Source organism: Macaca nemestrina, chromosome 6 (assembly GCF_043159975.1).
Source record: "Macaca nemestrina isolate mMacNem1 chromosome 6, mMacNem.hap1, whole genome shotgun sequence".
In the NCBI taxonomy this organism is placed as follows: domain Eukaryota; kingdom Metazoa; phylum Chordata; class Mammalia; order Primates; family Cercopithecidae; genus Macaca; species Macaca nemestrina.
The window spans coordinates 96415081-96703438 of record NC_092130.1 but is presented as its reverse complement, the minus strand read 5'-3'; the positions used below and the strand labels follow the sequence as shown (position 1 = coordinate 96703438).

The following is a 288358-nucleotide window of genomic DNA, read 5'->3' as shown; positions in this document are numbered from 1 at the left end:
GCTGGGATTTTGAAAGGGATTGTGTTGAATTGGTGGATCAATTTAGGAAATATTGCTATCTTAAGAATATTAAGTCTCCAAATCCATGAACATGAGATCTTTTTCCACTTATTTGAAGCTTTAATATCTTTCAGCACTGTTTTAGAGTTTTCAGAAGTATTGCACTTCTTTTTATTACATTTATTTCTACGTAGAGTTGATTCTCATCATTTGCAGTAATTACAATCTACCAAGTCACTCCAAACATTGAACTGGTGGTTACTATAGCTTTCGGAGCAATACAGGGTGAGGTTCTTGTGAGCCTCAGGTCTCAACATTTTTGTCAGTTGAAATCCCATTTGTGTTACATAGGTTTGTTTGCCAGTGCCCTTGTAAAGCAAGTCAGTCTCACCAATGTTGAAAGCCTGCTCTTCCTCATAATCCTTTTTCTTTCTTTCTTTCTCTTTTTTTTTTGAGACAGTCTGACTCTGTTGCCCAGGCTGAGTGCAGTGGTGCGATCTCAGCTCACTGCAACCTCTGCCTCCCAGGTTCAAGTGATTTTCGTGCCTCAGCCTCCCAAGTAGCTGGGATTACAAGTGCGTGCCACCACACCCAGCTAATTTTTGTATTTTTAGTAGAGACAGGGTTTCACTATATTGGCCAGGCTGGTCTCGAACTCCTGACCTCAGGTGATCCACCCGCCTCAACCTCCCAAAGTGCTGGGATTACAGGCATGAGCCACTGCACCTGGCCTCATAATCCTTTTTCTGTATAACACTTAGCAGGTATTTTTAAAAATTCTTCTGTAGCCTCCTGTCTGCAGAACCTGCCTCTCCAGCAACTTTAATAAGGCAGGAGACTTGGACTCTGATCCCAGCTCTCATCACAACTAGCTGTAATGTTGGGCAAGCCTCTTAGGAAAAAAAAAAAAGACTTTTGATGAGAAGATCTCTAAGGTTCCACGTATTCTAGAGTTCAGGTATTACGCCACCAAAAAAAGGAACATTTGTATAGTAATTTTTAAAGCTCATGGCACCACCTGGTGGTTACAGAAAAGGACATGCTGAAGAAAGGAGATTCTGTAATTTTTGATTTTTGAATAAAAATTTCAATTTTCAGACAATTTCCTCTCTAAACTGGCTACCTATAGGTGTACTACTACATCTAAAAGCATCATAAAATTATGCTTACAATCACACCCTGCATAGAATTCCTTGTGAATGTAAAGACTTTACCCCTTGAATAGTTATCACCAATCAGCAGCTATTATTCTTACCCTTTTTTTCTTTTTTTGGAGAGATAACATCTCACTATGTTGTCCAGGCTCGTCTCGAACTCCATGAGATCCTCCCACTTCGGACTCCCAAAGTGATAGGATTACGGGTGTGAGCCACCATGCATGGCCAGCTATTATTCTTTGGTTTTAAAGAAATCTGTTAAACAATTATATAAAATAAATTTTTTTTATTATACCAAAACATTTCCATATTAAAGTTTTTCATATGAGAAATGACTGTCAGAGGCACCAACAGATGCCTACCACATTGCGCATAAAACACAATAATAGCAGTTTGTCTCCATTTGTGTTTGTCTAATTTCTAATCATTATTAGATTGAGGTGATGCAATTTTGGTAAAAATGCCACAGATGTGGTAAGTTCTTAGCGTATCATTTTGAAGCAGCATCATTGTCTGGGGTAAACACCTGGGGTTGGTCATCTTGCGCCAAGAAAATTAAGGACAGAGACATGCCCTTGGGTTAAGGAGCGGAAAGTTTAATATGTAGCAGAAAGGAGAGAGGAGAGCAGCTACTTGGGAGACAGAGGCTCCAAAACACAGAATAGCAGCCGACTGCCGCAGATTTTATAGGCAGGCTTGAGAAGAAGGTGGTGTCTGATTTACCTGGGCTCACATATTGGTTTGACCAAGTGTGACACTTACATAGAGGCCAGGGAAAGCTGGTCGCCCTACCCTAATCTTATTATGCAAATGAGCTTGCCACTGGGCTGGCGCCATCTTGTCTGTTCCTTAGGGTACACGTGGCTGCCAAAACAGAAGATGGAGCCGCCATTTTGAACATGCCTAGTCCCAGGTGGTATATTCCTATTTGCACAACTGCTGGCATTCACCAGTGCAAGCTTCCAGCTTGCTTGTTTACGTCTGCAGCTCGATTTTACAGGCTGCTCTTTAGTAGAAAAGGAAATGATTTGCGGGCTGCTTTTCTTTTTCTTTTTTTTTTTTGAGACAGAGTCTTGCTCTGTCACACCCAGGCTGGAGTGCAGTGGCATGATCTCAGCTCACTGCAACCTCTGCCTTCTGGCTTCAAGCGATTCTCCTGTCTCAGCCTCCCGAGTAGCTGGGATTACAGGTGACTGCCATCACGCGTGGCTAATTTTTTGTATTCTTAGTGGAGATGGGGTTTCACCATGTTGGTCAGGCTCGTCTCAAACTCCTGACCTCAGTTGATCCACCCACCTTGGCTCCCCAAAGTGCTGGGATTACAGGCGTGATCTACCGTGCCTGGCCCTGGGGCTGCTTCTCATTAAAAGGGAAACCTTACCCAGGATTTCTGTATCCTATCTGCTTAAGTAATTTCTTTTTAACTCCTATATCAATACAAAAGGGTACATGATGTGAATATGTCTAATTTCTGGTTATGTTAGCTTTGATCACCTCATTAAGACAGCTATCTACTGGGTTTATCGACTATGAAGTTACTATCTTTTCGTTTGTATTTACCAAACATCTTGTTAATTACTTTGAGACTATGCAAATTCCTGTTTCTCCTAATTTTAGTACCCATAGGAGGATCTTGTCTGCAACAGTTATTACAGTGGTGTTCTAAGGATGGTTTCTGTTTCCCTCATTCCTTTGCTATATATTAATTGGAATTATTTGGTGAAGAAGTGTCTCTTTTCCTGTATTTATTTACTCATTCAACAACCTATGGTTTCATAGAATTTTTTTTTTTTTTTTTTTTTTGAGACAGTTTCACTCTTGTTGCCCAGGCTGGAGTGCAAAGGCGCGATCTCGGCTTCCTTCACCCACCGCAACCTCTGCCTCCCGGGTTCAAGCGATTCTCCTGCCTCAGCCTCCTGAGTAGCTGGGATTACAGGCAGGCGTCACCATGCCTGGCTAATTTTGTATTTTTAGTAGAGACGGGTTTCTCCATGTTGGTCAGGCTGGTCTTCACCTCCCGACCTCAGGTGATCCGCTGCCTCGGCCTCCCAAAATGCTGGGGTTACAGGCATGAGCCACCGCACTTGGCTAGTCTTTATTTATTTTATTATTTAGGTTATAGTCCAATACAGTCATTTATTTTATTGCTCAAATATGTTTGAATAATTTTAATATCATGAAAAGTTTTTGGTATAATGAAAAATATTTGAGCTGGGCATGGTGGTGTATGCCTGTAATCCCAGTGACTCAGGAGGCTGAGGCAGAAGGATGGCTTGCGCCTGAGTTTGAGTCTGCAGTGAGCTATGATCATACCACTGCACTCCAGATCCTGACTCCAAAATATACATATATATAAATTTTATGTAATTGTTTAATAGGTTTTTGTTTTTGTTTTTGTTTTTAGAGACAGAGTCTCACTCTGTCACCCAGGCTGGAGTGGCTCACTGCAAGCTCCGCCTCCTGGGTTCACGCCATTCTCCTGCCTCAGCCTCCTGAGTAGCTGGGACTATAGGCGCCCGCCACCACACCTGGCTAATTTTTGTATTTTTAGTAGAGATGGTGTTTCACCATGTTAGCCAGGATGGTCTCGATGTCCTGACCTCGTGATCTGCCCATCTCAGCCTCCCAAAGTCCTGGGATTACAGGCCTGAGCCACCGCTCCTGGCCTGTTTAATAGGTTTTTTAAAAAAAAACAAAGAATAATAACTGATTGGTGGTGACTGTTCAAGGGTTAGTCTTGATGTTTACAAGGATTCAATGCAAGATGTGATTTTAATCATTATTTGTATGATGCTTTTAGAAGTAGTAGTGCTTTTGTAGGTAGCCATTCTAAAGGGAAAATTGTCTGAAAATTGAAATTCTACAAAATAACTGAGGAGTACTCTTCAGAAGTGTCATGAAAACTAGGAAAAGATTGAGACCTGTCACTGAGGAAATTAGACATGACAAAATGCAGTGTGGGATCCTAGAACAGAAAAAGAACATTAGAGAGGAAACTGGTGAAACCCCAGTAAAATCTGTAGTTTATTTAGTAGCATCGTGCTGAAGTTAGTTTTGATAATTGCACTATAATTACATAAGAAGTTAAACTTAGGGGATATTGGGTGAAGGATACATGGGAACTCTACTATTTTTGCAGCTTTTCTCTAAATCTAAAATTTTTCTAAATAAAAGGTTAAAAAATGATTCCCACATAAAAAAGGATTATCTCTGAGTTAATAATATAAGCGATTATTATCAAGGGTAATTATCAGTTGCACAAGTCTTTTTATTTTATTTATTTATTTTGAGACAGAGTTTTGCTTTCGTTGCCCAGGCTGGAGTGCAATGGGGCGATCTCAGCTCACTGCAAACTCTGCCTCCCGGATTCAAGCAATTCTCCTGCCTCAGTCTCCCGAGTAGCTGGGAGTACAGGCATGCGCCACCATGCCTGGCTAATTTTTGTATTTTTAGTAGTGACAGGGTTTCTCCATGTTGGTCAGGCTGGTCTCAAACTCCTGACCTGAGGTGATCTGCCTGCCTTGGCCTCCCAAAGTGCTGGGATTATAGGTGTGAGCCACTGTGCCTGGCCTGGTTGCACAAGTCTTATAGGAGATACCAGAATCTCCAAGGGGTACAGCGTATCTTTAATTTGGATAGAAAGCAGAGGTTTGTGCTATTATTCTGTTGTAGGCACAGTGTGGTAGGCATCTATTGGTTTTGCCAGACAGACACTCATTCCCCTATTTTCCTTTCTTTTTTTTTTTTTTCTTTGTGAGATGGAGTCTTGTTCTGTTGCCCAGGCTGGAGTGCAACGGCATGATCTTGGCTCACTGAAACCTCCACCTCTCCAGTTCAAGCGATTGCTCCTGTCCTCAGCCTCCCGAGTAGTTGGGATTACAGGTGCCCACCATCATGCTCAGCTAATTTTTGTATTTTTAATAGACACAGCATTTCCCCATGTTGGCCAGGCTGGTCCAGAACTCCTGACCTCAGTGGGTCTGTGGCCTCAGCCTCCCCAAGTGCTGGGATTACAGGTGTGAACCAACGTGCCCGACCACATTCCCCTCTCTTCTGATAACTGCCCCCCCGTTATGCCACTTAATCCCTCCCTGGTCCAGTTCATGAGCTGACCCACCCCAAAACTCCATGAACATATGACTTACCTGGGCCAATCAGTGCCTTCCTTGGCACTTTTGCTAGAACTATAAGGAAAGATAAATTTGTTTTCCTCTGGGATTGTTCAATTTGTAGGATATAAACCTGGAGCTACCCGATACCACCATGTAGAGAAAGAATCCTCAGAGATGGTGAGGTCCAGCTCTAATTATATAACTTCAGCCCCTGAACCTAGGTATGTCAGAAACCATAGGTTTCTTGGTTAACTTAACCATGTTAAGCATGAGTCACTGATACTCTCAACCTTCCACCCTTTCTGTCTCAGTTTATTTGGCTTAAGCCGGTTTGAGTTTAGTCTCTGTCACTTGATACCAAAAGAGTCATGAATGAGCTCTTCCTTTCTCCGTCATCGTGGTGTGTGCCTGACTCCGCTTCTCACCATGTCTTCTCACAAGACTTTCAGGATTAAGTGATTCCTGGCTAAAAAACAAAAGCAAAATCGTCCCATTCCCCAGTGGATTCGGATGAAAACTGGTAATAAAATCAGGTACAACTCCAAAAGGAGACATTGGAGAAGAACCAAGCTAGGTCTGTAAGGAATTGCACATGAGATGGCACACATATTTATGCTGTCTGAAGGTCACGATCACATTACCATATCAAGCTGAAAATGTCACCACTATCTGGAGAGTTGGACGTTTTATTGGGAATATATTTTTTTCTCTCTGAATCAGTTATGAGCGTGTTGTTTGGCTGGGTTGAGTAATAAATACGTGAGACCTTTCGTTTTTTAAAAAAGAATAATGAATGAAACATTCTGGGGGGCGGAGCAAGATGGCCAAATAGGAACAGCTCCAGTCTCCAACTCCCAGCGTGAGCGACACAGAAGACAGGTGAATTCTGCATTTTCAACTGAGGTACTGGGTTCATCTCACTAGGGAGTGCAGGACAATTGGTGCTGGTCAGCTGCTGCAGCCCGACCAGCGAGAGCTGAAGCAGGGCAAGGCATCGCCTCACCTGGGAAGCGCAAGGGGGAAGGGAATCCCTTTTCCTAGCCAGGGGAACTGAGACACACAACACCTGGAAAATCGGGTAACTCCCACCCCAATACTGTGCTTTACCAAGGATCTTAGCAAACGGGCACGCCAGGAGATTATATCCCACTTGTGGCCGGGAGGGTCCCACACCCACGGAGCCTCCCTCATTGCTAGCACAGCAGTCTGCGATCTAACGGCAAGGCAGCAGCAAGGCTGGGGGAGGGGCACCCACCATTGCTGAGGCTTAAGTAGGTAAACAAAGCAGCTGGGAAGCTTGAGCTGGGTGGAGCTCACAGCAGCTCAAGGAGTCCTGCCTGTCTCTATAGACTCTACCTCTGGGGACAGGGCACAGCTAAACAACAACAACAACAACAACAAAAAGCAGCTGAAACCTCTGCAGACGCAAACGACTCTGTCTGACAGCTTTGAAGAGAGCAGTGGATCTCCCAACACGGAGGTTGAGATCTGAGAACGGACAGACTGCCTGCTCAAGTGGGTCCCTGACCCCCGAGTAGCCTAACTGGGAGACATCCCCCACTAGGGGCAGACCGACACCCCACGCCTCACACGGTGGAGTACACCCCTGAGAGGAAGCTTCCAAAGCAAGAATCAGACAGGTACACTCGCTGTTCAGCAATATTCTATCTTCTGCAGCCTCTGCTGCTGATACCCAGGCAAACAGGGTCTGGAGTGGACCTCAAACAATCTCCAACAGACCTACAGCTGAGGGTCCTGACTGTTAGAAGGAAAACTAACAAACAGGAAGGACACCCACACCAAAACCCCATCAGTATGTCACCATCATCAAAGACCAGAGGCAGATAAAACCACAAAGATGGGGAAAAAGCAGGGCAGGAAAGCTGGAAATTCAAAAAATAAGAGCGCATCTTCCCCTGCAAAGGAACGCAGCTCATCGCCAGCAACGGATCAAAGCTGGATGGAGAATGACTTTGACGAGATGAGAGAAGAAGGCTTCAGTCCATCAAACTTCTCAGAGCTAAAGGAGGAATTATGTACCCAGCGCAAAGAAACTAAAAATCTTGAAAAAAGAGTGGAAGAATTGATAACTAGAATAATTAATGCAGAGAAGGCCATAAGTGAACTGACAGAGATGAAAACCATGACACGAGAAATACGTGACAAATGCACAAGCTTCAGTAACGAACTCGATCAACTGGAAGAAAGAGTATCAGCGATTGAGGATCAAATGAATGAAATGAAGCAAGAAGAGAAATCTAAAGAAAAAAGAAGAAAAAGAAATGAACAAAGCTTGCAAGAAGTGTGGGATTATGTAAAAAGACCAAATCTATGTCTCATTGGGGTGCCTGAAAGTGAGGGGGAAAATGGAACCAAGTTGGAAAACACTCTTCAGGATATCATCCAGGAGAACTTCCCCAACCTAGTAGGGCAGGCCAACATTCAAATTCAGGAAATACAGAGAATGCCACAAAGATACTCCTCAAGAAGAGCAACTCCAAGACACATAATTGCCAGATTCACCAAAGTTGAAATGAAGGAAAAAATCTTAAGGGCAGCCAGAGAGAAAGGTTGGGTTACCCACAAAGGGAAGCCCATCAGACTAACAGCAGATCTCTCGGCAGAAACTCTCCAAGCCAGAAGAGAGTGCGGGCCAATATTCAACATTCTTAAAGAAAAGAATTTTCAACCCAGAATTTCATATCAGCCAAACTAAGTTTCATAAGTGAAGGAGAAATAAAATCCTTTACAGATAAGCAAATGCTTAGAGATTTTGTCACCACCAGGCCTGCCTTACAAGATACCCTGAAGGAAGCACTAAACATGGAAAGGAACAACCGGTACCAGCCATTGCAAAAACATGCCAAAATGTAAAGACCATCGAGGCTAGGAAGAAACTGCATCAACTAATGAGCAAAATAACCAGTTAATATCACAATGGGAGGATCAAGTTCACACATAACAATATTAACCTTAAATGTAAATGGACTAAATCCTCCAATTAAAAGATACAGACTGGCAAACTGGATAAAGAGTCAAGACCCATCAGTCTGCTGTATTCAGGAGACCCATCTCACATGCAGAGACATACATAGGCTCAAAATAAAGGGATGGAGGAAGATCTACCAAACAAATGGAAAACAAAACAAAGCAGGGGTTGCAATACTAGTCTCTGATAAAACAAACTTTAAACCATCAAAGATCAAAAGAGACAAAGAAGGCCATTACATAATGGTAAAGGGATCAATTCAACAGGAAGAGCTAACTATCCTAAATATATATGCACCCAATACAGGAGCACCCAGATTCATAAAGCAAGTCCTTAGAGACTTACAAAGAGACTTAGACTCCCATACAATAATAATGGGAGACTTCAACACCCCACTGTCAACATTAGACAGATCAATGAGACAGAAAGTTAACAAGGATATCCAGGAATTGAACTCAGCTCTGCACCAAGCAGACCTAATAGACATCTATGAAACTCTCCACCCCAAATCAACAGAATATACATTCTACTCAGCACCACATCACACTTAATTACAAAATTGACCACATAATTGGAAGTAAAGCACTCTTCAGCAAATGTACAAGAACAGAAATTAAAACGAACTGTCTCTCAGACCACAGTGCAATCAAACTAGAACTCAGGACTAAGAAACTCAATCAAAACCGCTCAACTACACGGAAACTGAATAACCTGCTCCTGAATGACTACTGGGTACATAACGAAATGAAGGCAGAAATAAAGATGTTCTTTGAAACCAATGAGAACAATGATACAACATACCAGAATCTCTGGGACACATTTAAGGCAGTGTGTAGAGGGAAATTTATAGCACTATGCCCACAAGAGAAAGCTGGAAAGATCTAAAATTGACACTCTAACATCACAATTAGAAGAACTAGAGAAGCAAGAGCAAACACATTCAAAAGCTAGCAGAAGGCAAGAAATAACTAAGATCAGAGCAGAACTGAAGGAGATAGAGATACAAAAAACCCTCCAAAAAATCAATGAATCCAGGAGTTGGTTTTTTGAAAAGATCAACAAAATTGATAGACCGCTAGCAAGACTAATAAAGAAGAAAAGAGAGAAGAATCAAATAGATGCAATAAAAAATGATAAAGGGGATATCACCACCGACCCCACAGAAATACAAACTACTATCAGAAAATACTATAAACACCTCTATGCAAATAAACTAGAAAATCTAGAAGAAATGGATAATTTCCTGGACACTTACACTCTTCCAAGACTAAACCAGGAAGAAGCTGAATTCCTGAATAGACCAATAGCAGACTCTGAAATTGAGGCAATAATTAATAGCCTACCAACCAAAAAAAGTCCAGGACCAGATGGATTCACTGCTGAATTCTACCAGAGGTACAAGGAGGAGTTGGTACCATTCCTTCTGAAACTATTCCAATCAATAGAAAAAGAGGGAATCTTCCCTAACTCATTTTATGAGGCCAACATCATCCTGATACCAAAGCCTGGCAGAGACACAACAAAAAAAGAGAATTTTAGACCAATATCCCTGATGAACATCGATGCAAAAATCCTCAATAAAATACTGGCAAACCGGATCCAGTAGCACATCAAAAAGCTTATCCACCATGATCAAGTGGGCTTCATCCCTGGGATACAAGGCTGGTTCAACATACGCAAGTCAATAAATGTAATCCAGCATGTAAACAGAACCAAAGTCAAAAACCACATGATTATCTCAATAGATGCAGAAAAGGCCTTTGACAAAATTCAACAGCCCTTCATGCTAAAAATGCTCAATAAATTCAGTATTGATGGAACGTATCTCAAAATAATAAAAGCTATTTATGACAAACCCACAGCCAATATCATACTGAATGGGCAAAAACTGGAAAAATTCCCTTTGAAAACTGGCACAAGACAGGGATGCCCTCTCTCACCACTCCTATTCAACATAGTGTTGGAAGTTCTGGCTAGGGCAATCAGGCAAGAGAAAGAAATCAAGAGTATTCAGTTAGGAAAAGAAGAAGTCAAATTGTCCCTGTTTGCGGATGACATGATTGTATATTTAGAAAACCCCATTATCTCAGCCCAAAATCTCCTTAAGCTGATAAGAAACTTCAGCAAAGTCTCAGGATACAAAATTAATGTGCAAAAATCACAAGCATTCTTATACACCAGTAAGAGACAAACAGAGAGCCAAATCATGAATGAACTTCCATTCACAATTGCTTCAAGGAGAATGAAATACCTAGGAATCCAACTTACTAGGGACGTAAAGGACCTCTTCAAGGAGAACTACAAGCCACTGCTCAGTGAAATAAAAGAGGACACAAACAAATGAAAGAACATACCATGCTCATGGATAGGAAGAATCAATATCGTGAAAATGGCCATACTGCCCAAGGTAATTCATAGATTCAATGCCATCCCCATCAAGCTACCAATGAGTTTCTTCACAGAATTGGAAAAAACTGCTTTAAAGTTCATATGGAACCAAAAAAGAGCCCGCATTGCCAAGACAATCCTAAGTCAAAAGAACAAAGTTGGAGGCATCATGCTACCTGACTTCAAATTATACTACAAGGCTACAGTAACCAAAACAGCATGGTACTGGTACCAAAACAGAGATATAGACCAATGGAATAGAACAGAGTCCTCAGAAATAATACCACACATCTACAGCCATCTGATCTTTGACAAACCTCAGAAAAACAAGAAATGGGGAAAGGATTCCCTATTTAATAAATGGTGCTGGGAAAATTGGCTAGCCATAAGTAGAAAGCTGAAACTGGATCCTTTCCTTACGCCTTATACGAAAATTAATTCAAGATGGATTAGAGACTTAAATGTTAGACCTAATACCATAAAAACCCTAGAAGAAAACCTAGGTAATACCATTCAGGACATAGGCATGGGCAAGGACTTCATGTCTAAAACACCAAAAGCAATGGCAACAAAAGCCAAAATTGACAGATGGGATCTAATTAAACTAAAGAGCTTCTGCACAGCAAAAGAAACTACCATCAGAGTGAACAGGCAACCTACAGAATGGGAGAAAATTTTTGCAATCTACTCATCTGACAAAGGGCTAATATCCAGAACCTACAAAGAACTCAAACAAATTTACAAGAAAAAAACAAACAACCCCATCGAAAAGTGGGCAAAGTATATGAACAGACACTTCTCAAAAGAAGACATTCATACAGCCAACACACACATGAAAAAATGCTCATCATCACTGGCCATCAGAGAAATGCAAATCAAAACCACAATGAGATACCATCTCACACCAGTTAGAATGGCGATCATTAAAAAGTCAGGAAACAACAGGTGCTGGAGAGGATGTGGAGAAACAGGAACACTTTTACACTGTTGGTGGGATTGTAAACTAGTTCAACCATTATGGAAAACAGTATGGCGATTCCTCAAGGATCTAGAACTAGAAGTACCATATGACCCAGCCATCCCATTACTGGGTATATACCCAAAGGATGATAAATCATGCTGCTATAAAGACACATGCACACGTATGTTTATTGCGGCACTATTCACAATAGCAAAGACTTGGAATCAACCCAAATGTCCATCAGTGACAGACTGGATTAAGAAAATACGGCACATATACACCATGGAATACTATGCAGCCGTAAAAAAGGATGAGTTTGTGTCCTTTGTAGGGACATGGATGCAGCTGGAAACCATCGTTCTCAGCAAACTATTGCAAGAACAGAAAACCAAACACCGCATGTTCTCACTCATAGGTGGGAACTGAACAAGGAGATCACTTGGACTCGGGAAGGGGAACATCACACACTGGGGCCTATCATGGGGAGGGGGGAGGGGCGAGGGATTGCATTGGGAGTTATACCTGATGTAAATGATGAGTTGATGGGTGCTGATGAGTTGAGGAGTGCAGCACACCAACATGGCACAAGTATACATATGTAACAAACCTGCACGTTATGCACATGTACCCTAGAGCTTAAAGTATAATAATAATAATAATAAAATAAAAAAAATTAAAAAATTAAAAAAAGAATGTACTATTGAAAAAAAAGAAACATTCTATATTTTATTTTTTTTAATTAATTTATTTTTGAGACAGGGTCTCACTCCTGTGGCTGAGGCTGCATTGTAATAATGGGAGCTCAACTCACTGCAGTCTCTACTTCCTGGGTTCAAGTGACCCTCCCACATCAGCCTCCCGAGTAGCTGGGACTACAAGCAGACACCACCACACCCAGCTAATGTTGTATTTTTAGTAGAGAAGGAGTTACACCAAGCTGTGTAACCTGGTCTCGAACTTCTGAGCTCAAGTGATGAGCCTGCCTCGGCCTCCCAAAGTGCTGGGATTACAATCGTGAGCCACTGTGCTCAGCCTACATTCTATATTTTGATACTCACTTTGAAATTCAAATGTATTAAAGGAGAACATTGATTTTATATTTTTGTAAAGGCAGTCTTGTTTTAAAGAGAGAAAAATTTGGGCACAGTGGCTCATGCCTGTAATCCCAACACTTTGAGAGGCTGAGGCAGGAGGATTAGTTGAGCCCAGGAGTTTGAGACCAGCCAGGGCAACATAGTGAGATCCCTGTCTCTACAAAACAAACCGAAACTAGCTAGATGTGGTGGTGTGTGCCTGTAGTCCTAGCTACTCAGGAAGCTGAGGCAGGAAGATTGCTTGAGCCTTGGAGTTTGAGGCTGTAGGTGACCCATGATTGCCCCACTGTACTCCAACCTGGGCTACAGAGCAAGACACTGTCCCCCAACCCAGAAACAGAAAATGAAAGAAAAATTTGACACAAGTTGTCACCTTAACAATTTTAGAAACAGTTCTTTTTCTTTTCTTTCTTCTTTTTTTTCTTTTCTTTCTTCTTTTTTTCTTTTCTTTTTTTTTTAGACAATGTCGCATTCTGTCACCCAAGCTGGAGTGCAGTGGCATGCTTACGGCTTACTGCAGCCTCAACCTCCCAGGCTCACACCATCCTCCCACCTCAGTCTCCCAGGTAGCTGGCACTATAAACATGCGCCACCATGCCTGGCTAATTTTTGTATTTTTAATAGAGATGGGGGTTTCACCATGTTTCCCAGGCTGGTCTTGAACTCCTGGACTCAAGTGATCCTCCCACTTCAGCCTCCCAAAGTGCTCAGATTATAGGCATGAGCCACCATGCCCAGCCAATTTTTTCTTTCATGAGTCATTAAGCTATGTGAAATTTAGTGGATAGAAATTGTAAAACAGTCCAAATGTGTTTAATCTTCGTGGTTATCCACTGCGGAATATGGGTCAATAGAGACAAGAGGACTGCTCTTGTTTCTCAACATCTATATACCTTTCAGTGTCTAACATAAACACATTTCCAATAAAATTAACAACTGTTAATTGGAATTCATTCTAGTTGTAGGGGAAAGGAAATATTTAAATCCTTTTCAGATTTTTTTTTCTTTTTTTTTCTTTTTTCTTTTTTTTTGAGATGGAGTTTCACTCTTGTTGTCCAGACTGGAGTGCAGTGGCACAATCTTGGCTCACTGCAACCTCCACCTCCCGGGTTCAAGCGAATCTCCTGCTTCAGCCTCCCAAGTAACTGGGATTACAGGTGCACGCCACCATGCCTGGCCAATTTTTTTTTTTTTTTTTTTTTTTTAAGTAGAGATGGGGTTTCCCCCTGTTGGCCAGGCTGGTCTCGAACTCTTGATCTCAGGTGATCCGCCCACTTCAGCCTCCCAAAGTGTTAGGATTACAGATGTGAGCCACTGTGCCTGGCTCTTTTCAGATTAAAGAAAAAAATTATCTTCGTATCTTGACCATGCTACCTTCAAACCAGTTTTCATTAAAAAAAAAAAATCAAGACAAGAGCAATATTAGATTTATGTCTAAGAGCATTAAAAAGCTGCAAGCACAAGAGGATAGAGAATACATTTTCTTTTTAAGTATCTAGGGAACATACATGAACACTGATCATCTATTAGGCCAGAAAGAAAATATCAATTTCAAAAGGCAGAAATATTACAGACATTTTCTGAATACAGTATGGTAAACCTAGAAATTAATTATCGAATCAGAAAAAATTCCCCTTGTCCTGGAGATTAAAAAATTGTCTTAAATGATGCTTGAGTCAAAGGGGGAAATCAGAACCAATGCTAAACTTCTAAAATGGAATTAAAGCATAAGGACAGTTGCTAGCATCTGTGCTGTCATTGTGTGAATTAGAAAAGGTGTTCCTTTTTCAAGTAAAAACAGAGACCAACCCTGCTGTATCTGAGTGACGATGGCCTGGAGCCCAGCTGGCTGAAAGATGAGCATGAGGCTTTAGGGAATTAGAGCCAAAGTGAGTTGGTAACTGGAGAAGAAAGAAAAGATATAAATTTCTCTTCTCTAGGGGAAAAAAACCTGAGTATGAGTTTTCCCTTAAGATTGGAAGTAAATTTCTATTAAAGTGCTTGCTAGCAAGATTTTGAAGGCCAGGAAAAAGTAATATGCAAGAAGTGTTTTCTTTGATTGAGTTCTATATTCTCAAGACCTGACTCCTAAGAACAAAAAGACAAGAAAGCAGTTTATTAAAATATAAGAATTTTAATAAACTTGTTACTTTCCTATAACCCACTATAGATTTACCTGTTTCAAATGCTTTTTATTTTTCAATTTTTTTTTTGAGGCAGTGTCTTGTTCTGTCACCGATCTCAGCTCACTGCAACCTCCTCCTTCCGGGTTCAAGCAAGCCTCGTGCCTCAGCCTTCCGAGCAGCTGGGATTACAGGTGTGTGCTGCCATGCCCAGCTAATTTTTTCATTTTTAGTAGAGACGGGGTTTCGTCATGTTGCCCAGGCTGATCCTGAACTCCCAGCCTCAAGTGGTCTGCCTGCCTTAGCCTCCCAAAGTGCTGGGATTACAGGCATGAGTCAACTGCACCTGGCCAATTTTTTAATTTTTTGAGATAGGATCTTGCTGTGTTGCCCAAGCTGGAGTGCAATAAGTAGCATAGTCATGGCTCACTGCAGCCTCAGCCTCCCAGGCTCAAGTGATCCTCTCGCCTCAGCCTCCCAAGTAGCTGGGACCACAGGCAGACACTACCATGCCCTGCTAATCAAACACTTTAGAAACATAATTGTGTCATTTTAACAAGTTACTGTGTAGAGTGTAGAAATCTTAGAGGATCAATAAAAGAGCCAAAAAAAAAAAAAAAAAATCCCCAAATAAGTTACTGTGAAAAGTAATGGTCAAAGTTTTCTATCACCTGATGTAAATGATTTGCGAGTAAGCTTGCCAAGCCTGTCTTAAAGGATGCCTATATTCAAAGCCAAGAAAAGTCCCAGTTTGTAATTGTGTTGCTATTATAAATAACCATTCAGATAGTCCCTTCTTGCAGCAGTAGAATACTTTTGAATGGAGGGACTCCTGACATTACTTTCCTAAAATCACAAAAGGCTCTCACTCTCAGGGTTTTGTTTTGTGTGGATAACTTTCTCTTACAGTCACATCTCTCCTAGGATGGGAGCAATAAAGCCTGTGGGTGCCATGAAAGGATGGGTACCTCACCAGAGAGGACTGGTCTCAGCAATGCCCTTAAGTGGTCAAAACATGCTGCGGTTGAGGTCAGGATTGTGAGGGGATAGAGGTGAGGTAGGGAAGTAACTGAGTGCATTTAGACTGAGATGAATAGCAACCTAGAAATTGAGGGGAAGAGCTGTTGATGAGCTCTTTCTGGCATGAGGAGTAGGGGTAGCTCAAGGTGGATTTTGATGCAGGAGTCACTGGGCAGGAATTTAAGAGACTTCCATTGTGACGCTACGGATAGGCCACAATGGTGCAGTGACAAAATAAAGACCTGGTTGCTAGGGCCAGAGAATAAACACTGGGTGCCTAGAGGAGAAGAGATGGAGCCCCAGCCCTGGTCCCCTTTCCCACCCTTCCTCCCCACAAGGCTGTCTGAGATGCCACCTTCCACCTAAACATCAGCTCCCCAATTTTAATCCTTAACTTTGGTCCCTGACTTCTGCTTGATCTCCAGCCACATTTGCACGAAGGAACATCACCTGTCCATCCTGGAATCTCTAAGGTTTTCTGCTTTCCTTCTGTCCCAATGGCCAACTCTGCGAAGTCAGCTGAGATGCCCACCATCTCCAAAACCCTTAACCCTACTCCTGATCCTCATCAAGAATCTCTGGACCCTAGGATTACCATTGCCTTATTCGAAATTGGATCACTTTCCCCTTCCTCCTGGGGCTCTCTCCCTTCCCTAAAGAATAGCAGCCATCAAGTTACAGAACAACAGACTGCAGAGAAGTTTAACAGTCTCTTGAAAGAAATTAAAGATATTCTTAAAAATATGGCAGGTTTTGAAGAGAAGATCACAGAAGCAAAAGAACTTTTTGAGGAAACCAATATTTCTGAGGATGTGTCAGCCCACAAAGAAAATATCAGAGGACTTGACAAAATCAATGAAATGTTATCAACAAACCTGCCTGTTAATTTAGCCCCAGAGAAAGAAGAGAATGAACATAAACAGGAGATGATATTGGAAAACCAGGACTCTGAGAACATAGTACAAGTTTTTGCAAGAGATTTGGTAAATCGTTTAGAAGAAAAAAAAGTCAACGAAACTCAACAAAGTCAGGAAAAAGCGAAAAACAGGCTCCTTAATGTTCAAGAAGAAACTATGAAAATTAGGAACAACATGGAGCAATTACTACAGGAAGCAGAACACTGGAGTAAACAACATACTGAGCTCAGTGAACTGATAAAATCCTATCAGAAATCTCAGAAAGACGTAAGTGAAACTCTCAGAAATAATGGAGTCGATTTCCAAACCCAGCCAAATAATGAAGTGTCAGCTAAGCATGAGCTGGAGGAACAGGTGAAGAAACTGAGCCATGACACCTATTCATTGCAGTTGATGGCAGCTTTGCTAGAGAATGAATGCCAAATCTTACAGCAGAGAGTAGAGATTCTCAAGGAACTCCATCATCAGAAACAGGGAACTCTGCAAGAGAAGCCAATTCAGATAAACTGTAAACAGGACAAGAAAAATCAGAAGCCATCAGAAGCAAAGAAAGTAGAAATGTATAAGCAGAACAAGCAAGAAATGAAGGGTACATTTCGTAAAAAAGACAGATCCTGTAGAAGCCTGGATGTTTGTCTTAATAAGAAAGCTTGCAATAACCAGTTCAATATTCATGTTGCAAGAAAAGCTCTTAGGGGAAAAATGAGGTCAGCTAGCAGCCTAAGATAGAAAATACCAAAAGCAGACGAAAAGGTGAATCCTTAAAAAACTACATCTGATACATCCAGCTTGTCAGGCATGATCAATCATCAGACCTTGGGCAGATCTGCTGATTCAACCAAGAAAAAGTTATAGAATAAGAAGATTAACACTTACATTACTCATTACCTCAGCAGTTATGTAAGTCCGGTCTTTGATGACCATTGTGTCTACATCAGGTTCATAACTTTTCACCTTTACAATCTGCTTGTTTTTTTTTTGTAATTATTAGATAGACAGCCTAGAGTGAGAAGTTACAGGTCCAATTAAGTAAAGATCTAAATTAAAACCAGAATACAAGGGAACATTTTTTTTTCTTTATTTAATCATTGCCTGGGGGCAGGGGGAGTTCTGGGGGAAAAAATTGTATAGTGTTTTTGGCCAGGTGCAGTGGTATTTTGGGAGGCCAAGGTGGGAGGATTGCTCAAGGCCAGGAGTTTGAGACAAACCTGAGCAACACAGCAAGATCCCATCTCTAAAAAAAAATTAAGTGTAAAAAAGTACATAATGCTTTAGTTGTGACCTTTTAAAGTCCCCTTTCTAAATGTATGTTTCCTTTCCCTATTATATACTGAAATGTGGGATGTGGGGGAATTTAAAAAATGCTGATAATCCAACCCTAACAAATCATTTTTCTCTTATAAATCTGCACTGGCTCTACTTTTTCTAAGGGGCCTCCCTTGCTCCTCCACTAGTGAACTGTGGGCATACTGGGCAGCAGAGGCCCTTGGGAAGGACCCCCTCAACTTGTTTGGAAGAACAGAGACATTTCTAAATTTCATTTTTTATTTTATTTTATTTGTTTTATTTTATTTTATTTTTTTAATTATTTTTGAGATGGAGTTTTGCTCTTGTTGCCCAGGTTGGAGCGCAATGGCACGATCTCGGCTCACTGCAACCTTCACTTCCCAGGTTCAGGCTATTCTCTTGCCTCAGCCTCCTGAGTTGCAGGATTACAGGCACTTATCACCACACCCGGCTAATTTTTCTTATTTTTTAGTAGAGATGGGGTTTCATCATGTTGGCCAGGCTGATCTCGAACTTCTGACCTCAGGTGATCCACCTGCCTCAGTCTCCCAAAGTGCTGGGATTATAGGCATGAACCACCATGCCTAGCCTAGATTTTATTTTTGCTGGAAAAGTTTCTCCCATTCCTCCAGGTATAGACAGTAGTGTTACCCAGGGGGAAAAAAGCAGTATCTTCTGTTAAGGGAGCTGGACTTCTGGTTCCAGAAAAGATGGAGCAGATGAATTTTCCCTTATTCTTCCCTTTAGGTAAGCTAAAACCCCTGGACATTATATATAAAGCAAATATAAGAAGATTCTGAAAGGTGGAGAAAAGGAAGTGGAATGGCCAGGGACCCTGAAACTTAAGGAATAACATGGTGCTTAGTTCTCTGGGTTTTCTTTTTGCCTCTTATATATTCTGAGCTAGGTGCTGGAGAAGTCCACAACCCAAAAATGTCAATGCACGTAGACAAAAAAATTCCCCCATAAAGCCTGCTTTCTTTTGCCAACAGATGAGGAAAGGAACAGTCTGGCAAGACAGAAACCTTTTGACAAAACTGCCCTAATCCAGCCAAATTGTATAGAAACATATTTCTACCCCCATCGCCCTCAGCAAATACTGAGTAGAGAGCCTAGACATTCATCCTTGCCTGGCAGTCATGAGGCTCCCCTCCACTACTCTTCTGGGATGGTGCAGAGGAGGTAAGAGTAGGGATCCTAAAGTTCTGCCCTCCACCTGATGGTAACAGTGCTCTTCCCTGGCCTCCCCCAACCCCTCCAGTAGGGTGGAATGTCAGTGGAGGCCACATGAGTAGCCTAGATTTCTACCCCTTTTCCCTGCTGGCAGCATCAGCAGGGCCCTACTAAAAAAAAAGACTTAATAAGATCCAGGGTCCCCTAACAATGCCCCAAATGTCCAGGACACAATGGAAAAATCACTCATTATACTGAGAGCCAGAAAAATCTCAATTTGAATGAGAAAAGACAATTAACAGATATCAACAATGGGATAACACAGACACTAGAGTTATCTGACAAGGAATTTAAAGCAGTCATTATAAAAATGCTTCAGGCCGGGCGCCGTGGCTCACGCCTGCAATCTCAGCACTTTGGGAGGCCGAGGTGGGCCAGCCTGACCAAAATGGAGAAACCCCGTCTCTACTAAAAATACAAAATTAGCTGGGCATCATGGCACATGCCTGTAATCCCAGTTACTCAGGAGGCTGAGGCAGGAGAATCGCTCAAACCCAGGAGGCAGAGGTTGCAGTGAGCCAAGATCGCACCATTTCACTCCAGCCTGGGCAACAAGAGTGAAACTCCATCTCAAAAAAAAAAAAAAAAAAAAAAAAAGCTTCTATGAACAGTTACAAACATGAAACAAATGAAAAGGTAGAAAGTATCAGCAAATAAATATAAAGGAGACATAAGTGGAAATTATGGAACTGAAAAATGTAAGTAATATAGCCTCACTGAATGTGGTCAATAGCAAAATATAGATATCAGAGAAAAGATTCTATGAACTTGAAGATAGAACTGTATAGATGACCCAGAGAAAATTGACAGAGAGGCTGGGCACAGTGGCTCATGGCTGTAATCCCAGCACTTTGAGAGGCTGAGGCAGGTGGATCACTTGAGGTCAGGAGTTTGAGACCAGCATGGGCAATATAGTGAGACCCCTATCTCTACAAAAAAATACAAAAATTAGCCAGGCGTAGTGGGGCACACCTGTAGTCTCAGCTACTCAGGAGGCTAAGATGGGAGGATTGCTTGAACCCAGGAGTTTGACACCAGCCTGGGCAACACAGGGAGACCCCATCTCTACAAAAATTAGCCAGGCATGACAGCACATGCTTGTAGTGTCAGCTACTTGGGAGGCTGAGATAGATTGCTTGAGCCTGGGAGGTTGAGGCTGCAATGAGCCATGATCATGCCACTGCACTCCAGCCTAGCGGACAGAGTGAGCCCTGTCTCAATCAATCAATCAATCAATCAAAAAGTTAGAGTGAGAACCCAGGATCCTCTCCATCTTGCCTTCCAGGGGTAAAGGTTTTTTTTTTTTTTTTTTTCTTCTCTCTTTTGTTTTTTTTTTTGAGACCGAGTTTTGCTCTTGTTGCCCAGGCCAGAGTGCAATGGTGCAATCTTGGCTCATCGCAACCTCTGCCTCCCAGGTTCAAGTGATTCTCCTGCCTCAGCCTCCCAAGTAGCTGGGATTACAGGTGCCCACCATCATGCCCAACTAATTTTGTATTTTTAGTAGAGACAGGGTTCCTCCATGTTGGTCAGGCTGGTCTTGAACTCCTGTCCTCGGGTGATCTACCCGCCTTGGCCTCCCAAAGTGCTAGGATTACAGGTGTGAGCCACCATGCCCACCTTTTTTCTCTCTTCTTTTAGAAGGGGAGGACAGCTGTCTTTCTCTTCTATATGAATGCTCAGTTTCATTTTCTCAGAATTCCTCACTTACAGTACAGACCTCATAGAGGATGACATTTGGTTCTCATTGCATGCCTCCAAGGATAAGAACTAGGACAAGGGAATCCAGCACAGTAATTATCATAATCTGTCTCTGGTGCAAAAACTTCATGTATGCATTCAGGGCAACATAAAGATGAGTATTAAAAACCCAACGAAGACAATCACAATCTCCACCACAGGTTCTATTATACCTGTAGCAGGGGCATAATAGATTTTCATATGTTGAAAGTACCAAAATGACAACTGAAATGCTGCTCCCTACTCCTAAACCAACATTACTTTCTATGTTTGGAATATGTATCACTTTATTCAAAAGCTAAAAGCCAACACTTTCTTGTTACAGCCCTTAGTGAAATAAAAAGAGATTGCCACACTTAAATAATATTGGGGGTCCTTAAAAAAATTACACACTTCTTTTCATCTGTCTTTCCTTCAAATGGAGATACCCTCCACACTATTCTCCAAGCATTTTGATTAATAAAGAATTGTGTAGTTTGCTTGGCTAGGTGCGGTGGCTCACACCTGTAATCTCAGCACTTTGGGAGGCCGAGGCAGGCAGACCACCTGAGGGCAGGAGTTTGAGACCAGCCTGGCCAACATGACAAACCCCGTCTCTACTAAAAATACAAAAATTAGCTGGGCATAATGACGCATGCCTGTAACCCCAGCTACTTTGGTAACTGAGGCAGGAGAATCGCTTGAACCTGGGAGGCAGAGGTTGCAGTAAGCCAAGATCACGCCAGTGCACTCCAGCCTGGAAGACAGAGTGAGACTCCATTTCAAGAAAAAAAAAAAGAAAGAAGGAAATCTTTCCTTATATCATGAATAAAAGTCTTCCAAAGCCCTTTTAATTTCTTGTCTTTCTCATTTATTTCTTTAATTTATCTTGAATTGATCCAGAAAAAGATTCGTCACGGTATTTAGGTTGATTGTCTGTAAGTTGTACGATGGGTGTTTTCAAGTCCCTTTTTGGTTGTCTATGCTTTGAGCCCTTTTTAACCTTTCCAGTAAGAAAGTATGAGGCACTGTAAAAAGTAAGGATGGAATAATGGAAGAAGCATTTCACAAATAGGGAGGTAATCTAAGTCTCAACTTGTTTCAGTCTGAGTTGCTTCATTTAAAAGGTGGCGATAATAACTTTCTTTTGGACCATGGATAAATTGTTCAAAGATTCTCTGGCTCCCTCAGCTGGGGTCTTATTGCTCTCTGGGAAGTAGGAACAGATTAAATGAGAGAATTAGAAACTAATCAGAAGCAAACCTGGCTAAAAAGAAAGGGAACAATAGCCAAAAACCCAAGCACACAGGATATCCGGAAGTTGGGGTCATTGGTGTGTTGCAAGTAAAAAGAAAGATAAGTATTACATTAAAAAGACAGCTATTCTAGATTAATGTGAGGTACAGGAGTGGATTTATCATCATTATCACATCAATATTATTATTTTTATAAAGTTATTCTACAAACCTGATTGATACAGAAAATCATTTTAATTTTTCTTACCTTAATAAAGAAAGGCCTCCGGCAGATCATCACTGGAGTGTCACAGCCAGTTGACTGTTTTTCTTTCCTAACAATCACACACTCTTCCAGCGGAAACCACTGACCACTAATCCATATTTAATTAAATTTTCTCTCACAGGGAAGCATATATTGCTTTGGTTTGTACTGGTCTGTTAGGAAGCCTCAGTTTATGAGGAATTAGATACTGATATGTGTATTTTGCTTTGATTTTAAAGATTAATTGGTTTTTCCAATTTAAGAGAAGGTACCGTTCAATGGTCCTCAGATTTTTCTAGGGAAAGACCCTATTTTGTTTATTTGTTTCTTCTCCCTTTTTCTTGATGTATCCTATTAATCTTTAACAAAACCCAGATTTTGGCTTCATTAATCTTCATTATTTTTAGTATTCCATTTCAATGATTTCTGGCCCCTTCTTGATTTCCCTTTTTAAAAGTTGTTTTGTTGCATTTTTTTCAATTTCTTTTTCTTTTATTGTGGTAAAACAATATACAACATTAAATTTACCATCTTAACTATTTAAAGAATTTTTTTATTTTTAAAATTTTTGTTTTATTTTTATTTTGAGATGAGGTCTTGCTATGTTGCCCAGGCTCGTCTTAAACTCCTGGATTCAAAGTATTCTCCCACCTCAGCCTCCTAAGTGGCTAGGATTAAAGGTATGTGCCACTGTGCCTAGCTCATCTGAACCATTTTTAAGTATACAGCTCAGTAGTGTTAAGTATATTCATTTTCCCATTATTGTGCAACGGATCTCTATAACTTTTTTATCTTGTAAAACTCACACTTTATGCCCATTAAACACTAATTCTTCCTTTTCCCTTTCTACTTTGTTTCTATAATTTTGACTATTTTAGATAATTAATATGGACTCACACAGTATTTGTCTTTTGGTGACTAGATTATTTCACTTAGCATAATGTCCTCCAGGTTCATCCACATTATTGCATATTGCAGGATTTCCTTCTATTTGAAACTCCTTAATATTCCATTGCATGTATATACCACATTTTCTTTATTCGTTCAAACACTGATGGACACCTGGTTTGCTTCTACCTCTTGGCTATTGTGAATGATACTATAATGAACATAGGTATGCAAATATCTCTTCAAGGTCCAGCTTTGAATTATTGTGGGTATCTACCCAGAAATGAGATTGCTGGATCCTATGGTAATTCTATTTTTAATTTTTTGAACAATCTACATATTGTTTTCCATAATAGTTGCACCATTTTATATTCCCACCAGCAGTGCAATTTCTCCAGATTCCTGCCAACATTTATTATTTTCTGTTTTTTTTGTTTTTTTTTTTTTAAGAGACAGGGTCTTGCACTGTTGCCCAGGGTGCAGTGGCTCAATTGTAGTTCACTGTAGTCTTGAACTCCTAGGCTCAAGCAGTCCTCTCCCCTCAGCCTCCCAAAGTACTGGGATTATAGGCATGAGCCAGTGTTCCTAGCCTTCCGTTCTTTTGATAGTAGCCATCCTAAGGGTGTAAGATGACAAATCACAAAGGCAAACTGCATTTCTATTACGATTATTGATGTTGAGCACATTTTAATATGGTGATTTTTAAAACATCTTCTTTGTAGAACTGTGTATTTAAGTCCTTTGCTCATTTTTAATCAGGTTATTTCTTGTTGGTAGTATTGAGTTATACGACTTCCTTATATACTCTGGGTATTAACCCCTGATCCAATACATGACTTGCAAATATTTTTCCTCATTCCATAGGTTTCCTTGTTACTCTGTTAGTTGCTTCTTTTGATACACAGAAGTTTTTCAGTTTGGTGTAGTCCCATTTGTCTATGTTCACTTTTCTTCCCTGTGCTTTGGTGTCACATTCAAGAAATCATTGTCAAATCCAATGTCTGGAAGCTTTCCTGCTATATTGTCTTCTAGGAGTTTTGTGTTTTAGATCTTACATTTAGATCTCTAATCCATTTTTACTTAATTTTTGTATATAATGTAAGAGTCCAGCTTCATTCCTTTGCATATAGACCTCCAGTTTTCCCAACACCATTTATTGAAGACAATGCACTTTCCCCACTGTGTAGCCCTGGCACCTTTGTGAGGAATGGCTAAATTGGGATTTTTATTTAGTTGTTTATCTTTTGGGGGGATATAGTTATGAAAAGTAATCTAATTTAAATAAGTAATGTAATTTTAATGAATAAAATGAATAAACCAAATTTACATGTACCAGCATGGAGAGATGTTTTGACATCTTTTGTCAGAACTTTGGACTGATGTCAATTATGATACCTAATTAATCAAAGGAAAATTCTTAGAAATTTGAAAACTTGGGAGAGGAGAAGGATAGCATTAGGAGATATACCTAATGCAAATGACGGGTTAATGGGTGCAGCACACCAACATGGCACATGTATACATATGTAACAACCTGCACGTGGTGCACATGTACCCTAGAACATAAAGTATAATAAAAATAAATTTAAAAAAAGAAATTTGAAAACTTCAGATGAAGAACTTTCATAAAACTAACCACCTAAAATTTTACATACCTTAAATGAATATTATAGTTACAAAATTATTTTTACAACAGTAGCATTTAGCATTTCTTGTTGTCTTTCTTATTGTATATTTTCATTAAGAGTAAAATACTCAATATTTTAACAAATTTTTATTTTTTTAAATTTTATTTATTTATGTTTTTCTGAGACGGAGTCTTGCTCTGTCACCCAGACTGGAGTGCAGCGGCATGATCTCGGCTCACTACAACCTCTGCCTCCCAGGTTCAAGTGATTCTCCCACCTCAGCCGCCTGAGTAGCTGGGACTACAGGTGCCCACCACCACACCTGACTAATCTTTGTATTTTCAGTAGAGACAGGCTTTCACCATGTTGTCCAGGTTGGTCTTAAACTCCTGACCTCAGGTGATCCACACACCTCAGCCTCCCAAAGTGCTAGGATTACAGGCCTGAGCCACCATGCCTGCCTTAACATATTTTTAAAGTCAGGTGTTTTTTGGGTTTTTTTTGTTAAGGAAGACTCCTCCAAAAAAAAAAAAAAAAAAAAGCAATTTTAACCAGTCACTGTATTCTAAAAATATTGGTATCATTTATAGTCAGATTTAGCTTTTCCAATAGTGTTTTCTGAACACTAAGTGTTCAGAAATAAAAAAATAAATAAAAAACACTAAGTTTTTAATTTATTAATTAATTTTGAGATAGAGTCTCGCTTTGTCGCCCAGGCTGGAGTGCAGTGGCGTGATCTCGGTTCACTGCAAGCTCCGCCTCCCGGGTTCATGCCATTCTCCTGCCTCAGCCTCCTGAGTAGCTATTTTTTAAAAAGTTATATTAGCACTTCTAACATGTGCATCAAATGTACCTGTAAGCTCCTTTATGATAGGATGTGGGTGTTTTCAAGGGAAGCATTGTAGGTACAGCGGCATCTTGTTTACCTAGCATAATTCTTGTTTCTGAAAAGCAACTACTCAACAATCTAATTTTCTTAGCCTGCTTCCAGTCATTAGTTCTAGTATCTGCCTTGAAATCTTCTGAGTTCATGCATTTGTTATCAGCACATGAGCTTTAACTTGTTATAAGGGTTTTTTTAATACTCTTATTTTATTGCCAAGTGATGTTTGGCTTCTTAAAAGTTTCCACTGGAAAGTGTGTCCTGGAAGCTAAATCTAGTTGTTGGCTCTGGTTAACAAATGAAATACTTGCCAGTAATTTGTAATACTTTTTTCCACTTAATTTCAAAATATTTCAAGTCATTTATTTTTGTATTTCAGATATTATAAGGATGCATAGTCCCCTATGATACCTTTTTTTTTTTTTTTTTTTTTTTTTTGAGACAGAGTCTTGCTCTATTGCTCAGGCTGGAGTGCTGTGGCACGATCTCGGCTCACTGCAACCTCTGCCTCCCAGGTTCAAGCGATTCTCCTGCCTCAGCCACCCGAGTAGCTGGGACTACAGGTGTGCACCACCACACCTGGCTAATTTTTGTATTTTTAGTAGAGGCGTGGTTTCATCAAGTTGGCCAGGATGGTCTTGATCTCTTTTTTTTTTTTTTTTTTTTTTGAAACAGAGTTTCGCTCTTATTGCCCAGGCTGGAGTGCAATGGCACTATCTCGGCTCATTGCAACCTCCACCTCCCGGGTTCAAGCAATTCTCCTGCCTCAGCCTCCCGAGTAGCTGGGATTACAGGCATGCGCCACCACGCATGGCTAATTTTGCATTTTTATTAAAGATGGGGTTTCTCCATGTTGGCCAGGCTGGTCTCAAACTCCTGACCTCAGGTGATCTGCCTGCCTTAGCCTCCCAAAGTGCTGGGATTACAGGCGCCCACCGGGCAGGTCTCAATCTCTTGACCTCGTGATCCGCCCACCTCTGATTCACAAGCTGATACTTGTTGTTTTTGTTTTTTAATCAAAGTTTTAATGAAAAAGATATTAAAATTTTTTTTAGGTAGGAAGGTTTGGGCATGGAGCTGGTTGATCTTTAAAATCCTAACCCAGCCAGGCACGGTAGCCCAGGCCTGTAATCCCAGCACTTTGAGAGGCTGAGGCGGGTGGGGTCAGGAGTTCGAGACCAGCCTGGCCAACATGGCGAAATCCCCGTCTCTACTAAAAATACAAAAAATTAGCTGGGAGTGGTGGCAGGTGCCTGTAATCCCAGCTACTTGGGAGGCTGAGGCCGGAGAATCACTTGATCCCGGGAAGCAGAGGTTGCAGTGAGCCAAGATCGCACCATTGCACTCCAGCCTGGGCTACAAGAGTGAAACTCCATCTCAAAAATAATAATAATAATAATAATAATAAGAAGAAGAAGAAGAATGAGAATAAGAATAATTCCTAACCCATTTATTCCCATCAAACTGTCCAAAACTAGTAACTGGAAAGGTCCTGTAATGCTGGGCTCCTAACATTGAACACAAAGACTAGAATAATAGAATTATCTGGTATTTTCCCTTCCCTGAAAATTCCATCTTCAATTGGGGTCTATGGGTTCAAAAGCCATATTTATGAACCAAAATTTAGGACACATACTCTGGTACAAGGACAATGGATGGTGCAAAAAATATCCAGGATATCTAGCTGTTGAAACTGCAGCCCTCTCAATGACTCTAATGGTGAATCCAGCCCCAAAAGTTTTAGATACAAAAATAGTAACAACCCAATTGAATTTTACTGCATTTAAAAAACATAATTATTTCCAAATCTACTGAGCAACTGCACAGTCTTCAGTGACGCCTACGGTCACTGGGATTCCAAGACTCTCACTTCCAGGAGCGACGGGTCTTTTTATGCCTATGGGATTTATCTCGGCTCCTACTTCGAGTTCTATGACTACGCCTTTCGGAATGCGCGTTGTACGGGCTAGAAAGTGTGTCTGAGCTCCGCCCTCTGTCCCTATCCCTGGTTGTTTCTTCTCTTGCCTCCCTCCCACTTGAGGACTTGTGCTCGTGCTTGGGTTTCTCCTTCTTCTGCTCCCTCTCTATGTCCTCTACTCCACCATAGTAGGCAGTCCTGGCCTCAGGGAGCTTCCGCCTCTCCCTGGGCTGTGACTTCTGAGCTCTCCCCGAGTTCTTGCTGCTGTGCTTCTTAGGGCCAGGGTCATCCTTTTCCTTTACTGTCTTGCTTCTGGGTGACGAAGAGGATGGTTGCTCTCCCTGTACCAACCGATCAGTTTTCTCTTTTTCTTTCTTTCTTTTCTTTTTTTCCTTTTTCTCCTTCTTGTGCTTTTTTGTTGGTTTTTCGTCTTCAGAGCTCTCAGACAAACTCGACGAGTAGGTATGAGCCCCACGGGAGCCCTTGTGGAGCTCTTTGGTCACATCATCCATTTCTTCCGAGCTCTTAGGAGCCCGATAGTTAGACACATGATCCACTCGGATAGTTCTTCCTTTGACCTTGATCCCATTAAAATTGTCAACGGCCAGAATCGTGCTCCTCTGGTCTTCATAGCAGAGGAAACAGAATCCTTTGGATTTCCCAGTCTTCTTGTCCCGCACAAGATTAATGTTAACAATCTCCCCATATTGTGAGAATACACAGATGATGTCCCCTTCAGTCAGTTCATAAGGAAGCCCTCCCAGGAAGATCCAGGCGCTGTCCTTGTACTCGGAGTGCCACGACACCTTATCGGCCACCCCAAGCTTGACCTCTTCCTCATTCAGCTCGTTGATCAGCTTCACCTTAGTTAAAGCGTTCATCTCCGCGGGCTCGCGCTCAACGTTCAGGTATCAGTGCCCGGGCGAGGCAGCCCCCGTGTGATACTTCGTGGCGCACGCGCGCACGTGTGTGTGTGTGTGTGTGTGTGTGTTTTACCAACCTTATTGAGTTATAATTTACATAAAGTAAAACACATCTATTTAAACGTGTGGTCTTATGTAACCTTCACTACTATAGTTAAGATAGTAAACATTTCCAAGCCGGGCACGGTGGCTCACGCCTGTAATCCCAGCACTTTGGGAGGCAGAGGCTGGCGGATCACCTGAGGTCAGAAGTTCGAGACCAGCCTGGCCAACATGGTGAAACCCCGTCTCTACTAAAAACACAAAGAATTAGCTTGGCGTGGTGGCGGGCGCCTGTAATCCCAGCTAGTCAGGAGGCTGAGACAGGAGAATCACTTGAACCTGGGAGGTGGAGGTTGCAGTGAGCCGAGATTGCGCCATTGCACTCCAGCCTGGGCAACAAGAACGAAACTCCACCTCAAAAAAAAAAAAAAAAAAAAAAGTAAACATTTCCTTTACCATGGAAACGTCTCTTATGCCTCTTTTCCACTCCCTGTCCCAGGCAATTACTAATTTGATTTCTATCAATTATAGGTTAAGTTTAACAGTTACAGAGCTTATTAGAAATGGAATCACATTATATGACTCTTTTTAGTCTAGGTTTTTTTTTCACTCAGTTGAATGTTTTTAACTTCATCCCTGTTGTTTTGTGTATCAGTAATTCTCATTGTGTAAATAGATAACAATTTATTCATTTCCCTGCTGATGGACATTTGGGTTATTTTTAGTTTTGGGCTATATTATGAATTAAGCCACTATGAACATTTAGGTACAAGTCTTTATGTGGACATTTTTTGTTTGTTTGTTTGTTTCTCTTGGGTATATACTTAGGAATGTAATTGCTGGGTCACATGGTAAGAAATTGTGAGGCCGTTTTCCAAAATGGTGTACCATTTTACACTCTCACTAGCAACGTATGAGAGTTTGTTACCTAAATCCTTGTCAATTCTTGGTGTTGTCAATCTGCTACTTTTAGTTAATCTAGTGGATGTGTAGAGATATCTCGTTTTGGATTCCATTTTCATTTCTCTAAGGACTAATGATGCTGAACTTTTTAAAAATTTTTTTAAAATTATTTTTATTTTTATTTTTATTTTTTTGAGGCGGAGTCTCCCTCTGTCGCCCAGGCTGGAGTGCAATGGCGCGATCTCGGCTCACTGCAAGCTCCGCCTCCCGGGTTCCCGCCATTCTCCTGCCTCAGCCTCCTGAGTAGCTGGGACTACAGGCGCCCGCCACCGCGCCCGGCTAATTTTTTGTATTTTTTTTAGTAGAGACGGGGTTTCACCGTGGTCTCGATCTCCTGACCTTGTGATCCGCCCGCCTTGGCCTCCCAAAGTGCTGGGATTACAGGCGTGAGCCACCGCGCCCGACCTGAACTTTTTTTTAAAAATGAAACTTTTTGGTTTTTTTGGTTTTGTTTTAAGACAGGGTGTCACTATGTTACCCAGGCTAGTTTGAACTCCTGGACTCAAGCGAGCCTCCTGCCTCCCACCTCAGCCTCCCAAGTAGCTGGAACTATAGGGACGCACCAGTGTGCCTAGCATGCTGAATATTTTTGCATATGCTTTTTAGCCTTTTATATACATTTGTGAAGTGACATTTCAAGCCTCTCGCCCTTTTAAAAAATTGGATTATTTTCCTATTGCATTACAACAGCTGTTTGCATTTTAAGTTGGTAGAGTTTTAAGGTACATATTTAAACTGCTAGACTTACATATTTATTCTGCTCTAGGCAAGTGCATAGAAAAACATCTCTAAAATCGCCATAGCATTGAAAATATTACCTGAGATGTCTATTCTTGCCCCATCTGACCCCCAGGCTAAAATCTGTTTCCATTTGAGATTGTAAAATCATCAGAGCAAATGACCTAATATTTTAAGTTTAATTGATATTTCTTTAGTAAAGGCAAATAATTTCTTCCTACTCTTTCACCACTAAACATGGTGTGCTATTTTTTTAAAAAAACATGTCTTTTTCAATTCATCTCATGTTAAAACCAGACATAACCATATTATTCCATTTAAAAACTGTTCAGAACTATAAAAGATTTTTATTTCAGTTTATAAAATGGATACTTCAATATACAAAGATAAATTATGATAAATAAATTATTATTATTGGCCAGTATGGTGGCTCACGCCTGTAATCCTAACACTTTGGGAGGCTAAGGTGGGTGGATTGCTTGAGCTCAAGAGTGTGAGACCAGCCTGGGCAATCCCATCACTACAAAAAATTAGCTGGGCATGGTAGCATGTGCCTGTAGTTCCAGCTACTTAGGGGGCTGAGTCAGGAGGACTGCTTGAGCCTGGAGGTTGAGGCTGCAGTGAGCTGAGATGGCGCCACTGCACTCCAGTTTGGATGACAAAGTGAGACCTCGTCTCAAAAAAAGAAAAAAAGAAATTATTATTATTCAATTAAATTTCTAATAAAATAGAAAATCTCTTCCATACATCAGCCAACATGTGGAAATGTCTAAAAATTTAGAGCCTCAAATTGGGCAATTGTTTTAAATGTTTATTTGTGTCATAAAATTGTGTTTCTGCAACAAGTAAATTAATATTTTAATCAAAATATAAATAATGTAAATGTGAATTTTTAAAAAGAAAAATTTTAAGTGAAAAGCAGTAAAAAAGAAAATAATTCAATATATTACGGTAAACTGATGGAAATTCCACTCAGGGTAGAATTGTGGGTTCTTGGTCACCTGTCACTGTTCCAATCTACCTATTTGACAGAGTAACTGAAGCAAAGAGAGGTCAAGTCATTTGTCCAAGACCATACCACTTGCTAGTGAAGATCTGGAATGGGAATGAATATTCACTAGCAGGCTAGTGTTATATAACATATTTTCTTATAACTGAGAACTAAAATTCCTATTAAAAACCTATACTCGTGCCAAGCACGGGGGCTCACACCTAAAATCCCAGTGCTTTGGGAGGCTGAGGCAGGAGGATCTCTTGAGGCCAGGAGTTCACCAGCCTAAGCAACACAGTGAGACCCAGTCACTACAAACCTTTTTTAAAAAAACTAAACAGGCATGTTGGCACGTGCCTATAGTCCCAACTGTTTGAGAGGCCGAGGCAGGAGGATCTTTTTTTTTTTTTCTTTTTTTTTTTGAGACAGAGTCTCACTCTGTTGGTCAGGCTGGAGTGCAATGGCACAATCTTGGCTCACTGCAATCTCTGACTCCCAGGCTCAAGCAATTCAGCAGAAGGATCATTTCATTGCCTAGGAGTTTAAGGCTGCAGTAAGTTGTGATTGTACCACTGCACTGCAGCCTGGGTGACAGAGCAAGACCATGTTGCCAAAAGAAAAAATGGAAGGAGAATGCCAGCACTGCACTAGCCTCTTCCCTATCAATTTAAAAAAGAAAATGTCCCTTTTGATTGCTGAATAATATTCCATAGCATAAATGTACCACTATTTAACCACTCACCCATTGAAAGACATCTGGATGATTTCTATTGTTCAGCTATTACAAATAAAGTTGCTGTAAACATGTATTTATAAGTTTTTGTGTTAACATGTCTTTATTTCTCTGGGATAAAAGCCAGGAATGCAATTTCTAGGTTATATGTTAGCTACATGTTCAGTTTTTATTGGTTGTCTTTTCTTTTCTTTTCTTTTTTTCTTTCTTTCTTTGACAGCACCTTGCTCTGAAGCTAAGGCTGTAGTGCAGTAGTACAATTATGGCCCACTGCAGCCTCAATCTCCCAGGCTCAAGCAATCCTCCCACCTCAGCCTCCTGAGAAGCTGGGACCACAGGTGCATGCCACCACGCATGGCTAATTTTTGTATAGACGGGCTCTCACTATGTTACCAAGGCTGGTCTCAAACTCCTGGGCTCAAGTGACCCTCCTGCCTTGGCCTCCCAAAGTGCTGGGATTATAGGTATGAGCCACCATGCCCAGCCACTACTTTTAATTTTATCCTTTCTAATAGCGATGAGTAGTGACATCTCATTGTGGTTTTAACTTGCGTTTCTCTAATGACTAATGATGAACATTTTTCTGTGGGTTGATTTGCTACCCACTTATTCTCTTCAGTAGATTAATGTCTCTTTATGTCTCTTTTGCTCATCTTCTAAGGATTATTTGTGTGTTTTTATTGTTGAAGTTGTAGATTTTTAAAAAGATATTCTATGTATGAATTTTTGGAAATCATCTATTTCCAGTAGTACGTGGAACAAGAGTGGTAAAAGTGGACATCCTTACCTTGCCCCCAATCTTCGTGGAAAAGCATTCCATCTTTTAGCATTAAATATGAGTTAATTGTAGTTCTTAATAGATATTCTTTATCAAGTCAGAAAGTTTTTCTCTATTGCCAGATTTCTGAGACTTTTTTAAAAGGAATAAGTGTTGACTTTTTTGTGTTTGTGTTTTAAAGACAGGGTCTTCCTCTGTTGCTCAGGTTGGAGTGCAGTGGTACAATCATAGCTCATTACAGCCTGGAATTCCTGGGCTCAAGCAATCCTCCCTGCTCAGCCTCCTGAGTATCTGGGATTACAGGCGTGCACAATCACACCTGCCTAATTTTTTATTTTTTGTAGAGACAGGGTCTCACTACGTTGGCCAGGCTGGTCTCAAACTCCTGGCCTCAGGTGATCCTCCTGCCTCAGTCTCCCAAAGTGTTGGGATTACAGGTGTGAGCCACTATACCCCGCCTTGAATTTTTTCAAGTACTTTTTCTACATGAATTGATATGATCATGTAATTTTTTAAATTTAGCCTGTTAATATGGTAGATCATATAGATAGATTTTTAAATATTGAACCAACTTTGAATCCCCAAAATAAACCAGCTTGTTGTAGTAGAATAATTTTGTATATTGCTGAATTCTGTTTGCTTAATGTTTTGATAGGAATGTGTGATTTTACATTCATAAGGGATATTGGTCTGTAGTTTTCTTTTCTGTCTTTGTCTGGTTTTAGTATTAAGGTAACATCGATTTTTAGAAACGAATTGACAAAAAATGAATTGGAAAGTGTTTCTTTCGTGTCTAATTTCTAGAAGAGATTGAGAAGAATTGGTGTTAATTCTTCTTTAAACATTCAGTAGAATTCTCTGGTGAAAACTATTTGGGCCTGACAATTTTAAGTTATGAATTTAACTTCCTTATTAGCTATAGGACTATTTAAATAATCTATCTAATATTCGATGAGTTGTGATAGTTTGTGTGGGTTTTTTTATAGACAGGGTCTTGCCCTGTCACCCAGGCTGGAGTGCAGTGGTGTGATCACGGCTCACGGTAGCCTCAACCTCTTAGGCTCAAGTGATCCTCATCCTTCTGAGTAACTGGGACTACAGGCACGTGCCACCATGGCCTGCTAATTTTTTTTTTAAAGTTTTTGTAGACGGGTTTTCCCACGTTGCCCAGGCTGATCTCAAACTCCTGGCCTCAAACGATCTTCCTGCCTTGGCCTCCCAAAGTGCTGTAATTACTGGTGTGAGGCACTGCTCCCAAACTAGTTTGTGTTTTTCAAGGAATTGGCTAATTTATCTAAGTTGTCAAATTTCTGTGTTAGAGTTGTTTGTGTTATGCTGCTATTAACTTTTCAACGTCTGCAAGGTCTGCAGTTATATCCCCTGTTTAATTCCTAATATTAGTAGCAATTTGCATCTCCTCTACTTTTTCCCCTGTTGGTCTTGCTACGGGTTTGTCAATTTTATTCATCTTTTTAAAGAACTAGTTTTTTTGTTGTTGATTTTTTTTTCTGTTTTCAGTTTTATTAATTTCTATTCTTCATTATTTCTTTCCCTCTGCTTGCTTTGGGCTTATTTTACTCTCCTTTTCTAGTTTTTTGAGATGGAAATTTATTTTATTTTTAGACAGAGTCTCACTCTGTCACCAAGGTTGGAGTGCAGTGGTGCAACCTCGGCTCACTGCAACCTCTGCCTCGCGGGTTCAAGCAATTCTCCTGCCTCAGCCTACAGGCACTACAGGCACGTGCCACCATGCCCGGCTAATTTTTTTTTGTATTTTTAGTAGAGATGGGACTTCCCTATGTTGGCCCGGCTGGTCTTGAATTCCTGACCTCGGGTGATTCACCCACCTTGGCCTCCCAAAGTGCTGGGATTACAGGCGTGAGCCACCGTGCCTGGTCAGAGGTGGGAATTTACATTATTGATTTGAGATTTTCAAAAATTTCCTATAATATTGAATTCATAAATATATAATTATTGCAACTGGTAAATTTTTCTCTTAGTATTAAAAGATATTATTTTTCAAAACGTCTTTCTAGTATTTAAAGAATGTTAGGAAATGTTATTAAATTATTTTATTATAATTAGTGCTCCATTATTATCCTGTTATCTAAATTTATCAACATGATTCAACAAAAGTATCGACATGGCAGGATCTTGTGAGTATAAGAATTTCACAAGAATATTTAACCATTATGAAAGCTAACAAGTCTTCTTATAGTGAACTGAAGATAGAATCCTAGGAAAACTTGTTTTGTGGCCAGGCATGTGGCTCATGCCTGTAATCCCAGCACTTTGGGAGGCAGAGACGGACGGATCACTTGAGGTCAGGAATTAGAAACCAGCCTGGCCAACATGGTGAAACCCCATCTCTACTAAAAACACAAAAATGAGTTGGGTGTGGTGACACGCCCCTATAATCCCAGCTACTCTGGACGCTGAGGCAGGAGAATCACTTGAACCTGGAAGGCCGAGGTTGCAGCGAGTAGAGATCACGCCACTGCACTCCAGCCTAAGTGACAGAGTGAGACTTTGTCTAAAAATAAATAAGTAAATAATACAACAAGTTTTTAGTTTTTGTTTGTTTGTTTGTTTGTTTTTGAGATGGAGTCTCGTTCTGTCGCCCGCCCAGACTGGGGTGCAGTGGCGTGATCTCGGCTCACTGCAACCTCCGCCTCCGAGGTTCAAGCGATTCTCCTGTCTTAGCTTCCCAAATAGCTGGGATTACAGGTGCACAGTACTATGCCCGGCTAATTTTTGTATTATTAGTAGAGACAAGGTTACTCCATGTTGGCCATGCTGGTCTCTAATTCCTCACCTCAAGTGATCTACCCATCTCTACCTCTCAAAGTGCTGGGATTACAGATGTAGGCCACCACCTCTAGCCTATTCCAACACTTTAGGAGGCCAAAGTGGGAGGATTGCTTGAGGCCAAGAGTTTGAGACCAGCCTGGGCAACACAGTGAGACCTTGTCTCTACTAAAAACAATTTTTTTTTTTTTTTAAATTAGCCAGTTATGGTGGCTTGTGCCTGTAATCCCACCACTTTGGGAAGCCAAAGTGGGCAGATCGCTTGAGGTCAGGAATTTGAAACCAGCCTGGGCAACAGGGAAAAACCCTTTCTCTGTAAGAAATACAAAAATTAGCCAGGCATGGTAGCGCATACGTGTAGTCTCAGCTACTCAAGAGGCTGAGGTGGGAGAATCACTTGAGCCCAGGGAGTCAAGGCTGCAGTGAGCTGAGATCACACCACTGCACTCCAGCCTGGGTGATAGAGGTGAGACTCTGTCTCAAAACAAAAGAGAAAAAATTATCCTGGCATGGTGGCACACACCTGTATTCAGTTACGGAGGAAATTGAGGTGGGAGATTGCTTGAGCCCAGGAGGTTGAGCTTACAGTGAGCTGCAATCATGCCTGGGCACAAGTGCCATGAACTCCAGCCTGGGCAACAGAGCATGGACAAAAGAGTAAGACCCTATCTCCAAATATATATATTTAGTGAGACCCAAGCTGGAGGATCATTTGAGGCCAGGGGTTCAAGACCAGTCTGGGCAACATAGGGAGACCCCATCTCTACAAAAAAATACAAAATTTAATGGGGCATGGTGACACATGCCTGTTGTCCCAGCTACTAAGGAGGCTGAGGCAGGAGGATCACATGAGCCCAGGATGTTGAGGTTCCAGTGAGCCATGAGGGTGCTACCACATTCTTGCCTGGGCAACAAAGTGAGACCCTGTGTCTCAAAAAAAAAATGTGCGTATGTGTGTGTACATGTATTATATATGTCAATATGCATACATATGTATATGTATATGTGTATATGTACGTATGCATATATATGTATATGTATATGTGTGTATGTATGTATGTATATACATACATACATGTATCTATGTATATACATACATGTATCTATGTATATACATGTATATGGAAAAATAGACATAGGGTCAAAATCCAAGTGATAAAGAAGAAGGGAATAAGAATTACGAATTAGAAGATTTTAAACAAAGCAGATTTGTATATGATGGTTTGCTGGATAATTCAAGTCTCATTCTTTATTTTATAGGTGGTACTTATACATGTATACAAAATTAAAAAGGGTTCAAAAGGAGTGTATAGTGAGATCTTCTTAGCCCTACCATTAGGCTAAACCCTGAAGTTCTAAAGATGAATGAATCATAGCCCCTAATTTCATAATCTTGCAACTCCATTATTTTTGTCCTCAGAACTGACACTTGTTTTCTCCACACAAAAATCTCAACCTGTGCTCTGAATTCCACCCCCTCCTACCTCCTCAGAGACCTTGTCAGTTACTTCTCTCTTGTACCTTCAACATGTTTTTTGCTATTGGTTCCTATCCTTCAGTCTACAAGCAAATTCAATAGTCTCTAATCTTAACACAAAACAAAACGATAGCTCTTATAACCCACACCCTGTTCTAGCTAGAGTCTGGAAAAAGTAGTTCACATTTAATAGCTCTAATTTCTCACCTTAAATTAAAATTTTTATCAAAGTGATATGTGCAAAGGGCTAAAACAATAAAAATTAAATAAATTGAATGCTTGTTTTGTGTTGTGTCATTTTTTGCCCTCTACATGTGTTAGCTCAGTTAACCCTCACAATAATCTCTAAGGCAGGCACGATTATCTCCATTTTACAGATGAGGAAACTGAGCTACAGATGAGTTTATGACAGGAAGCAATAGTCTCCCACACCCATTATCCCCCATCAGTTCTATTGTCCAGTAGCCACTGGTTGTAACTGTTTCTGTTCTTTATTCTTCCTTTGGTCACTTCCATTTTTGTAAGTTGTTCACACTGCTACCTCTTGAGTAAAGAAATTTAGACATTGGCTTTTGACTTCCCAATGGGAAAGATGAAGATTTAATTCCATTATATTCCCCTCCAAGAAAGCTACGTAATTGTTCTCAGTTCCTCCTCTGGTCAACCTCTGCAGCTATAAACAACATACTTTGACATCCATTTCTTATTTCATAGTTATGAACAATAACTTTTGACCGCTTATGTTTTTGATGAGAATGTCAGCTCTCATATTTTTTCCTCCACACCTCATCTTACATAGGCTCCTCATCTGCTGCTTTAAATTTTTACTGATGTGACTTTCTCAGTGTTGAATTCAGTGGCATTTTCCAATATTCTTTTATTTTATCTCTATGTGGTGCTTGATACATTTGACCCTCTTCCTTAAACATTAGTTTTCCTCAGGCATGTTAATCAACAATTTTTTACTAAGCATCTGTTTTATGCCAGGTATTAGGTGAGGTATATGTTAAAGAAACATGGAGAAATATCTGTTGGGAGAAAATTCTTCATGGGTTTTGGAGTTACTGTGGCAGCTTTTTATTTTCCGGACAACCTCCTTGAAAGGTGTTTGTGTGGTGAACAGCCCTGAAAGATTGAAATAGCATTTCCCTCCAGGGAAGACAGCAGGATTTTTTTTTACCATCCAAGATATTTCTCCAATAATGTTTCTCTCCAGGGTAAAGGTTGGGTAGGTTAGATATCAGCTCCTTTAAAAGATTGAGAGTTCAGGTTCAGGTGCAGTGGCTCATGCCTGTAATACCAGCACTCTGGGAAGACGAGGCAGGTGGATCACTTGAGCCCAGGAGTTCAAGGTCAGCCTGGGCACCATGGTGAAACCCTATCTCTACAAAAAATACAAAAATTAGCTGGATGTATTGGCTCATGCCTGTAGTCCAAGCTACTCAGGAGGTTGAGGTAACAGGATCACTTGAGCCTGAGGAGGTCAAGGCTGCATGCAGTGAGACGTGATCATGCCACCGCACTCCAGCCTATGTGACAGAGCAAGACATTGTACAAAAAAAAAAAGAGGGGGCCAAGCATGGTGGCTCACGCCTGTAATCCTAGCACTTTAGGAGGCCAAGGTGGGCAGATCGCCTGAGGTCAGGAGTTCCAGACCAGCCTGGCCAACATGGTGAAACCCTGTCTCTATCAAAAATACAAAAATTAGCTGGGATGGCAACAGGCATCTGTAATCCCAGCTACTCAGGAGGCTGAGGCAGGAGAACGGCTTGAACCTAGGAAGTGGAGGTTGCAGTGAGCCAAGATCGTGCCATTGCACTCCAGCCTGGGTGACAGGGTTGAGATCCTGTCAAAAAAAAAAAAAAAAGAAAAAGAAAAAAAAAGATTGGGACTTCCTAAGTTCAGGTAAGTTCAGGGTCCCTTGGCTGTAAGACGAACCCACAGACTGTGCAGCATCTACCTGAGCCCACCTTTCCATCACCACTGTGGAGTCTTGGGGGTAAATGCACAGATGCAAACATGAAGGTCATGCTTCCTCTTCTGTGAATAATAAAGCCCTTTGTTTTTGTTTTGTTTTGTTTTTTTTGAGATGGAATCTCGCTCCTGTCACGCAGGCTGGAGTGCAGTGGTGCAATCTCAGCTCACTGCAACCTCCACCTCTGCAACCTCCACCTCCAGGGTTCAAGTGATTCTCCTTCCTCAGTCTCCAGAGGAGCTGGGATTACAGGTGTGCGCCACCATGCCTGGCTAATTTTTATATTTTTAGTATAGACGGGGTTTCGCCATGTTGGCCACGGTGGTCTCAAACTCCTGATCTCAGGTGGTCCACCCACCTCAGCCTCCCAAAGTGCTAGGATTACAGTCGTGAGCCACTGCACCTGGCCTACCCTTTGTTTTTGACTCAAGAGTCTCATGTCTTGTGGCAGAGCTTATAAAATTGTGTCAGATTAATTAGTTTACTTGAAACTAAGGTAAGATCTCAGGCCATTCATAGTTCTTGACCATGTCCAGCAACTAGTGGCATATGTGATCCTAAGTTCAGAAGCAGAACCTGGCCTAAGGATATGACTTTGGGAGTCATTAGCACATAAGTGGTCATTAAACCATGGTAGTGGACGCAATCATTTAGACTAGTGTGACATCATGAAAGGAGAATTCAGAGAGCTTTGAGGACCTCCAAAATGTAATAATCTGATAAAAATGGAAGAATTCAAGGGAGACATGAAGAAGCTTCCAGGTGAATCAAAGAGAGACTGCTTCAGGGAGGAATGAGTGGTCAGGTTTGTCAAATGCTGAGAGACCACATAAGATGAGAATGGAAAATATCCACTGAATTTAGAAGTTGGAGGTCATTGTGACATTACCAAGAGCAGTTAAAATCAGTTTAATGGAGTAACTGGCTGAAATCCTAACTGGATGGCAGCTATGGTCAAGGTGGGGAAATACAAACAGTAAATGAGGTCTTTCCCAAGAAGAGAAAGAGAAAGAACGAGAGTTAAGGAATTGTCTTTTTTTAAAAAACCAGAAATTTGGCCAGGCATGGTGGCTCACACCTGTAATCCCAGCATTTTGGGAGGCCGAGGCAGGTGGATCACCTGAGGTCAGGAGTTCAACACCAGCCTGGCCAACATGGTGAAACCCCGTCTCTACTAAAAATACAAAAATTAGCTGGGCCTAGTGGTGGGTGCCTGTAATCCCAGCTACTCAGAAGGCTGAGGTGGGAGAATTGTTTGAACCTGGGAGGCGGAGGTTGCAGTGAGCCGAGATCACAGCACTGCACTCCAGCCTGGGCAACAGAGCGAGACTCCGTCAAAAAAACAAAACAGAAATTTATTTTCGCACAATTCTGGAGACCAGACACCTGAGATCAGGGTGTTATCAGGGTCGGTTTCTTCAGAGGCTTCCCTCCTAGGCTTGTAGATGGCCATCTTCTTTTTCTGTCTTTACATGGTCAAAGGAAGAGTCTTTGCTTTCAGTTTTATGGGCAAAGGTTACACAAATGACGATGTGATCACCACCAGTGTTTTTTAGGGGCGACTGAATATCCTTTCTCTACTTTCAAAACTTGCTGATCTAAAGACAGTCCTTTGTCTGGATCTGAATAGCTGCAGAGCCCACTGAGTCTATATATACAAAATTAATAGGGTTTTTCTTTTTTTGTTTTGTATTTTTAGAGATGGGGTCTCACTATGTTGCCTAGGCTGAAGTGCAGTGTCTTTTCACAGGTGCGATCATAGCTTGCTGCAGCCTTAAACTCCTGGTCTCAGGCACTCTTCCCTCAGCCTCCATAGTAGCTGGGACTACAGGTGTGCACCACTGTACCTGGCATAATAGTGTTATTCTTATTCCAAGAGATGTTTCAATGTCTCCAGTTTCAAATATAGAAGCAACAAGAAAAGCTCAGAAAGGAACTCAATGGGGATAGAGGCCATCAACAAAACTGCAAAAACAGATTAAAAGGATGAAAATTCCATTTTGGAAAAAAGCATATGAGGAAACTTACTGACATCAAACTAACAAAGGACAGAGATCTTGTTTAGGAGCCCTTGACCTTAAAAGGACACTGGATAGAAATGGTCATAAAGAGAGAGAAAATGCCACAGAAAGAATGAAGTCCTACATAAGCTTAGTCCCTTTGTAAACTGGAACCACTACAAGCACCCTGTAAGACCTTAATGGGGAAGCAGGCACATAAAGTGTCCCTTTTTCCATTTACTGCATACTTTTCTTTAACTGTTTAGCTGTCATGTGTGTGTCTCTGTGGGTGTACACCTGTAATCTCAGCACCTTGGGAGGCTGAAGTGGGCAGATCACTTAAGGTCAGGTATTCCAGACCAGCCTGGCCAATATGGTGAAACCCCATTTCTACTAAAAACACAGAAATTGGCAGGGTGCAGTGGCTCACACCTGTAATGCCAGCATTTTGGGAGGCTGAGGCAGGCAGATCACCTGAGGTCAGGAGTTTGAGACCAGCCTGGCCAACTTGGTGAAACCCTGTCTATACTAAAAATATAAAAATCAGCCGAGTGTGGTGGCGGGCACCTATAATCCCAGCTACTCAGGAGGCTGAGGCAGGACAATGGCTTGAACTCAGGAGGTGGAAGTTGCAGTGAGCCCAGATTGCACCATTGCATTCCAGCCACAGAGCAAGACTTCGTAAAAAAAAAAAAAAAAAAAAAAAAAGCTAAACAGTAGAGAAGGAAAAAACACATCTTGTGTCCATTACAGTGTTTAAGATTTACTGATCACCACACTCCAGGAAGAGAAAATGCTAATCAGGGTAGTTGGGAATACTCATACAGACAGCAGTATTCCTACTCTATTCTGGCTTTCTTTACTGAGAAATTTAAAACCATATTTAGTGGCTTGGTGCAGTGGTCTGTAATCCCAGCATCTTGGAAGGCCAAGGCAGAAGCATCACTTGAGTCCAGGAGTTCAAGATCAGCCTGGGAAGCATGGTGAGACCCCATCTCTACTAAAATTTTTTTAAAACAATTTTGCCAAGCGTGGTGGCACACACCTGTAGTCCTAGGTACTAGGAAAGCTGAGGCAGGAGGATCACTTGAGCCCAGAAAGTTGAGGCTGCAGTGAGCCCTGGTTGTGCCATTGCACTCTAGCCTGGGCAATGCTGTCTTCAAAAAAAAAAAAAAAGAAACCCAAAAAACCAAAACCATATTTAGTGGGTGCTAAACAGTAAGATGCAAAAAGCCACAGAGCCTTATTTCCCTAAATCAAACTTAATCTGCTTTGAGGTGAAACTGAGGGACAAAGTCAGCCTCAGTTAGTTAGGGGCTCCTTCTTTACCTCAATGGAATTACACAAGAATTCTGGGCTCCTAGGTCTCAGAAAATAGGGGGGTAGGGGCTGGCCCTTTGTCCTAGGTGGTTGCTTCAGTGGCTCTGCAGAGCTGCCGTCTGATGGGCACTGAGGCTGCAAGCAGCTTCAAGGACAATTCTCACCTAATCTTCCCCACTGACTTTAGAACATGCCCACGTTCTCTGGTCCTCCGCCACCAGATGGTCCCTATAGTTTCCCGTTGCCTTTCCAGGCCCAAAAGCAGCTACAAACTCTACCTCTTAGTCTTGGGCCATGCTTCTTAATCTTGGGATGAACACATGATATACGGCCTGCAGTTGAGGTATTTTAAAAATAACTCACCCAGTTTGTTCATCTAACTCAAAAAATATCTTAGTCATATTTTTCATCCTTCTCTTTCAAAAATATCTTTGTTCAAGAAAAGAATAACTTATTGTTCACATCTGTTTCTGGTTTCAGTGTAAGTGGTAAGTGGTAAGAGAATTAGGTCACCAACAGTTAGCTGTTCTCTCTATAGATCTGTTCTAAGCCAGAGATCTTGTTTAGGAGCCCTTGACCTTAAAAGGACACTGGATAGAAATGGTCATAAAGAGAGAGAAAATGCCACAGAGAGACTGAAGTCCTATATAAGCTTAGTCCCTTTGTAAACTGGAACCACTGCAAGCACCCTGTAAGACCTTAATGGGGACCATTTTGAGTCCTAGTGTGAGTTTCCTGGCATAGAGCTGTCAAGCATTCAGTTCACACACAAAAACAAACTTACTTTTTTTTTTTTTTTGAGATGGAGTCTCGCTCTGTCGCCCAGACTGGAGTGCAGTGGTGTGATCTCGGTTCACTGCAACCTCTGCCTCCTGTGTTCAAGCGAATCTCCTGGCTAAGCCTCCCCAGTAGCTGGGACTACAGGCGCCGGCCACCACGCCCAGCTAATATTTTTGTGTTTTTAGTTGAGATGGGGTTTAACCATATTGGCCAGGCTGGTCTCAAACTCCTGACCTCAGGTGATCCACCCACCTTGGCCTCCCAAAGTGCTGGGATTACAGGTGTGAGTCACTGTGCCTGGCCTGAAAAGGTTTTTCTATTGAGCACTTTGTGTTAGCGAAAGGAAAAAAAAAATAGAAACCTAACAGAATCATAACTACACCCTACTTGGATTTGAATTTAACTGTGCTGTCTATTTATGGTATAATTATCATAACTGTTTTTGAATTGGGATTATGTCAATGGATGCTACTTGTGATTATTGCATGTATTAGGTATTTTGATGAAGAATTGTGAAAATGCTTAGGCATGTTAAAGATATAGAATTAGGAGGGATCTCGGGCCAGGTGTGGTGGCTTACGCCTGTAATCCCAGCACTTTGGGACGCTAAGGCGGGCGGATCACCTGAGGTCAGGAGTTTGAGGCTAGCCTGGCCAACTCAGCAAAACCCTGTCTCTGCTAAAAATACAAAAATTAGCTGGGCTAAAAATACAAAAATTATCCCAGCTATGCAGCAGGCTGAGGAAAGAGAATCACTTGAACTGGGAGGTGGAGATTGCAGTGAGCCAAGATCATGCCATTGCACTCCAGCCTGGGCAACAAGAGCAAAACCCTGTCTCAAAAAAAAAAAAAAAAAAAAGAATTAGGAGGGATCTTTGATATCCTGGGGAACTGAATTAGAATTCAACATGACCCGGAAAATTACATATGTGCATGGAAATTTATGCAATATATATTTACCTGAAGAGTTATAACAGGAATAAGTATGAGGTCATTTACTTATGAAGGAAAAACATGTTTTAGAGAAGCATAATGAGGAAATAATGCTCTTGCACCATGTCACTTGAAATATATTTTGGGAGACTCAGAGACATTGTGTAATAATATTGAAGTAATAGATCCTAAAATCTAAAAGTATAGCTACCCCTTATTCCAGATTCTATTAATGTCAACCCAAAAATATATCCATCATTCTGGCCGGGTGCGGTGGCTCAAGCCTGTAATCCCAGCACTTTGGGAGGCCGAGACAGGCGGATCACGAGGTCAGGAGATTGAGACCATCCTGGCTAACCTGGTGAAACACCGTCTCTACTAAAAAATACAAAAAACTAGCCGGGCGAGGTGGTGGGCGCCTGTAGTCCCAGCTACTCGGGAGGCTGAGGCAGGAGAATGGCGTAAACCCAGGAGGTGGAGCTTGCAGTGAGCTGAGATCCGGCCACTGCACTCCAGCCTGGGCAACAGAGCAAAACTCCGTCTCAAAAAAAAAAAAAAAAAAAAAAAAAAAAAAATATATATATATATATATATATATATATATATGTATATATCTCCATCATTCAAAGATAGCAATATTTAATAATATAACTCATGCTAGTTTTTTTGTCTATTTATTTTATTTTACATAGTGTAATCACACCATAGTCAACTTTTGGTTACCTGTGTATGATTTGGGTATTTATGGATTAACTACAGAAAAAAATTTTTTTATCACAGTTTAGCTTTTCTTTTATAACAAGCTAAGGTACTACCCCCTGCCATTAGCTGGTATTTGTCAAGAAATAGAAAAAATGTTAACATAAGGAAAGTAAGCGGGCTATCAAAAATTCCAATGTCTTTCACAAAGTGAAACTGCCCTTTAAATTATTATTTATTTCTTCACTACGATTTGAGTACTTATTGTATGCAAGACACTAAGTTCGAGTCAGTGAGAATCAGAAAGATAAGCAATAGATGTTTTTGCTCTGGAGGAGTGAAGGATTTGGTGAATTACAACATTGTGACAATTATTTTGAATTGTTGATTATTTCTGTCTTTGCATATACTGAGAAAAGACTTCAGAGACTTTGGAAGAGATTTGGTCAATTAAATTTTCTATTATTTCATATGTTAATTGAAATGAAGAAGAAATTTGTACAGCAGATGTAGTACTGAATCAAATATTAATGAAAAAGAATCTCTTAATGTAACTTGAGAAATAACTGCTAAAAGAATTCTGGAGAGGATCTCATTTGTTTCTAACTGATTGGACTTAAGGAATCATCAACGCTTCACGATTTTGAATGTTAATCAAATTTTGTTGATGGTTTTTTTTTTTTCGAGATGGAGTCTTGCTCTGTCACCCAGGCTGGAGTGCAGTGGCCGGATCTCAGCTCACTGCAAGCTCCTCCTCTCGGGTTCACGCCATTCTCCTGCCTCAGCCTCCCGAGTAGCTGGGACTACAGGCACCCGCCACTTCGCCCGGCTAGGTTTTTTTTGTATTTTTTAGTAGAGAGGGGGTTTCACCGTGTTTTCCGCCCATCTAGGCCTCCCAAAGTGCTGGGATTACAGGCTTGAGCCACCGCGCCCGGCCTGTTGATGGTTTTAAGAATTTAAATTACCTAGTAGCATGTTCTAAAATCATATTATTTATAAGTAAGCCATTTCCCACTCATACATAACCTGGATGGAGAAAATACCAGAAGCATATAACATTGAGCTATTTGTAGTTTACCTCTCAATGTTCATTGCTTTTTAATTGGTCTTACTACAATAAACTTCTTTGTTGTTGTTGCTGTTTTTTTGTGTTTTTTTTTTTAGACAAAGTCTCGCTCTTGTGGCCCAGGATGGAGTGCAATGGTGTGATCTCGGCTCACCACAACCTCTGTCTCCTGGGTTCAAGCCATTCTCCTGCCTCAGCCTCCTGAGTAGCTGGGACTACAGGCACCTGCCACCAAGCCTTGCTAATTTGTGTATTTTTAGTAGAGTTGGAGTTTCATCATGTTGGCCAGGCTGGTCTCAAACTCCTGACCTCAGGCGATCTGCCCGCCTCAGCCTCAGTGTGGTGGCTCATGTCTATGATCCCAGCACTTTGGGAGGCTGAGGCGGGTGGATCGCCTGAGGTCAGGAGTTTGAGACCAGCCTGGCCAACATGGCAAAACCCCGTATCTACTGAAAATACAAAAATTAGCCGGGCGTGGTGATGGGTGCCTGTAAACCCAGCTATGCAGCTGGGATTTGTAATCCCAAGGTTCTGGGATTACAGGCGTGAGCCACCCTGCCCGGCTTTATAATAAACATTTTTAAACAAGGAAATAAATGCCCTGAAGAACAGCACAGATCTAGACTGCCTAGATTTGTAGTTAACCATTGGATTTGACAGTATTTTTAAAAAATAAGTAGCATGTGTTTCTTTTAAAACAACTGTATTTCAAGAAAACAACTCGATTATTTTCTGAAAAGAAAGTACACTTGTTAAAAATTATTTTTTGGTCTGCCAGAACAGGAATAAGGCAGAAAAATAGCCATGGTTCTGATGACCTGCAGAATGAGTTACTCAGTTCTGTGGCAACAGACCATAACTTGTAACTCTAACTACATCTTCTGAAATAAGTATGTTTCGAAGTAATACAAGATGAGTGAAAATCCACAATTTTTGTTTGTTTATTATTAACTAACATTCATACTTTCTTCAGATTTCTTTTGGTTTTAACCTAATGTCTCTTTTCTGTTTCAGAGTCCCCCATTACCTTTAGTCCTCACGTCTCCTTAGGCTTCTCCTGTGTATTAGTCCATTTTCATACTGCTGTAAAGACCTGCCAGAGACTGGGTAATTTACAAATGCAGGAGGTTTAATTGACTCACAGTTCAGCATTGCTGGGGAGGCCTCAGGAAACTTACAATCATGGTGGAAGATGAAGGGGAAGCAAGGCACCTTCTTCACAAGGTAGCAGGAAGAAGTGCAAGCAGGAGAAATGCCAGATGCTTACAAAACCGTCAGATCTCGTGAGACGCACCCTCTATCATGAGAACAGCATGGGGAAACTGCCCTCGTGATCCGATTACTTCCACCTGATCCTGCCCTTGACAAATGGGAATTATGGGAATTATAATTTAAGACGAGATTTTGGGTGGGGACACAGCCAAACTATATCATCCTGACTACGACCGTTTTTAGACTTTCCATGTTTTTGATAAACTTGAAAGTTTTGAGAAGTACTGGCCAGTTATGTTGTGGGATGTCCCACTATGGGACTTCAACTGCTGGCTTTCTCATTAGGTTAAATTGGGTTGTGAGATATGAAAGGAGATTACAGAGGTTAAAAAAATGTCATTTTCAGAAGGGCATGGTGGCTCATCCCTGTAATCCTAGCACTTTGGGTGGCCAAAGTGGGTGGATTGATTGAGTCCAGGAGTTCAAGACCAGCTTGGGCAACATAGTGAGACCTCATCTTTACAAAAAAAATACAAAAATTAGCTGGATGTGGTGATGCACCTGTAGTCCCAGCTACTTGGGAGGCTGAAGCAAGAGGATCACTTGGGCCAGGGAAGTGAAGGCTGCAGCGAGCTGTGATTGTGCCACTGCACTCCAGGCTGGGCGACAGGGCAAGACCCTGTCTTTAAAAAAAAAAAAAAAAAGGAGATTACAACTGAATGTCAGAGCGGATTTAGAGGAAGTTTTCATTTATCTAGACTATCTAGAATATGAATGAGTCACAATACATAATATATATGCATTATTAATTTTCAAAAGAGTAAAACATTTTTTAAAACTTGCCTCTATTGTTATACACACTATCTTTTATATATATGTATATATAATTTACAAGGCATTTCAGGACTTTGCAATGACTGCATCAGGATCATCAATAAGAGTGACAATGTAATTCAATCAATAAGCAACAGATGTTGTTGACTTGAACAAAAGATAGTCCCACATTTTACTAAAGATATAGAAAGTATAAAAATTTTACATAAATTCATGCTAACTATATTACTACCAGAAATTCAATAAAATAATTAGTTAATTTTATGTTATCTTGTTTACTGACCCCAACCCCTCTCACTCTCAAAAGCCTGGTTATTCGGATGTTTTCATCTTTGGAATGTTGGATGTACAAGGAATTATTCTGTCACTCTTCCCAAGGATCCCAAGTGAGTATGGCTATAGACATTGCAAATATGAGTGTCCTTAGAGCACTGAAAAAGCAGCTCTAACAAGAAGAATAAATAAAAAATAGTATTGGGTACAAAAGGACTATCAGCTGATGGTTTGTTCTTGAGGGACTGTTTTCCTACTTAACAAACAACTCTCTTAACACCAAGAAGAACTAGTGATGCGTAGGTTTGGATCACAGCTAAAGACCAAAATTATTAACAATTAAGAGTTTGTTAAAAAGACAATGTGTAGGCTCTTGGTATGAGTAATTCTGCATATGAAACTCATGGCTATAATCAATGGGTAGGAGTTGCTTTCACTCTGTCTTAGTACGTTTCGACTGGCATAAAAAAATACCATCAACTGGGCAGCTTACAAACAACAGAAATTTATTTCTCACAGATCTGGAGGCTGGGAAGTCCAAGATCAAGGCACTGGCAGATTCTGGTGGCGAGAGCTTTTTAATTTATAGACGGCGCCTTCTTGCTGTGCCTTCATGTGGTGGAAAGCAGGAGCAAGCTCCCCGTGGGACAATTTTATAAGAGCACTAACCCCATGAGACCTCTGCCCTGATGACCTAATCGTCTCCCAAAGGCCCCACCTCATATTCGTATCACACTGGGGATTAGGTTTCAGCATATGAATTGGGGGGTGGGGGCAGGAACACAAACATTCAGACCCTAGCACTATTTTTTGGAACATTTCTGTTCATAAACTTGCCATCAGAAATTTATAGTTTGTGGTTAAAGTTTATGTGAGCTAGCTTAGAAGAAGGGCCTATTTGAGTTTGGCATAGGAATATCATTTTATTTCCATGCCAGGAGCAAAAGCTGAAATCTGAATGCACCTTTTTGTGCCTGTTTTGTCAAAGCCAAAGTGAACTACTTATTAAAAATTGGGAGATATAGGCCAGGCGCGATGGCTCACACCTGTAATCCCAGCACTTTGGGAGGCCAAGGCGGGTGTATCACGATATCACGGGATCGAGACCATCCTGGCTAACAAGGTGAAACCCTATCTCTACTGAAAATACAAAAAAAAAAAAAAAAAATAGCTGGGCGAGGTGGCGGGCGCCGGTAGTCCCAGCTACTCCGGAGGCTGAGGCAGGAGAATGGCGTAACTCAGGAGGCGGAGCTTGCAGTGAGTCGAGATCGCGCCATTGTACTCCAGCCTGGGCGACAGAGCGAGACTCCGTCTCAAAAAAAAAAAAGAAAAAAAAGAAAAAAAAAGAAAAGGAAAGAAAAACTGGGAGATATATTTCAAATATGACTATATCAATGCCCTTAGCCAAGAGCCACTAGGAATATGCTTACAGTTAAACAAATTGGATTCGTCACTCATTGCAGTGAGGGAGAACAGACACCACAGGGACTGTGGGATATTGCAGCACAGGTTAGAAAAACTTCCTAGGATTTGGGCTTATGTTAGGTGATTTTGAAGGGTTTAAGGAAGCTGGGTTTGCTCTTGATTGGAGACTTTTAGGATGTAGGGGCGATTCTATGATTAGGTATCTTACCATATTTTATCTAAGGGAAGGGAAGACCAAACCCACGCTAAAGGTGTAATTGGTAAAAAAAAAAAAAAAAAAAAAAAAAAAGCATCAGGCACTTACATTAATATTTGCCAGGATAGGGAGATGTTTGGTATTTTGAGGCTTGGGCAATGTTCATGCTTTGTCTGTAGTCAGACGTGATTATGGGGAGGCCTTATTTTTGTCTTTATCCATCAAGGTCACAGAGCAACTTTATATGATGTTGATGTTCGGTGAAATTGTTTCTATTTCACAGGAAAACACTGTGGCCTAATTGCCAGTGCCAGGCCAGCTTCTGATGTCAAGGGCTGCGTTTCTCTTTCTCAACTACTAGGTCATTAACTGGCAAAATAAGATTCATTTCAAAGATTGCTTCCAATATTCTCCATGTTTTATTCGAAATACGAAACAGACATCGTTACATTTCTACGGATCTGCTAAATTATTGCAATTTTCTTGGTCAACTTCAGAATTAAATCCTTATCATGAAGTTCTTTGGCACTAAATTTAAGAATCAAAGACTGTGCATTTTTCATTCCTCATTTTACAAAATTTTGATCTGTATAGGGTGGCAATCCAGTAAAACATCAGTATGTCTCAGCATCTTGTCTTAGTTTTATAGTCTTGGAAATTCAGTGTATTGGATCATCTACATGAGACTGGGTTCCAGGGCATATATGCACCCTAACCAAAAATACAGGAGACTAATTTAGCTGTAAGAATGCTAATGTGTTAATTCACAATAAGAAATATAACCATCAAAAGTTATAATAGTTAACTCTTACTGAGTGCCTACTATGGTAAGCATGTGACATGAATTAGTCCATGAAACCTTCACAAAGGCCTTCTGTGGTAGTCACTCGGTCATTTGGAAAACACTAGACTAACCACCTCTGTCCCATCCTCCTCTTCTTCAGTTGCCCCTTAATTATCGTAAGTTCTCTCAATGTCTCCCTTTCTCTCTCTCTTATTCCCAAGTCTCATTCCCAAGAGTTGTCGCATCTGCTAAGTTTCATACTTTTGCAATGCCTATTTCTCCACTGGTATATTTTGTCATCATTTAGACCAACATACCCGGGGCGGAGGCGGGGGGTGTTAAAAACTGAGAGGTTCTCTTGCACTTCCCTTTCTTTGGGGAAAAAAAAAAAACCCTCAAGGATGTCTAATATGTTATATTACTTACTTAGGTTTATTTATGTAATTATGAATTCTATGGTTATTACAGATTAGCTATTAAATGTATTGGTGTTTTATGTTAGTCTGACTTGAAACTAGGCTCACAAATGTAATAATCTTACAGTAATCTCTTTTTTATTAAAAAAAATCACATGCCTCAGCTTAATATATTTTGCTCTATATTTGCTCAGTCATGCATCTCTAATGCTTCAAGATCAGGTTCAATGACTTGATCCAGAAGATTCACATATATTAGAGTCTGGGTTTTGGGGGGTGGGTGAGAGAGAGTAGTTTTGTCCTTGTTATTTTGTTACAATACATGTTTATGGTTTAAAAAAAAAAAAAGGAAAGTACAAAAGAAACAGAGCACAAAGAATAAACAAAACCCAACAAACCATAATCCTCCCATCTAGAGGCAACCAGTTACTGATAACATTCTGGGTTGTATCCTTCTAGAGGTTTCTCTATACATTCCACATCATGATGTATGCACAATTGAGTTCTCTGCTTTTTTCTCACATAACATCACATGATAAGCATTTCCTCCATCTTTAAAAAGGTAAACATATAATTTAATTTAATCATGCATGTAATACATGAATAAAATGTCTCCTTTTTCAAATATTAAAGTATTTAGGTGTAAGGATAGGTATCAATAGAATTTTGAACACCACTCCCACGTAGAAGTTTCCTCAGTATGAAAATATCACAGTTTATTTCGTCATTGTCCTGAGTTATTTCCACTATTTACCTACTACAACATTGCTGCAATGAATTTTCTTTAATATATGCTTCTTCGGGGTAGACAAGTAGAAATGAAATTTCTGGGTTATAAGTATGAAAATTATATAGTTATAGTTGACATTTTTAATGCTTAAAAAAATCTATTGCATGTTTTTAATGTTGGGCTTCAAATGCTTTGGTGAAAATGTCTTTGTTTATATATTTTTGTGTTTCTTTCATGTTATTTCCTTAAATTTCTAAAAGAAGAAGTACTCAAAGTTTATAAAACATTTTAGACCTCCTGATAGATAGCATCAAATCATTTTTCAAAGGATTATTTCAGTATAGAATCTCCTAGGAATGAATGGGATACTCATTTTACCCTCCAGTCCAACATTAGGTGTTATCATTTAAGATACATTGTTTTCAGTTTGATAGGGAAGAAATGGCATGTTATTTTAATTTGCATTTCTATGATAACTGGTGAGTTTGAACATTTTATATGTTTACTAATCATTTTAACTTCCTGTATTGTGAATTGTCTTTTCATATCCTTTTTCCATTGTATACTAGAGCCTTTGTGTTTTCCTTATCAATTTTCAGGGCTAGTTTCATGGGCCCATACCCTTGTATCCACACTGGGCCCCACACTTACAGGGGCCTCGAACTCAGTTTAATGCTCTGCTGTTGCCATCTTGAAATTGTTAACAATTTTAGGACAGAAGTTTCCACCTTTCATTTTGCACTGGGCTCCAGAAATTATGGGTCTCCACAAATGATATAGCCAGTCCTGTCAGTTTATATATATTAGCTTTATATATAACAAGAGTATCAGCTTTGGTTACATGTTACAATAAACAATTTTTTCTTCAGCTTTTATTTCTTGTGAACAAAAATGCATGCTCATTGTAAATGTTAAATTTTATAAGGTATATAGTATAGAAAGTAAAAGTGGCTAATAATCCCATGTCTGACAACCTCACTGTTTTGTGTTTTATATCTATATCTGTATCTATCTATCTATCTCCAAATTTTAAACTGTTTTTTACAATAGTGGCTACCACTCTCCAGTTGGTTGTGAGCTGTCTGAGTGCAAGATAACCATGAACCCACAAAGAGTTGCCTGTTTGAAAATTAATCATCTGCTTCTCCACCCTCTTCCAAAGAAAAACTCCATTTCCTTCTTCCATCAAAATAGGAACCTTCTTCCTTTGGTGAATATGATACAGTTTCATTTACTACACTTTATGTTCAAAGTGTATTTATTTACCTTCAAACACTTTTTATTACTTACATCATTTTGTTTTCATTATTCTGATTTTTCTATTTGTAAGAATTGTTTGGGTGTCTTAGGATGGAATACACTGTGATCATAATTTTTCTCCATTAAAATGAATGAAAATACTTTTTCATTTAATGACAAGATCTTCAGGAACAATTTAGTCATTAATTGAGGCCTACATATTATTTTACTTATATATTTCATGGAAATGAACAATCTATTTTGTATCCTGCCCTTATCAAGGGCACTATATCTTGGACAGCTTTCTGTAACAGTATATATAACTCTGTAAGTGAAGATTTTAAGACAGATTTTTGTATGTAATCTTGTTTAATGCAAATAAGCTTTAAATAGTATTTGTTCTAAAATCTCCTTTCTAGTGTTAATTAATATGCTGTTGTGCATGACTTTTTTCTAGGCCCTTTTAATTTTTTTTTTTTTTTATGAGACAGAGTCTTATTCCGCGCCCAGACTGGAATGCAGTGGCACAATTTCAGCTCACTGCAACCCCTGCCTCCTGGGTTCAAGTGATTCTCCTGCCTCAGCCTCCCGAGTAGCTGGGACTATAGGTGTGCACCACGACGCCGGCTAATTTTTGTATTTTTGGTAGAGGTGGGGTTTCACCATATTGGCCAGGCTGGTCCCAAACTCCTGACCTCAAGTGATCCACTCACCTTGGCCTCCCAAAGTGCTGGGATTACAGGTGTGAGCCACCGTGCCTGGCAGCCCTTTTTAATTTAATATGATTCCTGGCTTCTGGGCTTATCATATATATCTAGTAACTTGTGACTTACAGGATATGCAAAGGTTGGTGGTATATGATTTACTTGCAATCTAATGTAGAATTTTCCTCAAAGAATATGACATTTATATTTATGGGGGAAAGTTATAGTGTGCTGGGTCTTCTTCTAATGGTTATTTGACGTTTTGCTTCAAGTCATAAGGCTTGGTGCCCAAATCAATCTCAAGATTCCTCTCTGTAGAAAGAAGCTACAACTCACATTTGAAGCTATGTGCTTCCTCTTTCACTACTCTGACTGTGCAGTCCATTTCTATTCTTAGGATAAGTAAAACAGGCGAGTCTTAGTGTGCTTAAACTCATCATAAAGCTGCTTTGCTTCATGGCCCAGGAATTGCCTTTCATTTTCCTGCCCACCTCTGCCTGCCTAACCTTTTTTTTTTTATTTTGAGACGGAGTCTCGCTCTGTCGCCCAGGCTGAAGTGCAGTGGCCGGATCTCCGCTCACTGCAAGCTCCGCCTCCCGGGTTTACGCCATTCTCCTGCCTCAGCCTCCCGAGTAGCTGGGACTACAGGCGCCCGCCACCTCGCCCGGCCAGTTTTTTGTATTTTTTTAGTGGAGACGGGGTTTCACCGGATTAGCCAGGATGGTCTCGATCTCCTGACCTCGTGATCCGCCCGTCTCAGCCTCCCAAAGTGCTGAGATTACAGGCTTGAGCCACCGCGCCCGGCCCTGCCTAACCTTTTAAGAACAATACCTACTTCTAAATCCCTTGGTACCTCATCATAACCACAAATCCGTAGTCAGGGATAATTTAAACTTTCCCTTTTCCATGCCACTAGGGAAATTGTTTGCTTATTCTCTAAACTACAAATAGGCGTGAGGAACGAATGTATAATGTTCTATTTTCTTTATCAAATTCTGCAACCTTTCTTCCTCTCCTCCCTCCCTCCTTTCTTCTATCCTTCCCTTCCTTCTCTTCCTCCCTCCTTTCTTCTTTCCTTCCTTCCTTTGCTCGCTCTTTTTCTCTCTCTCTTTTTCTTTCTTTCTTTCTTTCTTTCTTTCTTTCTTTCTTTCTTTCTTTCTCTTTCTCTCTTTCTTTTTCTTTCTTTTTTCCTTCTTTCTTTCTTTCTTTCCTCTCTTTATATCTCTCTTTTCTTTTTCTTTCTTTTTTCCTTCTTTCTTTCTTTCTTTCCTCTCTTTATATCTCTCTTTTCTTTTCTTTCTTTTAGATAGAGATGGGGTCTCACTACATTGACCAGGCTGACTGTGAACTTGTGGACTCAAGTGATCCACCCACCTCAGTCCACCAAAGTGTTGCGATTATATGTGTGAGCCACCATGCCTGGCCCATTCCACATTTTTTACTTGTACATATATACACACACATATATACATACATATGTGTATATATATGCACACATTTATCTTCCATTGTAGATTTGTTCTACATGATCTAACTGCAAGCTTTATCTTATTTTATTTATTTATTTTAATTTATTTTCAAGACAGCATCTTGCTCTGTTGCCCAGACTGGAGTGCAGTGGCAGATCTTGGCTCACTGCAACCTCCACCTCCTGGGTTCAAGTGATTCTTCTGCCTCAGCCTCCCGAGTAGCTGGGATTATAGACGCCCACCAGCATGTCTGGCTAATTTTTGTATTTTTAGTAAAAGCAGGGTTTCACCATGTTGGCCAGGCTGGTCTCGAACTCCTGACCTCAAATGACCCACCGCCTCAGCCTCCCAAAGTGCTGGGATTACAGGCATGAGCCACCATGCCCAACCTATTTTTTATTTTTTTTTATTTTTTGAGACAATGTCTTGCTCTATTACCTGGGCTGGAGTACAGTGAAGTAGTCATGACACATTGCAGCCTCAAATTCCTGGGCTCAAATCATCTTCCTGCCTCAGCCTCCCAAGAAGCTGGGACTACAGGCACACGCGACCACACCTGGCTATTTTTTATATTTTTTGTAGAAACTGGGTCTCATTATGTTGCCCAGGTTGTCCTCTAACGCCTAGGCTCAAGTGATCCTCCCACCTCACTTCCCAAAATGCTGGGATTACAAATGAGAGGCACCACACCTGACTGCAAGCTTTATTAAATTCTTATTTTTTCCATCTTATCAGCTCATATTTTCTGTTATTATTTATTTGCCTGCTTTTTCTTCTCCATCAAAAATCTGTACCTATAAAATCAACTTTTTTTTTTTTCTATTCTAAACACATTTCTACAGTTTGTTTGAGAAGCACTTTCCATACTTTTTTTTTTTTTTTGAGATGGAATCTTGCTCTGTCGCCAGGCTGGAGTACAATGGTAAAATTTTGGCTCACTGCAACCTCTGCCCCCTGGGTTCAAGCAATTCTCGTGCCTCAGCCTCCCCAGTAGCTGGGATTATAGGTGCCCACCACCACGCCGCACTAATTTTTATATTTTTAGTAGAGGTGTGGTTTTGCCATATTGGCCAGGCTGATCTTGAACTCCTGACCTCAGGCGATCTGCCTACCTCCACCTCCCAAAGTGCTGGGATTACAAGCGTGATCCACCACACCCAGCTCCATACACTCTTAACCAGGAGATTGTTTTTTCACAGACAATATCTAATGATGAGCTGTTTTGTAGCATGAGTTTAGTTAATGCCAAAGTACAGCATTTATTTTTAGCAAGTAGATCAGCAAGAACAACAAAACTGTTTTAATCAGACCAAATATGAAATCAAGTGTTATAGATGGCCTTCGCATATAATTTATATCTGCATTTGTTTTGGCTATAAAGTGTGGGGAACATTCTAAGTCACTTACAGTCTAGCAGATATTTAATAGCTCGATTTTCTTGATATTCTTCAATTAAACAGATGGCAGAGGAAGCTTTATTCTGAGATCTCTACAAAATGAATTATCTGGTAGTATAAGAATCAATTTGTTGGTAACCTCCGGGATATTTCTGTATAACATATTGAGAGTTCAATTTGTTTTCTAAATCATACTTTTATTTTTTAATTACTTAATTATTATTATATTTTATTTATTTATTTTGAAACAGAGTCTCGCTCTGTCACCCAGGCTGGAGTGCAGTGGAGCAATCTCGGCTCATTGCAACCTCCGCCTCCCAGGTTCGAGCAGTTCTTGTCCCTCAGCCTCCCGAGTAGCTGGGATTACAGGTGTGTACTATTCTGCCCAGCTAATATTTTTTGTATTTTTAGTAGAGATGTGGTTTTGCTCTGTTGGCCAAGCTGGTCCTGAACTCCTGTCCTCAAGCAATCTGCCCACCTCAGCCTCCCAAAATGCTGGGATTACAGGCATGAGCTACTGGACCTGGCCCTAAATCATAGTTTTAATGTAAAATTCTAATCAAATATTTGTGAACCTCTAAAGAACCTCCTTAGAATCTTAGGATTTGGGCCGGGCACGGTGGCTCACGCCTGTAATTCCAGCACTTTGGGAGGCCCAGGCAGGCGGATCACTTGAGGTCAGGAGCTCAAGACCAGCCTAGCCAATATGGTGAAACTCCAGCTCCACTAAAAATACAAAAATTAGCCAGGTGTGGTGGCGGGCGCCTGTAATGCCAGCTACTCGGGAGGCTGAGACAGGAGAATTGCTTGAACCTGGGAGGCAGAGGTTGCAGTGAGCCGAGATTACATGAGTTCACTCCAGCCTGGGTGACAGAGCAAGACTCTGTCTCAAAAAAAGCCAACAACAACAAAAAACTTAGGATTCTACAGAACTCAGGTTGAAAACCAGAGATCTAGAGTACTAGACCACTGGGCCAAGAATCCATATTTGTTACTCAAATTTCCTTGGCTTCAGAGGCAGTCTTTCTCACATCAGATTGTGTAAAGTTTAAAAAAAAAAATTTAAGTCCTTTTTTTAAGCAGCAAGGTCTTGCTGTATCACCCAGATTAGAGTGCAGTCACATGATCATAGCTCACTGCAGCCTCAAACTTCTGGGCAATCAAATGATTCTTCTGCCTCAGCCTCCTAAGTAGCTGGGACTATAGGCACACACCACTGCACTTGGTTATTTATTTATTTATTTATTTATTTATTTATTGTAGAGACAGGGTCTCACTTTCTTGCCCAGGCTGGTCTTGAACTCCTAGCTTCAAGTGATTCTCCCCCAATGGCCTCCCAAATTGCTGGAATTACAAGTGTAAGGCACGTCAAATGGCAAAGTACATTTTTTAATGAAAGATTACCAATGCAACATAATATGTTGGAAAAAACTTGAAATCAGAAGAATGTTCATTATTCTTACTATTAGTAGAAGGCATGCTATATACTACACACTCTGATAAGTACTTTATAAGTACTATCCAATTAAATTTTCTCCAAGAAGTGCTATTCTATGGAGTAGCTACTATTATTAGCCTTTTTTTTTTTTCTGAGATGGAGTCTCACTATGTTGTCCAGGTTGGAGTACAGTGGCTATTCACAGTTACAATCATTGCACACTACAGCCTGGAACCCCTGAGCTCAAGTAATCCTCAGGCCTCTGCCTTCCAAGTAGCTGGGACTACAGGCATATGCCACGATGCCTGGCAGCCCTATTTTTTTTAATCGACTTTTATTTTAAGTTCTGACATACATGTACAGGATGTGCACATTTGTTACATAGGTAAACGTCTGCCATGGTGGTTTGCTGCACAGATCAACTCATCACCCAGGTATTAAGCCCAGTACCCATTTGCTGTTCTTCCTGATGCTCTCCCTCCCCTGCAACCAACTCCAACAATCCTCAGTGTGTGTTGTTCCCCCTATGTGTTCATGTGTTCTCATAGTTCAGCTTCCACTTGGGGTAGCTTGTTCCACTTGTGGAACATGCGGTGTTTGGTTTTCTGTACCTGCGTTAGTCTGCTGAGGATAACGGCTTCCAGCTCCATCCACGTCCCTGCAAAGGACATGATCTCATTCCTTTTTATGGCTGCATAGTAGTCCATGGTGTATATGCACCACATTTTCTTTATTCAGTCTACTATTGATAGGCATTTGGGTTGATTCCATATCTTTGCTATTGTGAATAGTACGGCAATGAACATATGCGTGCATGTATCTTTATAATAGAATGACTTCTATTCCTTCAGGTATACACCTAGTAATGAGATTGCTAGAGCAAATAGTATTTCTGTTTGTAGATCTTTGGGGAATCACCACACTGTCTTCCACAATAGTTGAACTAATCTCATTCCCACCAACAGTGTAGAAGTGTTTCTTTTTCTCCACAACTTCACCAGTATCTGTTGTTTCTTGTCTTTTTAATAATCACCATTCTGACTGGCATGAGATGGTATTGCATTGTGGTTTTGATTTGCGTTTCTCTAATGATCAGTGATGTTGAGCTTTTTTTTCATATGTTTGTTGGCTGCATGGATGTCTTCTTTTGAGAAGTGTCTATGCATGTCCTTTGCCCACTTTTTAATGAAGTTGTTTGTTTTTTTCTTATAAATTTAAGTTCCTTGTAGATTCTGGATACTAGACCTTTGTCAGATGGATAGATTGCAAAAATTTTATCTTATTCTATAGGTTGTCTGTTAAAAATATGGAATGCTTCACGAATTTGCATATCATCTTTGCGCAGGGACCAGCTAATCTTCTCTGTATCGTTCCAATTTTAGTATATATGCTGCCAAGTGAGCACAGAAGCCTTATTTTATCGGTGGAAATACTGAGGCTTGGAGTGGTTAATATGCTTAAGGTCACACAAGCAGCAAGTGGCAGAGCTAGAATTAAACCCAAATTTTTTGGGTAGAAAACGAATGCCTTCAATTTATATAGCATCTTGAATTGAGAAGCTTCAAGTTAATAAATGATGGTAACAACCACTGTGTTGATGATCCGAGGCCAATTCTGACTGCTGAATGTAACATTTTCCACAAGTATGTGCCATTGAATTGCCTAGGAATTTCTATTTTAAGCTGTACGTTTAAGTGGTGAGTTACTGACTACTGCTCTTTTTTCTGTTTTTATTTTTACATATTATTTTAGTCACTGATACTAGACAACTTGAGACATTTAGGGACTTATACTAATTGTTTTTCAAAATAATATTTCTTATAGTATAACGAAATTTTTAAAATGTGTTTTTGTTTTGTTTTGTTTTGTTTTGTTTTTGAGACGGAGTCTCACCCTGTCGCCCAGGCTGGAGTGCAGTGGCCCGATCTCAGCTCACTGCAACCTCCACCTCCCAGGTTCAAACAATTCTCCTGCCTCAGCCTCCTGAGTAACTGCGATTACAGGCGCCTGCCACCATGCCCAGGTATTTTTTGTATTTTTAATAGCGATGGGGTTTCACCATGTTGGCCACGATGGTCTCAAACTACTGACCTCGTAATCTGCCCACCTCAGCCTCCCGAAGTGCTGGGATTACAGGCATGAGCCACTGTGCCCACCTGATCAAATTGTTTTTAATTAGAGTGTCTAAATACACTCCTATAGCATCATACTTATTTAATTTCTTTGGGAAAAAAATTAGTACCAGAAATGATGTAATACTTTATGTGCCTATTCTCTTTACTTATGTTTTAATTCTTTTTAATAAGTATTGTTGCTTCCTAGTTCAAGCTCAAAAAGCATGCATAAAAACCATATTTTAAAAATTTGGTTATACTCTAATAAATTTTCTTTTGAAAAACAATTTGTATAAGTCCCTAAATTTCTCAAGTTGTTTAGCATCAGTGGCTAAAATCCATATTTTATGCATGCTTTTTGAGCTTGGACTAGTAAGCAACAATACTTATTAAGTAGAATTAAAACACAAATAAAGAGAATAGGCACATAAAGTATTACATCATTTCTGGTACTATTTTTTTTCTTAAAGAAATTAATAAGTATGATGGTATAGGAGTGTATTTAAACACTCTAATTAAAAACAATTTGGTCAGCTAGGTGTGGTGGCTCACGCCTGTAATCCCAGCATACTGGGAGTCCAAGGTGGAAGGATCACTTGAGGTCAGGAGTTTCAGACCAGCCTGGCTAAAATGGCAAAACCCTGTCTCTACCAAAAATACAAAAAATTAGCTGGGAGGCTGAGGCAGAAGAATTAGTAATCCCAGCTACTCAGGAGGCTGAGGCAGGAGAATCGCTTGAACCTGGGAGGCGGAGGTTGCAGTGAGCCAAGATTGCACCAATGCACTCCAGTTCGGGTGACCGAGTGAGATTCCATCTCAAAAAAAAAAACCCCAAAAACAAAAAACAATTTGGTGGCCTAGCATGGTGACTCCTGACTGTAATCTCAACGCTTTGGGAGGCCAAGGCAGCTTACCAGTTGAGTCCAGGAGTTTGAGACCAGCCGGGGCAACATAGACCCTGACTCTGTTTAACAAAACAAAACTATTTAGTATCACATTCTTTTTAAGAATGATTTGTAATATTAAAAAAGTATACTTTGTATTCTAATAATGGAAGTAAAAAATATTCTTTTACAATCACTTTCTGTTTATAGAATATACAGCAAATATACTCTATCGGCAAGTCTGTGGGGAAACAGGCTGTCTAATATATTAATCAATTCACTTTTCCTTTTGACCCAGTAATTCCACTTCTGAGAATTTATACTACAGATATATCCATACACATAAGGAATGAAACAATGTAAAATTTTTCATTGCAGAATTTTTTTAGGAGAGAAATACTGGAAACAATACAACTATTCAATGGCAGGAGATTGATTAAATAAATTATGGGTATACTTCCATAGAATGGAGTACTGTACAACTACAAAGAGTGAAGGAGATAAACAGTATGAAGGTTCATCAAAAAACAAAACTACCATGTGACCCAGCAATTCCATTTCTGGGTATATATCTGAAGGAATGGAAATCAGTATCTCAAAGAAATATCTGCACTCCCAAATTCATGCAGCATTATTCCCAATAGCCAGCAAAAAGGGTGCTGGGGTTAAGTAAGACAGGATTAGCTACTCTAGAGGCAGCCCTCAATCATGAGAAATTATGCAGAGTCTTTCCAGAAGTATCTAAAAATAGGATAGTATAAAAACAAACCCATCTGTTTAGTAATGAATATATTTTATAGCCAATAAAAGTCTAGAAAATAATTTTATAATAAGTTCCACATGAAAACATTTGAAACTTTAAAAGGCATTGCCTAATACAGTGAACAGAATGTTTCTATTAAATGGTAGAAATCGGAATTTGTTAGGAAAGTAAATATTTATTGTTTATTGTAAAAATGTGTATTTTTTAAAAAGGATTATTTTTATCCCATTTTTTGTGAGTTTGTCAGAACTAAATTCTACATATCTTCACTTTGCCTTGGGGGTAAGCAAAGATAATTAATGTAAAACATTTAAAATTTAATTAATTTTAAATTATAATTGACATATAATAATTTTACATATTATGGAGTAGTGTGATGTTTCAATACATGCAGACATTGTCAGGGTAATTTTTATTAACTTCTGATCATCTTTGTTATTATAAGGGATTAGGGGCACAGATATTTTTAGAACAGTAGATCACCTAAGAAATTTTTTCTCTTTGCTTTGAAATGTTTAATAAGATTATGTTTTTTTTTTTATCAGAGAGGTTTACAGAGTGTTTGTGTTTTACTTGACAATATACTATTTTGTTGTTGTTGTTGTTTGTTTGTTTGTTTTTGAGACAGAGTCTTGCTCTGTCGCCCAGGCTGGAGTGCAGTGGCACGATCTAAGCTCACTGCAAGCTCCCCTCCCGGGTTCATGCCATTCTCCTGCCTCAGCCTCCTGAGTAGCTGGGACTACAGGTGCCGCCACCACGCCAAGCTATTTTGTATTTTTAGTAGAGACGGGGTCTCACCATGTTAGCCAGGATGGTCTTCATACACTGACCTGGTGATCCGCCGGCCTCGGCCTCCCAAAGTGCTAGGATTGCAGGCGTGAGCCACCGCGCCCGGCCGACAATATACTATTATTTGTTATTTCTTAACACGTGGCGGCCAAGACTGGAAGGAATTGGCAACAACGAATACCAGGCAGCAGGGAGAAACCAGTATGGAATATTAATTTGTCACAGAAAAATCCACAATCCACAAAATCCAAAATCTACATGTGTATATATATGAACATATATACCTGTGAAATTAGGCCAAATTTCTTCTGAGGATTTGTAACTATTGAAAACGAATGCCATTGTTCGAGAGTTTGACAGTAAAAAGGAGGAAGATAGGATCATATTTTATTTTCTATTTCAAATGAAATTTATTCTTTCTCAATTGTGGTTAATTCTCATTTGATATGCTGGCCTCAGCATTTCTTTGGTTTATGCTTATTTTTCTAGTTTCTTTGGACATGGAGCTGAAAATAACATATAAACTGTGTGCATGCCTTTGTGTTTGTGGGCAAATAAAGCATTACGATGCTTTTTGGATTTAAAGCTTGCAGTGGCTAGGACCTGCTTCCATTATAACTCCTGTTCCTCTGCTAAAAGGGGCCGCTTCTCTCAGGAAGCAGCTTCCTCCATTCAAAACAGAGGTTCAATAATTAGGTAAAGCAACAACTGTTTCAGTTCTCCATTTTTTGTAGAAAAAATGAAAGTACCTGTTCTGTATTAACTTTATTGTGGTACTCAAACGGTATGAAAATGTATGATTAATTCTAGATGATAGAATTAACTCGATAAATATATTTTGTTTCCATGGTTCAAGTGTACAAATAGTAGTTGGAATGACATTTACAACCATGTACAATTATTGATCTAACCAAGACACAATTGGTTCTCTGTTTGTGCTTAGTATTTCCTAAATTCATGTGTCTTTCATGTGACCCTGAAATTGCTATGTGAGGGAATAATAAAACCTACTGTGCTGATTAAAATCGAAAGGATAAGCAAATACGGATTAACATAATGACAGGCATGGAGCGAGTTAGGAAAGTGGATTAGGGCAGTGGAAAGCTATTGTAGCACACAGATGAAAGGGTGCAGTTGCACTTCGCCGTCTACTAGCTGTGCAATCCTGTTACTTAACATATCGGAGCCTTAGCTTTCTCCTTCTATAAGCAGGAAGTAGTAACTACCTTGCAGGTTATAGTGAGGATTCCAGAAAATATTTTTGTAGTGTCTAGCTCCATACAAACACTTGATAGAGATTCACTAAAATGGAAGCTGCAATTTCTGGTTTTTAGAAGTAAATACTTAGGGTAGGATTCTACAAATATTTCACTTTTATAAAAGGTGGAGAATTTTATTTTACGCTTTCAGAGTGGATATGAAAGCAAATAAATATTAAGAATGCATTGGCGGGGCTGGGCGCGGTGGCTCACGCCTGTAATCCCAGCACTTTGGGAGGCCAAGGCGGGCAGATCACGAGGTCAGGAGATGGAGACCATCCTGGCTAACACGGTGAAACCCCGTCTCTTCTAAAAATACAAAAAATTGGCTGGGCGTGTTGGCGGGCGCCTGTAGTCCCAGTAACTCGGGAGGCTGAGGCAGGAGAATAGCCTGAACCCAGGAGGCGGACCTTGCAGTGAGCGGAGATTGCGCCACTGCACTCCAGCCTGGGCGACAGAGTGAGACTCCGTCTCAGAAAAAAAAAAAAAAAATGCATTGGCGGGTGGGGGGGAAGTCTGGTTAAAAGCATAGACCTAAGAGCAGGTATTAGCAGCATGTGGCAGGAATTTGAAAGGTGGCAGTATCATTGAAGGCCCAGGCAGGAAGACAGAACCAAGGTGTCTTCATAGAAGAAATTCAAGGTGGGGACCTGGTCACAAAAGCGATGGGAGAGCTGAGAGGAATCAGAGGTCAGTGAGGCAACAAAGGGTTTACAAATGTCAGGAAACTGCTATTGCTCCCAGAGTGGGAGGAACAAAGGAAGTGGTAGAAGCAGAGCTTAGGAAGCCTGGAGAGAGTTGGAACCATGGCAAAGGCTCAAGCCCTGCCTGAGATTCCACACAAAGCAGAGAGAGAGAGAAAGGAGAAGAAATAGCCTGGCTTTCCCCCTTCCTACCCACCGATCTCCAGTCATTGCCTCCCCACTGGTCAATTCTAACTATAAACCGATTGTCAAAGGGGAACTGCAGTTTGCAGAGGTCAGTGCCCTGCAATCCGGAGCTGAGTAAAGGAAGGGCAGAGAATGGGTCTGAGACCAAGTGGACAAATGACCAGCACAGTGGCATTCACAGTTATTTTCTGAGGAATTGTTTGCATGGCCTGGGACAGGATTACAAGGCAGGTGGTTTACTGCTTTTGCTTTTTTCCTTTCTTCACCATCAGTGCCTTCCCTCCCAGGATTTTGCACAGGGCAAGTCCAGCTACTGAGATCTAAAACTGTGATCAGACAAGAAGGCTAATAGTTACCACAAGTTAGATTAGAGTATCTCTTCAAGTCCAGAGAAGGAAACCATGGCAGAAAAACACAAAGACAAGAAATGGCTTATTCTTCTAAGTAGATAAAATAGATTCGTCATTGGCAACAAATCGATAATCAATGTCAGTGGAACAATCTGCAATAGACCAGAGATGATGGTGACGGGAACCAGATGGTGAGATGCTGATATATTTTGAGGGTGAAGTCAAGAGAATTTACTGACTGATCAGGCGCAAGTGCGAGAGGAAAAAAAGAGTGGTGAATGATGCCCCAAGTTTATGCTGAGCAACTGGAAGCCATCATTTATTCAGATGAGCAAGCTGCAAGAGAGGATTTGGGGAGGATAGTAAGGTTTGGGGAGGATAGCAAGAATTTGTTTTTTTGATATGCCAAATTTTAAAACTTTTTGTTCTCAAAGGATCCTTTTCAAAACTGCCATTTTTATTATTTTTTAATGTAAAGCAAGAGGCACACTACTGAAACCAGGGAAATTATTAAGTGAAAGTCTATACATCCAAACGTGGAACCCCATCTTTCTTCCTTCCTTTGATTCTGAGAAAGCTGGCAGACAAGATTTACCCATTCACTGTTCCCCAACCCTTCCCCCAACCACAAGAGATTTGGGTACTTACTACTCTTTGGGAAAACTGATTCACTCAAGAAAAAAATTCCTTGTTGGGAGCAGTGGCTCACGCCTGTAATCCCAGCACTTTGGGAGGCAGAGGCAGGTGGATCATGAGGTCAGGAGTTCGAGAGCAGCCTGGCCAACACGGTGAAACCCATCTCTACTAAAAACACAGAAATTAGCTGGGCGCAGCCTGGGCAACAGAGCAAGATTCCATCTCAAAAAAAGAAAAGAAAAAAAATTCCTACAGATACCAATGATTAGGGATTTCCCACAGGAGTATCGTGAGTCCATAATCACTCCATAGTAATTCCCCACAAATTCACAAACTCCACCTGAGAACTCCCACTAAAAAGTGAAATTCTCAAAGCGAGGAAATAAGAAAGGAGACACCACTTCTCCTGCTGTCCTTCCCTCCCCACCCCCGCCGCCCCCTGCCATTCCCTAGTTTATAAGACAGGGCAAAAAGGGAGAAAGCAAAAGTTGAAAAGAAACAGAAGATAAATAGCTAGATGACCTTGGCGCCACCACCCAGCCCTGGTAGTTAAAATAATAATAATAATATTAACCCCTGACCTAAACTACTTGTATTATCTGTAAATTCCAGACATTGTTTGAGGAAGCTCTGCAAAACTATGTTTTGTTAGCTGATACATGTAGCCCCCAGTCACGTTCCCCACACTTGCTCGATCTATCTCGACCCTTTCACATGGACCCCTTAGAGTTGTAAGCCCTTAAAAGGGCCAGGAATTTCTTTTTCGGGGAGCTCGGCTCTTGAGACATAAATCTGCCGAAGCTCCCGGCAGAATAAAGCCTCCTTCTATCTTTAACCTGATGTCTGAAGAGTTTTGTCTGCAGCTTGTCCTGCTACACACTCATGTACACTTCCAAGCATACTTTAATTCTACATTGTATATATGAATGGACAGGCAAAAATCAGACTTAGTCTGGGCTCAGTGTTCCACCCAGGAAGATATAGAGCCCAGGATCCCACACCCACTCATCATCCTCAGAATTCAGTCAAGAATTATCCTGAGTTTATCTCTGACACCTGGTAAACACTATCTCAACAGTCGGAACTTTTGAAGAAGAGTAAAGAAGGAGCTGATATAATTGAAGATGTTCTCCAAATTGCCTTTGAGAAGCAATTGACAAAGAAAAAGAACCGGGCACTAAAACTGGCACAAATGGATGAAATGTGTAAAAAGAAAATGAGAACAGATAAATTTGAGGTGCCTTAAAGGGGATGTAAAAATATTTTTCTAATAATGATAATTAAATGTAATGTTTTCTCATTAAACATAAGTGTATTTATTTCAGCTATGCTCAGTTTAAACATTGTAATCTATAATGTTTCATTTACAATTGTGATCCATTAAACCATTTAGCATCTCTGAATAAAGTAACAAAGGAGGTCATTGGAGGTCAGAGCTGCCAATGGTCTATTGTAACAATGAAATCATCTTTTCACATAAAGAGTAGAATCACTTCTTTATACTCTACTGTCTCATGTGAACAGTACCAGATTTAGTTGGGGTGGACGGGAGTAATGAAAGCTGCATGTAATTAAAGGAGAACTCCCCAGAAGTAATATTGACAGTGTTGATGAAACACACAGTTGAATTTATTTATTTGATTTACTTAGCCAATGCTGCATGCGTGAAATTCTGGAGGGAACATTTAAGGATGAGATAAAATCATTTTGGCTTGAAAAATTTTACAAACTATTCCCGTGAAAAATGAAATAATACATGAGACAGTGGGTGGTAGACAGAGGGAGTATGTGGAAACTCTGTACTCTATGCTCAATTTTTCCTGCAAACCTAAAACTGCTTTAAAGCATAGTCTATTAATTTTTAGAATTGTATATAATAAAATAGGCCTTTTTGGATACCTTTAGCCTTAGAAGCCTACCAAAATGTTATAGCAATTTCAGCTTTTTTGCATTGCTCTTTTCCTTCTTTTCTTTCTTTTCTTTATCTTCTTTCTCTTCTTTTCTTTCTGATGGAGTCTCACTCTGTAGCCCAAGCTGGAGTGCAGTCGCATGATCTCAGCTCACTGCAACCTCCACCTCCCAGGCTCAAGTAATTCACCTGCCTCACCCTCCCAAGTAGCTGGGATTACAGGCACCAGCCACCACACCCAGCTACTTTTTTGTATTTTAGTAGAGACGGGGTTTTACCATGTTGCCCAAGGTGGTCTCGAATTCCTGAGGTCAGGCAATCCACCTGCCTTGGCCTCCCAAAGTGCTGGAATTACAGGAGGCGTGAGCCACCATGCCCGGGCTTTGCACTGCATTTTCTAAGCAAAATATAAAAACAGCATGGAGAATGACATTACAATTGAAGAGGTTTTGCAATCTAAACAAAGCAAGCCATATTCTTTTTTTTTTTTTTTTTAATTTTTATTTTAGTTAAGGGGTACGTGTGCAGGTTTGTTATATAGGTAAACTCGTGTCGTGGGGGTTTGTTGTATAGATTATTTTGTCACCTAGTACTAAGCCTAGTATTCAATAGTTATTTTTTCTGCTCCTCTCCCTCCTCCCACCTTCCACTCTCAAGTAGGCCCCAGTGTCTGTTGTTCCCTTTTTTGTCTTCATGAATTCTGGTCATTTAGTTCCCACTTATAAGTGAGAACATGTGGTATTTGGTTTTCTGTTCCCAAAGCAGGTCATATTCTATAGAGACTGTGTTTTTGCTAAGTATTCAATACATAAAAACAATTCTAACTTTTTAAAATTAGTTATTTATTTTTGAGACGGAGTCTCTCTCTGTTGCCCAGCTTGGAATAAGGTGGTACAAACATGGCTCAACCTCCTGGGCTCAAGGGATCCTCTAGCCTCAGCCTCCTGAACCACCATGCCAAACTTTTAATTTAATTTAATTTAATTTTAATATATATATATATTTTTTGGTAGAGACAGGGTCTCACTTTGTTGCCTAGGCTGGTCTCTAACTCCTGGGCTCAAGCAATTCTACTGCCTCAGCTTCCCAAAGTGCTGGGATTATAGGTGTGAGCAACTGCACCTGGCCTTTTTATTTTATTTTACAGAATTCATGATGTGTAAATTAGTAATGCCAATCAAATAACAATTTAAATAAAATAATAATTTAAATTTAATAACAATTTAAATTTACAAGCAGTGGTTCACTCCTGTAATACCAGCACTTTGGGAGGCCGAGGCGGGTGGCTTACCTGAGCTCAGGAATTCGAGACCAGCCTGGGCAACGCAGTGAAACTCCATCTTCACTAAAATACAAAAGATTAGCTGGGCATGGTGGCATGCATCTGTAATCCCAGCTACTCGTGAGGCTGAGGCAGGATAATCGTTTGAAACCAGGAGGTAGAGGTTGCAGTGAGCTGAGATCGTGCCATTGCACTCCAGCCTGGGCAAGACAGCAAGATTCCATCTCAAAAAATTAATTAATTAATTAATTTTTAAAAACTATGTATTTGTCATTTTCAAGAAAGATTAAATTGAAGTTTAGAATATGTTTGAATGTTTGTTGTTACAGTACTCAAATTCTGAGAGGATAATTCTAAACATCTTATTAAAATTTGTTAAACCTTTAACCCTAATTCCAGTATTTCTTATGTGTTTACAATAACTGGAATGATACATTTCCTTTAACATTAAAAAAAAAAAAGAAGAAGAGGCTCTATGTTGTGGCTCACACCCGTAATCCAAACACTTTGGGATGCCAAGGGGGGCAGATCACGAGATCAGGAGATCAAGACCATCCTAGCCAACATGGTGAAACCCCATCTCTACTAAAAACACAAAAATTAGCTGGGCATGGTGGCAGGCGCCTGTAGTCCCAGTTACTCAGAAGGCTGAGGCAGGAGAATCGCTTGAACCTGGGTGGCAGAGGTTACAGTGAGCCGAGATTGCGCCACTGCACTCCAGCCTGGGGGACAGAGTGAGACTCTGTCTCAAAAAAAAAAAAGATACATGGCACAGTAGAAGGTATCTCTTTCCTTAAAATACTTTTTGTAACTTATCCTAAAGGAGATCTAGCAAGCCAGCTAGCTTCTATATGTTTACATACAGTGAAACAGAAACAGAAAATTAGCCATGAAAGAAGGTAAAAAGTGATCATGAAGGCTGTGAACTTAGTGTGATTGACCATTTGATTTGCCTCTTAACTTCCTGGCAGCCAGGACCGAACCAAATCAGAGTAGATTTCAGAAAGGAAGAAGCACACTTATTTCTCAAAACATGCATCATTCTTTTTGGCATTAAATTATAATAGCAATTTCTGACAAAGGATTACAAGAGGCCATTGAGCAAGAAGATGACCTTCAGTGATTGTTTGATAAGAAAAACAAGATCAAGTTTTATATGACTTTCTCTTATAATGACTTTGGTAAAAGTTGAGCATATAACATCAAATCTTAATTCAGTAGTGGTGACTCTTTTTTTTTTTTTTTTTTGAGACGGAGCCTTACTCTGTCACCCAGTTTGGAGTGCAGTGGCGCAATCTCTGCTCACTGCAACCTCCACCTCCCGGGTTCAAGCAATTGTCCTGCCTCAGCCTCCCAAGTAGCTGGATGTATAGGCGCATGCCGCTAGGCCTGGCTAATTTTTTGTATTTTAGTAGAGATGGGGTTTCACCGTGTTGCCCAGGCTGATCTCGAACTCCTGAGCTCAGGCAATCTGCCCACCTTGGCCTCCCAAAGTGCTGGGATTATAGGCGTGAGCCACCGCATCCGGCCTTTTTGTTTGTTTGTTTGTTTGGGACAGAGTCTTGCTCTGTCACCAGGCTGGAGTGCTGTAGTGTGATCTCGGCTCACTGCAACCTCCACCTCCCAGGTTCAAGCAATTCTTGTGCCTCAGCCTCCCGAGTAGCTGCGATTACAGGTGCCCGCCACCACGCCCAGCTAATTTTTTATATTTTTTAGTAGAGATGGGGTTTTACCATGTTGTCCCAGTTGGTCTGGAACTCCTGACCTTAAGTGATCCACCCGCCTCGGCCTCCCAAAGTGCTGGGATTACAGGTGTGTGCCACTGTGTCTGGCTGAAATATAATTTAACCCAAAGAAAATACTTAGAATACCAAGGAAGACTATGGAAAATATTACCCTAGATGACTCCTCAAGAACTACTTCTTTCATCTGAGCTTTTGATATAAAAATAAAGTCTGGGCCAGGTGCGGTGGCTCCCGCCTATAATCCCAGCACTTTGGGAGGCCACGGTGGGTGGATCACTCGAGGTCAGGAGTTCTAGACCAGCCTGGCCAACATGATGAAACCCCATCTCTACTAAAAATACGAAAATTAGCTGGGCATGGTGGCACATGCCTCTAGTCCTAGCTACTCGGGAGGCTGAGACAGGAGAATTGCTTGAACTCAGGAGACGGAGGTTGCAGTGAGCCAAGATTGTGCCACTGCACTCCAGTCTGGGTGACAGAGTGAGACTCATCTCAATAAATAAATAAATAAAGTCTGAGGAAGACTCAGGAATGTTGGCATTCTGTGTAGCTGATGAAGGCAGAGCCAGGAGCTTTGGCAAATAGATGGGGTCTGATTAACAGTAGTGAGGTAGGATAGAAGACCCCCATGTCTGCATATAAGTAGGTCATAGGAATAGGTATCAATATGCAAAGTCAGGGATTTTCCTTAAGAGGTAGACTTGGATTTCCCCTAACATTTGCATTACTCCTGACTTGCTATCTCAGTGTTCCACACCAGAATATCCACAGCAATCATTTTGGTCCAAAAAAAAAAAAAAAATTCAAAACAAATATAGGCAAACTTCAATAATGTTCCATGGAGGATAAAACTCTGAAAGGTATAGCTTAGAAATATTTCAGTTTTATTAAGGCATTTGAGGCATATTTGAATTATTAAACTCAATTATTCGCTCTCTTATTATTCCATCCTCACCATTACAATGTCCCCATGACTGGTGGAGTAGACCTTTTCATCCCTTAACTTGGGCTTAACCATATGACTTACTTCGGTCAGTGAATGCCAAGGGCCTTGTAAGCACAGGTTTGAAATGAGCATTGGGGTCTGCCCTCTTCCTCTTCTGCCTTCTGCCATGAAAATAATATGCTGCTGGTCCAAGGAAGAGAAGAAATCTGTGGGGCAGCCTGGTGTGGTGGCACATGCCTATAGTGTCAGCTACTGGAGAGGCTGAGGCAGGAGGATTGCTTGAGTCTAGCAGTTCAAGGCTGTAGTGCACGATGATGGTGCCTGTGAATAGGTACTGTGCTTTAGCATGGGCAACACGCAAGACTCTGTCTGGAAAGAGGAGGGAAGGAGAGAAAGAAAGAGAGAGAGGAGAGAGAGAGAAAGAAAGAGGGGAAGGAAGGAAGGAAGGAAGGAAGGAAGGAAGGAAGGAAGGAAGGAAGGAAGGAAGGAAGGAAGGAAGGAAAGAAAGAAAAAAGAAAGAAAGAAAGAAGAAAAGAAAGAAAGAGAAAGAAAGGGAAAGAAAGAAAGGAGAAAGGGAGGGAAGAGAAGGGAAGGAGAGGAAAGGAAAGGGGGAAGGAAGCAGAGAGAGGGGAAGGAAGAGAGAAAGGAAGGAAGGAAGGAAGGAAAGAAGAGAAACAAGAGAAAGAAAAAGAAATTCATCTATTAGACTTGGACCCAACCTACAGCTTGGAGCCTAGCCCAGCTGGGTCCAACCTAGGTCAGCTTGAACCACAACAGATCCGAAGATCGGTGAGCAAGAAACAAATGCTAATTGTTGTAAGTCACTGAGTTTTGCAGTGGTTTGTACGGAACATTATTATTGTAATAGCTGACTAATACGGTATCGAAGTCTATAAAACAATTCATCTATATAAACATTTTTCCATTTCAAACAGTTTTCATCATATCTTTACAGACTTCTTAGGAACAAGACTTTGGTTATGAAATTTTGAGAAATGCTATGAATTAGGTTATTTTAAATGTTTCCATTTTAGATGGTAGAAATAGGTACATAGATTTCCTTTTATAGGCAGAGGAAATTGGTACCTAGTTGAACATTCACTGTTGATTTGAGTACCAGGTTGTCTGATTATTTTTCTAACCATAGTTTCTTATACAATAAATAAAATAAGCATGTGAGCCCCATAACTGTATTCTGTTTAAGGATTAGATGAGGTGGAGGGAGGGCATTTCCTTAGTCTACCACTTACATAGCATCCAAAGGAAAAAAGATTGCTGAATTGTTTTTACTTTTAAATAAAAATATCTACTACTCTAACAAGATGCGCTTTCTATGACAATGAAATAATTCAAAGAGCAACCAGCATATGTGTTTGAGAGTGTGAAATATTGAACTAGCTTTTACGGAGCACTTTCCATATGCCAGGCTCTGAACTAGATAAGGAGAATAAATCTCAGAAAAGACCAAATAGTCACCATGTGGAGAAAAAAGTCAAGATGCAAATCCAGGTCTTTCTGCTTCTGAAGCAAAGATTCCAGAAAAAGGTTTGCAACCTATATTTAACACCATGATTAACCCACTCAGACAAATTTGTTATGGTCTGTACAATGTTTTTGTTTTTTGGTTTTTGGTTTTGATAATATGAATAGCCAATATTTAAAAACCAGCTGACTGCATAAAGAAATCCAGATTTCTGACTTCTCTTAATAGATTGACAAAGGTGGCAACACTGGGCTTGGCCCGACAACTGTCACTCAAGCTAAGTCACTGAGGGTTCTTTAAGCAGGACCCAAGCCTTTTTAGTTGGAGGTTTTCTTGCTTATATTACCTAATGGTGCCCACAGGCTGGCTTCATGCATGTGGGTCATGGACAGTCCTCCTGGCTTGCATGCTTAGAAGAGACTTGTGCTTGGTTTAAAGTTCTGCTATCACTATCTTGAAATTCATTAAAATCCTTGATCAAGGAGTCACGAATTTTTATTTTGCACTAGGTCCTGCCAATAGGCATTTGCATTTACAAGCTCTGCCCTAAAATTCTTGCCCTTTTCTTTATCTTGTGCTACTTGTCTTACCTTTACTAAAAGTTTCCTCATCACTTTAGCAGTGAATTAATATTAGTTCTTTCCTATCTATTTTTCAGGGGTGATCAGATTTTACGGGGCCTGAAGCTGAAATAATTTGGAAGGTTTTCTTTCAAAAATATGTAATTACACATATTAATATTTATTTAAAATAATAAAAGAAGACTGGGAGTGGTGGCTCACGCCTGTAATCCCAGCACTTTGGGAGACTGAGGCGGGAGGATCGCCAGGAGTTCAAGAGCAGCTCTGGCAACATAGCAAGACTCTGTCTCTACAGAAAAGTTAAAAAAAAAAAAAAAAAAAAATTAGCCTGGCATGGAGGCCACATGCCTATAGTTCCAGCTACTCAGGAGGCTGAGGTAGGAGGATGGCTTGAGCCAGGGAGTTTGAGGCTGCAGTGAGTTCTGATTGCACCACTGCATTCCAGTGTGGGTGACAGAGCAAGACTCTATCTCAAAAAAAAAAAAAAAAAAAAAATGTTGTCTTTAGTTTCTTATTTATTTATTTATTTATTTTTGCATGTTATAAAATTTATTTGTGTTAGCATTCAGACATTTTTAGGTGGAGAAGATGATTTGCAGAATCCACTACAAGGTACGACAGAAAATCATATTGGAAAGGACGGTACATACATCTGGTGCAGACTGGCAGTGGCACGATTCCAAACAAATGTCAGATGAGAGCACTTCATGGGGAGAAACTGAAAATAATAATTTAAAGCTTCATGAGTCAAGACATGTTCTAATTTAAAACACTAAGAAATAGTACTGCCGGGCGCGGTGGCTCACGCCTGTAATCCCAGCACTTTGGGAGGCCGAGGCGGGCGGATCACAAGGTCAGGAGATCGAGACCACGGTGAAACCCCATCTCTACTAAAAATACAAAAAATTAGCCGGGCGCGGTTGTGGGCGCCTGTAGTCCCAGCTACTCGGGAGGCTGAGGCAGGAGAATGGCGTGAACCCGGGAGGCGGAGCTTGCAGTGAGCCGAGATCGCGCCACTGCACTCCAGCCTGGGCGACAGAGCGAGACTCCGTCTCAAAAAAAAAAAAAAAAGAAAAGAAAAAGAAATAGTACTATTAGTTTCTTTTCTAAATCCTCAGTGAAATTAGCTGGGTGTCGTGGTGCGCACCTGTAATCCCAGCTACTCAGGAGGCTGAGGCAGGAGAATCGCTTGAACCTGGGAGGCGGAAGTTGAAATGAGCTGAGATTGTGCCACTGCACTCCAGCCTGGTTGACAGAGCGAGACTCCCTCTCTAAATAAATGAATAAATAAATCCTCAATGATATGTAGAGAATATGTCTGGGAAACAGTAGACACCTAATTATTTATATTGATTGACAGTTTAAGGGACAAAAGATTAAAATTACAATTACAAGCTATAATAACAGCTATAATAACTTCTTTTCTCAATATGGTTGTGTGGTTTATGGTTTACTGATAAGTTCACACATTTTTAAATTTCTGTGCATTTTGATGAATCATAAAGAAGTGCCTTTAGCTAATCAAAGACAAGTTAGTCACTTGCTCAGGCATGGAAGAAAAAAAAAGCTACTGCAACAAAGAATAAAGAAATTGTTCAAGGAAAAGTTTTTCATCCAAAAATCACTGCCATAAAACTTCAAAATGCTATGTTTTACGTGATCTTGTTTATTCAAATTCCCAATTTTTTACTCCCAAGGGCTGCATTGGTTTAATCCAAAATCCCTTATGTCAAACTGCACAAAAATACTTGTTAAAATGCCATCTTTTGCTATCAGGAGTTGGCTACTTAGACAAAAATCCAATTCGTATCAGAATTAAAGATGTTTATATCGAGTCCTTTAAGAAAGACTGAATGTCAACATAACTTGGGAAGTTGCCGTTTTCTGGGTATTTCTAATTCTCGGGATTAGCTTATGTAATCAAACCTCATGGAAAAACACTCTACAAAAGATATGTTGGTATTGTGTATTAGAAATATTTTGTTTGCAGGCCAGGAGTAGTGGCTTATCCCTGTAATCCCAGCACTTTGGGAGGCTGAGGCAGGAGGATCGTTTGAGGTCAGGAGTTCAAGACCAGCCTGGCCAACATGGTGAAACCCCGTTTCTACTAAAAATACAAAAAATTATCTGGGTGTAGTGGCACGCACCTGTAGTCCCAGCTACTTAGGTGACTGAGGCAGGAGAATCGCTTGAACCCAGGAGGCCGAGACTGCAGTAAGCTGAGATCATGCCACTGTACTCCAGCCTGGGCAACAGTGAGACTCCATTTCCAAAACAATAAATAAATAAATAAAGAGAAACATTTCATTTGCAAATTGTATTTAAAAGTTGTATGACTTGTTGGCTGGGTGTGGTGGCTCACACCTGTAATCCTAGCACTTTGGGAGGCTGAGCCAGTCAGATCACTTGAAGTCAGGAGTTTGAGACCAGACCGGCCAACACGGTGAAACCCCGTCTCTACTAAAAATACAATAAATAAATAAATAAATATTAGCCGGGTGTGGTGGCATGTGCCTGTAGTCCCAGCTACTTAGGTAACTGAGACAGGAGAATCACTTGAACCTGGGAGGTAGAGGTTACAGTGAGCCGAGATGGAGCCACTGCCCTCCAGTTTGGGCAACAGAGTGAGATCCTGTCTCAAAAAAAAAAAAAAAAAAAAAAATTATATGAAGTATTTATTGACCAACATTCTAAAACTCTGTACATTACACGATTTAGAAAGAATCTTGAAAATCTACTCAAGAATTTAAATATTTTAAATAGGAAACAGATTGACTAAGGAAAAATAGAATCTATAAGTGTGATTCTTTAAGAAATGACAATAACAAGTTTTAAATGTTAAGCAGAAGCAATTGACATTTGAGACGTATTTCTTTTAATTTCCTTTCTTTTGTGTGTGTATTCTAATTTGTTATGCAAAGTTTAGGAATAATAGGGTTTTTTTTCTTTTTTAACTTCAACCCAAAAAATTATGATAGTCGGACTTTGCCAGAAGTTTGTATCTTGGCAGAAGTATACAAGAAATATATTACTTTACAGCTCCTTTTCTTGTCAAAGTGATTAACATTATGGAGCCTAGAACTTATGTAGAATACTAAGTACAGTTAGGCACTTCTTAGTCATTTTCATGATACTGGTGCTGAATATTAGGCTACATAATTTTAATTCCGTGCCAGATTTACAGAAAAGAAGCTAGCCATCTTTTGATATATTATGGGAATATTGCTAAATACCTAGCATTATAATTATGTTAATTATATATTATTAGCAGTTATACTAGAAGTTACTTAGATGAGATTGCATTTGGGTATTATTAATACAATAATTGATGTAAACCATTTATTTTGTGGTTGTGCTAGACAGATAGATATGTAATTGGCACTTATATAAACTGAATGCTTGACAAAATCTGCTGTATAAAAATTATCCATTGAATTATGGAAAATAAGCCAAACTAGACACTAAAAATGTACAAATCTACTATAAATCTTTGTTAATTTCAGCAGCATGGTACTGGTAAATCAATGGATTGAAACAGATTTCCTACAACCATATGCCAAAATGTCTAATAAATGTGTGTGCCTCTTCACAGTCAAGGGCAGGAGGAAGGCCTATTTAATAATTGGTGGTAAGGCAATTGGTTAATTCTTTGGGAAATCAAAAACCATTTAGATATTTATGCCATACCCTGGTCAGGTTTCAAGCAGGGAAGTAAGATGAACTAAAATGTTACTCTGGTTTCTGTGCGGGGAATGAATGGAGAGAGGCCAGAGGGAAGCAGAGAGCTCATTTGAGAGGCTGTTGCAGAACCGGAAGATGGCCTGGATTCTGGCAACAGCAGTAGAGATAGAAAGGAGTGGACAGCACTTAGCAACAGGTTGGCCATGGGGATGAGACAAGAAGAATACCCAAGGGTGATTCCCAGGTGTCTGGTTTAAAATATGAGAATACCTGGGTGGGGGGCGGGGAGGGGGGTCTACCAAGGGAAACAAGAGGAAATCAAGAATTTAGTCTTATACATATTGAATTTAAGATGCCTTCAAGATATGCAAGTATGACAAACTTTGCCATAATTGTAATCTTGAATTTTCACTTTCACTCACAGAACTTCAGGTATTTAAAAATACGATTTTGGGCTCTACATACCCTTATAGGCCACTGTAGCTTCTTAGCAAAAGCCTGTAGTCTACTTAGGAACGGTATCTTCTTAAATTGAGATTAAAACATTTACTTCTTGGTTTACGTTTTAGGAGATACCATTTGTTGGATTCCAATGACCTGTCTAGTAATAATATAGCAATATCAAAGATTTATTGTTTACTCTCTGCTAAGTGTTATTCCTACATGCCTTACATGTGAGAACATACGAGAGCAGATCAGGACTAGGTCCCTGAGAAGTTCAGAGTCAAGGTCATACACCATAGCCAGGATGAAAACAAATTGGTTTGACTCCAGAGCATATGCTTTCGCCATGCCACTAACATGATAAATACTGGCAATTACGTTTTTCCTCTCTAGCTTGGGTTTCACCATCCTCAGTTTCAAATTAAGATATGGTTGTCAGGGAAACTAAACTTTTTTGTTTGGTGCCTATGTTTCATTTTATTATTATTTTAGACATTTTGTTTAGGAGTATCATCTACTTTGTTAAATGTTTCATTTGGGTATATTAAACCACTAGCCTCAGCTAAATAGCTCCCACTGAGGTAGCAGTTCAGAACACTGCAGCAGCCTTTTGTTAATTTCTTGCATCCTGGTTTCGGTTTCTTTCCTCTTTCACTAAAATCACTCCCTGGGAGGCGATCATGACTCTCTTCTTCACCAAACCTTTTGGTGACCATCTCTTAGACTTACTCTGGCCCCAGACTTACTCCTTTCTCCCAAAGCCCTTTCAATTCACCTTTTCAGAGTCACCCTGTGTCTTAGTCCATTGCTCCTGCTATAACAAAATACCTTAGACTGGGTAATTTATAAATAATAGAAATGTATTTTACACAGTGCAAAATCCAAAATCAAGGTACCGGCATGTTCAGTGTATCAGAGTTTGCTGTCTGCTTCCAAGATGACATCTTGTCGCTGTGTCCCCTGGAGGGAATGAAAACTGTGTCCTTACATGGCAGAAGGGACAGAAGGGCTAAAAATGGACAAACTCACTCCTTCAAGCCCTTTTATAAGGGCCTAACCACCTCCTGAAGGCCTCACCTCTTAATACATCGTGTTGGGTCTTCGGTTCCAATATGAATGTTTGGGGGGACACAAACATTCAAACCATAGCACTACATGTGCCAAGTTCACCTACCATTTTCCTCTCTACTCCTTTATTCTGCACCCACACCCTAACTAGGCACTTTTCTGTTTCAGGCCTTTCCTCTTCCTTTTCTACTCTCTCAGATAGCACTTCCACTGTCTAAGTTTCAATTATGACTACCATGAAAATAATCTTCAGTTCTGAGCTAAAGATGCTCTTTTTGACCTCTCTTACCTATGCTTCAAGTTTTTGTCTGACTGTCCACAACTTTGCCAACATCTCAAACTCAATACATTTAACTAAATTGGACTTCACTGCCAAAAGGCCTTCCTATTTTACAAAACGTATTTATTTTACTCATTTTCTTTTAGATCCTGGCTTTCCTCTTCCTGCATAACCAGTTTCTGAAGACTGGTTCCTATCTGACTTTACTTGTTTACCTCCATTCTCTCCTCAATCTTTGAATTTTCCTCCTTTACCCCCAATCTATTCAATGCAACTGATCTTAAGAAAATTACCAACAGCTCTATCTTATTTGACCTCTTTGTTCCTTTTGACAATATTGACCTTTGTAAATCTCTTTTTCCTTGACTTTCATGATAACTAGCTCTCCTAATTCTCAACCTACTCCTTTTGTCCTTCTGTGATTTTTGTTGGGTTCTCTTTCTGTCCACCATGTAAATGTTGGTCTTCCCCTAGGGTTACATCTTTGACCCTCTTCTCCTTTCATTCTATATCCTCTATAGTAAACCTTTGTTATCATGGCTAGTATCTGGATCCTTTTCCCATATTCAGATAATTTCTCCATCTTGTAAACCTTGGTAGAAGGTAATGTTTGACTTCTCCCTCAATGAAAAAAATAAGGTAGGAATTATCTTTCTCAGTTTTCCTTATAGCTAGGGCAGGATAAAAGTGTATAACCGGGACTACCAGTCATATACACTCAATGTGGAATAGCAATCATAAGAACTCCCAAGAGACAGTGGTTGTAGAAAGGTAAATTCCTGGGACACCACTGGCAACAGGGCTGCAATCTCCAATATCTAGTGGCAGTAATACCATACCAGTTCTATGGCAGGATTTTGGATCCTGTTTCTATCTGTGACCTGACACTAGTTCTCCAGCCCTCTTGAAAATGATTTGTGATATTCAATATCTTTTTTGTAACTTTCTTTTCTCCTTTTAAAATATCCAGTGTGGTTTCTGTTGTTTGTAACTAAGAATCCTACACAATTAAATTCTGAGTTTTGACTCCTACCTATGTGCTCATGGATCCCAAATCTACCTCCTGACCTCTGCTCAAACTTCTAAATCTCTGTTGGATATCTCTACAGGCAACTCAAAACTCAACATCTCCAAATATGGACTCATCATCTTCTTCCCAAATCAAATCTATTACTCTTATTATTTTTTTGTTATGAATACAACAATTCAGCTAACTCCACTCAAGACAAAAGAGGACATCTAGATTCATTCTTATTTTTCACTCTCATTCACTCATAAATATTTATGGTATGCCAACTTTGTCTTAGGTACTATGATATATCCTAGGTGACTGACAAGATTAGCAAGACACTGATCTCAAAGATGTCACAATCTAGGGGGATACTTTTTAAAAAGCAATGAAAATACTCCATCGACTTTAAAATTCAACTTCTTTTGCCTCCTGCATGATCTTATTTTATCAATTATATATTTTATTTTCTAAAGCTTAAGCCTCTTGCACTTCACCAGGTCTTACCCATCAGCCCCTTACATTATAAACTTGTTTTTCTAATCTTAAAAAAACTAAACTAAAACTAACTGAATTTAGGAAACTAACCTAAAAAAATCCAATTTAGCTAGATTCTGTAAACAGTAATCTTTGCTCAGTAATGTCAACGCTTCACTTTTTTAAAATTAAAAAAAGTTTAACCAAAATAATGTATGTGTATGTTAAGTAATTTTAAAAGTATTAGTAATAATAGTTAATAGCTATTGAGTTTTTACTTTGTTCCAAGCATTGTTTTTAGCCTTTCATGGAAATTGTCTTATTTAATCCTCACAACCATATAAAGTAAGTACTATTATTATATCCATTTTTTAAATAGGGCAATGGAGTACAATAACATTTATAATAGAAATGAACAGTCCTCTGTGCCATTTTTTCCAACTGGAAGCTATTCTACCCAACTCTTTCACAGTGTCAGTTCTTCTTGTTAGTAATCTTCATATTTATAAATAATGCACTTATACATTATATCTTGAAACATCAAATTTAGACATTGTCTTTTAACTTGATGACACGTTAGATAAGACTTTTTCTTACTTACATGCCCCCAGCACAAACTTCCACCTTTACGCCTTCCCCTAGCCCTGACAATATGGTTACTTATTCTCAAATTGTCCACTAATGGCACTGCCAAATTCAAACACACTTAAACCTGCTCTCCTTGATCTATCAACTATGAAAGTAGTTCATAGTTTGCAGCAAGCTGAGATTGGGCCACCAACAGAGTGAGACTAGCTCAAAATAAATAAATAAATAAACAAATATGTGTGTGTGTGTATATATATCCTGCTGTACCTGGGCATGGTAGCACACACTTGTAGTCCTAGCTACTCGGGAGGCTGAGGCAGAAGGATCACTTGAGCCCAGGAGTTTGAGGTTACAGTGAACCATGATTGCTCCACTGCACCCCAGCCTGGACAGCAGAGTGAGACCGACTCTAAAAAATCCTACTCTTATGGAGCTTATTTTCTATTAAGATCATATCAAACAAGATAAGCAGGTAAAATATATAGGATGGTCTAAGGTAACAAAAAATTAGTTGGAAAGGGAGATGTTAAGTGCCAGGTGTTACACTTTTCATAACATAATCAGGGAAGTCTCACTAAGAAAGCACTTTTTGATTAAAAGCCTAGAGAAAGTGGGGGAAGATGGGGAAGAACATTCCAAGTCGAGGGAAGAGCAAAGGCTCTGAGGCTATGAAGAGATTGACCTGTTTGCAGAACATGGAAGCCACCCTGGCTAGAGTGAGAATTTGGGGTCAGAGAGAGGATGATGGCTAAGAAATCAGATCATGTAGCCCCCAATAAATCAAGAGGGTTGGGGGCTGAGGCTTTGAGAATTGATTGGAGACATGTTTAGAAGAAACTTCATAGGCCTGTGAATGAGAGAGAGAGAGAGAGAGAGAGTGTGTGTGTGTGTGCTGTGTGTGTCTGTGTGTGTCTGTGGTAGGAGGGTAATGGTTTGGGAAAAGAAGGCAAAGTGAATGACTCCTAAATTTCTGTCTTGAGCAAATAAGTAAGTACAGTTCACAAATACAGTGAACACTGGAGAAAACCTGGTTGGGTGAGAAAGATAATAATTTAAAATTTTAATATGGGAAATTTTAGTTCTTTTGTTTCTCTCACAGGACACAACATTATTAGCTTATATAACATACACAAAAATTCTAAGTTCAAAAATGAAAGGGAATTCTATATGTCTATCTTTTTAATGGGACGTATATTTGTCAATTAGCTAATACTTATTGAGATTCTATTATGTAACAGACATTGTGCTAAGTATTATAATACGTTATCATGAGAAATGTAAGTAAAAATCATCAGCAATTAGTTGAATATAAAGGTTTGTCGCTCAGAAAAGGGACATGGGAATCTTCAGTACATGGTGATAACTGCAGCCTGCAGTAGATGAAGTCATCTAGGTGTGGTAGTGGATGGGGGCAGGCCTTAAAACTGAGCCCTGAGGAGATCTGTTGTTTTGTGTTCTGATGGAGGAAAAGCTCACACAGGAAATTTACAAAGAGCTTCACGAAAAATGTGGTATCGTGGAATCCAATAGAAGAGAAGGTTTCAAGAAGTAAGAAGTGTCAGCTGATCTTTAAAAATCAGAGACAAGCCGGGTGCCGTGGCTCATGCCTATAATCCAAGCACTTTGGGAAGCCAAGGTGGGAGGATTGCTTGAGCCCAGGAGTTCCAGACCAGCCTGGGCAACATGGTGAAACCCTGTCTCAACCAAAATTACAAAAATTAGCCAGGTGTGGTGGCGCACATCTGTAGTCCCAGCTCCTTGGGAGGCAGAGGTGGGAAGATGGCTTGAGCCTGGGAGGCAGAGGTTGCAGTGAGCTGAGATCACACAACTGCACTCCAGTCTGGGCGACAGAGCCAGACCCTGTCTCAAATAGATAAATAAATTAATAATAAAAATCTGAGACAAAAAACTGATGAGAGACTTATTATGAGCTCTCATGATAGAGGACAGAATTCTTTTTAGTATATATGCTTTTTGCTGAGAGATCACTATTATAAAACTGCATATAATGAGCATGAGTTTTATTCTAAAATGCCAGGGTACAAGAAATATCACACTCTCGTATTTCCTAAATCAAATGTAATCTGTTCTGAGGTTGAAGGGAAAATCCAAACAATCATTTTTGGGACTCCCTTTGCATCCTTGGTGGGGTCCTACAAGAATGTTGGGTTTCTGTAATGTCAAAATCAAGAGGTTGAGTTGGTCCTTTGTTCTTCATGTTTGCTGTCATTGCTCTGCTGACTCTAGGATGCTGTTATAGAGCCTGAAGCCTGCCTCTTGGGCACTGAGGCTCCAGACAGTCTCAGAGACACACCTATCGGAGACCTTCTCACTATATTCAAACCGTGACAGCCACAGCCAAGTTAGCGAGAGAGTCACTGCATGCCCCAGGACTTGGTCTCTGCCACTCTGTGGTGAGTTCCTTCTCTTCTCACCTAAAGAAAGCTAAAAGTCTTTCTTCCAATGTTTGGAAACATGATGTCTTTTCTTGAGTATAAGTATGGAAGGAGAAGGTAACCCCAGTAAATATTTTTCTCCTAGCTATGTACAATGTTAAACTTATGTAACTCAGAAGGAACCATGTTTTCAGTTGTTCTCACAAAATATCATGATTCAAGTGACTAACAAGTAGAATGATTAATTTCACTTCTCTCACTTGAATTTCAGTTCTCTTTCTGGCTCCAGTTTACATGCTAACTAGCAGTGGAATTAGATGGCCAACAACTGGCTCTTCTTTCAGTCAATTGCCTGACGTTGTCAATTCCATCTTAACATGCTTAAGCTCCTATGAGTTTCCTTTTTATGCCTATATCTTTTTAGAAAGTTTAATGGTAGAAATGGCCTTTATTAGTTGCAGTGGGAAGTGGAAAGCAGGAGGGGATGCAACAGCTCCCGCTCCTGGGGCAGCATCCACAGACCCAGTTATCACCCTCCGAAAGCAATATGTCTATATCTTCAAAGTTTTTGTAGAGGAATTCGGCTGTGACTACCCTTAGATATATATAAAAGTAACTAATTGAACTAAGAACAGATTCTTACTGAACTTGTTTTATGACTCGATGGGAAAGTAAGAAAGTAGAAATCTAACATTATAATTATAACTAAATCCTAATCTGATTTAAACTTAAGTATGGATGGGATGCACTGGCTCACACCTTTAATCTCAGCACTTGGGGAAGCCAAGGCGGGAGGATCACTTGAGCCCAGGAGTTCAAGACCCACCTGGGCAACATAGTGAGACCCCATCTCTACAAAAACTAAAATTAGCTGGGTGTGATGGCACCCACCTATGGTCCTAGCTACAGGAGGCTGAGGAGGGAGGATTGCTTGGGCCTGGTGGTTGAGGATGCTGTGAGTTGTGACTGTGCCACCACACTCCAGCCTAGGTGACAGAGCAAGACCATGTCTTAAACAAATTAAATTATGATTCCTTTGACCACTTAAATATTTTGTAGTATTATGACTATGTCAATGGACATGCCATGTTTATTACAGTATTTAACATTTGGTTAAAGAATGGTTAAAATGCTTAAATTTGTTTACAAAAATACTAAAAAATCTAGATATCTGATTTAATATCATATGTAGATTTTTTTGTATATTTCCATTTACATTGATCTTCTTTAGAAAATACAAGGGAACTGACTCATTCTTCTGAAAACTATCAATCAAGGGATAAATATTTTACTTCCTTTTCTTGCATAAACTTTTTTTTTTTTGAGATGAAGTCTCGCTGGGTCGCCAGGGTGGAGTGCAGTGGCGCGATCCCAGCTCACTGCAACCTCTGCCTCCTGGTTCAAGCGATTCTCCTGCCTCAGCCCCCAGAGTAGCTGGGACTACAGGCATGCACCACCATGCTCAGCTAATTTTTGTATTTTTAGTAAAGACAGGGTTTCATCATGTTGGCCAGGATGGTCTCGACCTCTTGACCTTGTGATCCGCCTGCCTCGGCCTCCCAAAGTGCTGGGATTACAGGTGTGAGCCACCACACCTGGCCTCCTACATAAACTTTATTTCAGGAGAACTAAATAGTTGTTAAGGGAACTTAAAAAATATATATGTAATGATATTTTAAACTATATAAAAAAGGTCTAGTCAATTCCAAGAAGAAATGATAGATTAAAACGTCATCATTTGGGCCAGGCCTGGTGGCTTGTGCCTGTAATCCCAGCACTTTGGGAGGCCAAGGCAGGTGGATCACCTGAGGTCGGGAGTTTGAGAGCAGCCCGACCAACACGGTGAAACCTTGTCTCTACTAAGAAATACAAAAAATTAGCCAGGCGTGGTGGCAGATGCCTGTATTCCCAGCTACTCGGGAGGCTGAGGCAGGAGAATTGCTTGAACCTGGGAGGCAGAGGTTGCAGTGAGTCGAGATCACATCACTGCACTCCAGCCTGGCGACAGAGCGAGACTCTGTCTCAAGAAAAAAAAAAAAATCGTCATTTGCAAACCCCAAATCAAAGAATGGATCCAAGCAGCAATTATTATTATTATTATTTTTGAGACGGAGTCTCGCTCTGTCGCCCGGGCTGGAGTGCAGTGGCCGGATCTCAGCTCACTGCAAGCTCCGCCTCCCGGGTTTACGCCATTCTCCTGCCTCAGCCTCCCGAGTAGCTGGGACTACAGGCGCCTGCCTCCGCGCCCGGCTAGTTTTTTGTATTTTTCAGTAGAGACGGTGTTTCACCGTGTTAGCCAGGATGGTCTCGATCTCCTGACCTCGTGATCCGCCTGTCTCGGCCTCCCAAAGTGCTGGGATTACAGGCTTGAGCCACTGCGCCCGGCCCCAAGAAGCAATTATTAATGGTTGTTAACATCACCGAATGAGAGCTAACAAGGTATTATGTGTTTCCTGATGGAAGTGCACAACACCGCTTATAAAGCAGCCTTACCAAAACACTAAGCCTGTATCAAACCATGCCTCTAGAGCTAACTGCAAGTTCATAGGAAACACAGCGGAGAGAGAAACATGTTAAAAGATACAATGGGGAGGATGTACGCAAAAAAGAAAAATGTAGATATTGTCAATTTTACAGGCCAAAAGACAACTTTTTTCAAAAATAAATTGCTAGGAACAAAAAAGGAACAGGAAACTTTATTACACATGAACTAATCTCAGTATGTGGATCTTATTTGGATTTTGATTCATTTAAACCATTAAAAAATTATGACATTTATCAAACAATTAGAAATATGAATACCAGGCAGGGCGCGGTGGCTCACGTCTGCAATCCCAGCACTTTGGGAGGCCGAGGCGGGTGGATCATGAGGTCAGGAGATCAAGACCATCCTGGCTAACAAAGTGAATCCCCGTCTCTACTAAAAATACAAAAAATTAGCTGGGCGAGGTGGCCGGCGCCTGTAGTCCCAGCTACTTGGGGAGGCTGAGGCAGGAGAATGGCATGAACCTGGGAGGCGGAGCTTGCAGTGAGCAGAGATCCGGCCACTGCACTCCAGCCTGGGAGACAGGGAGACTTCATCTCAACAAAAAAAAAAAGAAATATGAATATCAGTACCTAAATATCTGGTAATATTGAGAATTATTATTAAATTTTTTTCGGGAATGATTATGGTATTATTAGATTTTTGTGAAGAGTTATTTTCTTTTCTTTCTTTTTTTCTTTTTTTGAAACAGAGTCTTGCTCTGTTACCAGGCTGGAGTGCAGTGGTATGATCTCGGCTCACTGCAGTCTCCACCTCCTGTGTTCCAGTGATTCTCCTGCCTCAGCCTCCCGAGTAGCTGGGATTACACGCATGCACCACCATGCTCAGATTTTTTTTTTTTTTTTTTTTTTTTTTGTATTTTTAGTAGAGATGGGGTTTTGCCACATTGGCCAGGCTGATCTTGAACTCCTGACCTCAGGTGATCTGCCTGCCTTGGCCTCCCAAAGTCCTGGGATTATAGGCATGAGCCGCTGCCCCCAGGCAGAGTTATTTTCTTTTGCAAATATATATTGAAATATTTATGGATGAAATAATATAACATACGGCATTTGCTTTCAAATCATATGGGCAGGTAATGGAACAGATGAAACTAGGTTGTCCATATTGAAGCTGGATTATGGGATTGGCTACAAGGGGGTTGACTGCATTATTTCCACTTTGTAGGTTTTCTACTTATCTTTTAAATATACGTGTAGAAAAATTTAGAGATAAAATATGTAATAAATGAGCTTTGCCTCAAGATAATCTAATTGTGGGGGAGAGGGGATAAAATAGGTGGGTGTTTAGATAAAAATAAGATCTGTGGCCATGAATGTAGAGTAGTTCACTTGCAAAGGAAAAACATGCTAGGAAACAATGCTGTTGCAGATAGTCTTTTTGAAGCATTATCTCAGTGTATCAATCAGAATAGCCAGCCACAAATCTCAGGGGCATAACACAAAGTTCCAGTTTATCTTCAAGGACAGACTGAATTATGCTGCGGTACTAAAGCACTCTCAAAATCCCAGGGCACAAAACAACAAGGTTTTTTTTTCTTCACTGAAATCCCACAGGGACTCAGGCTGATGGAGCAGTCACAGTATCAAATCTTGTCTCACATTGGTGAGTAAAGAATCTCACATTGGTGAGTAAAGAATTCAGTCTGGAAATGACATGTCATTTCTGCTCACAATTTATTGGTCTGAATCAGTCACATAGCCCTATTTAACCTCAAGGGGGTCAGGAAGTACACTGCCATCATATGACCAGAAGAAAGGAGAACTGAAAATATTTGGCAAATAATTTGATGAAAGAATCTGTGTCATGATGTTGAAGCTGTATTATACTTGAGCCTTGGGAATGACTGTTTCTTGTTGCCACCTCTAAGGCAGCAACCAGACACAAGTGCTCATTCGTCCTTTTGGTTTATTTGTGGCTTGTGATGCACAGTCATGCAATATATTGTATGCAGAGATTGCATAATAAATGTGAGGTAATAGGTTGTCTTAATTATGAATTTAGCAATACTTTTAAAAAGAAAATGTTCAATTCTTCAAGTGTTTTTTTCTCAGAAAGAAGAGGAGAATCACTCATGATTTATAGTCACAGTTAATATTTTAGTGGATTTCTTTCCAAACTTTTCTTTGCATTTAAAAAATTAGTTCTCATGATCATCAAAACTGTAACCATTTTTTTCATTAGTGACTGTCATAGTCTATTTGTGCTGCTATAACAAAATACCTGAGACTGGGTAATTTACAAAGAAAAGAAATTAATTTTCTTGCAGTTCTGGAGGCTGGGAAGTCAAAGATCAAGGTGTCAGGAGGTTTGCTGTCTGGGGAAGGTTTGTTCCTTCTATGTAGTGGTGTTTTGGTGTCCTCACATGGAAGAATGGAAGACAGTGAACCCAAGTACACTTCATAGTCCATTTTCACACTGCTAATAAAGACATACCCAAGACTGGGAAGAAAACGAGGTTTAATTGAACTTACAGTTCCATATGACTGAGGAGGCTTCAGAATTATGGTGGGAGGTGAAAGGCACTTCTTACATGGCAGTGGCAGGAGAAAACAAGGAAGAAGCAAAAGCCCGAAACCCCTAATAAACCTATATCAGACCTCATGAGATTTATTCACTATCATGAGAATAGCATGGACAAGACTGGCCCCACGATTCGGTTACCTCCCCCTGAGTCCCTCCCACAGTGCATGGAAATTCTGGGATGCAGTTCAAGTACACCCAAACCATATCGCCAAGCCCTTTTGTTTATTTTTTATTTTTAATTTTTTTTTTTTTGAGACAGGGTCTTGCTTTGTCACCCAGACTAGAGTGCAGTGGTGTGATCACAGCTCACTGCATGCAGGTCTTGACCTCCCAGGCTCAAGCAATCTTTCTTCCCTAGCCTCCCTAGCTGGGACCACAGGCACACGCCACCATGCCTGGCTAATTTAACAAAAAAGTGTTTTATAGAGATGGGGTCTCCTTATGTTACCCAGACTCCAAGCCATTTTATAAGGGTCCTAGTCCTGTCCATGAAGGCTATGCCCTCATCATGACTTAATTATTTCCTGAAGGCCTCACATCTTAATACTATCATATTGGCCATTAAATTTCAACACATGAATTTTGGAGGACATAGTCAATCAATAGCAGTGGCATTGCTCCAAACAGCTGATCTTAATGGCCATGGACCAGCAGATAATTTTAACAAAGGTCTTATCTTCTTTAAAAAAATTTAAAATCCCTTTTTCTTGAAATGAGTGTTTTAGTATGGTTGCATAGCACTTAAATACCAGCGGTTAACTAACAGTTCCAGGTCACATTCTGTGCATTGTGGCAAAGAATCCCTGGTTCTAAAATTGCTTGTTAGCATAAGACCAGCCAAGAAACAGGAAAGAAATGAAAAATTGCAATACTGCAGTTGAGTTCAATTTGCTTTTGGTATTTTCTTTACCCAGGTTATTTATGAAAAAGGAATAGTTTTGGGAGTTCATATTATTGTGGAATTTAAGCCTCTTAAAATCATCAAGATACCTGTTTCTCTTGAAAATAATAAAAACTGGCCGGGCGCAGTGGCTCACGCCTTGTAATCCCAGCACTTTGGGAGGCAAGGGTGGAAAGATCACTTGAAACCAGGAGTTTGACACCAGTCTTGGCAACACAATGAGACACTCCAACCACCCCCCACCCCCTCCCACCATCTCTACAAAAACATTTAAAAATCAGCTGGGTGTGGTGGTAAGTGCCTGTAGTCCCAGCTACTTGGGAAGCAGAGGTGGGAGGATCACTTGAGTCCAGGATTTTGAGGCTGCAGTGAGCTATGACTGGGCTACTGCTCTCTAGCCTGGGTGACGGAGTGAGAGCTTGTCTAATAATAATAATAATAATAATAATAATAACTGTAGATTAGTCAATCATGGCTGGTTGGTCTAGGGAATAAATTGCCCAGACATGTTACATTTGGGATGATTTCCTCAAATGCAGAAACCACTGTTATAAACTGAGCTCTTTAGAGGTCAAAGCTGATACATGGAATTTTTTAGCAATTATGATCCAAACTTTGCCAAGGATTCTTTTTCGTTAATATTTGATTTGACACTGAATTTGATATGCAGATTTCTTTTTCATTTCAATCAACAAAGGAATTCATGGAAAATTTAATTGACCAAGAATCTACACAAAGATCTTGTAACTTCATCATCTTCCATCAGTCTCTCAAATATTTGTTAGTAAATAAATGAATGATATAGTGGATTGTGAACTTCTTCATGGCAAAAAAACATGAATTATTCACTTTTGTAATTCTTCCAACTCCTAGCATAATGCACTGCACAGAAGAAGAAACACCCATAAACAAGTAAAGGTAATACAGAGTGCAGTTTCATTTGTGTGTGAAAGGCATTCGAGTTTTTAGTAGCTTGTTGATTTTCCTTATTACTCAGTCCCAACGCCAAAAACTAAGCCACATTTCTTGTATTTAGTGTTATAAAGTAACATGCATCTCCAAAGTAACATAGCTACATGTTACAAAATAACATGAAGTCACTAGCTAACATAGCTACAATTGTTGAATCTGTTAACAAAATAATATAATCAATATTTTATAAAATAACAATTGGTTTTAAAAGTAATTTAAGGTTCACGCCATACTGACCATTCCTTTTTGCTTATTGAATATATGTGTAGAGAAGGGTTAGACCAGTTTAATTGAATAAGCTTTCATTTATTATAATGGTTAAGGAAATCACCTTAATATAATAAAACGCAATTTAATTCTAAAAATTCATGTAACTTTATCTCTATTTTCTTTGTCAATTCAAAAGCACAGCAAGATCTTGCAATGACTGCGTGATCAATAGGAAAAACAATGCAATTATGTTTAATAAACTGTCTGGGCTTGGTGGCTCACTCTTGTAATCCCAGCACTTTAGGAGGCCAAGGTTGGTGGATGGCTTGAGCCCAGGAGTTCCAGATCAGCCACGGGCAACATGGCGAAACCCTGCCTCTACAAAAAATACAGAAGTTAGCCAGGTGCTACAGTAGCGTGCGCCTATAGTCCCAGGTATTTGGGAGACTAAGGCAGGAGAAACACTTGAGCCACAGAGGTTGAGGCGAGTGAGCCGAGATCGAGCCATTGCACTCAAGTCTGGGCAATGGGAGTGAAAGCCTGTACCAAACAAAACAACAAAACAAAAAATGAATAAGTATTTGTTGAATTAAACACCAGTTATTCCTCTTTTTTACTGTTGACATAGAAAGTTCATAAGATTTATAATGTTTATCAACAAATCATTGCTATGTCATTAATTTATTGTTTGTCTCATATTTCTAAAGAACTCAGAAAAAATATTGATTATTGGAGCTTTTCGACTTTATAACTTTAAGTAAATACAGTTGCTGTATTATATACAAGGATGTACAGTGATTGTCTGAGCACTACAACTAAAACTTTCCTTAGAGAATTGAAAAGAATTGAAAAGAACCAATGCTCTATTATAGCACTTTGTACAAAAGTAGAATGGGCTGTTGATAGTGTATTCTTCAGTTTGCTGTTTTGATAAAGGCCTTGACCAGCAAGTGTTGCTGTACTTAACAAAGTAGTTATAACAGTGGGGAGAATTTCTGAACTTCAGGTTTTGTTTATGGATGAGCAACAATGTTCATACTGCAGGAATATCTGGTTTACTTATTAGATAAAGGCTGAAAATAGTAGGTGATCAATAAATGACAGCTATTTATAAAGTGGTTCTTAGTAATAAGTGATGATATGTGTGTCTGGTGGAACTGAACAATAGGAATGGATCATTTTTCTGTGTCAAAGTACAACTGACCAGATGTCTGCTCAATAAAGCTGGTCATTGTAGATTTTTTCTCTCTAGTCTAGTTAACTTTGTGTACTGCTTGGTACAAAGTTTAATTTTCACTAGTGTAGGGCCTTATGTAGAAGTTCAAAACCCAGTTCTTCTGAACTCACATTTGTGCTGCTGTGGTCATCAGAAAAAAAAAAAAGGAACTGTTTACTAGGAATTGGAAGAAATATACTAGCTTTAAACTCACTGGCTAAATCAGGGTTTCTCAATCTTGGCACTGTTGATATTTTAGGCTGAAAACTTCTTTGTTGTTGGGGGCTGTCCTATGAATTGCAAGATATTTAGCAGCATCACTGACCTATATCTATTAGATATCAGTAGCATTCTTTCACTTGTGACAACCAAAAATGCCTCCAGACATTGTCAAACGTCCTCTGGGAGGCAAAAATCACCCTTACCTCCACAGAGAACTATTGGGCTAAAGTAGTAGTCGTTGATTTAAACTTTGGTTAGTTGGCTGATTTCATCTATTTTTGCTACTTTATAGATCAGAAGTTTTGTGGAACCCGAATTAAATACTCTTCGAAGGCATAATTAGGAAAGGTTATTATACTTCTAAACATCTACTAAAAGTATTGCAATTGCTTTGTCAGCAGATTAAATTTCTATTAGACATTTGGCATTAAAAGGTAATCAAAGGCTATAAATTTTATATGAACAAACTTATTACTTTTCTTTAAAAAACAAAAACAGAAACAAAAACAAAGCAAACAAGCCTTTATATAGTGACAAACATGTGGAGTGGTCATCAAGTCCCTGTATCTTATTCTCAGTTTAGTAGACTAAGAAATTCAGTTTTAAAATGTATTTGCAAGTAACTGTGCTCCGGGGAACTTATACATGCATTAGCCAAATTCATAGGATACTGATATAACAACATGAATGTAACTGATCAATTTATAAAAAGAAATATAACCATCAAGAATAACAATCATTAGGCTGGCACAGTGGCTAATGTCTGTAATCCCAGCACTTTGGGAGGTTGGCTGACTGATTACCTGAATTTGAATTCTAATTGGGAGGATTGCCTGGACCCTGAAGTTTGAGACCAGTCTGGGCAATATGGTGAAACCTCGTCTCTAAAAAAATAAAAATAAAAATTATCTGGGCGTGGTGATGCACACCTGTGGTCCCAGCTACTCCAGAGGCTGAGATAGGAGGATCACTTGGGCCCTAGGAGTTGGGGCTGCAGTGAGCCATGATCCAACCACTGTATTTCAGCCTGAGTGATACAGTAAGATCCTGTCTAAAAAAAAAAAAAAAAAAAAAAAAAAAAGAATAACAGTTATCAGTTATTCATTTACAGTCAGTGCTTAAGTACTTTATATGGATTATCTCAATCAATGTATTAGTTCTATTAGCATTTGACTATAGGAGCATATAAGCTTAGGAAATTTAGGTTACACAGCTAGTAGGTTATAGAATTAGAATTCAAATTCAGGTAATCAGACTCTAAAGACCATACTTGTAATGACAGGGGAAATGGATTCTTATGTTTCCTAGGCAAATTATCACACCTGTTACATTAGAGGTTTTTTTTCTTTTTCCCCCAGAATATAAAGGTAATATATAGACATTGTAGAAAATGTAGAATGTCCAGGACAATAACATCTATATTATAATCAGATAGACATGACTACTGTCAACATTTTGATATGCTTTCTTCACTCTTTTACATATATTGTATACTGTAGCTGACCTCATACTACATAGGCAATGTTAAATATTTTTAAATATTTAAAATGTTTTTTCATGAGGTAACTTCCTCAGGTCATTAAAAATTCATTGTAAACATAATTTTAATAGTTTTAATCACATATATGCGGTAATTATTTTAACCATTCTCTTAATGTTGGATTTTTTACTTTTATCAATTTATTTACCATGGTTAAGTATCTTTCCATAGAGATCTTCATGTTCTGGACTATCTCCTTATAATTTCCAAAAGAGAAATGATGAAATTAGGTCACATGAACACCCATAAAGTTCTTGACATGATTTGACAAATAACTTTCCAAAATCTTTGTCCTAATTTATATCCCTCCCAGGGTGTAAGTGTCCGCTTTACTCTTCTGTCACCCATGGAGTTTATTCACATTTTAAACAGATCGGGTAATTAGATGCCTGGGAAATAACCTTTCTTTTGTCTCTGTTTATTATTAATGACTTTGAACATTGATTGGTAAAATGTGTAGTAGGCATTTAAATTTCATATTTTGTGAACTGATCATTGTATATACTTTCCCCATTGATCTATTTAAGGTGTTCGTGTCTTTTTTCTATTCTCTTTGTCCTCTTACTTTACTATATAAATACTTCTGTCCCCAATATGCATTTGTGTATATGAGTCTCTGCTACTAGACTGTGGTTCCCCATAGACAGTGGCCCCATTTTATTTTATCTGTGAAGAATGCCTAACACATAGTAGGAAAAAGGCATACTGTACTTTGTAGAATTATTCTTAGGATTAAATGACATAATGTAAGCAAAGCATCTAACACACTGTCACAAAGCAGATGCTCAATACATACATTAGTTTAGGCAATCAAAAGTTTTGCTATTTCATTTTGTTGTTTAGGAAAACAAAGGTTAGAGATTCAATATCTTTCAAAGATCGGGAACTATAGCTGTAAACTGCAGATTTAAGATGTGAACCCTGATTCTCAAATCTTTCATCACAAATCACATGTGGCTGGAATACTCGAAAAATTATAATTCTTGCAATTCTTTTTTTCTTTTTTAAGAGTGAGTCTTGCTCTGTCGCCCAGGCTGGAGTGCAGTGGCCCGATTTTGGCTCACTGCGACCTCCGCCTCCTGGGTTCAAGCGATTCTCCTGCCTCAGCCTCCCGAGTAGCTGGGATTACAGGTGCCGGCCACCACACCCAGCTAATTTTTGTATTTTTAGTAGAGACGGGGTTTCACCATGTTGGCCAGTTTGGTCTCGAACTCCTGACCTCAGGTAATTCGCTTGCCTCGGCCTCCCAAAGTGCTGGGGTTACAGACAGGCGTGAGCGCCCGGCCAATTCTTGGAATTTTTGAAAGATCAGTATGAACTGTGGGCTGTTAAACCTTTGAGGAACTGCTTTTTCCCTGTATCTGTCTGTATCGGATCGCATATGTATGTCTCTTCCCTTGTTTTTATTTTTATTTTTTTTTAGAGACACGGTCTGATTCTGTCGCTCAGGCTGGGATGCAGTGTTGCCACCAGAGCTCACTGCAGCCTTGACCTCCTGGGCATCAGTGATCCTCCCACTTCAAACTCTGAGCCAGTAGCTGGGACTACAGGAACGTGCCAACACGCCCGGCTAATTTTTTAATTTTCATTTTTAGTATTGACAGGGTCTTGCTATGTTGCCCAAGCCCGTCTGGAACTTCTGACTTCTAGCGATCCTCCCGCCTCCACCTCCCAAAGTGCTGGAATTACAGGCGTGAGCCACCGCGCCCGTCTCTCATTTAAATTTATTGGAAACTTGTGGTAAAAATAGCAAAGCTCAACAAGCAAATATACATCAAGTGAGTGACATTTTATTTCTCCATCAGAGCAGTCAGCTTTTGCTTTTAGACAGGGAGACAGCTGTTCTAGTGGCCGCTTTAAAAAAAACGAAACAAAACATTCAGAACTAACGCAGCGAAGGGAAGGAAAGGGATGTCCAGTCAGCTGGAGTGGCTTGGAGCTCGGGGTTGGCTGGGAGCATTTTTATTGCTGCCGGGAGGAAGAAGGGGAAGCGGGGGAAGTGGGGGGGGGCAGTCTGTTGTAAAATCAGTTTGAAGTAAACAAAAAGTTAGGTTTTCCGAGGGGCCAGCAGCGCGGAGAGCAGGCCCAGCCAGCTGCCAGGAAGGCAGGTCTGTCCAGTAGAAACCGGAACGCCGCGCAGGCTCAGCGGAGGGCTACGGCTGGGGCCGGAGAAGCTGCCTCTAGGTTAGCGAAGGGTAAAGGAAGTCAGACACTGACGCGAGAGGCCTCCCGATCCGCAATCGAGTGGAAAACCGAGTCCCGATCTAAGGCCGAATCATCAGGCTTCCCGGTCACCCTAGAACCCACTCGGGCACTTCCGGTAAGAAGTCTAGCGCCCCCTGCTCGGAACCTGCATCGTAGTGCGCAGGCGCCCCGGACCTGGAGACAGCCGGGGACGCCGAGGTAGGAGGCGTGTGAGCCGAAGAGGAAAGCCTCCTCTGCGCCTGCGCTCTCTGCGCTGCCCGGGGGGCGGGGAAAGAAACCCTGAGCCGGCGGCTGGCACTCCCAGGACTCCCGGCCGGGGTCGCTCTTCACTCCTCAGCGTGACGTCGTGTCGAGTTCCCAAAAAGATCCGCCGGGGCTGTAGGGGAGGTAAGAGCCCCCCGTGACCGGTCGTCTCGGCCTCCCCTCAGCCCTGCTGTTCCCACAGAGGGGGCGGGGTGACCGCTGGACCCGCCGACCTGGGCGCTGGGTCTGGCCCTCTTCCTCTGCGGACAGAGCCTGGGCCCCGACCGATTCCTTTTCCGAGCCCCCGGAGCTGGCCGGGGAACTCTGGCCCTCCAATCTGATGTCCCTTCCTGGAGCCTGAAGGGCCAGACCGGACTGGACCGAGAGGGCAATCACGGCGGCTGTTTGCCCGGTTCCACCCTCCCGGGCCGCCGGAGTGGCCGGCGCTCCTGGGGGAGAGACCCCAGCGGGTGGAGGGTGAAGCGCCCTGGCGCCGCCGTCCCGCCTGGGGAGGGGCTGCGAGTGCAGAGGGGACTGTGGTTCTTTAGGAGTGGCAGAGGCTCGGTCCCCGCAGAGGAGTCTCATCGCTGCCGGTGCTCTCGCACTGCCCATTCCCGCACCCATGCATTTTCTCTTCGTTAGAGAACAGAAGGGTGCAGTGGCCGTCTTTCCCGCTGCCTTTCCTTTGGTATTTTGAGAAAGTCCAAAAGAGGACCTTATTTTTAACTCTTATTTGTACTACCGTGATTGCAAATGTTATGTTCCAGACTAAGAATGTTCTTTCTTGTTAGTTTGGCTAGTCCATACATTTGATATTAAGTGAATCTTTTCAATTCAAAAAATAGGCACTTTGTTGATTCAGATTCCTCCGTTTATTCACTTGAGCTTGTCGTCTCTTGAGTTGGCAGGAGTTTAATGGTTTAATCCAGTAGAACTATATGTAATTTTCCGCCTAATTTCTTCCCTTTTTTCCTCCCCTGGATATTAAACTGCATGCTTAGTGGCAAAAATTGAAAAAATAGAATAAAGAATAAGCAAAAATGATCAACCATAATTCCACCATGTTACAGTAATCACTTTTAATGTTTTGACATTTTTCCTTTGAGTCTTTTTTTCCCTGTGCATTTTCTTGAGATTTTATGTCGTTGGATTGTCTACTTTCCTTGATTTAAATTACGTTGTAAGCATTTCCCCATGTTTTTAAAAAGCTTCATAAAAATGACTTCTTGATTATACATGAGCAAAGTATCTTTTGAAACAGTTATATTACAGATAAAGCAAATTCCCATTAATTATCCCCAATCATAATGTTACATGATAGAATAGTGCTACAGTTCATTTAACATTATGATTGGGGATAATTACGCTTAAAAATTATTGAGGACCAATAGAGTTTTTGGTTCCTAGTGCTGCAGTATATTTGCCATTTTGGAAATTAAAACTCAGAAAACTGAAGATGTTTTATTTATTCATTTAAAAATAACAGACTCAAATAATTTTTGAGTGAAAAGTAACTATTTTCTAAAACAAAACTTAGAAGAGGAGCGTGGCATTGTTTTAAATTTTTCAAATTACTTTAATATCTGATTTATGGAAGACAGCTGGATTTTCATATTTGCGTCTGTTGTGCTATCTGGTTTAGGTTGAAGCATATGAAGAAAACACCAGTCTTGCACAGATATGTAGTAGGAGAAGGGAAGATTTTACAAGCCTGCTGAAAGGCTCCTGGGGACATCCAGGGGTCCTGAGACCACAGTTTGAGAAAGCTGATTTAACCGTTTTTGGACTGATGGGCTGTTAGATTGTTTAAAATTGTACACTATTGCAACCACTACAACAGTGAACGTTCTTTGTGATGTTTTCTGGTGTATGCGTGCTAGTGTTTTTCTGTAAGTAGAATTGCTAGGTCATAGAGTTTTGCTTTTTTTTTTTTTAGGTTTGTTGAACACATTACTTTTGATGCCTGTATAATTTTCTGTTGTGCACTAATGTTGGTGATTTGATTGTTTCAACTAATGATTTGGTGAAATATCTTTGCATATTTTTAGTTGTTTTGAATTATTTTCTTTTTGGGGGGGGCTGGAGGAAGTCCAGTAAAAACCAGACAACTGCTAGATATATTCTAAAAGAGCTGTAACACATGGATTCTTTTCTAAAATTTCGAAAAAGATAATTGTTAGATCAAATATTAGGAATCTTTTTCAGGCTATTGGTACATATTGTCACATTGTTTTCCTGGGAGATAGTACCGGTTTATTTCCTGTCAGCAGTGTCTGTCATGCTTAAAAAACAAAAACAAAACACACACACACACACATGCACACGCTTACCAACATTGAGTACTTTTATTATTTTAAAAATTGTTTTAATTTAGCAGACAATAAATGGTATATGTTCTAATTCTCATTACTTTGCTAGTGCACTGAATATTTTTCATAATCTTACTGGTTGTCTGTTGATGTTATTTGTCCATTTATAGTCCAGTGTCCAAGTGTTTTTCTAACACATTTTTATCTTCTCAAATATATTGTAAGGAAACGTGCTGTACTTTTTTTTTTTTTTTTTTTTTTTTTGAGGTGGAGTCTCCTTATGTTGCCCAGGCTGGAGTGCAGTGGCGCGATCTAGGCTCTCTGCAACCTCTGCCTCCTGGGTTCAGGCCATTCTCCTGCCTCAGCCTCCTGAGTAGCTGGGACTACGGCCACGCGCCACCACACCCAGCTAATTTTTGTATTTTTAGTAGAGACGGAGTTTCACTGTGTTGGCCAGGATGGTCTCAATCTTCTGACCTCGTGATCCGCCCGCCTCAGCATCCCAAAGTGCTGGGATTACAGGTATGAGCCACTGTGCCCGGCCTTAGGAAACGTGCTGTACGTTTTTTTAAGGAAAAGAACAAAATTATGTTTTCTCTGTTTGCAAGAGCACATGCCTTTTTTTTTTTTTTTTTTTGAGATGGAGTCACCCTCTCTCGCCAGGCTGGAGTGCAGTGGCACAATCTCAGCTCACTGCAACCTCTGCCTCCCGGGATTCAACCGATTCTCCTGCCTTAGCCTCCCAGGCAGCTGGGACTACAGGCACGCACCACCACGCCCAGCTAATTTTTGTTGTTGTTGTTGTTTTATTTTTAGTAGAGACGGGGTTTCACCATGTTGGCCAGATGGTCTCAATCTCTCTTCAGCTCATGATCTGCCTGCCTCAGCCTCCCAAAGTGCTGGGATTACAGGCGCGAGTCACCTGAGTACACTGGCTGAGTATATGCTTATTTAAAAAAAGTAAAATAGTATGAAGACATATCATGTAGCTCTGAAAGGTTTATGTAATCCCTTTCCTACATTTATAGTATTACTAACATCATTAATGTTTGTTCCTTCATATATTTTTTTACTGTGCCTTTGTTAATTTTTTTACAACTTATTTGTAAAAATAGGTTTGCACAATGCATAAAGTTTTGTGATTTGATTTTCTTTAATTTAACATTATATGTTGGATATTTTTCTACCGAAGTCCATATAAATGGGCAAAGTTTTATCCTGGGTGGTTTTAGGAACATGAATTGTGATCTTCAGTTATCTGATGGCAGACTCTTGTCCTCTTCTAAATGTATTCTCTTCCTAGGTGATCTCATCCATTAACGGCTGTGTGTTGCCAATTCCAAAATCTTTATCTATCTCAGACTTCTCTCCTGCATTCCAGATTATTATATTCAACTGCCTTTTGGATATCTCTCCCAGGATGTTCTCAAGGTACTTCAAACAGTCCAAACGTGAACTCATGTTTTCCCTTAATCCTGCTCCTCTTTGTATTGCCTGTCATGGTCAGTGGCACCACCATCTACCCCAGCCACTCATGGTGGAAACCTGGCACTAATCCAGCTTTCTCCCTTGCTTTCAGTCTCCAAAAGTTCTCATTCTTTTGCCACTTTTATTTCATTTTATTATTTTTATTTGAGACAGGATCTCACTGTGTTGTCCAGGCTGGTCTCAAATTCCTGGGCTCAAGTTAATCCTCCCACCTCAGGCTCTGGAGTAGCTGGGACCAAGGCGGGCATCACCATGCCTGGCTTATTTTAGCCATCTTTATATCTGTTTCCTTTTTTTCTCCACCACACTATCTCAGCTCAGGCCTTCATCTCTTACCTTAACCATTTTAGGTGTCCCCTTACTATTGGTTTTGTTGGTTTTCTGGTTAATCTTCCATGTTACTGCCAATTTTTGTAATCATGAAGAGATTTTTGAAAGCCATTTTATTGTAAATATTATGAAGATGTTTTCTTAAATCTAAAAATATATAAATAGCCAAGTGAGTAAAAACCTAAAATAAGTTATATGTACACATAAATAAACCTATTTTAAAAGGAAGTATATATTATATTTCTTTTATGTCTTCTACTGAATATGGTAGCTTGTTGGCACAAAAAGTACGTCCTGATTGATTGAAATGGGAAATGTATACAGCTTAATGAGGTTTCATGTTAAAACATTTCAGTATACCATATTTACATTGTCATACCTTTTACAATTATATTATCTTTTTCATATCTTTCTTGGCACCTCAAATAACTTAATGCTTAGTAAAGCATTGCTATATAGATAGGAATGTTTTGTAAGTAGATGTTATTTAATGAGTTCCATAATTTATTTCTAAAAACTTCTCTGACTTTTGCTAATAAGAAACTAATTCTAGACCTTTCAGTTTTTGTACTTTATTCATTAAATACATCCTATATTCAGAGTTCCTTTACTGCTACTTTTTACTATTATGTTTATTTTAAATTTAATGTTTATATTTATCAAAGGGATACCTGTACATAAAGAGTCAAATAATACTTCAAGGATTATAATGAAAATCTGTCTGGGTGCGGTGGCTCATGCCTATAATCCCAGCACTTTGGGAGGCTGAGGCAGAATGATCACATCAGCCCAGGAGTTTGAGACCAGTCTGGGCAACATAGTGAGACCTTGTCTCCACAAAAAATAAACAAAATTAACTGGGTTGTGGTGGCACGCACCTGTTGTTCCATTTACTTAGAAGGCTGAGGTGGGAGGATTGCTTGAGCCCATAGAGGCTATAGTGAGCTGATACCCTACCACTACAGTGCAACTTGCGCAACAGACTGAGACCCTGTCTCAAAAAAGAAAAGAGGGCCAGGCGCGGTGGCTCACGCCTGTAATCCTAGCACTTTGGGAGGCTGAGGCAGGCGAATCACCTGAGGTTGGGAGTTCAAGACCAGCCTGACCAACATGGAGAAACCCCATCTCTACTAAAAATACAGAATTAGCCAGGCGTGGTGGCGCGTGTCTGTAATCCCAGCTACTCGGGAGGCTGAGGCAGGAGAATTGCTTGAATCCGGGAGGCGGAGGTTGCAGTGAGCTGAGATCACGCCATTACACTCCAGCCTGGGCAACAAGAGCGAAACTCTGTCAAAAAAAAAAAAAAAAGAAAGAGGAAAACAACAATCTTCTGCCCCAGTACCCTTGAATCCCACTCTCCAGAAGCAGTCTTTCTCAATCAGTGCTTTCTGTGTGAATCACTGAACAAGAAAAATGATTTGAGCAACTATTTTCTTAATTTTCTCAAGGAGGGTATGTAGCTAATATGATAGATGCATAGGAGAGAAGTTAGTTTTTTACATAAAATGGAAGCCTTAGGGCATTAAAGATTGATTCTCTCGCCGAACCTTAATTGAGAAAGGCTGCTCCAGAGTCAGTGACTTCAATTCCTTATCACTTCCAGTTTTTACAAATAACATATTTAGATATATGGTGATGTCCCCTTCCCATTCCCATCCTAATGCAATTTTAGGTATCGTTTACTAATTTCCCATTACAGAAGATGGGAGTTTAGGTTTTTTGCACCAACTCCTACCTTTAAACACTGCATTTCACTTCTCCTCTCCCTTCTCTATTACCAGATTAGTTATACGTTAACTTTTAGTTATTTGGTGTTTACCTCATTTTAACTATGTAAATATTGTATGTAGCTGAACCAGGTAAGTGTGAGGTTGTTTCCTTTCTTGTATGATTTTTGTTTTTCCTAGTTAATAATCATCTTAATTCTTTTGTACATGTACCTTTTATGTTTCTTTATAAATATATGTTTTATATCTTTTTAATGTGTCTTTTGTATTCTTTATTTGATCTATTAACCTCTTGAACCAGATACGTCAATCTCCTCTTAGTAGATTCAAACACATCTGATAATCTGTTGGTTTTGTAACATCTTTCCTGTAATGTGCTGGTCATCCTGCCTCCATCTTGATGGGTTGCTCTCTAGGCCTGTTGCACAACTGTCTTCCTGGACTGCCCTTTTATAGTCATCTGTGAATTGCATTTGTCTCTTCTGTGTGGGTAGCCTCTTTACTGGATTTCAGGTTTTCCTTTTTCTTGGTGTCTCCCTTATATTGGCAGAGTACATCTTTCAGTAGCTTCCTGAGAAAGACTGAATGGGATGCACATATTTTGGGTTCTTGCATGTCCATACATTTTTTATTTAACCCTCACATTTATGATAACCAATCCTTTGATTATGACCTGTTATATCTCTATGGAAGCTTTTACACTTATTCAAGAAGTATGTATTGAGCACATTTTATGTGCTAGGCACTGGCCAAGACATTTTGAACATATAGGTGAACAAAAATACAAGATTCATGTCCTTGTGGAGCTTAAAGTTAGGGAGGAAGGAGTTGTTCAACCGCAAATATAATAAATTATACAAAACATTGGGAGTTTGTAAAATACATAACTGCTTTAGAAAAGAGAAAAAAGGAGAGCAGGATGGGGTGGGAAGTTCAGGAATACTGGGGAAAGGAGAGGTAGGGGATGCAGACTTTAGTATTAAATGAGGTGATCTTCCCTTCAACCATTCAGGTATTCTGAAATTTCACAATGATGTTGGTTGGTAAGAGTTTTTCATTCATGTGTTGGGCCCCAAATGGGCCCTTTCCATTTGGAGACCATATCTGTGGTGTTTTATTTGACAATTTCTTCTTTCACTCCCTTCCTTCTTTCTGGATTTCTTTTAATTAGAATATTAAACCTCATTAGATTGATTCTCTGATTTCTAATATTTTCTCTCCTGTTTTCCATCCCATTCTTTTTGTTCTGATTTCTCGGATAGTTTCTCAACTTTATTTTCTAACACCTTGATTGCATTTTAAAAAATAAACATTTTATTTTGGAACAGTTTTAGATTTACAGAATCACTGCAGACCGTATAGAGTTCCTGTATACTCCATACCCAGTTTATTATTAACATCTTCGGTTAATATGGTACATTTGTTATAATTAGTGAACCAGTATTGATACATTATTAACTAAAGGCTATACTTTATTCACATTTCCTCATTTTTCCCCTAATATGCTTTTTCTGTTCCAGGATCCCATCCAGGATACCACATTATGTTGAGTAGTCCTGTCTCCTTAGGCACCTCTTGATTATGATAGTTCTCAGACATTCTTTGTTTTTGATGCTCTTGAAAGTTTTGAGGATTACTGGTCTGTATTTTTAGTAGAGATGGGGTTTCTCCATGTTGGTCAGGCTGGTCTCGAACTCCCAACCTCAGGTGATTCGCCTGCCTCAGCCTCCCAAAGTGCTAGGATTACAGGCGTGAGCCACCGCGCCTGGCCCTCTTTTCTTTTTTGAGACAGGGTCTCAGTCTGTTGCGCAAGTTGCACTGTAGTGGTAGGGTATCAGCTCACTATAGCCTCTATGGGCTCAAGCAATCCTCCCACCTCAGCCTTCTAAGTAAATGGAACAACAGGTGCGTGCCACCACAACCCAGTTAATTTTGTTTATTTTGTAGAATGTCAGTTGGAATTTGTCTCATTGTTTTTTTTAATTTTTATTTTTATTTTTGGGACAGAGTCTTGCTCTGTCGCCCAGGCTGGAGTACAGTGGTGCGATTTTGGCTCACTGCAAGCTCTGCCTCCCGGGTTCACACTATTCTCCTGCCTCAGCTTCCAGAGTAGCTGGGACTACAGGTGCCTGCCACCACGCTAATTTTTTGTGTTTTTGGTAGAGACGGGGTTTCACCATGTCAGCCAGGATGGTCTCTGTCTCCTGACCTTGTGATCCTCCCACCTTGGCCTCCCGAAGTGCTGGGATTACAGGCGTGAGCCACCATGCCCAGCCCTCTCTCATTATATTGGGGTGGTGCGTTTTGGGGAGAAAGACAACAAAGATGAAGTACAATTTTCATCAATACATACTGTCAATGTGACTGCCACTTTTTTTTTTTTTTTTTGGAGTCTCGCTCTGTCACCCGTGCTGGAGTGAAGTGGTGCAATCTCAGCTCACTGCAACCTCTGCGTCCCGAATTCAAGCAATTCTCCTGCCTCAGCCTCTTGAGTAGCTGGGATTACAGGCACGCACCACCACACCCGGCTAATTTTTGTATTTTTAGTAGAGGCGGGGTTTCACCATGTTAATTAGGCTGACCTCCAATTCTTGACCTTGTGATCCACCTGCCTCAGCCTTCCAAAGTGCTGGGATTACAGGCGAGAGCCACTGCGCCCGGCCAACTTGCCAGTTTTAATGTTAACCTTGATCACTTGACTTGAGGTAGTGTTTGTTAGGTTTCTTCACTTTGAAGTTAGTATTTTCTTTTTTTCTCCTGTATTCTTCAATAGAAAGTCACTGTGCACTGAACACTTAAGGAGTGGGGAGTTCTACTTCCTTGAGAGCAAAAATCTACATAAATTATTTGGATTTTTTTTTAATTGCGTGGGAGATTTGTCTTCTCCCCAATTATTTATTTAATCATTTACTTACATCAGTATGAACACATAAATTTTTTTTTTTTCTTTTTTGAGGCGGAGTCTCACTCTGTTGCCCAGGCTGGAGTACAGTGGCACAATCTCGGCTCATTGCAACCTCCACCTCCCAGGTTCAAGCGATTCTCCTGCCTCAGCCTTACAAGTAGCTGGAACTACAGTCATGCACCACCACACCTGGCTAATTTTTGTGTTTTTAGTAGAGACGGGATTTCACCATGTTGGCCAGGATGGTCTCGATCTCTTGATCTCAGGTGATTGCCCGCCTTGGCTTCCCAAAGTGCCTGGATTACAGGCGAGAGCCACTGTGCCCAGCTGATTTTTTTTTTTTTAATATGTTGGTTATACTGCTCTTTTATTTTGTCCCAGCTTTGGCCATTGGGAGCTCTTTCACTTGGGTGTTGTATCTCTTTGACATACTCCCATTGTTGTATGTGTGTACATGAACTTTTACTTCCTGGCATTACAAGATGCTTTGTGCTCATTTTGTTTATTTCCTGTCCTAGTTTTAGAAGCAGCCATTTTTCCAAGGAGTGTTGGTTCCTTTCATTGGAGAATTTTATTAGAAACCAAGATCTGGGTGCTAAGTATGTTTGTTTCCCCTGGGATGATATTGCTTCTAGGCCCTCTGACAAATACAAGGATATATGTTAGTATATATGTTAGTATGTATGTTCATACTAACCTGTATTACACATATCTGTAAATATTTCTATGTGTGACCATCGGTATCAATATTAAGCTAAACATGAATTTATATTGATGTCTTCAAATCCATTACCAGATAGATTATTTTATCTTCCTCCCCTGTATAGCCGTAACCTCCTCCTTCAACAGTGAGAAACTTGGCTTCCACGATCAGTCATCCATTTACTTACTTGTTCAGTTTCAGTATACAGGTATAGTGATTTCAGAATTGTTAACCTGTGCCACTGTGGAAAACAACTTTATCAACTAGGGTAGAGTGCCTGTCTTTCTTTAGTCTTACGTATTCCACTCATTTCCAAAGGTCAGCACCTTATTCTTCCATCCCCTGTGATGAGGTGGTTTCATACATTCAGAATACAATTAAACGCTTTGTCACAGTCTGAGTGCCAATCTAGGATTCCCCCATTCCCTAAATAATTTTTTGAAAATTTGCGTGTTGAGGTTTATTCTTTTTTCTGTGAAGTTCTATGGATATTAACATGTGATTATCTTACGTTCACCATTACTACTCTAAAAAATCTGTGCTTCACATATCCAGCTCTCCCCCACTGTAAACCACTGGCAATCGTTGGTGTTTTGCTGTCTGTAGTTTTACCTTTTCTAGAATGTTATATAATTAGAATAATGTAGTATGTAAATTCTTTTACTTAGCAGTATACATTAAGATTCACTCGTGTTTTTGTGGCTTGATAGCTCATTTCTTTATATCACTGAATAATATTCCATTGGATAGATGTGTGATGGTTTGTTTATCCAAATACCTAATTGCTTCCAGTTTTTGGCAGTTACGTTTATATGCATTCACATCCAAGTTATTGTGTGAATGTAAATTTTCAAATCAGATGGGTAAATACCTAGGAGCATGATTGCTGGATTATATGGTAGTATTAAGTTTTGTAAGAGACCACCTAATAGTCTTCCAAAGCGACTATACCATTTTACATTCCCACTGGCAATAATAAGATTTTCTCTTGTTTGGCGTCCTCAGTGACATTCTAGTAGATGTGAAGTGAATATCTCATTATTTTAATCTACAGTTCCCTGAAGACAAATGATGTTCAGCATTTTTCATATTCTTATTTTCCATTCTTATATCTTCTTTGCTGAGATGTCCATTCAGAACTTTTGCCAATTTTAAAATTGGATTGTTTTCTTTCTTCTTTTCCTTTCCTTTCACTTTTTGCCTTTTCTCTCCTTTCCTTTCCTTTCTCCTTTGCTTTCTTTTCTTCTTTCCTTTCTCCTCTTCTCTCCTCTTTCTCCTCTCCTCTCTCCCTTCCCCTCTCCCTTCCCCTCTCCCTTCCCCTCTCCTTTGCCCTTTCTTTTCGCCTCCCCTCCTTTTCCCTGCCTTCTTTTTGACAGGGTCTGACTCTGTTTCCCAGGCTGGAGTGCAGTGGCACAGTCATACCTCACTGTAACCTTGAACTCCTGGGCTCAAGCTATCTTCCCATCTCAGCCTCTCAAGTAGCTAGAACTATAGGCGTGCACCCCCACACCCAACTAATTTTTAATTTTTTTTCTTAGAGATGAGGTTTCTCTATGTTGCCCAGGCTGGTCTTGAACATCTGGCCTCAATAGAACTTCCCACCTCAGCTTCTTAAAGTTCTGGAATTACAGGTGTGAGCCACCGTGCCTGGCCTTGGATTATCTTCTTGCCAAATTTTAAGAGTTCTTTTTAGATTTTTAGATACAAGTCCTTTATCAGATACGTGTTTTGCAAATATTCCAGTCTGTGACTTGTCTTCTTATTCTCTTAACAGTATCTCTTGCAGAGTGGAAGTTTTACATTTTAGTAAGATCCAATTTACCAATTTTTTTCTTTGATGGATCATGGTACTGGTGTTGTATTTAAAAACTGCTCACCAAACCCAAGGTTATGTAGATTTTCTCCTATGCTTTCTTGAAGAAATTTTACAATTTTGCATGTTAAGTTTAAGTTACCCACTTTGAATATGTTTTTATATAAGGTGTAATGTCTGTGTCTGGGTTCATATTTTTCATAGGGATGTCCAGTTTTTTCAGTACCTGTTATTGAAAAGACTGTCTATTCTCCATTGAATTGCCTTTGCTCCTTTGTCAAAGATAAGTTGACTACATTTGTGTGGGTTTATTTTTGGGGCCTTTTTTTTTTTTTTTTGATACAGGGTCTCACTGTGTTGCCCAGGCTACAGTGCAGTGATGCAATCATGGCTCACTGCAGCCTCAACCTCCCTGGTTTCAGCTGATTCTCCCCTCAGCCTCCCGAGTAGCTGGGACTACAGGTGCATGGCACCATGCCCAGCTTATTTTTTATGTTTTGTGGAGACAGAGTTTCTCCATGTTGCCCTGGCTAGTCTTGAACTCCTGGGCTCAGATAATCTGCCTGCCTCTGCCTCCCAAGTGCTGGGATTACAGCATGAGCCACCATGCCTGGCCATTTTTGGGGTCTCTTCTTTTTTATTGATCTATGTGTCTGTTCTTTTGCCAATACCAAATTGCCCTGATTATTAGAACCTTCTTGTACATCTTAAAATTAGATAGTGTGAGTCCTCCAACTTTGTTGTTCTTCAATATCATGTTAGCTAGTCTAGATTTTTTGTCTTTTCTTTTTTTATTTTTATTTTTAGTAGAGACAGGGTTTCACCATGTTGGCCAGGCTGGTCTCGAACTCTTGACCTCATGATCCACCTGCCTCGGCCTCCCAAAGTGCTGGGATTACAGGTTTGAGCCACCACGCCCGGCCAGTTCTTTGTCTTTTCATATAAACTTCAGGATTAGTTTCTTGAGGCCTCCAAAATAGCTTGCTAGGATTTTAGTTGGGATTGCACAAGAATCTAGAGATAGAGTTGGGAAGAATCCATATCTTTGTTTTTGTTTGTTTGTTTATTTTTTTGAGACAGAGTCTCTCTCTGTCACCTAGGCTGGAGTGCAGTGGTATGATCTTGGCTCACTGCAACCTCTACCTCCTGGGTTCAAGTGATTCTCCTGCCTCAGCTGCTGAGTAGCTGGGGTTAATAGGCACACTCCACCATGTCTGGCTAATTTTTGTATTTTTAATAGAGACAGGGTTTCACCATGTTGGTCAGGCTGGTCTTGAACTCCTGACCTCGGGTCTGCCCACCTTAGCCCCGCAAAGTGCTGAGTGCTGGGATTACAGGTGTGAGCCACTGTTCCCAGCCTTTTTTTTTTTTTTTTTAAATTTTATTTTATTTTTGAGATGGAGTCTAGCTCTGTCGCCCAGGCTGGAGTGCAGTGGCACAATCTCAGTTCACTGCAACTTCTGCCTCCCAGGTTCCAGTGATTCTTTTGTCTCAGCCTCCTGAGTAAGTGGGCACAGGTGGGCACCACCATGCCCAGCTAATTTTTGTATTTTTGGTAGAAATGGAATTTCACCATGTTGGCCACGCTGGTCTCTAACTCCTGACCTCAAGTGATCCACCCACCTTGGCCTCCCAAAGTGCTGGGATTAGAGACGTGAGCCACTGCACCTGGCCTGTATCTTAATACTGAGTTTTCCTATCCATGAACATGGAATATGTCCCATTTTATTTAGTGGTTTTTGTTGTTGTTGTTGTTTTTTTTTTGAGACAAAGTCTCGCTCTTGTCCCCCAAGCTGGAGTGTAATGGTGTGATCTCGGCTCACTGCAACCTCCGCCTCCCTGGTTCAAGCGATTCTCCTGCCTCAGTCTCCCAAGTAGCTGGGATTACAGGCGCCCGTGACCATGCCCGGCTAATTTTTGTATTTTTAGTAGAGACAGCGTTTCACCGTGTTGGCCAGGCTGGTCTTGAACTCCTGATTTCAGGTGATCTGCCCACCTCGGCCTCCCAGAGTGGCTGGGATTATAGGCGTGAGCCACTGCGCCTAGCCTTATTTAGTTTTTCTTTTCTTTCTTTCTTTTTTTTTTTTAATCAGTGTTTTATACTTTTGCACATATAGATCCTGTATATATTTTGTTAGATTTATAACCTAAGCATTTCGTTGTTGCTTTTTTTTTCTTTTTTCTTTTTTTTTTTTTTTTTCCACTCTGTTGCCCAGGCTGGAGTGCACTTGTGAGATCTCTGCTCACTGCAGCCTCGACCTCCTGGGCTCAAGTAATCATCCCACTTCTGCCTCCCAAGTAGCTGGGACTACAGGTATGCACCACCATGCCTGGCTAATTTTTTTGTATTTGCAGAGATGAGGTTTCACTACGTTGCCCAGGCTGGTCTTAAACTCCTGGGCTCAAGGGATCTGCCTGCCTCGGCTTCCCAAAGTGCTAGGATTACAAGTGTGCACCACTGTGCCTGGCCAGTATTTCACTTTTTAAAGGTGCTCTTATAATGGTATTTTAAAGTCCAACTTCCAGTTGTTCATTCAAATGCAAGTGACTTTTGTGTACTGAGTACTGACCTTATATCCTGCAACCTTACTATACTCAGGACATTTTTGGGGTCAATTTTTGGGTATTTTCTACATAGAGAATTATGTAACTGCAAATTGCAAATAGAGACCATTTTATGTATTCTTTTCCAAACAGTATACTCTTGTTTTCTTTTCTCATCTTATTGCACTAGCTAGGGCTTTCCGTATTATATTGAATAGGAGTGATGAGAGAAGATATCCTTTCCTTGAACCCAATCTTTGAGGGAAGGCAGTTTCTTATTAAGTATGCTATTAATTGTAGGTATTTTATAGATATTCTTTATCAAATTGAAGAAGTTTCCCTCTACTCATAGTTTGCTAAGAGTTTTTCTCATGAATGGATATTTTTGTTTGTTTGTTTGTTTGTTTTGTTTTGTGTTTTTTTGAGACAGTCTCGCTCTGTCTCCCTGGCTGGAGTGTAGTGGCGTGATCTCGGGTCACTGCAACCTCTGCCTTCTGGGTTCTAGCGATTCTCCTGCCTCAGCCTTCCAAGTAGCTGGGATTACAGGTGCACACCACCACGCCAGGCTAATTTTTGTATTTTTAGTAGAGATAGGGTTTCACCATGTTGGCCAGGCTGGTCTAGAACTCCTGACCTTGTGATCTGCCCGTCTCATCCTCCCATGGTGCTGGGATTACAGGTGTGAGCCGCCGCATCCAGCGTGAATATTGTTTTTATTTGCATCAATTTATGTGATTATATATGTCTTCTTTAGTTTGTTAATATGGTAGATTACATAGATTAATTTTCAAATGTTGCACCAGCCTTGCATACCTGGATAAATTATATTGGTCATGATATATAATTTTTTTATACAGTGTTGGATTCAATTTGGCACCATTTTCTTGAGCATTTTTATATCTGTGTTCATGGGCAATATTGGTCTGTAGTTTTCCTTTTTTGCAGTGTCTTTATCTGGTTTTGATATTAGGGTAATGCTGGTCTTATAGTATAAGTTAGAAGTGTTCCCTCTACTTCTTTTTTCTGGAAGAGATTATAGAGAATTGCTATTATTTTTTCCTTAAATGTTTGGCAGAATTCACCAGTTGGTCCATCTGAATCTGGTGATTTATTTTTATGGAAAATTATTAATTATTGATTTAACTTTTAAAATAGATGTAGGGGTTTTAGGTTATCTGTTTCTCCTTGGATGACTTTTGGTGGTTTGTATCATTTGAGAAATTGGTTCATTTCATCTAAATTACCAAATTTGTGGGCAGAGTTGTTAATAATATTCCTTTATTATCCTTTTTGTATCCATGGCATCAGTAGTGATGACTCCTCCTTTATTTCTGAAATTGATCATTTGTTTCTCTCTTAATTAACTGGGTTTGTCAATTTTATTCATCTTTTAAAGGAATGAGTTTTTTGTTTTACTGGTTTTCTCTATTTATTGTTTTCCTGTTTTAAATTTATTTCTGCTCTAATTTTTATTTTCCTACTTGTTTTAGGCCAAAATTTTTTTTGTTTTTCTAGTTTCCCAAGGTGGAAGCTTATTTATTTTAGATTTTTTTTCTTTTACTTTTACTTTTTTTTTTTTTTTGAAATGAAGTGTCACTCTTGTTGCCCAGGCTGTAGTGCAATGGCCGGATCTCGGCTCACTGCAACCTCCACCTCCCAGGTTCAAGTGATTCTCCTGCCTCAGCCTGCCGAGTAGCTGAGCTTACAGGTGCCTGTCAGCATGCCCAGCTAATTTTTGTATTTTTTAGTAGAGACGGGGTTTCACCACGTTAGCCACGCCGGTCTCAAACTCCTGACCTCAGGTGATCCACCCACCTTGGCCTCCCAAATTCTTTTTTAATATATGCATTTTTAGTGCTGTCACTGTCCCTTAAGCAGTGCTTTCACTGCAGCTTACAAGCCTTGCTTGAATTTTAAGATTTCTGCAATCAAGTTCCATGATCTCTTTTGGTTCTCTGTATAGTTCTTATTTATGGCTTCGTGTTCCTGTTTCATGGTTCATTGCTTTTTTGTCTCTGAGAATATTAGCTTCTTTGAAGTTTTTTTTTTTTTTTTTTGAGACAGAGTCTCGCTCTATCACCCAGGCTGGAGTGCGGTGGCCGGATCTCAGCTCACTGCAAGCTCCACCTCCTGGGTTTACGCCATTCTCCTGCCTCAGCCTCCCGAGTAGCTGGGACTACAGGCGCCCGCCACCTTGCCCGGCTAGTTTTTTGTATTTTTTAGTAGACAAGGTTTCACCGTGTTAGCCAGGATGGTCTTGATCTCCTGACCTCATGATCCACCCATCTCGGCCTCCTAAAGTGCTGGGATTACAGGCTTGAGCCACCGTGCCCAGCCAGCTTCTTTGAAGTTTTATTATGCCTCCTGCATTGTGTCTTCCTCCAAATTCCTTTTTTTTTTTTTTTTTTTTTGAGACAAGATCTCGCTCTGTTGCCCAATCTGGAGTGCAGTGGTGTCATCTTGGTTCACTGCAACCTCTGTCTCCCGGGTTCAAGTGATTCTCCTGCCTCAGTTACCAAAGTAGCTGGGATTACAGGCATGCGTCACTATGCCCAGCTAATTTTTGTACTTTTAGTAGAAACAGGGTTTCACCATGTTGGCCAGGCTGGTCTTGAACTCCTAACCTCAAGCAGTTCACCTGCCTTGGCCTCCCAAAGTGTTGGGATTACAGGCATGAGCCACCACGTCTGGTCTCCGAATTCCTTTTGTTTGTTTGGTGTCTGTTTATTTTGTGCACTCTTCTGTGTGTATGGTATAACCACACTTTAAAAATTGAAACAAAAAAAGGTAACATGCTTTATTGAATTAAGATGCCATACCAGTGTTATTGAAAATTCTTCTGAAGTGTACCTGTTAGTTTTAAGTTTGTTGCCAGCATAATTATTGTTCATTTGAAAGTGACCTTTTCTCTCTGGTTATTCTATCTTTGGGGTTTAGTAGTTTTACAGTAGTGTGTCTAAATGTGGATTTCTCTTTGTATTGTTTGGTGTAATTTGTTACCTGTATCTGTTGAGTTGACTTTTTCATCAATTCTGGAAAAACTCCCAGCATTATCTTTTCAAATATAGTTGTTCCATGCTGTCTTTTCTCCTCATAGTACTCCATTCTCATTTTGTCATCAATACCTTTTAACCTAGTTTTTATATTTTTCTCTTCCTCGTCCCTCTAGGCATTATTTTAGGTAATTTCTTCAGATAGGTCTTTGATGTCATTCAGTTCTCTCTTAAGCTCTGCCTAATTTTCAAGCCCATTTTTAAAGTATCTCTTTTTTGTTTATTTAATTATTTTTTCTGGACCTCAGATGTCCTTAGTTGATGGCACACAATCATAATTAGTTCTTGTAAAGCCCTGTCATTCGTTTGTTGTCTTTTACCCCCATTTCCTATTCCTAGTCCCCATGCCAGGTAGCCAAACAGATGTGTTTAATAATGTATATTCTTTTGTGGTATTTATTATTACAAATTTATTTAGTTTTATTATATTTTTAAAAAGTAACAGTTTGCAACGGATTGGAAGTGTAAGAAAAATACTTACCATAGGCAGTTTGAGGAATGTTGCTGTACGGTGTTTCACCTTCCAGATTAGCTCAGCTCATTGCTTTCTTTTTATGTCATTTAACTTGTTCCTTATGCTTGAATTTCCTGTAAACAAGCAGTTAGTTTGATTACATTCTAATTCAATTTTTTTAGGCAGTAGTATTTTTTAGGTGATACTGTTCTTCCACATTTATTGATGGTGAAATTGATTGTTGGGTTTGGATGTGTTGACTTGATCCCACCGTTGTAAAATTCCCCATAAACCTTTTCCTCTAGCCTTTAAACATCCATTTATAGCCATTGCCTAGTCTATTTATTGCATTAGGGATTATGAAGAGATGAATTAAGAATTTTTAATATCCTTTTGCATTTATTCACTGGAATTCTTATCTAAAGAACTTTTCATCAGTAATTATTTTGTTATAAAGTAGATTTTGTAAATAAAGGGCAGGATAAATTCTTTTTTTAGTGACAAAGCTTTATTGAAATATAACAGAGAAGGCTTAATCACATCATATACCATGCTCATGAATTGGAAATTTCAATATTATTAAGGACAGTGTTCCCCAGATTGATATACATATATATATTTTTAAATTAAATTAAATTTAAAGTTCCGGGATACATGTGCAGGATGTGCAGATTTGTTACATAGGTAAACATGTGCTATGGTGGTTTTTTGCACCTGTCAACCCATCACCTAGATATTAAGCCCCACATGCATTAGCTATTTATCCTGACACTTTCCCTTCACCACCCCCCACCCCAAAAGGCCCCAGTGTGTCTGGTTCCCCTCCCTGTGTCCACGTGTTCTCATTGTTCAGCTCCCACTTATTTTAAGTGACAACATGAGGTGTTTGGTTTTCTGTTCTTGCATTAGTTTGCTGAGAATAATGGCTTCTGGCCTCATCTGTGTACCTGCAAAGGACATGATATTGTTCATTTTTATGGCCGCATAGTATTCCATGATATTATATGCACCACATTTTCTTTATCCAGTCTATCATTGATGGGCATTTGGGTTGATTCCGTGTCTTTGCTATTGAGAACATACACATGCATGAATCTTTATAGCAGAATGATTTATATTCCTTTGGGTATATACCAGTAATTGGAATTTGCTGTGACAAATGATCTGCCTGATTCTAGGTCTTTGAGGAATCGCTACACTGTCTTTGTGTTGAAGTGTTCCTGTTTCTCCACAGCCTCTCCAGCATCTGTTGTTTCTTGACTTTTTAATGATTGCCCTTCTGACTGGCCTGAGATGGTATCTCATTGTGGTTTTAATTTGCATTTCTCTAATGATCAGTGATGTTGAGCCTTTTTATGTTCGTTGGCCACATAAATGTCTTCTTTTGAAAAGTGCCTGTTCATGTCCTTGGGTAGGATAAATTCTTGATTTTTTTCCCTTAATTGATCAATTTTTAGAGTAATTGGTTAGTGCCCTGCTACCCCTCCAGTGAGTGGTATGTTTTGTTTTTGTCTTTAGTATTATTTTATCTTTTTTTTTTTCAAATCTATTTGATTTATGTTTAGTCCTTTGCAGTCTTCATTCATTTGATGCTCACTTGTCCCATTTAAGCCGGTGCCCTTCAACTTGACTTTTGTCCTTTTGATATTATCCTATTACTTATTGACAGATTCCTGTGAGGTTTCTCAGGCTTATTTGGTATAGTTTCTGTTCCAGACCAGAGGTTTGCCTACTTTTTTCATCTTTTCATCAAACTAACTTTTAGTTTTCTTGTGCAACTCTCTTGTATGCTTGTTTTCTTTTGTTTAATTTTTGCTCTTAGTTTACTAGTTTTCAGTCTTCTTTTGTCAGGAGCAGTGTCTCATGCCTGTAATTCCCAGCACTTTGGGAGGCTGAGACGGGCGGATGACTTGAGGTCATCGAGACAGCCTGGCCAAAATGGTGAAACCCTACTCTTCTAAAAAAAAGAAACCCAAAGTTAACTGAGCCTGGTTGCGCACACCTATAGTCCCAGCTACTCTGGAGGCTGAGGCAGGAGAATCGCTTGAACCTGGGGGATGGAGGTTGCAGTAAGCCGAGATAGCACTACTGCATTCCAGCCTGGGTGACAGAGCGAGACTCCATCTCAAAAAAAAAAAAAAAAAAAAGTTCAAGTCTCTAAGTATCTCTTGAAGTACCACTTTTACCGAATCCCAGAGTTTTTATGTGCATGTTTTTATGTGTTTGTAGTTTCATATGTTGTATTTATAAGTAGTTTTAGCTTTCCATTTTGAATTCTTCTTTGACCCATGAGTTATTTAGGTAAGTGTTTAAAAATTTACAATAGTTTATGTATGCAAATATTATGTTGTTAGAGTTGGTTTTCATGTCATTTTTACATATACAGGGGCAGTTTCCCCAACTGAATTGTATATTCCTTAAAGCAGCACTCTTAAATTTTATTTCTGTGTTAATTTCTTGACTGTTTTTCCTGGCATGGAATACATGGCATAATATTTATGTTACAGAATTAAATGAAATATTATTATACTTTTTATTTTTTAGGCATACAAGAATTAAATTCTGAATAAGTCTACAGGTAGGATGGACAGTTATTTTAAAGCAGCTGTCAGTGACTTGGACAAACTCCTTGATGATTTTGAACAGAACCCAGGTTTGTTGATTTTCCATTTTTGCCACTAATGGGATTTTAAAATATCTGTAATTATCTCAGGTATATAGTAATATTAGCAAAATTTTCTTTCAATTTTGGTCACATTGTTATCTTCTGCAAAAAGTTCATTTATTTCATAATAAGATGTTAGTTGATTCTTAGACTGAATGGGACCCGTAGCCAGAAACAGAAGTAAGGAACCTAGAAGGTTTTTTCCTAGATGCAAATTAGCTATAAGAAAGTCCTCTCTCTCCTCTTCTCTTCTCTTCTCTTCTCTTCTCTTCTCTTCTCTTCTCTTCTCTTCTCTTCTCTTCTCTTCTCTTCTCTTTTTGAGACAAAGTCTCACTCCATCACCCAGGCTAAAGTGCAGTGGCACAATCAGTCTCACTGCAGCCTCAACCTCCTGGGCTCAAGCATTCCTCCCACCTCAGCCTCCAAGTGGTAACACAGGTGCATGCCACCATGCTGGCTAATTTTTCAATTATTTGTAAAGACAGAACCTTCCTATGTTGCCCAGGCTCATCTTGAATTCTGGGCAATCCTCCTGCCACCGCCTCCCAAAATGTTGGGATTATAGGCATGAGCCATGTGCTTGGCCCCAGAAAGACCTTTAAAACCAACATATGAACAAGCTAAAAGCAACCTAAGAGTTCTGCATAAATTGGTATTTCATTACAACAAGAGATGGTATTTTATTTTATTATTATTTCTTTTTTGAGATGGAGTTTCACTGTTGTTGCCCAGGCTGGAGTGCAGTGGCGCCATCTCATCTCACTGCAACCTCTGCCTCCCGGGTTCAAGCAATTCTTCTGCCTCAGCCTCCCAAGGAGCTGGGATTACAGGCGCCTGCCACCATGCCTGGCTAGTTTTTGTTTGTTTTTGAGACAGAGTCTCACTCTGTTGCCCAAGCTGGAGTGCAGTGGCACGATCTTGGCTCACTGCAACTTCTGCCTCCCAGCTTCAAGCGATTCTCCTGCCTCAGCCTCCCAAGTAGCTGGGATTACAGGTGCCCGCCACCGTGCCCAGCTAATTTTCGTATTTTAAGTAGAAACAGGGTTTCACCATATTGGCCAGGCTGGTCTCGAACTCCTTGTTATCCACCTGCCTCGGCCTCCCAAAGTGCTGGATTACAGACGTGAGCTACCGCGCCCAGCCTAATTTTTGTATTTTTGGTAGAGATGGGGTTTCACCATGTTGGCCAGGCTAGTCTTAAACTCTTGGCCTCAGGTGATCCGCCTGCCTCAGCCTCCCAAAGTGCTGGGCTTATAGGCATGAGCCACCACGCCTGGCTGGTATTTTCTATAAAATGAAGACTAGGAAACTGGAAGACAGAACACAGAGGTTAGATTGTTTTTCAGCTCTTCCTTAGTCTAGTTTTTAATAGTGCAACTAAGTTTCTTTTTTTTTCTGAGAGACAGGGTCTTGCTCTTTCACCCTGGCCAGAGTGCAATGGTACAGTCATAAGCTCACTGCAGCCTTGAATTCCTGCGCTCAGGCAATCCTCTCACCTCAGCCTTTTGAGTAGCTGGGACCACAAGTGTGTGCCACCATGCCTGGCTAATTTAAAAATATGTATATTTTTTTACAGATGGGGTCTCACTGTGTTGTAGGCTGGTCTTGAACTCCTGGTCTCAAGTTATCCTCCCACCATGGCTTCCCAAAGTGCTGGGATTACAGTTGTAAGCCACCATGCCTGGTGACAACTAAGTTATTTTGAGTGGAATTTTTATCACTTACGGTATCTGCATTCAAAAGTGAAAACTAGAAAGTACTTTAAAATCAAATAAACATAGCTTCGGGTTCTCTCTCCTGCTGCCTTGTGAAGAAGGTGCTTCTCCTTTGCCTTCTGCCACGATTGTAAGTTTCCTGAGGCCTCCCTGGCCATGCAGAACTATTGGCTTATTTTATCTGGATGTGGCTATGGCCACCAACAGCTCCAGATTCACACTGCCCCCTGAGAAGTGTCCTTCTTCCTTTCTTCAAATTCGGAGTATCAGGAGAATGCTTCTAAGTGGCCCAGCTTGAAACAATCACATGCTCATCACTATGGCCATAGTGTGTGATGCTACTACCATTGGCAACCTCAATTAGAGCACCACAGGGGAGCGAGGGTAGGATCCAGGTGATAGAAAAATGAACAAGTAGAAAGCCAACTTGAGGAGTCCTCACAAACAAAGGAAAGATTAAGATCAAATTATTAGAGCAACTGTGCATGAGATCAAGATCTAAGAACGTTCATTTATTCAGTCAGTCATTTCTTGAACACTTAAGTTTCAGGAACTATTCTAAGCAATGGGGGTATAAGTCAGAAAAAAAGACAAGGTCCCTGCACTTGTGACACTTATTTTGTAGTTGAAACAGCCAACAATCATAAACAAGATAATTTCAGATAAAAATAAATGCTGTAAAGGAAATAAAAAAATAGTTTTGGAGGTTATTTCTGCTTTGCAAAAGGATAATCTGTGTTCTTTAAAAAAAGCTTATTTAGTTTAGAAGTCTTGGGAAACATAGTATGTTTAATAATTTTTATTTGATTTGAGTCTCCCGAATAACACTGTTTCTCTATTTCAGATGAACAAGATTATCTTCAAGATGTACAAAATGCATATAATTCTAACCACTGCTCAGTTTCTTCAGAGTTGGCTTCCTCACAGCCAACTTCATTGCTCCCAAGAGACCAACAATGTATTAATAGTTGTGCCTCATCAGAAACAAGCTATGAAATAAATGAGAGTTCCCTCAATGAAAAATCACTCAAGGGACTTACTTCTATACAAAATGAAAAAAATGTGACAGGACTTGATCTTCTTTCTTCTGTGGATGGTGGTACTTCAGATGAAATCCAGCCTTTATATATGGGACGATGTAGTAAACCTATCTGTGATCTGATAAGTGACATGGGTAACTTAGTTAATGCAACTAATAGTGAAGAAGATATTAAAAAATTATTGTCAGATGATTTTAAGTCTAATGCAGATTCCTTGATTGGATTGGATTTATCTTCAGTGTCAGATACTCCCTGTGTTTCTTCAACAGACCATGATAGTGATACTGTCAGAGAACCACAGAATGATACCAGTTCTGAATTACAAAATAGAGAAATCGGAGGAATAAAAGAATTGGGTATAAAAGTAGATACACTTTCAGATTCCTGTAATTACAGTGGAACAGAAAATTTAAAAGATAAAAAGATCTTTAATCACTTAGAACCAATTGTTGATTTTAACATGTCATCTGCTTTGACTCAGCAAAGTTCCAAAATGTTTGATGCCAAAGACAAGCTACAACACAAGAGCCAGCCATGTGAATTACTAAAAGATGATGGCTTAGTAAAAGAGGAAGTAGGTGTGGCAGTCATAACCGCTGCAGAATGTTTAAAAGAAGAGGGCAAGACAAGTGCTTTGACCTTCAGCCTTCCAAAAAATGAAGATTTATGCTTAAATGATTTAAATTCAAGAGATGAAAATTTCAAATTACCTGACTTTTCCTTTCAGGAAGATAAGACTGTTATATTTATGAAACAATCTGCACAAGAAGACTCAAGAAATTTAGACCTTAAGGATAATGATGTAATCCAAGATTCCTCTTCAGCTTTACATGTTTCAGGTGAAGATGTACAGTCCTCATTGTCCTGTCTTCCCGTATCTGGGTCTATGTGTGGATCATTAATTGAAAGTAAAGCACGGGGTGATTTTTTACCTCAGCATGAACATAAAGATAATATACAAGATGCTGTGACTATACATGAAGAAATACAGAACAGTGTTGTTCTAGGTGGGGAACCATTCAAGGAGACTGATCTTTTGAAACAGGAAAAATGTAAAAACATAGTCCTTCAGCCATTAATTGAAGGGATGGAAGACAGAAAGATAGATCCTGACCAGACGGTAATCAGAGTTGCGTCTTTGGATGGTGGTGACACCAATTCTACAGTTGTAGAATCTCAAGAGGGGCTTTCTGGCACTAATGTCCTAGAGTCTTCCGATTGTTGTGAGGGTTTTATTAATACTTTTTCAAGCAATGATATGGATGGACAAGACTTAGATTACTTTAATATTGATGAAGGCACAAAAAGTGGCACATTAATTAGTGATGCTGAACTTGATGCGTTTCTGACAGAACAGTATCTTCAGACCACTAACATAAAGTCTTTTGAAGAAAATGTAAATGACTCTAAATTGCAAATGAATCATATAGATATGAAAGACTTAGATGATGGAAACATCAATAATATATATTTCAATGCAGAAGCAGGAGCTATTGGGGAAAGTCATGGTATTAATATAATTTGTGAAACAGTTGATAAACAAAATGCAATAGAAAATGGCCTTTCTTTAGGAGAAAAAAGCACAATTCCAATTGAACAAGGGTTACTTACCAGTAAGTCTGAGATTACAAATGAATTATCAGTCTCTGATACTAATAGTCAATCTGTTGGAGGGGCCAGACCTAAGCAATTGTTTGGCCTTCCATCAAGAACAAGGAGTTCAAAAGACCTGAATAAGCCAGATGTTCCAAATACAATAGAAAGTGAACCCAGCAGAGCAGACACCGTTGTTCCAGTCACTTGCGCTGTGGATTCTACAGCTGATCCTCAGGTTAGCTTCAACTCTAACTACATTGATATAGAAAGTAATTCTGAAGGTGGATCTAGTTCTGTAACTGCAAATGAAGATTCTCTACCTGAAAACACTTGCAAAGAAGGCTTGGTTTTGGGCCAGAAGCAGCCTACTTGGGTTCCTGATTCAGAAGCTCCAAACTGTATGAACTGCCAAGTCAAATTTACTTTTACAAAACGACGACACCATTGCCGAGCATGTGGGAAAGTAAGTTATAAAAATCTTTAAATCTTTTGTTCTTTTGAGACATTTTAAACAAATATAATGTGATAGAAAAGGCTGATTAACAGATAATTACAAGATTGAGTTAGTTTAAAATCAGTGTTTTTCATCTACCAGTCAGGGAAATAAATAAAGCAGTGTTATTTTGCAGATTGGTTGATGGTTGAATAAATGTTACATTGTCAGGGGCATTAATTACATGCTGGGAAATGAGAAACAATTATTTAATTACTAATTTTTGTGACATTTAAGAATATTTGTTCTTATCTCTGTAATATTGACACGTTAAATATTCCAGATTTGGTCAGATTCCCCTTTGTCCTCAAACATTTAATTTCAAGACCAATCTACAGCTAGTGTTGTGATCAGTGCCCAGGGAAACACTCCAGAGCAAATTGGCTTCCACAGGGTTCAGAATACTGAAGCTGACCTTGAGTTGTGACTGGTAATAGCCAAGATAAAAAGACTGTCTATAAATTCTAAGGCTTGCCTATAGAAATCCTATTACATTTTTATTCAGATTTTTCAGTAATATGTTGGTTTCAGATCCGTCCTATTTTTTTTAACAAAATAATATTTTACTTTAAAAAGTTTTAAATGAAGAATTACAAAGAACTTTTAATATTGTAAACTTATTCATTAAAGATAGTTTTTGTTCCCTTTCCAATGAACATAATTGATTTAGAGGAATTCTCCTTATCAGAAATATGGTATCAAATTGCAGAAACTTCATTTAAGTTACAAAAAAAAAGAATTCCACCTATGATTATGGTGATTAGGAAATGATTTATATAATAAGGAAAAAGAGTTTTGGTTAATTAGGTTTAGGACCTCTCCACACTGCCTCTAGTAGGTGTAAGTATTATTTTATTTATTTATTTATTTTTTATTATTTTACTTTAAGTTCTAGGGTACATGTGCACAATGTGCTGGTTTGTTATGTATGTATACATGTGCCATGTTGGTGTGCTGCTGCACCCGTTAACTCGTCATTTACATTAGGTATATCTCCTAATGCTATCTCTCCCCCCACCCCACGACAGGCCCCGGTGTGTGATGTTCCCCTTCTTGTGTCCACGTGTTTTCATTGTTCAGTTCCCACCTATGAGTAAGAACATGTGGTGTTTGGTTTTCAATCCTTGCAATAGTTTCCTGAGAATGATAGTTTCCAGCTTCATCCATGTCCCTACAAGGGACATGAACTCATCCTTTTTTACGGCTGCATAGTATTCCATGGTGTATATGTGCCACATTTTCTTAATCCAGTCTATCATTGATGGGCATTTGGGTTGGTTCCAAGTCTTTGCTATTGTGAATAGTGCCACAGTAAACGTACGTGTGCGTGTGTCTTTATAGCAGCATGATTTATAATCCTTTGGGTGTATACCCAGTAATGGGATGGCTGGGTCAAATGGTATTTTTAGTTCTAGATGGTGTAAGTATTCTTGAAACAAAAATAAATTTGGTATTTTATTCTTTATAGGTATTTTGTGGTGTCTGTTGTAGTAGGAAGAGTAAACTGCAATATCTAGAAAAGGAAGCAAGAGTATGTGTAGTCTGCTATGAAACTATTAGTAAAGGTGAGTATTAACTTGATGTATTTTCTTCCAGTAATTGAATATATGTTAAAATTAATTGGATTGTGACAAAGATAAACTTCTTTATTTTCTTAAGGCAAGGACCTAGTGTTGAATTATCTGGCTTAGGTGGGACATCCCAAGGCTTGGTTTCTCTTCTTTTTGTTCCACTCTCACAATTAATACTACCAGTCTGGAAAGGAAGCATTCAGTTTCTGGAGTGGCAGTTCATTAACTTTTAACAGGTACCAAGTCCCTAAATGCTGCATTTCATCTGCCTATTTGTTTTTGTCATCATCGTCATGTTCATCATCTTAATCTAAATAAACACTTGTAGATACCTACCAATAAGTAGTACTCAATATTATTTATTAATAGCATAGGGCAAGATAATAGTTCAAACCCTTTAGAGAATAACAACCTAAAATGATAGTACAAGATAAGGTGGTAATATTTATGATTTTATAAATTCATAGGACTGCCACACTATTTGCACATTTTTGTCTCATATCTTTTTTTGCTTTCTCAACTTTAGAATTTTGCATATGTACACTTCCCATTATTTCTTTGGCTCTCTAATTAGCTACAATTATTAGCAGTAGTCCTGGTGGTCTTTGAGTTCTCACAGGTTGTGTGTGTGGGGGGGTGTGTGTGTGTGTTGTGTTTTTTTCCCCAAGTCCATGTTTATTCTTTTGAGTACCACTTGGCATTTTCAAAGATTCGTTGACAGTTTAATTCCTGGCAAATATTACTTGGGCCTTTTTTGACCAGACCTGTGCACTACCTCAGGCACTGCTTCCTGTTAGCCAGGGGGAATGAATACCTGATAATAATTTGTTTTTCTCTTTTGAATGAAGATAACTTTTTTCAGCAATTCTTCAAAAAGCTCTGATGTGAGTCTGTTAGCCTGAGGTAAGCTGCTTTTCTCCCTGCTGTTGACCTCTGCTCTGGAAGATAACAAAGTGTAAATCTTTTTATGTTTCCATGTTTATGAAGAGGTCAGTTTAAGTGCTTATAGTTGTTTTGTTTTTTCTTATGCTGTTTCAGTAGCCTAGAAGATGACTGCTGGTGCTGTTAGCCAAGGCAATCTGCTAGAATTCAGAAATTTTAGAGCAAGCTCCCACATAATTATCTCCCCCATTAAAAAGAAATTAAACATCCATGAGAATTTGAAACGTTATTTATGTTGACAGGTCAGATTTTTGGGTGAGCATTCAGACATATTTTGACTCTAAGGGTCCAGGAGGGGAGAAGATATGATCATTAAAGAAATTCATAGAATACTGAAATCAAGCTTTGGTTTATCAAAGAAAATACTGTGGAATTAGTTTATTTAGTTATCTGTTTAAATTTATTCTATTTTGATATAGCATATAGTTTCATTTACGGTGCTATTTATTATTAATTTATATGCCACAGGAAAGCATAAATAAAAGTTAATATCAGCTTTAGGGTTGAAAATAATAGAAGTGATCATTTAAAATAATGATATCAAATGAGAAGAGAAAGATGGTTCATGGGTTGTGAGACACACTATGTGAAAGATTGGAAGAAAAAGATAATTTGAATAGAGATAGTAGATAATGAGAAAGCTGTCCTGAGATTATGTGAGTTTCAAGGAAGCGCACATGTGAATGTCAATAAGTAGATTTGAGGCAAGTTAGAAATTACTTTGAAATTGAGAGTAAGATGTTTGGACTTCACTTGGTTAATGGAAGCCATTTTATGAGTGCCATCATTCAGTGGCACTTGAGGAAGATTGTTTTAGCAGTGGCAACATTTATAGCAGATCAGTTTGGAGAAATGCTGAAGGGAGAGCTATCAATGTACCTTGTTTTTTGGATGAAGAATCACTCAGCAGTATTCAGGCACTATTCTGCATTCTGAAGCTCAAGCTGAGAGCAAAATAGAAGCCATATTCTCATGAAATTTATGAATGTATGTAGAGATGGATAGTAAACAAAAAGATATCAGATGGTGATACTACCTTCAATTAAAAAATTTTAAAAGTGTAAGAGTGATAGATAGTTAACAGATTAGTGGCAAAAGGAATTTTTTTTTTTTGAGATGGAGTCTCACTCTGTCACTCAGGTTGGAGTATAATTGTGCGAACTTAGCTCTTTGCAGCCTCCATCTCCCAGGTTCAAGCAGTCCTCCCACCTCAGCCTCCCTAGTAGTTGGGACCACAGGCACACACTACCACGCCCAGCTGATTTTTTGTATTTATGATAGAAATGGGGTTTCACCATGTTGCCCAGGCTGGTCTCAAAGCAATCCTGAGCTTAAGTGATCTACCCGCTTTAGCCTCCCAAAGTATTGGAATTATAAGCGTGAGCCACTGTGCCTGGCCTTAGGTAGTATTTTTTATAATGTGGTCAGAGTAAGGCTTTATGGTAATATGACATGTGAGCAGAGTCTTGAAGGAGGTGAGATAATAAAGCTGTGTGAGTATGAGAAGAACATTCTAGGCCAAGGGAATAATAGGAGCAAAGATTCTAAGCTGTAGGAGTACTTACTTGAAGAACAAGGAGGTCTGGGTGGCTGGACCATAGCGAATGAGTGGCATTGTAGTGAGAGATGAGGTCAAACATGTAACTGGGAAAGTGGAGGAGGTAGGGATGAATTATGTTGGGTCTTGTGAGCCATTGTAACAACTTAAATTTTCACTTTAGTTAGCCATTAAAAGATTTTAAACAGAGGAATAATGAGATATGATTTATGTCTAAAAGAATCTCTCTAAACTATGTTGGAAATAGACTCTAGGGGTACAAGGACGAAAACAGAGATAGTCATGTTAAATAAGGGTTATTCTCTGTGGATATCAAATATACACCTTAGATATAATATTGAAATAACTTATTGGTAGCTTATCAAAGTGGCATGCTGCCAACTCAGACAGTATCTTTGCCAAGTGCTACTTCTTTTTCTTGATTAGCCATTTCTTTCTTTCTCGTTACAACTTGAAAAATAGAATATTTATTGAAATTTACTTTGAAGTAAATTACAAAAACATCTGAGATTTTAATACTATTGTTTTCCCCTTTATAGCTCAGGCATTTGAAAGGATGATGAGTCCAACTGGTTCTAATCTTAAATCTAATCATTCCGACGAATGTACTATTGTCCAGCCTCCTCAGGAGAACCAGACGTCCAGTATACCTTCACCAACAACTTTGCCAGTCTCAGCACTTAAACAACCAAATGTTGAAGGTAATAGAAGAAAATGCTGTGTCTAAGACTAAAGATAAATTATCAAAATAGAAATTCTCTAATGTAGCCAGAAATTCTCTAATGTAGTCAGGAAAGAGAAACCAGATTAAATATCAAGAGGGATTTAATACAGGGAATTGGTTACACATGCAGGCTGGAAGACTGGAAGAGCAAAAAGGCTGTGCTCAAGTGCCTCAGCAATTAGTAACTGCAGGAAGCAACCACCACAACTGGAGTTTGGGGCTACAAAAGGGGAGAGGCTAGAGCTCAGTGTAGGAGCACCAGGAGGTGTTTGGATCGCAGATGTTGGAGTCAGAAGCCTTGGTCACAGCACCATCAAGAGGCCTCATAGAGTTGGTGCTCAGATGACTAAAGTAGAGCTCCAGATTTGATGTTAGGAGTACTGAAAATCATGAGTCTAGCAGCTGTATCTAGCGGTGTTGCTGCTGCAAAGATCCTGGCAGGATCCAGAAACAAAGAATTCCTTCTCATTTCTTCCCACCTTATGGTCTCCCACCAGTGCCTGCTATTGGAAAAAGCTGACCAAAGCCAGTAACGAGAGTCTGGGAATTGCACTTTCCAGACTTCCAACCTGGCATCCAAGAGCCCAGTTTAGAGGGTGAGCTTGGGTTTGAGAGGCAATACGTAAATAATTGTTCTATCTCCTTTTCATTAAAAACCTATTTGTAGTTGTGTATTTTACCACAGTAATAATGTTTTTTAAATCTGTTTTTAAATCATTGAGTTATCTGCTCCTTTTTACAACCCGTCATCAATTAGCATCTTGAGTAAGGCACATGTATGTCTTTAAATATGAATTATTAGTCTCTTACATGCTGGAAAAAAACCATAAATGTCAGATAAAGGCAAATTTGGATCCTTGTATTTTTGTGGACTTCAGTTTATTACTCAGTAACTGTTTTCCATTTATTATAATGAAATAAGGAGACTCAGCATTATATGGTTGTATATTATAGCCTAAAGATGAATAATTTGTGTTTGAAAATATGTGCATATTCTTATATTGATAACCCAAATGATTAAATTATAAAAATATTGCAAATACAAAAAAGATATGTTATTTAATATGTCTACCTACATTGCAAAAAATATATATATATAATTCCAATTTTTTCAGAGTTATCTTTATTATGTTCTGGAAAGTAGACATTGAACCTTTTTTTAAAAAAAATATTGTTCTAAAATCATCTGGCAGAGATTTTCATAACCTTCCTCTATGGATGCTTTGTAAGAAAAGAGAAAAATGTTTATGCTGATGTCTAGTTATTTCCTTCAAATTTGGAAGGAAATAATAAGTATTAATAAAATTCAGTATCTGCATTATAAGAACAAAAAATGTTATACTTGTTAAATAAAAGTAAGAAATGTCGTGTGATATTAAGACATTTCAAGTGATCCTGTTACCTTTTTTGAGGTTTTAAATTTCTTTTTTTCTTTATATATATATGTATGAGGAATATACAGATAAGCAATATATATATATATATGCTTCAGTCTACTCCACTTTTCATCACTGTACCTTAGTCCCTAAATTTTATTCAGTCTCCACTCCGTACTCACAAAAACTTAGTCTCAATAATATAGGCTTTAAATCTTCCTTCCCCATTGTCTTTAAGGTGTAACCTTTCCTGTCTACTCCTCTTCAGAGTGATTCCCAGAGCCACCTCTGGTCTAATATGCTCTGAGGTTATACAGATCTCCTGTCCCTTCCTTTTCATAGTATATGATTGCCAAGGCCATTCCTGGTCTAATATGCTCCCTTTGTATGAATTAGATAGAAACAGACTCCACTCAGGGTAGAGGGATCACAAAAGGCTATTTCTCTAGACCTTTGTAGCCCTGAGAATTCAGGGATTGCCAGTGGATAGCAAAAAGCTTTTGAAAACATTTCCTGATCTATTTGGCATTAAATCATTGTCATATTACCAGATTAAAATGTTTTACTTTTTCAATTGGGATTCTAGGACTGTGCTCCAAAGAACAGAAGAGAGTATGGTTTGCAGATGGTATATTGCCCAATGGTGAAGTTGCAGATACAACAAAATTATCATCTGGAAGTAAAAGATGTTCTGAAGACTTTAGTCCTCTTTCACCTGATATGCCTGTGGTAAGGAATTCAAAGAATAACTTATTGACTAAATAAAATTTTATTTCATAGATAATTCCTGGTGTGATTTTATTAGAGTACTTTTTTTTTTAAAACACTTTGAGCTTCCTAAAATAAGAGATGTATTGATATACTGAATACATTTTAGATTTTATCCCCTTAAAAAAAAAAAGAGAGATAGTCTTGCTGTGTTGTCCAGGCTGGAGTGCAGTGGCATAATTACCACTCACTGCAGCCTCTAACTCCTGGGCTCAGGTGATGCTTCCACCTCAGCCTCCCAAGTAGCTGGGATTACAGATGTGAGCCACCATGCCTGGTTTAGACTTTACTGTTTAAAAAAAAAAAAAAAGATTTTTTTTAATTACTTTTTTTTTTTTTTTAAGAGACATGGTCTCACTATTTTGCCTAGGCTGGTCTCAAACTCCTGATCTTTAGTAATCCTCCCATCTCATCCTCCTGAGTCATTGAGATTACAGGTATAAATCACCACACCTGGCAGATTTTACCTTTTTTTTTTTTGAAATGGAGTCTCTGTCGCCCAGGCTGGAGTGTAATGGCGCAATTTCAGCTCACTGCAACCTCCGCCTCCCGGGTTCAAGCGATTCTCCTGCCACAGCCTCCCAGGTAGCTGGGATTACAGGCACCCACCACCACACCTGGCTAATTTTTGTATTTTTAGTAGAGATGAGGTTTCACCATGTTGGCCAGCTGGTCTCAAACTCCTGACCTCAAGTTATCTGCCCATCTCGGCCTCCTAAAATGCTGGTTATAACAGGAGTGAGCCACCGCACCTGGCCCAGATTTTACTTTTTTAAATGTCAGTTTAAGGGACTGGTTCTCACACTTTCGGCCTCAGGACCCCTTTATACTCTTAAAAGTTATTGAGCACCCTAAAGCACTATAGGTTTCGTGGGTTATACCTATTGATAATTACTATATTAAAATTAAAATTCAGAAATTTAAATATTTATTAACTAATTACAAAATAAGGCTATTACATTAGCAGAAATAATATTTTATGAAAAAAGTTTTTCAGAACAAAAATTTAGTGAGAATAGAGGCATTGTTTGCCTTTTTGCCAATTTCTTTAAATGCCTGACTTAATAGAAGACAAACATATTCTCACATCTGGTTCTACATTCTGTGTGTTGTGATACTTTTTTTTTTGGTTAAATTATATGAAAAAAATTGTAGGACCGCACCAATTCCCTGAAAGGGTCTTGGAGACCCCAGGGATCTCTAGACCACATTTTGAGAACCACTGGTTTGGGGAAATGTAACAGATTTAGTAATTTAATTTATACTAAGATCTATTTAGTTATTTTCAAACATTCAAGAAAGTATGTGATGATGATAACTTATGCTTGCATTTGCATAAATGTACTAGATGTTAAACATAAGATATATAATACAGAATCCCAGATCACTAAGAATTCTCATTGTAAAGTGGCACATACTCATAGAAGCAAGTATAAATGTATGAATTAGTAATGTTTTATGCATTAAATAGATTTATTGAGCATCTACTCTGTGCCAGTCACCTGGTTGATTCTAGCTACATACATATATTAGAAAAGATGGATACTAGGTCGGCTGCGGTGGCTCACCCCTGTAATCTCAGCACTTTGGGAGGCCGAGGTGGGTGGTCACCTGAGGTCAGGAGTTCAAGACCACCTGACCAACATGGCAAAACCCCGTCTATACTAAAAAAAATACAAAAATTACCCGGGTGTTGTGACGCATGCCTGTAATCTCAACTACTAGGGCAGGCTGAGGCAGGAGAAAATCACTTGAACCCAGGAGGCAGAGGTTTCAGTGGGCCAAGATTACGCCACTGCACTGCAGCCTGACAACAGGGTGAGACTCCATCTCAAAAAAAGAAAAAAAAAGATGGATACTTACCGGCTCTGTTGAAGTTTATATTTGGTAGAAACATACGCTGTTTGTCAAGAGTTCATGAGCTACACTTTACAAATAGCTGTAATTACCATGGGTATGTTTCCTAGCTAGCACCTACTGTCAATCTATATTAATGAAAACTCTGAACAGGCTAGTAAATATTGAGTTCATAAATGGTTCTTATTTCATATTGACTTTGTACAGTCTAAAAAGAAAAAGGCTTTTTTGAAATAGTCTTTATGGGTAGTTTATTCCAGGTGGTTACTCTTGTGGAATATAGCTAATGCGCTGCTTCCTAACCACTCCCCTCCCCTTCTTCCTACCTTGTCCCTCCTCCCTACCCACCCAAGGGTTTTTGGCTATCATAAGAAGGGGAGAGCCTTGGATTGAACTAAGCTTGCTTACTGTGTGATATGATATGGGATCTTGAAGTTCTTGCCTCATTTTTCCCAGTCTTAATATTAAGTCATTAATACCTACCTGAGCATGCAGTAAAACTAAAACTTTATACTTCTAAATACGTTATGCTCCTGAATTTGAAGAATCAAAATGGTACTGTTTCTTGGGAAATTTGACTTTAAGGGAATTTCTGAGCCCATTTTGGTTTTATTCTTACCAAAAAGATGTTTGGCTATAGTGATCTCATTTCATAGTTGAACAGAGAATATGAACTGATTTGTTAATTTTTTTATTCCATGTTTTACAGACAGTAAACACAGTGGATCATTCCCATTCTACTACAGTGGAAAAACCAAACAGTGAGACAGGAGATATTACAAGAAATGAGATAATTCAGAGTCCTATTTCTCAGGTTCCATCAGTGGAAAAATTGCCTATAAACACAGGAAACGAGGGGTTACCTACTTCTGGTTCATTTACACTAGATAATGATGTTTTTGCAGAAATTGAAGAACCATCTAGTGCTACTGTTGCCTTAGTTAACAGCAATTTACCTATTGCTGGTATTTCAGATTATAGGTTACTGTGTGATATTAACAAGTACGTTTGCAATAAGATTAGTCTTCTACCTAATGATGAGGACAGTTTGCCCCCACTTCTGGTTGCATCTGGAGAAAAGGGATCAGGTAGGAGAGCAGTTATTTAAATTTAAAAAAATTAAAAACTATATATTGATCAATTTTGTCTGTGACATATGAAATGGATTTTCTTAAAACTTACTTTGGTTGCAGTATGTACTAGGGCTGGTAACTTGTTTACAGAAAGTCTTACTATATTAAAAACAAATTCTAAAAGTATTTGAACTTTTATGATCCATTTATCACATCTGGCTCCCTAATTTCAAATGACGCAAACTCCAGTGCAATAGGGAAGCTCGTAGACCTTTAGTCTGAAGAAATGTTTCCATTGTATTAGAATTTTGACACCGGATTATTACTTTTTTTTTTTTTTTTTTTAATGAGCATGATACCTAAAGAAAAGAGCATTAAATTGGATGGCAAAGCTAGGAAGTTTAGTTCCTTGTCTGCTACTTGTTACATCTATGACTTGTAATGTGTTATTTAATCTCCTTGGGCCTCAGTTTCCTTCGTAAATAGAGAGAACCTAGATGATTTCTAAGGTCCTTTTCAAGCAGGAGATTCTATGGCTAACCCCCACCCCAGAGTGGTTTCTAGGATAGACACTTGTCACTCCAGGCGTTATGTCACATGGCGGTTCTCTGTGTGATAGTGTAGGGGAATGAAGCTTCGGATCTCTGTTCTGTCAGCAGGAGCCGCTACATGAATCTAGGTGTAGTGGCAAAAATATAGTAAGCCCTGTTCTTTGTGTGCCATGCGTATCTTTCTATTGATTGTCAAGATTTTTTATTTTATTTTTATTTATTTTTTTGCTACCTGGTCACTGATATAGGCATATAGTAGCAAGTGCTGACACAGGCATGTGGTAGCAAGCAGCATATATAACGTGGGTCTAGACTACTTTCACAGACTTGTACATTTCAAAAATTATAAATGGAGTGCCTGCCAAACTGGAATCCACTTTATAAAAACGTTTGTCTTAAAACTTTGAAGGTGCTAAAATTGTATACATTTGCTGTTTAATCAACATAGTGTAAATATACTATATGCATTACAGTATTAATAACTTTACATGGAAAGAAAAGTAAAAATTACTATTTAACAGTTGTCTAGGTTGTTGACTGATTTTATGAAACATGTTTGCTTTTGTTTTTAAATTTGATCAGGCCACTGGTGGATTTATAAATTTGTTTTTTTCTCATTTGTAAGCATATTTAACAGGATATTTATCCTGATTAATATATTACTTTCATCATTTAGTGCCTGTAGTAGAAGAACATCCATCTCATGAGCAGATCATTTTGCTTCTTGAAGGTGAAGGCTTTCATCCTGTTACATTTGTCCTAAATGCAAATCTGCTCGTGAATGTCAAATTCGTATTTTGTAAGTAATAATTTATCCTTATTTCCTTAATTGGTAAGCAGGATTTCTCAATTAATTACATCTTCAGGTTAGATTTTGACTGGCATTGGTGAAAAATAACCAGGATTGGATATTGGTTTTTCAGCCATATGTGACTGTAAATAAATTTTGCAAATTTATGTTCAGTAGGACTTGAAACATGAGCTTACAGATTTGTGTTAGCATCCCTCAGTCAATCTTAGGTTTACGTCATGAGCTTATATAGCTGAGCTGTATTTTGATTCTCTTGATACAATTGACTATATCTCCTGTGGCTTTTAGATAAATTGAAATTTAGTAACCGAAATAAGCAGCAATTCTGATTTAGTAGCAGTAAAGACAGTTTTAAAGTAAGTGACATGTGACCTAATTAAAGAGTAAGGAAGTAATCCTTAATGATTAATAATCCTCACTACTCCATAATGCATCTGTCAGCTTTTCATTCTATTTGAAACTAGATTCTTATCCACTACATTTCAGCATTTAGTGTGTCTTTTATTTTAATGTTATTTATTAATTGGCTCCCTATGATAATCCTTTTTCTTACTTTATATGAATCTTACACAATTCAATTTAAGGTTTTCATAAGAAGAACTTTGGGAACACAAGGAATTTGAAAAGTTATGGCTGGGTGTGGTGGCTCACGCTTGTAATCCTAGCACTTTGGGAGGCCAAGGTGGGTGGATCGCTTGAGGTCAGGAGTTCGAGACCAATTTGGCCAACATGGTGAAACCCTGTCTCTGCTTTAAAAAAAAAAAAAAGAAAAGTTAAATGCAGAAACAATTGTTCTTCGTTTTTTGGTTAATAAAAGTTGACCTTAATAGTTATATTCTTTTATCATCTAAGATTCCTCAGACAAATATTGGTACTTTTCAACCAATGGATTGCATGGCTTGGGACAGGCAGAAATTATTATTCTATTGTTACGTTTGCCAAATGAAGATACTGTTCCTAAGGACATCTTCAGACTATTTATCACCATATATAAGGATGCTCTAAAAGGTATGGCATTTTATTTTGAACTGTTCAGACTAGGGAATGGATAAATTTGTTAAAGGCATTTATGCTTTTGGCTGTGCTAGCTATACTAAAGAATTATTTCTTGAAGAGATTGCTGATTTCTGAAAATAGCTTAATAATTACTTTGTCTCTTTAAAACTAACATTTTATGTGATTAGTGGTCTATATGCAGATTTTTGTATTTAAAAAATGGAAATATATCCTTGATTTTTTTTTTTTTTTTTTTTTTGAGACAGTGTCTCCACCCAGGCTGGAGTGCAGTGGCACAATCTTGGCTCACTGCAACCTCTACATCCCGGATTCAAGCGATTCTTCTGCCTCTGCCTCTCAAGTAGTTGGGATTACAGGCACTTGCCATCATGCCCAGCTACTTTTTGTATTTTTAGTAGAGGCAGGGTTTCAGCATGCTGGCCAGGCTGGTCTAGAACTCCTGATCTCAAGTGACCCGCCCGCCTCAGTCTCCCAAAGTGCTGGGATTACAGGCGTGAGCCACTGTGCCTGGCCTGCCTGCTTGTTTTTTAAATGTATCTATGTAATTTCCTTACTGTCTGTACAAGACTAGGAGATTTGATAATTTTTCACATGATCATGCAGTAAGGAGAAAAACTGAACGGTTGGAAACATTTTCAAGTTTTTGTTCATAATCCCCAATATCCAGGAATAATTGGGAGCTTTGTGTACAGAAGGTATTTAATAGATGCTTTTGCAAGAACAGAAACAAGAAAAAAAAACTATAGTGTCTTAACTTAAGACAGTTTGTATTGGGATATTCAAACTCAGAACATTTCTTCAAAACAATAACAAAACAACTTAAAATCTTTTTACTAATGATTTTATTTTGCAGGAAAATACATAGAAAACTTGGACAGTATTACCTTTACTGAGAGTTTTCTCAGTAGCAAAGATCATGGAGGATTCCTGTTTATTACACCTACTTTTCAGAAACTTGATGGTCTCCCATTACCAAGTAATCCTTTTCTTTGTGGAATTCTTATCCAGAAGCTTGAGATTCCCTGGGCAAAGGTTTTTCCTATGCGTTTAATGTTGAGATTGGGTGCAGAATATAAAGGTAAGTTTTAGAGTAATAAGTTAAATTGCATATTTTCAAAGAATGTAAAGACTTTCAGGGAATCATTAACATCAATTTTAATGGATTAATGGAACTACTTTTATTTTGCTGTGCTTTTAAAGTTCTAAGACAACCCTCTTCTGCTACCAGGTTGGTCTAGATAACTGTGGTATATCTTCAAGTTTCTAGATGTTTATAAGTTATTTTATTACCTAAAACTTTTCTTCTTAAATTTCAGAACAAAACAGAAAACTTTCTTTCACAGTACAGGTTGAGTATGCCATATCTGAAATATATTGGATCAGTTTTTTGGATTTTGGACTTTTTTAGATTCTGGAATATTCACAGAATACATACCAGTTAAGCATCCCAAATTCAAAATCTGAAATGCTCCAGTGAGCATTTCTTTTGAGCATCACGTTGGCATTTGAAAAAGCTATAGGCCGGGCAAGTGGCTCACGCCTATAATCCCAGCACTTTGGGAGGCCAAGGTGGGTGGATCACATGAGGTCAGGAGTTCGAGACCAGCCTGGCCAACATGGTGAAACCCTGTCTCTACTAAAAATACAAAAATTAGCTAGGTGAGGTGGCAGGTGCCTGTAATCCCAGCTACTCAGGAGACTGAGGCAGGAGAATCACCTGAACCTAGGAGGCAGCTTTGCAGTGAGCTGAGATCGTGCCTTTGCATTCCAGCCAGGGTGACAGAGCAAGACTACGTCTCAAAAAAAAAAAAAGAAGAAAAAGTTACAGAGTTTAGAGCATTTTGGATTTTAGGTTTTTAGATTTGGGATGTTCAACATGTGTTAATTATTTTTGCTAAAATTTTCTTAAAAGTATCTACTGTTGGGAGTTTGTTATGTTGCCTGCATATTAAGAAGGTAAATCATTGCCTCTCTCCATTTTTCTATATTATAAAGCCAAACATAAAGGATTTTTGGGTTATCAGTGCTATTGTTTTCAGTTACTGACTATAATTAAAAGTAACTATTTTTAGGGAAGGAAGTACTTAGAAATTGTGGTTATTTTTCTAAGCTTGATTATTCTTATTTTTATATTCTGATGTTTATCTCTCAAAGGTGATATAGCCTGTATCATTCATGTGTATGGGCATGTGTGTGTATTTACTTATCTACCCTTGACACAACTGGTGATTCTAAAGCTGCTGTGATGTTTATATATATGGTGATTTCTGAGTTAGAATCATTTCTAGTGTTAAACTTTTTTGAATTCCCACTGTATCTTTTATCTCTGACTTTTTTCAAGAAATATATTTATTGCATTTGAAGTACATCACGTCTAATGAACTTTTTAGACATTTGATTCTAATATAAGTTGGTAGGGATTTTCTTGGAGGAAAATTAAATGTTGAGAAGCTATAAAAGTGGTGATTACTATTTCAGAATAGACAAATTAAAAAAAAAGGGATAATCTATTTGGCAAATTTTATTAAATTGTGATTTTGGGAATGAGTGTTCCTTACCATTTAAGATTTATATGTGTGATGCTATTAACTTGTGGGAAGAGTAACAAAATTTAATTTGCATCTCAGGTTTCGTACTGTGTGAACCAAAGAGCTTAAGACATTTCACTTTAAGCCAAATGTTTCATCAATTCAACCCAGTATTTTGCCTCTGATTTAATATTTTTTAATAGAAGATTAGGGGAATAAACTAGCTAATCAAATTATTATGGAACATGTCTGTAAGTATGGACAGTATTTTTGCCAGTAGCACTTCTAGATAGTCTGGTTTTCTCACACTGAAGGTTGGAGAATCATGGAGCAATATGAAGGGCTTCTCATAAATCATAGGGATTGGAACTGCAAAGCTATGATAAGCTATTTAGTAGTAATAAGGGGAAATTGTCAGTTATATATAATAGTTAATTCGCCTCAGCTGTTTTCTGAATTCTTTCTGTCCTACTAGATTTTACATAGACTGGCACTTTGACATTATTGGTGCCCATGTCTTTTTAGATGTGAACTCTGTGTGTGTGTGTGTGTGTGTGTGTGTGTGTGTGTGTATTTTGTTACAGAGGTAACGTACATTTGAAAAAACTAATGTGAAAGTTAAAGTCCCAAGAATAAAGACTGAAAGTAACTGTCTCAAATTAGTAATTTTTAAATGCTTTTGAAAATATCTGTGGTTTTATTCTGAGATCACTGGTTTTGAATACCATTAAATGTTCAAATAGATGATTTATGAGGTCCCTTTGTAACTCAGATAGTATGTCATTCTAAGCTATAACCTGTTGAGAACAGTGTTTTAAACAAAATTACCTCTTCATATTGCAAAGGATGCCCCCTTATTCATATAAGGCAAAAAGTTACCAGTTAATCATGTCCTTTATCATTTGTATGTCTTTTAACACTAATGTCTTGTATTTTTTTCGAATCTAGACCCACTGTCCTTCAAATAACTTAGTTGCCTTTTTAGAATTACAAAATATGTTTGTACTAGCAAGAATATGACTACTTTGACTTAAGTCTTTAAAGCAGCTAATGTTGGGTATGTGGTGCTTCTTTAGAATTTTAAGAAAGTGTATTTGTGTAATAGACATTAAAGAGATTAGTTTGCTTAAGACCTAACTTGAGAACTGAAGGTTACAAATGTGTCTGTGTGTTATCACTATAGAAATAGTCTTGCCTTCTTTCCTTCAGAATCCCTGCTGCGTTGCCAGTAAGGTCTCTTTTCCTTTTTGTTGTCCAGTATTTATGGTGCTCTAAAGAAAGAACATAGTTAGGTAACCAACCTCATGTCCCTTCCCTTTTTGTGCATTAGTTTCCCTGACTCTATCTGTATATTTCTTTTATCATGCTGAACCAATAACTTTAAAAGTTTACGACCATTCATAAATTAGCACAATTGAATATTAATTATGAATGCCTTAAAAGTCTTTAGTTCTTTGTATTTATCTTTAAATTATCAGAAATTTATAGAGTTCTAACCAGTTATCATAATTTTCCACCCCCTATAATTTTGCAGAAACAAGATGTATAATGAAAAGATTAAATACTTTGGAATCAGACAAGCCTAGTTCCAAATCTGTTTCACCAATTATTAACTTAGCCACTAGGAACAAGTTGATTCATTTCTGTGTCTCAGCTTTCTCATTTATGAAATAGTATAGACACACTCATTAGGTTGTTGCTGGATTTAAATAAGATAACGTATGTATAGTTCCCAGTTCAATGTAGCATCTAGTAGATACATAGATAAACAGTAAGTGTTAATATTATCTCTTGGCTGAGTGTGGTTGCTCATTCCTGTAATTCCAGCACTTTGGGAGGCCAAGGTGGGCAGATCACCTGAGGTCAGGAGGTTGAGACCAGCCTGGCCAATATGGTGAAACCCTGTCTCTACTAAAAATACAAAAATTAGCCGGGCGTGGTGACATGCGCCTATAATCCCAGCTACTTGGGAGGCTGAGGCAGGAGACTTGCTTGAATCCTGGAAGCGGAGGTTGTAATGAATCGAGATCGCACCGCTGCATTCCAGCTTGGGCAACAGAGTGAGACCTTGTCTCAAAAAAAAAAAAAAAAAATTGTCTCTCTCCCTTAAGAACTGATTGGGTGATATTTTTACATAATGTTTGTTTGTAGAATGAGAATTGAAGGTAATAAATTCAATAATTTGGGCTTTTTTTTTTTGTTATAGTAACCAGTTTTCCTTTCTTATGTATAGCATATCCTGCTCCTCTAACAAGTATCAGAGGCCGAAAATCTCTTTTTGGAGAAATAGGACACACTATTATGAACTTACTTGTTGTGAGTAATTGAACTATTTTATTAGGTGTTTTTATACTGTTACTTTAAAACTTTATTTAGCAAAGTTTACACATTTATATTTTCCTACTTTAATTTGCCATGTTTGGTATAATGACCATTCATTTACAATAAATCCTAATTATTTTAACATATTAGTGCTCAGTTTTTGATGAATTGCTTTTGTAGAACATACTATCTCCTCATGTATGTGTACCTGATTCTAATTGCCTTTTGATTCATTCTCCTGCAGTTCTTGGATGTTTAGGTAATGTAATAACTCTATACAGACCTCTTAAAGTTGTTGAAACTTTTGTAAATGTATTAGTAAAGTCAGTCAGTCTTGTGATTTTGAGCAAATTATGACCTTAGTTTTCTCGTTTATAATAGGAAGTGTTGGATTAGATGATACCTAAAGTTCCCTTCCACTTATACTTTTTGTAATTTTGTGTTTCCCTGTTACCATAGAAAAATATTTCAGTGGACTCACTTGTATTTATCCATGCATAGTTTGAAGACCTTTTCTATTTTGGAAGTTCTGTAACTAGAAAGAGGAGATACCCTAAATACTACAAAATTTTTCCTGAGAATCATATTCTTTATTACTGTTGTGGAGAAGGATTTCTTAAAGAAGGATTTAATGGATGGAAAAATGCTCATGGTTAGTAGTTTATGGTAATGCGATTATTCTATGTAGGACCTTCGAAATTACCAGTATACCTTGCATAATATAGATCAACTATTGATTCATATGGAAATGGGAAAAAGCTGCATAAAAATACCACGGAAAAAGTACAGCGATGTAAGTATAATTGTTTTATTCAAATGACAATTATTGAACATTAGAGTTCCTTAGAATTGTGTCACATTAAATTTTTTGTTTTGAATTAGACTATCTAATGTATTATGGCAACAAACATTGTTTTTGAAATTATAGAATTTGTTTGCTAGTAAATAATCTGTTTGATCATATTTTTTGTCTCCTTACTGTTTTATTGAGGTGATTACTGTTCAACTGAAGTGATTTTATTTTAAAACATTTGTTTCTATCACATTCCCAGGGAGTTGTCCAGACCAAAGCTTGACGATTATGAAGCTGGTCAGGAACGTGGCTCTTAGAATAGGCATACAATGTTAAAAGTGTTTCTAAACAAATGTTGTTGTTTTTGTTTCTTTCCAGGTAATGAAAGTACTAAATTCTTCTAATGAGCATGTCATTAGCATTGGAGCTAGTTTCAGTACAGAAGCAGATTCTCATCTAGTGTGTATACAGAATGATGGAATTTATCAAACCCAGGCCAACAGTGCCACTGGCCATCCTAGAAAAGGTGAGCATCATGGTTCCTAGTGCTAATTTATAAAACCACCTCAATTAATAGAATTCCTTTCAAGGGGGAAATATATGTATATTTACTTAATTGCTGAATTGTTGGTGATAAAACAGTATGCTTTGAAATTTTAGCTACACAACAGATTTTAAAATTGCTTCTAATTTTTGTTTTTCTCTTGGACTGCATTAGGCTTACAGACTTGGAAGACTGTATTCCTTTTGATATCTTTAGGTTTAGTATATCCCATAGGGTGGGAGTCTTTCTTTGAGTAGTTTCTTTCTGAAATAAGGTATTTCTTTTCACATTTGTTCACTCTCTGCTCTGACTCCTCTTAGTTTGGGGAGCACAGGTTGATAAGGGTAGGAATGATTTATAAAACATAACAAGCAGCATCTGTGAATGACATTACTCTCGGTTCTGGCTGAATGGCTTCAGTGATTGCTATGATTACCAAACCCTTGCAGTAGAAGGCCTAACAAATTGAAAGTCAAATGGAAGCATTTCATAAAATTAATAAATTATTATAGGATAACATACTTAAAATAGTCTTGACATCCTGGCTGCTAGTAAAATTTTTTCCTCTGCTTATAAAAGTAATATATACTTATTTGTAGTAAGCTTGGAAAATACATTTTGAAAAGTAGTAAAAGAGGCCGGGCGTGGTGGCTCACGCCTGTAATCCCAGCACTTTGGGAGGCTGAGGCAGGCGGATCACGAGGTCAGGAGATCGAGACCGTCCTGGCTAATACGGGGAAACCCCGTCTCTATTAAAAATACAAAAAATTAACTGGGTGTGGCGGCACGCACCTGTAGTCCCAGCTACTCGGGAGGCTGAGGCGGGAGAATGGTGTGAACCCGGGAGGTGGAGCTTGCAGTGAGTCGAGATCATGCCACTGTACTCCAACCTGGGTGACAGAGTGACAGATCGAGACTCCATCTCAAGAAAAAACAAAGAAAAGTAGTAAAAGAGAAAAGTGCCAAGCTATGGTCACTATTGACATTTTACTGTATATCCTTCTTATATTAACATATGTTAAATAGATGATTTTATACTGGATAGTTATACTTTTATATTGTACTTTATCACTTAACATGATATTGGCATTTTTGCCACTAAAATTTAACAACTTTTTAATATGTATTTGTTGAATAGGTATATTTTTACGTGGTAAAATTTAAGTTATTAATATTTATAGTGAAAAATCTCCTTTCCTCCCTTGACCACCCAGCCATCCTCTTACTTTCCCTACAGGCAACCAAACCAGTGTTATCAGTTCTTATATATCCTTTCAGAGACATTTTTGTTTTAATATATATTTAAGAAATACACACACACACCTATCTCTTTCTTCCACTTTTTTAGACAAGTCCTAATATTTGCTCCATTCTATACCTTGTTTTTTTGTTGTCGTTAACACACTTTGGAGATTATTCTATGTTTGTGTATAAAGAGCTTTTATATTCTACAGAACTTTCCATTTTATGTGTTGTACGTCATTTAACTGTCGCTTATTGATGGACATAAGTTGTTACCAATCCTTAGGGGCTATTTATAAAAACGCTATAGTGAATAGTTTTGTACACATGCTGTTTTGTACACATTTGAACCTATCTGTAAGATAAATTCCTAGAAGTGGAATTGGTGTGTCAAAGGATACATTTACTTGTAATTTTAATAGAAAAATGCCAAGTTAGGGCTCCAGAAAGACTGTTCTGATTTGTGCTGTCACCAGTAGTGAATGTTTGATTTCCTACACCCTCAGTAATATAGGCACAAACATTTAAAACAGTATAATACTCCATCAATTGTTAATAAAACCATTAAATTATTTAATAAATTTATTAATTTATTAAATATAAATTTATTTATTTATTTATTTATTTGAGACAGAGTCTCGCTCTGTCATCCAGGCTGGAGTGCAGTGGTGCGATCTCGGCTCACTGGAACCTCCACCTCCTGAGTTCCAGCAGTTCTACCTCAGCCTCCTGAGTGGCCAGGATTATAGGTGCCTGCCACCACTCCTGGCTAATTTTTGTATTTTTAGTAGAGACGAGGTTTCATCATGTTGGCCAGGCTGGTCAGGTGATCTGCCCTTGACCTCAGGTGATCCACCCTTGACCTCAGGTGATCCGCCCTTTTTGGCCTCCCAAAGTGCTGGGATTGAGCCACCAATCTGGTGGCATGAGCCACTGCATCCAGCCGCATTAACTTATTTTAATGTAATATTTTATCTCTCTTTTTTTTGTTTTTATAATTAGTTTTCTAGTGTAAGTTGTGTGGGTATAACATTTATTGAGTACTTATGTGCATATCCACATTCTGCATTTAACAAATGTGTAACATAAAAATGAGCAGTTTAAAACAAATAATTGTTGTATTTCTTGATCAGTGACAGGTGCAAGTTTTGTGGTATTCAATGGAGCTCTAAAAACATCTTCAGGATTTCTTGCTAAGTCCAGCATAGTTGAAGGTATGAATTTCATTTTTAATGATGTTTTAATGTAGAGTAATTTTTCTGTAACCTTTTAAAAATATATTTGATATTTACACAAGAACATATGTAAGTTATAAAGCACAGTACCACAAACTTATGAAATCAATCAGCACAAGAAGTAGACTTACCTCTCTCTTCTGCCTCTCCCCAGGAATTAGTGACTAGACTGAATACGGTGTTTATCATTCTCTTGCTTAATTGTTTTTTACTTTGTATATACATCTGCCTAAACAACATATTGTTTATGCTTATTTCAGAGATAAATAAAAGTGAAATCATTCTTCACATAGTTATGTGGAATTCCCTATTTTCATACATGAGTTTCTAAAATTTATGCATGTTGTTTCTTACAACTATAGCTTATTCATTTTAAATGCTATTAAATATTTTGTGAATGTATGACAATATATTCATCTCCTGATCATGAATTTCTGGGTTCTCTTCTAAGAATATATTCAAGAGTTTCTCTAAAATATATATGCAAGAGTGGAATTTATGGGCTAACAGATTAGTAAATGTTCACTTTACAAAGTTTTGCTAAGTTGCTTTCCAAATTGGTTGTACCAATTTACATTACCATCAGAATATATAAAATTTATGATTGGTCTACATTTTCTCCAAACATGATATTATCAGACTGCTTAATTTGTGTCAATCCTGTAGGTGTCTCTGAATATAGTCATAATTAGCATATCCCTACTTACTAATAAGCAGAGCATCCTATTACGTATTTATTGGACATGCATGTTGCCTCTTCTGTGAAATGTCTGTTCATATCTTTTGCCCTTTTTTCTATTGGATTGTGCATCTTTTTCTGACTGACTTGTAGTTACACAACTTTATGTATTTTATATTCCTCCTCTCCCATTTTTAGTGTCTTTTTAAATAGAAGTTGTCATTTTAATACAGTATAATTTATGACTCTTTTATGGCTAATGTTTTTTATTTAAGAAGTCTATGATATGGTTTTGAAAGATATTCTCCTATGTTGTCTTTGAAGATTTAAAGTTTTGCCTTTCACACTTAAGTCCCTAATTTATCTGGAATTTAATTTTGTGTGCTGTGTGAGGTAGAGAAATCCAGTGACTTTTTTTGTCATTTGAATAGGGGTTGATCCAGCATCAGATATTGAATTTTCCCTTTGCCCTAGTAATTGTTAATGCTATCTCTGTCACATAGCATGTTTTACTTGCACAATAATCCGTTTCTGGGCTATATATTCTTAGCTTTTGTTTTGTTTTAGTCCATTTGCTTAACTCTGTACCAATTCCATACTATTTTATTATTATTGTAAACATTTTCACTTTTACTATGAAAAAATCAAGCATGTATAAAAGCAAAAAAGGATAATATGATAAACATTAATGGAACCATCACCCACCTTTGACAATTATCAATTTATAGCCAATCCTACTTTATCCATACTCCTTACCTACTCTCCTCTCATTGTATTATTTTTATTATATCATTTCATTCACAAATAATATATATTTCTAAAAGAAAAAGTATTTTTTTAAGAAACGTAAGCACAAAACTACAGATTAGGCATTCCAAATCCAAAAATCTGAAATCTGAAATGCTTCAAAATCCTAAACTCTTTGAGCGCTGACATGACATTCTATAGAAAGTGCTCATTGGAGCATTTCAGATTTCACATTTCAATTTCAGATGCTCAACTGCCAAGTATATAATGCAAATATTCCAAAATCCAAAAAAAAAAATCTGAAATCTGAAACACTTTTGGCCCTGTGCACTTCTGATAAGGGACACCTGTATTATCACACATAAATGTTATATCAATAATTCCTGTATATCCAATCAGTAGTCACATTACCCCGATTTTCTCACTTCTTAAAATGTTCGTTCAAATCGGTATCCAAATAAGATCCAGTCACTGCAAATAATTATGTCTACTCTTTTAATTATGAGTATTTTCAGGGTTTTTTTTGGTGATTACTTCATCTTAATCAATTTGGGCTGCCGTAACAAAATACAACAGATTGAGTAATGTAAAAAACATATATTTATTTTCTCACAATTCTGGAGGCTAGAAGTCCCAGATCAAGGTGCCAACAAGGTTGCTTTCTGGTAAGGCTTGTCTCCTTGGCTTGTGGGTGGCTGTGTCCTTACATGGCCTTTTCTCTGTGTGCACTCTCAGAGCTCCGGTATCTCTTCTTCTTATAAGAACACTAGTCCTAGGCTGGGTATGGTGGGTCACGCCTGTAATCCCAGCACTTTGGGAGGCTGAGGCAGGTGGATCTTTTGAGGTCAGGAGTTTGAGCCTGGCCACCATGGTGAAACCCCATCTCGACTAAAAATACAAAAATTAGTTGGGCATAGTGGTGGGTGCCTGTGATCCCAGCTACTTGGGAGGGTGAGGCAGGAGAATCATATGAACCTGGGAGGCAGAGGTTGCAGTGAGCCGAGATCGTGCCATTGCACTCTAGCCTGGGTGACAGAGTGAGAGACTGTCTCAAAACAAACAAACAAACAAACAAAAAACAAAAAAACACCAGTCCTTTCAGATTAAGGCCTCACCTTTATGACTTTATTTAGCTTTAATTACCTCCTTAAAGGCCCAACTCCAAATACAGTTATATTTGGGGGTTAGGGCTTCAACATATGAATTCTGGGGGAACACAATTCTGTCCATACATTTAGATTTTCTAATTCTTTTTAAATCAATTATGTTAATATGTGGCTTTCTAAGTGTGTTAGTCCGTTTTCACACTGCTATGAAGAACTGCCTGAGACTGGGTAATTTACAAAGGAAGGAGGTTTAATTGGCTCACAGTTCAGTATGGCTGGGGAGGCTTCAGGAAACTTACAGTCGTGGTGGAAGGTGAAGGGGAAGCAAGGCACCTTCTTCACAAGGCAGCAGGAAGGAGAAGTGCTGAGTTAAGGGGGAAGAGCCCCTTATAAAACCATCAGATCTTGTGAGAACTCACTTGCTATCATTAGAACAGCATGGGGGAAACTGCCCCCATGATCCAGTTACCTCCACCTGGTCTCTCCCTTGACATGTGGGGATTAATGGGGATTACAATTCAAAATGAGATTTGGGTAGGGACACAAGGCCTAACTATATCATTCTTCCCCTGGCCCCTCCCAAATCTCATGTCCTCACATTTCAAGACACAAACATGTCTTTGCAACAGTCTCCCAAAATCTTAATACATTCCAGCATTAACCCAAAAGTCCAAGTCCAAAGTCTCATCTGAGACAAGGCAAGTCCCTTCTGCCTATGAGCTTGTAAAATCAAAAGCAAGTTAGTTACTTCCCAGCTACATTTAGGGTACAGGCATTGGGTAAATACATCCGTTCCAAATGTGAGAAATTGGCCAAAATGAAGGCACTACAGGCCCCGTGCAAGTCTGAAATCCAGCAGGGCAATCAAATCTTATACCTCTAAAATGATCTCCTTTGATACCATGTCTCACATCCAGGTCATGCTGATGTAAAAGGTGGGCTTCTACAGCCTTGGGCAGCTCTGGCCCTGTGGCTTTGCAGGGTACAGCCTCTCACAGCTGTTTTCATGTGCTGGCGTTGAGTGTCTGGCACTTTTCCAAGCACACAGTACGAGCTGTTGGTGGATCTACCATTCTGGGGTCTGGAGTATGGTTACCCTCTTCTCACAGCTCCACTAGGCAGTGCCCCAGTGGGGACTCTTTATGAGTGCTCCAACCCCACATTTCCCTTCTACATGGCCCTAGCAGAGGTTCTCCGTGAGGGCTTCACGCCTGCAGCAAACTTCTGCCTGGACCTCCAGGCATTTCCATGCATCCTCTGAAATCTAGGTGGAGGTTCCCAAACCTCAGTTCTTGACTTCTGTGCACCTACAGGCCCAACACCACCTGTAAGCCACCAAAGCTTGGGGCATGCACCCTTTGAAACAATGGCCTGAACTGTATGTTGGCCCCTTTAGCCATGACTGAGACACTGGGCACCAAGTCCTGAGACTACACAAAGCAGTAAGGCCCTGTACCCGGCCCACAAAACCATTTTTCCCTCCTAGACCTCCAGGCCTGTAATGGGAGGGGCTGTTGTGAAGGTCTCTGAGATGCCCTAGAGACATTTTCCCCATTGTCTTGGGGATTAATGTTTGGCTCCTCATTACTTATGCAAGTTTCTGTGACCAGGTTGAATTTCTTCTCAGAAAATGGGTTTTTCTTTATTGCATTGTCAGGCTGCAAATTTTCCAAACTTTTATGCTCTGCTTCCCATTTAAACATAAGTTTCAGTTCCAAAGTATCTCTTTGTGAATGCATAAAACTTAATGCTTTTTAGAGCCCCTAAATCACCTCTTGAATGCTTTGCTGCTTAGAAATTTCTTCTGCCAGATACCCTAAATTATCTCTCTCGAGTTCGAAGTTCCACAGATCTCTAGGGCAGGGGCAAAATGCTGCCAGTTTCTTTGCCAAAGCATAGCAACAGTCACCTTTATTCTCATTCCCAACAAGTTCCTCCTCTCTATCTGAGATCACCTCAGCCTGGACTTCATTGTCCATATCACTATCAGCATTTTGGTCAAAGCTATTCAACAAGTCGCTAGGAAGTTTCAGACTTTCCCACATCTTCCTCTCTTCTTCTGAGCCCACCAAACTGTTCCAACCTCTGCCTGATACGCAGTTCCAAAGTCACTTCCACATTTTCAAGTATCTTTATAGCAACACCCCACTCTGTGTGGTATCAATTTACTGTATTAGTCCGTTCTCATGCTGCTATATAAGGACATACCCGAGACTGGGTAATTTATAAAGGAAAGAGGTTTAATTGTCTCACAGTTCAGCACAGCCTCAGGAAACTTATGATCATGGCAGAAGGTGGGGAAGCAAAGCACCTTCTTCACAAGGCGGCAGGTAGAAGTGCTGAGCTAAGGGGAAGAGCCCCTTATAAAACCATCAGATCTTTCTAGAACTGTCTCGTTATCACAAGAACAGCATGGGGGAAACTGCCCCCATGATTCAGTTACTTCCACCTGTTCTCTCCCTTGACATGTGAGGATTATGGGGATTAGAATTCAAGATGAGATTTGGGTGGGGACACAAAGCCTAACCACATCACTAAGAATTTATCCATTTCATTTACGTTATCTAATTTGTTGGCATAGCATTCTTCGTAGTGCTCCCTTATAATCCTTTATTTCTGTGATGTTGGTAGTAATGTCCCCTCATTAATTGCTGATTTTAGTAATTTGAATCTTCTTTTTTTCTTGGTTATTCTAGTAAAGGTTTGTCAATTATATTTTGTTTCTCTGTTCCTTCCCTACTGTTTTTTTGTGTTAGATATTTTTTTTGTATTAGATATTTTCTAGTGTGCCATTTTAATTCACTTGTCATTCCTTTTAATATATATTTTTTAGTTATTTAATAGGCATTACAGTTAATACCTAAATGTTTAACAATATAATTCAGATAAATACCAATCTAATTTCCATAGTATATAAAAAGTTTACTTCTGTTTATAATTTCCTCTCTCCTCCTTTGTGTTGTTATTGCCATACAAACTACGTGTTTATACATTATGTGCCCATCAACACTGATTTATAATTATTGATTTATGCAGATGTTTTTTAAATGAGAAGAGGAAAGAGTTACAACCCAAAATACATTTGTGTTCTTATATATTAACCTATGTAGTTACCTTACCTATTCTTTTATTCATGTGCATTCCAGTTACTGTCTAGCATCCTTTTATTTAAGTGTGAGGGACTCCCTTTAGTATTTCTTGTACTTGAGATGCGCCAGCAACACGTTTTCTGTTTTTGTTTATATGGGAATGTGCTAATTTCTTCTTCATTTTTGAAGGAGAGTTTTGCTGGATGTAGACTTTCTGGTTAATAATATTTTTCATTTAGTACTTTGAATATGTCTTTCCACTGTCTTCTGGCCTCCGTGGTTTCTTTTTTTTTTTTTTTTTCCTTTTCTTTCTTTCTTTTTTTTTGAGACAGGATTTAGCTTTGTCACCCTGGCTGGAGTACAGTGGCATAATCACAGCTCACTACAGCCTTGACTCTTGGGCTCAAACGACCCTCCCATCTCAGCCTCCTGAGTAGCTGGAACTACAGACATGTACCACCATGTCTAGCTAATTTTTTTCTATTTTTTGTAGAGACAGGGTCTCACTATGTTGCCCAGGCTGGTCTCAAACTCCTGGGCTCAAACATTCCTCCTGCCTCACCCTCCCAAAGCATTGGAATTGTAGGCATGAGCCACTGTGCCTGGCCTCTACATAGTTTCTGATTAGGAAGTCAGCAGTTAATTTTATTTGAAATCCTTTGTATGTCATGATTTGCTTTGTTGCTGCTTTCATGTCACTCTTTGTCATTCACAATTTGACTATGATGTGTTTAGGGCTGGATCCCTTTGCGTTTATAGTGTACTTGGAATTCTTCGTGATTCTTAGATGTTCAGATTAGTGTTTTTCATTATGCATATATTGGTATTCTTTTTTTTTTTTTTTTTGAGATGGAGTTTCCCAGTTGTTGCCCAAGCTTGAGTGCAATGGCGCGATCTTGACTCACTGCAACCTCCGCCTCCTGGGTTTAAGCGTTTCTCCTGCCTCAGCTTCCCATTAGCTGGGATTACAGGCGCCCACCACCACGCCCAGCTAATTTTTTGTACTTTTAGTAGAGACAGGGTTTCACCATGTTGGCCAGGCTGGTCTCGAACTCCTGACCTCAGGTGATCCACCTGCCTCAACCTCCCAAAGTGCTGGGATTACAGGCATGAGCCACTCTGCCCAGCCGCATATGTTGGTATTCTTGATGATATACCCACAACGTCTCTGAGGGTCTGTTCATTTTTCTTCTTTTTTCTTCCTGTTCATCAGACCAGGTAGTCTTAGTTGTTCTCTTTTCAAATTCACAAATTCTTCTGCCTAATCAAATCTGTTGTTGAACCCCACTAGTGAAGTTTTCATTTTAACAGTAATTTTGAACTCCAGAATTTGTATTTTTTTCTTATAATTTTGTAATTTATATCATTTCATTGATACTCTGTTTGGTTAGACATCATTCTCATACTTTCTTTGATTCTTTAGACATAGTTTCCTTTAGTTGTCTGAGCATATTTACAATAATTGATTTATACCCTTTGTCTAGTAAGTGTAATGTCTTTGTTTCCTTACGGACAGTCTCTGTTACTTGCTTTTCCCTTCGTATATAGGCCATGTTTTCCTATTTCTTTGGATAAAAGGGTTTCCTATAAAGCTCTGTAACTGAGATACTATGGAGGATGACATTAGTGAAAGTTGCCACACTGAAAACCTCAAAAAATACTCTGCCCCATAAAAGGAATGAGGAAACTGGCAAAGAATCAGAAGCAACTCTTTCAGAACTCTGGAAACTAACCAAAAGTTTATAGCAATTGGGGATGGTTTATTAAAGAAAAAATGACAGAATCTTGGTAAGAATAGCAAGCTTTCTGTTATTTTAACTTGCCCTATACCTATCCTCTCTTCTGCAGCACAGCAGAATCCTTGAAAACCAGCAGGCTTATAGCCAATGGTGGGGGCAGTAAGGGGTTGGAGCTCCTTCAAAAACTTACTATCAGATGGTTGTCATTATTTGACTTCTCAGGTGGTTTCCTGGAAGACCCTACTTACAAGGCTGTTTTACTTGTCCTGACTCTAAGCTTACCCAGTGGGAAAAATCTTTTCTCAGGGAGCATTTGTCAAAATGGAATGATTATGCATACAGCAAGTATTTAACCAGCCTCTGTGGTTAAATAGAGCTGTGGATAACAATTGAGGCAAACAACAGGTAAATCTAAAGGTTAAAAGTAAAAGCTGGAGAATGCTATGTTGGTAAGGGGTCACATGCAAGTTGCAAGTACAAGGCTGTGCACATGCCCAGGAAAGACCTGGAAAGGTCCTATGTGTCCACCTCAGATGGACCTTGAGCCTCTGCACAAGCAGGAAGTGATAGCCAAGGTAGAGTTGTCCACTGCCTGACTTGAATGTTGAAGGCATGCCCTAACAAGCACATAGACCTTCCAGCAAAGACTAGGATAGTTATTGGTTTCAGGCATTTAAGGATATCTCAGTTCAATAATTAGACAACTAATAAGCTAACTCAGCAGAGACTTATATGTATGACAAAGAATGCAGATTTTACAGAATTAGTTCAAAAAAGCCACATAACAACAAACAGCAACAAAAACAAACTGTGGAGAAGACAAAATCTGATTTCCAGGGTTGCCTCATTAATTACTTAAAATGTCTAATTTTCAACATAAAATTGCCAGATATGCAAAGAAACAGGAAAATATGGTCTATACGTGAAGGGAAAAGCAAGTAACAGGAACTGTCCCTAAGGAAACAAAGACATTACACTTACAAGACAAAGGGTGTAAATCAATTATTTAAAATACGTTCAGACAACTAAAGGAAACTCTGTCTAAACAACCAAAGGAAAGCATGAGAATGATGTCTAACCAAACAGAGTATCAATGAAGTAATAGAAATGATAAAATTGTAAGAAAAATATATAAATTCTGGAGTTCAAAATTACAGCAATTAAAATGAAAACTTCATGGTGGCATGCACCTGTACCCCAAGCTACTCAGGAGGCTGATGGCACCCATATGCTTTATTCTTCTTTTCAGTAGTGTCCTGGCCAGTGTAAATCCTTCGATTTTTCATATTAATTTTAGAATCAACTTGTCAGGTTTACAAAAGGTCCATGGGAATTTTTATTTGGGGTTGCATTAAATCATTAGCTTAATTTTGAGAAAATTGGCATATTTTCCATTTTCAGTGTTCCTATCCATATAGTAGACTCTCACCTTATTTCAAATCTACAGTTATGTGTTGCTTAGTGATGGGGATACATTCTGAGAAACGTTTCATTAGGCAATCTTGTCATTGTGCAAACTTCACAGAGTGCACTTACACAAACCTAGATGGTATAGCCTAGTGCATACCTAGGCTATATGGTATAGCCAATTGCTCCTAGTTTGGAAACCTGTACGGCATGTTACTGTTCTGAATATGGTAGACAATTATAATATGATGGCATTTGTGTATCTAAACATATCTAAACACAGAAAAGGCACAGTAAAAAATACTGTATTATAATCTTATGGGATTACTGTTGTATATGTGATCCCTCATTGACTGAAATGTTTTGTGGTATGTGACTTTATGACTTTTGGTTTAGGCCTTGTATATATTTTCTTGATTTATTCCTTTACCTTATAGATTTTATTGCTGATGTAAATAGTATCTTATTAAATTAAAATTGTAATCTGTTTCTGGTATGTAGAAATAAATTTATCTCTGCATTTTTAAACTTATATTCAGCTACATTATATACTCTTATTTATAATAATTTATCTGTAGATTCTTTTAGACTTTTCTGTGTAGCTAAAATTATATAATCAAATTGTGTAATTTTGCTTTTTTCTTTGCAATTCTTATGCTCTTTATTTATTTATTTTGGTTACTGACTGGGACTCTTAATATAATAGAAGCAATAATCGTAAGCACACCTGTCTGGATCCATGTTTATCATTAATACCTTTTAAGAAGTGAACTTTTATGATTCATTTTTATGTGCCATATCTGTCACTCTGATAATGGAATTTGAGATATCCAAATATTTTTCCTCTTATTTCTTTTCTGTCTCTTTCTTTCTTTTTTTTTTTTTTGAGACTCATTCTCACCCAGGATCTCATTCTTACCCAGGTGGGAGTGCAGTGGCATGATCATGGCTCACTGCAGCTTCAACCTCCCAGGCTCAGGCAGTCCTCCCACCTCAGCCTCCTGAGTAGCTAGGACTACAGGCACACACTACCACACCTGGCTATTTTGTTTTGTTTTGTTTTTTTGTAGAGACAAGGTCTCACTATGTCGTGCAGGCTGGGGCTTGAACTCCTGGGCTCCAGCGATCCTCCCATCTCAGCCTCTGAGTAGTTGGGATTACAAGCACATGCCACCATGCTTGGCTAATTAAAAAAAAAAGATTGTAAAGATGAGGACTTCCTATGTTGTCCAGGCTGGTCTCAATCTCCTGGACTCAAGTGATCCTCCCACCTCAGCCTCCCCAAAATACTGGGATTACAGGTGTGAGCCATTGGCATCAGTCTGTTTTTGAGATACCATCTTTATATTTGTTTTTTATCAGCTTAACTATGTGTGCCTAGATCCCAGTCTCTCTTCTTCTAGGACTCTGTCACTGTGTGTGTGTGTGTGTGTGTGTGTGTGTGTGTGTGTGTGTGTGTGTCTGTGTATGCAAATATATGTACGTGTGTGTTAGATTGTTTTGTGTCATCCCATAGATTCTTGATGCTGTGCCCATTTTTTCTTCAATGTTTTTTCTTTGTGTTCTTCAGATTGGATACTTTTCTTTATTTATTCTGATTTTTCTTTATTTTCTCCAGTTCTTTTTTTGCCTTCTTTAGTCTACTGTTAAGTCTCTCCTTTGAGGTTTCAGTTTTAGTTAGATTGTACTTTCCTGTTCCAGAATTTCTTTTTGTTTCTTTTTCCAGTTGGTATTTCTCTCAAGATTTATTATACATTTATTTAGCCCATATTTGCTTTTTATTCTTTGAATGTGTTTCCTGTAGGTCTTTGAATATACATACATATATATGTGTGTTTGTGTGTGTGTGTGTGTGTGTGTATATTTTTTTTGAAATGGAGTCTCACTCTTTTGCCCAGACTGGAGTGCAGTGGCGCGATCTTGGCTCACTGGAAGCTCCACCTCCCGGGTTCACGCCATTCTTCTGCCTCAGCCTCCCGAGTAGCTGGGACTACAGGCGTCTGCCACCTCGCCCGGCTAATTTTTTGTATTTTTAGTAGAGACAGGGTTTCACCGTGTTAGCCAGGATGGTGTCGATCTCCTGATCTCATGATCCGCCCGCCTTGGCCTCCCAAAGTGCTGGGATTACAGGCATGAGCCACTGCTCCCAGCCTGTCTTTGAATATATTTATTATAGCTCTTTTAAAATTTTTACATGCTTAATTGGCCATCTTGAAGTTGGCTTCAGTTGCCGAAGGGGTCACATTTTCTCATTTCTGTCTAGTAATTTTTTTTTTTTTTTTTTTGAGACGGGCTCTCACTCTGTTGCCCAGGCTGGAGTACAGTGGTACAGTCATAGCTCACTGCAGCCTTGAACTCCTGGGCTAAGTGATCCTCCTGCATCAGCCTCCCGAGTAGGTGGGACTGCAGGTGCACACCACCACACCTGGCTAATTTTTGAATGTTTTGTAGAGATGGGGTTTCACTGTGTTGTCCAGGCTGGTCTTGAACTCCTGGCCTTAAGAGATACTCCCTCCTTGGCCTCCCCAAGCACTGGGATTACATTTGTGAGCCACCACACCTGGCCTGTCTAGTAATTTTTGGTTGTGTATTTGTCATTGTTACATGCTTTAGAAACTAGATTCTAATTACATTTTGCTGAAGAAGGTTTGTTTATGTTTTAGTAGGCAGTTTCATGGTTGATAACCTTGACATTGTATAGATTTGATTTTTCACTTTATTAAGATGGATTTGTAGAAATCCTAAGGTGTTTCCCAGTCCCCACTAATTTGACAGTACTCAGTCTTCAAATCTATTTTGCCTATAGATTTTGTAAGGGCTTCGTTTTGGCTTGTCTACAATGTTTGTTAATCAGGTGTTAATAAAGTCTATTCACTTTGGTTGGTCCACATGACCAAATTCCCCAACATTATTTAACTTCTATTATCTCCATTCTGTTCCCCATGCTATAACACTACGCTATGTTTAAGCCTCATCTAGTCTCACTCTTGTTATTGTGTCCCCAGTTCTAGTCCAAAGACTTCAAAGTCTTCCATGCAGTTTTCTAGTGCCCCACTCTTAAGTGTCCTGACTGCAGATTCTAGGCTTCACCCAACTCTTTATCTCTGAGTTCTCAGCCAATAGGGCCATTGTAGACTTAGTGGGTCACCTTGAAGAAATTATCCCCAGGCAGAGAGCCCAGGGCAGAGAGTAAGGGCTCTCTGTCTGGGAATAATTTCCTCTCTGTGCCTGGAGATAACTGTGGGCTTAACCTCTTCAGATTCCCTCTAGGGATCTCAGTATTGCACTGCCTATTGTCCAGAACCTAAAAACAGTTATCTCATATATTTTATCTAGTCTTAGGGTTGGTTGTCATGAAAGGGCTATCTGGTACGAGTTATTTCATCATAGCCAGAAGCAGAAATTCTCATCTTTGTTTCAACCTTAAAAAAAAATTCTTAACTTTGCAAAATACTTATTTCCTAGTGGAAAACAACCATTAAGATGATTAGCAAATGATTTAAAACTTGAATCTTACACAGAACATATTTTGGTAGCAAATTTTATGGCTTAGATATACACATTGGTATTTGGCAAAATAAATGTGAAACTTACTCTCATTTCTAGATGGCTTAATGGTACAAATAACTCCAGAGACCATGAATGGCTTGCGGCTAGCCTTACGAGAGCAGAAAGACTTTAAAATTACATGTGGGAAAGTTGATGCAGTAGACCTGAGAGAATACGTGGATATCTGCTGGGTAGATGCTGAAGAAAAAGGAAACAAAGGGTAGGAATTTTTAAATTCTAAAATATAATTGATTTGAAGGGAAGTGCAGGATTAAAACATCCTATTAATAAAATTAAGTATTTTATGAACGAATCAATTTTTATACCATCAATTTAAATACCTTTACTCAAATTAATGAATGCAATCTGTTTTTCAAACATGTACCTAACTAGCTTCATAAATGGTGGTGTGGTTTTTGGGCCAGGATGGTCTATTTGGGAGGGGCTTGATGATGAAACATCCATTGTGTACCAGTGTGGGCTTGATGCCACAGCTGAGAAAGGCAAGACACTTTTTCTTTCAGATGGTACCTATTTTTGTCACATAAGTAAAAGATTCCCTTTGGAAGATATATACTGTATTATTTTGATTCACTATAAATGCAAACAACTGAATTTAATAATATTTACATTAGAGGCCTTACAGATTATTACTGCCACTCCTTCCTCTCTTCAGTTACCCATTTTCTTTCTTTTTTTGAGATTGGCTAAGGGGTCTGGAGCAAAGAAGGAAGAAGAGGGCTGAAGGATTCCAAAACAGAGTTTTTGAATTCATGAGGCAGCTTTTTTATTAGACTATCTAAGGTATTTTAAACTTCAGGTCTGAATTGGGCATATGAAAAAGGAGATATAATTTATTGATGAACAAAAAAAGATTACTACACAATCAAGAAATCTTGGTAAATGAATATGAACTACAGATTTAATTATTTTGTATATAATGGAGATATCTTCTTTTATATTTTTTCTCTTATTCCGTCTGTTCACATCTAATAATTCATTTCAAAAAACACATTAGTGCCAATAATTCTATTGTATTATGTTTTATTTCATAGTGTTACCAGTTCAGTGGATGGAATGTCATTACAAGGATTTCCAAGTGAAAAAATAAAACTGGAAGCAGATTTTGAAACTGATGAGAAGATTGTAAAGTGTACCGAGGTAGCTAAGGAAGAAGGTCCCTTTACATGCTGTGTTTCAGTATGATTTTTGTTCTTTGGAGATTGTGCATACTCAATCTCTAAATATTTATGCATAGCTTATTATACTTTTTATGCTACACTTTGAGACACACACATTTCCACCCCAGACTTTTATACACCAGAATTGGATTTCCATAGGGTTAGTTCAGGCTATCAAATGGTGGTACTGCCTACCATCTGTGTTGGCAGCATTGCCATCTTAGTACTGTAATTAATGTTACTTGACCATATTTTCATTTTCCTCAGATATTATGAAAAATAAGATATTTTATGGTCATTTATTTATAATCAGCATTCACATATGAAAGTTATTTTTTCATGCTTTAGTATTTTCTTTAAATTAGAGGATATGAAACTATAGACCCCCAACTCCTTAGTCTACCTCCTTATTCCCCCTCATATTTATTTCTTATGCATTCTTTGTGATTTTATTACATGTGCAAAATAGAACCTATAGAGAATGTAGGCACAATGGAACATGATTTGTTTTATCTTAACTTCATATAGGTGTTCTTTACAGGATAGACTCATACTGATTTTTTTTTTTTTTTTTTTGAGACAGAGTCTCGCTTAGTCGCCCAGGCTGGAGTGCAGTGGCGCGATCTCGGCTCACTGCAAGCTCCGCCTCCCGGGTTCACGCCATTCTCCTGCCTCAGCCTCCCGAGTAGCTGGGACTACAGGCGCCCGCCGCCTCGCCCGGCTAATTTTTTGTATTTTTAGAGACGGGGTTTCACAGTGTTAGCCAGGATGGTCTCGATCTCCTGACCTTGTGATCCGCCCGCCTCGGCCTCCCAAAGTGCTGGGATTACAGGCGTGAGCCACCGCGCCCGGCCGACTCATACTGATTTAATAAGGCTTTCCTTGCTACAAATTAACTTCAGGCAAAAATTGCTGAGACGTTTCCATATTTACCATAACTTTTGGTTTTATGTTTTTACTTATAGTACAGATCAAGCTATTGATATTGAATTCTCACAACTAATGATTTTCGTGGTACTTTACATTGGAATTTAATTAAACTTGAATTGAAAGCAGCAATTGTTGCATTTTAAAGTTACTTTTAATTTTAATCATGACTTGTTGCCTAATTAAATATATTTCAGGTGTTCTACTTTCTAAAGGAACAGGATTTATCTATTTTATCAACTTGTTATCAGTTTGCAAAAGAAATAGCCATGGCTTGTAGTGCTGCCCTGTGCCCTCACCTGAAAACTCTGAAGAGTAATGGGATGAATAAAATTGGACTCAGAGTTTCCACTGACACTGATATGGTGAGGCCTGTTTTTGTGATGTATTTTTGAAATGAATGTATTGCATATTAAAATAGTGAAGTTTTTCTTCAACCTTTTGAGATGAAAGAGAATGAAAATTGTTGAGCATCAAATGTGTGCTACACACTTCACATATATTATCTGTATTAATCTCCACAACAGGGGTCAGCAAACTTTTTTCATAAAAGGACAGACAGTAACTATTTTGGACATTGTAGGCAGTATGGTTTCTTTCACAACTACTCAACACTACCGTTATATTGGGAAAGCAGCCATTCACAGTATGTAAACAAATAAGTGTGGCTATGTTCCAGTGAAATTTTGTTTACCCAGTGGGGCCAAGTTTGGCCTGTCCATAGTTTACTGAACCCTTCTCCATGACTACTCTGCCTTTTATAGGTAGGTTTTTAAATTTACTTATTCTGATTAGATTCTATATGTACGTGACTTAAAATCTTAAAAGTCTAAAAGTGTATATATAACAGGACCACCTCACTGAATATTTGCAGAGAGCAGCATTCACACTGTATTCTATGTAACTGGTGGACTCAAGATAATAACTCCAGACTACAATGTAAATGGTTCCCAGTAGAGTTGTATAAGGCAACAGCCTTGGAAATGTCTTTCCTACTGTTGACATCCAACCCATCAGTTCACCTCCATACTTTTCTTTATCCTCCCTCTCCGGCCAAGCAATCAGTGTTACTCATTTCTTATGTATTCTTTGTGATTTTATGCATGTACAAGCAAATAAGTGTGTGTCCTCCTTTTTCATCTCCCCCTTTTACAGATTTTTTACCTTCTTTAATATATCTTAAAGGTATTAGTACTAGTATACATTTTTTTTAAAGTGACATAGTAGTTGATTATATAAATGTACCATAATTTATCTAACTCGTTATTCGTGCATATTTGATATATGTTGATAGACATTCAGGTTGTCCACAATATTTTGCTTTTACATAGTATAAGTATATCTATAAGAAGAATTCTGAGTAGAATTTCCAGGCCTGAGTATATACTCAATAGATGTTACCATATTATCTCATATAGAGGTTATGTCAATTTATATTTATTTTCTCCAGCAATTTGTGAGAGCTCTTTTCCCCCACATCCTTTTTTTGAGACAGAGTCTCATTCTGCCACCCAGGCTAGAGTGCAGTGGCATGATTTTGGCTCACTGCAGCCTCTACCCTCTGGGTTCCGGCAGTTCTCCTGCCTCAGCCTCCCAAGTAGCTGGGACTACAGGCATGTGCCACCACACCTTGCTAATATTTGTATTTTTAGCAGACATGGGGTTTCACCATGTTGGCTGGACCAGTCTTGAACTCTTGACCTCACGTGATCCGCCCACCTTGGCCTCCCAAAGTGCTGGGATTATAGATGTGAGCCACGGCACCTGGCCTCCCCCACATCCTTATCAAAGAAGTATATAATCAAACTTTTGAACTTGGACAATTTGATAGGTAAAAAATAATACCGCGTTACTATTAATATTATTACTTTTTAAAGAGATGGGGTCTCACTGTGTTTCCCAGGCTGGTCTTGAACTCCTGGGCTCAAGCAATTCTCCTGCCTCGGCCTCCCAAAGTGTTGGGATTATAGGTGTGAGCCACCACGCCTGGCCCCCGGTGTTATTTTAATGCATATTTCTCTTAACAAGGAGTGATAATCATTTTGCATGTAAAAACAATTGGTTTTTCTTTCAACTTTCAGTTCAAATCTGTTAGGAAAATATTTCTAATTTTTTAGGAATAGGAATATTTATTTTCCTAACAGATTTGAACTGAAAGTTCTCTTTCTGACATCCAAGTAACTCTTTCCAACATCCAATATAGATTTTCAAATCAGACTTCATTAGAATAGTTAATCTAAACATGGGTGAGTTCATATGCTGAAGGTTTGCTTTTCTTCAGCCAGGATATGTTTTACTCATAGTTCTCACTGGAAAAGGGGTTTTGTTTTTATCTCACTATTAAAAGCCCTCTTTTCAAGGAAGCACCCACTATTTGTTATTTGAGTAAGCACTGTAAATTTTTTTTTAGCTAAATGTATTAAAATGTAATTTGCACCAACGTTAGAGTCTAATATTAAATATTATTGCAATAACAAATTTGAAATTTAAGTATTTTTAATACCATGGGGTTTTTAATTTAAGTAGTGTCGGCAGTTATTCAAAGCTTAATCCCTCTAATTTGTTTATGTGTTCATTTAGAGGAAACATAAAGTATGACATAGTGGAATTTTATATTTATGATATATGGGGAGGGACAATTATAGTTTATCTATTAGACAGACAAAAGATACAGGAGAATGTAGAATTTTTAAAATAAATATATCAATATTTTATTTAACATGCTTGAACTGATATTTTAAAATATTTCACTTATTTTATATTCACATTCTGAGCTAGACAAGATTGTTCATTTTCTTATCAAGATGTTTTTTTTTTTTCCAGGTTGAATTTCAGGCAGGATCTGAAGGCCAACTTCTGCCTCAGCATTATCTAAATGATCTTGATAGTGCTCTGATACCTGTGATCCATGGTGGGACCTCCAACTCTAGTTTACCATTAGAAATAGAATTAGTGTTTTTCATTATAGAACATCTTTTTTAGTGAAAGAATGTGCCGTATTACATATTGCAACCTGATTTGTTAAAACTAACTCCAGCACTAAAGCTGAAATGCCACAAACACTAAAAGTATAAATATGTCTGATTTTTGAAACACATAAGCTTTACTCTTTAGGCAGGAATGATCTTTTCAAATCATTAGCACAATATTTAAATATCTAAAAATTTAAGAGATCCATACTTTTTGAAGCTTTACAATTAATTTAAGTACTAAAAAGACAAAGATTTCTTCTAAGAAATTTGTAGCATTTACTGTGTTATTTAAATGCTAAGCCAAAGTATCTGCACTTAGGTATACCTCTTTATGCCAATAATGATTTTAATGAGGCTCTTTTCAGATGTAACCTTATGAAGGAAATATCTGTTTTGTGTATATGCCAGTTAGAATACTGGTTTCTAAAGTCTGTCAAAATTGTATTTCAGTGGCACAAAAACCAGTTTCGAGATCTTAGACTTATAATTCTTTGAATAAAGCTGATAACTTATTTGTATAATTGGAGTGGAGACCTACCTCCATAATTAGATTAACTCTTTTTGGATTAAAATCAGAATTTTGCCTTTTTTCTTCTCAAATTATTACATATGTATGTATTATATATCCATATATATAGTTTTTCCTGATTAAATGGATATTAAAATAATTGTGGGTGCTTCAGGACTTTTTGCTTCTATATTTAAGTATATTGTTTTTATAGCAAGAACATATTCTGAATGTGTTTTATAAATCTTTAATAATTTATATATAGGTAATATTTTTGTATCACAGTGCATTATTTTTTTCCTCCTTTCCTTCCAAAGTATACCACTGTATTTACCACTTCTAAGAGTGACTGACGACAGGCCAGATGACCCTTGAAGTAGTCATTATGTAGCAATAAATGAAGCCTGAAACAGGTTTTTTTACTTCCACTTTAATCCTTAGAAATTTCTTGGCAACTCAGCATATTTTCACTGACACCAATGTATAAGTATAAATTTAAATGAACTAATTACTTTTGCATATTTTAAATTCTTTATATGGTAGTTATTTTTTATAACAGGATATTAACATAAGTTAAATCCTATGTATTTGAAATTGTTACAGAGCTTTCCTCTTCAAACATCAAAAAAGTGGGGGGCATACTGTAGTCCTGTCATTTATGTAAAAAATTTAATCATTATTTTGATGCTTTAAATATTCTTATGTGTAATATGTTTTTGTATCAAAAACACTGATATATTTCAAGAAAAATAAATTATGTTAAATAGCCCTGTTTTAAGAAAAATATTTATGAAGCATCTCAACTTGAAGATCAAGTCAAAGTTATAACTCAGGATCTGAGGTCTCAAGCTAGGAGAGACTGAGAATTTTAATCAGTTTGGGCATATAGTTTGGACTGAATCACATCTGTAGTACTAGCCAAAGACAATTTGGAGGAGAATATCAGCCTTCTGGAAGTAGCTACTTCATGAACAATGTAAAGTGTTGCAGATATTCACTAAAATGACAACCTGTTATAATTTGTGAAATGTATTGAAATGGTGTAAGATGCAAACAATTGCATATCAAACCCAATTTATGTTTTCTTAATATAGTGTGTGTATTCTGCCGTGTAAGTAACTGCACAGTCTTAAAGTAACCAAATGGTAGAGGGCTGTTCCATGATGGAATAGCTTTGGATTTGTTTTCTTAAAATCTCTACATTCAATAAAAATTGGAATTACGTGCCTGAAGTTTGGAGGCACATTTTGAAGTATTCTTTGTAGATATATAGTATGTTTCTGAATGTTACTTATTTGGTCATTGGTACGTAATTTGAAATTTTAATTTTTTAAGAGTGAAGAAATAGAATAGTTCTTTGTACTCAGTCTGCAATGATCTATTTTTGGCTTATGTCTTTTAATACTACTCTCTTTCTCTGAATTTTGAAATATGAAGTAAAAGTTAGCCCATCTGTTTTATGCAGCTGTTCAACAAACTTTGTGTGTTTTTATACTTGCTACATGCAGAGCACTTTACCAGGTTTCTAAGCAAAAATTTCTAAAAATGATTAATTGTTCTGGCAGAATTAGACATAGTTCTTTATCAACATTTATGGATTCCATGCCACAAGTAGTATGCGCTTAAGTGCAGAGTATGACAACAAAAAGAGTAGGATTTGGCCATGTAGGAACAAAGATTCAATTGTGGGAAACTTCCTGTTTCTGAAAATTGCATGCTTGGATATTTACATCATGTTCCTGTTGAAAACAATTCCTGATTAAAATACAAGAATAATCTTAAAACATCAAAGAGATTTTCCAGACAATAAGGAATGCCTAGTCCAAAAGTAAAGAGAATAAGAGAAGCGAGCATGGATCCTTACTCTGACAACCTTATGAGTGAGGGGGACAGAAATTAAAGTTCAGGGCCCATATAAGGTGATGCATATAACAGGAGACCCTCCACACAATAGGCTGAGATCCCCAAATAGTTTCACCTTTAGGATGATAATGAATCAGAGGTGGAAGAATCAATGTAAAAGAACAGGCAAGTTTAGAATTGCCCCAGTGATCTAAAGAATCTTAAGCACTGAACTTCCTTTAAGGTGTTCCCACACTAGTAATGCCTCCGGGTGACAGAGAAAGTAAAATGTAAATACTTTCCATGGAAAAGTAATTTCACTGTAGTCCTCAAATTACTTTTCAAATATGTCTAGTAACACATAGTAAAAAATAAGTAGTCATATAAGGAAACTAGATTACAGAGGCAAGAATTACTTGAAGCAATGAAAACTCACAGATGTAGTATTAGATTTGTTTTATACACAGGTATTAGATTTGTTTTCTTTGCTTAAAGAAATAAAGTCAGGTGTGTGAATGTACTTGCAGGAAATGGGAAACTATACTATAAAAAGTTGTGGAGCTAATCTGGGAAATAACTGAATATAAACATTTCAAGAATATGCATTAAAAACTGCACTTTAAAACTCAGTAAATAGATGTAATAGAACACAGCCAATCAGGGGTAATTTATAAACTGGAAGATAACTCAGGAGAAACTATTCACAGAGCAACATGGGAGACGGCTGGAAAAAAACAGAAGACCCATAGAGAATACAGTGAAAAATTCTAATGTGTTTCATTAGCTGTGAAGAGAGGTGAGAATAGGACCGAGCAAATACTTAGATAGAATGCAGAATTCTAAAAACTGATGAAAGACATGACCCCACACATTGTAGAAGCCAGACAAATCCCAAACAGAATAAACTAGAAAATCCACACATAGACACATAACAGGGCCAGGTGCAGTGGCTCACACCTGTAATCCCAGCACTTTGGGAGACCAAGGCAGGATGATCACGTGAGCTTGGGTTGAGACCAGAGTGAGCAACACAGACAGACACTGTCTCTAAAAAATAAAGTAATTTTAAAAAATAGCCAGGTTTGGTGGCTATGCCTGTGGTACCAGCTTCATGGGGGCTGAGGTGGGGGGATCACTTGAGCCCAGAAGGTTGAGGCTTCAGTGAGCTGTGATCGTGCAACAGAGCAAAACCTTGTCTCAAAAAAATAAAAAGGAAAAAGAAAAAAGACATTTAACAGGACAACTGGAAATGCTAGCTGACAGAGAAAAAGAGTCCAAGGAGCAATTTGTTCTTTCTAGTCAGAGGACCAGAAAGGAGGTTGGAGGCTATGGGGCAAAACCGTTTTTAATTTAATTGTACTATTCTAAGCCTCAGGAAAGATGCAGTAAGACCCACCTCCCCAACAGTAGACACCATGAGTAATGACTTGGAACATTCTGGACTTTCCTTGCTCTACATCAATCCCGCAGCAGTAAAGAGGTATCACTCTTCTCTTACCCCTGGTGCACTAGCGGCAGACATTGCAGGGCAGAACACTGGCAATGGTGTGGGGAGGCTTAAAGCCCTGACTTTCTGGCCAGAAACCAAGAATGGGGTTCTAGAAACCAGAGTATAGGTAAGATCACAAATAGGAGGGAACTAAAGGAAAAGAACCCTTAAAACTGTGAATAAAATCCTGGGATCATCTCCCAAGCTGTGTATGTGTGAAACTCACCAGAAGCAAGGTGAGCAAAGGTTCTGAATCCTGAATTACAGTGTAGGCCACTGTCCAGGTTTCAGATTAGCCACCAGATGGTGCACAATTGGGGCAAAGAACAGCTTAACAAAGGCAGTGAAAACTAACATTGGAACCACAGCCACCAAAAAACGGCCAGGATGTGTGCTTTGAAACTTAACTGGATTGATGGTCTGTTAAAACAAAAAACAAAACAAAAACATTCTTATGAGGATTTAAACAGGATAGAGAATATCATAATATTCCAAATATATCCCAGAAACAATCCGAAATTACTTGGCAAAGAACTAGTGAAACCTAAGCAACTCTCCAGGGAAAAGACAATGAACAAGAGCCAACTCTAAGGTTACCCAAATGTCAGAATTATCAGAAAAAGACTTAAACTAGTTATTTTATTTTTTATTTTATTTATTTTTGAGACAGTCTCTATCACTCAGGCTGGAGTGCAGTGGCATACTCTTGGCTCACTGCATCCTCCACCCCCAGGGTGCAAGTGATTCTCCTGCCTCAGCCTCCTGAGCAGCTGGAACTACAGGTGTGTACCACCATGCCCAGATAATTTTTTGTATTTTTAGTAGAGACTGAGTTTCACCCTGTTGGCCAGGCTGGTCTCAAACTCCTGACCTCAAGTGATCTGCCTGCCTGGGCCTCCCAAAGTGCTGGGATTACAGGCATGAGCCAGCACACCTGGCCGTTAAACTAGTTATTTTAATCATGCTACACAAAGTAAAGAAGACATTTCTCCAAAGGAAATATATAAAGTAAAGGTAAACACTGTTGAAATAAATGGAAAGCTAAAAGTCTCAGCATAGAAGCTATAAAAAGAATCAAGTGGAAATTGTAGAACTGAAAATACAATAACAAAATTTACAGGAAGGTCTCAACAACAGGATGAAGATGACTGAGGGAAGAGTCAGTAAATTTGAAGATACATGAGCAGAAATTATCCAGTCTGAATGACAAAGAGAAAAAAGTGAAAAAAATGAGAAGACCTTTGGGGATCTGTAGGACAATATCAAACGGTCTAATATTCATGTCTTAGGAGTCCAAAAAGAACAATTGGAAGAAAAAATATCTGAAGAAATAATAGTTGAAAACTTCCAAATATTTGGCAAAAGACAAGTATTTACATACATTTACATAGTATTCTATTTAAAACAGGTCTACTGGCACAGCAAATCCCAAAAAGGAAAACCGCACCCAGGCACATCATAATCAAAGTGATGAAACCAAGTGTAAAGAAAATATTTTGAAAGCAACTGGCAGAAAACAATACTTTGTATATAGGAGAACCAAAGATTTCAGTGATGGCAGATTTCTCATCAGAAACCATGGAGCAACATTTATAAAGTGCTTTAAAAAAGCAGCAAAACTGTCAACACAGAATCCTTTATCCAGCAAATATATTCTTTAGGAAAGAAGATGAAATAGAGATTTTCTTTTTTCTTTACTTTTTTTTTTTTTTTTTTTAAATGAGGTAGAGTCTTGCTCTGTTGCCCAGGCTAGAGTGCAGTGGTGTGATCTCAGCTCACTGCAATCTCCACCTCCTGGTTCAAGCAGTTCTCCTGTCTGAGCCTCCCGAGGAGTAGCTGGGATTACAGGTGCGTGGTACCATGCCTGGCTACTTTTTTTGTATTTGTAGTAGAGAGGAGTTTCACCATGTTGGTCAGGATGGTCTCAAACTCCTGACCTCAGGTGATCCACCTGCTTCGGCCTCCCAAAGTGCTGGGATTAGAGGCATGAGCCATCATACCTGGCTGAAATAAAGACATTTTCAGAAGAAGGAAAGCTATAATAATTCCATTGCTAGTAGTCCTCCTGTAACAGAAAGCTAAAGGAAGTTCATGGGGATGGAAAATGATTGCAAAGAAGGAAGAGCAACCAAAATGGCAAATCTCTGGATAAACCAAATAAATTTATATGTTTGTTAAAATATATGTTACTGCTGAAACAAAAACTTTATAACATCATCTGATGGGATTTTCAATGCATGCAGATGTAATACAGATGAAAACTGCATCCTCACCAAGGGGACAGTAAAAGAACCTACGTTGTAAGGTTTCTAAATTTCACATGAAGTGGTAAAAATTCTAAGTAGGTTACAAAAAGTTTGGTATGTAATGATCATCTCTAGAGCAACCATTTTAAAAAACTATGCAAGGAGATATGTTTAAAAAGCCAGCATATAAAGTGGAATTTGGAAAAATAATTAATTCAAAATAAAGTCAGCAAGGAAAACAAGTGTAAAGAAAGTAAGAGACCAACAAGAAAAATTAATGATAAAATGGTACACTTAAATCCAGCTGTATCAAAAATCACAGTAGGCCAGTTGTGGTGGCTAATGTCCATAATCCCAACACTTTAGGAGGCTGAAGCAGGAAGATTACTTGAGGCCAGGAGTTCAAGATCAGACTGGGCAATGTAGTGAGGCCCTGTATCTGCATAAAATTTAAAATAAAAGAATTAGCCAACCATGGTAGTGCATGCCTGTAGTCCTGGCTACTCAGGAGGCTGACGTGGGAGGATCATTAGAGTCCAGTAGTTTGAGACTGCAGTGAGCTGTGATCATACCACTGTACTCCAGCCTGGACCACTGAGCAAGACCCTGTCCCTAAAAATAAAAATAAAAAACAATTATATTAAATGTAAATGGTCTAAATATGGCAACTAAAACACACAGATTGGAATTTTTTTTTTTTTTTTTTTTTTTGGATCGACTCTCACTCTCATGCAGGCTGGAGTGCAGTGGCATGATCCTGGCTTACTGCAACCTCCACCTCCCAGGTTCAAGTGATTCTCCTGCCTCAGCCTCCTGAGTAGCTGGGATTACAGGCATGTACCACCATGCCTGGCTAATTTTTTATTTCTTTTTATTAGAGATAGGGTTTCACCATTTTGCCCAGTCTGGTCTTGAACTCCTGTCCTCAACTGATCTGCCTGTCTTGGCCTCCTAAAGGACTGGAATTACAGGCATGAGCCACCGTGCCCGGCCAGATAGATTTTTTTTTAACCTAAATTATATGCTATCTGTACAAGCCATTTATGATACAATGGCACATGCAGGGTAAAAAGTAAAAGGTTGGAAAAAGATATTCCATGCAAACACTAAAAAGAAGAAAACGGGACAAAGCTGGAGTGGTTATTTTGCTATCAGACAAAGCAAACTTCAGAACAATGAATATTACCTGTAATTTATTTTTTAATTAATTAATTAATTTATGAGACAGGGTCTCATTGTATTGCCCAGGCCTAGAGTGCAGTGGCTATTCACAGGCACAGTCATGGCACACTACAGCCCTTGAACTTAGGCTCTTAACCCATCCTCCTGCCTCAGCCTCCTAGGTAGCTGAGCCTACAGGTGCATGCCACTGCACCCAGTTCCCCTGTGATTTATTATTGCGTTTCATAGACTGGATACCAAGCTCAGAGAGAGAGTAATCTGACCAAAGTCACACAGCTAGAAACTAAATTGGAATTTAAGGGAACACTTTCTAGCTATTAGGACTCTCTGAAAATGTATTCATGCAGTGCTTTGTTTTGATTTTGAGACAGTCTTGCTCTGTGGCCCAGGTGGAGTGCAGTGGTGTGATCATGGCTCACTGCAGCCTCAACTTCCTGGGCTCAAGCAGTCCTCCCACCTTAGCCTCCTGATTAGCTGAGACTACAGGCACATGCCAACACACCTGGCTTGTTTTTTATTTTTTGTAGAGATGAGTCTCCTCCTGCCTCAGCCTCCCAAAGTGCTGGGATCACATGTGTGAACCACCATGCCTTGCCTTTATTCCTATTTAGATGTCACCAAAAGCAGTCCCAGACTCAAACTGGGGCCTGTGTCCCACATTCTAATTGTTATATTCTTTCCCCAGTGCAGCATGTACCCTTAACTTACAAAACCCTTGTTTTGTGCCAAAAAAGTAATTAGACTTATTTTTACCATAAAATTTCCAAACACTCAGAAGTAAAGGAAATAGTAGGATGAAAATCTATATACCCAGCTTACAAAGTCCTCCAAGTCAACACTATCAAGATTTGCCTCTTTTGCTTCCTCCATCCTTTAATTTCTTTGCTGGAGCATTTTAAAGCAAATATCAGACATATCCTTTCATGTCTCACACTTCGATATGCAGCTCTAAAAATAAGGACAGTGAAGAGGAATATTGTAAAATATATGAAAATATTGTGGTAATATTGTGACCAATATGTCATAAAAACTTAGCAAACTGATGCAGGAACAGAAAACCAAATACCACATGCTCTTATAAATGTGGGAGCTAAATGATGAGACACATGGACACAGATTGGGGAACACCACACTGGGACTTTTGGAGGGTGGAGGGTGGAAGGAGGTAGAGGATCAGGAGAAATAATGAATGGGTACTAGGATTAATACCTGGGTGATGAAATAATCTGTACAACAAACCCCTATAACACAGTTTACCTATATAACAAACCTGCACTTGGACCCCTGAAGTTAAAAGTTAAAAAAAAAAAAAAGAAAGAAAAAAAAAAAGCTGGGCACAGTGGCTCATGCCTGTAATCCCAGCACTTTGGGAGGCCAAGGTGGGGTGGATCACTTGAGGTCAGAAGGTCGAGACCAGCCTGGCCAACGTGGTGAAACCCTGTCTCTACTAAAAATGCAAAAATTAGCCAGGCGTGGTGGTGCATGCCTGTAATCCCAGTTACTCAGGAGGCTGAGGCAGGAGAATCACTTGAACCCGGGAGGTGGAGGTTGCAGTGAGCCGAGATCGTGCCACTGCACTCCAGCCTGGGACAACAAAGTGAGACTTCATCTAAAGAAAAAGAAAAAAAAGTTTTTTAAAGAAGACTTGTACTGCAATCAATACCATCAAGAAACTGAAAAGACAATCTGCACAATGGGAGAATATATTGCAAATATTTGCAAATTATCTGTTAATTTGTATTGAGACTATACAAAGAATTCTCACAGTTGAAATGAGCACAGGATTTGAGAAGACATTTCTCCAAAGGAAATATATAAATGACCGATAAGCACCTGAAAATAGGCTCAACATTATTAGTAGGGAAATGCAAATCAAGATAATGAGGTAGTACTTCATATCTACTAGGATTATAATTAAAAACAACACATAATAACAAGGAGTACTGGTGAGGACGGGGGGAAACTGGAATCTTCATACACTGCTGGTAGGAATGAAAGATGGTACAGCTGCTTTGCAAAACTGGCAGTTCCTCACACAGTTAAACAGAGTTACTATATGAACAAGTTAGTTCCACTCCTAGGTATGTACACAGATATGTACGCAGAAATGTGTTCATATACGTCCACGCAAAACTTGTCAATAAATGTTCATAGCAGCATTATTCATAAAAGACAAAATGTGGAAACAACCCGAATATCCATCAGCTGTTGAATGGACACACATAAAATGTGGTATATACAAACTGGAATTTATTCCAACATAAGAAGGAAGAAAGTACTGACACATGCTAAAACATGGATGAATTTTGAAAACATGCCAAGTGAAAGAAGCCAGATACAAAGATCATACATACAGTCTGTGATTCTATTTACATCAAATTCCAGAATAGGCAAATTCATGAGACAGAAAGTAGATGAATTGTTGCCTGGGGGTAGGAAGGGGGCAAATGGAGAGTGATTGCTTTGGAGTGATGAAAAATATTTTATCTGAAAGGCTGGGCAAGAATCGCTCCCCTTTGTATTATGTGTCAGGTGATGATAGTTATCCTAACTCTACCACTGGCAGATTGAGTTTTTTGGTCACAGAAGCCGAAAATGGCAGAGCTTTGTTGCTAATTCTGATCACTAGTTTGGCATCAGAAAGTAATGAGTTAAGGAGGGCTAGAAAGACAGTGGATGGGAGAACCCAGTTGCTGGGAGCGTTTTCTGAGTGAACACTGGTAGAGAGACAGAAAGGGAGAAGAAAACTTTAGGTTATCTGCTCGATAACTGTACAAAAACTTTTTTTTTTTTTTTTTTTTTTTGACAGAGTCTACCTCTATCGCCCAGGCTGGAGTGCAGTGGTGCGATCTCGGATCACCTCCACCTCTCTGGTTCAAGCCATTCTTGTGCCTCAGCCTCGCTAGTAGCTGGGATTACAGGCGCGCACCACCATGCCCGGATAATTTTTAAAATTTTCAGTAAGGACGGGTTTTCACCATGTTGGCCAGGATGGCCTCGAATTCCTGACCTCAAGTGATCCGCCCACGTCGGCCTCCCAAAGTGCTGGGAGTACAGGCGTAAGCCACCGTGCCCGGCCAGAAACACTGATTTTTATCAGTAATGATTCCACACCCTTTTAGGATATTACTAACATTTAAAAGAAAATATATCCAACTTTTGAAATTCGTGCTCCACTCCAGCAACTGCTTTCAATCGGAGTTCCATCCTCCGCCGCAGTATTCCCTAATGCAGCGTTATCTTCAGAGCTACCACCTGCTTCCGAAACCTTTCGGAGGAGCGCTTGGCCAACACCTGCCCGGCGGAGCGGCCCGAAAGCGAACCTCGAACGCCAGCCTCTGCGCCTGCGTGCCGCGGCTCCATTTGGTTCCGCTTCGCTGGCGCCCGCCTTGCTCTTCCCCTGCCTGAGGCCTGTGGTTTGTGGAGTCGAATCTCCGTGCCGCCAGTGCCCGGTTAGCAGGGGCGCCAGCCGCTGGGCGCCTGCGCGGACGGCGGGCGTCATCACCATGGCAGCATCCGCTGGAGGCCCAGGTAAGCGCCAAGCACGCGGCCTCTGCCTGGAGGTGGGGCGCTTTGAGAGGCTCCGCCGGCGGCACCCTCCCTTTGTGGGCTCCCGCGGTCCTCCTTGCTAGGGACCTAGGAGCGCGCCGCGCAGTACCGGGCGGCTGGGCTTGAAGCCCGCTCCGCACTCGGGGCGCGCCCCCGATCGCCTGCCGATGACCTTGGTTTGCCGGGTGGGCGTTAAGGGACAGGCGTTAGGGGGAGGTCGGAGAATGGCAGAGTCAGTGTCTTTTGAGGTCTTGGTTGGAAGAAAAGGAATGTTTCCCTAATTCCTTAATTTCCGCAGACCGCATGGGGGCGGTCTGGGTCAGTCGGTTCCTCTTTGGAAACTCGGGGAGGCTTGGGAATGCGGACGGTGGGCCGGGCCCGGCGTAGTCCGGCTGCTGAGCGCGCGGCCTGGAAACCTGGCAGAGTGCGGCTCGCTTGTTTCCCCTTGGAGTCAAGTGCTTCAACTTGCGGAACAATAGTTCCACTCTTGAACGTTACAGTATCTTTTCTGTAAACTGAAGTAGTGGCATGAGACAACCTCAGTGACGCGTTCTTTCTTCAGTTTAGATTTTTTTCCCTAATTGTAAAAATAATACACGCTTTCACCATTCTGACTAGCGGGCTGTATAAATACGGATTCTCTTCTGAATCGATGCACGGTTTACAGAATCTTGGAATAACACGTGTGTGTAAGCGAAAAATGTCCAGGTTCTGATAAATGCCATTATAGAACATTTATAAAGTATATTAGTATAGAGAAGTAGGAAAAAAAAATTCCCCAAATGCTGATACCCACAGGCACCACTACTAACTTTTTGTTATTTTCTAACAACCCTGACTCTTAAAAATAGAGTTAAGGTCATGGTAAACATAATTTTTAAAATCCTGCCTCTTACAGTATTCCATGTCACCAAGGTTTTTATAAACATAATTTTGAATGACTGAATTGTTTTACACAATTATATTGTATACAATACAGTTATATTGTAATTAACCAGTCTCCTAATGTTGAACATTAGTCAGTTGTTTCCTGTTTAGTTTTGTTAGAATTCATTCTGTAATAAACATTTTTGCATTGTTCTTCCTCAGTTATGTTTTTGGTTTGTTTTTATCCTGGACATGATTCTTGTAACTGAAATTACTGGGTCAAAGGATGTGAACTTTTTTTTCTCTTTTTTAAGACCTGTGCTAAACCTCCATAGAACATTTTCTTCAGACCAGAGTTTTCCATTTTTAACTCTTGGGTTCTTTACTTCTCAGTATAAATCCTTTTAAAGCCTGGTTTTCCTAAGAATCCAAACAAATCTGGGACAAAGCCCACACTCAAGACTTACACCATTCTCACTCACAGGCTGTATAAATCCAGGTTCTCTTCTGAATCGATGCAAGGTTTACGGAATCTTGGGGGAAAAAATGTGTGCATAAGTGAAAAACGTCCAATTCCTGACAAATACCATTTTTTAAAAAACAAATTTTCGGGCTGGGCACGGTGACTCACGCCTGTAATCCCAGCACTTTGGGAGGCCGAGGCGGGCGGATCACGAGGTCAGGAGATCAAGACCATCCTGGCTAACACGGTGAAACCCCGTCTCTACTAAAAATACAAAATAATTAGCCGGGCGTGATGGCGGGCGCCTGTAGTCCCAGCTACTCGGGAGGCTGAGGCAGGAGAATGGCGTGAACCCGGGAGGCGGAGCTTGCAGTGATTCGAGATCCTGCCACTGCACTCCAGCCTGGGCGACAGAGAGAGACTCTGTCTCAAAACAAAAACAAAAACAAAAAAACAAATTTTCTTCTCATTACCGAGTTGTTGATAAAACTAATTCTTAACCAGATTCTTCTGTTATATGTCATTTTTCCCCCTTACTTAAAAAAAAAAATACATTCTTAACATAAAAGAGTTAAAAAGGCACAATAGGATGTATAGTGAAAAGTTCCCTCCTGGCCGGGCGTGGTGTTTTACGCCTGTAATCTGAACACTTTGAAAGGCTTGAGCCCTGGAGTTTGGATCAGCCTGGGCAACACAGGGAGGACTTGTCTCTACAAAAAATACAAATAAATTAGCCAGGTATGGTGGTGGCACATGCCTGTGGACCCAGCCACTCAGGAAGAGACTGAGGTGGGAGAATCGCTTGAGCCTGAGAGAGGCTGCAGTGAGCCAAGAACATGCCAGCCTGGGCAACAAAGCCAGAGCCTTAAAAAAAAATTAATAAATTTAAAAAAATCCTTACTGATGTATAATTTGCATACTATTAATATACAATTTACTCATTTAAAGAGTATAATTCAGTGATTTTAGCTTATTTGTTTGATTTTAGCTTATTCACAGACTTGTGCAACAATTGCCACAATTTTAAAACATCTTCACCTTACAAAAAGAAACACTTCCCCATGCCCCATCCTTTAAACCCAGAGCCACTATTCTTCTACTTTCTATCTCTTTGAATTTGCCTATTCTGGATGTTTCATATAAGTGGAATCACCCAACATAGACCCTCATATGTCTGGCTGCTTCCGCTTGTCATAGTGTTTTCAAGATTCATCCATCTTGTAGCATGTTTCAGTACTTCTTTCCTTTTTATGGCCAGAAAAGGAATTGCATGAAACACCACATTTTGTTTATCCACTCAGTTGATGGACATTTGAGTTGTTTCCATCTTTTGGGTATAGTGAATAATGCTACTGTGAACATGCGTGTACAAGTGTTTGTGTGGACATATGGTACACTGTCTTTAATGGTAAGTCAATTCTCGTAGTTGCTTTTGGAAACTGGAAGGAACCTTAACGATTGTCTCATCCAGGGGTCAGCAAATAGCAAACTTTCTTTTTTAATTTTATTTTTAATTGACAAATAATAACTGTATATTTGTGAGGTATAATGTGATGTTACGATACATGTATACATGTTAGAATGATTAAGTCAGGCTAATTAATATATCCATCACCTCATATACTTATCATTTCTTTGTAATGAGAGCATTTAAAGTCTACTCATTTAGGAATTTCAAAATATATAATACACTATTATTAGTATTATTATTATTATTGAGACAGGGTCTTGCTCTGTCACCCAGGCTGGAGTGCAGTGGTGTAGTCATGGCTCACTACAGCCTTGACTCCCTGGGCTCAAGTGATCCTCCTGCCTCAGCCTCCTGAGTAGCAGGGACTACAGGCACACACCACCATGCCCAGGTTATTATTATTTTATTTAGTAGTAGAGACAAGGTCTTGCTTCATGCCCAGGCTGGTCTCGAACTCCTGAGCTTAAGCAGTCCTTCCGCCTCGACCTCCCAAAGTGCTGGAGTTACAGTTGTGAGCCAGCATGCCCAGAGTTATTAACTGTAGTCACCATGCTGTGCAATAGATCTTGGGAACTTACTCCTCCTGTCTAACCAGAACTTTGTACCCTTTGACATATTCCCCTCCCATCCAGTTGCCCCGGCTGCATCCCTAGCCTCTGGTAACCACCACTCTACTTTCTACTCCTGTAAGCTCTACTTTTTGAAATTCCACATGTAAGACTGCATGTAAGACTATGCAGTGTTTTTCTTTCCATACCTGGCTCATTTCATTTAGCATACTGTCCTCCAGGTTTCTTCATTTGTCACAGATGACAGAATTTTCTTCTTTTTAAAGGCTGAATAGTACTCCATTGTGTATCTCTGCCACATTTTCTTTATCCATTTACCCACTGATGGCTCTTAGCTTGTTTCCATATCTTGGTGGTCAGCAAACTTTTTCTGTAAAGAGCCAGATATTAAATTTTGGGCTTTGCAGGGCATACATTTCTGTTCCAACTAATCAACTCTGCTATGGTAGCTGGAAAACAGCCACAGGTTGCACGGGAAAGGAGGTTGGGATAAATGGAGCACAGAGGTTTGGAGCAGCAACACTGTGATTCCATGTGATATTGTAGTGGTAAATACATGCCATTGTACAAGCATCCCTTGTTTTATTGTACTTCACTTTATTACACTTTGAAGATAATACTTTTTTTTTTTTTTTTTTACAAATTGAAGGTTTGTGGCAACCTTGTATTGAGCAAGTCTATTGGTGCCGTATTTTTCAATAGCATGTGTTCACTTTGTGTCTGTCACATTTGGGGAATTCTTGCAATATTTCAAATTTAAAAATTATTATATTTTAAAAATTATTATATTTATTATGGTGATCTGTGATCAGTGATCTTTAAATGCCACAATAATAATTGTTTTGGGGCACCACAAAGTCAAACTGAATCTGTAAATGTGGCGTGTGAGCCTTGCCGGCTTGGGCAGTGCATGCTGACCGGCTTGGCGAGGATAAAAACTAAATACATAAATATGGTGTGTGTTCAGACTGCTTCGCCAGCCAGCCATATTCCTGTCTCTCTCCCTCTCCTAGGGTCTTACTATTTCCTGAGACACAACAGTATTGAAATTAGGCTGGTTAATAACCATAGAATGGGCTCTAAGTGTTCACATGAAAGGAAGAGTCACCTGTTCCTCACTTAAAATTGAAAGCTAGAGGGCTGGGCACAGTGGCTGTAATCCCAGCACTCTGGGAGGCTGAGGTCATCACATGAAGCCAGCAATTCAAGACCAGCCTGGGCAACGTACCAAGACCTTGTCTCTACAAAAAATTTTAAAAATTAGCTGGCCATGGTGGTACGCACCTGTAGTCCTAGCTACTTGGGATGCCGAGGCAGGAGGATCACTTGAGCCCATGAATTTCAGATTACAGTGAGCTATGATTGCACCACTACACTCCAGCCTGGGCAACAGAGTGAGACTTGTCTCTGAAAAAAAACAGAAACAAAATCAAAAGCTAGAAATGATTAAGCTTAGCGTGAAAAACATTTTGAAAGCTGAGAGAGGCCTCTTGTGACAAACAGCTAAGTTGTCAATGCAAAGGAAAAGCTCTTGAAGAAAATTAGAAGTGCCACTCCATGGAAAACACAAATTATAAGAAAGCAAAACAGCCCTATTGCTGATATGGAGAAAGTCTGAGCGGTCTGGATAGGTCAAACCAGCCACAACATTCCCGTAAGCCAAAGCCTAATCCAGAGTAAGGCCCTAACTCTCTTCAATTCTGTGAAGACTGTGAGAAGTACAGAAGCTACAGAAGGGGAGCTGGAGATTCGCAGAGGTTGGTTCATGAGGTTTAAGGGAAAAAGCTGTTTCTACAACAAAAAATTTCGAGGTGAAGCAGCAGGTGCTGATAGGGAAGCTACAGCAAGTGATCCAGAAAATCTAGCTAAGATCATTGATGAAAGTAGCTATACTAACAGTAGATCTCTTTCTTTCTTTCTTTCTTTCTTTCTTTCTTTCTTTCTTTCTTTCTTTCTTTCTTTCTTTCTTTCTTTCTTTCTTTCTTTCTTTCTTTCTTTCTTTCAAGACAGGGTCTCCTTCTGTAACACAGGCTGGAGTACAGTGGCACGATCATGGCTCATTGCAGCCTTGATCTCCTGAGCTCAATCGATCCTCCCACCTCAGCCCCCCAAGTAGCTGGAACTATAGGCACATACCACTACAGCCTACTAATTTTTGTATTTTTTGTAGAGATGGGATTTCGTCATGTTGCCCCAGCTGGTCTTGAACTCCTGGGCTCAAGTGATCCTCCCACCTCAGCCTCCCAAAGTGCTGGGACTACAAGCATGAGCCACTGTGCAGGGCCAACAATAGATTTTCAGTGTAAATAAAATAGCCTTCTGTTGTAAGAAGATGCCATTAGAACTTTGATTGCTGGAGGGAAAAAGCCAATATTTGGCTTAAAAGCTTCAAAAGACAGGCTGACTTTCTTGTTAGGGCTAATGCAGCTGATGACTTTAAGTGGAAGCCAGTGCTCATTTACTATACTGAAAATCACAGGGTACTTAAGAATTATGCTACATCTACTTCTCTGCCTGTGCTCTAGAAATGTAACAACAAAGCCTGGATGACAGCACATCTGTTTATAGCATGATTTACAGAATATTTTAAGCCCACTGTGGAGACCCACTGCTCAGGAAAAAAAAGATTTCTTTCAAGGTGTTACTGTTCATTGACAAGGCACCTGGTCACCCAAGAGCTCTGATGGAGATATGCAAAGAGATTGATGTTGTTTTCCTGCATGCTTGCGTCTATTCTGCAGCCCGTGGATCAAAGGGTAATCTTGACTTTCACATCTTATTATTTGAGCAATGTTTTGTAAATCAGTAGCTGCCATAGATAGTGATTTCTCTGATGAATGTGGGCAAAGAATCATCATCCTAGATTCCATCAAGAAGATTTGTGATTAATGGGAGAAAGTAAAGATATCAACTTTAACAGGAGTTTGGAAGAAGTTGATTCCAACTCTCATGAGTGACTTTGAGGGATTCAAGACTTCAGTAGAGGATGTAACTGCAAATGTGATAGAAATAGCAAGAGAAGGTGGGGCACAGTGGCTCACACCTGTAATCCCAGCACTTTGGGAGGCCGAGGCAGGTGGATCATGAGGTCAGGAGATGGAGACCATCCTGGCTAACACAGTGAAACCCAGTCTCTACTAAAAATACAAAAAATTAGCCGGGCATGGTGGCAGGTGCCTGTAGTCCCAGCTACTCGGGAGGCTGAGGCAGGAGAATGGCGTGAACCCAGGAGGTGGAGCTTGCAGCGAACCGAGATAGCGCCACTACACTCCAGCCTGGGCGAAAGAGCGAGACTCTGTCTCAAAAAAAAAAAAAAGAAATAGCAAGAGAACTAGAATTAGAAAGGAGCCTGAAGATGTGACTATATTATTGCAATTTTATGATAAGACTTTAATGAACTAGGAGTTCCTTCTTATGTATGAGCAAAGACAGTAGTTTCTTGAGATGTAATCTACTTCTGGTGAAGATGCTGTGAACATTGTTGAAATGACCACAGATGATAAAGAATATTACATACACTTAGTTGTTAAAGCAGCAGCAGAGTTTGAGAGAATTGACTGTCATTTTGTAAGTTCTCCTGTGGGTAAAATGCTATCAAACAGGACTGTGTGCTACAGAGAGATCTTTCATGAAAGGAAGAATCCACTGATATCAATAGCTTCATTGTCTTCTTTTAAGAAATTGTCACAGCCACCACAGCCTTCAGCAACCACCACCCTGATTGGTCAGTAGCCATCAACATTGAGGCAAGACCCTCCACCAGTCAAAAGATTACAGCTAGCAGAAGGCTCAGATGATTGTTGCCACTTTTTAGCAATAAAGTGTTTTAAAATCAAGGTATGCACATTGTTTTTAGACATAATGCTATTGTACACCTAATAGGCTACAGTGTAACAGTGTAAACATAACTGTTATACATACTGGGAAACTAAAAATTGTGTGACTTGCTTTATTGTGATACTCACTTTATTCCAGTGGCCCATAACTGAACCTGCTATCTCAGATATACACCTAGACATCTGTCAAAACCTATAAAATGTATGACACCAAGAGTGAATTCTAATGTAAACTATGGACTTTAGTTAATAACAAAATGTCAGTATTGGCTCATCTAGTCTAACAGACATACCACACTAATGCAAGATGTTAAAAATTGGGGATATTTAAATAAAAGCAATTTTGTAATTTCCAAAAAAACAAGAACTGGGGAAATTGAGGGAAGAGTGGGGATGATATGGGAACTTTGCTCTTTTTGCTAATTTTTTTTTTTTTTTTTTTTTTTTTTTGAGACGGAGTCTTGCTTTGTCACCCAGGCTGGAGTGCAGTGGCATGATCTCGGCTCACTGCAACCTCTGCCTCCTGGATTTGAGCTATTACCCTGCCTCAGCCTCCTGAGTAGCTGGGACTACAGACGTGAGCCACCACACCCTGCTAATTTGTGTATTTCTAGTAGAGAAGGGGTTTCACCATATTGGCCAGGCTGGTCTTGAACTCCTGACCTCAGATGATCTGCCCACCTCGACCGACCAAAGTGCTGGGATTACAGGCATGAGCTACCATGCCCAGCCTAATTTTTTTCCGTAAATGAAAACTGCTTAAAAGGCCAGGCATGGTGGCTCACACCTGTAATCTCAGCACTTTGGGAGACTCAGGGTGGCTGACTGCTTGAGGCCAGGAGTTTGAGACCAGCCTAGCCAACATGGTGAAACACCATTTCTACTAAAAATACAAAAAGTAGCCAATGTGATGGCGCATGCATGCCGGTAATCTCAGCTGCTCGGAAGGCTGAAGCACAAGAATCACTTGAACGCAGGAGGCGGAGATTGCAGTGAGCTGAGATCATCCCCCTGCACTCCAGCCTGAGTGACAGAGCAAGACTGTCTCAAAATAAATAGATAAATAAATAAATAAACTGCTCAAAAACTCAATCTTAAAAAAGTTGCAACTATTTTTGCCTTTCTCTTGGTCCTGTTTTCAGAGTTCCAGCCTGTTTAAATAATAATACTAAGACCCTAGATCATAGGTAATTGGATCCTCTTTTAAGTTTTAAGATATATACAGTTGTGGCTTAAATACAAACTAACAATTTCACTTAGTAAAAGGGTAAGGAAAACTTTTTACTTTAAATGTTTTTAAATTCTAGAGTCCTGATATTTTATTATTACTTTGTAGGTTGCCTTTATAAAAATTCTGAATGCAGTATGTGTAGTTGAAAAGTGCTTTGGAAATATCCAAATATCCAATATGAACCATTAACCAACATTTAGGTTTTTCTGGTAACGTCATGCTTATCAGATCTCTGAATCATTTGGTGTATCTCAAAACCTTCTTTTTTTTTTTTTTTTTTTTTTTTTTTTTTTTTTTTTTGAGACAGAGTCTCGGTCTGTCGCCCAGGCTGGAGTGCAGTGGCTGGATCTCAGCTCACTGCAAGCTCCGCCTCCCGAGTTCACGCCATTCTCCTGCCTCAGCCTCCCGAGTAGCTGGGACTACAGGCGTCCGCCACCTCGCCCGGCTAGTTTTTTGTATTTTTTTAGTAGAGACGGGGTTTCACTGTGTTAGCCAGGATGGTCTCAATCTCCTGACCTCGTGATCCGCCCATCTCGGCCTCCCAAAGTGCTGGGAAAACCTTCATTTTTAACAGCCACATTAGTCATATATTCTATCATGCATATGTACTGATTTAATTATTTTCCTATTGTCAGACATTTGTTATAGCCGATCGATAATGTGCCTTCTAAAATGGCTACCTTAATATTTTAAAGAATGTTGGCCATGTGTTGCCATCTTAGTATGAAAGGTCTATGACTCTATTATATGTGCCAAATAGGGCCATGTGTTTTGAGTGGGAGACTGCTTTGGGGATAGTGAATCCTCCACCTAACTGTCTTTTTTTTTTTTTTTAATTCTGCAGCCCAGTATTAGAAGTGGTTGCTAAGTCCCTCGTATGTTAGTTAGAATTTGTCTTTATATGCCCCTCCATTCTCTGATCAAATTTTACTTTTTCTCAATATCTTATCAGCAGTTTCCGATAGCCATTTTTAGGTTTTGGGTTTTTGGTTTTTTGGGGGGGGTTTAAAAAAGATGTTAGCTCATGTCTTTTATTAGCTCATACGCAATTACTTGTCTTCTGGTTTGTTGAAGCAGTAATCAGACAACATTTGCCACAATAATGTCTGTCAAAGTAGCTTGCCATAAACACTCCAGCACCATCTGAATGGCACTCTCGACAAAGGTGACTAATTTTGCCATTCTCATCCACCTTGTAGTATTTCAGGACCGCCAGCTTCACCTGCTTTCTCTTGTGTTTATTATTCTTGGGAGTGGTGTAAGACTTCTTCCTTTTCTTAGCACCACCACAAAGTCTCAACCCAAGATAAAGGGTAGACTCCTTTTGAATGTTGTAGTCAGACAGAGTACGTCCATCTTCCAGTTGCTGGCCAGCAAGGATCTGTCTTTGCTGATTAGGAGGAATTCCTAGATTTTGGCCTTTACCTTTTCTATTGTGTCTGAGGGTTCAACCTTGAGGGTGGTGGTCTTCCCCGGAAGGGATTTTACGAAATCTGTGTTTTGGTGGCAGCTCCACCACAGATGGCAGATGGGAAAAAAACAAACAAAAAAGGAAGAAGCAGTTTCAGATTTTTAACTGTTGTTAGGCAGAGTTAACAAACAAATAATTAACAGAGGAAAGATTCTCATGCTTGGGGACTTTGCAGCCACTTGCTAGGCTCTTAATAAACGTTCGGAGCATGAACAAGGATTAGGGAGGTAAAATTATGGACACCCTTTGTTCAGCATTTTCTTCCTGTATGTTATGATATAGTATGGAGTGGATCTGGGTTCAGATATTTTTGCTACCACTTATCTTAGTCTTTGTTAACTCACACATTTTAATGCTTAATCAAGAGAAAATGTGTTATACCAAAAAGTAGTTGAAGGATATGAGAATTACGTATATTGCACATGCTAGATAAACTTATGAATCCTAATTCAAGAGATTACTTGCTCACTCATATAGATGTTGCTCAGAATAATCTGAAGGTAGATATGCAGTAAAATATGCAATTTAAATATTAAATTGCTAATATAAATGTAGAATGGGGCTTCAGGTAGAGGAAACAAGTGAGTAAAACTTAGAATTTTAAATATAGCTTTGACTTTACCTCAGTTTTCCTTATATTTCTGGGACCAGCATTGTAGAGAACATCATATGTAATTTCCAGTTTTTAAATATCCACTTGAGTTTTAGTTTCTTCCTACATTCTTATGCTTCTAATGTTCAGACTATCCTATATGTCTACTAATTATAATATATAACATGTTTATATTACATACTTGCCACATCATAATACTTGCTCTCTATTTTTAAAATCTTATATTTTTCCCAGTCTAACTACTTTGTTATTATCCCTCAATATCTTGTCTGTGCTTTATTAAATTTTTTTTCCACCCCATAACTCAGCAATCCCTTTCCCGGTCATATACCCAAAGGAAATGAAATCACCACTTTGTAAAGATATCTGCACCCCCATGTCCATTGCAGCATTATTTACAGTAGCCAGGGTATGGAAACAACAAGTGTTTGTTGATAGATGAGTGAATAAATAAACTGTGGTACACAGATAAAATGGAATATTATTCAGTCCTAAAGAAGAATGAGAACTTGCCATTTTCCACAACATAGATGAGCCTGGAGGACATTATGCTAAGTAAAATAAGCCAGACACGGAAAGAAAAATAGTGCATGATCTCACTTATATCTGGAATTAAAAAATCAAATATAACAGAAATAGATGACAAAACAATGGCTACGGGGAGGAGGGACACAGAGGAAATGGGGAGATGTAGGTTAGAGGATACAGAACAGATATGTAAGATGAGCAAGTTGCCTCTTTTTCTGGCTGGAACCGTGGAAGGTGTGGAAGACAAGAAGGTTCCTGCTGTGCCAGAAACCCTTAAGAAAAAGCAAAGGAATTTTGCAGAGCTGAAGATCAAGTGCCTGAGAAAGACGTTTGACCAAAAGATGCTTCAAAAGGCAAGGAGGAAGCTTATCTATGAAAAAGCAAAGCACTGTCTCAAGGAATATAGGCAGATACACAGAACTGAAATTCGAATGGCAGGGATGGCAAGAAAAGCTGGCAACTTCTGTGTACCTGCAAAACCCAAATTGGCATTTGTCTTCAGGATCAGAGGTGTCAGTGGTGTGAGCCCAAAGGTCCAAAAGGTGTTGCAGCTTCTTCGCCTTCATCAAATCTTCATTGGAACCTTTGTGAAGCTCAACAGGCTTCAGTTAACATGCTGAGGATTGTAGAACCATATATTGCTTGGGGATACCCAAATCTGAAGTCAGTAATCTACAAGTGTGGTTATGGCAAAATCAATAAGAAGCGAATTGTTTTAACAGATAACACTTTGCTCGATCTCTTGGTAAATACGGCATCATCTACATGGAAGATCTGATTCATGAGATCTATACTGTTGGAAAACACTTCAGAGAAGCAAATAACTTCCTGTGGGCCTTCAAATTATCTTATCCATGAGGTGGAATGGAGAAAAAGACCATCCATTTTTTATTTTATTTTATTCTATTTTATTTTATTTTATTTTTGAGACAAGAGTCTTGCTCTGTCATCTAGGCTGGAGTGCAGTGGCGTGATCTCAGCTCACTGCAACCTCCGCCTCCCATGTTCAATTGATTCTCCTGCCTCAGCCTCTGGAGTAACTGGGATTACAGGCGTGTGCCACCACACCTGGCTAATTTTTTTTTTGTATTTTTGTTAGAGACGGGGTTTCACCATGTTGGCCATGCTGGTCTCGAACTCCTCACCTCAAGTAACCTGCCTGCCTCAGCCTCCCAAAATTCTGGGATTACAGGTGTGAGCCACTGCACCTAGCTGAGAGACCACCCATTTTGTAGAAGGGAGAGATGCTGGCAGCAGGGAGGACCAGATCAACAGGCTTATTAGAAGAATGAACTAAGATGTCTACCATGATTATTTTTCTAAGTTGGTTGGTTAATAAACAGTACCTGCTCTCAAGTTAAAAAAAAAAAAAAAAAAAAAAAAGATGAACAAGTCAAGATCTAATGTGTAACATGAGGACTCCAGATTGTACTGTATATAAGGGATTCATGTTAAATGAGATTTTAGCTGTTCTTGCCACACACAGAGAAAATAGATATGTGAGATGATGGATATGTTAATTTGCTTCATTATAGTAACCTTTTTACTATCTATCTATATCACATAACAGCATATGTGTATCTTAAATATATATAACAAAATTAATTTTAAAAATTTTATCCTATAAAAAACAATATTAATTTACATGTAAATACTGTTATTTTAGGATCTTGGAGTGAAAATATACTGGAGTATTTTCTGAGAAATAGCCAGATTACAGCAGAAGATGGCGCTGAAATCACCTGGTATCATGCAGCTAACCACAAGGCACAAATGAATGAGGCACTGAAAAGTAAGTTAGTACGGTTACTTGTAATTTACTTTGGATAATAGATTAATTCAACTCCTTTTTTGATATCTAGGTATATTTTCAGATACTAGAGACAGGTGATCCAAGTGTAAGTTCCAGGCTGACATGAGTATTTTATTTATTTTTATTTATTATTTAATTATTATTTATTCATTTTTAGAGATATAGTCTCTCTCTGTTGCCCAGGCCGGAATACAAAGGTGTAATCACAGCTCATTGCAGGCTCACACTCCTGGGCTCAGGCAATCTGTGAGCCACCACACCAGGCTGAACATTTTTATAAAGTGTTTCATTTTGTTTACAAAATGGACAAATTGCATAATGGAAGAATTTTCCTATTTTCCAGAAGCAATTTGCCTGTTATGTGTGATTCAAAACTCTCATATATTATTATATTTTCTTATATATCTAGTGATTTGAGTAAAGCTTTTAAGATCAGGACTATGTATCTTACATATTTTTATGTCTTTCGTCATGTATTAATGAGAAACCCACTCAATATTTGTTCAGTGGATGGATGAAGCCATTGTATTCCAATTTATAATTAATAAATAATTGGGCAATATTTATGCCTAAGCTAGAAATCAAGCCTTTGGTTTACTGATTCAACCTGTAATCATTGTATGTATATCCCTTCATTGTACAGATGAACATTATAGCAGTGTTTCTCAGCCTTTTCCTATAAAGTGCTCATGTTGGCTGCAGCCGGGAAGGAGAATGAAAGCATATCACCACAGGGCTGGGGCAGAGCTTGCAGTATGTGGTCCAACAGGAAATTACCTTGAAGTTCCATATTTTATTGTAAAAATGTATGCATTTTTGCATCCTAATCCATTATATATCTGAACTTCTTTTATTGTCAAAACACTGTTTTAAGTTGTATTTTTCTCCTCAAAAGGAAGAACTTCGTCTTGTTTCATATTGAATCGTTAATGCCTAAAACAGTGCATAGCATATAATAACTACACAATGATTATTTAGTAAATGAATTTTGGCAAAATTGATGCCTCAGGAAATGGTTGATTAATGATTGCCAGGAACTGTAAGGAGTCAATGCTAATGAGTACAGAGTTTCTTTTTTGGATGATGAAATTTTTCTAGAATTAGAGAGTAGTGATAGTTGCATAACCTTCTGAATACACTAAATAAAAACCACTAAAGGGTTCACTTTAAAAGGGTGAATTTTATAGTATGTAAATTATGTCTCAGTTTTTAAAAATGAAAAAATGATAGGAAGAAATAAAACCATTATTCACAGACAATATGATTGTATATATAGGAAACAAGATTCTATAGGTAAATGATCATAATAAATAGGTAAACTTAGAAAATCTCAGGATGTGATCAGGGGCTGCTGGCTCATGCCTGTAATCCCAGCACTTTGGGAAGCCAAGGTGGGTGGATCATTTGACCCCAGGAGTTCAAGATCAACCTAGGCAACATAGTGAGACCCTGTCTTTACAAAAAATAGAAAAATTAGCCAGGCATGGTGGCATATACCTGTAGTCACAGCTACTCAAGAAGCTGAGGCAGGAGGATCGATTGAGCCTATGAGGTAGAGGCTGCAGTGAGCTGTGATCGCGCCATTGCACTCGGCCTAGGTGACAGAGTGAGACCTTGTCTCAAAAAAAAAAAAAAAAATCTCAGGATTCAAGGTCAAAATAGAAAATAAATTCTGTTTAACAACTGAAAATCCAGAAATACAACTTAAAAAAATTATACAATTTGTATAATAATAGTATATACAATTTATATAATAATAGTATATACAAAGCCCTTTTGCCGTCATAGCCTGGGGATGGTGAAAAGTTACTTCGGTCTGCTGAACAGGAGTTGATGAAGCAAGGCAAAGTCTGGCCATGGTCACAAGCTGGAGCTCCTGTGGGTGAGGCAACATATGCCTTGATATACAGACTTCCTCCTCTGGCTGTCCCTGTTATATGAGACTATTAGAGCCATGCAGTCTCCCATGCAGAAGTGTGCCCTCACTTTTAAAAGTGAGCTATGGATGGGAGAGTAGGGAGAGGGGCTGGGCGGTTTCTATATCTTCTGTGTCTCCTTGCCAGGTCTCCCTCTCGTTAGGACTCTTAATATTAGTCTATCCAACTGCTTATTGGTGTTTCCACTTAGAGATCTCTCATGCGTCTCAAATTTACGTTATTTGAATTGAGATTCTTGACTATATTTACTAACCTGCACTTCCTATGATCTTTCCTGTCTCCGGAAATGGCACCACAATCTACTTAAATGTTTCAACCAGAAATCTAGGAGTCATTTATTCTCTCCTTTCTCTTTTTTTTTTTGAGACGGAGTCTTGCTCTGTCGCCCAGGCTGGAGTGCAGTGGCCTCATCTCAGCTGACTGCGAGCTCCGCCTCCCGGGTTTACGCCATTCTCCTGCCTCAGCCTCTTGAGTAGCTGGGACTACAGGCGCCCGCCACCACGCCCTGCTAATTTTTTTATTGTATTTTTTAGTAGAGACGGGGTTTCACCGTGTTAGCCAAGATGGTCTCGATCTCCTGACCTCGTAATCCGCCGGTCTCGGCCTCCCAAAGTGCTGGCATTACAGGCTTGAGCCACCGCGCCTGGCCTTCGCTCCTTTCTTTATTGTTGTATCTGATATAGCATCCAGTCATTATGATTCTATTCCAAAATACATTTTGAATTAGTCCACATCTCTCCATCTTTCTTATCATTATCCTAGAAGCCACCAGGATTTCTTGCTCGTACTGCTGTAGTTTCCCATCTTTCATGTAGGAGACCTTAGGAACATACTTTACATGGGCCCAGAGACTCCTCAACTTGCCCATTGACCAATTTTTTTTTTCTATCTATTGGAAATAATGGAATTAGCAAACTATTACTTTTTTTTTTTTTTTTTTTTTTTGAGCCTCAATCTGTCGCCAGGCTGGAGTGCAGTGGCGCGCTCTAGGCTCACTGCAACCTCTGCCTCCTGGGTTCCAGCCATCGTCCTGCCTCAGCTTCCGAGTAGCTGGGACTACAGGCGTGTGCCACCATGCCCAGCTAATTTTTGTATTTTTAGTAGAGATGGGGTTTCACCATGTTGGCCAGGATGGTCTCCATCTCCGGATCTTGTGATCTGCCCGCCTTGGCCTCCCAAAGTGCTGGGATTAGACTATTACTCTTAAATGAAAAATTCCAAGCTTTCATGCCCCTTCATAACCACATTGATAAAGGAAACCTACAACCCCTTTCCCCAGCTTCATCCTGGGAAAATAATAAAAGACTAGATCATCTATTTTTCTGCAAATTCACTTGCCCTATTGTCCTTGCAGAGGTTTGGCCATAGGGTAAAAGAACAACTTCTCTGTATCTATCCTCCCCCTGGCGAGATAAGCCACACAAACATCAGGACTCAGTACTATTCACATGATTGAAGAATTCCACCTTTGGCAGAGGCCTGGAAGCTGTTTGGATAGTACCTGGACATTGCTTAGAATTGCATTTGATAGAGAATAAAAGGAGTATAAAACTCTTTGATTGGTCTTGGTGTTTTGGTGTTTATTTTTTTTGTTTGTTTGTTTAATTTTTGTAGAGTCTGGTCTCAAACTCCTGGCTTCAAGCAATCCTCCTGCCTTAGCCTCCCAAAGTGCTGGGATTACAGGTGTGAGCACCACACCCAGCCATTTTGTTATTTTATGCTTTGCCTCACTGTAATTAAAAGAGCCTAAATATGGTGTAGCTTAGAGAAGAGAGACATAGCAAACATCTATTGAGTTCTTACTGCATCACCAGTCCCCTTTTCTTTCTTCCTATAAGAACTTTTTTTTTTTTGAGACATCTCGCACTGTCCCCTGGGCTGGCTAGAGGGCAATGGTGCAATCTCAGCTTACTGCAACCTCTGCCTCCCAGATTCACACAATTCTTCTGCTTCAGCCTCCTAAGTAGCTGGGATTACAGGCTCACACCACTACACCCAGCTAATTTTTTGTATTTTTAGTAGAGACGAGGTTTCACTGTGTTGGCCAGGCTGGTCTCGAACTCCTGACCTTGTGATCCTCTGTCTCAGCCTCCCAAGGTGCTGGACCACATCCAGCCAAGAACTTTACTTTTATTAAGGTATCCATTTCTGCTCCATACAAGCATATGGAAACAGATTTCATTTGTAGCTCCAGGGGTGGATTACCATAAGTTAATCAGCACTTGAAGTTTTCCTGATGATTCATATTGTCCCCATGGTGGGCAAGTGATCAAACTGGGCACAATTAGACTCAAGTAAAGTAATTATATCTATAATTACGAAAGAAGTTTTATATCTTAAAATTGAAATATGTGAACATGAAAATATGTAGCCCCAGTGGTTATTGGTAGCTGTCTTAAAATCATGAGATGAAATTGCCTTACGACGAAGACAACACCAATGACAGTGAAGAAAAGAGACATGAAGATCACGATAATGTCACTGAGCTGCTGATTGTACCACACTTAAAGCTCACCTGACCCCTGGACTTTCAGTTATTTGAGATGATAAATCTGCTAGCTTGAATCTGAATTTCTCTTTATTTGCAGCCAGAAGCATCCAATAGATTTATGAGTCCATCCTAATGGGATAGATTATGTTCCCTGCTTCCACACTTGTCCCTGTCCAGTTTATTTTCCACCCAGCATCCAAAGTGGTATATTTAAACATAAATCAAGCCTCTTTATTGGTCCAAATGGTGTTCTGTTTAAAATCTTTAATATAATTGCTAGATGGAAACGTGTTTGGTTCTATTGCTCTGATTTCCAAGAGGAGAGGTTTTTTTCCCTAAAGGCTTTGACCTCTTGCCTCACTGTTTATTTCTGACACAGAGGTGGAGAGATTGTTTTGGTTTGTAGTTCTTGGCGGGGTGGAGCTAATCTATCAAATGCCCTAGGCCAAGCGAGGTGGCTCATGCCTGTAATCCCAGCACTTTAGGAGGCCCAGACCAGCCTGGCCAACATGGTGAAACCCCAACTCTACTAAAAATACAAAAATTAGCTGGGCATGGTGGTGCACGCCTATAGTCCCAGCTACTTGGGAGGCTGAGGCGGAGAATCGCTTGAACCCAGGAAGCGGAGGTTGCAGTGAGCCAAGATCACACCACTGCACTCCAGCCTGGGTGACAGGGCGAGACTCCATCTCAAAAAAAAAAAAAAAGGGCTGGACAAGGGAGTGAGCTCTTCTCTTCCACAGGGAAATAGCCATCTGGATATTTGTATTTGTTACAACTTTGCTTCGAAGGGGCTATTCCAAGATTTGGACTAGAGGGTGACTGTGGCAGTTAGCAGGTAGCAGGTGCAGGCTCATTTAGCTCTCAACTAAGCTGTGTCCCCTGACCTAGCTTTAGAGGTAATACAAGTATACTTTGATCCCCGTCTACTTAACTTGGCTATTTTATTTCTCAAGATCCATTTGGAGACCAGGTGTTGTGGCTCCTGCCTGTAATCCCAGCACTTTGGCTCAAACCAGGAGTTTGAGACCAGCCTGGGCAACATGGAGAAACCCTGTCTCTACTAAAAATACAAAAATTAGCTGGACATGGTGGTGCATGCCTGTAATCCCAGCTACTCGGGAGACTGAGGCAGGAGAATCGTTTGAACCTGGGAGACAGAGGCTGCAGTGAGCTGAGACTGTGCCACTGCACTCCAGCCTGGCAACAGAGCGAGACTCTGTCTGGAAAAAAATTTAAAAATTAATAAGTCCATTTGGAGAAAGGGGTGCTATTTATTGGCACCTTCAAACCACCTCAATAACCTGAAGGCCCTGCATAGACTGGCCTGTGTCTCCAAGTCCACCTTCACGGTGTTTTCACATTCCTAGAATTTCCCACACTGGCCTCACAGCAGTGCCTCACATGGCTACGCTCCCTCCTCCTTGGGCTGTCATACACATTCTTTCCTGGAAAGCTCTTTTCCCCACCCTCTGCCTTGCTAACCCCTTAAGCTGATTCTTTGGTATCGACTGAATTGTCACTTCCTCAAAAAGACTTTTCCTGACTCCAGAATCAAAATTCAGGAAGCACCTTCCTATGTGGCCTTTTGTGACTGGCTTCTTTCAATTAGTATGTTTTCAAAGTTCGGCTGTTTTCTAGTGTGTATCAGTTCTTTATTCATTTTTATGGCTGAATCATTTTTTTGTGTGTGGGTATACCACATTTTGTGTATCCATTCATCAACTGATAGACATTGGTTGTTTCACTTTTTTGCTACTATGATTACTGCTGCTATAAACATTTCACATACAGGTGTTTTTGTGGACATGTGTTTTCAGTTGTCTTGCTTATATGTCGAGGAGTAGAATTGCTGGATCATATGGTAACTATATGTTTAGCTTTTTAAAGAACTGCCAGACTCTTCCAAAGTGCCTGCTTCTTTTTACATTCCTCCCAGCAGTGTAGATAAGGGTTCTAGTTTCTCCACATCTTTGCCAACACTTGTTATTGTACATTTTAAAAACATTATAGCCAGCTCTGTGTATGTGAGTTGGTGTCTCATTGTGGTGTAGATTTACATCCCCTAAAGACTAATGCTGGTGAGCATCTCTTTGTGTGCTTTTTGGAAATTGGCTCATATTTGCAGCTGAGTAGCTTTCTTAGCCTGTTCCCTGCCTGTAGAAATTTGGGAGCCCACAGACCTCTTTTCATTTTAAACTGTCTCTGTCCTTTTGTGTCCAAGTAGATATATCTTCCTTAAAAATATAGTGGACATTTAATATATTAAATTTAATCAGAAGCCACACCCCCAAGTCTCTTTGAGGTAGACCTCTCTCTACTTTGGTATGCAAGTTAAGGTACTGAGGGCAACACCCTTAAGATTCCAGAAGATTCCATATCTAGCTATGTGGCTACATGAGGCACCTTCTTTCTGAGGGCTTAATAAAGGGTCGTATGGTTGTACCCTTGGCTTGATATTGACACTGAGGCCATATTTTACTGGTGGTGCTATGGTTTGAATGTTTGTTCCATCCAAAACTCATGTTGAAATTTTTTGTTTTTTTTAGAGATAAGGTCTCACTCTGTCACCCAGGCCGTAGTGCAGTGACACAATCACAGCTCACTACAGCCTTGACCTCTTAGGCTTAAGCGATTCTCCCTCCTCAGCCTTCCACGTAGCTGGGACTACAGGCCTGTGCCACCAGCATGCCTGGCTAATTGTTTTTTTTTTTTTTTTTAGTAGAGATGAGGTCTCACTATGTTACCTAGGCTGATCTTGAACTGGCTAATTTTTTTTTTTTTTTTTTTCAGTAGAGATGAGGTCTCACTATGTTGCCCAGGCTAGTCTTGAACTCCTATGCTCAAGTGATCCTCCTGCCTCTGCCTCCCAAAGTGCTGGGATTACAGGAGTGAGCCACCACTCTGGCTTCATGTTGAAATTCAATTGCCAGTGTAACACTCCTGGGAGGTGATTAGGCCATGAGGGGTTCACCTTCATGGGTGGGTTTAATGCCATAATAAAAGGACTTTGGAAAGTGGGTCTTCTCTCCCTCTGCCTTCCACCAGGTGAAAATGCAGTGAGAAGGCCTCTTTAAGTATCAGCACTTTGATATTGGATTTCCCAGTCTCCAGAATGGTGAGCCAATAAATGTCTGTTTATTATAAATTACTCAGTCTGTTATTCTGTCATCACAGTATAACACAGACTAAGACAGGCAACACCCTAGATTTAACTTTTGGCCCAAGACTGTCTCTTACTTTGAGAATCTCTTGCCAGCTGGAAAGGACAGGAATAAGAAACAGTTTTATTTTTGAATTCAGGAAGTCCTGAGTTGGAAATATTTTGTCTATATGCTGCTGAAAATCTGAAACATTAATTATGTAGCTTAGCTCTTTCTTCTCATTGTTTATTGTGAGTGGTTAAAAGAAGCCAGTTGCCACTTTTCACCATTTCCCCTGGAAACCTCGTCAGCCAAATACACAGATTTACTGGGTATCCTCTCCGTCTTCCACCAGTTGCTGCAGTGACAGTGTTGCCAGAAGTTTTACCACTATGGAAAACAATAAAACGAGCTTATTGTTCTCAAGCTTCCAATAAGAATTTCTGCACTGCTCTTCCAACTTCCATGAACAGTTCCCTCCTTGCCTTTCTTAGCCTCCACCAGGTCACAAAGCCAGTGCCACATGTTTCAAGTTTTTGATATGGCAACACTCCACTTCCAGGTACCTATTGCTTTTTATCTATTCCTGTGTAATAGAATACCCAAAAATGAGTGACTTAAAATAGCAGTAGTGTGTTTTTTCCTCATGATTTTGTGGGTCAGCTGTGTGGTTCTTCTGTTGCATGTAGTACGGGCTGAGGACGTTCATATAGCTGCACTCATCTGGGAGCTCAGCTGGGCCTGGAAATTCTAAAATGACCTCACTCATACGTCAGTGGACTTAATGCTCTGTCAGATAGGAAGTCTTAGTTCTCCTCCATGTGGCTTCTGTCTCTCTACGTGGTCTATCAGTCTTCAGTAATCTTGCCTAAATGTCTTCACATGGTGGCTGGATTTCAAGAGTAAGAAAGCTGAAGGTGCCAGCTGTTTTAAAGGCTAAGCCTAGAACTGACAGTTTTATTTCCACTACTTTCTGTTGATCAAAGCAGGTCACAAGTGGTGCCGATCACAATCCCAAAAGACACAATCCCAAATGCCATATCCCAAGTGTTGAAATACTGAAAGATCAAAATCCATAGTCTAAAATCCCTAATGTCTAATTGAATGCCCAAACCATAACGATATATTTAAAATTAGGTGCAATCAAGGCTTCTAAGAGTGAATTTCAAGTTGTTACCAGTAGAGTTTGTCTTTTTCATTCAGCCTGATGCCTTTGACAGAGAACTCAGATGAGTGGATTGGCCATGTGAGATGGCAATGACAAAAACTTCAGCTTAAAATGCCTTATGGATCTGCATTGGCATTCATTCCAGCTGATGAAATTCCAGGAGTTTTTAGTAAATTAAAGCTGCATTAGCATGAAGAAGAAGCCAGAGAAATTACTGACTGGTTTGAAAATAATGACATGCATGGTCAGATAAGAAGACACGCCATGAGGTTGCTGTTTGACCATCAGTATTGTTTCTACCAAATTTGTGTTATGCATGTAAGTGCATGTGAAATGGATTTCCACGTACCCAAAACAGCATAGAAACATGGCACAGAAGATGGGAAAATTTAATAGGGAATACTCATGCAGGTGCATATCAAATCATAGAAGAAGTTCAGAAAAAACAGTGCCACATAGAAAATGAATCTGAATGTATTCTCCAAGGAGACTCATGCCCTAGAAGAAAAAATGTGGCTGGTTGTGGTGGCTCTCACCTGTAATCCTAGCACTTTGAGAGGCCAAGGTGAGAGAATCATTTGAGTCCAGGAGTTTGAGACCAGCCTGAGCAACACAGTGAGACCTCGTCTCTACTAAAAATTTTAAAAAATTAGCAGGGTGTGGTGGTGCATGCCTGTAGTCCTGGCTACTCAGGAGGCTGAGGCAGGAGGATCCCTGGAGTCCAGGAGTTTGAGGTTGCAACAGAGCGAGACTGTGTCTCAAAAAAAAAAAAAGAAGAAGAAGAAAAAAGAAAGAAAAGAAAGAAGAAAGCAACTATTCATTGCAGTGCAAGTTGGCCACCTCTTATGGAGTACACTTGTGCGATTACCTATCATCTATCCCACTTTTTTTATGTGTCGAAGTTTCTTTTTCGTTTTTGTCCACTAGTAGTTATCTTTTTTTAAAAATTTTTTTGAAATAGGAGTCTTGCTCTGTTGGCCAGGCTGGAGTGCAGTGGCGTGATCTCAGCTCACTGCAACCTCCTCCACCTCCTGGGCTCAAGTGATTCTTCTGCCTCAGCCTCCCGAGTAGCTGGGATTACAGGTGCACACCATCACGCCTGGCTAAATTTTGAGTTTTTAGTAGATACAGGATTTCTCCATGTTGGCCAGGTTGGTCTCGAACTCTTGACCTCAGGTGATCTGCCTGCCTTGGCCTCCCAAACTGCTAGGATTACAGGCGTGAGCCACCATGCTTGGCTATTTCCACTACTTTAAATTGTCAACATTATTTTTTATAATTCACTATGCTACATATTTCATCTTTGTGTTGTTTTTGGTATTGGAGGTATAGATTGTATAAAGACTTTTAGAGTGTTCTAATTTGTTTTATGCATTTTTTTTTCAAATTCGACTCCACAGAGGTGCGTTTTCACAACATTGACTTTGTGGGTAACCATTGTGCTTATTGATAAAAATGTTGAAACTTTCACAATAAATGAAGAGATATCCATTTGTACATCTGCATTTGTGAAAGATAAAATTTCTCAAGATCACAGTTCTTTGGGTGACTACATGTGTGATGGCAACCCATCACAGTTTTTGACTGATGTTGTCAAGAGACTTAGGTTATTCATCAAGTTATTTCAGATAACTGCAGTTATTTAAGCTATTTCATTATGACTACAGTTCATTTGCTCATAACTGTTATATCTCTGCAACTGATTAATATACCTGGATGTTTATGCCTACAAAAATGTGTGTTTTTTTGCCTATTTTATTGTGTAAAGTGACCTCTGAAGTATTCTGCCATGTTTTCATAGGTTTCTCAAATAAATGCCCTTTTAAAAATGAACAGAATGGGCACAGTGGTTCATGCCTGTAATCCCAGCACTTGAGGAGGCCAAAGCAAGATTACTTGAGCCCAGGAGTTCAAGACCAGCTTGGGCAACATAGTGAGACCCTTTCTCTACAACAGATTTTTTTAAAAAAATCAGCTGGGCATGGTGGCACACACCTGTAGTCCTAGCTACTCAGGAGGCTGAGGCAGGAGGATTCCCTAAGCTCAGGAGGTCAAAGCTTTGGTGAAGTACTATGCTGCTACTGTATCAGCCTGGATGACAGGGTAAGACCCTGTCTCTAAAAAAAAAGAAAAAGAAAAAGAAACTTAAAAAAATGTAAGTAAATGTATTTTAGAGAGTTTTTAAAATTATTTTTTCCAATATTTTCAGGATTTTGATCTTTCGGGATTGTGATTTTGGGGATTTTAGACTTTAGGGATTTTGATCTTCTGGGATTTCAAAATTCGAGATTATGTTATTTTGGGAATTATGGCCGCAACCCACCAGAGACCAGCCCAGCTGAGGAGGCAGGGAAGAAGAAGTTGATGGGGAGAGCAGTGTGCACGTACGGGAGGAGTTGTTGGCAGCCATCTTGGAGGCAGTCTGTCACAGCCGGCTGAACATACTTACACCGTGTCTGCTGAAGCTCATTACCTGTTCAAAGGATGTCTGCCTTTAAGCAGTAACTAAACTGTAAGTCAAAGAAGTGAATTTTTAATGTGAACTTTAAAACATGAGCAATGAATATCCATAATTTCTAATTTGAGGACTGAGGAGATAAAAGTACGATTTTTATTCCCAGAAAACTTCAGCAAACACTTATTAAGCCTTCCATTTTGTATGCACTTTGCTAGGTATTAGAAAGAAATTCAAGAGTATGTCAACAGCTTACGATCTGTGTGACTTAGGGAAAGTCATTTAACTTCTTGGCATCTGTTTGCTAATCTAAAAAATAAGGACCACGGGTTCGGGCCTTGTATACTGCCTGGCATGGGATCATTGCTCACTGAGTGTTACTTTTCTTTCCTTTTTTTTATCTTCCTCAAAAGGATACTGAACATGGCGGCTCCTGTAGTTCTGTGCCCTGTTTTCTTAGCATTAACTGAAGTTCTTTTATTTGGACAGGTACTGCTCACATGATAGAGGCTGATGTCCTTCTTCCAAGTGATGGATCAGAACACAGCCAGCCAATTATGGCCCATCCCCCTGAAACAAACAGTGATAATACTCTACAGGAGTGGCTGACTGAAGTTACGAAAAGCAATAAAGGCATCAAGCTGGATTTCAAAAGGTATTTGTATAAACATATTCAATTTTCTGGGAAAAAATGAATAGCTGTGCCTGACTACCTATTTTTTTTTTTATGTTATCCAAACTGAAAATGGGATTGTAGACTCTATTTCAGGACTGAACCTAAATGAACCTAAGACCCACTGAGTTATTTACTAAAATTGCTTTTTGGAGACCCTTAAAGGCTAAAGTTAGATTAATTTTTATAAAGGAATTTATCATAAGTGACCATTGTGACAACAGAAAGCTAAGTTAAAAATGTTACGTTTGTTAGAAAGTAACCCAGGAGAGAGAGAGCTGGGAGAAATTCATTGAGCTAGTTAATGCATACCCTATTTGATTTGTATTATTACATTTGTAAAGGGAATTATTTAGAATTCTCCAATAACCAAAGTGTTCCTTAAAAATAATACTTGGAGGCAGCCAGGCGCGGTGGCTTAAGCCTGTAATTCCAGCACTTTGAGAGACTGAGGTGGGCGGATCACCTGAGGTCAGGAGTTCGAGACCAGCCTGACCAAAATGATGAAATCCCACCTCTACTAAAAATACAAAAATTAGCCAGGCATGGTGGTGGGTGCCTGTAATCACAGCTACTGGGGAGACTGAGGCAGGAGAATTGCTTGAACCTGGGAGGCAGAGATTGCAGTGAGCCGAGATTGCACCATTGAATTCCAGCCTGGGCGACAAGAGCAAAACTCCCTCTCAAATGATAATAATAGTAGTAATAATAATAATAATATTTGGAGGCATTAATACTGAAGAGCAAGAGTAAGTTGTCATTTTCTTCACTGTGGCCATCACAGGAAATTTTACTTTTGTAGTATTTTGGCCGTGTAAAAATGATAAAGAAAGCCAAAAATATAGAGCAACACTTCAGAAGCACACTGTAAAGCTTATGAAGGCAGCTGCTATTGAAATCTAGGATTGGCAGTAAGCCTACTTCATCTCTGAGTAATATTTTTAAATAGAATTATCTCAAGAAATTAATAAGGACTTGGAATCTTGTAGGATTCTTAAGATGACTCTAACCATTTGTTATGGGGCAAAATATACCAATAAACTTTATTATACTGTTGGTGAATTAATACATATATAAAATCTTGATATACAGGAATTTGGATTGACAAGGTCTGGTGAATTAAAGAACTATCTTAAGGTCATAAACCTTTTTTTCGACTGGGTGCGGTGGCTCATGCCTGTAATCCCAGCACTTTGGGAGGCCAAGGCGGGTGGATCACCTGAGGTTAGGAGTTCGAGACCAGCCTGGTCAAGATGGTGAAGCTCCATCTCTACTAAAAATACAGAAAATTAGCCAGGCATGGTGGCGTGCATGTGTAATTCAGCTACTCAGGAAGCTGAGGCAGGAGAGCCTCTTGAACCCGGGAGGTGGAGATTGCAGTGAGTTGAGATTGTGCCACGGCACTCCAGCCTGGGCAACAAGAGTAAAACTCTGTCTCAAAAAGAATAAAAAATAAAAAGTCATAAGCTTTTTGAGTTATGAATGGTTCAATTTCATTTTATTGACAAAGAAACTTAGTTCCAGAAAGGTTAAGTGATGTACCTAAGGGCAACAGGTAAGCTTTGACGGGTAAGCTACAACCGGATCCTAGGTTTCCTGAAACCAGTCCAGTGTTCTCTACACCATGAAATACAGCATTTGATCTTCAGTGCTTGATGGCTTAAACTTTTAGATCTCCTTGACTTGTCGTGTGCTCAGTTTTTCATGTTTACTCTTGCCCCTTGAATTGCTTCCTGTGACATATTCTTTGGCTTCTCACCAGTCAGATCAGCTCATTCATTCTTAAATGCTAGCAGCTACCACAAAAGGGCTGAGCCGCTGAAACAAAGATTTTGCAAGTTTTCTTTTTTTTTTCAATCATAACATTTGAAGGGGATTCAATATAAACTAATAGGTATATGAACACCTATTACATGTCAGACACTGTTCTAAAAGCATTGCATGGCCTTGCGCGGTGGCTCACGCCTGTAATCCCAGCACTTTGGGAGGCCGAGATGGGCGGATCACGAGGTCAGGAGATCGAGACCATCCTGGCTAACCCAGTGAAACCCCGTCTCTACTAAAAAAATACAAAAAAAAAAACTAGCCGGGCGAGGTGGCGGCGCCTGTAATCCCAGCTACTCAGGAGGCTGAGGCAGGAGAATGGCGGGAACCCGGGAGGCAGAGCTTGCAGTGAGCTGAGATCGCGCCCCTGGACTCCAGCCTGGGCGACAGAGCGAGACTCCGTCTCAAAAAAAAAAAAAAAAAAAAAAAAGCATTGCAGGTATTTTTCATTAAATTCTCGTAACAGTCCTAAGAGGTAGGTTATTGCTGTTATGCTCCTCATTTTCCAGATGAGGCAATGGAGGTGGAGGGGGCTAAGGAGCCCACTTGTCACATAGTTGTTAATGGAACTAGAGAGCTATCAGCCTGGCTGGAGAGTTCACACTTTTAATCAGAATGCTACATTCACTCCCTTTGTAAGAGCAGCTGAATGACCTGTTAGTTAAATTTTAGTAGTTACTGTTTTGTGCTTCTAAGTTACTTTATTTGGTAACACAAATAAAAACTATTATATTTTGGCTGGGCGCGGTGGCTCATGCCTGTAATCCCAGCACTTTGGGAGGCCGAGGTGGGCGAATCACCTGAGGTCGGGAGTTCTAGACCAGCCTGACCAACATGAAGAAACCCCGTCTTTACTGAAAATACAAAATTAGCCGGGCGTGGTGGCACATGCCTGTAATTCCAGCTACTCAGGAGGCTGAGGCAGAAGAATCGCTTGAACCCGGGAGAGGGAGGTTGCAGTGAACTGAGATCGCGCCATTGCACTCCAGCCTGGGCAACAAGAGTGAAATGCCGTCTCAAAAGTTAAAAACAAGTATTATATTTTAAAATTTTATCTGGAGTCTTAGCCAACTCTTCAGTGTTTTAGCCAAGAATTATTTTCCCTTAAACAATGCAATTTTATATAGTTTGTTATAATTTTAAGTATGATATTTATTTTATCACTCTCACTTTTTAAATGAAATTAATAGGAAAGCAGAGTATGATATTTAGAAGTCTGATTTACAAATAACTTTTTAGGAAAAAATATATTCTATAATAACTAAGTTTATATTCTTTTCAGGAGACATAAATAAATCCCACCAAAGAGCAATTTTTGGTAGTATTCCGACCAGGACTTTCCTCTTCGATGATCATCTTGGTGAAGCTTTGGCACTTCCTTATGGGAAACTTAGTACTAGTATATGTAAGAATTGAGAATGTTGGCCACTGTATTTTAAATTAGAATTACATGGAATTTATAGATTTAGAAGGATGTGTCTATTTTATAATCCATGCAGTATTGAGCTTTCCAGGCTGGGTCTGTTATTTCTTGTAGTATACAGCAGTCCTCTGTTATCTGCAGTTTCAGTAACCTGCAGTACACCATGGTCTAAAAGTGTTAAATGGAAAATTCCAGAAATAAGCAATTAATAAGTTTTAAATTGCACACCATTCTGAGCAATGTGATGAGATCTTGTACTTTCCCGTTCCATCCCACCTGGGATGTGACTCATCCCTTCCCTTTGTCCAGCGTATCCACATCGTATATGCTGCCCACCTATTAGTCACTTAATAGCCGTCACGGTTATCAGATTGACAGATCACAAGAAGAAGGGTGAGTAGGGTACAGTAAGCTATTTTGAGAGAGAGAGAGACACCACATTCATATAACTTTTATTATAGTATATTGTTATAATTGTTCTAACAAACTATAATTGTTATTACTAGTTTTTGTTGCTAATCTCTTACTGTGCCTAATTTATAAATTACACTTTATCAGAGATAGGTATGTGTAGGGAAAAAAATGCAGAGTACATATAGGGTTGGGTGCTATGTGGTTTCAGGCATCCCCTGGAGGTCTTGGAACATACTCCCTGCAGATAAGGGGGACTACTGTATATTTTATTTTGTTGTTTAGGAAAGTTTGTCCTCAGTCCTTTTTTCTCCCACAAAATGTTACACCTTTTCTTCCAGAAGAACTTTAAAATTACTTTGTCAAGTTTTAGAAAATAAGAACTACAATAAAAAGTTTTTGGTTCCTTAGTGAGGTTTTAAATTTGTTTAACTGCAGGCTTTGTTTTTCTTATTTAAGTTTCTGGTAAGGGAAAATATCATTATCCTTAGTCTACATTAGTGATAATTAAAACATTTACATATAGAATGAAATAAATGTATTAAATTCTTGCCTCACTATGTTCTTTGTCATAGTTCCTTATGTTTAACTGCAACAGTGCTTCGCATGTAGTAGGCACTTAGTAAACACTGGTGGAATTTCGATTTGTGGGAGAATCGCTGTTTCAAACTGGATTACAGGCGCGGTGGCTCATGCCTGTAATCCAGCACTTTGGGAGACCAAGGTGGGTGGATTACTTGAGGTCAGGAGTTCAAGACCAGCCTGGCCAACATGGTGAAACCCCATCTCTACTAAAAATACAAAAATTAGCTGGGTATGGTGGCACATGCCTGTAATCTCAGCTACTTGGGAGGCTGAGGCAGGAGAATGGCTTGAACCTGGGACGTGGAGGTTGCAGTGAGCCGAGATCACGCTGTTGCACTCCAGCCTGGGTGACAGAGCAAAACTCCATCTCAAAACAAACAAAAAAAAAAGAAACTGGATATTATCAGATGGAGAATCGATCTTAAACCACTCTATGGCAGCTTACTAAATTGAGAAAGCCTAAGAGGCTCCCTCCTGAAATGTAAACTGGAAATTAGTATTTAACCCAGATTCCATGGACACCAGATTTCTTAAGAAATCAGAGTCCTTTCTGGAAAAAGAGGAGCTTGGCAGGAGACATGCATGGATTAGTTCAAGGTTTGTCCTTACTCCACCTATGAAAAGCAGCACCTCCTGGGGGCTTGGCTGCTGCTGTGGGACTGACAGGCAAGCAAACTTTGGAGTCACAGGTACAAGTTGCTTGCTACCAAAAATGGAATTTTGTAGGAGGTACAGCGTTGGATCTCAGAATTGTGGTTTTAACATTGTGTTGACACAGGGCAAGGCAGGGAGAATTTAAAAGAGACAAATGGCAGCGTCTGAATTAAAGTCTGCAGAGTCCAGCATTAGGGTTTATTAATCCACTAAAATCTAGGCCCTCCATTCGGGGGCAGAAGAGTGAGAAGGAAATGTACCACATGGGAGCAGAGGGAAAGGGGCCAGAGGCTAAGGGATAGAGCCTGGGTTCCTCTGGTTTTAGTACATAGTATCCTTGCTCACTGGCAAACGTAACCCAATAAATAATAAGATTATTTAAATTTCTCCTCTTAGAGTAGACGGCCCAAATGGAGTGGAAAGAGGAGAGAGAGAAGTATAGATAGAAGTACTGCCGTCTCTTAGGAAGAGAGAGGGAACTGTGAGGAGGGGTTGGTGAGTGTTCTCCCCTCCAATATCCATCTCCAAAATTCTTAGCCTCCCATTACAATATTCACTACAAGGTAATTTTCTTATAAATGAACATAGGCAAGTAAAAATTATGGAAGCTGATTAAAACCCTACTGTTTCAAAGTCTTAGGTATCAGCTAGAATATATGTAGGGAAGTAAAAAGAGTGAAGTTGCTTTTTAAATTTAAACTAAAATATGCATGTTTCTAGTTTTCAGAAAAGGTTCTTACAATAAAAGAAGAAAAATGAAACAGAAACTTGAAGGAAATACTATAATTTTATATTTTGCAGTCATTTTTAGAATAGTGTTTATGTATCCAAACTCACCCAAGAATACATAAAGGACAGAAGCTACTTTTTTTCTCCAGGGTCATGAGCCTGAATTAGAGATACAGAGCTTGGATCCACTTGGGTATTTCATAAATGTGAATTTACAGGTTATTAAGAGTATTTCATTTATCTTATTTATACATTCTCTAACAAGTTAATATTTGTGTCTTTTTAAAAACTGTTTTCACACTAAGTGATTCTAATATGGAGTTTTGAAACCTCTATTTTGTCCACAAGTAGTGCCACTATTCATATACTTATAGACTGTTTAAGGTATATTCGTGAATAATAAGCACAATTCAATGTTTAGAGATATGGCATATGTTAGCTTTTCCCTCTGGTGCTATGTGATCTCTGATTTTATTTAACCCAGACATTATTGTATTTTTCTTACGAATTTGGAACATTAAGACCACTAGTCTAAAAGAATTTCTTTTTATTTTACCTAAGGAATCTCTCATTGACAACAAATTATGTTTTTAGTCTGGCAGCTGTAGAACCATCCATGATGCTCTTGGAAAATGTGAAGAGGCATCTGAAGCGCCCTGTATGGATTAATGCCGATATTCTTCCTGGTCCAAATGGAAATAGCAAAGTAATAGATGCAAAACCATTTTTAGACACCGTGACATTCTTCTTTCCAGATGTGACGTTTTCCCTGGGTTGGACAACAGGATGGCATCCTGAGAAAGTCAATGAAGGTAATAATTCTAATAATGTATTTCTTGTTGGTCAAATTAAAATATCCTCCAGGTATAAAAATATTATCTTTAATACAAAGCCCAAAACCCATTCGACAACATCTGAGCCTAATGGAAAAAAAGGCCTGACCCTTCAGGTATGTGTAGACCCTTCCGTCTGCTCTTTCAGATAGATGCCATGTTCACTGGTGATGCTGCAAATTTTAAGAGAGTTCATAGATTTATAGTCATATAAGTAAAGCTTTTTTTAGCAATCTCTTTCTAATTTTTAAAAACATAATTTTCCAGATTTTAAAGGAAAGTGGAATATTTCCCTTCTTTTTATCAGGAAATTAGCAGCTAAACTAACATATTCACTTAAGATTTCTGTAAAATGTTCCTTTACTGACTGACCAATATTTTTTACAACTTGCTTTTGATAGAGTATAGAGTTACTTAAAATAGATATATTCTGGCTGGGCGTGTTGGCTCCTGCCTATAATCGCCACACTTTGGGAGGCTGAGGTGGGCGGATCACCTGAGGTCAGGAGTTCGAGACCAACCTGGCCAACATGGCGAAACCCCGTCTCTACTAAAAATACAAAAGTTAGCCACGCATGGTAGCGCGTTCCTGTAGTCCCAGCTATAGCTACTCAGGAGGCTGAGGCAGGAGAATCGCTTGAACCCAGGAGGCGGAGGTTGCAGTGAGCCAAGATTGTGCCACTGCACTCCACCTGGACAATAGAGTGAGACTCTGTCCCCCAAAAAAAAAAATGTGTGTGTGTGTATATATATGTATTTATTTATTTATTATGTGTGTATATAGTTTATATATAAAGATGTATATTCTCTGTCCATATATATACTTTTTTTTTTGAAGTTGTTTAGAAACAAGTGTGTTTTCCACGTGGTTTTTTTTTTTTTTAAACAGAGTCTTGCTCTGTTTCCCAGGCTGGAGTGCAGTGATGTGATCTCAGCTCACTGCAACCTCCACCTCCCAGGTTCCTGGGTTCAAGTGATTCTTGTGCATCAGCCTCTTGAGTAGCTGGGATTACAGGTGTGTGCTACCACGCCCAGCTTATTTTTGTGTTTTTTTTTAGTAGAGATGGGGTTTCACCATGTTGGCCAGGCTGGTCTTGAACTCCTGACCTCCAGTGATCTGCCCACCTCAGCATCCCAAAGTGCTGGAATTACAGGCATGAGCCACTGCACCTGGCCTTTTTTTTTTTTTTTCTTTTTCTTTTTTAAGAAACAGGGTCTGGTTCTGTCACCCAGGCTGAGTGCAGTGGTACCATCATGGCTCACTGCAGCTTTGACCTCCTGGGCTCAAGCGATCCTCCCATCTCAGCCTCCAGAGTAGCTGGGACCACAGGCATACACCATCACACACAGCTAATTTTTAAATTTTTTGTAGAGATGAGGTCTCACTAAGTTGCCCAGGCTGGTTTCAAACTCCTGGGCTCAAGCGATCCTCCCACCTTGGCCTCCCAAAGTGCTGGGATTACAGGCATAAACCACCGTGCCTGGCCCCACAATGTCTTAACATGATTTAAATATATATATTTTTTGTATATATATATATATATAGAGAGAGAGAGAGAGAGAGAGAGTGTGTCAATTTTTTTTTTTACCACTATTTCTACTTTAAGTAAAATGTATAGGTAATTTGGGCAAGCCAAAAAGAAAATTGATTTGATGTTAACTATCACTTAAATAGCTAGTATATACCCCAAAGCTACCTTTTCTTGGAAAAGAAAATTTAACAAAAATAGAAAATCCAAGTTTACAGAGAATAATAATGATGCAGGTGTACCTAAAAGAAGAGCCTTAAAATCTTGAAAGTAAATAAAATCTAGTGGTGTAAATTTTCTTTTCTTATGCTTGAGTGATGAGTAAAACCTTTTTAATTCCTTAATTTTTTTGTTAAATTTGCTCTAGGTCACTTGTGGAATGATTTTTTATCTCCATTTTCCACTTAGTTTTTTTTCGCATTAAGTAGCACTTTAATTCACTTAGCATCCAAATGGAAAGTATTATGAATTACCTATGAATTATCTATGGTTTTACCTAATTGTAGGTAATTTAGTCTTTAATTGTCTTTCAAGATTTCAATCAGTAAGGTTAAATTTTTTTCTTTTCTTTTAAGGGTACAGTTGGACAATGGTGAAAGAGATGGAATATATATGTAATGAACTAAGTCAGCCCGTAACGTTCCCTGTCAGAGCAGCATTAGTCAGGCAGTCTTGTTCTCAGTTACTTTGGCTGTTAAAGCAATCAAGCAGGTATGTAATAGTTTAACAAATGTGTATGTGAGTGTGTATGAGAGACAGAGATAGAAAGGGCATGAAAATTGATTATTTAAGGGCAGTGTGTATGAGAGAAAGGTAGATGGAAAAAATGAAAACTGATGATATAAGCACACCGACTCTCTCACCAGATTGGAGCTCCTTGATGAACCCTAACTCACTTAACATCATATATTTTACCCCTATTCCTCACAAAAGTTTTTGTACATAGTAGGTGCTCAGTAAGTGTTAGCTGTCTTTTTCATTATGTTATACATTCACAAAAAGTGATGAATGGATAAATTAGCTTCTTTTTTAATTTCATCATAATTTCAGAAATCAGCCAGATGTGGTGGCTCACACCTGTAATCCCAGCACTTTGGGAGGCTGAGGCAGGAGGATCTCTTGAGCCCAGGAGTTTGAGATGAACCTGGGCAATTTAGTGAGAACTTGTCTTTACAAAAAAATTAAAAATTAGCCGAGCAAGGTGGCATGCGCCTGTAGTCTCAGCTATTCGGGAAGCTAAGGTGGGAGCATCACTTGAACCCGGGAGGTAGAGGCTTCAGTGAGCCAAGATCATACAAGTGTACTCCAGCCTAGGTGACAGAGCGAGACCCTGGCTCAAAAATAATAATACTTTCAGAAATCTTTTTTATATAAAAGTTTTAATATGTAATAAAAATTAGTTGGACCACCTATTGAATATTTAAATAGATTATAAAAGTACAGATATTAAAATTTTTATTATTTTGTTTTCTTTTAAGAGGTCAATCAGTAGAACAAAAGAAAAAGTCCAGAATCTGTCATGGAACTTAGTGTAGAAACAAGCTGACTTTTCAGATCTTTGGAGCAAGAAGTTCAACAACTGGTTTTGGGACAACAGGCTATGTAGGAAAAACAATGCTGACACCTTTGCTTATTCCTTGCTCCAAAATACATTCCCAATGAATTAAAGATTTGAACATCAAGCAGTAAATGCATAAAGAATAAACAGGGATGATTCCTTAAATATAGTTTCAGAATGGAGAAGACCTTTAGGCACAAAACCCGGAAACTGTAAAAGGAATTTTGATACATTTGAATCCATAAAAATGGAAAGCAACTACTAAAAAGGCCCCCAATGTGTATGTCAGAGAAATGTAAAGATTTCTGACAAATAAAAGATTTTTACAAATTACCCAGAAATAGGCCCAGTTTAATAATTCACTATATTGCAGAGAGTAGTAAAAGCAGACAATCATACATTTTTGGCTGGAGTGTAACCTGATCAGTAATTTCCTTGGAGAGAAATTTGGCATATACTCATGAATCTCACTATTGAGACCATGTCTTACTAATAGAAGTTCACATAAGCACAGACATAGGTACAAGGATATTCTGGTAGCATCATTTGTAGTAATAAAAGACTTGAAACATTCTAAGTATCTATCAGTCAGACACTGTTGAATAAATTATGGTACACCCGTATGATGGAATATTATATGTTACAGATAATGCAGTAGACCCTATGTTTTAATATGGAATGATCTGTAAGGTATATCATTAACTGAATAAATTAAGATGCAGAATGATAGGTATAGTATGATTCCATTTGCATGTGGGAAAATTGATGTGTAAAAATATTTATAGATAAATTGAGCTTAGAGTAGTTTGAATCAGTGGCTGCTAGCATTATGCTTAAAGAGGAATATTAGGTGATACCAGACACTATACCAATCAGATTCTTAGTTACAAACAATTATGGGGCAACTCTCATTGTTAAAGTATCCCATGATGCTATTTGACATTCTCTTTTTGCAAACACATCATCTATTTATTAACTCTGCCTCTAGTTTTGTTTGTTTTCATTAGTGTCAGAGAAGTGCACTGAAATCAAATAACATACTGTATTAATTTTTTAAAGATTATTATTGAAATTAAAGCATTACATTTAATTAAAATTTTCAATTCTCATGGAAAACGCTAGAATTTTTTAGAATATATCTTCTTACCCCCATTTGAGAAACATTTACAATATAGATGGACTCTGTTTTCTTGGAGACATAATACTCAGATAATCATGTGCACAAGTACCATAAGACTATGGCCACATTTATGAGAGAATTCAGACCAGCCTATATTCCATTTGGGTATATTTTGTTTCATTTTTAATGATGTCACATTGATTTTCACATAGTCATGTGTGTGATAAGAGCACCTAAAATCTATTCTCTTAGCAAATTTTTCAAATACAACAGTGTTAACTATAGTCCTCATACTGTCCATTAGATCTCTAGACTTAGTATCCTGTGTAACTGCAAGTTCATCTACTCGTTATCTTTTAAAGATACCTATTTACTCTCATTTTACTGGTTTTGAGAATCATATTTATCCTCCAAAGTTCTAGAGTCTGCTTGTTTTTCTAATTATTCCATAGAAAAAAACTACAGAACATTATCATTAGTTCTACAGACTTAGAGGTTCTTATATTGTTTGAGATAGGAAGGAAAAGTACATTTATTTTTTAAAAACTTAGCACCGAAGTATTTATGTAGACTACTTTTTATAGTAAAAGCAATGTAGGCCGATAACAGTGTTTCAGATAACAAAATCTGGATAATACAGTTCTACTTTAAAAGACTGAAGGTTAGAATTGCCTCTATGGTGGACCCAGGTGTTTTAATTTTGTTCCTAATAATTTTCTTATCTAATGTTTGTGAGATTACATGAAGACAGCAACCTTGCTTATCTTGATTATCCACAAATCTTCAGAATTTAAAACAATGCCCAGCACATCATAGGAATTTAATAAATAGTTATTAAATGGAAAAACCAAATGCATACAGGCACTGATTCGTCATAGAGGGCATTAGAAGCCTGTACTTTCTGGAGAAGTAGTTTTGGTGTTTAAATACAAAAATAGCTATAAAAGGCAGCATTAAGCAAAGAGGCTTAGAGGTTATTTTTGTTACTGTGGTGTCAAGTACCGCCTCAATCACCTTGTGATGTGTGCTAATGCAATTAGTAATACGAATAATATATTACAAAGAGGAGTAGCTTCTAGAGAAAGGATGCTTCTAAAAAGACAGCAATATCCCACCTTTAAACAAGAACCTCATTTTGAGTCAAGCAATTGTACATGAATGAATCTTGCAATGTCAAGAGAGCTATTTGAAATAAAAACACTATCACAATATTTCTGTGTCAGGGAACTCAATGAATGATGAACTGCCAATCCCTTTTTGCTTCTCATTTAAGTAGTTGGTGAATCCACTCTGCCATCACACCCATGAACCGTGGCGAAGTTTCAGTTTTTGACAGCATACCTGTTCAAAGAACAGGCTAAGTGTTTTTATTATAGAAATTTCAAAATACAGTAACTCAAACAGGAGAGAAGTTTATATTCCTCTCTCCAAACAGTCCAGACTCAGGAAGGTCTCAGGAGAGTAGAGGCTCTTCTCCAACGGTCATCTAGAGCGTAGGTTCATTCTGTCTTGTTCCTCTGCTAACCCTGGGAGTGTCAACATGCACATAAGTAGAAGCTGACATACACCATCACATTCCCGTTCCAGCCCACAAATGTTGAAAGAAAAAAAACGTACACCAGAGTAACTAAAATAACCTCTAAGGCTTTTTGCTTAATGCTGCCTTTTATAACTATTTTTGTCTTTAAACACCAAAACTGCTTCTCCAGAAAGTACAGACTTCTAATGCCCTCTATGATGAAACAGTGCCTGTATGCATAAATATATATATGTGTGTGTGTGTGTGTGTGTATGAAGGCATATACTAGGTGTATTTAGATGACCTGTGTATACTAGGAGTATTTATATTTTTATACTGGGGTGTGTGTGTATATATATATAAAATGCATATACATATATATGAAGGCTATAGATTCTGTATACAGTCATCTGTCAGTATATGTGGAGGATTGGTTCAAGGATGCTCAGCATATACCAAAATCGGCTCATTCTGAAGTTCCCAAGCTGTTCCTGTGGGACTTGAGTACACAGAAAGTCAACCTCCTTATACCCACATTTCAAATCCTGTAAATACTCTATGTCCATTCTCATTTGGTTGAAAAAATCAGTATATCAATGGACTCACTCAGTTCTAAACTGTGTTGTTCAAGAGTCAACTATACTGATACAGATATTGTGTCCAAATCTATATCCTAAATTATCTTAGCATTTTAAAAAATAGTCTTTCAGGGCCAGGTACAGTGTCTCATACCTGTAATCCTAGTACTTTGGGAAGCCAAGGTGGGCGGATCACCTGAGGTCATGAGTTCAAGACCAGCTTGGCCAAATGGTGAAACTCCATCTTTACTAAAATCCAAAAAAAAAAAAAAAATTAGCCATGCATGATGGCAGGTGCCTGTAATTCCAGCTACTTGGGAGGCTGAGACGGGGGAATCGCTTGAACTCGGGAGACGGTGGTTGCAGTGAGCCGAGATCTCACCACTGCACTCCAGCCTGTGCAGCTGAACAGGTCTCTGTCTAAAAATATATATATATAGTCTTTCAATTGATTTTCTTGAGTTTTCTAAGCAAAAAAATTTATTCTCTTCAAATAATGTTAACTTTTTTCAACTTTTGTATCTCTAATTTCTTTTTTATGATGGTTAATACCTCTAGAGTAGTGATTCTCAAGGTATTATCAGTAGTGGTGATTTGGCTCTCCAGCAGACAATGCCTGAGGATGTTTTTGATTGCCACACCAAAAGATGAGGGGTGGGGGGCAGGGATTCTATTGAACAACTAGTGGTAAAGGCCAGGGATTCCGCTTTAGACATCCTACATGGCACAGGACAGCTCCCACAGTAAAGAATTATCTAACTGAAATGTCAGTAGTCAACATTGAGAACTCTAGAACAGTGTTACATAATATTGCTAATAGTGCCCAAACATATCTTATTCTTACCTTTAAAAACAGCTTAGTATTCTGCAAAGATACTACAGAAGTACAGTCATGTATCGCTTTAAGATGGTGATACCTTCTGAGAAATTTTTCATTAGGTCATCTGGGCACAGTGGCTCAGGCCTGTAATCTTAGCACTTTGGGAGGCCGAGGTGGGTGGATCCCTTGAGGTCAGGAGTTTGAGACCAGCCTAGTCAACATAGTGAAACTCCATCTCTACTAAAAATACAAAAATTAGCTGGGTGTAGTGGCGCACATCTGTAATCTCAGCTACTCAGGAGGCTGAGGCAGGAGAATCGCTTGAACCTGGGAGGCAGAGGTTGCAGTGAGCCGAGATCATGCCACTGCACTTCAGCCTGGGAGGCAGAGCAAGACTCTGTCTCAAATACATGGAAATTACTACACAAATACATGGAAATTAAATAATATGTTCCTGAATGACCAGTGGGTCAATAAAGAAATTAATAAAGAAATTGAAAAATTTATTGAAACAAATGATAATGGAAACACAACATATCAAAACCTAGTAGATGCAGCAAAAGCCATACTAAGATGGAAATTTATAGCTATAAGTGCCTATTCAAAAATTTTTTTAACTTCAAATAACCTAACAGTGCATGCTAAAAACTAGAAAAGCAAGAGCAAACCAAACCCAAAATTAGTAGAAGAAAATAAATAATAAAGATCAGGCCAGACACAGTGGCTTACGCCTGTAATCCCAGCACTTTGGGAGGCCAAGGCAGTGAATTACCTGAGGTCAGGAGTTTGAGACCAGGCTGACCAACAAGGCGAAACCCTGTCTGTACTAAAAATACAAAAATTAGCTGGGCGTGGTGGCACACACCTGTAATCCCAGCTACTCGGGAGGCTGATGCAGGAGAATCAGTTGAACCTGGGCAGCAGAGATTGCAGTGAGCCGAAATCATACCACTGCACTCCAGTCTGGGCAACAGAGCAAGACTCCATTAAAAAAAAAAAAAGCAAAAATAAATGAAATTGAAATGAAGAAAACAGTACAAAAGATCAGTGAAACAAAAAGTTGGCTTTTTGAAAAGTTAAAGAAAACTGACAAATCTTTAGCTCTAGCCAGACTAAGAAAAAATAGAGAATCCAAATAAATAAAATCAGATACGAAAAAGGAGACATTACAGTTGATACTGCGGAAATCCGGAGAATTATTAGTGACTACTATGAGCAACTATATGCCAATAAACTGGAAAATCTAGAAGAAATGAACAAATCCCTAGAGTCATACAACCAACCAATACTGAACCATGAAGAGATCTAAAACCTGAACAGACCAATAACAAGTAATGAGATTGAAGCCATAAAAAGTCTTTCAGTAAAGAAAACCCTGGGACCCGATGGCTTTACTGTTGAATTCTACCAAACGTTTAAAGAGAGATAACATCAGTCCTATTCAAACTATCCAAAAAATAGAGGAGGAGGGAATACTTCTAAACTTATTCTACAAGGCCAGCATTACCCTGATACGAAAAACAAAGACATATTTAAAAAACAAACAAACAAACAAAAACTACAGGTCAATATTACTGATGAACATTGATGCAAAAATCCTCAGCAAAATACTAGCAACCTGAATTCACCAATACATTAAAAAGATCATTCATCATGACGAAGTGGGATTTATCCGAGGGATGCAAGAATGGTTCAACACATGTAAATCAATCACTGTGATACATCGTATCAACAGAATAAAGGACAAAAACCATATGATCATTTCAATTGATGCTGAAAAAACATTGGGTAAAATTCAACATGCCTTCGTGATAAAAACCCACAAAAAACTGGGTATGGAAGGAGCATGCCTTAACATAATAAAAGCTATGTACAACAGACCCACAGCTAGTATTATGCTAAGTGGGATAAATCTGAAAGCCTTTTCTCTAAGACCAGGAAGAAAACAAGGATGCCCAGTTTCACCATTGTTATTTAACATAGTAATAGAAGTCATAGGTAGAACAGTCAGCCAAGAAAGATATATAAAGGACATCCAAATCGTAAAGGAAGACATCAAATTATCCTTGTTTTCAGATGATATGATCTTATATTTGGAAAAACCTAAAGACTCCACAGAAAAAAACTATTAGAACTGATAAATTCAGTAAAGTTGCAGGATACAAAATCAGCATACAAAAATTACTAACATTTCTATACACCAACAGTGAACAATTAAAAAAGAAATGAGAAAAGTGATCCCACTTAGAATAGCCACAAATAAAATTAAATACCTAGAAGCTAACCAAAGAAGTAAAAGATCTCTATAATTAAAACTATAAAACACTGATACAAGAAATTGAAGAGGACACCCCAAAATGGAGAGATATTCCATGTTCATGGATTGGAAGAATTAATATTGTTAAAATATCCATACTACCTAAAGCAATCTACAGATTCAATGCAGTCTTATCAAAATTCCAATTACATTCTTCACAGAAATATAAAAAAAATCCTAAAATGTATAGGGAACCACAAAGATCCAGAATAGCCAAAGTTATCCTAAGCAAAATGAACAAAACTGGAAGAATCACATTTATCTGACTTCAAATTATACTACAGAGCTATAGTAACCAAAACAGCATGGTACTGGCATAAAAACAGACACAGAGACCAATGGGACAGAATTGAGAACCCAGAAACAAATGCACACACCTACAGTGTTCTCACAAAGCTGCCAGGAACATACACTGGGGAAATGAGTCTTTTCAGTAAATGGTGCAGGGAAAACTAGATAGCCATACGCAGAAGAATGAAACTAGACCCCTCTCTCCTACTATATACCAAAATGAAATCAAAATGGATTAAAGACTTAAATCTAAGACCTCAAACTATGAAACTACTACAATAAAACATTGGGGAAACCCTTCAAGACATTGGTCTTGGCAAAGATTTCTTTAGTAATACCCCGCAAGCAAGGTAGCCAAAGCAAAAATGGACAAATGGGATCACATCAACTCATAAAGCTTCTGTACAGCAAAGGAAATGGTCAACAAAGTGAAGAAACAATGTACAGAATGGGAGAAAACTTTTGCAAACTACCCATCTAACAAGGGATTAATAACTAGAATATGTAAGTAGCACAAACTACTGGAAAAAAATCTAATCTGATTTTTAAATGGGTGAAAGATTTGAATAGACATTTCTCAAAAAAAGACACACAAATGGCAAACAGGCATATGAAAAGGTGCTCAACATCATTGATTATCAGGGAAATGCAAATCAAAATTACGATAAGATATCATCACACCCCAATTAAAATGGCTTTTATCCAAAAGACAGGCAGTAAATGCTGGCAGGGATGTGGAGAAAAGGGAACCCTGGTGTGCTGTTGGTATGAGGATTTCAGGGGTTTTTTTTTGTTTTTTGTTTTGTTTTGTTTTGTTTTGTTTTTGTTTGAGATGGAGTCTCACTGGGTTGCTCAGGCTGGAGTGCAATGGCACGATCTCGGCTCACTGCAAGCTCTGCCTCCCAGGTTCAAGCGATTCTCCTGCCTCAGCTTCCCAAGTGGCTGGAATTACAGGTGCCTGCCACCATGCCCAGTTAATTTTTTTTTTCATATTTTTAGTAGAGACAGCGTTTCACCACCCTGGCCAGGCTGGTCTCAAACTCCTGACCTCAGGCTATCCGCCCACCTTGGCCTCCCAAAGTGCTGGGATTACAGGCATAAGCCACCATGCCCAGCCAGGTTTTAGTTTTTTGAGGAAAAAACTATACATAGAGCTACCGTACGATCCAGCAATCTCACTGCCTGGTATGTAAACAAAAGAAAGGAAATCAGTATATTGGAGAGATAGCTTTACTTCCATGTTTGTTGCAGCACTGTTCACAATACCCCAGATTTGAAAGCAACCAAAGTGTTCATCAACAGATGAATAGAGGCCGGGCGCGGTGGCTCAAGCCTGTAATCCCAGCACTTTGGGAGGCCGAGGCGGGCGGATCACAAGGTCAGGAGATCGAGACCACAGTGAAACCCCGTCTCTACTAAAAATACAAAAAATTAGCCGGGCGCGGTGGCGGGCACCTGTAGTCCTAGCTACTCAGGAGGCTGAGGCAGGAGAATGGCGTGAACCCAGGAGGCGGAGCTTGCAGTGAGCCGAGATCGCGCCACTGCACTCCAGCCTGGGCAACAGCGTGAGACTCCGTCTCAAAAAAAAAACAAAAAAAAAAAAAAAAAAAAAACAGATGAATAGATTAAAATATATATATGGTACTTATACACAATGGAATATATAAGATCTCAGCCATAAAAAAGAATGAGATCCTGTCATTTACAACAACATGGATAGAACTGGAGATCATTATGCTAAGTGAAATAAACCAGACACAGAAAGATAAACATCTCATGTTCTTATTTATTTGTGGGTTCTAAAAATTGGAGCAGTTGAACCCATGGAGATGGGGAGTAGGAGGGTGGTTTACCAGAGGCTGGGATAGGTAGTGGTGGTGGGTGTTCAGGGGGGGGGTGTGAATGGCTAATGAGCATGAAAAAATAGTTTGAATGAATAAGGCCTAATATGTGATAGCACAGCAGGGTGACTATAGTTCATTTAATTGTACATGTAAACATAACTAAAAGAGTATAATTGAACTGTTTGTAACACAAAGGATAAATATCTGAGGGGATGGGAACCCCATTTTTCAAGTGATCATTACGTAATACATCCCTGTATCAAAAATCTCATGTACCCCATAAATATATATACCTACTATCTACCCACTAAAATTAAAAGTAAGTGAGCCTCTGCCCATTTTCCAATTCCTGTTGCTCCTGGACTAATCAACCTTGCTGATCCCTTCAGCGTTCTGGGTGGGGTGAGAGGAAGAGCAGCATCCCACATGGGTAGTGAAGCTAGGTGCTTACTTCACTCTTACGTTTCCTCGTAGGAGAACACACAGGCCAAGGAGATCTTTGTTGGCACTGAACTGTCCTGCCTTAGAGGAGGGGTAATGTGGGTAAAGTGAAAAGTTTTACCTTCCTCAATGTGTCTATTCCAGATTTTGTGTGTGTGTACACTCCAATGTAGTAGCGGAGTCTTTCCACTGGACTCCTGGGTTCCCACAAAGGTACTTTTAACCATGAGTTGTTGTCAAAATCAGTGTTTCGGCCAGGCACAGTGGCTCATGCGTGTAATCCCAGCACTTTGGGAGGCTGAGGCGGGTGGATCACAAGGTCAGGAGATCAAGACCATCCTGGCTAACATGGTGAAACCCCGTCTCTACTAAAAAGAATACAAAAAATATTAGCCGGGCGGTGGCGGTGGGCGCCTGTAGTCCCAGCTACTTGGGAGGCTGAGGCAGGAGAATGGCGTAAACCCGGGAGATGGAGCTTGCAGTGAGCCGAGATTGTGCCACTGCACTCCAGCCTGGGTGACAAAGCGAGACTCTGTCTCAAAAAAAAAAAAAAAGAAAAGAAAAAAAAATCAGTGTTTCAGTAGGGTAGACAAGGGATAAAAGCTCCTATTCTGCAGTTTTACTCATGTTACATGTCTTCCTGTAATAACACCTTGGCTATAACTCAGTTATGTACCTGTACTTAGTTACAGGTAAAGCTGGGAAATGTAGATTTTATTTTGTACAACCTTGTGTCTGGTTAGAATTCAGGAGTTTGTTAGAAAGAAAAAGGAGAATGGTTATTGGAGTAAAAGTACCAGCTTCTGTCATACATTAATAAAACATTATTAATGTTATTTTATTTAAGTGTTTTGTGTGTTACTTTTTTTCTTTTAAAAGTATTTTAAATTTAATTTTTCAAACAAAAAAATTAATTCAAAAGCTTAATGGAATAAAGACTTACACTGTGAAAAGCCTTTCTCTCATCTACCCAGTCTTCCTGCCCAATGTCACTAACTACAATAGTTAGTTTCTTTATACATATAAGAGTAAGTGTAAATATAACTTCTTAATTTCCCCTCCTTTTTACTTTTATCTTTATTATTAATTTTTTTTTTTTTGAGATGGAGTCTCGCTCTGTTGCCCAGGCTGGAGTGCAGTGGCCAGATCTCTAGCTGGGACTACAGGCGCCCGCCACCTCGCCCGGCTAGTTTTTTGTATTTTTTTAGTAGAGACGGGGTTTCACCACGTTAGCCAGGATGGTCTCGATCTCCTGACCTCGTGATCCGCCCGTCTCAGCCTCCCAAAGTGCTGGGATTACAGGCTTGAGCCACCGTGCCCGGCCATTTTTTTGTTTTGTTTTGTTTGTTTTGTTTTTGAGACGGAATCTCACTCTGTCACCAGACTGGAGTTCAGTGGTGCAATCTTGGGTCATTGCAACCTCTATCTCCCAGATTCAAGTGATTCTCCTGCCTCAGCCTCCCGAGTAGCTGGGACTACAGGTGGGCGCCACCATATCCAGCTAATTTTTTGTATTTTTAGTGGAGACAGGGTTTCACCATGTTGGCCAGGATGGTCTTGATCTCTTGACTTCATGATCCACCCACCTCTGCCTCCCAAAGTCCTGAGATTACAGGCGTGAGCCACCACACTCAGCCTATTTTATTTATTTATTTATTTATTTATTTATTTGAGATGGAGTCTTGCTCTGTTGCCCAGACTGGAGTGCAGTGGCAGGATCTTGGCTCACTGCAACCTCTGCTTCCTGGGTTCAAGTGATTCTCATGTCTCAGCCTCCCTAGGAGCTGGGTTTGCAGGCACCTGCCACCATACCCACCTAATTTTTTTTTTAATCTTTAGTGGAGACAAGGTTTCGCCACATTGGCCAGGCTGGTCTTGATTGCCTGACCTCAAGTGGTCCGCTACCTCAGCCTCCCAAACTGCTGGGATTACAGGCGTGGGCCACCCCGCCTGGCCCCCCTCATTTTTAAAACAAAAGATAGTATGTCATACACCTTGCTTCTTGATTCTGTTCTTTTCTTTGCTTTTTTTTTCTTTTCCTTCCTCTTTTTTTTTTTTTTTAACTTAACAATACATCGTGGAGCTCTTTCTGAAGTAAACTTTCTTGATTTTCTTTCCTAGGTGCATGACATGTATGTATGTACTATAATTGACTTAACAAGCCTCATTTTGATGGGCATTTGGCCTATTTCTAATGTTTTATATTACATTGTTTTCATGAATAACCTTATTATAAATGTTTTCATATGTACAAATATATGTCATCTCCAACTCTTAAAGTATTTTTGTCTATTTCCTCATCTACCTTCATAGTTTTTGCTTTTTAAATGTTTATGATATGCTATATGTTGTGTACACATTTATATCTATTTTCTCTTCATTAAGAATTATACCTTTACCATGGTGTTCTTGGTCTTATTTAATGATTTTTTTTAACCTCAATTCACATTTTCTTTTTGTTTGCTTTGAATAACTTTGCTTTATCCTTTATTTGAAAAGTAACTTAATGGAGTTTTGGTTTTTTACTGTTTGTTTGTTTGTTTGTTTGTTTGTTTTCTTTTTTTGAGACAGAGTCTAACTCTGTAGCCCAAGCTGGAGTGCAGTGGCACTATCTCGGCTCACTGGAACCTCCACCTCCAAGTCTCAAGCGATTCCCGTGCCTCAGCCTCCCGAGTTAATGGGACTACAGGCACGCGCCACCACGCCCAGCTAATTTTTTGTGTTTTAGTAGAGACTTGGTTTCACCGTGTTACCCAGGGTGGTCTCAAGCCCCTGAGCTCAGGCAATTGGCCCGCCTCGGCCTCCCAAAGTGCTGGGATTACAGGCATGAGACACCGCGCCCTGCCTTTTATTTTTTTCTTTTTTTTTTTTACTGTCTTTTCTAGGAGTGATTTATGATTATTTTTCAAAAGTTTTAAATTTACAGAAAAGTTGCAAAAACTACCACATTTCCTTCACCCAGATTCCCCAATTGTGAACATTTTCCTGCATTTGTCCATTATTTCTCTATACATATATAATTTTCTGTTTATGTTTTTCTGCATGAGCCTCGTTATCCGTAAGTACTCCAGAGGATACCACCCCGAAGGACAGCTTCTGTATTACCATCATGCAGCCTCCCAGTCAGGAAGTCAGCATTGGTACAACAGTACCATCCAGTCCACAGACCCCATTCAGATTCTGCCAACCATTGCAACAATACCTCTTTTCCTCTTCTGATCCGGAAAACCCTCCAAGAACATGCATTGAATTTAGTTATCACATCTCCTCAGCCTACTTCACTCTGTAATAGTTCCTGTTTCCTTCTCTGTCATATACTTAACAATCTTAAAGATCATGGAAACTTGAAAGGAGAGGAGATTGTGATAGAGCAGTAACACCAAGGTGCTTCCTCAACTGCTGGTCATGTTCTATTTGCACTGGAGTTCACTTTATAATAATCTGATAAAATTTATATTTATGTTTTATGTACTTTTTTCTATGTGTGTTATTTCACAATAAAGATGGTTAAAAAATGAAGTTTGAGAATTAATATCAATGAATACAATTTAAGATACCCTCAGGCAATGGTTTTTCCATTTCAGTCTAAATAGAATTAAGTGAATATTAAAAGAGGCAAAATAATACTGGGAAGCTCTTCTTTTTACCTAAATGATCATAACCATGTCTTTTCATAAGATTTGTCACTGTGGTGCCCAGATAAAGTAATAAAGATTCCATTTTAGCAAAAAATGTAGGTTTCAGAACTAATTTTCATTTTTCATTTTCTGTGTCCCTGAGCTATAGTTTAAAATTCTTTTTGGTTTGTAATATGATACTGCTGTGGGGCAATATCCAAATTGCTTTCCTCTGCTGCATTTCCAGAATGGTGTCACCATCCTATAAGGGCAGGAATATGTCAATATGACAGGAAAATATGCCTTGGTTAGGCAGTTCTTCCTTATCATTAGCAGAAAAAATGCTTTGGAAATTTTTCCCTGGATTCTGACAAGCTTACAGGGAATATAAATATGAAACTGCTTAACAGCTTTGCATTTCCCTAGACTTGAATGCAACAGTAGTAGTGTCACCAGAAGAAATGAAAGTATACAGTTTAAGTAACATTAACACTCTGAGCATATTCTTACATCCATAATGAATTTACATAGGTTGTTGGTTTTCAGCTCATCAGATAAAGATCTAAATGTATTCTATTTGTCATTCTTAGTGGTATCTCTTGGCATTCTTGTATCTCATACAAAAACCTCCAAAAGAAACAGCAGGGCCTCCATACATGACTCTGAGTGTTGTAGATGTCAGTGACATTTGTGTCTCTTCACAATCCCTTCCCATTGTGCTTTTCACTCTGACGAGGCTCCTGAACAAACCCAGGTTACAGATTCCTCCATCAGCAACACAATCTCTTCTATTCCTTTTTCCAAAATTAGACCCATTTCCCATGCCACCCGTCTGGTTTCTTAGTCCATTTAACATTCTTGCAATTCAGATAGAGCAGTTATGTCATTTAGACAACAGCAGTATGAATGTTTTTTGTCTCTAGTCCCTCTTCATGAAAGAATGGAATATGAAAGTACAGTTACACCGTTGCTGATTAATTTTTTCGTCTGAGTGAATTTGAGTTAGAGATAAATGAAAGTATTTAGGCTTATTGGAATGAGTCATCACTTTCTTCCACTTTTAACTATATAATTCTGTTTTATTTCAATGCAGGTACAGCCTGACTATTTGGACTGGAAAAAATGATAACTATTCCATTGAAGATTTACTTTACATTAGAGACCATTTTGACAAAAAACAAGTTTTCTATGACATCTTGGAACCACAAAACCATGAATTTAAACAAGCTATTGGAATCAAAGTTAATCTCTAAGAAGAAGATTCTCCTCAATTATTTCCTGTGTTTTGGTTTCATAATCCTCTCCATTGGTCTGAATTAATTACCATATAAATTATGGTTATTGGTTTACGTTCCAAGTCATCTAATCAAGAAACGTTTACTGTGTGCTTACTCTGTGGGCATATGTCCTTATAATAATGCACTTACATAAAAGATTTGGAAAGAAGAGAGTTATTTCCACACGTGGCCTAGTCTAATAATAATTCAGGAAAATGATACTCTACACCCCTTTATAAAAAATAGTTTTGATAAACTAAAGATGATTGGCAGAATCCACATGTTATAAAACAGGTATAAACCACATGTGCTTGGCACTTGCATTACAGAGATTATGAAAAATATGGTACTCTCTTTTCCTTTTTTCCTAGAAAACTGTTTTTTTTTCAGAGATAATAAAAAAGGAAGAGAGTTTTTAAAGTGTGTTTAATTTTCACAGGGGTGAGCAGCTGTCTTATATCAAGATTAATCCATTTCCTGAAACTATTAGATCTAGAATTTCCATGTCATTGGGAAGCATGCTAGTGGCTAAATATTTTTTTGTATTTCTTATTTCTATAGTATCTGATTTATAGTGAACAATATACTATTGGAGAGCAGTTTTAGTCTTTGTAATATATCATTTGTTTTCCAAGTTTCTTACTGCCACCACCTTCATTCAGGTCCTTGTTCTACTAGTAGAATTTTATGAAATACTTTTTTCATGGCTCATTGCTCACACTCTACTCAGAGATAACCTGATTTTTTCTGCTAAACAAAACTTTCTTTTCTTTTTCTTTTTTTGTTTTATTTTATTATTAATATTGGGTGTTTTGTTTGTTTGTTTGTTTGTTTTTTTGTTTTTTTTGAGACAGAGTCTTGCTCTGTTGCCCAGGCCGGAGTGCAGTGGTGCGATCTTGGCTCACTGCAACCTCTGTCTCCTGGGTTCAGCCCCCTGAGTAGCTGGGACTACAGACAGTTGTGCGCCACCACACCCAGCTAATTTTTGTATTTTTAGTAGAGATGGGGTTTCACCATGTTGGCCAGGCTGGTCTCAAACTCCTGACTTCAGGTGATCCACCCACCTTGGCCTCCCAAAGTGCTGGATTGCCGGTGTGAGCCACCACGCCCAGCCAAAACTTTCTTAAATACCTCTTTCTTTATGCCAAATCAAAAACCTTCAAGGGCTTAAACTCAATTTTACTCAGTTTTCGTCTTTCAAGACCCTTCATAATGCAGTCCCACCTAAAAGTCAATTTGCTGTGCTCCAACACAGTTACTCATTTAAAAAATTTATTCAACATCAATGGTTTCTAAATCCTACTTTAACCATTAATCTTAACTATTTAGTTATGTTCACTAATTGACGCGTGCATGTTAACTATGTCTCCTCAGCTAGACTGTAGATTCCTTTATGGCAAAGGTTCATGCTTAAGTATCTTTTACAGTGTCTGGCATAGTCCTGAGAAAAACATCCAGAAAAATATGTTGCTGCGTTGATTTATTAACAAGTAATTTACTAGTGAATGTCGTAAAATATGTAATTTGCCTTTTGTTAATCAACCGTTTTTCTCCTAGAGAATAAGGTAGTTCTATATAGAGAAAAGAGCTTGGGTTTTGAAATCAGACAGGTTTTCTTGACAGCCCCACCTCTATCCCGTACTAGCCATAGACTTTGGGAAATCTTTAATGCCATTGACTCCAGGCTCACTTGTCTATAAAACAGAGGTGGGGGAAGGGTTGTTGTGAGGATTATGTGAGATTCATGTAATAGAGACATCTAGCTCAATGACATAGCGAATGCTCAGCAAAGTTACTCTTCTTTTAGACTTATCCTGTGATCATGTCCATTATAGATAGATAGCACTAAGAGATACAACATGAAACACTGTAGACCTGCAAATACTTAAAGGCAATTGTAGTATTTCCACTTGAAAATTCAGCTCTAGTCAAATGGAATCCTTCTTGTCAAATCATACATAACCTAAAACTTTACTATCCATGGCTGTTTGCCAAAGACAAAAGGTGCAATTTCATTATAAAATTTCAACAACTGCTATAGAAAATAATTTTTAAAATTATAGTAAAAAAGTAATTTATGAATTTTCTACAAAGACCATGCATTACTAAAGACAAGTGAATTTATAAATAAACTGCCTTTTGTTGAAGTTCGAAGTAAAACTCACTTGTCCGGAATATTATTTTTACTACGTAATTGTCCTACCTTTGATAATATTTTTTAAAATATTAGTATTATGGTATAAAATTATATATTGAGAAATCTATAAGCCTGATATCACTTAGATTAATTTTTTTTTTTTGAGACAGAGTCTCACTCTGTCACCCAGACTGGAGTGCAGTGGCACAATCTCGGCTCACTGCAACCTCCACCTCCCGGGTTCAAGTGATTTTCATCCCTCAGCCTCCCAAGTAGCTGGGATTACAGGACTGTGCCATCATGCCTGGCTAATTTTTGAATTTTTAGTAGACAGGGTTTTGCCATGTCGGCCAGGCTGGTCTGGAACTCCTGGCCTCATGGGATCTGTCCGCCTTGGCCTACCAAAGGGCGGGGATCCAGCCTCACTTAGATTAATATTTAAAGGTATATTTTAAACTGTTGTCAGGAACAAAAACACATAAGAGAATTATAAAATGTATTCTGTTGAAAAGTAAAATTTTAATAGCTATCCATATGGGAAAAAATAACCTTGGTCCCTACCTTATGCCATATAGAAATAATTTGAGATGGATCTTAGGCCAAAATGTCAAAGCTAAAACCTTAATGCATTTAGAAGAGAATAAGAGAGAATGTTTTCAGGACTTTGGGGTAGGCGTAGGTTTCTTGTAACCCAGAAAACACTAGCCATAAAAGGAAACGTTGATAAATGGACTTTATCAAAACTTAAAACTTCTCAGAAAAGACACCATTGACACATATCTGACAAAGTGTGTATTACTCCTGTAAACTATAAGAAAAAATCCCAAAAAACTGACTAAAAATGGGCAAAAGACTTGAACAGATACTTCACACACAAAATAATTCAAATGGCCAAAAGAATATGAAAAGGAATTCAACAGCATTACTTATTCAGGAAAGGCAAGTTTAAGCCACAGTAAATGCCAGTACATACCTACCAGAAAGGTTAATATTATAAGGACTAAAAACACCTTTTAGGAAAAAAAGGAAAACAGTTTGGGAGTTTCTAATAAAGATAAGTATATCTCTACCTTAAGACCCAGCCACTCTATCTATAGCCATATACTCAAGAGAAAAGTGCTTATATGTTTGCTTTAAAAGACTTGTAAAAGAATGTTCATAAAAACTTTATCCTTAATAGCAAAAAACTGGAAACAACCCCAATTTTCATCAGTAAGAGAATTTATAAATAATGGTAGATTCATACAATGAAATTACTACACAGCACTGAAACAGTTTGAACTGATATAACAATAAAGATGATTATTAACAACATCATGCAAAAAAAAAAAGCAGGCACAAATGAATACATATTATCTGGATCCATTTATATGAATTTCAAGAATAGTAAAAACTAATATATGGTGCTAGAAGTCAGAATAGTAGTAACTTATGTGGTTCTGTGGGGTTTTGTCTGGGATGGAGCATGTTGGAACTTTTTTGGGTGTTGAAAATGTTCTGTATCTTGTTCTGGGGGGTGGTTATTTTGATGTGTACATAGGCAAGGCAAAAAACATTGAGTTGTAACATTTAATATTTGTGCATTTTACTGTATGTAAATTATATATCCATTTTCAATAATATTTTTAAAGGCCTTGATGTACAGAAATCCAATAGAATACTATGCAGAAACTGAAAGTTTGACTTTTTTTAGTTTTTCATTTTTTTTTGAGACAGTGTCTCACTCTGTTGCCCAGACGGGAGTGCAGTGGAGTGATCTCAGCTCACTGCAACCTCCACCTCCCAGGTTCAAGCAATTCTTCTGCCTCAGCCTCCTGAATAGCTGAGATTACAGGCATGTGCCACTACAACCAGCCAATTTTTTTGTACTTTTAGTAGAGATGGGGTTTCACCGTGTTGACCAGACTGGTCTCGAACTCCTGACCTCAGCTGATCTGCCCGCCTCGGCCTCCTAAAGTGCTGAAATTACAGGCATGAGCCACTGCATCCGGCCCAACCTTTATTAACGTGGGAAGATGTTACAGCATACTGCAGGTTGTAAAAGAGCATATATATGGCTGGATACGGTAACGCATGCCTGTAATCCCAGCACTTTAGGAGGCCAAGGTGGGCAGATCACAAGGTCAAGAGTTCAAGGCCAGCCTGGTCATCATAGTGAAACCCTGTCTCTACTAAAAATACAAAAAATTAGCTGGGCGTGGTGGCGGGCACCTGTAATCCCAGCTGCTGAGGAGGCTGAGGCAGGAGAATCGCTTGAACCCGGGAGGTTGAGGTTGCAGTGAGCAGAGATCACACCATTACACTCCAGCCTAGGTGACAGTGTGAGACTCCATCTCAAAAAAAAAAAAAAAAAAAAGCATATATATGATGTAATAAAAGTGTATATCTTTGTATGTATAGAAAGTTTTTGCAAAGAAGTTCAAATGCACAACATAATGGTTAAGTGCCACCTATTTGTCCCCTCTAAGTTGATGTCTAATATAGTGATGTTGAGATCACATAGCATCCAAAGGCTATTTCCCAAGACTGGCAGAGCAATCCTAATTCCAGAAGAGACTTTAATAAGAAAATCAATTGTTCAAAAATTCAAAGGCTTTTAATAGAGTGGCTTATTGTCCTGTGAGTGGTATAATTTGTTAATTAGCCGGGTATGTACTTATCCAGTGGGAAATGATTAAAAGTAATTTGGAACAGTTTTTAATTTGCTTCTTTGTTGGAGTTGGGGTCATGGGTTTTATTTTGTTTTGTTTTGTTTTTGTTTGTTTTTTCTGTAATTACAAAGAAAATTAAGTACCTAGTCAATATATAGACACATGCTGTATCTCTGACCTTGTTATTTAGGGCAAGATCCAAGGGAGCTCCCAGACCTAAGCAGCAGGAGCTTGGGCTCCAGTGTCCTAGTGTTCCACATCAATGTTACTCTTACTCTTCATAGTAATTACCTCTTTATATCCATCAGCCTTTGGTCTGGGGAACCAGCTTGTCCAGCCACCTGTATCTTTCATGACGGAATCTCATGTCAAGACGTCACAGCTCAGTAGGGACTTGGGGGGTAGATGGGGGAGCGAAGGGGCAGGCATCTAAACAATGTCTGATATGCTGAGGCTGTGCAAATAATTCCATAGTTGTCCCTATGTAATTCAGAAATGGAGCTTACAGTAATCTAGTCTTGGGAGAGAGACCTGTAAATGATAAGTTGAATATTTGCTAAAACTCCTATGATGGAATAACACATGGCTTGTGGAGTAGTCCCCAAAGAGACAGCCGTCTGTTTTAATTGGGAGGGAACACGAGCCGTGTCTTGAAAGATGAGTAAGATTCACCGGGTAGACTGACAGGGGAAGGACCTTTCAGACCCAGGCACCTGAGCCACGCGGGAAAGAGCCTGATCAACCTGCTCAGAAATGTTTCTGGGGCCATGACACTGTGAGACACGAACCAGATTTATTTTCTGTAGTAAGGAGTTGGCTGCTTTTCTTAGGGAGTGGGAGTTATTATACTACTTTAATTAGGGAAGCATTATTATCAGTTTTAAATGTTAGAAAAGTGATTATGATGGTGAGAAGGAGGAAATCGATTGGGAGATTTGGAATCCTCAAAGTGAAAGAAGATGAAGGCCTGAATTAAGGAGACACCAAAAGGGGATGGAGAGGCTCAAGAAATAAAGGTTATGGACGGGCGTGGTGGCTCACGCCTGTAATCCCAGAGCTTTGGGAGGCTGAGGCGGGTGGATCACAAGGTCAGGAGTTCAAGACCAGCCTGGCCAATATGGTGAAACCACGTCTCTACTAAAAATACAAAAATTAGTTGGGCATGGTGGCGCACGCCTGTAGTCCCAGCTACTCAGGAGGCTGAGGCAGAAGAACTGCTTGAATCTGGGAGGCAGAGGTTGCAGTGAGCCGAGATTGCACCACTGCACTCCAGCCTGGGTGACAGAGTGGGACTCCATCTCAAAAAAAAAAAAAAAAAAAAAAAAGAAAGGAAAAGAAAAGAAAAAGTAAAGGTTAAAAAGGAATAATTTGTAGTTGAATGAGTAGTATGGGGGAGAGGGAGGAGTCTAGTATTTTTAGGTTGGGTGACAGAGTGTTAAGATAATACCACTGACCCCATCAGGATGGAAAAGAGCCAGGTGTGGCTATATTTCTCAATGGCTCTTTGATGTTACTTCATACCAACTTGGAAAGAAAAATGAAAATCCTATCCGCCTGACCCTGAACTCACTCTAAGATACTCTTTAAAAAAAAAAAAAAAAATGTAATCCTGCCAGTTTCTTTTTTTCTTTTTTAATTTTTTATTTTCATAGGTTTTTGGGAAATATGTGGTATTTGGTTACATGAGTAAGTTCTTTAGTGGTGATTTGTGAGATTTTGGTGCACCTATCTCCCGAGCAGTGTACACTGAACCCAATTTGTAGTCTTTTATCCCTCACCCCTTTCCCACCTTTTCCCTGAGTCCCCAAAGTCCATTGTATTATTCTTATGCCTTTGCATCCTCATAGCTTAGCTCCTACTTATGAGTGAGAACATACAATGTTTGGTTTTCCATTCCTGAGTTATTTCACTTAGAATAATAGTTTCCAATCCCTTCCAGGTTGCCGTGAATGCCATTAATTCACATTCCTTTTCATGGCTGAGTAGTATTTCTCATACATATATATACACACACACACTCATATATATATATAAAACAGTTTACTATGCACTAATTGATTGATGGGCATCTGAGTTGGTTCCACATTTTTGCAATTGCGAATTGTGCTGCTATAAATATGCATGTGCAAGTATCTTTTTTGTATAATGACTTTTCTTCTTCTGGGTAGATACCCAGTAGTGGGATTGCTGGATCAAATGGTAGTTCTACTTTTAGTTCTTTAAGAACTCTCCACATTGTTTTCCATAGTGGTTGTACTAGTTTACATTCCCACCAGCAGTGTAGAAGTGTTCTCTTTTCACTGCAACCACGCCAACATCTGTTATTTTTTGATTTTTTGATTATGGCCATGTTTGCAGGAATGAGGTGGTATTGCATTGTGGTTTTGATATGCATTTTCCTGATCATTAGTGATGTTGAGCATCACTAATGGGCCCTTAGCCCACTTTTTGATAGGATTGTTTGCTTTTTTTCTTGCTAATTTGTTTGAGTTCATGGTAGATGCTGGACATTAGTCCTTTGTCATATGTATAGACTGTGAAGATTTTCTCCCACTCTGTGGGTTGTCTGTTTACTCTGCTGTCTGTTCCTTTTGTTGTGCAAAAGCTCTTTTGTTTAATTAAGTCTCAGCTATTTATCTTTGTTTTTATTGTATTTGCTTTTGGGTTCTTGGTCATGAAATCTTTGCCTAAGCCAATGTCTAGAAGGATTTTTCCGATGCTCTTCTAGAATTTTTGTAGTTTCAAGTCTTAGATTTGAGTCCTTGATCTACCTTGAGTTGATTTTTGTGTAAAGTGAGAGATGAGGATCCAATTTCATTCTTCTACATGTGGCTTGCCAATTATCCCACCAACATTTGTTGAATAGGATATCCTTTCCCCACTTAATGTTTTTGTCTGCTTTGCTGAAGATCAGTTGGCTGTAAGTATTTGGGTTTATCTTTGGGTTTTCTATTTGTTCCATTGGTCTATGTGCCTATTTTTATACCAGTACCGTGCTGTTTTGGTGACTATGACTTGATAGTATAGGTTGAAATCAGGTAATGTGATGCCTCCAGATTTGTTCTTTTTGCTTAGTCTTGCTTTGGCTATGTGGGCTCTTTTTTGGTTCCACATGAATTTTAGGATTGTTTTTTCTAGTTCTGTGAAGAGTGATGGTGGTATTTTGATGGAAATTGCATTGAATTTGTAGATTGCTTTTGTAATCCTGCCAGTTTCTTAAAGACCATCCTTCTCCCCCACTGCCTCCTCTTAGTAATCTCTACTACATAATTGAATAGTTTCAAGGCTGGGCACAGTGGCTCACACCTGTAACCCCAGCACTGTGGGAGGCTGAGGTGGGAGGATCCCTTGAGTCCAGGAGTTCAAGACCAACCTGGACAACATAGCAAGACCCCATCTCTATGGAAGAGAAAAAAAATTTCAGTTATTTCATAATATTAAACAATAAAACTATCCACACAATTCCACCTTCAGAATGGAGAGAAAGCCGGCAGAGTTTGAAAGGGGCTCACCCAGCCACCTCTCCTCTCAAGAAAGCTGCCTTTGGTTTCTATACTTCTGCTTGCCAAAGGAACCAATCTGACTAAATCTGGCAACTAAACTGGTCTGGGTTTGATTGCTACTGTTGAATCTTCAGTGAAACTGGTCATTGCCACTTTCTTCTTTATCCCTTCCTTGGAGTGAAATAATATAACCAAGTTCAAAAAATTTAATTGAAATATTCAGTGTGAGAGTCTGTTGCCCTTTGTCAATTCAGGGGCTAATGGGAAAACTCTGGCTTAGAATAGAATGAGTTCTTCAAGCAGCCTATGCAGCTCCACCCCCAATCTGGGTCAAGGAGTGTTTTCCAGACTTCTCCAGGCAGATGTGTGGGCCTCTTCCCGATGCTGCCCCTTCCAATGGCTGTGGACAGGAAACTCCAGCTGAGTACAGTGGTGCCTCCCTGTAATCCCAGCTACTCAGGAGGTTGAGGCAGGTGGATCGCTTGAGCCCAGGAATTCCAGACCAGCTAAGTACCTGGTGGTCACCCCAATCCTTTATTCTTGGGGGTTCTGAGGCCTTGATAGTCCTGCCTGTGTATAGTTGAGATAATCTACATTTGTGTCTGGCCATGATAGTATAAGGGGGTGTTCCATGGGTTCCTCAGATTCCACCCATGCTCCTTGTAGCTCCTATTTTGTGGTTCTAAGAATCACTCCAGCCAACACCATGACCCCTTTATCTCCTATGAAGGAAACTGGAATGACCAGGTAGTTATTTCAGCTTCCATTTCAGGGGAACTACCATAGTATCCTTTGGTGGAAGTATTCTTCCCTTGGATGCCAGATTATTGATATCAGTGGTATCAGTATCAGTAGGGCTCAGAGTTGCAGGGGTAGGATAGCAATTTTTTTTAATTGACAAGAAGATCCTTTTTGAAATGTTTTCAACTTCAATTGTTTTCAAATTTTTCTGCTAAATCTGAAACTGTTAATAAGTAAAGATTGTCTCAAAGTACTATCTATTTAAAAAGACTTTAAAGATTATTCAGTAAATGGAATCTTTTTTGTTAAATCTCTGATTTAACATCTCCTCTTCCATGTCCATCTCCTCTTCCTCTTTCCAAAAATGGTGACTCATGTCTTCCTAGGACAGGCTTTTCCATAGATAGACAGCTCCAGTAGCTAAGAGAGAACTGAAATATTTCTGTAACTTAATTTTCTGGTTCTAATTTATCTTTATTTGGAGGACTCTGAATAAGTCATTACATTGGTTCTTTTAGTATCTAAGGCCAGCCATCTAATCTCAGCTGAGTCTTTTTATCTCCAAGCTAAGCAACAATTCTTTTACTTATTTAAAAAAAATTTTTTAGATTCTATCACTTTCATCTTTTACTGCATATTCTTTAGTTTAAGATATGGTACCTAGAATTAAAAACACCGTTTCATATTTGATCTCTGAGTGCTAAGATTCAGGAGTAGACACTGATTAAATAATGTATTCAGGCTGTTAGCACTCCCAACAAACCTGCATTAGTTAATTAACTGCCCCATGTTGTTTCAATTTAGGATCATTAAGATGCAAAGCATCCCTTCAATGATTATGAGAAACATAAGAGAGAAATAAACGTTTTATTACTTACAGGTCCTGGGGTATACAGTATACCTGGAGGCCACATGCAGGGATGTCAGGGAGTACATGGAGAGAGAGAGGAAGTGACCCAGGGGTCAACGCCTTTATTGGGTCCAGGGTGTTATCCAAACAGGTTTCCCAAGGGGAATCTGAATTGGTGGGTTTAAGGTAATCAGGCATGGGTTCTAGGAGGTCACACAGTGACTAAGAGGTGACCGCTGTGGCATACCTGCACAATCCATGTGGGGTGTGAGGGTCAGCAGGGCCAGTCAAGCAGGGTGTATCTAGTTGTTCCTTAGGGAAGTCCCCAGGAGCAGTTGTTCCTTAGGGAAGTCCCCAGGAGCAGTTACATAAGGCAGGTATCTGGATCGACCATGCTGCGGAAGTGGGAGGCGGTGTAGAACTAGCAGTGCGTCAAGGGTGACTGAACCTTGCTTCTGGTATGAGAAAGTCCAACTCATATTCAAAATGGATGCTGAGGTAACATAAGATTTTAAGAATTCACTAAACATATAAATTGCTGATCATCCTAATCTTTTTTTTTTTTTTTTTTTTTTTTTTTTGAGACGGAGTCTCGCTCTGTCACCCAGGCTGGAGTGCAGTGGCCGGATCTCAGCTCACTGCAAGCTCCGCCTCCCGGGTTCACGCCATTCTCCTGCCTCAGCCTCCCGAGTAGCTGGGACTACAGGCGCCTGCCACCTCGCCCGGCTAAGTTTTTGTATTTTTAGTAGAGACGGGGTTTCACTGTGTTAGCCAGGATGGTCTCGATCTCCTGACCTCGTGATCCGCCCGTCTCGGCCTCCCAAAGTGCTGGGATTACAGGCTTGAGCCACCGCGCCCGGCCGATCATCCTAATCTTATACAACTGATTTTAAAACCTAAATGTGGGTATTTATGATGCTTACACTTTAGGCTTTTGGTTTTGATCCATTGTTCCAGCTAATCGACATTCTTTTGAATTGTTTTTGTAATTTGTTGTGTTAGCTATTCTTCCCAGTTTTTCCTTTCCTGGCCTTCTCTTATAAGAATGATCACCTGAGGTCAGGAATTCGAGACCAGCCTGACCAACATGATGAAACCGCGTTTCTACTAAAAATCAAAAAAATGCTGGGCGTGATGTTGGGTGACGGTAACCCCAACTACTCAGGAGGCTGAGGCAGGAGAATCTCTTGAACCTCGGAGGCGGAGATTGCAGTGAGCCAAGATTGCGCCATTGCACTCCAGCCTGGGTGACAAAGTGAGACTCCATCTCAAGAAAAAAAAAAAAAAAAAAGAAGGGTAGACATTCAGGCCTGGTGCAGTGGCTCACACCTGTAATCCCAGCACTTTGGGAGGCCAAGGCAGGCAGATCACTTGAGGCCAGGAGTTTGAGACCAGCTTGGCCAACATGGTAAAACCCCATCTCTACTTAAAAAAAAAAAAAAAGAAAGAAATTTCAGCCAGGCGTGGTGGTGCACATCTGTAGTCCCCGCTACTCAGGAGACTGAGGCAAGAGAATCGGTGGAACCTGGGAGGTGGAGGTTGCAGTGAGCCAAGATGGGGCCATTGCACTTCAGCCTGGTAGACAGAGCAAGACTCCATCTCAAAAAAAAAAAAAAAAAAAGAAAAAGAAAAAAAAAAAATGAATGGTAGACATTCAAAGAAGGTACACAAAAGACAGATGTCACCTTGGGGAGGCCAGTGGGCAGCGCCAGTAAATCTGGTGGGTTTGTGATGGTCCACCATCTGGCCCTCTTGGAGACTTAGAAATGAGATCTGAGGAATACTGGCATAAGGCTATATAAGCTCAAATTTTTTTTTTTTTTTTTTTTTTGAGACGGAGTCTCGCTCTGTCGCCCAGGCGGGAGTGCAGTGGCCGGATCTCAGCTCACTGCAAGCTCTGCCTCCCAGGTTTACACCATTCTCCTGGCTCAGCCTCCCGAGTAGCTGGGACTACAGGTGCCCGCCACCTTGCCCGGCTAGTTTTTTTGTACTTTTTAGTAGAGACAGGGTTTCACCGTGTTAGCCAGGATGGTCTCGATCTCCTGACCTCGTGATCCGCCCATCTCGGCCTCCCAAAGTGCTGGGATTACAGGCTTGAGCCACCGCGCCCGGCCTATAAGCTCAAATATTAATGTATAAGAATATCATCCCCAATTGCATTATGTCTTCTTGTTTTAAAATGTAGGTGATACGGTTTGGCTCTGTGTCCCCAGCCAGATCTCATCTTGTAGCTTTCATAATTCCCACGTGTTGTAGAAGGGACCAGTGAGAGATTACTGAATTATGGGGGTGAGTCTTTCCCATGCTGTTCTCCTGATAGTGAATGGGTCCCAGGAGATCTGATGGTTTAAAAAAAAATGGGAGTTTCTCTGCACAAGCTCTCTCTTTGCCTGCCGCCATCCATGTCTTGCCTTCTGCCATGATTGTGAGGCCTCCCCAGCCACGTGGAACTGTGAGTCCTATTAAACCTCTTTCTTTTGTAAATTGCCCAGTCTCGGGTATGTCTTTATCAGCAGTGTGAAAACGGACCAACACAGTAGGTTTAATTATTATTCAGGTATGGTGAGGCCAACAGATCAAGAGACAACTGATACTGGCTGGGCGCAGTGGCTCCCACCCCTAATCCCAGCACTTTGGGAGGTTGAGGTGGGTGGATCACTTGAGGCCAGAAGTTCAAGACCAGCCTGGCCAACATGGTGAACCCCATCTCTACTAATAATACAAAAATTAGCCAGGTGTGGTGGTGCGCGTCTGTAGTCCCAGCTACTCAAGAGGCTGAGGCAGGAGAATCTCTTGAACCTGGGAGGCCAAGGTTGTGGTGAGCCAAGATTGCACCATTGCATTCCAGCCTGGCGACAGAGCAAGACTGTCTCAAAAAATAAAGAGACAACAAACTGATATTGAAAAAGAGTTTGTTACTCTCAGTTCCCAAGAGGAAACAGGGTTGGTGACGAGGGTGGTGGGGGGGGGTCACACTGTGCAGCACCACATGTGGAGAACCCGGGTTGGTTGGGAGGCAGGAGGAGCAAGGGGGAAAGGTGGGAAAGGGGCTTTATTGTGGTTTTGGCGGGAAGGAATGGGCAAGGCAAGGTAAGCAGGTTTCTGGTTGGCTAGTTTCAATAGCTTCAGGGGGCTCTGGGGTGTAGGAGCTGTCTCTAGCTGTCTGGTTCCTGGCCCTGGGGTGATTAGGACAAGGAATGGTGACCCAGAGTGTGAGAGCCCTGTGAGAGCCTGATAAAGGAGATGTTTGGGGAATGGGCTCTGGATTGCTTGGTTTGCATATGGAAGGCATGTTCAGTGGGTGAGCTGTTTTCTATCTCTAGGAATTAGTTTATCCTGGGAGGGACTGTCCCTCCAGTGTCAGCAAGGTCTCAGGATGTCAAAGCCTCAAGAAATACAAAAATTAGATATGATGAATACTCTTATCAGCCTAACAGGCTTATTCTCTCCTTTAAGCAAGCCATATGGGAATCGAATTATTAAAAGGCTACACAGTGGGTGATTAATCAGAATAAGGGTAGTTTTATTTGAAAATTTATAAAGTTCAAGTACGAGATGTCTGATAGATGTGTTTCCAGCCAAGAATATGCCAGGCAGTTGTTTACCCTTCCCTGGGCACCGCTTGGATGGGCACTGTCAACACCTTTCTCAGTAACTGGGGTTGCCCTTTGTCCTCCGAGAAAGGACTGTCATGATTCAGTATTAGTTGTATTCATTGGAAATCCTGGTCCCAGGTAACTAAGAACGGTACCTGTAAGACGAATAAATGAAATGTCATTATACCTGTAAGTTAAATCATACTCTTAGATGAAGCTAAAATATAAAAAAATGCATTTATTATGTGCATACATACATGCCAAATTGCTGTTGCAAACATCTATAGGACCCACCATTGGGATCACAATGATATATTTTACTTAATGGGGTGAAAAGTCCCACCGGCTAGCTTTACAACCAGACTCAAACACCGTAAGTGTTCTTAGGATTGCTAGCAAGTTTAAAATTCTTCCAAATACGGCCAGAAATTTTTATTTTTATTTTATTTATTTATTTATTTTTAAGACGGGACCTTGCTCTGTTGCCCAGGCTGGAGTGGAGTGGCCCGATCTTGGCTCACTGCAACCTCCACCTCCTGGGTTCAAGTGATTATTGTGCCTCAGCCTCCCGAGTAGCTGGCATTACAGATTATAGGCGCACACCACCATGCCTGATTTTTTTTTTTTTTTCCCAAGATGGAGTCTTGCTCTGTCGCCAGAGCTGGAGTGCAGTGGCGCAATCTTGGCTCACTGCAACCTCTACCTCCTGGGTTCAAGCAGTTCTCCTGCCTCAGCCTCCCAAGTAGCGGGGATTACAGGCACACGCCACCACATCCAGCTAATTTTTGTATTTTTACTAGAGATGGGGTTTTACCACGTTGGCCAGGCTGGTCTCGAACTCCTGACCTCATGATCCACCAGCCTCAGCCTCCCAAAGTGCTGGGATTACAGGTGTGAGCCACCATGCCCAGCCTAATTTTGTGTATTTTTAGTAGAGATGGGGATTTGCCATGTTGCCCAGGCTGGTCTGGAACTCCTGACTTCAAGTGATCTGCCTCGGCCTCCCAAAGTGCCAGGATTATAGGCATGAGCCACCGAGCCCAGCCAAAAAACATTTTTAAAATGCTGTTAAATCTTTTTCATGTTGGTTTGAGAATAGCAACAAAAGTTATCCTTTCTTAGTTTTCTATTGATTCAAAGTAGCATGTGGCACAATTACTCTTGAAATTATGTTGAAATATCATTAGTATTTGAAAGATAAAGAAAAATCAGTAACCAAAATGATATTTTAAATCTTTATTGGTACCATTTGTTTATGAACTAATCTATTTACATATCCTTCCAAATTGTATCCTTACAACTTGAAGTCAAGTACTTTTCTCGATGTTAAACTTGCAGAAAGCATTTAGCTACCTATAAATATCAGGTACAATTCTAAGTTCTGAATCAAAAAATATTTTTAGTGTAATTAATATTAATGTTGAAGACATGAAATGGAAATGCCTCTAATTACTTTTTAAAGTCACAATTAATTAAATAATTACTATGTACATTACAACTTGCTTATATCAAATTACCAAGAAAAGCGTCATGCCAATTGTTAGGATCACCTCTATTCAGAAGGCAAAGAAAGTTGTACATGACAATCATCAAATTAATACACTTAGGTTTTGTATAGTCTGATTTATTCTTTGTTGTTAAGCTGCTAGATTGAAATAAGGATTCTTTGTATAAACATCGTACTTTGAAGTTATATAGATGATATAATTATTACTTTATTTTATAATACTAATATGGTATTTATTAATTTTGTTGGAAGTTCTTCACAGGTCCTAAAATACTAGATGATTGGAATGTCACACTAAGGAAGTTATCCTTAATATATAAATGTCTAATAACTACATATCAGAAATAAAAAGGTATTGTTTAATATTGCCAAATATTTAGTACATTTTGTGATTTTCTACTGCCTCTCTTAATTTTAGCTAACCTACTCTAATCATCAGTTTTTCTTCTTAAAAGAAAGCAAGCGCTTAGTTTTTATCCATGATGAACTTTTTTTGTTGTTATTTTTGAAAGACAAGAATAATTTGATATAAGTAAAGAGGAATGCTTTTTAACTTTTATATCATCTTGTCATTGGAAACTTATGGATAGGCTTCCAAAACTAATAATAGGAATTAAAAGATATGGAGAAAGAATAATTCCGTAAGATAACATTACAGGTAAGTCTGTTTAAAAATCAAAACAAAGCAAAGCAAAACACAGTACACAAACAAGACTCAGCATAGATTCCTAGTAGGTTGTAAAATTCTGACTTGCCAGTTTGACACTGATTAAACTGACACCACGAATATTTTAGTTGCCTATTCTAATACAGTGTTTAACCTTTTAAATTTTTAAGTAGAGTTTTATCTACCTTCAGTCACCATTTGTAAAGAATTAGCTCATTCTTTGTAGCTCGAATTTATTGATCTTAGAACATTTTATAGCTGTGAGTGTTTTCTTTTATGGTTTGGGGATCATAAAAAATTACAATCTCATTGATTAACATGAAACGTTAAAAAAATTATTGACTTGAAAACTGTTTCCTAATAAAATATTTAGCCAATCTGAAAATTTAAAAAAATTACCCCAACATATGTGGCCTTCTTTCTTTGCTGATTTTTTTTTTAATGACAAATTTGGACTACATCGAGATTGTTAAATATTAGAAGCATTGGGAAAAATAGCTTTGCTTTTGTTTGAGATAATTCCCTTAACAGAAACTACATATTATTTTTTATATTCATGATGCCTAGTACAAATCACATTACACTTTAATCCATCTAGCCATTATGGACTAACCAATTATGAGATTTAAAAGAATGAACATTTAAGATTTCTTCTCTATTTCTGTTTCTCTGATAGAAACATTTGAAGAAAGTGTGTTTTATACCCATCTCCTAAAAGTTTACTAATTGCTTAATTTGTTCAGTTTGCAATGATTGTCTCCTTAACAACATTTTCTTACTTTTGAATTCTTTAGGGAAAATCGGAACTGTTGGCATAAGCACTTTTTGGCCACAAGAAAGAAGGCTGCAAATCTTGTTGTTGACATTGATATCTGAGATGGGAGGGTGAGAATTTACATTTAAGGGTGGGAGAAATCCTTGTCTGGTTTGGGTAACACTGTGATCTAAAGGGAAAGCTCCTGAACCTCGCCTTTCTAAAATTGCATGATTTCTCCTGCTCAGGGGACCTGGGGGCATATTCTCTAACAATTCTTTGGACTCTGACAATTGGGAAGGAGATGGTGAGAGGATCTTTTTCTTTCCTACAAGTGCTTTGCCATCTTCTAAATTTGGAGGGGTAAGGCCAGCTGAGAGCTGGGAATCAGAGCTGTAGTGATTTGCCCCCAAGTTTCTTTTTTGAACTATACTTCTTAAGGTGGAAGTAAATATTGTCTGGTTAGAATCTGGGTCCTGGTCAGCAGGGATTTCAATGCATTGCTGATTTCCTTCTGAAAGACAAGACTGATAATTTATTTCATCATATGACATCTTCCTTGAGCTGGCCTGATCAAAGGCTCTTAGCAAATGTGCAGTGTCTTTTACATCAATGCTTTGGTGCCTAGTGATGAACCGCTTGGAAAGTGCCAGCCCATTGGTTTTATAGGATAATTCTTCCTCTGGTGTAATATCCTGGAGCTCCTCTTGCAATGAAGCCACTCTGTTCTGGTGCATTAATGATGGGGGACTCTTGATCCAGGGTGGAGCCTGGGGGAGCTTGGGCCCCTTAGGGGCCAGAGCAGGTTTCCTCACAGGGGAACCTGGGTCCCAGGTATCATCATTGCTTCCAGTGAGCTCAAGATCTTTAAAACCAAAAAGTGTCAGTTCTGTTTCAGAAGAATGTGAAAGTGGTGATGAGGCAGTTTTGATGTCTATTTCTGAAGGAGTGGTGCAGGTGGCTGGGGAATGACACCCATCTATATCCACAGGAGGCATATTTAAGTACTGTTTAGTAGTATGCTTCCCACAGGGCGACTTTGCTGTTGTGATGATGATGACCTCTTTCCCTTTTGCCTTGCAAGCACTAAGAAGAACTTTCAGGGTCTCTGTATCTTCTGAATTTATAGCATAAACAAGAGCTGAGTAACTAGAATGGTCTTGCAAGCTGAGGTCAGCCCCACTCTTGAGGAGCAAGGAAACAACTTCAGGGCCAGCTTTTTCTAAGCAAGCATGCATCAAAGCCGTTTTCCCAGATTTGTCCTGTATGTTGGGATCAGCATTGTTCTCTAACAGGTATTTCACCATTTTGGCTTTACTGACACTCTGGTGATCCACATGTTTGGTCTTACAAGCGATCATTAAAGGGGTTTCCCCACGGTCGTTGCTCTCATTAATGTAGGCACCGCCTTCTAGCAAAAGTCTTGTGAGGCGAAGCCGGCTCTGATGGACTGCTTTGATCAAGGAATTTCCTTCACTTGAAATTTCCATACCTTCATCCATCTTCAGAGGTTAGAAATCAATACCTGATTATCAAAGATGGTAAAGACCAAAAGATTAGCCAGAATCAACATCCCAACTTATATTCATTTTGTTAGAATTAATTTTGAAAATATGTAGGGGACATAAATGGGATTATGCTATTAATAAATGCAGAACAAAATAGTGAATTGCAACATAAAATAAATTTTTGAATAGTAATGACCTTTAGGAGATTAAAAATTAAAATTTATTTTCAAAATCTTCATTGAATATTTATAACACCAACATAGTACTTTCCTAAGTCCCACATTAATTAACAAAGAATCCACCTGTGAAAAATAATTTTTAAATTAATAATATTAAAAAGCAAATTTAGGATAAGTACAGTGGCTCACATCTGTAATCCCAGCACGGTGGGAGGTTGAAGCAGGAGGATTACTTGAGGACAGGAATTTGAGACCAGCCTGGGCAATGTGTGGTGAGATTCCATCTCCACCAAAAATAAGTTTTAAAATTAGCTGGGCGTGGTGGTGTGACCTGTAGTTCCAGCTACTCAGGAGACTGAGGCAGGAGGATCACTTGAGCCCCGGAGTTCGAGGTTACAGTGAGCTATGATCATCCCACAGGCACTCAGCCTGGGTAACAGAGTGAGACCCTATCTCTAAAAAAAAAATTAATTAAAATGTAAATTTTAAAAAGTAAACTTAAGCCAAAAAGCCAAAATTCTGTTGTCATTGCAACAGAATCAACTAAATATAACATGTTTGTGGTAGCTGAATGTAAAAACTTTAGTATTACATTACTTAAACATGCTCTTCAATTAAACAATGCAAGTGATATCTAGATTTTCAATTTGAGGGACATTTTTATGTTTCTTTTGAAAGATGAAATATTGTTTGGGCTGCAACATGTTAAAATAACGGACATAATATCTGAAATCCACACTGAGATTGGAATGGTGAGCATGTGATTACGCATTTTTCTTGATTCTATTATTTAAATCATATACTGACCAGATAACAATGTTAGCAAGAACTGTAGGGTTAAAATTTGACAACAGTGTATCTGCTCTGAAAAAGGAGTTTCATAGGCAAGAAACCTGAAAGGAGCCATGCAGACTTTGTAAACATTTTAATTTTTATTAGTGAAACTAAAAAATATTTATGTTTAATTTATTTAAATAATTTAGATTCAGACTCCTTCAACAGATAATTCCATTAGGTGGTAAGAATTATGTCTTCATCTAGGACTAAGAAAATTTTTGTCTTTTAACAGTCCTTAGAGTTGGTGGGGAGAATCAGATGAATGTATATATAATATTTAAATCTGTTTCATTGATTCAGTAGTTCTTGGAAGTTGAAAACTATTGTTTATTCTACCTATTTACTTTTAAAATTAAGATTATGGGAAATGGATTTCTATTTGATAACAGAATAGATAACAAATCTAATAACAACCAAAAGAAAGAAGAGACGAAGAGAGCAGAAAGAAAGTGAAGAAAAAAGAGAAAAGTAAGCATGCAGGCAGAAATTTCATTCTTAAACATCTACAAGCTCCTGATATGTGCTGGGCACTGAGCTACAAAGACACAAGCCCCATGTCTGAGGAGCTCACAGCCTTTTGGGAGAGATACTGAATAAGCATCTGGTTTCAGAGTCAGGAGGGCCGAGAAGCTTTAACATCTTGGGGACCAAAATGGGCTTCACAGAAGCCAGCTGTGTGAGTTGAGTCTTGAAGATTTTGTAAGAATCTGGCAGGCAGACAAAGGAGGAGGGAGAAGTAGGTAATACTCCTTTTACAAAGACCTAGAGGCCTAAATAGTGGTTATTTACAAGGAAACAGGCTTTATTTACTTGGTTACAACCAAACTTCAGGAAAATATTTTAGCAGATGGTTAGGGTTAATATGGTAGAACACACACATCTAATTTTGCTTCTTCCTGAAAATCCTTAACACCAAAGAATTTTGTCAAACACATAAACTCGTAAAGATAGAGGGAAGAGGAAAAGATGGCAGCAACACTATTTTGGAAGCCAGAAAGCAGATGAGCCAGTAGTAACTGACTCAGCTTGTGTGTGTGTGTGTGTGTGTGTGTGTGTGTGTGTGTGTGTGTGTGTGTGAGGAATACAGCTAAAATAAAGAGGAGTAGGTGAAAAGCTGTTAGATAAGCAGTTAGAATTCCTAGGTCCTTGCTACTTGAAGTGTGATCCTACCCTGGCATAACCACCACCAGAAAACTCATTTGATATGCAGAATGTCAGACCCCACCCCAGAGCTACTGAATCAGAGCCTACATTTTAACAAGATCCCCAGGTGATTTGCATGCACATTAAAGTTTGAGAAGTGCTGCCTTAGGTCACTCCTCCAGCTCCCAGTCACTAGGAGATGCAAGACTGCCCCTCCCGTCCTCCCGTCCTACGGGCTGTCTAGAGGTTTATTCTCAGGAAATGATGAAACAGAGCATCTCTGGACCGGGAGACACCAGCATGTTTGAGAACAAGAAAGCAGGGGAATAAGTGATTGCTTACTGACCACTGCTGAAGGGGGCCACAGCCTGCTTCCCCACCTTGGCTTCGAGGAGGCCGGCAGCCATACCCTCACCCCTGAGGGATACATTGATTGCTATGGCGTTCTCTCAAGAATCTGACATGCCACCCAGGTTGTACTACAGTGAGGCTTACAGGTGACAAGCCTCATTTGTGTGCTTAAGGCTTCTCATCAGCTTTTAATCCCAACCCTTTAATCATGAGCAGCCACAACAAAAATTTAAAAACAAACAAAAATGCCTCTTACATTAAAGATAGAGACTAGAACAAATTGAAAAAAGCAACTTGCAGGAAACGTATTAATCAGAAAAATGAAAAGATGAGAAATTGAAAAAGATGAAAAATGAAAAGCTTTTGTCATACACTAGCAATACTGTCTTTTCTTTATTTACCTAATTTTGTACCTGCTACTAAGTTTTTTAAAAATAAACAATTATTTTACTTAGGGATCAACTATAAGGGGCACCTGAAAATTTTTTTTTAAAGCAAAGGGAATGATTAATACAAAAGTCAACAGAAAGCTACTCCTTGGTAGAGATTAGGAGAATAATGCCTTTTGGGAGGGACACAGAGAGGCCCAAAGGTTCAGGTGATGTTCTATTTCCCAGTCTGGGTGATGCATAGGTGGGTGTCCATTCTATTCTTCTTCTTTAAAAGTACACATTTCACATACTCTTCTGTATATCACTCTTATTTACTTATTGTGAAATAGAATGTGTGTGCAGAAAAGAGCATAGCATATATGTAAGATATACTTCATTATTAAAATTTACAAAGAGTCCTATTAGGTCTTCCTTTTAAAAGAGTAATTCAGTTCTCATGACATTATCAATGACATTTGTGCCTTGACTTTCAACTGGAGTTTCAACTGACTAAGCTCCTGAAAGGCAGTATTCAAAAGGACATAGAATTCATCTCCACTTCAGTATCATTCATGGTGCAAAGCAAAGAACTACTCAATCTGTACATACATAAATACAATGAGAGTGAATGCTTTCATTTTATGTTCCCCGTGACATACTCTATAAAGGCTATCTTGGAGCCACACATACCTGCAAGTCAGGAACTTAGGAATTTGGGATCAGTTGACTGCTTCGGTCCCAACTCAGAGGTCTATTCTGAATGCAAAGCATCTGAAAAGAGCTCACATGAGACAGTGATCACAAAAGGATCATTTTTAAAGCATTTTTCATATATAAATGGGCTTAATAGAGCATAGAAATGTAGAGAAATGAGCTGGAATGTAATATCAAATATAGAAACTACTTAGTAATTGCAATTCAATTGCTATACAGTATCAGTCATTTAAAAAATTATTTGACAAAAAGTAGCATTTGAGAAACAGATATTCAAACGAGAACAAGTTGTCAGATACCAGATGTCAATATTATATTCTCGTATAGTTTCTAGTATTTAGGTCAATCTTGTTTTTATTTTTTAAAGTCTTAGCAGAATCTTTGGGGGAAGATATTTTACTTACTTTTTTTTTAATACTTATTTTATTTTATTTTTTTGGCACAGGGTCTTGCTATATTGCCCAGACTAGTCTTGAACTCCCAGCCTCAAACAATCCTCCTGCCTCAGCCTCCCAAAGTGTTGGGGTTACAGGCATAAGCCACCATGGCCAGCCAAGGCTTTCTACTTTTCAGCCATCCTCAAGTAAAGGCCTTTCTCCACAACACTAAACCTGACCGCTTGCTGTCACAGCTTTTCTTTCACCAAGGTTGGTGTCAGGAGGTTCTGGGAGAAGAAGAGGAGCTGCTACTATGCTGGCAACTACCATGCCTAAGGAGGACAGTGGCCCCATCACAGTCTTGTGGAAAAAGGGTGCTGTGGGCTTCAGGGTCTCAGAGAAGTTGAGCAGTGGCACCAACTTGCTGCCTAATCCACCTGCAGTATGGACATAGGCAGACCCTCTCCTCTGAGGACTCGGGGAGTGTCCAGCAACACCAACCTCATGAGGTTGACTCTTTCCTCATTCTAAAGATTTTTAAAGCCACTTTGTTTGCTCACTTCTTTTTTTTTGAGATGGAATTTCGCTCTTGTTGCCCAGGCTGGAGTGCAATGGCGCCATCTCGGCTCACTGCAATCTCCGCCTCCTGGCTTCAAGTGATTCTCCTGCCTCAGCATCCTGAGTAGCTGAGATTACAGGCGTGCGCCACCATACCCTGCTAATTTTGTATTTTTAGTAGAGATGGGGTTTCTTCATATTGGTCAGGTTGATCTCGAACTCCCGACCTCAGGTGATCTGCTCACCTCAGCCTCCCAAAGTGCTGGGATTACAGGCGTGCGCCACCGCGCCCAGCCTGTTTGCTCACTTCTTAACATTTAGTAGATAACTTTTGAAATTGTCTAAACATTAAACTTGTCAGGGAAAAAAGGTGCCAGATACTTTATTCTCCAAATGTTCTGGTTCTTTCTGTAATCAGTACCTGAATGGAAGAACCCCCTTCTCTTTAGCCCTTCATCCTTTTCTGGGGGTTCTTTTATCTTGTTTTCTCCATTTGTGCATCAAAAACACTGATATTTATGTCTGACTTATTTCCTTTTCACAGAGTCCAACTCAACTTTTGATGAGGACCACTTCTGTTGCCTAGAACGTTCTTTCCTCCTGGAAGCATCCTGATTGGACACTGAGTGCTGAGAGCATACTAACATCCAGTCAATCCCTTTGTTATGTCTAGACTATAAGCAATCCCCAAATTCAGTGGCACCTTCTATATAGATAATAGTTCAACTGCAGAAAGTTCAGGCATCTGACAGGGGTCAATCGTGACTCCCACACTTATTGGCTATGTGCCCTGATCAAGTCTCTCAGCCTCTAGGAGTCTTGAGTTCCTCACGCGTGGAATGACAATCATGGAATATGCATTCCATGGGGATGTGGTAATGAAATCAGACAATGTCTAGAGAAAGACTTTCTTGTTTTGTCTTCATACTCACTGCATTCTTCTTTTTAAAATGTTTATCTCAGAATTAGCTTTTTGAAAAGTTTATCATGTCTCCAATCCACAACCTATTTAAAATAACAGATAAAATATTGGAAATGTTGTTTTTTTAAGGATCTCATATTTCTAAGATACAATGCTTCTTCTCATTCTGTAAACATCAGTAGAATCTAATAAGCAAAACATGGAAAGAGCATATCCTTTAAGTGTACTTTCCTTACAATTTCCAAATACTATCATTTTGACATTATTACAAGATATTAATTATTAAACCGATGGATAAACTGCTTTTCATTCAAAAATTACAGTGTCTTTAATATCACTTGCACCTCATGATGGCATATTTACAATGCTCCTTTAGTTCCTCCCTCTATGCCCAAGATGCCACCAAAATTATAAGCATTGAGTTATTTTTTAAAAATATTTTAAATATGTATATTTTTAAGAACAAAGAAGGGGCCGGGCGCGGTGGCTCAAGCCTGTAATCCCAGTACTTTGGGAGGCCGAGACAGGTGGATCACAAGGTCAGGAGATCGAGACCATCCTGGCTAACACGGTGAAACCCCGTCTCTACTAAAAAATACAAAAAACTAGCCGGGCGAGGTAGCGGGCGCCTGTAGTCCCAGCTACTCGGGAGGCTGAGGCAGGAGAATGGCGTGAACCCAGGAGGCAGAGCTTGCAGTGAGCTGAAATCCGGCCACTGCACTCCAGCCTGGGCGACAGAGCGAGACTCCGTCTCAAAAAAAAAAAAAAAACAAAGAAAATTGGAGGAGAGATACCATTAGATAAGCAATTTCAAACAGGCTCTGGAAATGGGGGAATGGTGGAGTGGCAAATGGCCTTAGCATGGCAGAGGAGGCTGCAGGACACAGACCCAGGGAGGCTGCTTACCCACAGGACCTGTGACATTTAGGACTTAGAGGTTCCAAGTGCCATAGAAAATGGCAATGAGTAACAGGGCTTAGAACAAGAAGATGGTTGAAAGTCTGTGGACAGAACTCCTGGATCCCCATGTATTTTATCCCAGCCCAAGTAGCAGACAATCACTTTCCTAGGCAAGAAAACAAAGATTTATTTTCTAAATTGATCAGAAAGTCTTCAAACTTAGAGGCAGCTTGCTGAAAACAGGGGTTCAGTGAGCATGTGCAGGCCAAAGGATGAATTCCTCAGCTCCCTGCCCTGCTACAAGGGGACTGGAAGCCAGGAAAAGAAAGTAAGGCACATTGCATCTTGGAAAGATGAGCCCTATTAAAAATATCTGTTGATACATGAAAGCAATTCAAACCATAACTGCATTCACCCTTCCAGACACCCACTCTAGATGGAAATAGAAAGTTACCTGAAAACATTATTCAAAATTTCATACTTCACTTTTGTCTCTTCTCTCCCTGGATGAGTTTTCTGTCAGCCAGCTGTCAGTTCCTACTGAAGAAAATCAAAGCTATTCAGAGTTACATAAACACCAATAACTTGTTACATGCATCTTTCCCATTTGGAGTCTAGTTTTTAAATTCCTTATTAAGAAATCCCTACAATGTTTGCTCAGTTAGTCATATCTCACTGATTATGAGTTTGTAAAGTGTCTGGAGATTCTATGCACAGCAACCCTGTGTGTGTCTGCCTGCAGGGCTGAGTCTGCTGCGCAAGAACTGCTGGGGTTGGAAGGGCCTCAGCACTCACTTGGTGCAGATGAGGAGGCTGAGAAAGGAAAGGTGAGGGCACTCTCCCAAAGTCAATCATCTTACTCACCTGCTTGCCAGAAGTCAATTCATGTTTGTGTCCTTTATCTCAATATCGCCTTGCTTCTTGGATGGCCAGCTTCCCACGGAGTAGGACTCCGTTTTGACGGCCTGATTTGTGTGTTATCTCACATGGCAGTGCTGCATGAGCTGAGATGCTTGCAAAGCCATCTTGGAGATGATAGACCAGGCCTTTCCTGTGGCTTTTTGTCCCCATGCCACCCCCAGTTTTCCTTTCTTAAGACAGAAAAGTGGCTGGGCATGGTGGCTTATGCCTGTAAACCCAGCACTTTGGAAGGCTGAGGGGGAGCGGATCACCTGAGGTCAGGAGTTTGAGACCAGCCTGGCCAACATGGTGAAACCGCATCTCTACTAAAAATACAAAAGTTAGCCAGGCATTGTGGCGGGTGCCTGTAATCCCAGCTACTCAGGAGGCTGAGGCAGGAGAATCACTTGAACTCAGGAGGTGAAGGTTGCAGCGAGCCGAGATTGCACCACTGCACTCCAGCCTGGGTGACAAGAGCAAGACTCTGTCTCAAAAAAAAAAAAAAAAGAAAAAAGAAAGAAAAGTTATTTTCCTTTGAGCCTTTCACTCTGCCTCCAAATAGGATCCACGCTTCCTCTCATAAAGTTCATCATCTGGCCATGGTGGGGTAGAACTTAACAAATGGGTTTGAACTCAAAATTCAGCCCATCACCCTTGCCTCGGTCCCTGCCTATGCGCTGCCCCAAAGGCGATTAGAGACTGCTCAGATGAGGCAGCAGGGGGCATATCAGGGTCCTGGGCTCCAGCTCTCTCCAAGTTACCAACCTCTGAGAAGTCATTCTTAGCCTTAGTTTCCTCACCTCTAAAATGGGCACAATATCTACTTTACAGTAGATGATTGTGAGGATTTTAAGATCCGAACACACTTGCTACTTAAGAATTCAATGAATGTCCATTTATAAACATGCATCACCAAATATAGGCACTGCATACAGGAATCCTCAGGGCTGGTGGGGTCTGACAATGGGATGCTAGGTTCCCTATACCAGCGGGTTCTCCTTTTGTGAGCATAAGAAACACATGGAGCACCTGTTAAAAAGAAAATTCTAGGCTCCACTCCCACATATTCCATGGGAGATGCTTCTAATGCACACTTGGAGAAAATCTGAGGCAAATTCTTCATTCCTCATTCCAGGCCACTTCCTGTTTGTTATAGACCCCTGCCTCAGATTCACACAGAACTGTCTCCGTCATTACTTCCAAGTGGTATGATTCTCAGCTCCCCTGCAGGAGTGAAAGGCAGAGACAGATGGCTGCCACAGCCTAGAGACGCGTCCAGGGAGCTCACAGGTCCCAGAGAAGACGACAGCCTTGAATTAGTAGAATGGGCCAGGAGCCGGAGGTTTGCTGCCCTGCCTTTCCTAGACGGGTTTGAAAAAAACCCAGAGTCCTAGTGGACAGCCAAAGGCCAGGAGGGAGGCCAGCGGCACTGGAATAAGGCAAGCCTGCCTGCCACAAGCAAATGTGTATCTCCTCCCCACCCAAGGAAAGGGACAGAGACAGAATAAAAGATGCATCTGAGGTCGTCCTGGAAAATGGAATGACTGGCCAGAAAAAGATTCTTCCCTGGTATTGACTTGCAAGAAATATTTCGAAACCGCCCAAGGAGACGGGTAGCTGGTAAGGTTTGCTGTGTTTCCCACACATACCCCCAAAGGGCTGTTGTGTTCTCCTAGTTACTTCGGCTGTGCCCCAGGCCTTTGGGGCATCTATGCCTCAACCTCTGTTACTGATTCACCTCCCCCGCCAACACACACACACACACACACACACACACACACACACACACACACACGAGAGAGAGAGAGAGAGAGAGAGAGAGAGAGAGAGAGAGAGACAGAGACAGAGAGAGAGAGAGAGAGAGAGAGAGAGAGAGAGAGCGCAACCTACTCCTCCAAGTCTCAGGGAACCAAGGCGATGGGATTTCCAAGCTGTTGAGGATGCTAGCAGTCTCCGCGGTCCCCGCCGACCCCTGGAACCAGGCGCGTTTCCTCAGTTTTTCCTGAGAGCAGGAGGAAGCGAGCTCAAGGCGCTGTCGGAGAAGGGCAAAGGAAGGTGACTGGGGAGACAGCGCCAGGGCACCGATGGGGGCGGGGTGCGCGTTTCGTCGCCTCATCTCTGAGCCAGGGCAGGCAGCTGGCGGGCTAAGGCGATCACCATCCACGAAAACGGGTTCTGCCCACAGCCGCTGCGGAGCGGTCCCTGCGCCGCTCGCCCGCCCGCCGGACGCGGCCCTCCCTTGGGAAATGGCGCGTCTGAGGGGCACAGCCACGGCCCCCATCCCGGAGCAGGCGCACCTCTGCACCCGCCTCTCAGCTAAGGGGGTCCGGTATCCTGGTGCCAAGGCTGTGCGCGCCTGAGAAGCGCGGGGACCAGCTGCCCGCCCCTGTGCTTCCAGAGCCAGAGGCTGCAAACGGCTCCGCAGTCCCCAGCCAGTCCCCAGCGCCCAGCCGGCACCTCCTGCTGCCCAGCTGCCGAGGCACCTGCGGAGACGCGCCCAAGTCAGACCCTCCGACCCGCGCGCTCCTGCGGCCCAGCGCGCGCCGCTCCCTCTGCCGACCTTCGCCCGTCAGGCTCCCGCCCCGCGTCCTCCTCGACCGCCCCCGGCCGGGCAGCCCTCGCCGGTTCCCGCCGCTCGGCGAGGCTGAGGAGGCGGAACCCGCATCCCCGCGGAGTCCAAGCCCCAGCGGCCGCAAAACTGGAACCGAGAACCAGCGGGAACGGCAGGAAGCGCGAGGGTGAGCTCGCGTGGAGCGCGCCCCGGGGTGGCGGGGCAGAGTCTCTCGGGAGGCCCCTGCAGCCCGACGGCCCTCGGCTGGCCCTGGGTCTCGCACCCTGCTCTGGGCACTGCATTGTCAGGGTGCGCGGGAGGTGCGGGCTTCAGGGGCCTGCGCGCACCGGGCAGGGAGCATTGAGGTCGTGCGGGCCGCTGGGTCCCACGCTGCGCCCTCGATGTCCTCCTCCCGGCAGCCGCCACTGCAAGCCGAAGTTTCCCAAGTGCAGCCGGCAGGCACGGCGCCTCACACTGACCTGGGACGCGCTGTCGAGTTGGCGGCGGCGCTTGCAACCTCCCTCTGGCACTGCCCGACCCTCTGTGTGGTGGCCCTAGGGCACCGTCCGAGGTGAGCTGTGGTCTTCTGCTCCTCGGCGGTTCGAATCGCAGATCTCGGAGATGCCGCCCCGTCCCCGCCCTGCTTGGCAGAAAGAGGTGGGCGACTGCTGCGAAGCGCTGGAGCTGGGACGCGGAGGGCGCACCTCGCCAGACGCCCTGGCAGCGCGGCGCTTCCGTTGGGGGTGACGCGTCGGCTCCCGGCTCTGCGCAGGTGAGGGCGGCAAGGCCACTCTGGACCCAGAAGGGCCAGAAGCTACTGGAAGCTACGCCTTCTGTCCCTGTAAGTCCCACCCCCGTCCCCTGCTTCGGCCACCGCGCTTCGGCCACGGCGACTTGGTCAACAACAGCGGCAGCAGGGTCTCCCCACTGAGGGAAGTACGCACCCCTACGTCACGGGCTTTGGCTCTTCCAGGCGGTATCCCTCCCCTCAGCTCACATCCACCCTCTGGTCCATGAGTCTGTCTGTCCCCACCGGTCCCTCCACCCCTCCACCTCCCTGTACCCACTTCAGGTAATGCCAGAGCCTCACTTCAGGTTGGGGTGTTAGTGGGAACAACCATTCTTATGTCTTTAGGAATTTATAAGGTTATTATACTATTATTAAAACATGAATAGAACACATTAACAAAATTTCGCAAAATACATTTCATATGTTAAACTCCACTGAGAGATGAAAAGGAAATGAAGTAGAAGCAACTTTTTTTGTCGTTATTTTTTAGTTTTAGTTTAGTTTTTTTTTTGTTTTGTTTTGTTTTGTTTTGTTTTGTTTTTTGAGACAGAGTCTCTTTCTGTCGCCCAGGCTGGAGTGCAGTGGTGTGATCTCGGCTCACTGCAACCTCCGCCTCCTGGGTTCAACCGATTCTCATGACCCAGGCTCCGGAGTAGCAGGGATTACAGGTGTGCACCACCCCACCTGGCTAATTTTTGTATTTTTAATAGAGAGGGATTTTCACCATGTTGCCCAGGCTGGTCTCGAACTCCTGACCTCAAGTGATCCACTCACCTCGGCCTCCCAAAGTGCTGGGATTACAGGTGTGAGCCACAACACCCGACCGGAAGCAACGTTTTTAACTCTTCATTTATTTTGGAGGGTCTGTTGGAGAAAAGACCAGCACTATTTTTGTTATTCAGATAATGTCAATCAAAACTTGTTTATAGTTTTGAGTCCTCAACGGGGAAAAATAGACTTATCTCTGGTCAGGCTTCCTTCATTAAAGAAAAGACCCCTCTGAAATGAGGACCAAAGGATCCTCATTTAGTAAACATATACAAAGCAAGTACACAGGGTGCTTTACCCCAAAGTTAGGCTCTAAGAGTTTGAATCCTAGATCTGGGCTGCCCTTTGCCTTCAACCATTTGTTTGGAGGTTGCCAGGGAACACTGAGCAAATTTGCACGAAGGCACGGGGCTCCTCCTCCTTACCACCTCCGACCCTTCTCTTAAAAAAATTTCATCAATGTGCAGTGTACCTATTAAAAGACAAATATTTTGGCTGAATGCTGTGGCTCACGCCTCTAATCCCAGCACTTTGGGAGGCCAAGGAGTGTGAATCACTTCCAGGTCAGGAGTTCGAGACCAGCCTGGCCAACATGATGAAACCTCATCTCTACAAAAATACAAAAATTAGCCAGGTGTTGTGTTGTACACCTGTAATCCCAGCTACTGGGGAGGTTTAGGCAGGAGAATCACTTGAACCCAGGAGGCAGCAATTGCAGTGAGACGAGATAGCGCCACTGCACTCCAGCCTGGGCCACAGGGACGCAGACTTCATCTAAAAAAAGAGATGCACATTTCACAAGTCGGATGATTTTGCACAAACTGAGCATCATCCAGATCAAGAAGCAGAACATTACCAGTTCCCCCAGAACACTCCCTCTTCAGATCTCTCATTGGAGGGAGTGGTGGCTTCAAACAGCATAGAGTAGTTTTCTTTGTTTTTGCACTTTATAGTGATGGAATCACTCTGTTGACAGGCATCTTTCACTCAACAGTATGTTTAAGAGATGCATACTGTGTGTGGCTGTTGTCTGTTTATTCCTTTTGCTGTATAGTATTCTGTTGTGTGATTGTGCCTCAATTACTTATTCATTCTACTACTGATAGACATTTGGGTAATTCTCAGGTTTGGGACATTACAAATAATGCTGCTATGAATATTAAAATAGATGTCGTTTGGTGACCATATATACATATTTCTGTCGGGTACATACCTAGGAGAGGAATTGTGAGTCATAATGTAGGCATATGTTCAGCTTCTGGAGATGCCACCAAACAGCTTTTCAGAGCAGATGATCCAGTTTTCACTCCTACTTTATTAGTTTTCTATTGCTGCTTGTTACCACAAACAAAACCACCACAAACTTAGTGGCTTAAAAAACACTGATTTATTCTCTTACAGTTCAGGAGGTCAGAAGTCCAAATTGAGTTCTATGTGGCTAAAACCAGAGTCTCAGGCCGGGCGCGGTGGCTCAAGCCTGTAATCCCAGCACTTTGGGAGGCCGAGACGGGCGGATCACAAGGTCAGGAGATCGAGACCATCCTGGCTAACGCAGTGAAACCCCGTCTCTACTAAAAAGATACAAAACAAACAAACAAACAAACAAACAAACAAAAACTAGCCGGGCAAGGTGGCGGGCGCCTGTAGTCCCAGCTACTCGGCAGGCTGAGGCAGGAGAATGGCGTAAACCCAGGAGGCGGAGCTTGCAGTGAGCTGAGATCCCTCTACTGCACTCCAGCCTGGGTGACAGAGCGAGACTCCGTCTCAAAAAAAAAACAAAAAACAAAACAAAACAAAACAAACAAAAAAAAACACCAGAGTCTCAGCAAGACTGCATTACTTTTGGGGGTTCCAGGGGACAATCTGTGTCCTTACCCTTTCTAGCTTTTAGAGGCCATCTGCATTCCTTGACTGGTGGCCCCTTCATCCATCTTCAAATATCTGTCTCTCCCTCTCTCTCCCTCCCTGCCCCCTTCTCCCCACTGCCACGCTTCTGTTGTCACATGTCTGTCTCTCGCTCTGCTTCCTTCTCTCCCTCTGACTCTCCTGCCTCACTCTTGAGGACCTTTGTGATGACAGCGGACCCACCTGGATGATCTTCCATTTCAAAATCCTTCATTTAATCACAGCTGCAAAATTAATTTGGCCTGTAGGGTAACATATTCACAGATTCTAGGGATTAGGACATTAAACTCTATGGCGATTCGTTGCTCAACCCACCACACCTATCAGCAGGATATTGGAGCATGTTGCATGGATGGAGGATGGGCTGAAAAACAGAGGACAAAGAATTCACAATTTACATTGTATCCCAGATACAATTTACCTGTAGGATTTTTACTGCTGACCTGGGTGCTGTGCCAGGACTGGTGGACAGGAGAGGGGGACTGATGCTGGAACACCACTTCTAGCCACCACCAACCTGCTGGCACTACATGATTTGTGCCTGGGGCACCCATGCTGAGTGACATGTTAGAGAAGGCAGATCCTCCTTCGTGGGAGTTGGTAACAGCAGTTAAACAGTGGTGAACATATCACATTTTACACTGTGGGAAAGGCCCTGTGGTCAGTGGACAGTGTCCCATCACGTGCCGCAGTGGTGGAATTATGAGGACTGACTTCCACAGCAGGAGAGTTAAGGGGAGGGCTGGATTAGACTACAAACCTCATCTGCTAATCTGGGCAGGACATTCCATGCCATCGTTGTAATCTGAATGTTAAAGGGAGATGATTTTAACATTCAAAGTCTGAGAATGAGAATTTCTAGATTATACCTACTTCTGATCTCAGTTTAATCCAACAACTACACCCCTGAAGGAGAGAGGACAGATGTTTTTATCCTGATTTTAGCAAAGGGACTGCCAGGCTCCAGGAGGCTCCATGATTCACCTAAAAAGCCTTGGGAGAGAAAGCAGGAACAGAAAGAGACTCCCAGCTCTCCCTGCTGTCCTTGGTGTGTCTCCACCTCCCTGGAGTATAGATTCACTAGGACCTGAGGTCATGGAAGCTGAGGACACAGAACTGACCCAAGCTGTTCAAACAAAATTGGATACATCCTACTTTGTGAGTGGTAGACTGGGATTCTCTGGAATGTGGGACTCCCTGTCCTCATGGTTTTATGCCATTAAAAAATGTATTTTAGAAACAAGTAAAAGCAGATACTTGGGCCAAGCGCGGTGGTTCATGCCTGTAATTCCAGCACTTTGGGAGGCTAAAGTGGGTGGATCATCTGAGGTCAGGAGTTTGAGACCAGCCAGGCCAACACTGTGAAACCCTATCTCTATTAAAAAAGAAAAATACAAAAAAATTAGTTGGGCATGGTGGCATGCACCTGTAATCCCCCTATTTGGAAGGCTGAGGCAGGAGAACTGCTTGAACGCAGGAGGTGGAGGTTGCAGTGAGCTGAGACTGCACCACTGCACTCCAGCCTGGGCAACAGAGTGAGACTCCATCTGAAAGAAAAAAAAAAAAACGTAGATGCATGTGTTTGATACATATTTTCATCAGACACCCCTCCATCTACTTTCTGTCTTCTTGAAATCAGCTGAAAATTCTGGTCTACTGATGAAATCACCCCAGTTCTCTTCACAGTTGTGGTTTATACTATTTTACAGTTCACTTACTGCCAATTTAGTTTAGATCCAGCCTTTAGTGTAACAATTACCCAAAAAATATACATTGTACCTATTGAGTAATTTCTCATCCCTCACCTGGACAGAAAAATGTGTGGTTAGTCTGACATCTTGAAGTTAAAATCCCATGGTTGAGCTAAGTACTGTGTAGACATGGACATAGAGTATAGAGTAATAGACTTAGAACTGAGTGTGGGGGTGTGGGAGAGGAGTGAGGAATGAGGAATTACTCAGTGGGTGCAATGTACATTTTTGGGGTAATAGTTACACTAAAGGCTTAGACTTCACCACTCCCCAGTATTTCCATGTAACAGAACTGCACTTGCACCCCTTAAATTTATACAATTTTTTAAAGTTCCATGGTTATCAGTATCTTAGTTATCATTTCATTAATATTTTATTAAAGAAAACAGAATTCTAAGCTTGCAGTGGAGACAGTTAAAACCATCCAGCCAACAATCCAGAAGGCCTAAAATGCTCAGAAATTGGTAGCATTGTTATCTTAGAACTAGGGGTAAAAAGGCAATTAAAATAAGAACTGATTAAAATTCTGTTTTTCCCAAGGTGGACATCATACTTAATGTTGAAAGACTGAAAGCTTTCTCCCTAAGATTAGGAACAAGACGGGGATTTCCACTCTCACTACTTCTATTCAACTTCGTAACCACCAGGGCAATTAGGTAAGAAGATAAAATAAAAGGGATTCAGATTGGAAAGAAATAAATAAAACTATATCTACTTGCAGAAGACATGATCTTGTGTTCAGAAAATCCTAAGATTCTATATACAATTAGAACTAATAAATGAGTTCAGCGAGGTTGCGAGACTCAAGATCAATATACAAAAAAAATTATACCCCTATGTGATAACAATAAATTATATGAAATGTAATTCTAAAAACAATTTTATTTATAATAGCATCCAAAATAATTCAACACTTTGGAAGAAATTTAACAAAAGAAGGGGAAAACATATTTTGGAAACAAAATCATTGCTTGAAGACGTTAAAGAAGTTATGTCAGGCCGGGCACGGTGGCTCACGCCTGTAATCCCAGCACTTTGGGAGGCCGAGACCGGCGGATCACGAGGTCAGGAAATCGAGACCATCCTGGCTAACCCGGTGAAACCCCGTCTCTACTAAAAATACAAAAAAATTAGCCGGGCGTGGTGGCGGCGCCTGTAATCCCAGCTACTCTGGAGGCTGAGGAGGAGAATGGCGTGAACCCGGGAGGCGGAGCTTGCAGTGAGCCGAGATAGCGCCACCGCACTCCAGCCTGGGCGACTGAGCAAGACTCCGTCTCAAAAAAAAAAGAAGTTATGTCAAAGAAGTCAAAGACATTAAATAAATGGAAAGACATCCCATTTTCATGGATCAGAAGATTTAATGTTATTAAGATGGCAATACTCCCCACATTGATATACAGATACAGCACAATTCTTATCAAAATCCTAGCTGGCTTTTTGGGGGACTCACATTTCCTGATATCAAAACTTACTTACAAAGCCACGTTAATCAAGACAGTGTGATACTGACATGAGGACAAAAAGATAGATCAATGGAATAGAATGCGGGGTCCAGACACAAACCCTCATATTTATGGTCAACAGATTTTCAACATAGGTGCTAAGACAATTCAATGAGGGAAAGAACACTCTTTTCAAAAAATGGGGTTGGGACAACTGGATATCCATGTGCAAAAGAATTTAAACCTCTACTTCATTCCATATACAAAAATGAACTCAAAAGGATTAAAGACCTTAATGTAAGAGATAAAATGATAAAACTCTTAGAAGATAACATAGGCATAAATCTTCTTGCCCATGGATTAGCCAATGGTTTCCTAGATATAACACCCAAAGTAAAAGCAATAACATAAAAAATAGATACTTGTGCTAAATAAAAATTAAAAACTTTTGTGCTTCAAAGGACACCAAGAAGAAAATGGAAAGACAACAAAATGGGAGAAGATTTTTACAAATCATATATCTGATAAGGGGCTTGTGTTAAAATGGGCAAAGGATCTGAGTAGACATTTCTCCAGGGAAGATATATAAATGGTCAATAAGTACAAGAAAAGATGCTCAGCTGGGTGCAGTGGCTCACACCTGTAATCCCAGCACTTTGAGAGGCCAAGATGGGCAGATCACTTGAGCTCAGAAGTTTGAGACAAACCTGGGCACACGGCAAAAACGTGTCTCTACAAAAAATTAGTCAGGTGTCGTGGTGTGCACCTGTAGTCCCAGCTACTCAGGAGGCTGAGGTGGGAGGATTGCTTGAGCCTGGGAGGTGGAAGTTGCAGTGACCTGAGATCGTGCTACTACACTCTAGCCTGGGCGATAGAGCCAGACCTTGTCTCAAAAAAGAAAAAAAAAAAGCTTATGATTAGTCATTTAGGGAAAGGCAAGTCAAAACTACAAAGAGATATCATTTCACACCAACTAGCATGGGCATGATAAAAAAGACAGACAATAACATATGTTGATGAGCATGTGGAGAAATTAAAACACTCATAAACTGCTGGTGGGAAAGTGAAATGGTGCAGGTGCTTTGAAAAATATTTTGGTTTAAGCCTCAAAAGCTTAAACAGAGAGTTGCCATATGACTCAGAGGTTCTGTTCCTAGCTATACCCCAAATAAATGAAACTATGTGTACACACACAAAGTTGCACATCAATGCTCATAGTCCAAAAAAGGAAACCTAAATGTCCATCAGGTGATGAACGAACAAATGAAATGTGATATATTGAGACAATGAGATATTGTTTGGCAACAAAAGGAAATGAAGTCCTTATACATACTACAACAAGGATAAACTTTGAAAAACATTATGTTAAGGCCTGACATGGTGGCTCATGCCTGTAATCCCAGCACTTTGGGAGGCTGAGGCAGGTGGACCACCTGAGGTCAGGAGTTCAAGACCAGCCTGGCCAACATGGCAAAACCCTGTCTCTACAAAAAATACAAAAATTAGGCGGGTGTGGTGGTGGACACCTGTAATCCCAGCTACTCGGGAGTCTGAGGCAGGAGAATCACTTGAACCCGGGAGGCAGAGGTTGCAGTGAGCCGAGATCATGCCATTGTACTCCAAACTGGGTGACAAGAGCAAAACTCCATCTCAAAAAAAAGAAAGAAAAAATAAAAACATCATGTTAAGTGAAAGAAACCAATCACAAAAGAGCACACACAATCACATTATCCAATTTATATGAAATGTCCAGGATAGGCAAATCCACAAACTAAGAGTAGATTAGTGGTTGCCTAGGGCTGAGGGAGGAGGGGACATTTGGGAGGAGGGGAAAGTTAAGAGTAACTGTTAATTGGTATAGGGTTTCTTTTGGTCATGAAGAAATGTTTGAAATTTATTGTGGTGATAGTTGTTCGACCTTGTGAATAAGCTAAAACCCCTGAATTGCACACTTTAAATGGATGATAACATGGTATGTGAGATGCATTTGAATAAAGTTGTCACACATTTTTTAAAGTCTGTTTGAGAAGCAGTGATGTTCCCACTTCCTCTCCCCTACTCCTCTCAGAAATGTGACTGCCCTGTGCCATTCCAGCAGACAATGGCACTTTTTTCCTCTGGAGAGGACACCAGGTAGAGTCGAGGTGAAGGTGCCATCCTGACTACATGGGGATGTCATGGATGCTGGGGATGGGATTTCCCCGCCCTCTTGCTCCATTCCCAGATAGCTTGAAGCCAGACCTGTCAGGGACTCTCTCCAAATGACCCTCAGATTAGCTTCCAGTGAAGTTTCCTGTCCAAATGCCCCAGCCACATGCTTAGAGCTTCCAAACATCTTTTAAGTCCCTCACTCTCAAATATGAGCTGACCATCAAATATGTGACATTTGAGGGAAGCTTTTAATGTGAAAGATTAAAACTAAACTAAACAAATAAACAGAAGTATCAAAATTTGAAGGAAACAGACAATGTAAGGAGAAAAAAACCCCCAATCATTCAATATAATAGGTGCAATATTTCAACCACATAATAAGAACAGGATTTTTTCTTTTTTTTCGGGGGGTGGGGGCGGTTTGAGTCTCACTCTGTCACCCGGGCTGGAGCGCAATGGCGCAATCTCGGCTCACTGCAACCTCCACTGCCTGGGTTCAAGCAATTCTCCTGCCTCAGCCTCCCGAGTAGCTGGGATTACAGGCGCCTGCCACTATGCCCAGCCAATTTTTTGTATTTTTAGTAGAGAAGGGGTTTCACCATGTTGGCCAGGCTGGTCTCAAACTCCTAACCTTGTGATTGGCCTGCCTCGTCCTCCCAAAGTGCTGGGATTACAGGCATGAGCCACCACACCCAGCCTAAGAACAAGATATTATAAAAGAGATACCATCAGGCTGGGTGCAGTGGCTCATGCCTGTAATCCCAACACTTTGGGAGGCAGATATGGGTGGATCACTTGAGGTCAGGAGTTTGAGACCAGCCCTAATACAAAAATGAGCCGGCCATGGTGGTGCATGCCTGTAATCCCAGCCACTCAGGAAGCTGAAGCAGGAGAATCACTTGAACCCAGGAGGCAGAGGTTGCAGTGAGCTGAAATCATGCCACTGCACTCCAGCCTGGGTGATAGAGTGAGTGAGACTCAGTCTCTAAAAACAAAAGAAACAATCAGAGAACAAGAAAAGGCCTCTGAAATTTTAAAATTTAGAGCAGATATGAGAAACTTGACATAGATAACCTCAAAAGAAAAGTTTGATAATAAAAATAAAGTTGTCTTTGAGTAAGTACAGCCCTCTCCACAAAAGAGGGAGAAAACAAAGAGAAAAAATAAGAAACGTGAAGGATGGATTTAAAATATCTAACAGGTATGGTGAGTCACACTGGTGAAAGAAGGAAGGGAGGAAGGATAGAAGGAAGGAAGAAAGGAAGGAAGGAGAGAAAGAGAGAGGAAGGGAGGGAGGGAGGAAGGAAGGAAGGGAGGGAACGAGAAGCAAAAAACAAGAGAGAGAAAGAAGGGAGGGAGGGAAGGAAAGAAGGAAGGAAGAAGAAAGAAGGAAGGAAGGCAGGGAGGGAAAGAAAGAGAAAGAAAGAGAAAGAAGAGGAAAGAAAGAGAGAAAGGAAGGAAGGGAGGGAGAGAGAGAAAGAAGAAAGACGAAAGGAAGGAAGGAAGAGAAAGAAAGAAAGAAGGAAGAAAGAAGAAATAAAAAGAGAAAGAGAAAGGAAAGAAAGAAAAGAAAGAGAAATAGGACGAGGTCTAACATCTGACCAAGAAAAGTTTCAGAAAGAGAAGACAGTGGGGCTACAGGAGGAAATCATCAAGAAAACAATCCAAGAAAATTTCCCCAAACTGAACAACATGAGTTTCCATATGTAGAGAGCTAACTAAGTACCTAAAACATTACATAAAAATAGACTCAAAGCAAGGCAAATAATAGTGAAATGTTAGACTACCATAGAAAAAGAATAAATCCCATGTGTTTCTAAAGACAGGGGGTGGGAAATGTCACCAATAAAACCCAGGAATCAGGATGGCTTCAGATTTTCTCTCGATAACTCTGGGAACTAGAAAACAGGAGAAATGCCTTCAGATTTTTGAAGGATAGTTAGTCTCAATTTAGAATTCTATACTGAAAAACCTATCAAACAAGTGTTAGTTTAGAATAAAGACATCGTCAGATATGTAAGAACTAAAAAATTTGCCTTCTGTATATGCTTTCTCCTTTCTTAAGGGATGCACACCAACAGATAGAGGAAGTGAAGACTAAGATTTGGGATGTGACACATACAATTGAGTCCCTTGGGAGAATCACAGAATAAGGTCTCGGACTACAGGAGAGCAGCATTCCCAGCAAATAGCCAATCAGAATTAGAACAGAGGAGGTAAAAGGGGATTACGAAGATTTGATACTATCCTTAGGAATTTAGAACAACTTAAGTAAGCAACAAAGGCAGAAAAATTGCACGGGGGTGAAAAGGGAGACAAAAATGCCCCAGTTAGGGAAAAGGCTGTTCAAAAAGGAAAACAGTTATTTATTTATTTATTTTTTATTTTACCTTAAGTTCTAGGGTACTTGTGCACAATATGCAGGTTTGTTACATATGTATACACATGTCATGTTGGTGTGCTGCACCCATTAACTTGTCATTTACATTAGGTATATCTCCTAATGCTATCCCTCCCCGGTCCCCCCACCCCATGACAGACCCCGGTGTGTGATGTTCCCCACCCTGTGTCCAGGTGTTCTCATTGTTCAATTCCCACCTATGAGTGAGAACATGTGGCGTTTGGTTTTCTGTCCTTGTTATAGTTTGCTCAGAATGATGGTTTCCAGCCTCATCCATGTCCCTACAAAGGACATGAACTAATCCTCTTTTATGGCTGCATAGTATTCCATGGTGTATATGTGCCACCTTTTCTTAATACAGTCTATCATTGATGGACATCTGGGTTGGTTCCAAGTCTTTGCTATTGTGAATAGTGCCACAATAAACATATGTGTGTATGTGTCTTTATAGCAGCATGATTTATAATCCTTTGGGTGTATGCCCAGTAATGGAATGGCTGGGTCAAATGGTATTTCTAGTTCTAGATCCTTGAGGAATTGCCACACTGTCTTCCACAGTGGTTGAACTAGTTTACAGTCTCACCAACAGTGTAAAAGCATTCCTATTTCTCCACATCCTCTCCAGCACCTGTTGTTTCCTGACTTTTTAATGATCGCCATTCTAACTGGTGTGAGATGGTATCTCATTGTGGTTTTGATTTGCATTTCTCTGATGGCCAGTGATGATTTTTCATGTGTCTGTTGGCTGCATAAATGTCTTCTTTTGAGAAGTGTCTGTTCATATCCTTTGCCCACTTTTTGATGGGGTTGTTTGATTTTTTCTTGTAAATTTAAGTTCTTTGTAGATTCTGGATATTAACCCTTTGTCAGATGGGTAGATTGTAAAAATTTTCTCCCATTTTGTAGGTTGCCTGTTCACTCTGCTGGTAGTTTCTTTTGTGCAGAAGCTCTTTAGTTTAATTAGATTCCATTTGTCAATTTCGGCTTTTGTTGCCCTTGCTTTTGGTGTTTCAGTCATGAAGTCTTTGCCCATGCCTATGGCCTGAATGGTATTGCCTAGGTTTTCTTCTAGGGTTTTTATTGTTTTAGGTCTAATATTTAAGTCTTTAATCCATCTTGAATTAATTTTTGATAAGGTGTAAGGAAGGGATCTAGTTTCAGCTTTCTACATGTGGCTAGCCAGTTTTCCCAGCATCATTTATTAAATAGGGAATCCTTTCCCCATTTCTTGTTTTTGTCAGGTTTGTCAAAGATCAGATGGTTGTAGATGTGTGGTATTATTTCCGAGGGCTCTTTTCTGTTCCATTGGTCTATATCTCTGTTTTGGTACCAGTACTGTGCTGTTTTGGTTACTGTAGCCTTGTAGTATAGCTTGAAATCAGGTAGCGTGATGCCTCCAGCTTTGTTCTTTTGGCGTAGGATTGTCTTGGCAATGTGGGCTCTTGTTTGGTTCTATATGAACTTTAAAGCAGTTTTTTCCAATTCTGTGAAGAAAGTCATTGGTAGCTTAATGGCGATGGCATTGAATCTATAAATTACCTTGGGCAGTAAGACCATTTTCACAATATTGATTCTTTCTGTCCATGAGCATGAAATGTTCTTCCATTTGTTTGTGTCCTCCTGTTTTATTTCGTTGAGCAATAGTTTGTAGTTCTCCTAGAAGAGGTACTTCACATCCCCTGTAAGTTGTATTCCTAGCTATTTTATTCTCTTTGAAGCAGTTGTGAATAGGAGTTCACTCATGATTTGGCTATCTGGGAAAACAGTTATTATACAGTGTAGCAAACAATATATACACAGTCACAGTGGTATAAACACTTGATTTTAACTATAAAGACGAAGTGTAGAAAACTTAATCATGATTACAGAAGAGAATATCTTTTATCAACTTTAATGACATAAAAATAAAAGTGCACATGACAGCAGGGGGTCTCTAGTGTACTCATCTTACAAAGAAGGGGTTGGTGGTAAAGAGATACTATCCACGTTGTCACCAACACTTACACTGATTTTCTTTCTTTTTTTTTTTTTAAATAGCCATCCTAGGTGGGTGTGAACTGAACTTTTTTTTTTTTTTTTTTTTTTTTTTTGAGACATAGTCTCACCTTGTCACCCAGGCTGGAGTGCCATGGGGCAATCTGAGCTCACTGCAACCTCCACCTCCCAGGTTCAAGTGATTCTCCTGCCTCAGCCTCCCTTGTAGCTGGGATTACAGGCATCTGCCACCATGCCTGGCTCATTTTTGTATTTTTATCAGAGACAGGGTTTCACCATATTGGCCAGGCTGGTCTTGAACTCCTGACTGCAAGTGATCCACCCACCTTGGCCTCCCAAAGTGCTAGGATTACAGGCATGAGCCACCATGCCTGGCCTCTAGTAATTTTTGTTTGTTTGTTTGTTTTTTGTTTTTGAGACAGAGTCTCCCTCTGTTGTCCAGGCTGGAGTGCAGTGGTGTAGTCTCGCTCACTGCAGCCTCCTCCTCCCAGGTTCAAGCAATTATCCTGCCTCAGTCTCCCGAGTAGCTGGGATTACAGGCGCCTGCCACCATGCCTGGCTAATTTTTTGTATTTTTAGTAGAGACATGGTTTCACCATGTTGGCCAGGCTGGTCTCGAACTCCTGACCTTGTAATCCACCCACCTTGGCCTCCCAAAGCACTGGGATTACAGGCATGAGCCACCGTGCCCAGCCAAGCGTCTAATAACTTTTAAGCGTGGTTTTAATATTTGAGATACTGAGATAACAATATCTTTCTGTATAGCTGTTGAAAAGCGGTTATTTTGGAAGAATGTGCTGTCTTCTCTCCATCCTTACCTTGGGAGGCTTTCTGGATGGTATGAATGAGCTACATCCTCATCTGTCATTGCAGGAAGTCGTGGAATAAATGTCTAAAATCAGTAACTCATAAAATAACAGTATAAGCACCTTGTTAGGAATATGGAGTCATGACAAGAAGAACTGAAAATAGACATAATTAAAAGAGTTTAAATGATTCCATTTGGGGAATGGTGCTGGGGTGGAGAGGGGTAGTGCTAGGGCTTTGGTACAAGCCCTTCCGGACGGCAATTATTTACTTTTTAAAAAATGTATACACTTATTACTTTAATAAATTTAAATGCTAATTTTAAGGTCAATGGTAGCTAATGCTCAACTACATACACACACGTGCACACACACACACACACACACACACACACAAACACACCTGTCATCCCTTGATATATGCAAGGGATGGGTTCCAGAACCCTGCATATACCAAAATCCACTCAAAATACTCAAGTTCCGGGTTGGTCCTGCAGAACCAGGCTATATAGGAAAAAAGTTGACTCTGTATCGGTAAGTTTAGAATCCCTCCAATGCTCTATATTTTATCAGCCTTTGGTTGAAGAAATCTGCATGTAAATGGACTCAAGTAGCTTGAACCCTTGTTGTTTAAGAGTTAACATATATATGGGCGGGGAGAAGGAAAGGGATAAAGTAAGAGTGGTAAAATGTTAACATTTGGGGGATCTGGGTAGAAGTACTTGAGAATTCTTTCTACTATTCTTTTTTTTTGAGACGGAGCTCACTTTTTTGCCCAGGCTGGAGTGAAGTGGTGCCATCTCAGTTCACTGCAACCTCCGCCTCCCAGGTTCAAGCAATTCTCGTGCCTCAGCCTCCCAAATAGCTGGGATTACAAGCATGTACTAACATGCCCGGCTAATTTTTGTATTTTTAGTAGAGACGGATTTCTCCATGTTGGCCAGGCTGGTCTCAAACTCCTGTCCTCATGTGATCCGCCTGCCTCAGCCTCCCAAAATGCTAGGATTACAGGCATGAGCCACCGCACCTGACCCCAAAATAAAAAGTTTAAGTAAAACTAATGCTGTTCAGTGCTTAAAACCATGTGTTTGGCACAAGTAAGCACGTTACATGCATCACCTCATATAGTCCTCACAACTCTTGTTATTCCTACCTTACTGGGGAAGAAACTGAGGCTCAGAAAATTCAGGTGATGTGCCCAGGTTCACACAACTGGTAAAAATGTGATTGGATTTGACATCGAGTCATCTGTTCTGTTGTCTCTCAGTCGCTGGATCCAATGCTGTTTTCCACTTTGCTCCCAAAAGTAAAGTAGGAAGAGAGGGAGGCTAGTTGGAAAGGATCACAGCCTCTCCTCTTCTCACTTCGTAGCGGGGGGACACAATTGACTGTCCGAGTGCCACCTAGCATACCCTTTGCCTGCACTAATGTCCTTCAGTCTGTCCTGCCTCCTTCTTCAAGCCTCTGATGCATTGGTGATATGGTTTGGCTCTGTTCCTCATCCAAATCTCATGTCAAATTGTGTTCCCCACATGTCAAGGGGTGATCTGGTGGGAGGTGATTGGATCATGGGGGCGGATTTCCAATCCTCCATGTTGTTCTCATGATAGTGAGTCCTCACGAGATCTGATGGTTTAAAAGTGTGGCACTTTCCTCCTTGCTCTCTCTCATGCTCCACCGTGATGAGACTTGCTTGCTTCCCCTTTGCGTCTGCCATGACTGTAAGTTTCCTGAGGTCTCTCAGTCATGATTTCTGTACAGCCTGTGTAACTGTGAGTCAATTAAACCTCTTGTCTTCACAAATTACCCATTCTCAAGTAGTTCTGTATAGCAGTGTGGAAACAGACCCATACACCCCAGAATGTCTGCTCTCTGCTTGACTGAGGCCTCGTCACCCCTCTGGCTATCCCCGGAAGCCTGTGTGTACAGTGAAGGTTTGGAGGTGAGGGTGGTAACGGGGAGGAGGCCTTGTGGAAGGAGTTCAGCTGTCATCCCTCCCACCTGATTTGAGGAGGACCATAAAACGTCTTCATCTTGGAAGCGATAGAGGGAACGTTTATATTTTGAGTAATTGTATTCGAAAGACTGGGAGAGCAGTTACTTATTGTCCTGAATATCCCAGAGTTGATTTTTACCTTAGCTCCTTAGCAGCCTTGATTTTTTTTCTGATCTCATGTGATAGTGCATAAATATATAAAAGAAGTAGTTATTAAAATACATGGTGTATTTTTTTTTTTTTTTGAGATGGAGTTTTGCTCTTGTTGCCCAGGTTGGAGTGCAATGGCTTGATCTCGGCTCACCGTAGCCTCTGCCTCCTGGGTTCAAGCAATTCTCCTGCCTCAGCCTCCCAAGTAGCTGGGGTTACAGGCATGCACCACCATGCCCAGCTAATTTTGTCAAATATATGTTTTTAATGTTAAATATGTTTTCTTATTATGAAAGTAATATATGATCATTATAGACTATTTGTAAAACTGGAAATATAAAAAAGAAAAAGTGGTATATTTCCTTCCAATCTTTCTCTGTCCAGATATATTTTTAACAAAATGTAGATGGCAGTGAACAATTTGAATCTTGCTTTTTTTCACTTTTTATATAAACATATTGTATTCTTTAAAATAATTTTTAAATGCATTAATGACTGCATAATATTCCATCCCAGAGATAGAGAGTAATAGTGATAGCATCATGCCTATTACCCATTACCAATTGCTAAATGTTTATGATTAATGTTAATCATAAAAGGGGCTATGAGTTTGATCCCTCTCTCTCTCTCTCTCTCTCTTTCACTGAGATAGTGACTCGATTTGTCACCCAGGCTGGAATGCAGTTGCATGACCATGGCTCATTGCAGCCCGGATATCCCAGGCTCAAGCAATCCTACCACCTCAGCCTTCTGAGTAGCTGGGACTACAGGCACGCAAACCACCACACCCGGCTAATTTTTGTATTTTTTGTAGAGATGTGGTCTTACTATGTTGCCCAGGCTGGTCCCAAACTCCTGGGCTCAAGTGATCCTCCTTCCTTGGCCTCTCAAAGTGCTGAGATTACAGGCATGAGCCACTGTGCCCGGCCTCATCTTTCAAATACAGGACAATATTTCGTTTCAGCTCTTGATATGTAAATGCATTTTTCAAGGTCTTTTTCATTTCAGAAAAGATTTAAATACAATGAATATTATCTTTTCTGGAAGAGGTTCTCTTTAGGACAGGAAAGGCTGTGGGAACAGGTTAAACCTAGCTTCCAGTCACACTGAACAAAACAGAGCCTGTTTTGCTTCATCTATTCATGATGTTTTTCTTCCCAGTTTCTTTGCACTTGTTTCCTCATGTCTCCCCCTTTCTGCTCACTGTCCTGATGTTCTGGATGAACCTTTCCCCTACATTTTCGCAAACAGCTTAGCATGGGGATGGGCTGCGGCTTCCAGGCTGCCAGCAGCTTTCTGATTCATCTTTGGGAGATAATTGCATCCCTTTCCTAGGAAAGGAAAAAAAATGCTCTGATGTGCTAGAAAGATCAAAAGTAAGGGTTAATGCCTCCATTTGAAAGCCCACGCTTAAAATCCATGAGCCTTAGACTTGATGTGCTCAGTCTTTCAAAAACCCCAACTGCCTATGCACCCTGGTCCCACATGTGTCCACCACACACTTACTGATAGGAGGAAAGAGAAGCTGCCATAAAAGAGTCGCTTCATAATAGCCTCTGGAAGCTTCTCAGAGGGCAATACAGTATAAATTGTATGTCCAATCCTTGGTCCTTAGGCCATAATCATTAAGCTAGGCCATGTTCCCTGGGGTAGGAGCTGAGCCTCTATATCTCAATATTACACAGCAGGTGAGTATTAATATGACTCTTTTGGATTGAAAACTAAGTCCTTCAGAGTTGAAAGGCCTATTTCTTGGTCCCCCAACACATGGCCTGTTGGACTTCATAAAAAGGCTGTGGGCTTGGTGCAGTGGCTGGCTCATGCCTGTAATCCCAATACTTTAGGAGGCTGAGGTGTGAGGATTACTTGAGGCAAGGAGTTTGAGACCAGCCTGGGCAACATATTGAGACCTCGTCTCTACACATATTGAGACCTCGTCTCTACAGATGTTAAAAATAACCCGCTTGGTGTAATGGTGCACACCTGCTGTCCCAGCTATTCAGGGTGCTGTGGAGGAAGGATCGATTGCTTGAGCCCAGCCGTTCAAGACTGCAGTGAGCACCACTGCACTCCATATGGGTGACAGAGACCCTGTTTCAAAAAGAAGAGGCTGCAATTTTCCAAAATTTAGATATGTATAATTCTTTTCTTGGCCTGTGTAAGTGGCTTGGTAAATATAACCACATGGGCAACAGTGAAATTGGCTTACCCATTTTCACGACTGCTTCCCTCAGTGTTTAAGTGGTGAGATCCAAAATCCTACTCTGGAATGCGGAGGTTCAAGACCATGAGGAGCTAGATTGCTGTGCATCATGACTGGAAAAGATGGCATTGGGGCCTGATGCAGAGAGTGAGTCTTTGACACGAGACAGACCCAGTGACAGAGAGGACAGTAGAGATACCCCTAAATGGGGCCAGTTGGCCTGTGGACTTTGGGGTGATCAGGACCAGGATCTATATCTAAATATCAGTTACAACAGCTTTAGGCAAATTTTAGTGTTTAACTTAATGAGACTATATATATAATATTTTGACATAACATAGAGTCCAGGGCTAATGTAGCTGACTCCTTCTTTCCCATTCAGTCCTCTTGAGAATTGTAGCTTTGGTCTCATGAGCACAAAATGCTCTTATCCATATTACAGACCAGAAGGGCAAAGGTCAAAAGGCAAAAGATGCCTCCCATTTGTATTGCTCCTAATTTATCAGAAGAACAATAGCTTTCTTTGGTGCCTGGCCCAGTGATTCCCACTTCTAGTCTTTGGCCTGAACTGAGTCACATGGCTATCTCTACCCGTAAACAAGAATTTTTTACTAAGTCCACTGAAATCACAATGAAATCAGTAAAAAAGGTAGAATAGCATAGGTTTCTAGTTGTGACACTGGGCAACTACTTAACCTCTCTTTGTTCTGACTTTCTCATCTATAAAATGGACACTGGACAGTAATGGTATGTGCATCAGAGGATTGTTGTGGATATTTTTTTTGAGACAGGGTTCTCGCTGTTGCCCAGGCTGAAGTGCAGTGGTGTATTCACAGCTCCCTGCAGCCTTGACCTCCTGGTCTCAAGCAATTCTCCCACCTCAGCCTCCCATGTAGCTAGGACCACAGGTACACACTATCACACCCGAGTAATTTTTTATTTTATTTTTTATAGAGACAAGTTCTCTCTCTGTTTCCCAGGCTGGTCTCAAACTCCTGGACTCAAGCGATCCTCCCACCTCAACCTCCCAAAATGCTGGGATTACAGGGCATGAGGTGCTGTGCCTGGCCTGACTTCATTTTTATAAAGCACACAGAATACAGCAGTATAAAAGTGTTTGTTAAATTAATAAAGGGAGGCCGGGCTCGGTGGCTCAAACCTGTAATCCCAGCACTTTGGGAGGCCGAGACGGGCGGATCACGAGGTCAGGAGATCGGGACCATCCTGGTTAACACGGTGAAACCCCGTCTCTACTAAAAAATACAAAAAACTAGCCGGCCGAGGTGGCGGACGCCTGTAGTCCCAGCTACTCGGCAGGTGGAGGCAGGAGAATGGCGGGAACCCGGGAGGCGGAGCTTGCAGTGAGCTGAGATCCGGCCACTGCACTCCAGCCTGGGTGACAGCGCGAGACTCCGTCTCAAAAAAAAAAAAAATTAATAAAGGGAAGAGTATTCACTAGGCGGGCCTAGGTAGGGCCTTCCATTAAGCATGGCTATTCTGCATGGTAATTCTCTTTTACAGTAACAGTCAATTAACCATTACAATCTGATATCAGCTGTACATCAGGGGATTAAGAGAAGGGCTGCCTTCATTTGGCAGAGGCACGTGGCAGCAGCCTGGGAAAGTGTTGTAAGGTGACCTGTAGAGAGCGGCCAGGCCTAAGGAATTGACCTCCTTAAAGTAACAAGGCACAACCACAAGAGTGGTGGCAGATTTGTAGCTGGGATATGGCTATATTTCCCAGATTGCCCTCAACTGGTTGGCCATGTGACTAAGCTTTTGTCAATAGAGAGTGAGTAGAAGTGGATTGTGCATAGGAGAAAAATCTCTGACCTTTTGCCTTCTGCTCCTTCACCCATCCAATGGCAAGAGCAACAATGACGGAAGCTATTTTGTGACAATGGCAGAGCTGCCAGGAAGCCTGGATCCCTCAATGACTGCATGGTAAAGAGCCACCCACTGACATGGAACACCTACTCTGGACTGTTACATGAAAAGAAAGAAATTTCTATTCTGTTTAAGCTTTTGCATTTTGTAACTCTTCATTCTAGCCTTTTACCTCAACTAATACAATTACTTTCATAATTTAAAATAGGATGTGTTAAAACATCTGCTGATATTATGCATAAAATATTTCTGAAAGGATATTTAGGAAGTGATAATAACATAGGCTACCTGTGGAAGGCGGAACTGAGAGCCTGGGGGATAGTGGTGGGAAGGAGTCTCATTTGTTTTGTTTTCACTCTGTAACTATGTATAATTGTTGAAATCTGAACCATATAAATGTAATGTTTATTCAAAAAATACAGGGATTGGGCGCAGTGGCTCACACCTGTAATCCCAGCACTTTGGGAGGCTGAGGCCAAAAGATCACTTGAGGTCAAGCATTCGAGACCAGCCTGGCCAACATGGTGAAAACCCTGTCTCTATTAAAAAAAAAAAAAAAAAAAATAGGGGTGTGGTGGTGGACACCTGTAACCCCAGCTACTCAGAAGGCTGAAGCAAGAGAATCGCTTGGTTTCTTGGGGAGGTGGAGGTTGCAGTGAGCTGGGATCATACCGCTGCATTCCAGCCTGGGCAACAGAGCCAGTTTCTGTCTCAAAAAGAAAGAAAGAAAGAAAAGAAATGTAAATAAGGCCAGGTGTAGTGGCTCATGCCTGTAATCCCAGCACCTTAGGAGGCCGAGGCAGGAGGATCACTTAAGCAGAGGAGTTCGAGACCAACCTAGGCAACATAACAAGACCCTGTTTCTACCAAAAAATTTTAAAAATTGGCCAGGCACCATGGCTTACGCCTGTAATCCCAGCACTTTGGGAGGCCAAGGCGGGCAGATCATAAGGTCAGGAGTTCAAGACCAGCCTGGCCAATATGGTGAAACCCCATCTCTACTAAAAATACAAAAATCAGCCAGGTGTGGTGGTGTGCACCTGTAGTCCCAGCTACTCGGGAGGCTGAGGCAGAAGAATCGCTTGAACCCGGGAGGCGGAGGTTGCAGTGAACTGAGATCATACCACTGCATTCTAGGCTGGGTGACAGAGCAAGACTCTGTCTCAAAAAAAAAAAAAATTAGCCAGGCATGGTGGCACACACCTGCAGTCCCAGCTACTCAGGAGGCTGACACTGCACTCCAGCCTGAGTGACAGAGTGAGACCCTGTCTCAAAAAACAAAAACAAAACAAAAACAAATTAAGTGTTGATCTTGCACCACTGTAGTTTGTTGAAAGTCATTACTGATCGGCACTCAGCGTGCATGTGAGCATCTTGTCTACTAATCTATGATCAGGGCAAGGAGAAAGGTGATGGAAGAAGCCAGCACAGAGGAGTCCGCCAGGTGAATGACCGGGTGGAGGGAGAGCTGCAGGGCTCCACCTAAACGTCCACCCAAAACAGCTCATCTGGATGCCTGTGACCCGACTGCTCACCCCCATAGGACAGCATGTGTCAGCATGAGGGAGGTGATCACTGCAATGGAGCATCAATGCAGGTACTCCATTTCCTGAGCATCCTGTCCCAGGACAATATCGTTTTATGTGAGGCACTCAGAGATTCGTCCTGAGTTTTTGGTTGAGTGAGTAATGTGACATTCTGTAACTAACCGAAGGGAAATTCACTGTTCATTCTTGCAACTCATTGATTTTTCCTGCCTCCTATATTTTTTGTTGGGATGAGTGATTTATTATTTTCCTATTCAAGGTTTTCAACAAGATTCCCATTCCAAAGCCAAAAGATAAGGGACAATATAATATTTAGTCATTTTCTCCTGAAGCACAAAATGGGGGTTTCTGATTCAATATGGATTAAGGGAGGGCATTGTGTGATTGATAGAAATTCAGAGTTTGCCCAAAATCTAATGAATATTTGAAATTATTTTATTCTTGCTTTTGTACAATGGAAAAATGATCACCCCTGATAAACCATTAACTCCCTTTTCAGGAGTCACTGATGGCTCCCCTCTTCCCCTTTGTTGGACTCAATCCATTTTTTCTAGGAGACTTTGCCAGGCGGATGGTTTGGTATGTTAATAACAGAAAAAGATTCAAAATGGCTTCAGAAACCACTTTTTATTGTTTTGAAAGTTAGAACATTAAACCACTGATACACTGTTGGGAGCACCCAGTTCAATTATTCCCGTTGGTTCTCAGTTGCCCACCAGATAGTGATTCATGCTGGCCCCCAAGGGCCCTTCCATGTCTGGACAATGCCTTTCCAGCCTTCTCAGAGCTCCCTGTGGGACTCCCCTGCGTGCACAGGCACTTAACTCACTTCACAGCCCTCAGATGCCACCAAAAGGGAATAAAGAAAAGAACCAAAGGTGGAGAGTCTTCTCTGCCAAAAATGTGCTTTCTAACAGGGATTGGTAAACTATAGCCTGTGGGCCAAGTTCACCCACTGCCTGTTTTTGCAAAGTCCTTGAGCTAAGAATGTGTTTACATTTTTAAATGGTTAAAAAAAATGGTTAAAAGAAGAATAATACTTCATGACATGTGAAAATCATATAAAATTCAGATATCACTGTCCATAAGTAAAGTTTTATTGAAACATAGCCATACCCATTCCTTTACACATTGTCTGTTGTGGCTTTTGCACTGCCAGGGCAGAGTTTAATAATTTGCAACAGTGATCGTATGGCCTAAAATATTAATTATCTGTCACTTTACAAGAAAAATTTGCTGACTCCTGTTCCTTTAATACGCTAAGGTCCTTCCGATGGAAATATTTGTTCTTGCTCTCTTCCAAATCTTCAGTCATACTAGGGACATTAACAGTTACTATCTCACTTATTTATTTTTTACACTATTTACTCTTTTGAAATCTTCTGGGCAACAGCCCTTTGTTTGATAAACCAGAAATATTCAATTCCTGTGATCCTCAAGAACATTCCACAAACTAAGTACCTGCGATAGGAAGGTGAGAGGAAAGCTCTCTGGAGCTATGGTAAGGAGCAAGATAAACACAGCCTTCCCTTGTGTTGCTAATTCTAATGGGAAAAATTAAGCAATCTGTAAACAAAAGTATGGTAATTTTTTTCATAGAGAAGATAGAAGGTGTCCAGAGACTAGAGAGTGGGAATACCTTAGCTTATGTAGGTGATATCGAGGGAGGGCTTCTCCGAGGAGGTGGTATTTCTAGGGAGACCTGAAGGACAAGTGGGTATCATATCAGTGAAGAGCAAGGTAACATTTACATGGAGAGAAACAAACTTATATGTTATTTAAGTTGTTATTTGGGGGTCTTTGTTATATGCATCCAACCTTTTTTTTTTTTGTCACTCTGTAGCCCAGTGTGGTGGTATGATCCCAGCTCACTGCAGCCTCAACCTCCTCAATCCTCCACTGCAGTCATCTGAGTAGATAGGACTACAGGCATGCAGCACTACGTCTGCCTAATTTTTAAAATTTTAGTTTTTTGTAGAGACAGGATCTCACTATGTTGCTCTGGCTGGTCTCAAACTCCAGCCTTTAGTGACCCTCCTGTCTTGGCCTCTCAAAGTGCTGGAATTACAGGCATGGCCACTGCACTTGGCTCTAATGCGTTCTTTGTACCAAAACTGCACTACCTGCTTCCTCCTGTGGAGCTGGGAGTCAGAGCCTTTGTGTGGACTGGTTTGGGGAGGAGCTTGAAGTTCCAAGGGACAAGGACTCTGGGTTGCTGGCTGCTTTTTACTCTTTGGGGGAGTTTTTGTCGGTTGGCCCCTAAATGTCTTAAAAATGAAAACAAAAGGCCTTTTATGCAATGATGCCCCTACCCTTCTTCAGCCAAGCTCCTCTCTGTGAGCTTAACTTTTACTCTGAAAGACTCTTTTAACTAGAGCTCCTTGACATAACAACACACAATTCGGTGGGAACCTTCTCGCCAGTTTTGTTTTTAGGGTAGAAGAAATGTTCCTGAGGTTTAGTGAATATACTCTGAGAAGAGACTGGGAGGATTTCACTCTGATATCTCTTCTGACATCTGTCATCTAACTTCCAGGTAATTTTGACATCCCTGCTGACCTATATATAAAACTAGCACAATACAACGTCTTAGGAAAATAACATCAGCTTTGCAAAGAACTTTCTTCCAGGACTAAATACTAGGTACTATTTTCACTTTAAAAGTCAATGGGCCGGGCATGGTGGCTCACGCCTGTAATCCCAGCACTTTGGGAGGGCGAGGTGGGTGGATCACCTGAGATCAGGAGTTCGAGACCAGCCTGGCCAACATGGTGAAACCCTGTCTCTACTAAAAATACAAAATTAGCTGGGAGTAGTGGCATATGCCTGTAATCCCAGCTACTCAGGAAGCTGAGGCACGAGAATAGCTTGAACCCGGAAGGCAGAGGTTACAATAAGCCGAGATCGCACCACTGCACTCCAGCCTGGGCAACATGAGCAAATCTCTGTCTAAAAAAGAAAAAAAAAAAAGTCAATGACAGGCTGGGCGCAACGGCTCATGCCTGTAATCCCAGGACTTTGGGAGGTTGAGGCCTGTGGATCACCTGAGGTCAGGAGTTTGAGACCAGCCTGGCCAGCATGGCGAAACCCTGTCTCTACTAAAAATAAAAAAATTAGCCAGGTGTGGTGGTGTGCACCTGTAACCCCAGCTACTCTGGAGGCTGAGGCAGGAGAATCGCCAGCCTCCCGGGAGGCAGAGGTTGCAGTGAGTCAAGGTCTCTCCACTGCACTACCAAGCAATAAGAGCAAAACTCCATCTCAAAAATAAATAAATAAATAAAAATAAGAGCAAAACTCTATCTCAAAAAAAAAAAAAAAAGAAGTCAATGACAGCCTGTGCTCAGAATGAAGATGTGTTTTTTTTTTTTTCTGGTGATTCATTATTCACTCTTAAATACTCATTTTGTCATGTAGAGGAGTCATGCACATAAGAAAAGCCAGTCCAAGAAATTAGTCAGTATACTGATGAATATGTTTTCATTAGCTGGATACTGATTCATGTAAATCAATGAAGAGATAAAGTAATGTTGGAATAATTGATCAGATATAAGCCTGTCCATAGTATAATGAAACCTCTTACAGAGGCCATCAGGATGTGTTACATTTATAATCATAAGTGAGAAAACTGTAGTGAACATTTGTCATTTTTGGTTGTCCAGCATCCAAACACCCTTTCTATTTTGGCAAGTACAAGGTCAGTGAAGGCCAGGATCTTGCTTCCCAATCTGGAAGCTGGAGAGGAGCAAAGAATCTCCCTCCAGATTCTAGAATAATTGCAACATCCCTCCACTTCACTCCAGCCTGGGTGACAGAGCGAGGCTCTGTGTGTGGACATTTGACCAAGGCTCTGCTGATCACATGTTCTTCCCTGAGGCTTTGGATCTTCAGGGAGTGATACCAAGGCCAGAGAGAGGAGAGACTATTCAGAGTGGCTGCTGGATGGAATTGAGATGTCAGTGGATGTTGACAAGTGTCTGGAGCTGATGATGTTAGGGCTGGCACCCTTTGTAGACTAAATCTCTGGTGGGATCCTGATTGTGCCCTGTGTACCTGAGTTCCTGTTTCCAAGGCTAATTCTCCATTCTTCCTGACTTTTTTTTTTTTTTTTTTTTTGAGACGGTGTCTCGCTGTGTTACCCACGCTGGAGTGAAGTGGTGTGACCATGGCTTACTGCAGCCCTGACCTCCTAGGCTTAAGTGGTCCTCCTGCATCAGCCTCTCAAAGTGCTGGGATTACAGGTATGAACCACTGCACCCAGCCCATTCCTGATTTTTTTTTTTTTTTTTTTTGAGACAGAATCTCGCTCTGTCGCCCAGGCTGGAATGCAGTGGCGCGATCTTAGCTCACTGCAAGCTCTGCCTCCCGGGTTCACGCCTTTCTCCTGCCTCAGCATCCCAAGTAGCTGGGACTACAGGTGCCCGCCACCATACCCAGCTAATTTTTTTGTATTTTTAGTAGAAATGGGGTTTCGCCGTGTTAGCCAGGATGGTCTTGATCTCCTGACCTTGTGATTGCCTGCCTCGGCCTCCCAAAGTGCTAGGATTACAGGTGTGAGCCACCGCGCCTGGCCCTTCATGACATTTTTGAGACAACCAGTAGCCTTTCAATAAATTTATTTTCTGTATATGTTCGCCAGTACTGGTTTCCTCTTTTTCAAGAATACTGGTTGTTTCATATTCTATGTAAGAATAAGATATACAGTATTATGTAAGAAGAAAATTTTATTCTATATATGGTCCAATTCTAGACTGGGAAGGATTAATCTAAAAATTACAGTTATTTTAAGGATGAATTGACAGGAAAGCATATATTTTACAAAGAATATGTTGTAACGTGTTGTTTGGTGCACTTAATTGCTACTCACCCTTTCTATGGACAAAAGACTAATCAGGGACAGCCACAGTCTCCAAGAACCTGACAGAGAGGCAGTGGTATGCTAGAATTCAAAGAGACCTTTGAAACGATTTCATCCAAACACTTCATTTTACATGCAAGAAAACTGAGGTTCTGACTAGCTGAATTATTTACCCTAAATTGCACAGCCAATTAGTGAGAGAGCAGGAATTCTAATCAGACATCACTCCTGGGGAACTGTGTTATTTGACAGGAAAGATGAACAGGGTAGGGAAGCGAGTGGCAATGACTGGTATCTTGCTTGCAGAACTGAGATCACCAAGTGTCCATTTGGTTAAGAGGCCTGGGCAGTGACAGAATAGGGTCTTGAGGTCAGAGCATGGCCACACAGCAAGGCTGGCAGGTGTTGCTGTGCTGCTGGACAATAGGGTTGGATAAGAAAAGGACAGTCTCAGAGCCAGGGCCAAACCTAAAGTTTTCCTCTTCTCCCCAGAGTTGTGTGGATAAGAAGCTTAAGAATTTAAACACTCCTCAGCCCACTCCCACCCTTTTGGTTGTTGTTGAGACAGGGTCTCCCTCTGTCACCCAGGCTGGAGTACAGTGGTGCCATCATAGCTCACTGCAGCTTCGAACTCCTGGATCATCCTGCTTCAGCCTCCTGAGTAGCTGGGATTACGGGCAAAAACAACCATGCCCAGATAATTTTTAAATTTTCCTAGAGAGATTGGGATCTCATTTTGTTGCCAAGGTCAGTCTCAAACTCCTAGGCTCAAGCAATCCGCTTGCCTCAGCCTCCCAAAGTGCTGGGATTAGAGGTATGAGCCACTGCACCCAGCTTCCTTCGTTTTTTTCAATTTTTTTTTTTTTTTACCTCATGGGAACGTCTCACCTTTCTAAAACTCATGAATCCAGCTGTAATTTCTGGAACTTATGTTTCCTCTTCCTTTGGTCTGAATATTGACATGCCTCAGAATCAGGTTGCAACTGGGCACATCACCAGTTGTGCCTCTATCTGCTTTTTAGAATTATTCCTTCATTTGGAGGTGTTTACTTTATATGTTGGGCAGATATTAGTTATATGGGCCCCTCAAGAGAACTAATACATCATTTGGAAGGAGGGAATTTGACTAGTTTAAACTGCTTTCTCAGGCATCACCATGACTTTCATGTGATGTTAGTGCCAGATGGATCTGTTGAAAGCACTGATATGCCTCAGGATACTCATCTCTCCTGTAGGCTGTTGCCATTTAGAGTTGATTTTTATTTATCATTTGATTTATGCCCAATAGAGATCTTCTTACTATTTTTTAAGGTTTCCTGGGTGAGCAAAGGAACTGTGGGGAGAAGGAAACTGTCTCCAAACAAAGCTGGGTCCTATGAAGGGAACGGGGGTGTCACAGGATGGAGAAGAAAAGAGGAAAATCAGGCCAAATGGAGACCAGCCTTAGCGGGGAAAGTCCAGCATCTTACTACAGGAAAAAGAGAAATTCAAACAGCAACTGTTCTATAAGGCTGAGCTTGTAGCTCCTACCTAGCAAACATGTAGAAGGAAGAAAGAAAACTAAGAAGTGATTACCTGGTGATATGGTTTGGCTGTGTCCCCACCCAAAATCTCATCTTGAATTGTAAGCCCCATAATCACCACGTGACAAGGGCGGGCCCAGGTGGAGGTAATTGGATCATGGGAGCGGTTTCCCCCATGCTGTTCTCCTGATAGTGAGTCTCATGAGATCTGATGGTTTTATAAACGTCTGGCATTTCCCCTGCTGGCACTCACTCTGTCCTGCTGCCCTGTGAAGAAGGTGCCTGCTTCTCCTTTGCCTTCCACCATGATTTTAAGTTTCCTGAGGCCTCCCCAGCCATGTGGAACTGTGAGTCAATTAAACTGCTTTCCTTTATAAATTATCCAGTCTTGGGTATTTCTTCATAGCAGCGTGACTGCAGACTAATACACCTGGCTAAGGTGCAATAGCAAAACTATATATTTTTAAAATTTTGAAAATGTTTTGTGAGTGTTTTTACATCATAGTGTGATGAAAACAACAAATTGTTATAATCTGTATTGAAGTATTATTTAGGCGATGATAACGATTCATTGTATAATAGGATAATTTGATGCTTTACGGGTTTAAGTTGGGAGTGTCCTATTTCTTGGAGATCGTGGAGATTAAGAACTAGATAATTAATAATATAACTTTCAGGTTTGTTTCCAATCAAAAAATCATTTTAAGAGTGAAATGTTAAAATGTATTATGAGACCTTCATATCAATGTAATATAATCCATATATTTAAGTTCTGAGGAAAAAAATCTATGTGTTAAGGCTCCTTGGGGGAAAACACCTTTCTTTGTTGTTAGAGCCTCTTTCTCGTGGCTGAATTTTACATTCTTCGATCCTAATGAAGATTGATTATACCTGTGACCATGCAGGAGCTTTCACCCAGGATATTAGCAAGGCCATATTCTGTGCGGTTTTCAAAATCTTATGCAAAGTACAGCAATGACTGAATTGTAGTTTAAAAAGAACAGGAAGACATTTTCTTTTCTTTCTTTTTTTTTTTTTCAGACAGAGTCTCACTCTGTCACCCAGGCTGGAGTGCAGTGGTGCGATCTCTGCTCATTGCAAACTGCCTCCCAGGGTTCAGTGATTCTCCTGCCTCAGCCTCCCGAGGAGTTGTGATTACAGGTGCGTGCCACCATGCCCAGCTAATTTTTGTGTTTTCAGTAGAGACGGGATTTCACCATATTGACCAGGCTGGTCTCGAACTACTGACCTCAAGCTATTCACCCACCTTGGCCTCCCAAAGTGCTGGGATCACAGGCGTGAGCCACTGCGCCAGGCCAGGAAAATATTTTCAACATCCCGATAGATTCTGGCTTGCCATGCTGACCAACATTCAGCAGGGAGTTAATCAGTGTGGGCAGAGCCACTGTCCTCACAGGTCTAGTCATTTCCAGTACTGGAAATGGACTGGACACATTCCTTCCTCTGATTTTTGGTTTGCTCTGATGAAGCATTTCCTGTCCTCTCCTCTCTCTGCTTTTCTAACTCTTACACCTCCTTAGAAGCCCACCTCAACTCTGTGGAGCCTTTGCTAAGCATCCCAACCATCATGGCATATCCCTTTTGTGAGCTTTTGTGAGCTTCTATGATACATGGTAGCAGTTACTGGGTTTTTAGTTTGAATTTAGACTTTTCTTTGTATCCTTTGCCTTCTTAGCAAAATTCTCAGCTCTTTGAGGTCCAGGATCAGGTCTTCTATCCTTGAATTGTTGAGAGTACCCATCTCAGTACAGGCAGAGAGCATTGAATGACTGGTTATCAGCCTCCACTAAAGCTGGAGGTGCAGGAGAAGGTGGTAGATGTGTTTTGGGGATGAGGAACATGGCTATACCCTAAAAGAATGAAAGGAGCTGCCAGCCAATTTGCAGTGAACCTTTTTTTTTTTTTTTTGAGATGGAGTCTCACTCTGTCACCAGGCTGGAGTGCAGTGGTGTGATCCTGGCTCACTGCAACTGCCGCCTCCTGGGTTCAAGCAATTCTCTTGCCTCAGCCTCCCGAGTAGCTGGGCTTACAGGCACGTGCCACCACACCCAGCTATTTTTGGTATTTTTAGTAGAGACAGGGTTTCACTGTGTTGGCCAGGCTGATCGCAAACTCCTGATGTCAGTGATCTGCCCACCTTGGCCTCCCAAAGTGCTGGGATTACAGGCATGAGCCACCATGCCCGGCCACAGTACAGCATTTATAATAACAAGAATATGACCAGGCACAGTGGCTCACGCCTGTAATCCCAGCACTTTGGGAAGCCGAGGCGGGTGGATCACCTGAGGTCAGGAGTTTGAGATCAGCCTGGCCAATATGGTGAAACCCTGTCTCTACTAAAAATACAAAAAATTAGCTGGGTGTGGTGGGAGGTACCTGTAATCCCAGCTACTCGGGAGGCTGAGGCAGAATTGCTTGAACCTGGGAGGCGGAGGTTGCAGTGAGCTGAGATCACACCACCGCACTCCAGACTGCGTGACACAGTGCGACTCCGTCTAAAAAAAAGTATATGTATTAATCTATATTAATAATACATATATATTTATATATTATATATTGAATATTTACTATATTATATATTTACTATATTATATATGTAATATAATATATAATATATTTAATATGTATCATATATTTAATGTATCATACATTTAATATAATATATATTTATATATTATATATTTTACATAATATATATTCGATATACATTTATAGTATATATTATATATTCAATATATTTATAGATATAAATATATATACGTAAAATATCCCAATCGCTGCCGGTGAGCAAAGGCAAAGTTATTTTTGGCAAGCTTTAAAATCTCTGAACTCCCTTAAACTGGGCAATCATTGATTTGTGCATTCTATGTATTTTTCTGGGGATAGAGCCCAATTCTCTTCTACCTACCCTTTCACCAAGTGGTTCTTCACTGGCATTCTCTGCACAGGCTCCTCTTCTGGCTTTCCCATTTCCCACCTCCTTCTCCCCTTGGTTAGCAAAAGCTATTGTCCTTTGAGACCCATCTGAGACCCATAGTTTCTGCATACAGTGTTGGACAAGATGATTTTGGTTGCTAGTGACAGAAACTCAACTCAAACTAGCTCAGGCATAAAAGAGGGATTAGGCCAGGCATGGTGGCTTATGCCCGTAATCCCAGCACTTTGGGAGGCCAAGGTGGGCAGATCACCTGAGGTCAGGAGTTTGAGACCAGCCTGGCCGATATGGTGAAACCCCATCTCTACTAAAATCAGCTGCCGTGGTTGTACATGCCTGTAATCCCAGCTACTCAGGAGGCCGGGGCAGGAGAATGGTTTGAACCTGGGAGGTGGAGGTTACAGTGAGCCAAGACCACGCCACTGTATTCCAGCCTTGGTGACAGAGTGAGACTCCATCTCAGAAAAAAAAAAAAAAAAAAAGGGTTATTGTGTCAAAAAATTTTGGAAGGACAGGATGCAACTGGCCTTCTGGGGTATCTATAAGCAGCAACTCAGCCTCCTCTCTCCATTTCTCATCCCCGAAACCCTGGACTTGATGGCTCATTTTAAACCTTGCAGAGAAAAAGCAGCATGCAGAGAAGAGAGTCATCTTCAGATTTTGGAGTCCAGACTCATTTTGGGATTCCTAAGAATCCACAGGCTCATAATACCCTATATGATTAAGCTAGCATGAGAAGGCTTCTGTTACACATGGACCTGACAAAATGAAATGAGGTCCTGGAATGTAATTGTAAAAGGAAAAGCACAACTCTTCCTCAGATGATCTTTGATACTGTCACTGATTGGAGCAGGAAGACTTGGGAAGCCACTGGGATGGATTAAACAATTCAGAAAACTCATTGAGTTGTAGGGCAGGATTCTAGGTCTGTGAGCCTTGCTGATGCTTTCAGTGCTTTACATCACGTCCCCACCTCTGTTTTCACCCAGGCCCCGGTCACCTTTAATTGCAACCTTGAGAATGCATACTTTAAAGGCCCTTTTCTCCTCTCCTGTTTTACTCTCTCTATTCCCTAATTTCTGCTTCCTAGGATTGCATTCCAGATAAACTACATGTTCCCAGACCTTGTCTAAATTCTAAATTCTGCTTTAAGAAAAACTCAAATCAATATATATATATATATCTCTCTCATATATATGATATGGGCATATCATGTATATGTATTATGACACATATACATGTACACATATACATATATGTTACATACATATATGTATCATATATACATATACATGATATATATACATACATGATACATATATGTATATATATGAGATATGGGCATATCATATATATATGGGCATATCATACATATATATATGGTATTGCCCATGGGGACTTATAAGTTTAGTTGGAGTATTTGAACAAATATTATTGGAAAGCAATAAAATGAAAAAGCAGGTTTCAATTAAATGACACATGAGTGGTACAGATTCCAGTCCATTATAGTTGCTATAGATTTTATTAAATTTTAGTAATAATTATTCCAGCTCTGATAAACTCTAACCAGGAAGATCTAGTTCTTCTAGAATTATTATTTCATTTGCTATTTTATTAATCTTGTATCTCATGGAAGCACTCTGTTCTCAGCTAAGTATGAAGAGGTGGGATTGGGTACACTTTGTACCATATCCTTAGTGATCTATAATTATATCCTGTCATTCAAATGTTATTCTATTCAACTTTAAAGAACTTTTAAATATCCCTTAACATTTTACTTTTTCTTTAAACAGAACACTTAGGTTTTCACAAAATCATCCTGGAACATGTTGTGAGAGTAAACAAAATAAAGTTATCATTTTGTACTTGGGGCCAATTATTTTAAAGGAAAAATGAAGGAATTTAATTTTTGTTTTAAAGTAACAAATACACTTTTAATTGATCTAAAATAAAAACTATTTGGAGAAGATTAGTAATCATTTTAGCCCTTAATCTGTTAGAACTGTATCCCGAACAGCCTTGAGAAACTGGGTTAACTGTTTATATTCACTATTTCACATCATCCACAGTATAAGGAAAAAAAAGGCATTGTATCAATTTAGGTTAAATGCATGGCTGGCAACCAAATCCAATCTCTTATGTTCTGTGTTTTTTATTTAGCTCTTCTACTTTGTCGACATCAGCTTTCCCTTGGCAGTGCCTTTCAGCTCATTCCAGCATCCCGCTTTGCCTTGCCTTTGAGGTCCGACATCCTGGGTCATTGTGTATTTAAGTCCTGCACAGTCGCTTGTTTGCAGCGGCTGTAGATGAACATCCTCTCATCATCTACTGGCTTGGTCTCAAGGCGCTTAATATCCTTGGCAGCTTTCTCAAACAACTGGCAGTTGTTGCAAGGATTCCTGGGAGCCCACTGAGAAGGTACGGAGCAGGAAGCTATTGGAACTTAATTTTTCAATTTCAAAACTAATATAGCAATATTAAGAACATTTTTGAGTAAATAGAAACATACTATTAAGACTTATTTTAACTTTGTGATTGTTATCATTGGCCATTTTATAGATATATTTGTTACGTATTGTAGCATTGGTAAAATTTTGTATTCAGTCCTCTTTCAAGAAAATTTTGGAGTATGAGAAGTCGTCCTGAAAGATTTGCTAGTCCCATGAAGTATTCCAGGATTATATACCAGCAAATTGGTGCTATGGTCTGAATATGTAACCCTCCAAAATTCTAGTGTCATCCATACTAAGAGTTAGGGCTTTTAAGAGATGATTAGGAGATATAGGCTTCTTCTTCATTAATGGGATTAAGGCCCCTATAAAAGAGGCTTCACAGCCGGGTGTGGTGGCTCACGCCTGTAATCCTAGCTCCTAGCACTTTGGGAGGCCGAGGCGGGTGGATCGCCTGAGGTCCGGAGTTCGAGACCAGCCTAGCCAACATGGCGAAACCCCATCTCTACTAAAAATACAAAAAATTAGCTGGGCGTGGTGGCGGGCACCTGTAATCCCAGTAATTTGAGAGGCTGAGGCAGCAGAATCACTTGGACCCAGGAGGCAGAGGTTGCAGTGAGCCCAGATCACACCATTGTACTCCAGCCTGGGCAACAAGAGCAAAACTCCATCTCAAAGAAGAAAAACGAGGCTTCACACGGCACGCAGCTTGTCCTTCAGCCTTCTGCCATGTGATAATGCAGCAGGAAGGCTCTCACCAAACCAAATGCTGGTCCCTCGGTCTTGGACTTTCCAGCTTCCAGAATAGTGAGAAATAAACTTCTGTTCTTTATAAATTACCTAGTCTCAAGTACTCTGTTATAGCAGCACAAAATGAACTAAGACAGCTGGCCTTCACCATCCACTAGCAGAAATATAAAGGAGGCTGTTTTCCCAATTCCCTTTCTCTACTAGGCCCATTTAAACCAGGAATTCTGGTTGCCATATTTATGAAAGAAGACACTAGAGAATTCCTTAAAATATCAAGCTCTCTTAATGTATCTTACGGATTTTTCACTTCTAATTATTGAAAAGTAATATGTATTATGAAAGCAGAGCATTGTTTGTTATTTGCATTTCAGAGTTGGGGCAAGACACTTCTTATATTTTGGTTTTTACTTTCTTCCAAGTCCTATGATAATAATAATTTATCTTGAGAGAATGATGATGTGTCTTTTATTTTGCTGTGCTTTCAATGGTAAAAACTTATAGTATAAATACTCCTGTTTTTCAATTCTAGGAATTTTTCTTGTATTACTTCTTTGACAATTTATTTGCTTTCATTTTCTCTATTCTTTCTTTCTGGACCTCCTATTTTTAGCATGTTAATCCTCCTGGATTAATAATATATTTATATTATAAATACACATATGTGAATATAATAGATACATGTATATGTGTATTATATGTGTATATATGATGTCTCCTTTTATTGATCTGTTTTTCTGTTCTACTTTTGGTAAGATTTCCTCAAATTTGTCTTTCAACTTCGTAATTTTTTATTGCTAACATCCTGTTTTTAAATTTCTAACAACTCTTCCTTGGTATTTGAATTTTTTCTATAGCATCATCCTCTTGTTTCATAGATATAATATCTTTCATCTCTCTAAGGCTATTAATAAGATTATTTTGAAACTTATTTTCTTTTCATTATTCCTGAGTTCATATTTTCTGCATCACATTTTCACAACTTTATTTTTAAAATTTCTCCTTTTAAGTCTGAACATTCTCCCAACTTTAAATCTAGTAAGAATCTTCAAAATTTTAAGGAAAAATCCCTAGAGTTTAATCTAATTAGCTCTGATTGACTCAACTTGGGTCATTTGCTCATTCTTGAACCAGGCACTGTGTAGGGAGTCCACAGTGTTCCAGCTGGTTGAGAGTGGATCAACATTCCCCCCCTAGAGCTAGATAGAAAGACAGCTCCATCAGAACTTGTGAGTGGGGGAAGAGTGGCCTTCAGAGAAAAATAGGCAGCTGTTACTAGGAAAAGAGCTAAAGGGATATTGAACGGTCAGAAAAGAACATACATGCTTAATATAGCACCTTGTCTAGGGGTTTCTCTGAAGGAAACTGGCCTAGCAGTTGAAAAGGCAATGTATGAATTCCTATAGTGACCAGTTACTCACAATTTTAAGGTAATTCAGTCTATCCCCAGATAACACCATCTTATAGGAAAGTCTTGTATTATGCCAGTGTCTTGCTTTCTTTGGTAGTCATCTGTGACCCTCGTTTTGCCCTTGGGTATACCCCTGAGACATGTGAAGGCCATTCTCAAGTTCTCAGGTCCTTTCTTTTCAGACTCAACACCTGTTACTATGTCTTTTCCTAATCTGAAAACATTTTAAGTCCTTTCTCTATTTTTGACCCTATTTTTTCTAAGTTTAAGCATTTTGGTTTAGCATGAGCAGTCCAGATCATAGAGTACCAAAATGCTTTATACTTCCAAAATTGATTCATACTAAGCTGTTTAAGTTTCTGTATATAATCTAAGAATATGTATAGAATTCATTTGTTTACTCAAATAGTATGTATTGAGCCTCCACTACAATAATTCTTAAACCTTTGTTGCATATTAGAATAATCACAGAAATTTAAAAATCCTGATGCCTGGCCTATATCCCCAAACCAAAATTGGACTCTCTAGGATAAGGAGGGGATAGGAACTCAGGCACCAGTATTTTAAGCTCCCCAGGTGAGGCAAATGTACAGCCGAAATGGAAAACCGCTGCTTTACTATGCAGTAGGCCTCCTTCAAAATACAGTGTCAATGGGTATAGGTTTCCTTAAGGTAGGTTTTTCAGAAAATGAATTTGACGCATGTCTCCATTGTTTGCCTCTGGCTGACCTTGGGCAATTTCTGTATGGGATTATTCATCAAGTCATATCAGAGAAAGCAACCTGGGGCAACCCAGCTATTTAGCCATGGATAATTATCAAGGTTTCTGAGAAAAAATACTTGTATTAATATTCAGTTAAAAACTTGCTTTTATATACTTTTCTCAGTTTGGTTGATAATTCCTGGAGGATGGTATCTGAGTTTATTAAACTGACCTCATGCAGAATCAAGAGTAGCATTATGTTCTGGTGGGAACTTAAGAGCTTCTTGAAATTATTTTCAACTAAAAAAATGTAGTCTTGTCTTTTATGACTATGAATTAGAGGCCATCTGTGAAGCTGCTGAGTTTTATAGAAAAGCCTGCATTTAGACTAACATTTATGTTGTAATGTGGCAGTAAAAAATTCTGAAACATATACAGAACAAAGGTTAAGGCCAAACTTTATCAGCATAATGTTTATAGAGAATAAATCTGCACAAAAAGGGGCAGATTTATTATTTGTGTTTAACTACAGTGTCTATTGTGTGTTTCAATGAAGCAGATTCACTGAAGTAGGAAGGGAAGGGAGACAGGTTGAGAATCAGGAAAGGAGAAAGTCTAGTGAACTTCCATAAGAGCCACTTTTGAACTGTCTTCTGGCACTTGCTGACTTTGAATCATTTTTCCCAATTTTTATTGTGAATATTTTCAAATATACAGAAAAGTTTAAAGAATAATATGATGACATCTGTATATTCTTGCATATTAGTCAGCGTTCTCTAGAGAAACAGAACCAATATGATTGATCGATTTGAATTGGCTCATGCAGTTATGGAATCTGACAAGTCCTGAGATCTTCAGGGTGAAATCAGCAAGCTGGACACCCAGGAGAGGCAATGGTTCAGTTCCAATCTGAGTCCAAAGACCTGAGAACCAGTAGAGTTAACAGTGTAGTTTCTGTCCAAAGGCCAGTAGTCTCAAGAGCCAGGAAATACAGATATTTCAGTTTGAGTCAAAAGGGAGAAAAATAAGCCAATGTCCCAGTTCAAAGGCAGGCAGGAAGAATTCTGTTACTTGGGTGAGGGTCAGCCTTTTAATTCTATTCAGGCTTTCAACTGATTTGATGAGGCCCACTCACATTAGGAAGGACAATTTTCTTTACTCAGGCTATTGATTTAAATGTTAATTTCACCAAAAAAACATTACAAGGCCGGGAGCAGTGGCTCACACCTGTAAACCTTGTACTGTGGAAGGCTGAGGTGGGAAGATGGCTTGAGCCTAGAAGTTTGAGGCTATAAGTGAGCTATGATCACACCACGGCACTCCAACCTGGGCAACAGAGAAAGACCCTGTCCCTGAAACAAAAATAAAAACAAAAACAACCAAACCCAAATGAAACAAACAAAAAACACCTTCACAGAAACACCCAGAATAACATTTAACTAAGTATCTGGGCACCCAGTCAAGTTGACTCATAAAATTAACCATCATATCTTGTATTAGCTTTCTATTGCTGTACAATAATATTGCCACACATTTAGCAGCTTAAAACAACATATATTTATTATCTCACAGTTTCTGTGGCTCGATGCTGGCTATGGTTTAGCTGGATCCTGTTCTTAAGGTTTCACAAGACTGTACAAGAGGCCAGCCAGGGCTGTGGTCTCATCAGAGGCTTGACTGGGGAAGAATAACTTCTAAGATCACTCACATTATAGGCATAATTTAGGTCTTTAAATCTGTAAGATTAAGGTCTTCAGTTTCTTGCTGGCTGTCAGTTGGAAGCCACCTTCATCCCATAGAGGCCATGTTACTTCCTTGTTGTATGGGATTGCCCAATATGTTCACTTGCTTCTTCAAAGCTAATAAAGGAAAAAGAGAGGACTTAATTAGATAATCATGTATATCCTGTCACCTTTGCCATATGTTATTGTCCAGAAGCAAGTCACAATTCTTGCTCACAAGAAGGGAGAGGGAGAGGTGTCACACAAGAGTATGAACACCAGGAGTTGGAATCATGGGAACCACTGTAAGCCTGTGTACCACAAGTCTCCATTTAGATTCAAGAATTGTAAACATTTTGCACATCTGCTTTGTTTCTTTGTCTCTCTCTCTACATACACACTTTTGATGAATATTTGTCATGATTATTTCTCTAAATACATTCATCTCCTAAGAACAGTACACTTCTATATAACTACAACACAATAAAGTATTTTAAAGAAAATTAACAATATTTTCATTCAATCATTTAATGTTCAGATCATGTTCAAATTTCTTTCATTGTAGAAGCAAACCTCTTATACCTTTTAAAAAATCAAGATCCAATCAGGTTTCATGCATTACATTTGGTTATGTCATTATAGTCTCTTTAGTTTAACTCAGTTTTGTCACTAAAACAACTGAAGTGTATTATACATACAGAAATGTATAAATATCACTGGAGATTGTAGCCAGCATTATAAGTAAACGTCATCGTGTACAAAGAAAATCCAAAGAATCCGTAAGCTGTTAGAATAAATGAATTTAGCAAGGCCTTTTGATACAATCATTATGTAAATATCATTTCTATATACTAGAAACAAAAAATAAAAGTAAAACTTAAAAAATTCAATTATAACATTAATTCAATTATAACATCAAAAGGCACCAAATTCTCACAAATAAACCTAAGATGTATAAGGTCTTCCCTCTATACCAAAAATTATATAATATTGATGGCAGAAATTAAAGAAGAGCTAAATTAATGGAGAGATATTAACTCTTGAAAATTAATCTCTAGATTCAGCCCAGGGTAGTGGCTTACACGTGTAATCCTAGCACTTTGGGAGGCTGAAGTGGGAGGATTGCTTCAGGCAGGAGTTTCAGAGTAGCCTGGTTAACATAATAAGACCGTGCCTCTACAAAAAATAGAAAAGCTTAGCTAGGCAGGGTGGTGCATGCCTGAAGTCCCAGCTACTTGGGAGGCTGATCCCAGGAGTTCAAAGCTACAGTGAGCTGTGATCATGCAACTGTTTTCCAGCTTGGGTGACACAGCAAGACCCTGTCTATAAAAGCAAAAGAAAAAAATTAATCTCTGGATTCAATGTAATCCCAATCAAAACCCCAGCAAATCCTTGTCTGGAAATTGACAAGTTGATTCTAAACTTTATATGGCACTGCAAAGCACCTAGAATAGGCAAGGCAATGTGGAATAAGAACAAATATGGAGGACTTATCCAATAAGATTTCAAGATTTGCCATAAAGTTAGAATAATTGAGATAGTGTTGTACTAGCTCCAGGGAAGACAAAAGATCAAGGAACAAAACAGAGTCCAGAAATACATCCAAACATATATAGTAACTGAACATATGACAAAAGCACCACTGCAATCTAACGGAGGAAAATGTGCCCTTTTCAATAGAAGGCCCTGGATCAATGGGATATTTATATGAGTATTATAGTTTGGATGTTTGTCCCCCAAGTCTCATGTTGAAATCTGATCCCCAGTGTTGGAGGTAGGGCCTAATGGGAAGTGTTTGGGTCATGGGAGAGGATCCCTTATGAATGGCTTGGTGCTGTCATTGAGGTAATGAGTGAGTTCTTGCTTTATTAGTACCCAAGAGAGTTGGTCCTTAAAAAGAGCCTGGTACCTCCACCACCACCTTCCACTCTTTGTTTTCTCTCTCTTGCCATGAGATCTCCACACATGCTGGCTCTGTTTCACTTTCTGCCATGAATAGAAGCATCCTGAGACTCTCATCAGAAGCAGATGCTTGTGCCATGCTGCTTGTATAGCAGAACAGTGAGCCAAAGAAACCTCTTTTCTTTATAAACTAGAATATATTGTATACAGAAAAATACAGTTCAGATTCAAGAATTGTTAATATTTTGCACACCCGCTTTCTATATCTCTTTCTACATCCACCGCCCCCCCGTCCCCCCCACCCCCACACACAGACACACATGGTGTGTTGCTATAAAGGAATACCCAGCCTCAGGTGTTCCTTTATAGCAACACAAATAGACTAAGACATTGGGGGGAAAATAAAATGTGACTCCTATCTCAGATCATATACAAAAATTAAGGTGGATCATAGACTTAGGTGTGTGGAGTAAAATAACATTTCTAAAAGAAAATGTAGAAGAATATCTTCCTGAACTATGGAGGCAAATATTTCTAAAATGGGAAATAAGAAAGCGTTAACCTAAAAGAAAAAAAACTAATAAATTGAAGTTCTTTAAAATAATGTCTGTTCGTCAAAAGACACAATAATGTCTGTTTAGCATAAGACACATTTAAGACAAAGCCACAGGTTGAGAAGATAGCTTCAGCATTTATATTTGTAAAAGTTCTCAGATAGCCAGAATATATATATAAAACTCCTACAAATCCATAAGAAAAAGACAACCCAAGTGTTTAAAAAAATGGTAAAAGACTTAACAGGTACTTCACAAGAAAAGCGTATTAGGCCATTCTTGCATTGCTATAAAGAAATACCTGTGACCAGGCAATTTATAAAGAAAAGAGGTTTAATTTCCTCACAATTCTGTAGGCTTTCCAGGAAGCATGGTGTCAATGTCAACATCTGCTAAGCTTCTGGGGAAGCCTCAGGAAGCTTACGGTCATGGCAGAAGGCAGAGGGGGCACAGGCATGTCACATAGCAAGAGTAGGAACGAGAGAGAGTATGTTTGTGTGTTGGGGGTGTCACATACTTTTAAATAACCAGATCTCACAAGAACTGACTATCACAAAGACAGTATCAAGCCATGGGGGATCTATCCCCATGACCCAAACATCTCCCACCAGGCCCTACCTACAGCACTGGGGATTACAATTCAACATGAGATTTGGGTAGGGACAAATATACAAACTATGTTGAAATGATAGCCAAATGGCTAATAAGCATATAAAAAGGCATTCAATATCATTAGTCGTAAGAGAAATACAAATTAAAACCACAATGAAATATACACCTATCAAAATGGCTAAAATTAAAAAGATGAGAAATTAAAGAGTTGATGAGGTTACAAAAATATTGAAACTCTCATACATTACTGGTAGGAGTACAGTTGGTTTAATCACTTTGGAAAACTGGTGCTATCTACTGAAGCTAAATATATACCTACCCAAATGCTCAGCAAGTCCATTTTCAGGTTAATAACCAAAGAGAAATGAGTGGCTATATCTATCAAAACACATGTACAAGAACTATTCATAATTCAAAACTGGAAACAACCCAAATATCCACCAACAAAAGAATAAGCATAATGTGCTATATTTCATACAATGGACTAATACATGACAATTTTTTTTTTTATTTTTTTGAAACAGAGTCTTGTTCTATTGTCCAGGCTGGAGTACAGTGGCATGATACCTCGGCTCACTGCAACCTCCGCCTCTCAGGCTCCTGAGTAGCTAGGACTACAGGCACTCGCCACCATGCCCGGCCAATTTTTGTATTTTTAGTAGAGACAGGGTTTCACTATGTTGGCCAGGTTGGTCTCGAACTCCTGATATCAGGTGATCTGCCCACCTCAGCCTCCCAGAGTGCTGGGATTACAGGTGTGAGCCACTGTGCCCAGCTGACAATTTAAAAAAAAAAACCACATAACTATCGCTACATGCAACATAAGAATGAATCTCATAGGCATTATGCTGAGCCAAAAAGGTCAGACATGAACAAGTCAGACATGGAAGTCTGATGAAGTTCAGCACAGAAAAAACTAACCAAATATGATAGAAGTCAGAAAAGTGATATATATAATATATTATATATATGGAGTGGGGGTTGATATAGACTGGGATGGAGTATCATGGAACCTTCTGGGGTGCTGAAGATGTTTTATATCTTGATCT

At 39.8% G+C, this 288358-nt stretch overlaps 4 protein-coding genes, 1 long non-coding RNA gene, 2 other non-coding genes and 4 pseudogenes across 23 annotated transcripts in view; 6 read left to right on the top strand and 5 right to left on the bottom strand.

Annotated features, from left to right (window-relative positions):
* Nucleotides 1-5695: 5695 nt before the first annotated feature.
* Nucleotides 5696-5866, top strand: LOC112425449 (large ribosomal subunit protein eL39-like; annotated as a pseudogene).
* A 10231-nt stretch (nucleotides 5867-16097) lies between these two features.
* LOC105475075 (spermatogenic leucine zipper 1) lies at nucleotides 16098-17825 on the top strand. Its single transcript, XM_011730051.2, has one exon. The coding sequence runs from the start codon at nucleotides 16342-16344 to the stop codon at nucleotides 17488-17490; it is 1149 nt and encodes a 382-aa protein (XP_011728353.2). The 5' UTR covers nucleotides 16098-16341; the 3' UTR covers nucleotides 17491-17825.
* A 9525-nt stretch (nucleotides 17826-27350) lies between these two features.
* LOC105475228 (RNA-binding motif protein, X-linked 2 pseudogene) lies at nucleotides 27351-28736 on the bottom strand (annotated as a pseudogene).
* Nucleotides 28737-59457: 30721 nt separating this feature from the next.
* LOC112425459 (U6 spliceosomal RNA) lies at nucleotides 59458-59562 on the bottom strand. Its single transcript, XR_003016519.1, has one exon. It is a non-coding gene; the product is annotated as a U6 spliceosomal RNA (small nuclear RNA).
* A 36348-nt stretch (nucleotides 59563-95910) lies between these two features.
* Nucleotides 95911-161191, top strand: LOC105475073 (zinc finger FYVE-type containing 16). Of its 7 annotated transcripts, none has more exons than XR_011624891.1 (20): nucleotides 96304-96452; nucleotides 99921-100048; nucleotides 116179-116287; nucleotides 118859-121113; nucleotides 122612-122708; nucleotides 125754-125915; nucleotides 127901-128043; nucleotides 130649-131027; nucleotides 132240-132362; nucleotides 133227-133382; nucleotides 134245-134469; nucleotides 138153-138235; nucleotides 138930-139034; nucleotides 139413-139560; nucleotides 141954-142034; nucleotides 154429-154591; nucleotides 155427-155532; nucleotides 156677-156844; nucleotides 158135-158310; nucleotides 159303-159416. XR_011624891.1 is itself a non-coding variant. In XM_011730048.3 (19 exons), the coding sequence occupies exons 3-19, from the start codon at nucleotides 116218-116220 to the stop codon at nucleotides 159459-159461; spliced, it is 4623 nt and encodes a 1540-aa protein (XP_011728350.2). In that variant the 5' UTR covers nucleotides 96304-96452; nucleotides 99921-100048; nucleotides 116179-116217; the 3' UTR covers nucleotides 159462-161191. The 7 variants fall into 7 exon arrangements, 5 of the variants coding, with proteins under 5 accessions (XP_011728351.2, XP_070954855.1, XP_070954854.1 ...); XR_011624890.1 differs by having other exon boundaries at nucleotides 158132-158310; XM_011730048.3 differs by lacking the exon at nucleotides 158135-158310 and having other exon boundaries at nucleotides 159303-161191.
* Nucleotides 98391-98450, bottom strand: LOC112425473 (U7 small nuclear RNA). Its single transcript, XR_003016532.1, has one exon. It is a non-coding gene; the product is annotated as a U7 small nuclear RNA (small nuclear RNA).
* An 8887-nt stretch (nucleotides 161192-170078) lies between the features above and the next one.
* LOC105475072 (family with sequence similarity 151 member B) lies at nucleotides 170079-221845 on the top strand. 4 transcript variants are annotated; one of them, XM_024790748.2, is made up of 7 exons: nucleotides 183030-183108; nucleotides 191056-191262; nucleotides 194157-194380; nucleotides 194813-194978; nucleotides 201217-201434; nucleotides 203560-203695; nucleotides 218183-221845. In XM_024790748.2, the coding sequence occupies exons 4-7, from the start codon at nucleotides 194824-194826 to the stop codon at nucleotides 218340-218342; spliced, it is 669 nt and encodes a 222-aa protein (XP_024646516.1). In that variant the 5' UTR covers nucleotides 183030-183108; nucleotides 191056-191262; nucleotides 194157-194380; nucleotides 194813-194823; the 3' UTR covers nucleotides 218343-221845. The 4 variants fall into 4 exon arrangements, with proteins under 4 accessions (XP_011728347.1, XP_070954856.1, XP_011728346.1 ...); XM_011730045.3 differs by lacking the exons at nucleotides 191056-191262; nucleotides 194157-194380 and adding an exon at nucleotides 170079-170249 and having other exon boundaries at nucleotides 182983-183108; XM_071098755.1 differs by lacking the exons at nucleotides 191056-191262; nucleotides 194157-194380; nucleotides 218183-221845 and adding exons at nucleotides 176153-176393; nucleotides 213506-213901 and having other exon boundaries at nucleotides 182983-183108.
* LOC105475071 (large ribosomal subunit protein uL30-like) lies at nucleotides 179040-182964 on the top strand (annotated as a pseudogene).
* Nucleotides 179754-181335, bottom strand: LOC139363660 (ubiquitin-ribosomal protein eS31 fusion protein-like; annotated as a pseudogene).
* Nucleotides 221846-233057: 11212 nt separating the features above from the next.
* LOC105475069 (ankyrin repeat domain 34B) lies at nucleotides 233058-246944 on the bottom strand. Of its 8 annotated transcripts, none has more exons than XM_011730036.3 (6): nucleotides 246563-246943; nucleotides 245423-245564; nucleotides 243087-243172; nucleotides 241743-241815; nucleotides 239852-239942; nucleotides 233058-236297 (listed from the first exon to the last, which is right to left on the bottom strand). In XM_011730036.3, exon 6 carries the CDS (start codon nucleotides 236272-236274, stop codon nucleotides 234730-234732), a length of 1545 nt encoding a protein of 514 aa, XP_011728338.1. In that variant the 5' UTR covers nucleotides 236275-236297; nucleotides 239852-239942; nucleotides 241743-241815; nucleotides 243087-243172; nucleotides 245423-245564; nucleotides 246563-246943; the 3' UTR covers nucleotides 233058-234729. The 8 variants fall into 8 exon arrangements, with proteins under 8 accessions (XP_011728338.1, XP_011728337.1, XP_011728343.1 ...); XM_011730035.3 differs by having other exon boundaries at nucleotides 239852-239932; XM_011730041.3 differs by lacking the exon at nucleotides 241743-241815.
* Nucleotides 246945-274424: 27480 nt separating this feature from the next.
* The window catches only part of LOC105475070 (uncharacterized), a 17920-nt gene continuing 3986 nt past the window's right edge, over nucleotides 274425-288358 (top strand). Inside the window, exons 1-2 of the long non-coding RNA XR_011624273.1 lie at nucleotides 274425-274600; nucleotides 279370-279627. This is a non-coding gene — a long non-coding RNA (uncharacterized lncRNA). The remainder of the gene's footprint in view (nucleotides 274601-279369; nucleotides 279628-288358) is intronic.

Bases quoted from the DNA above. Each gene is read 5' to 3' on its own strand.
- LOC105475072 (XM_011730044.3), top strand. From the start codon at position 176,321: ATGGAGATATGCAAAGAGATTGATGTTGTTTTCCTGCATGCTTGCGTC. The intron at 183,109-194,812 runs GTAAGTTAGTAC...TTATTTGGACAG, and splicing joins AATGAATGAGGCACTGAAAA to GTACTGCTCACATGATAGAG. The intron at 201,435-203,559 runs GTAATAATTCTA...TTTTCTTTTAAG, and splicing joins TCCTGAGAAAGTCAATGAAG to GGTACAGTTGGACAATGGTG.
- LOC105475075 (XM_011730051.2), top strand. From the start codon at position 16,342: ATGGCCAACTCTGCGAAGTCAGCTGAGATGCCCACCATCTCCAAAACC.
- LOC105475069 (XM_011730043.3), bottom strand. From the start codon at position 236,274: ATGGATGAAGGTATGGAAATTTCAAGTGAAGGAAATTCCTTGATCAAA.
- LOC105475073 (XM_011730049.3), top strand. From the start codon at position 116,218: ATGGACAGTTATTTTAAAGCAGCTGTCAGTGACTTGGACAAACTCCTT. The intron at 116,288-118,858 runs GTTTGTTGATTT...TCTCTATTTCAG, and splicing joins TGATTTTGAACAGAACCCAG to ATGAACAAGATTATCTTCAA. The intron at 121,114-122,611 runs GTAAGTTATAAA...TATTCTTTATAG, and splicing joins ATTGCCGAGCATGTGGGAAA to GTATTTTGTGGTGTCTGTTG.